Source organism: Prunus mume, linkage group LG5 (genome assembly GCF_029339155.1).
Source record: "Prunus mume cultivar Tortuosa linkage group LG5, ASM2933915v1, whole genome shotgun sequence".
NCBI lineage: Eukaryota > Viridiplantae > Streptophyta > Magnoliopsida > Rosales > Rosaceae > Prunus > Prunus mume.
This window is the reverse complement of record NC_142702.1, coordinates 400,562-688,919: the sequence shown is the minus strand read 5'-3', so window position 1 is coordinate 688,919 and position 288,358 is coordinate 400,562. Positions and strand designations below refer to the sequence as shown.

General features: G+C 38.5%; 11 protein-coding genes and 11 pseudogenes across 12 annotated transcripts; 14 read left to right on the top strand and 8 right to left on the bottom strand.

Moving 5' to 3' along the window:
- Positions 1–8,982: 8,982 nt before the first annotated feature.
- On the top strand, positions 8,983–11,208 carry LOC103343460 (MATH domain and coiled-coil domain-containing protein At3g58370-like). Of its 2 annotated transcripts, XM_016797061.2 has the most exons (4): positions 8,983–9,134; positions 9,259–9,384; positions 9,633–9,817; positions 10,010–11,208. In XM_016797061.2, the coding sequence occupies exons 2-4, from the start codon at positions 9,260–9,262 to the stop codon at positions 10,846–10,848; spliced, it is 1,149 nt and encodes a 382-aa protein (XP_016652547.1). In that variant the 5' UTR covers positions 8,983–9,134; position 9,259; the 3' UTR covers positions 10,849–11,208. The 2 variants fall into 2 exon arrangements, with proteins under 2 accessions (XP_016652547.1, XP_088909782.1); XM_089053656.1 differs by lacking the exon at positions 8,983–9,134 and having other exon boundaries at positions 9,227–9,384.
- Positions 11,209–12,628: 1,420 nt separating this feature from the next.
- LOC103343462 (histone-lysine N-methyltransferase, H3 lysine-9 specific SUVH1-like) lies at positions 12,629–15,605 on the top strand. The gene is made up of 2 exons (XM_008247112.2): positions 12,629–12,772; positions 13,003–15,605. The coding sequence occupies exon 2, from the start codon at positions 13,166–13,168 to the stop codon at positions 15,278–15,280; it is 2,115 nt and encodes a 704-aa protein (XP_008245334.2). The 5' UTR covers positions 12,629–12,772; positions 13,003–13,165; the 3' UTR covers positions 15,281–15,605.
- Positions 15,606–22,463: 6,858 nt separating this feature from the next.
- LOC148916560 (uncharacterized) lies at positions 22,464–23,183 on the top strand. The gene has a single exon (XM_089053704.1). The coding sequence runs from the start codon at positions 22,464–22,466 to the stop codon at positions 23,181–23,183; it is 720 nt and encodes a 239-aa protein (XP_088909830.1).
- A 6,847-nt stretch (positions 23,184–30,030) lies between these two features.
- Positions 30,031–35,342, top strand: LOC103343463 (TMV resistance protein N-like). The gene is made up of 5 exons (XM_089051642.1): positions 30,031–30,649; positions 31,699–32,794; positions 32,931–33,203; positions 33,338–34,276; positions 34,398–35,342. The coding sequence occupies exons 1-5, from the start codon at positions 30,135–30,137 to the stop codon at positions 34,974–34,976; spliced, it is 3,402 nt and encodes a 1,133-aa protein (XP_088907768.1). The 5' UTR covers positions 30,031–30,134; the 3' UTR covers positions 34,977–35,342.
- A 10,511-nt stretch (positions 35,343–45,853) lies between these two features.
- On the bottom strand, positions 45,854–46,440 carry LOC148916559 (uncharacterized; annotated as a pseudogene).
- Positions 46,441–49,004: 2,564 nt separating this feature from the next.
- LOC107881958 (DNA repair protein XRCC3 homolog pseudogene) lies at positions 49,005–49,881 on the top strand (annotated as a pseudogene).
- A 280-nt stretch (positions 49,882–50,161) lies between these two features.
- Positions 50,162–52,613, bottom strand: LOC148916558 (uncharacterized; annotated as a pseudogene).
- A 2,833-nt stretch (positions 52,614–55,446) lies between these two features.
- On the top strand, positions 55,447–60,352 carry LOC103342598 (TMV resistance protein N-like). Its single transcript, XM_089051641.1, has 5 exons — positions 55,447–56,093; positions 56,811–57,912; positions 58,043–58,315; positions 58,447–59,292; positions 59,372–60,352. The coding sequence occupies exons 1-5, from the start codon at positions 55,567–55,569 to the stop codon at positions 60,038–60,040; spliced, it is 3,417 nt and encodes a 1,138-aa protein (XP_088907767.1). The 5' UTR covers positions 55,447–55,566; the 3' UTR covers positions 60,041–60,352.
- A 46,572-nt stretch (positions 60,353–106,924) lies between these two features.
- LOC103342599 (TMV resistance protein N-like) lies at positions 106,925–111,775 on the top strand. Its single transcript, XM_089051640.1, has 4 exons — positions 106,925–107,562; positions 108,371–109,469; positions 109,577–109,855; positions 109,976–111,775. The coding sequence occupies exons 1-4, from the start codon at positions 107,063–107,065 to the stop codon at positions 111,179–111,181; spliced, it is 3,084 nt and encodes a 1,027-aa protein (XP_088907766.1). The 5' UTR covers positions 106,925–107,062; the 3' UTR covers positions 111,182–111,775.
- A 301-nt stretch (positions 111,776–112,076) lies between these two features.
- LOC148916551 (AP-4 complex subunit epsilon-like) lies at positions 112,077–215,167 on the bottom strand (annotated as a pseudogene).
- On the bottom strand, positions 115,557–116,802 carry LOC148916557 (uncharacterized; annotated as a pseudogene).
- LOC148916556 (uncharacterized) lies at positions 141,785–142,532 on the top strand (annotated as a pseudogene).
- On the top strand, positions 151,600–153,605 carry LOC148916555 (uncharacterized). Its single transcript, XM_089053243.1, has 5 exons — positions 151,600–152,030; positions 152,115–152,199; positions 152,271–152,366; positions 152,850–153,256; positions 153,352–153,605. Exons 1-5 carry the CDS (start codon positions 151,702–151,704, stop codon positions 153,494–153,496), a joined length of 1,062 nt encoding a protein of 353 aa, XP_088909369.1. The 5' UTR covers positions 151,600–151,701; the 3' UTR covers positions 153,497–153,605.
- On the bottom strand, positions 162,451–165,171 carry LOC148916554 (protein FAR1-RELATED SEQUENCE 5-like). Its single transcript, XM_089051617.1, has 3 exons — positions 165,129–165,171; positions 163,298–164,612; positions 162,451–162,755 (listed from the first exon to the last, which is right to left on the bottom strand). Exons 2-3 carry the CDS (start codon positions 164,574–164,576, stop codon positions 162,451–162,453), a joined length of 1,584 nt encoding a protein of 527 aa, XP_088907743.1. The 5' UTR covers positions 164,577–164,612; positions 165,129–165,171.
- LOC148916553 (uncharacterized) lies at positions 171,841–172,439 on the bottom strand (annotated as a pseudogene).
- LOC103343712 (DNA repair protein XRCC3 homolog pseudogene) lies at positions 175,173–176,054 on the top strand (annotated as a pseudogene).
- On the bottom strand, positions 176,336–178,796 carry LOC148916552 (uncharacterized; annotated as a pseudogene).
- A 9,145-nt stretch (positions 215,168–224,312) lies between the features above and the next one.
- On the top strand, positions 224,313–237,975 carry LOC103342601 (TMV resistance protein N-like). The gene is made up of 6 exons (XM_089053538.1): positions 224,313–225,065; positions 225,548–226,607; positions 226,745–227,017; positions 227,168–227,887; positions 227,978–228,714; positions 237,834–237,975. Exons 1-6 carry the CDS (start codon positions 224,551–224,553, stop codon positions 237,838–237,840), a joined length of 3,312 nt encoding a protein of 1,103 aa, XP_088909664.1. The 5' UTR covers positions 224,313–224,550; the 3' UTR covers positions 237,841–237,975.
- Positions 237,976–248,025: 10,050 nt separating this feature from the next.
- Positions 248,026–278,423, top strand: LOC107881871 (TMV resistance protein N-like). Its single transcript, XM_089051683.1, has 5 exons — positions 248,026–248,635; positions 248,799–249,858; positions 249,995–250,267; positions 250,418–251,128; positions 278,358–278,423. The coding sequence occupies exons 1-5, from the start codon at positions 248,046–248,048 to the stop codon at positions 278,421–278,423; spliced, it is 2,700 nt and encodes an 899-aa protein (XP_088907809.1). The 5' UTR covers positions 248,026–248,045.
- LOC103330939 (uncharacterized) lies at positions 251,176–252,352 on the top strand. Its single transcript, XM_008233539.3, has 2 exons — positions 251,176–251,985; positions 252,189–252,352. Exons 1-2 carry the CDS (start codon positions 251,654–251,656, stop codon positions 252,193–252,195), a joined length of 339 nt encoding a protein of 112 aa, XP_008231761.2. The 5' UTR covers positions 251,176–251,653; the 3' UTR covers positions 252,196–252,352.
- LOC103330938 (AP-4 complex subunit epsilon-like) lies at positions 258,301–263,718 on the bottom strand (annotated as a pseudogene).
- LOC148916550 (TMV resistance protein N-like) lies at positions 270,358–278,337 on the top strand (annotated as a pseudogene).
- Positions 278,424–288,358: the final 9,935 nt, after the last annotated feature.

The window sequence follows — 288,358 nt, the reverse complement described above, 5'->3', positions numbered from 1 at the left end:
CGTAAACTGAATGAAGCCTCTCCTAAGGATGAATACCCTATGCCAATGGCGACATGCTAGTAGATGGAGCTGCCCACAACCAGATGCTATCTTTTATGGATGGCAACGCAAGTTACAATCAGATCATGATGGCAGAAGAAGACATCCACAAGACAGCCTTCATGTGTCCAGGGCATATAGGTGCTTTTGAATATACTGTAATGCCTTTTGGCTTGAGAAATGCAGGGGCTACCTATCAAAGGGCAATGAATTCTGTTTTCCACGATATGATAGGGCATTCCTTGGAAGTGTATATTGATGATGTTGTGATCAAATCACCAGAGGAAGGAAACCACATGACAAATCTAAGAAGAGCATTCCTCATAATGAGGCAACATAAACTAAAAATGAACCCAAAGAAGTGCGTTTTTGGAGTTCAAGCGGGAAATTTCCTAGGATTTTTGGTCCACCAGAGAGGCATAGAGATCGATAAGAACAAAGCAAAATCCATCATAGAAGCTTTACCGCCTAGGAACAAGAAAGAATTGCAAAGTTTCTTAGGAAAAATTAATTTTTTAAGGAGATTTATATCCAATTCTGCAGGAAAGATCCAGCCTTTCTCTTCTCTGTTAAGGTTGAAACAGGAACAAACCTTTAAGTGGGAAGAACAACACCAGCAAGCTTTTGAGGAAATCAAGCATTACCTCTCAAATCCACCAGTTCTGTCCCCACCAAAGAGAGGCAGGCCACTCAAGCTCTACATATCTGCATCAGAAGTATCCATTGGAAGTTTATTGGTTCAGGATAACAAGGAAGGAGAGGAACAGGCGGTTTACTACCTAAGGAACGCATGTGTGGAAAGAAAATATTCTGCGATTGAAAGACTTTGCCTAACCTTGTACTTCACTGCTGTAAAGCTCAGACATTACATGCTACCATACACCATCTATATCATTGCCAAGACAGATCTGATCAGATACATGCTAACAAGACCAATGCTAAGAGGCAGAATTGGAAAATGGACCTTGGCCTTGACAGAATTTGCCTTCAGATATGTTCCTCGAAAGCCGTCAAAGGACAAGCTGTGGCAGACTTCCTAGCAGATCATCCCGGAGAGGAGATTGAAAATATGGACTCTTTAGACATAGCAAATGCAGATCTATTAACTAGAGCCCACACCTGCCTCAACAATCCTATCTACTCAGTTCATCTTACACCTTGGAAGTTATACTTTGATGGGTCAAAAACTGATATAACTTCCGGGGCAGGAATTGTTTTGGAAGAGCCACTTGGAATCAGACACTGTTACTCTTTCCAATTAGATTTCCAATGCACCAACAATAGGGCAGAATATGAAGCCTTAATCATTGGCTTGGAAATACTGGTAGAATTGGGAATCCAGTGAAATCTGGGAGACTCCATGCTGGTTCTAAAGCAAATTGCTGGGGAATACAAGTGCCTAAGCCCTTCTCTGGCTGTCTACTTGGTGGCAGCTAGAAATCTTCTGACGGAATTCAGAGAGGCCACTTGGGAACATATCCCAAGAGAAGAGAATTTTGCAGCCAATGAATTGGCCTAGGTGGCAACAGGCATACAAATACCCGAAGATTGTGTACAAAGAATCATCAAGATAGGAAAGAAAAGTTTACCATCGGTTCTGGCCAGGGGGATGGAGATAGATGTCAACTCTGCCACAATCGCTGAAGATGATTGGAGGAATCCTATCATGACCTATCTGCGATATCCAACTTTGCCCTCTGAGAAGAGAGTCAGAATCATGGCTTTAAACTACCTTATGTGGAATGAAGATTTGGTCCGAAAGAGTAAGGATGAGGTGCTTTTAAGGTGCCTCGGGAAGAAAGAATACATGAAAGTTATGGGGGAAACCCATGAAGGAGTCTGTGGAGCACATCAAGGTGGAAGAAAAATGTGCTGGTTAATTAGGAGATATGGCTACTCTGGCCAACCATGATGAAAGATTGCATTAACTATTCCAAGGGGTGTGAATCTTGTCAAAGACACGGCCCAGTCCAGCAGGCTCCATCAGTTCCCATGAATCCAGTGGTAAAACCATGGCCCTTTAGAGGATGGGCAATGGATCTTATTGGCAAGATCTATCCAGCCAGCAGCCAGCAGACTGCTTTATCATTGTTGCCACAGACTACTTCACCAAGTGGGTGGAGGCCAAGGCTGTTAAATCCACTACATCTCAAGAGATCATCATTTTCATAGAAGAACAAATTATCCAAAGATTTGGCATCCCAGAATCAATCACAACTGATAGAGGATCATCTTTCATATCTAGAGAAATGCTGGACATGGCAGAGGCATTCAAATTCAGATGCTCCAATCCACTCCTTATTATGCCCAAGCCAATGGACAGGCAGAATCAAGCAACAAAGTAATCATCAACATTATCAGGAAAATGCTTGAAAAGAATCCAAAACAGTGGCATGAGAAGTCGAAACTCGTGGGCATATAGAACTTCAAAGAGAGAAGCGATCGCATGACTCCTCTGCGTTAACCTACGCTCATGATGCAATTCTGCCTATGGAGATAGCTGTTCATCCTCGAATTGCTCACCAACATGACTTAGTAAGAGAAGACTACTCCCGGCCATGCTGCTGGGCTGGAAGGATTGGATGCAGCCGAATTGACACTCTCAACAAACTCCTGGCAGGAAAACAGGTGTATCAAGGGCCTACAACAAAAGAGTCAGGAACAAGAGTTTTGAAGAAGGGGAGATAGTCCGGAAAGCAGTTCTGCCCCTTGGAACACATGTGGCTGGTTATGGAAAATGGTCACCTACATGGGAAGGTCCTTTCATAATCAGCCAGATCCTTGGAATGGGGGCATATAGGTTGCAGGATAGGGATGGAGAAGTTCATACGGCCCCGATCAATGGCAAATGGTTAAAAAAGTTTTATCCAACCATGTGGGATTCACAGGCTGTACAAACAGACCCGGGGATAGACACAGGAGTTAACTAAAAATCTTTTGAAAGTTACCCTTGTTTACCTTAAGTCTATCCCTTTGTTGTATTCCTACTTCTGTTTTCCATTCGATCCATCAATAGAAATAAAATGAACTTTATTTAAAAATAAATAAACCATGGGGCCTTCCCCACGGCAAGCTGTTCAGAAAAGCGAAAAATAACGAAATTAAAATCCTAGTTTTCTAAGAGTCTCCTGCAGGTTAGTCTTCTTGGTAGAAAGTTCCTTTTGGAGCAGCACACCCTGATGAATTGAAGCTTCGCAATCTCGGGCGAGCCTAGAAGCTGCAACCATGTTCGCACAAGGAAAGTAGCCTTGGTCTTAGAACTCAATCCAGCCGAGCCTGTCTTGCACTTCCCGACGCTCTGCCAATTGCTTTTGAAGTTCTGCAATCTCTTTTCCAATTTATCCCAGCAGCTTTGGCTTCTTTATACCCCGCAACCATCTGGTCGATTCAGCTTTGCAAAATCAGCCAAGTTGGCTTCATGAGTGGCCTTGCGAACTCGAGGTTTGAAGGTAGGCTTCAGGTCTTCATAACGATCGTGAAGGTTGAGCACGTCCCTTGCCAAGACAAGACTCATCTCAAGAATGGGTCTTGGGGCCATGTTCTGTCTATGCAGCAGATCGGATCCTTCATCAACGATCAAAGGCCTCTCTATCCTCATCGGCTCCAATTCAAGAGATGCGGATCTTGATCTCTCCATTGCTTCTTCCACGCCACTGGACTTTGTCTTACCAACAGAGAGCTGAGTTTTTCCAACCTATCCATGGGCATCTAGGTCCATGGCTTCAAATTACCCGGCTCAAAAAGAAGCCGTGGCGATGAACCTGCAAGAGAATGAATAGGCATCTGCGAAGGAAGCATAAGGTCAAGAACAGGGCGAGACAAGAAGAAGAAGATAGAACGCAAAAAACACTCACTGCAACAATCGGAGGCTGCAAGGGGTGGTCCTCACCGCCAAAGTCCCAGCAGTTCTTTGTGCTTCCACACAGAAAGATTCGAGGGTCGAAGGGACCAAGGGACGAACGAAATGAGAAACGCATGAATAAGGACAGAACTCACCATAAACCCAGAACGGCAGCAGCCTCCTGCTACAATTTCGGAGTAGGAACCACTTGTTCGCCTCGATCCCGTGCTCCGATCCGGATTGTTCCACTTGGTCCTCACCGGAGCGGCAAGTGGAATGTTCGCCTCTGGATCATAAAAAGGGCCACCTCGAGTTGGTCAGCCGCCCTATATCTTCCTGCCGCAGAGCCAAGGCAATGCTCTCCGCTATCACCTCAAGAGAATTTCCTCCTACTGACGCACGGAAGTCGAATGTAATAGATCAAGGTGCAGCGGAACAAATGCTCCCGGATATAAATACAGACTCACCTCCTCCTCCACCGACTTGGCCTTCTCCAGGGCTCCTCTCCTACCTTTTCCAGCTCTTCCAGCTCCCTTTCTTGCTCCACACCAAAGCCTCTCTCAGATCATCATCCGTGCGGAAGTGGTGGTAAGGCGCCTGATTCCTCTCGGGCCACGTATTCTTCGCAATCTTCTTTCTAAGTCTTTTGACTTAGTAAGAGGAGGAGAGGGACCTCCAACGCAAATGCATGAATAAGTCTTAAAAATGAAGACAGAACAAGATTATGAAGAAATCAAAAAAGGGAGAAATCATCAAAGAATACAGGAGCCGCAGATGGCGGTTTCTTTTCTTTTTCTTGACGGGAGAAGTGGCCTCAACAGAGTGCTCACTGATCTCCCTTTTCTTCTTCTTCTTCTTCCTCCTCTCCATCCCGGAGGGCAACTCCAGATCTCCAAGAGAATGAGAATTGACTATGCACGAAGACAAAAGTCAAAGGTCAATCCAGTAGGGAGTAGCCAAAGACTGGACAAAAAACACAACTTACCAAACACCTCTCCGCTTTGGGCTGGTTGACTGCCTATATTCTTTGTCAGAGAAGGATCTGAGTACAGATAGAAAGGATTAGCATCATCACTAAAACACAGAATAGGCAACAACAGACAGAATAGAGAGATTACCTTCTATAATTTGCATGTTGATGTCTTTGGTGGTCTGCACCATGAATCTGTGAGTCTCGTCGTCTGAATGGACATTCCAATTGTCCCAGCCCTTAAAAAGGACTTGAAGTGCGGTGCTAGAAGCAGGCAGATCACGGAATCTGGCTTTCCACCAAGCATCAAACTCCACGAACTACAGGAGTTCAATTCCCGGAAGGATAAAGGGCATCCGTGACCTTTGTTAATCTTGTTCACGGCACACCGGCGTCTTTATGGACCTCCAAGTCATCTGCATCCTCCAAGAAGAACCCGATTGCAGCTTCAGATGACTTGAGGGGTATGAGCCGAGGACAGCCAAGCCGCCTTACGTAGTTGGGATGGTAGACTTAGCCCCAAATGATAATTTGGAGGCTTTCCCCCTCCATGAGGCGATCCTGGTAAGGTCACACTCGGGAACTTCTTCCAAATCGATTACGCGGATTCTTCTTCGGCTCTTTCTCAAGCGAGGCGATGTCCAGGTGAAACCAAGGATAGGTCCTCCTAATCACCATCCGCCATCGCTGCAACCTCTTGGTACAATGCCGAACATCATCGTATTCACCAATTGACCGCTTGGGGACTTGGCGGCGACAAGAACGGTTGAGCGTAACTCGGTTCTCGTGCGTAACTATGTCCGGATACCTTAACTCGGAAAATAGACCTGCAGCGGATCTGAATCATCCGAAGGCACCGAGCGCATGATTCACGGATACTCGAGTAGCGGTATGCGAGGTTCTTGAGCAGATGGGCGAGAGGTCCAAGGCCAACATCGGTGTGATTATGCGAGCTTCGCGGATATGTACTCGCGAGCAGAAGAACGACAAGGTAATAAACACATGTTCGCCAATACAGAGAAACAACATATGCTGATCTTTGTCCTTCTCGACTAAATTTTCTAAGATAGTTGGAGAAGGAGCAATTACTGGTTGATCAAGGTGGGAAATAGTGAATGGCTTGGCTAGCTTCTGCTGGTCCTTCTTCCTGTGATAATCACCAATGGCATCAACAGGTCTTCCGTGAGGCCTAAAACCAAAAATCTGGGCCATATCCAGCAGAGTGGGAGCCATGGGGCCTATACGGAAATCAAAAGTATTCTTGGCGAGTTCCGTAAGCACAAAGCACAAGCGATTCTCATCCTCGTTGATAGATTGCCCGGATAGGAGAATGGCGTCATAGATTCCAGCCGCTTCGGTGAGCCCCAAATCGAGGAAGAAGTCTGTCAATCCAATCAGCCCACTTGATTGGACTATTTCTCACCTCACTGGATGGGAACGAACGACTCAAATTCTTGCTGACCCAAGAATGAGAAGCCGTAAGAGCTCTCGAAACATAGCGGGCCTCGGCATCCTTCTTCATCAACTCCGCCATCTCGGGAGGAACGGGGCCAAACCAGTGAGGCCCCAGCACCAAGGTGTTTTCAAATAAATGGAGGACATTTTCATCCAGGTTTTTCTGGGCAAAAGGATGGAGCTTGCTCCTAACCTCTATCGCATGACTATCGATTCCAGCCCCAGTAACATAGTCTGGAAGAACTGGAACAGAGGAAGACTGAGCACGGGATTTGGGGAAGACATCTCTTGGAAAGTTATTTTTTCTAAAGGGGGGTTCACAGGAAGGGCAAGGCAGGATCAAGCAAAAGGAAGTTCTTCGAAAACACGAAAGGAATCAAGTTTGAAAATACTAGGTTTTCAGGTGAACAGAGTGGTTTTCAAAGACTTTTAAAGAAGCGAAAACGTGGGAAAGAGATGACGACGTGGAAGACAAAGCGTCAATCTGATAGTGACTAAGCTAATAAAGGGCTAGTAATCGAAGAACTGCGCCACACGAGCACTAGCTTAGTGGGGAAGCGTGGCAGACGTGGGATAAATGAAGGAATCTACCACGCGCCAATTTAATGGCCATGTCATTTAAGTCCGAAAACCGTTTCAAAACGATTCGACTTAAGGGGGCATTGTTTGGGCCACAAATTGGCATACCCAAAAAATTTAGGCCCAGTAATGAAGCTGCAAAAAATCAAAGAAAGATGGAAGCCCAAAAGCCAGAGGAGACCAGCCCAAAACTCATCAAATCTGGGCCTCACAGGCCCAATATAAAAGAAAGAAGAAAGCCCAGTAGGAACAATCCCACGTGACCTCTCTGAAAAAAGAAAAGTCAGCAATGGCAACTGTCACAGGAGAAGTAATTGAAGGGTTCATAATATCAAGATTGATTCTGGAAAAGCTAAAGATCAAATCCCTCTTACACATACATGATATATATATATATACATACTCAGAGATTTTTTCCCCTGTCTTTTCAGAAGGTAATTCTCCCAAGGAGATAAGCAAGTTACAATCTCAGGGAGGATAAGCAGGAAAGTAGGAAGCTGTCCAGAAAAGGAGTCAAACTAACCATCACCGGCAAAATATCACGAGGGGCAGTTGAAATTGGGAAAGAGATTAGGTTCCTTTTCAAGAAAATCAGGGAAAGTGATTGCCTATCTGTTGAGAGCCTATCTACCAAAAACTGAGGAAACCTTTTTCTTTCTTTTCTTTTCCATTTTTTTTAAAAAAGAAAATCTTTTTGAAAGGATTTGCCGCCCATTATTAAAAGAATTACCCTACTCCAGAAGACATCTCTTATAAATACAAGAAGGAGTGAACAGGGCAACACACAATGAATCTTACAACAAAATTTCATCATTCAACCAAACAAAGGTCCTACACAGGTAAACATTCACGTAAACAAGCTCAGAGTCGACCAACAAGTCCACTTGAATTTCAAGTGAAAAACCAGTCCCAGATCGAATGCCTGAATCCAGACTTAGGAAGCAAGTCATCCAAAACGAGATTTCTTTCGTTACAAATTTGGTTCAGCAAAAACCAACACAAGCAGAGTCTGAGCCTCCTCCAAGCATGGAAAACCCCAGCCAAATTCACGGAATAGCCTCTAGCTCACCAACGCCCTCAAGAACGACCATACGCCTTCGATCAAGAAACCGCAGATTCGCCTTACTTAAGCTTCGCAAAAGCTTGAGGTACATTAAAGCTCTGCCAGAATCAACCTTTGGCATCGATTTGTAGTTGAAAATCGGCAATCGAGTTGTCTACGATCCACCAACATTCCCAGTCCACCCATCACAGAGCCTCCCATCCAGCAAATGGAGATCTAGCCATCTCTTTATTTTTTTTGCATCGACTGTATTTTTGTAGTCTTGTAAAAGGTACTTCCGCCCAAAAACAGCTTAAATTTCATCAACTATTCTGGCCAGAACAACCTCTTTATACTGAGATAAATTGTTAAAGTCCTCACCAGTCTGAGGCAAGAAAAGAACTTACTTGGGAGATATTCCTCACCCAAATTCACAATCGCTTGTAAAAGGAAATCAGTAACTTGGGGCGCAAGTTATCCATTCCAGACTAAGTCTGCTAGATGCTCATTACTAGCAATGCACGCCAGACACCAAAGAAAGCTGACTTGTTGACCAGTCTATGGTTCTCAAGGCAGTGGGGAACTTTGCCCTTCCATCATAGGAGTAAACACAAAACGGGTGAACAATCACATAATTTTTTTTGGGTTTTTTTTTTCTTATTTATTCAAATACTATTGTCAATGATATTTCAACCAAACTTTATCTCTGTCTACTACAAACACATACACTTACACATAAAGAACAAAAAAGTTTATAGACACGTGTCAAATTTTAAAAAGGAAATGCTCGTTATATGTAAGGAACTAAGTATTTTCCTTTAATTTTATATATAGAAATCCTTTAAAACATTAAAGTCTAATTATTCTTCAAACTTAAGTTAAGTCCTATACTCAGCAAAATCATTTTAAAACTTTAAAAGAATATCAGATAAATTTTGGGGAAAAAAAAACCAACTCTATCAGTATGTTTTTTAAATAATAAAAAATAAAAAGCACCATTTTGACCTTTAAAAGTAAAAATAAAAATGAAAAAGCCCCATAATGCTTTGCGGACAAATAAAGTTGGAGCCTTTCACTGCATCAAGTGCTACTGTAGTAGTGCTGTGGCTTTGTTGGGTTTTTCCAATTTCTTTTCATCCAAACGCCCTCTCTCTCTCTCTCTCTCTCTCTCTCTCTCTCGGATCCTAGGCTTGTAGAGTGGAAAGAAGGCAAGTCTCTCAAGTCTTAAACATCGTTCGTTTAGTGTGATATTACTCGGTGTTATGGGCACTTTTTATTTTTATTTTTTGGGTTCTGATTTATGGGTTTTATTTGGAATTGTTGTCACTTTAGAATGAAGAACAAAAAGGAGGAGGAAGATGTTGTGTCTGGGACATTCACATGGGTCATCGACAACTTCTCCAAGCTCAAGACCGACAAACATTACTCTGACGTTTTCACCATCGGTGGCTTCAAATGGTACGTTTTATTTTATGTTGCCATTCCTAGAAGACCCATTTGTTCTTTTTTTTTTTTTTTTTTTGGGATCTGAGAAAAAACCCATCTTCAAAAATGGCATTTTGAAGCTCAAATCGTAAAAGGAAAGTTTTGATGTAGCTAATGCTTTCATTCAACCATGGCTGTTTAAGTAACAAGCTCAAGTTTCAAACTTGGCCCATAATTTCTGTTTTTGAGATTTTTACTGGGTTTGGTTGGTTTTTTATCAGGCGGATCCTTATACGTCCAAAGGGATCACACGACCCTGAATCTGATGTCGTAGACCAGTTGTCCACGTATTTGGGTGTTGCAGATGCTTCAACACTGACACCGGGGTGGGCTAGATATACACACTTTAGCTTCACCCTGGTTAATCAACTTGACAGCAGCAAGTCAAAAATAAAGCAGACACAGGGTATCTCTTTGCTCTTCATGTTCTCTGTTTTCTTGTCATTTATAATTTTTTGTTTTGTTTTTTTTAAATTTATGTAACTTTGTCATCAAACAATATTCTCTTGATCTTTGTTTTTACCTGATTAATTACCTGGTGATGGGCTCTGCATTCTTAACTATGGCTTTTGTGTTCCTTGATATTTTTCTTTGACAGGCATTGCGAAAGAGTTCAAAGAAGAAAGGAGGGAGTGGGGCTACAAATCATTCATGCCTCTTTGCGAGCTTTATGACTGCAGTGCAGGTTATCTGGTGAATGATATATGTATTATTGAAGCCAAGGTTGAGGTCTTTGTTAACATTGGAGAGCAAGGAAGTAATGTTTATGGAACTTTGGAGTCCACAAAGAAAGAACGTAAAGGGCAGGAATCTTCAAACATGACTTCTGTGCAAGCTGCAGACTCTTCACCAGCACCTAAGACACCATCTTTTGAACGGAAGCCTCCTTTCCTGGGTACACCTAGTTCTGAAAAAGTTTGCAATGAGCTGACCGGTGAGCTTATGGAATTTATGGGTTTAGGAAAAATAGAGAAAGCTTTTGTTCCACTGCTAGAGGAAGTTTGTTCGTTGCATCCTTCGTTGATCGAGTGTCTACATAAGAGAAATCGTAAAGTTAGTGAATGTGCATTCACAGCTTTGGGGGAACTCTTGCATTTTCTGAAGACTACAAGGGTGAAGGATATGACTGAGGACGCCTGCGTGCGCCTTCAAAGTTTATGGGAGGATGTTGAGATGTTCAGGTTTGACTTGGCGTGGCTGGAGCCTCATGTTCACTCTGCTTTGGATAAGAAGAAGTTCCTGGAAAGGGCAAGGAGAGTGAAAAGACTGAGAGAAGATGTGGATATTTTGGATAGTGAGAAGAAGAGGCGGAGTACTGCTCTAGCTGTTACAGAGGCAGATCTTGAGGTGGCAAAGAGAGACTTGGCTAAGGAGGAAGAGGGCTTTGTGGAGACAGATATGGATAGAGAGCTAGGTTACGGGATGCCTTCGCCTTAATATAGAATTTTATGTTAGATATGACTTGTAGGACAGGTAAATGAGATAGACATGGATAGTGAGCTAAGTTATGGGAACCGTTAGCCTTATTTAGAATTTCATCTTAGATATGAGTTGCAGGACAGATACGGGCAACACATATTTGAACTTGTATGACATAGGTTAGTTAGCCCCCATCAATTCCCTGGTATGATCGATTAGGCAGGATTGCGGAGTTAATGGGTACCATGCCTTTGTTCAAGTTATGGACTTGAATTTGCTTTTGTCAAAATCGCATAGTTTGTGACATATATAGTCTCCATCTATTGAGGGACATGTTGTGTGGTCCATTCAACGAGTTAAGAGCCGTCTACTTTTGAAGTTTTCATTAATAGGCCTTTCTTACAAAAAAAATAGATAATTTGTAAACCATTAAGGCATCTAGTTGGGTCCAACTGTTATCAAAATTATAGTTTTCTTTTTTCGTAAAATCCAAAAACAACCCTTTATAATATAAATAATATATAAAACAAATTGGAAAGTCTTTTAAGGTAAAGTAAAATTAAATAAACAAATAATAGGTAAATAAAAGTAATATAAATTAAGGTTATGGAAGCAAGCCTGGTATGGCGAAGCACGTCAAAGACTTTAAGACGTTGTCCTAAAGCTTTTGTAGCCTCCATACGTATATGCACAGATGGTCTACATGACTCCAGGAGACAGAACCCTAATTGTGATTGTCTTCTTTGCCAAACCACATCAGAAGGAAAAGCACATCAGTAAGGAGAAAGCAACCACATAGAGAACCACACCAAGGAATCAGTGATGGCGTCAAACACTGCCTCTCGTCACAACACCAAAATCGCGCCACGCGGGATCCAAAGCCAGACCCCAACCCATGCAAGGTGCTGGAGACGATAAAGCTGAAGAAGAGGGATGACGGAGAAGACTGGAAAGAAGCGAGACGACGCAAACCCTAGGTTTTTTGTACGGCTCTCCTCGCATTTGAGAGAGCGACCTTTGGTTATAATTTAATTATAAACAAGGCATGGAAATACAACATATTTTTGATTCATAGATAATGTACATAATAGGCTCTATGTGATGATAACGCTGCACGATTTTATGATATCCTTACTCCACAAAATTTTGTTAGTTTCTCTATATTTTAGAATATCAATTAAAGTCAATGAGGTGTTGCCCAGTTTAAAAGGGTATTGACTTGCAAACTGATGATATCAAGTTTGAACTCTTATGGGAAAACCTCATTCCCTTGTAGTTATTATAATTTAACCTTAGAAAAAAAAATCAAGTATTTTTTTTGTTCAAAAGAAAAAATCAATTAAAACCTTAGAATCACTTTAAAAATGAACTTATTATAATTTAACCTTATTGCCCAAAGCAAATTATGTCTTAACGCAAAAGTGTCAGCTTGTATTACAAGACCCATAACCAATAGGAAAACCCTTATGACAAACAATGCTAACATTTCCTTTAGAATCCCTTACGACAAAACTGGCAGCTGTTTGTCTATTATTCTTAACAAAACATTTTTTTTACTCCTTATTATAATTGAGGACACATATCATTGATATTATTAAAATACCAAAATTGCCCACAATATCTATTAATATTTTAAACAAAATTCAAGGTGCTACACAGAAAAAAGTTTTCTTTATCTTTTTTTCTATTTTTGATGGCATAGACAGAAAGTTAATTTCAAAGCTAAATTTGAGAGAGTTAAAATTCAGGTGAAAAATGAGGGAACTTCTAAAAATGTAATTTGGCCTAAACAGACCCCATGTGGCAAAGCACAGGACAGTTTTAAGTTAGACCCAGGAACAGAGGCAGAGACAGGAACTGCGGCAGTGCGCTCTCTCTCTCTCTCTCTCCCTGAAAGTCTCGAACGGAGAAATACCCAGTTATCAAAGGAACAGGCAAAGAGGTAAGAATGGTTTCTTGCTTCTGGTTTTCCTACCCAAATGTTCATGCATGTAGAAGCTGCTGCTTGATTTTGATTTTTCTAACTAATATTTCAACTTTGGCCAAAGACCGATTTGTTTACCATGTTTCTAGATCTGATTATATTTGGATTTCAGCTTGAGTTTTGCTTTCCTGTTCAAATTATGAATCTTTTCAGTGATGTGTAGCGTCGTTTGCAATCTTGTCTTGCAGAGAAAAATGTTTAGAGGGAGAAATTTTCTTTCTCTGAAAAAAACGAATTTGGGATTTAGATAACCATCAGAAGCATCCAGAAGTTGAAGAAAGAGAAATTAAGAACAGAAATAGTGGGTTTTGTTGGGTTTGTTGTGTTGCTTTGTAGACAAAAGGGTTTGTAATGGAAGGAGGGTCAAGCCACAATTTCGTTCCTCCTTCAGCTGGTTTTGATAAGTCAAGGGTTTTGGATGTTAAACCTCTGCGTAGTTTGATGCCTGTCTTTCCAGCTGCGTCTCAAGCCCCTCCCTTTCCATGCATGCCTCCCTTCGGCCAAACCCCTAATGGATATTCTCCATTTTACCCATTTCAACCACAAGGCTCTCAAACCTCGCCTAATCTCAATAGTCCTTCCCCAATGAGGACACCAACGGGTCCCATGCCTGCTCCAATTCGGTCATATAGAGCCCCCGCGCCATCTGGGGCACTGCCCCATGACTTTCCGGAGGAGTCTAATGGAGAAAGAGGGTCATCAATGGGTGGGGCAGAAGATGACGATGGGTATTTTGATGCTCATCTAGGTTCTAGTTCATCAAGAAAGAAGAGCACGAAGGCTAGTTCATCTCGAAAGAAGAAAAAGAAAAGTGGAGACGGCGATTCATTAACAAACAATGGGTCGGGAGTGAACTTTGTTTCGGTTATGAGTCCGTTTCAAGTTGAAGATGGTAATAGGGAGTTGGTTAACTATGTACTTATGAATTTTGATGCACTGCGGAGAAGGATCTGCCAAATTGAAGATGCCAAGGAATCTAAAAATGGGATTATTAAGCGTGCAGATTTGAAAGCTGGTAACATTTTGATGACCAAAAAGGTTCGAACGAACATGAGAAGGAGAATTGGGGTTGTGCCTGGAGTTGAGATTGGCGACGTTTTCTATTTCCGAATGGAAATGTGTGCAGTGGGATTGCATGCTCCGTCAATGGCTGGAATTGACTACATGACTGGGAAGGGTGATGCTGAAAAAGATCCAGTGGCCTTAAGCATTGTCTCTTCAGGAGGGTATGATGATGACACAGAGGACAGCAATGTCTTGATATATAGTGGCCAGGGTGGGAATAATAACAACAAAGACAAGCAGGTGGCTGATCAGAAGCTTGAAAGGGGTAATCTTGCTCTTGAGAGAAGCTTGAATCATGGCAATGAAGTACGAGTTATTCGGGGTGTGAGAGATGAGGTTAATTCAACAACAAAGGTCTATGTCTATGATGGCCTATATAAAGTCCATGAGTCATGGACAGAGAGGGGGAAATCTGGTTGCAATATATTCAAGTACAAGTTAGTGAGGGTGCCTGGGCAGCCTGGTGCTTTTGCAGTTTGGCAAACTATTCGTAAGTGGAAGGATGGTTTTTCGTCAAGGGCTGGACTTGTTCTTCAAGATCTCACTTCAGGGACTGAATCTATACCTGTTTCCCTTGTAAATGAGGTTGATAACGAGAAGGCGCTGGCTTCTTTCACTTATTTTCCTAAACTCAAATATTCTAAATCTTTCACTTTAATGCCGCCTTCTTTTGGCTGCAATTGCCATAATGCATGCCTCCCAGGTGATATGAATTGCTCTTGCATTCAGAAAAATGGAGGTTCTTTTCCTTATACTGGCAATGGGATCCTAGTCAGCCGAAAGCAATTGTTACATGAATGTGGTCCTACATGTCCTTGCTCTCCCAACTGCAAAAACCGAGTATCCCAAACTGGTGTAAAATTGCGCTTGGAAGTGTTTAAGACAAAGGATAGGGGCTGGGGCCTCCGGTCGTGGGATTCTATTAGGGCTGGCTCTTTTATTTGTGAGTATGCTGGTGAAGTTATTGATGAAGTGAAGTTAAAGCAGAAAGGGCATGCAGGTGAAGACGATGAATATATTTTTGATACAGGCCGTAATTATGACTCATTTAAGTGGAATTATGAACCAGGACTACTAGAAGAGGAGACTTCTAATGACATAAATGAGGATTACAACATCCCATATCGCCTAATCATAAGTGCCAAGAATGTTGGAAATGTATCACGGTTCATTAATCACAGTTGCTCACCAAATGTTTTTTGGCAACCGGTTCTATATGAACACAACAATCAGTCCTCTCTTCATATTGCTTTTTTTGCCATCAGACACATTCCACCTATGACAGAGTTGACATATGATTATGGCAATTCAAGCTCTAGTGAAGCTGACAATGACAATGGACCCCATCGGAAAAATAAATGCTTATGTGGATCATCAAAATGCCGGGGTTACTTTGGTTGATTGTGTAGGTTCTAAAACAGACAGCTATGGTGCCAAGAAACAGAGTCCTGGCTAGTAAGTTTGGAACGTCATCATGTTTAAATGTTTTGAACTTAGCGTAACTGTGACTTTGTTGTTGTTTATATTTCAATGTGGGGTCGATGGTTTAGGTTCCAGAAACAGGCAATCATGGTGCAGACAAACATGATCCTGGTTGAAAAGTTTGGAATCTCCCTCATGTTTATATGTTTTTGAACTTTTATGTTGTTTATCTTTCATTTTTAGTGAGACATGCTTGCATAGCTTACTTTTCCTTCTATGAAATTGCATAGTTTACTTTCCCTTATATGGGTTATTTTTCCTATATAAAATCTCTCTGCATGCAAACTCATGAAACCCAGCCATCTGGGATTGATGTGTTAGAAGGGCTTATTCTAAGGATTCAAGAAACATTTTGTTAGCAATCTTCTTAAATGCATAGGATACGGAAAGTAATTGTCCCAGACTTTTGGTACGTAAACTGTCGATAGAAATTCTAGTCCGGAGGCTTTTACTTGTTGAGCATCCTTGAACACTTAAAGAAACAGTGTTTTGCCATTCACTGTTTAAATGTTTAATAAATAATGGATCATTTTGAAAGATAGAAAGGGCATTAGAGGGAATTCCTATGTGGTGAAGAAGGTTTCCATAAAATAGCTTACGCGCGCCTTCAGAGAGAGGCTTGGTAAATATATATTACAAGGGTTTCTGGGGTTTGTACTGCAAGTAAAGTGTGAAAGGTGATGCCATAAATGGCAAAGAGTGGTTGGTTTTGAAGGAAACAAGTTGCCATACCAAATTGTTGAGACCAAAAGGTAAACACCCAAAATAAAGTACTGATTTGGAAACCTAATGTGAGGGTTTCACACTCATATAGATGGGGGATTGGGAGGAAGCATTCTCTAAAACCAGGAGTTGACATTATTTGAGAGGACACAAGGATTCAGGGCAGCCCAAAACCAGGTTTTGGGCTCATATTTTTCGGTAATTTTTCTTTTCTAAAATTTGGATTGAGAAAGAGTCCGCGTGGTGCGCCTCTTCCCTTTGGTATGATGTGATACGTTTTTCTTTAATTTAAAAAATTAAGAAGGTAAAGAAAAGGGTCACTGGGCGGGAGGTGAAGGCAGAAGATTGCCCACCCGGTAAGGTACTTTACTTGCTTACTTTAAAGAGTAAGGAAGGGAGGAACCTATGAGGAATTGGTCCTTTGCCCCTTTGCTCCTAAAGAGTAAGGAAGCGAGGAACCTATGAGGAAAAACCATTATAGGTGCTTCAAATTGCTCATTTGCTCAGTTGGTGTATATATTACCTTATTTCCATTTTTAACGTTAAGTAAACGGACAAAGACATTTACCTAAGTTTACAATGTAAATAAGGAAAAACCCCCATTTGGATTCAAATAAAAATATTAGAAAATCAAATTCCTAACAAATCAAAATCTGAAAAATCGGTTTTAGTGCAAAAAATAATTTATGCTAAAAATGATGGCTCATTAAGTCAATAAATCCCATAAAACCAAGTTTTTTTTATTTGATGTGTAAGGAATAAAAGCCGCCAAAAATTATTATTCCGAAAAGCCATTTTTCATACTTAGTCTCAATATTTTTACATAAAACAATTTTTCATGTATGATATAAATGCATGAAGGGACCTAAGGTCAATCTAGGTAAAAACCTTAGATGTTCAATCCAGAAAGAGTTTTAGCCTTTCAAAATTGCACCTCCGCTAAAACATTCCTAGGTCCGCCAATGCACGTATCATTATGGGTAATTTAAATATGTAACTACATTCTTGTTCATAACTCTGATGTAAGATTGAGGATAGATTGAGACCTAACTGGTGGGCGGTTAGAGAAGGAAGAGGAGTTGCCAGCGGAAGACGGGATGTGGGTGGTCCGTGGGGTATGGTGGTGGCTGGCTGTTTTTTTTTTTTTCCTTTTCTATTTTTTTCTTTTTAATTATTATATTGAAATAGGGGTAAAAAAGAAGAAAGTTTGAAGGGGTACCTTCAATATATTAGGGTTGACTGTAATTCATTTGGACTTTTAAGTTATAATTCACCAAGTGACAAGGCCTGTCACATGGGGGAGCGGATTCGCTGTCCCCAAATTGGATGTCCCCCTATGTCCCTCCCTTAGTTTGTTGACACATGTCAACTAATTTAACAGAGATCTAACTCTGTTAACCTTTTTATTTGCCAAAAAAACCTCAAAATACGCAAGCATATGTGTACTGTACCAATGTCTTCTTCACCCTCACTCAAACTTACATTGGGATTTAGGGTTTCGAATTTCATCCTTGGTGATGTATCAGATGTTGGAGACGAGGAGTAATACGACGTTGGAGTTGCGAAGGGGAGAAGAGTAGGTGGACTCTCTAAGGGGATGACGACTGAGTCTTCTAACGAGCTCGAGTAGAAATGGTCAACTTGGCAGCCCAACTCGGTTGCTTCTTAAGTGACCATAATTAGCGGCCTCTTTGTTAAGAGTTATCTAGTTATGTTTAATTAAGTTTTAATTAAATAAAGCTGACTTGGTAAGGTTGTGCACCACCGTTAGAAGTGTTCCGTTGCTTTCGTTTAGTTCCACAAAATCTGCACAAGTTGAGTTAGTGTTTAACGTGTAGCCTAGATCAATTCTATTTAAGTTGTAATCATGTTTCATTCAGTAATGAGTATTTTCAATTTTTAAGTTCAATAGCTTCAAGCTTTCAGATTTTTTTGAGTTCCAACATCTGGTATCAGAGCTCCTTTACTGGGGCCTAATCAAAACACAAAGCATCAGTCTTACTCTTGCAACAGCATGATCAAATGGTGTTTGAATGCAATGGTTTTGTGCAACCAGCAATCCCTCGCTTCAATGGTCATTATGACCATTGGAGCATGTCGATGGAAAACTTCTTGAGGTCCAAGGAATACTGGGATCTTATAGAGAATGAGATGAGTGAACTAGCAGAAGGAGAAACACTAATTGATGCACAAGTCAAGGTGTTGGTAGATAAAAAGTTCAATGAATTATATTGTCTGCTCAATTGAAGAGTCCATGGATGTTGAATGTATGTCCATTGATGAACTTCAGAGTTCTTTGTTAGTTCATGAACAAAAGCACAACCGTGCCAATGAGGTGGAGGAGCTCAAAACCTATACCCATGCTGAATCCTCAAGCAATAGAGGAAGAGAAAGAGAAAGAGGTGGAAGAGGTCGTGGAAATAGAGATGGTAGCAATCCATCTCATTCCTCCAAGAGAGATAATGACTCTCTAGGAAAAGGAAGGGGGCAGTATGACAAGTCTAAGATTGAATGCTACAGATGTGGCAACCTTGGTCATTACAAGAGTGAGTGCTACACGAAGTTGCCAAAGGAGAAAGGAGAAAAATCCAATCTTGTGTTAAAAAAAAAGTAGGAAGAGACACTTTTAATGGCCTTCCAAGCATTGGAGGAGCTTGATCAATAAACATGGTACATAGACACAGGTTGAAGTAATCACATGAGTAGGTGCAAGTCCTCTTTTGTAAATCTTTATGAAAGTTTTCATTCAATAGTGAGCTTTGGGGACAAATCAACCGTAGATGTCATGGGAAAGGGAGACATTCAAATCAGGACTAAAAATGACTTCATTGAAATCATCTCATATGTTTTTTATATGAATGATTTGAAAAAAAAAATCTCTTTGTTCACTCGTTTTGTGTTCGCTCCTGTGATAGAATGGTAAAGTTCCTCATTGCCTTGAAAACCATTGAGTGGTCAACAAGTCAACTTTCTTTAGTATGCGAGCATGCCACTGCTAGCAATGAGAAATCCTAGCAGGCTTCTTTAAAATAGATAACTTGCGCCCCAAGTTACTGATTTCTAAACAAGCGATTGTGAATATGGGTGAGGAATATCTCCCAAGTAAGTTCTTTTCCTGCCTCAGACTGGTGAGGACTTCACAATTTATCTCAGTGCAAGATTGGTAGTTCTGTCCAAAATAAATGATAATAGAGTGGACTGTTTTTTGGCAGAACTACCTTTTACAAAACTAGAAAGGGAAAAATCAACTTTAGAAAGACAAAAAGATGGCTGAAATTCCATTTCTGCCTGGATAGAAGCTTCGATCCATGTTGGACTGGGTATGTTTGTCTTTGCCGATTGAATCAAACAACTTCAATCGCTTAGTTTCAAAATCGATACCAAAGTTCACTTGTTGGCTTTAATCTACTACAAGCCTTGGGAGGCTTTTGAACGGCGAACTGCGTCCTTTTGATCTGAAGAGGCGAAGTGGTTGAATTTGAGGACTTACTGAGCTGGAACTGCATTGTAGTACCTGTTCTGCTTGATCAGGGCTCTCCATAAATTTGTTGAGGTTTTCATATTTGTGAAAACTCAAACTCTGCTTGTCTTGGCTTTTGCTGAACCAAATTTGTAACGAGAGAAGTCTCGTTTTGAATGACTTATTTCTCTAAGTTTGAACTCGGAAGTTTTGATCTATAGCTGGCTTCTTTTGTGGCTCAAATGAGCTTTTGGTTGCTCCAATTTGTTTTGAAGGTTCTCAGTGATCAAGTGATCATTTTGAGTTTTTGCCTTTAGTTGATTTTTGATTGTTTGATTGATTGTTGAATTGAGTGTCCTCTGCTCTGTTCACTCTCTCCTATATTTATAAGAAATGTTTTGGAGTAGGGTTTCTTTCTTTTAATAATGGGCGGCAAAATTCTCAAAAGATCTTTCATTTTTAAATGCAAAGAAAAAGAGGGCTGGTATTTATGACGCCATCCTTCTGTTCAAGTAGTCTATTAATAGAGATGAAATTCTTTTGGCTGCCGCCCTTTGCTTTTGGAATTCTGGTAGCAACACATTTGATTTTCGTGTGGGCCCCATGGCTCCAACCTTGCTGGACATGGCCCAGATCTTTGGATTCAGACCTCATGGTCACCCTGTGGATACAGTGAGTGATTACCATAGGAAGAAGAACCAGGAGAAGGATATGGATATGGATCAGTACTGCTCCTGCAACAATCAACCAGAATTGCTCCTTCTCCAACTACCTTAGGAAGTTCAGTGTTGAGAAGGATATGGATCAATAGCATATTCTATTCCTCATGTACTGGCTGAACAGATTTGTATTTCCCAATCGTTCTTCAGCAGTTCTGCTTGAGTACATACATTTGGCGGAGGCTCTGCACAACCACACCGATGTGGGGCTTGGACCCACTGCTCGCCCATTTATTCAAGAATCTGCATACGGCCACGCCGAGAATCCTCTGAATCTATCGCTCCTTGTGCATTCGGATGATCCGATCCGCCGCAGTGTATTTCCACGAGTTGAGGTTTCGGACATAGTTCGCCTAAAGAGCAAGTTCGCTCTTCCCTTGATATCGCAGGTGCCCAAGCGGTCCATTGAAGAGTATCCGATGTTCTTCGAGCACGCACTAAGAGATCTGCAGCTCTGGCGGTGCAACTCGAAGGACTTATCCTTGGTTTCAGCATGGATACTGGTTGTTTGAGAAGGAACCAGAGGAAGAAGCGGTCGAAATTGATTTGAAGAAATTTCGAGTGTAACCTCGCCAGAGACCTGCCCTATAGCGGTGGAAAGCCTCCAAAATTATAATTTGGGGCGAAGTCTATCATCCCAACTGTGCGACAGTTTGGCTGCCCTCAACTCATTCCGCTCAAATCTTATAGAAGCTGCAATCGGGCCACTTCCTGGAGAAATTCAGATGACTTGGAAGTGCACAAGGACGCCAGGTGCACAATAAACAAGATCAACAATAGTACAGATGCCCTTTATCCATCATGGGAGCCTAATTCCTACAGTTCTGCCGAGTTTGATGCTTGGTGGAAAGCCGGTTTGTGCTCGCCTTCGAAGACTACACTCAAGGTGCTTTTTGATGGCTGGGATTCCTGGGTTGTTCACGTAGGAGAGGAGACTCAATAATTTATGGTGCAGACCATAAAAGGCATTAATGCTCAAGTTATAGAAGGTAAATTCTTGATTCTGCCTTTTTTTTTGCCTATTCTGCCTTTGTGATGATTCCTAATGTTTTGTTATGTCCGCAATAGATCCTTCTCTGATGAAAAACATAGGTGGACATCTGTCCGACCGAGAAGTGATTGGTAAGCCTTCATCATTATGTTCCTTCCATTTTCTTCTGCTGGATTGGTTCTCGACGCTTTGTCTCTTGTTTAGTCACTTCATCATTGCTGCTGGAGATCTGGAGCTTCCCTATGGAGCGGGAGAAGATGAAATTCTGCAAAACAACCAACTGTTGAGGCCATTCCTTCGCTGAAGGAAAAACAAAGAAATTGCTTTTGTTCAGACAGTCTTGCTCGCTTGAAGCCTTTGGTAAGTTTTTTTTTAGAGTTCCGATCTTTCTTGATCCTGTTCTGCCCTACCTTTGTTTAGTTTTATACGTTCTAATCATTTATTGCCTGTTCTTTGCAGCTGAAAGTTCTCCTCCACCTACTAAGTCAAAAAGACTTAGAAAGAGGACTGTGGTGGAATATGTGGCCATGGAGGAACCTACAGTAGCTCCCACCAACACTTCTGGGACAGATGAAGAGCTGAGAGAGGCCTTCGAAGCAGTGGAGAAGGAGAAAGAGCTGGAAGAAGAAGGACCTCAAGAAAAGGAAAAAGAAGTGGAAGAGGAGGTGAGTATTGTTTCCTGACTGTACTAGCAATTTTTGTCTTTTTATTTCTTATGTTTCTAATTTCTGCCTATTTGCAGGAGGAAATCCTGCTGAAGTGATTGCAGATAGCATCACCTTGGCGCAGAAACAATGGAGGGCCCAAGGGCGAGCCGACTAGTTGAGTTGGCTCTTTTGAGGATGCAGAGGCAGAGCACTCCACTGATGTTCGCACTGAGGAACAAAGCGGAGCATCTGTATCGAGCTCGTGGAGCAGCGAGAACTTCTGTTGCGACCTCGGAACCTAAAGTGGAGCTAACTGCTGTTGATCCCGGACTTGTGGTAATTTTCTGTTTTAATTTCATCTTTATCTGTTTTTTTCAATTCTGTCCTGTCCTTGTTTCTCTAATCATTAGTCTTTCCAGGTAGAAGTGCCTAGAACTACTTGGGTTTTGGCTGTGATGACCAGTCCTTTCAAACCTCCCATTGTGGCTGTGAGTATTTTTGTGCCCTCCCTTCTTTTCCTGTTCTGACTTTATCTGAAAATTGACTTGAATTTGTTTTGCAGATGCCTATCCATTCTTTCCCGGGTTCATCTACTACGGCTTCTTTTTCTAATCCGGAATTGGCAGAGTTTGAAGCCATGGATCTAGATGCCCAGCTGGACAAACAGGAGAAGCTCAGCTCCACTCCTAGCAAGGCAAAATCCAAGGCAGTGGAGGAGCCCATGGAGAGGCTGAAGATCTGGCAATCCACTGAGTTGGAGCTGGATGAGGATAGGGAAGTTGTTGACCAATTGATGAAGGATCTGGACCTTCTGCACAGACATAACATGGCTCCCAAACCTCTACTTGAGATGAGCCTTGGTTTGGCCAGCGATGTGCTCAACCTTCATGATCGTTATGAGGATCTCAAGCCTACCTTCAAAACCTCTGAGTTCTGCAAAGCCACTCATGAAGCCAACTTGGCTGATTATGCGAAACAGAAGGCAGAACTAGACCAGATGGTTGCAAGGTATAGGGAAGCCAATGCCACTACAGACAAGCTAGAGAAGCAGATTGAGGAGCTTCAAAAGCAATTGGCAGAATGCAGGGAGGTGCAGAATAAACTTGGGGCTAGACTAAGTTCCAAGACCAAGGCTACCTTCCTTGTGCAGAGCATGGTCTCAGCTTCCAAACCAGCTTTGGAGATTGCAGAAGCTTCAATCCACCAGGGGGTGTTGCTTCAAAAGGAACTTCTGACCAAGAAGAATAGTTTGCAAGAAACCCTTAGAAAATTAGGGTTTTAGATTTTAAATTTAGACTTTGTAATAAACAATTAGCCATAAAAATGGCTATATTTAAATAAAAGTTATTTATTTCTGTGGAATTTTGGTTTTTTCTTGACAAAGAGAAAACAGAAATAGTAACAAACGTACTTAACATATTACAAAAAAAGTAAATTTTGAGCAAAACTTTTTAAACAACAGTTTCATTTTGCTGCCTTTCTATTCTAGGATCTGTTTGCACAGCCTGTGAATCCCACATGGTTGGATAGAATTTCTTCAACTACTTGCCATTAATGGGTGCAGTATGAACATCTCCATTTCTTCAACCACTTGCCATTAATCTGTATGCCCCCATTCCAAGGATTTGCTTAATTATGAAAGGACCTTCCCATGTAGGTGACTACTTTCCATAACTAGCTATATGTAGGTGACTACTTTCCATAACTAGCTTAAAGACCCTTTATTAGAGCCAAATGGTTACACATCTCCCAACAATCTCTCCTTCATCACAAAGCTGCGAAAAATGTGTCATTGAGAAACATCAAATGGTAATAAGAAATACTTTATATCTTTTATTGATGATTTTAGTAGAAAGACATGGGTGTATTTCTTGCACGAAAAATCAGAAGCCTTCCATGCATTCAAGAGTTTCAAGGCTCTTGTTGCAAACGAAACTGAGAAGAAGATTAAAACTCTTAGAACTAACAAAGGAGGAGAGTTTTGTTCTAATGAGTTTGAAGCATATTGTGAAGCAAATGACATAAGAAGACATTTGATTGATTCATACACACCACAACAAAATGGTGTGTGTGAAAGGAAGAATAGAACCATTCTCAACATGGTTTGAAGTTTGATAGCTACAGGAAGGGTTCCAAAAAAATTCTAGCTAGAAGCAGTGTTGTGGTCAATTCACATTTTAAACCGAAGTCCAATGATTGTAGTGCAGAACATGACACCACAAGAAGCATGAATGGGAAGAAGCCTTTAGTTGATCATTTCAAGATGTTTAGGTGCATTGTATATGCACATGTACGTGATCAAAGAAGAAAGAAACTCAATGACAAAAGAGAGAAGTGTGTATTTCTCGGTGTAAGTGAAACTCCAAAGGCTTACAAGTTATTCAATCTGGTGACAAAAAAGGTTGTAATAAGCAGAGACGTGGTGTTTGAAGAAGAAACCATGTGGAATTGGACTGATGGCAACTCAATTCAAAATCCAATACTAGATAATGATGCATCAGATTGTGACATAGAGGAAGTTCCTGATATTCAAGATCAACAATCACTCCAACCTGTGGCTCAACCTCATCAACAATTAGAAGAAGAAAGTGGTTATAATTTGAGGGATGAAAATACGAAAAAAAAAAGCCAACGTGGATGATGGATCATGATGTAAGTAATTCAAGTTCTGATGATGATAATGCTCATTTTGCATTGTTTGTAGACAGTGATCCAATTACATATGATGAGGTCATTAAAGAAAAGAAATGGAGGAAAGTAATGGACAATGAAATAAAGTCCACCGAGAAGAATCACACTTGGGAGCTAATTGACTTGCCCAAGGGACAAAAAACCATTGGTGTTAAATGGGTTTTCAGGACAAAGATGAATGAAAAAGGAGACATCGATAAGCACAAAGCTCGTTTGGTGGCAAAGAGTTATAAGCAGAAGCATGGCATTGATTACAAGGAAGTGTTTGCACCAGTTGCAAGGCAAGATACAATCAGGTTGGTGATTTCACTAGCAACACAAAATTCATGGTCAATCTTTCAGTTAGATGTGAAGTTAGCATTCTTGCATGGTGTTTTGCAAGAGGAAGTGTATAGTGACTAGCAATCTAGTTATGAGAAGAAAGGGAAGGAAGAAGAAGGTGTATCGATTGAAGAAAGCACTCCATGGACTAAAAAAAGCACCAAGAGCTTGGTACAGTCGCATAGATGCTCACTTTGCCAAGCTGGGATTTCAAAAATGTCCTTTGGAGCACACTTTTTAAGTCAAGACAGAAAAAGGAGGTAAATTGCTCATTGTCTGTTTGTATCTTGATGACTTGATATTCACTAGTAATGATATTAAGATGTTTGCTGAGTTTAAGAAGTCAATGATGGAGAAGTTTGAAATGACTGATATGGGATTAATGCATTATTTTCTTGGATTTGAAGTCATTCAAACTACTAATGGTAATTTTATTTATTTATCAGAGGAAGTATGCACAGGGCATTCTTGGAACATCAATTGAGTATGGTTTAAAGTTGTGTAGGTCGACAACACTTTCTTTAAGCAAATAATTGGTAGTCTCATGTATTTAACCTCCACGAGACCTGATATCATGTATGCAGTGAGTTTGATTAGTCGATACATGGAAAACCATCTGAGATGCACTTTGATGTAGCTAGAAGAATGCTCAAATATGTGAAGGGGAGAGTTGATTATGGCGTGTTTTATAAAAAGGCCGATGGTGCTAGTTTTGTTGGTTATACAGATAGTGATTGTGCAGGTGATATAGATGATCGTAAGAGCACATCAGGTCATGTATTTATGCTAAATTCTGGTGCAATATTGTGGTCCTCTAAGAAACAGCAGATAGTGACACTTTCCACAACTAAAGCTGAATTTGTGGCAGCAGCTTCAAGCTCTTGTCAAGTTGTGTGGCTTAGAAAGATGTTAGAAGTACTTGGTGATGAGCAAAAGGGTCCAACAATCATCTATTATGATAACATGTCAACCATCAAGCTGTCAAGAAATCCAGTTATGCATGAGAGGAGTAAACATATTGATGTTAGCTTTCATTTTCTGAGAGATCTGTGCAAGAATGGAAAGAATGAATTGCAATATTGTAAGAGTGGAGAAAATGTTGCAGATATTATGACAAAGCCACTGAAGCAACTTGTGTTAGAGAAGTTGAGGAACATGCTTAGAGTTTGCTCATTTCAAAGTATTGATCAAGGAGAAACTGCAGATGAAGAAGACTATGTGGTGGTCAACAAATCCTAAATTGTTTTCAGTAGAATCCGTTGAAGGGAGAATGTTAAGAGTTATTTAGTTATGTTTAATTAAGTTTTAATTAAATAAAGCTGACTTGGTAACTCAGAGTCCATGTCAAGTAGGATTCCTAGTTTTTTGGAGTCCTAGTTGAGGTTGTGCACCACAATTAGAAGTGTTCCATTGCTTTCATTTAGTTCCACAAAATCTGCACAAGTTGAGTTAGTGTTTAACGTGCAGCCTAGATCAATTCTAATTAAGTTTTAATCTTGTTTCATTCAGGAATGAGTATTTTCCAGTTTTTTATTTCAATAGCTTCAAGCTTTCAATTATTTTTGAGTTCCAACATCCAACCATCCTTTTCCGCAACTCTCTCTCGATGGTGGATTTGATGACTAAGTTGGAAATCATGGTGGAGAAATTGGGTCGCCACCCATCTTCGAGCTTGGTGAGAAGCCGAATTTGCGACATACTTGGACGGAGTGGCACTCAAAGGTCTGACCCGAAGAGATGAGGACCAAGAAATGGAGATCTTCCACCTGTGATTGCCATTACCCATACCCAAAGAGGAAGCTGTGGAGATGTGAGTTTGTGCAACGATGATGGAGAAGACACGAGCGTATTTTCGTTTTTTTATATATTATTTTTAATTGAAAAATGAAAAAGTTAATTGTTAAGTTAGCTGACATGTGTCAACAAACTAGTAGGGGGACATGAGGGAACACTCAATTTTGGGGACAGCAGATCCGCTCCCCTCACATGGCGCCATCGCCACACAATAATATTTTGACATAAACAACTTATCATAGCAATGAGGGAAACGGGAAAAAAAATTAGAACACAACAGTGACTCAATCTATGGAAATTATAAGAAGCAATAAATATGGGAGCATGTTAAATAATTACCCAAAGGGTGCTATTAAACAAACCCTAAAATTAATTGAATACACCCTATTACCAAACTATTTATTGAATTATTAATTTACCATAATATATATTGTTAGTTGAGTCTCTAATTCTCTAGTGGGGAATGCAACAAGATCGACACATGTTGGTTACAAAAGTTACATTTTAAGAAATATTTTTCATTTTTTGGGCTAGAGGAAGAAAGTGACTTGGGCTCTAGCCCTGGTTATGCGTTTATCAACTACAATAACTCTGCTTTACTATAATTGCATTTATATTTATTCACAAGAAGCATGGTCAAGCTAAACACATATATATATATATATATAATTTTTTTATTTTTTTTTAATGAAGCTAAGCACATGTTTAAGTTGTGTTTAATTGTGGGCTTAGGAAAATAGTGCTGCTAAACTAACCCTAAAATTAACCAAGTACACCCTACTATCAAACTACTTATTGAATTACTAATTTACCCTAATATAAAATGACCAAAAATGATATATTGAATTGTGAAATAAATATAAATTTAATAAGTACACTCGACTAATGACCATATTCAACCCTAATCAAAGGAACATTCTTGCTCATCACTTTAACCCAATGCATGTACCCTCACCACCCTTCTTAAAAATTGACATTCCTCTTCTCCTGGCCTTTTGGACTCGTTTATGGATGGGCATAAGATATATATAGGTGACCACGAGGTTCCATCTTCTGCCCCAGAAGTTTTGCAGAGAAGTGGAGAGGTATGCCTCGTTGAAATGGGATTTGAGATCTAAACCCAAATGGCTCCAAGCGAGGGTTGCTACAATGATTAGTTGGATTTCTCTATATAAATACAAACAATGAAGGACTAAGATGAGCTTTGGGTGGATGCGCTGACTGTAACTAAGGACACCAATTACAATAGCCAAAAGGAAGCCATACATGATCTAGGGGCAAATTGTGTCCTTCGCCATTTGTATGGGGTTCTGGTGGAGGTGGGTTGATTTCAATTTCAGGATTTTGAGATTTTGGAGGTGGGTTTTCTCTATTTATATGGGATTTGGAGGAGGATGGGTTGGTTTGGAGGGCAACAAGTTCAATCCACAAATTAAGAAATAAATAAAGAAAATCATAAGGATTTACAAGATTCAAACTTTGAATTGCAGGAGATAGCAAATTTATTCCAACAATAGCTTACGAAATTAAAGATTTTGATGCAACCCCAAAATTTGAATAGAGGGCACGAATTCATGTAAAAAGAGAAACCTAGATTTGTATTAGGGTGTTGTGTGATAGTGTATTAGGGTGTACGAAGGGTATTTTTGGTAGTTAAATAGGGTGTACTTAGTTAATTTTACATTTTGATTTAAATATTAAGGTGTACTTAGATCATAGGGTGTACTAAGTAATTTTAGGATTCGTTTAGCAGCACTCTTAGGATAATCATCCTAATTAGTATTACCAAGAAGCTTCATTCAAGTGCTGTTGATTGATAGAAACCCTTCAACCTTAATCCAATGCCAAAGAATCAGAACTATTAGGCCCTGTTTGGTGAGCTAGACTGGATGAGATATTTCCAATTAAAATGGACATGGATCCAAACCATTTTTTGATGGACATAAATGTATCTCAGATTAGATATGGCCTTCGGATCCATGTCCCAAATAACTGGGTTTATGAAACCCAACCCCAGATGTGGGTTTACAGTGAAACCTCTGCCGCCATCTCTCTCCTTCCCATCCATCTCGTTGCCTTCTATATTCTCCTATTTTATATTCTCTATTCTCTCTCTCTCTCTCTCTCTCTTCTGTCCAATCTCGTTGGTCTCTCTCTCTCCTTCTACCCATCGCTGGAGTCATCGCCTCTGTAGTATGCTCTCTCTTGCAGGGCATCGCCGGAGCAGTCTAAAATTTGAAGAAATCTCAGTTGTCTATCATGTTGACTAACCTGGTACCTATGTATAAATCCACTTCCAAAACAAAATCAAACAAAGCCCAATAGCCGCAGGAATTAGAGAAAACAAATATGAAGAACGAAAACAACTAGCAATAGATTATATTTTCTTTTCTTTTCTGTTTTTCAAAACTTTATATGAGTTTAATTTTCTATATTTTTTTAAATCTTTATATGAGTTTGATTTTCTTTTAATTTTTATTTTTTAAAGTTTGATTTTTGGGTGATGTTATGAGTTGTCTTCTTGATTTGTTTAGGATTTTGCATATGATTCCAAGGTTTTTCTTCAATCTGAGGGAAAAAAGTTAGAATTTTGAATTGTTAATAAAAAATAAAATAAAAATCTGATTTATTAAAAAAATAATAATTCAAGTCTGTTGTTTGGTGCAAAAATAAACTGGATTGGACTCAAAGCGTAGCGAGTGCAAGCCAGACCAATCTAGCGCTTCGAAGTCCATCTTAACCAATTCAAGCCAGCCCACCAAACTAGGCCTTATTTCTTATTGAAACTGGATTTACAATGACATGCCCTAGAATGAGCATAAGCCCACTAATATAATCGCTTTCCAGTTAAGCAAATAACAGCTGTTAACTAACAAAACAAATTGCCAGCTAACTAACCAATTGCCTAACAAAACCTTGCCAGCTCAGCTAACATACAAAAAGACCATATTAACCCTGAGAATCCTATCACTGATTAATGCACAAAGCTACAGATCTCATCTCCGAACTGAATGTTGAATATTATTGGTTTTCTGTAGCGGATGGGACTAGGCACCTGCACCTGTAAATTATATCAACACATGAATCTACTGAGTCAAAGAGTCGTTGTAAAGATAACATAATCTAAAGATACGCGTTTAAGTACAGTAAAAGGATTTGTTGGTTGTTGCAAAGTTAGGCGTCCTTAGAAATATCCAACGGAGGTAAATTTGGACCACATCCTTGCACAGCAGGGAGAAGGAAGGTGAGGCCCATTGAGTTTACAAACACTGAAAAAGACAAACCAGTCTTAATATTAATTTATTGAGCAAGAGTCCCTAGTGTGCACGTCAGAAACCAAAGGAAGCTGAAAACTGGAAGTTCCTCTCCTCCTCTTGAACTTATCACGTTCACAACTGCAACCAACAACTTATTCTTTGGTCTGAGTATGGCTCCTATGGCCAACCAACAAGGACATTCTTCTTCTTCTTCTTCTTCTGTAACTCAAGATCCATGGACATATGATGTGTTTGTGAGTTTTAGAGGTAAGGATACACGCACCAATTTTACAGATCATTTGTACAAGGCCTTGTCCGATAAGGGGATCTACACCTTCATTGATCGTGAGCTTATAGGAGGAGAAAAAATCTCACCGGCCCTTCTTGAAGCAATTGAAGAGTCACGGATTTCTCTTATTGTATTCTCTGAAAACTATGCATCCTCAAGGTGGTGCTTGGACGAACTCGTTGAGATCCTTCGATGCAAAAGCTCAATGAATCAAATAGTTTGGCCCATTTTTTACAAAGTGGATCCTTCGCATGTACGGAACCAAACAAATAGTTTTGGTGATGCATTTGCTGACATGAACTGCAGATTTAAGGATAATACGGAGAAGGTGCTAAGATGGATGAGCGCTCTTAGAGAAGCAGCAAGTTTAAAAGGATATACTTGCAAGGCGGGAGAGTATATTTCTACCCTCTATAGTGCACATATATATATGGTTAATTTAGTGGCTTGATTCTATATTTCAGGGTCATCTATCTTTTTCAAGTTTAATTTTTTTCTCTACTTTTTCCTTTGGTTATATTTAATTGTTACGCATTCAAAAAAGTACTGTTTTGATAAACATAGAAAACTGTAGGCAGAATATTTTTCTCAATAGCTGTTGGGAGAAGAATTCAAAGGTTTTTTAGCTTTTAGACATAAAAAAAATTTCACTTTTGGAAAAAGCCAAAGCTTTTTCAAAAAAGACAAAAAAACCACTCAACTTTCAAATCAAAGACATGCAAATGTATTGGATTCCTTAGGAAATCTAAAAATAAATGAGGGCATTTTTGTCCATTTTTGCTTCTTTTAAAATTTTTCTCTCTCCTTTTGCTTTTTCCAAAATGTCCCAAGATTCAAAACCCATATATATTAGTCTCTCCAAAAGCCGTACTAGTCAATATTGTTTTTAGTTAAAGAACTATTAGGCTCGTCAAGCAGGGGTACCACAGTGGTGGCCCTCCCCCTTCCCGGTTGCTTGGCACCCAGGATCGAATCCCCATGGTCTTTCCTACCAATGTAACGAAAAAAAAGAACTATTAGGCTCCATTTGGATGGAAGGATTCCAATTGATGGATTTAGATGAAATTATAAGGTAAACTTGTTTGTTTAGACGAGTAAAATTCATGTAGGTTAAGATTTGAACAAGAGAGAAATGAAGAAGATAAATGGATTTCAAATTATTCCTTACATGTAGTCAATTTCAAATCTATTTTAAAGGCACGACATCTAGTTATTCCAAATTCCTTCATTCTAATATCGTTCTTGTTTTTGCAGCAAATTTAGTATTATTCTCAAATCCAAATCCCTTCTTTTAAATCCCTCCATCCAAACGGAACATTACTTTTGCAGACTATCCAACCAAACTCGGTGGAATAGGGCAGTAGGCTGAATACTACCTTGTGTTCATTGCGTGCTTGCATGTTTACATTTTATTCCTTAAATGTGTCAAATTTTTTAAATGGTAGGTCTGAAGCTACATTTATCAACCACATCGTTGAAGAGATTGTAGTCCTAGTGCTGAACCGCACATATTTGAATGTGGCAAAGCACCCAATTGGAATTCACTCTTGTGTAAGAGCTGTGGAAATGCTTTTATGTGCTGGTGGGGATGGTCGCCGCATAGTTGGGATTTGGGGGACATCTGGAATAGGCAAGACAACAATTGCGAAAGCTGTTTATAATGCAATTGCTCATAAGTTCGAAGGGTGTTGTTTCTTGGCAGATGTTAGAGAAAATTCAATGCCACATGGAGGCTTAATCCAACTGCAGGAGACTCTTCTTCAAGAGATTCTAGGTGGCAAAAAGTTGAAAATTGTTAGTGCTGATAAAGGTATCTCTATTATACATAAATTGCTAAGGCATAAAAGGATTCTCTTAATTCTTGATGATGTGAATCAATTGGAGCAATTAGACAACTTGGCTGGAGTTGGTTGGTTCGGTGAGGGTAGTAGAGTCATCATAACTACACAAGATAGCGGATTGCTAAAATGCTATGGAATTGAGTTGATATACGAGGTCCATAAGTTATATGACAACCAAGCTCTTGAGCTTTTCAGTTTGAATGCCTTCGGAAGAAATGAACCTCCAAATGATTATTTGGAACTCGCAAAACGAGCAATAGCCTATGCTCAAGGCCTTCCACTAGCTTTAACACTTTTAGGTTCTCATCTTCGTAATAAAGGTATACATCGTTGGCAAGCCATATTAGATGGTTATGAAGGAGAACCTTATACAGGTATACAGAAAATACTTCGAAAAAGTTATGATGCATTAGATAATTCAGTGCAACAAGTTTTTCTAGACATGGCGTGTTTCTTCAAGGGTGAAGATAAGGACAATGTGATGCAAATACTAAGTTCTAAGCACAAGGCTTCCCAAGTTTGTATTGAAGTCCTGGTTGAGAAGGCAATGATAACTATTCAATATAATCGGATTTTGATGCATGACTTGCTAGAAAAATTGGGTAAGGATATAGTTCACGAAGAGTGCCCCATTGAGCCTGGCAAGCGTAGTAGATTGTGGTTTCATGAGGATGTCTACCGTGTTCTAACAGAAAATAGCGTAAGTATAATATATGTCCTTATATTCAATCTGAAATAGTACCTGTTGTAACCAATAATTTTCTTAACAAAATGAACTTGCATTTTGCTTTGAAGAACGACTTGGTTTCTTAATATTATTATCTTTTTCATCTCAGGGAACAAGAAAAATTAAAGGCATCATGGTGAAGTTTCCCAAGCCAGATGAGATACCCTTGAATGCAAAAAGCTTCTTCGGGATGGTAAATCTTGAAATTTTCATAAACTGTAATGCAGTTCTATCTGGATATGTTGAATATCTACCCAACGAGTTGAGGTTCATTGATTGGGGTAGATGCCAGTTACAATTATTGCCATCCAATTTTCATGCAAGGCATCTTGTTGTGTTCAATATGCCATGCAGTGATATCAGACAATTGGAGGGATTTAAGGTACGCACTTCAAATTATTTTCATCTATTATTATCTCAAATATATTTCTTTGAGCTTAGTGTCATCAGGTGTTCAAAACTCCTTACATTTGGCGTGTGGTTGATCATTTCCTATTTTGTGTATTTTTCTCACAGAAATTCCCAAAGTTGACATCTACAAATTTAAGTGGTTGCCAATTCTTAGAAAAAATCGTTGACTTATCTGGAATCCCAAATTTGAAGTACTTGAATCTAAGTGAGTGTAAACGTTTGGTTGAGGTCGATAGTTCTGTTGGATTCCTTGATAAACTTGTTGAATTGGATCTCAGAGAATGCTTTCAGCTTACAAGGTTTGGAACAAGACTTAGATTGAAATCCTTAGAAAGACTTTATCTGTGTGATTGTAAAAGGCTTGAAAGTTTCCCAGAAATAGAGGACAAGATGGAATCGCTAATCATTTTGGATATGGAAGGAAGTGGCATAAGAGAATTGCCTTCATCAATTGCATATCTTACTGGTCTTGAAGTATTAAAAGCCGATTATTGTGAGAACCTTTCAAATGCGTCATTACATCGTATATATGGATTGCAACGTCTCGGTGAGCTTAGTGTCAAAGGGTGTCGAAAACTCCTTACTTTTGGCAATGAGGTTAACTTTGAAGTTTCATCCAGCTACACTGAATTACAGCTGCTTTCAAATAGCTCAAATTTTTCAGATGACAACTCTCTCTCATTAGCGCTTCCCAGGCTACGTTTCTTTTTTCTCGGAGGATGCAATCTATCAGAAAGTGATTTTCTCCCGCCTCTCGATTGCTGGTCCACATTAGAAGAACTTGATCTTTCCGGAAACAATTTTGTCAGTCTTCCGGAATGCATTAGCAAATTTGTCAACTTGCTCAGCCTTAGATTGTGTGGTTGCAAGAGGCTTCGGGAAATTCCAGAAGTGCTTCCACCAAAATTAACTTCAGTAACCCTGAATAGTTGCACGTCATTGGAAACATTTCCAAAACTGTCACCAGGGCTTCAGCATTTGTATTTGACTAATTGCTTTAGACTATGTGGCTGTGACATCACAGAAAACATTTTGTTGAATCAGGTTTCTCTCTCTCTCTCTCTCTCTCTCTCTCTCTCTCTCTCTCTCTCTCTCTCTATATATATATATATATATATATATATATACACACGTTTTAAGTCAATGGTTGTTGTAATTATTCTAGGTATCTTCTCAGAGTTCTAAAGTCGAAATTATAGTTCCAGGAACTGAAGTTCCAAAGTGGTTTAGCTGTTGTAAAGAGGCAACAGTATTTGAAGATCCTTTTACAGATAATAAAGGGGAATACATTGCTGAATGTGAAGTTTGTTTTGAAATTCCTCCATATTTAGAATGGGAGACGTCAAGATTGGCTCTATGTGCTGTTTTCGATCTCATGACTTATCATGGTCGTCAGTTTTGCGCCAAGACTCTCATAAATGGAAAACAGGTCAACGAGATAGAGATTTGGGCTGAGTATGGTATTAAGTTAGAGGAAACTCATGTGTGGCTCAACTGTAGTCCATTATTGGATCCGAACAAGAACATGGTGGAAGGACCCACGCGGTTGCAACAGGGTAATACGTGTCAAGTTATATTTTACTACCAAGGTGCAGGACCGATTACAAGGTGTGGGGTCCACCTATTAGGCCACCAGGTTGGTGAAGTCAGTGAGACTGAGATTGGTCAGAACCGTGATAGAGGATTATTTTGGGCAAGCAATAACAGATTGTGGCTTGATCCCTTTAAACACAAGAGAAGATGAACAAAGTCCCTAGTTCGCCTGCCCTACTTTATATGGAAAATCATGTCATCATAAATCAAATCGGCCTGCAAATAATGAAGCTAGAAGGAGACATAATGCACCGGGCGAGGTTTACAGTTGGAACTTATTACACTCATTGCCATAGACCTACAACATACAAGCAATCTACTGGGTCTTGCTTTTTAGGTAAAAAGATCAGAAATCTACTGGATCTGATCTTTTTAATCAGCTTGCTTCCTTTATTTTGAGATGCAATATTTAAATGGGTACCTATACCTAAATTTTCTGAAGTATAATATATTGCATATGAGAACATGAAATCTTGTTGGGCCCAAATAGTATATCATGCATATTATTGTTTGCGAACTCCTCTCTACTTTTTTTTAAGGGGGGGGGGTGTCAAGAGAAGTCCTTTCTAGTTTGGGAAGGAATTTTGGTTCTTTGAATGGCACCATCGTATCATGCATGCTTTGCGTTGCTAACATAGTGGTTCAGATTTTCTCATATACAATATCTCTTATGTTATGTGGTAGGCCTTTATTAAGATTGATGCTATATAAGATAAGGTAGGGGTGGATGCGGTACGGTAATCGTAAAATTTCATGTAAACTACAAACCGCCCGAGAAATTGCAGTATTGCATTATTTGACACTGCAAACTGGTGAAGAGTTGCGGTTAATTGTGACTTGGCGGAATCGCAAATCAGTGCGGTGTCCACAAAAAATCCGGTATCCACCTATTAGGCCAAAAATCAGCAAAACAAATCTCCTGCCAAATTTGAATCCCTAATTTCAAAACCCAAAATTGAGCACTGAGAAGCTTTAATACCTATACAAACACGTTCAGACTAACAAGGGGAGCAAATTTTGGTCTTAGAGCCCGGCCAAAAAGTGGCCGGAAATGGGTGAAAATGGCCAAAATACTCGGCCCAATATGGGTATTTAAATCAATCTCCAAAACTCCAAAATTAACCCAAACAAACTATATAAACAGGTAGAGCATGCTGAGGGGATGAATTTTCATACCTCACTCAACGGATTTGGCCGTCGGAATCATCAGAAAACACCCAAAAATCATAGAAAAAAGGACAAAGCCATCGGAGCTATTTTTCGTTAAAATCGGAGAAATCCTTGGTTGTTGACGTCAATTAACCACTGGGCTAGGTAGAGGAGGAAGAAATGAACATTTTTCATGAAGGTGGCATGACCAATCGGTACATGACGACGTTGATTGGTGGTTGGGAAGTTGAACAGTCATGCAAATGAATAGAGTAAGAAGAACAATCTCCAAATCACCAAGGAACCCTAAGGTTAAAGTTGTCCTTTTACTTTAGAATTTTGATAATTAAATTAAATTTCGGGACGGAATGTTACAACTCAACTCCAAAAAAGAACAATAAATTTGGATTCAAAATGAAATGATCAATTTCTTCAAGAAACCATATTCTTGAAGAAATCAATCTAGAATATGACCTAGATCTATATATGAGTATGTGTTTGATTTAGTTAGACGCATATTTCATTTTCAAAGCAATTTTCAAAAACAATTTGAAAAACTTGTTTATGATAAGAAGAAGAAACCACTCCAAAGGAAAGGAGAGCAAAGGGGGAAAACTCACAACCTCTTAGAAATACATTTCCTGAAGTGACGGCTACCAAAGAGAATGAAGGGACCATTTACCCAAAATTACTAGGTCAGAAACAAACAGATGGAAGGAGAAGAATATTAGAGAATAAGACAAAATTCGTTAGGACCCAGCTGGAAACGAAAATGAGCTGGCAGACCTCATAATGCACAAAAGATGACTAGTCAAACACATACAAGTTGACTAGTCATAACCTAATGCATTCTAATGAATGTAATGCAAAAGTTACCTTTAGCATTCCTTGATTATGTTGAGTCATTGATGATAGAAGCCAAAGGAGGGTAACTAGATAACAATTTAACCTAGTCTAATAACCTTGAGCTTGGAAAGTACACTACATGTCCTATTACAAAGTTGACAAGAAAAGCTAAAAGAAAACTAGCAAAGTAAAATACCAACAACAGTTATGAAACCGTTGTGATATGAAATTTCAGACAATGATTTAGTATAACCTACCGTTGGAGGATGAAGTTTCACAAGATGGTAAATAAACAACGTCGTAGTGTTGTATTTCACAAGATAGTAGGTGAAAAATACCGTTGTCTATTTAGCAGAAAGACAGAAAGTAAATGCAAATGCAAAGAAAACCAAAATTGAGTGAGAATCCCAAAATTGAGTGAGAATCAATATTACCTTTGCATCTTCCTAGGGTTTAGAAGGAACAATCTTTGATTCTTTTCTATGCTTTGTTAGATTTTAGGACTTCAATATTCCACTTGTGTGAATGAAACCAGAAGAATTTGGAAATTTCAAATGTTTTGGATGATAAAAACTGATATACTTATTACATAAGACTAGTCCGAGCTCGAACAAATAGCTCGAACAAGAGGTGTTTGACCCGGTCAAACAAAAGACTAGGAACAAAAAAAGCTCGAATAAGTAAATGTTAAGGGACCAAATATTTAATGAAAATGCGTTAAATATTCCTCTGTTTATCAACTAATCTTCCTTACTATAACTGCATTTATATTTATTCTTCTCGCAACAAGCATGGTCAAGCTAAACTACACATTTAAATTGTGTTTAATTGTGGTTTTAGGATAATCATCCTAATTAGTATTACCAAGAAGCGTCATTCAAGTGCTGATTAATCACAAAGCTGCATGTTTGATCTTAGAAATGATTATTGGTAGATGATAATACATGAATTCACAGAGTCGTTTAACATAATCTAAAGATCGTTTCGACCCAAAAAAAAAAAAAAATCTAAAGATTGCATTAATTAAGTACAGTAAAAAGATTTGTTGGTCGTCGCGAAGTTAATTCCCTGTTTCCCTTCTTTTTAAATTCCCATCTCTCTTTGACTTTTGTTTTGTTGCAGTTAATTTATGAACACATCAGAAATATTTAATGGAAATGCGAATGTAACTGGTTGTTCGGATACACACACTAGACTTAATTTCGGGTGTCTAATTGTCAATATATTAGGTTTATCTTACATTTACTAGAAACATCTCTTTGAGAGTAAAAACACTCTTTGGCGTCGCACTGGGTGAAGAGGTCTTGGTTCCTCCTCCCCTCTCCTCACTTCCTTCCCTGTTTTCTCTTCCTACAAGCCCTTGCTTTCCTCCCTCCTTTCTGTGAGGGTTTCCTCTCTCCCTTGTGAGAGTTCATCCTCTCCACTATGAGAGTTTTTACTTTTTCTGTTTGTTTGTGTTTCTTGTCTTCTCATCTTTGCCTCCTCACCTACTTGTGAGTCGTCAGCTCCTCCCACTCTCCATGGGTGCATTTTCTCGAAGCTATGTCTCATATCTGAGTTTTTTCTCCCCTCTATAGTTCTCTCCCCTTTGGCCAGCGGCTACCCTTCATTGTTGGTTCTCAATCACCACCCTTTACTCCTCAGCTCTGCCGGTACAACTTCCATCAATCTCTTTCGGTGGCGGTATCTATTTGTGGTGTGGGGATGCATTTAAATGTAACATTCCGACCCAAAATAAATTTGAAGTTAAAAAATTTAGTCATGGAATTACATTTTTACCCTTAAGGGTAAATTGGTCACTTTTATTTTGGGAAATTGAGTTGTGCCATTGCGTAGAGCTTGTCGAGATGAGTTTGTGGACAGGTGGCACGCTCAATTCCGAGTTTTGATGATTAAATAAGGGTCTAAAAACAAAAAGGGCAACTTGGTCTTTTTAAAAAAAACTCTGTTTTAAAAACCTGAAACCCAATTTTGCCCCTAGAAACCCTCACACGTTCTCTCTCTCTCTCTCTCTCTTCTCCCGTGCAAGGCCGCCGTTTTAGAAAACGATTTTGTTGCTGTCGACAACCAAATTGCACGAGACCGGTTCCAAATTCTCCCTCTCTCTCTTCTCTACCCAACCCACCCCTTTTCCTAGCACGAAAACCCGACATTTGATGAGTATGCGGTGGTTTTTTGGAAGATTCATCACCATTTCCGGCGACTCTAGCAACCAATCTCGTCGACTAAGAGCATCTCCAAAGGAGATGTCAAATACTAAACATCAAATTTAAATTTGATGGCTGATGTGGCAATTTGACATTTACATAGTTTTACACTCCACCCGATATGTCAAATAAATAATTATTGTAACAATCAAATCATTTAAGATAAAGAAGAAAAAAATATAAAAAGGAAAATAATAAATGAAAGTAACAACCAACTATCTTTAAAAATAATAAAATATTCATTTGACATCTTGCTTTTGGGATGTCAAAAATAACATTTCAACCTCCAGCCTTCATTCCACATCAGCTTTGACACATCGGTTGGAGTGATGTGAGATATTATTTCTAACCGTTAAATGTCTATGTGGCACTTTTGACACATCGGTTGGAGATGCTCTAAGGTATGGTTCTTCATCTTCTTGACGTCCTCTAGCTATTTTGCTAGGTGGTTTGGGTCGATTTGGGAGTTTTGAATCGAATATAAAACCTAGGTTTTGGGCTGACTGTTGAGGTTTGGGCTAGCTCCGACCACTCTTTGTCTGGGTTCCAAGACCAAAAGTGACTCCCCTAGTTGTGGTGGTTCTGTAGGTATGGGTGTTGACCGGCGGTTTGGGATTTGTCCGATCGCCTGAAATTACTCAAGACACCCACGCGTTATTGGTGCATGTGGCCTCGCATGGGACCCATTGTGTCCCGAGCATGACGGTGTGCTTGGATTAGTGATAGGTTATTGTTTGACTATCAAACGAAATTTCACATATTAGGTGATGTCCGAAAGATAGGTTCGGATAGTTCAATCGGTTTCATTTTAAATTATGTGGTTCCTTGTATCCCTAGGATGGTGTAAGAATTGGTTGATTGGGAATCAAAATCCTGGATACTTCAATTCAAGGAGTTTAGGGTTAGGTAGCCGATAACCGTCTGATTGTGCGATCGAGAGTAATCCAACTGCTCGATCAAGGCCAAACCCTCGGGACATGTTGTTTGTTTTGATTTGGACCTTTAGGAATTCTCAATTTGGAAATTAGAGGTCATGGGCCCCGTGGGCTCGGGTTGACCAAAAAGGGGAAGTTGACCAAACCATTGACCATGAACCTATCGAGACCATCTTAACATGAACTACGCATTAAATCCCAGGAATTAGGTTTTTCTTTCTAATTTAAAGCTCATGTTCGAAATACAATTTTTAACGTATCTCGATATTTCTTCAATAAGTGCTAAGGCTCCGTCTAGCCAGTAGGCAGGACCCCTACGAGGCCATACGAGATTGGACTTTCTATAAGTGGACTTTGTTTTAAATAAGCATTGTTTTAAAGTATAAGTTTCATGCATTAAAAGGGATTTTTAAATTTATATTTGTTTTTACTTGGATATGGAAAATATTGGAAATTTATGCATGGTTACATGCGGGGTTTTATTGCATTGTATGGAAGTAAAAAGGAATTGAAAGTATTAATATGTGTTTGCAGTATATATATATATATATATATATTGATGGCGGATATGATTTGTGTACATGTTTACCATAGTATGTACCTCCCCCATTACTGTTACTCTGAATATTTATTTTTGACACGCGGTAACTCTTCGGAGGTGTGTCGGGAACCAGGCATCCCTGGGCAAGTGTATCGAAGGCCTTGACGGGCTATTAGCGCTTGTATGACTTATTTTAGCTGCAAGTGTATTGAGGATTCTACCTTGCTTGTATGGGGAGCAATAGTCCCCCAGTTGGACTGCTCATTCCCTAGCCACATGAACGTTGAGGATTCTATCATGTGGTCTAGTAAAACAATCCCCGCATTGGATTGTTTTCCCCTGGTACATTGCTATGGATGTGCGTGCATTTATTTGTATAAAAGGGACTTATGGGATCAAATAGGTTTTTAAATCAAGCACGTGTTAAAAGGTTTTACATGCATGGCTTTCTGGCTAATGTTTTCGAAAAGGCAGGGTTAGTATGTTTGTTTTGCTTACGTTTAGAGGTGTCAAGTCGACAGGACCCGTCCGGATTTCCCAGAACCCGAGGCGAACCTGCGGAGACCCCGGCATCACACCCACGCCGGGTTCACTCCTTAAATCTATGTCCTCGTTTACGAGAGAGGACTAAGGGCACGAGACTTTCTGCGAAATTTGTGAGTCTCCCCTATAAATTGAACATTTCCCAAAATTCCACCTGCATAAAACGCATTTGTAACCCAACCGGCAGCATGCACAATATAATCTCATGCAATTTACACAGATGGCCTCCGGCCTTCAAATGATTCTAGCAAAACCGCCCACAAAGTTCTTAAAATAACTTAATGCATCAAACATGCATATACCAAATTCAAAATCTAATCACGCACACCTTCACCCACTTGGTCCTCAAGACCAATCTCAATTCAACCAAGTTTCGGGACCAACAACAAGGGTCCGAACCAATCTCAATAAGACCACCTAAGTGGGGTCTAATCTGTGGCTGCACCTAGTAACTTCAGGCTGCCTACGTACCCTACTAAGGGATCAAGCCACACGTAGCTCTTTCGTATCTATCCTGGCTCCTAATATCAAATAAACCATGACCACCACACAATTACATACATTCTAATATTTATCCATCACAACCCATCAAACACAAACACAGTATCACCCCTCATACGACGGGACGCACCCGGCCTCGTATGGGGCACATCACTGCCGGCTAATCCAAAGGCGCGTGCGACCTCACACTGGGCCTGGCTACATTCTCACCAGCCCTCACACAACCATATCTCTCCTCATCGTCGGGACGCACCCGGCCACGTATGGGGTGCAATCAACACGCCGGCTAATCTAAAGGCGCGTGCGACCTCCTGGGCACGGCTACATTCTCACCAGCACGGCTACATTCTCACCAGCCATCACACAATCACATCTCCCCTCATACGTCGGGACGCACCCGGCCACGTATGGGGTACATCAACACGCCGGCTAATCCAAAGGCGCGTGCGACCTCTGCTGGGCTGGCTACATTCTCACGACCATCACACAATCACATCTCCTCATACGTCGGGGCACCCGCCACGTATGGGAGTGCATCAACACGCCGGCTAATCCAAAGGCGCGTGCGACCTCTGGGGCTGGCTACATTCTCACGACCCTCAACATGATCACAATATGGGGCGTGGGGTAGTGCGTATAGCATTGTAAGCTAACATTCAATCGCTTTAATACCTTCGTATACATACATCCACACAATTAAATATATAAAATATAATTTCTACCTTTATACAAACCTCAACCCTGGTATAGCATCTGATAATTTCCGCAATTTAAATCATAACATAGTATCCTAAATTCGCATATAAACCATTTAACTAGACAACGCTCAAGACCTGTCACTAAGGTCATTCTAACCCTCCTGGGATGATAGAACTACAACAAAAGTCTAGCGGTCAACCCAGGGTCAAACTACCCAAACTTGGTCAAACAGGCCCGCGGGGCCCACGACCTCCAAATTCCGATCCAAAAGATCCTGTAGGTTCTACAGGCTCTAGGACACATGTCCTGCAAGTTTGGTCCAGATCGGACGGTCGGATCGCTCACGATCGCACGATCGGACGGTCACTAAAACCCTAACCCTAGGGTTGGCATTTTCGGAGTATCCGGGACACCATTTTATGATCCGTCGAATCCTACACGATCCTGGTAATACCTAGATCAACATATTATAATTTCAGGACCATCCAACGGTCCAAACCTAGCGAACCCGGAAAATACGCGATATGCGATATCCGTTCGGAACTCTAACGGTATCCAAAATGAGATTCGAGCACACCTACGAGCTCGTGACATCGAGAGGATCACAATGGGACAAAAATGCCCCTCAGCTACAGTGCCCACGCGCCACCACACGCGCCGGGAGCGCGTGGGTGTCTAAAGCGATATCGCATCGCCGGAAAACCTCCAAATCGTGAGCCAAGACTCCTACCCTAGGTAATACACCTAATTTGGAGTCACTTTTGTTCTTGGACATACCCCAAAAACTGACCGGAAGTGGCCGGAATCGCGATCGCAAAACCGGCCGAATCTCAATTCGTAGATCGAGCTACTTAGCCTCAAAATTTATGAAATCCTACCCAACCATCAGCTAGAGCTCGGAAAATAGGTGAGAATCCATACCTCACTTGCCGGAATCGGTGGCCGGACGACGGAGAACGAAGCCGGCGAAGTTTCTGTCAAAACAGCTTTCTCCTCGTTTTCCGCGAAATCACGGCGGTGGCGGCGAGACCCATGGGGTAGGAAGAGGGCGGCGGTCATTTTGTACCGCCCGTCGACTTTGGTGGCGGACGAGAACGGCCGGCCAAAGCGTGGCGGCCACCGTTCTTGTCGCGAACAGATGAGGAGAGAGGGCGTCTGCGGGAGAGAGAGAGGACAGACGGGGGCAGTTCCGTCTTTTAACCAAAAATCCATTTTCCAAATATTTACGATTATGCCACTGAGTTTCTTCTGATCATATCTCTCTCGTTACAACTCCGATTCGAGCCCACTACGTGTCTACGAACTCATCTCACCGCGCTCTACGCAACGGTACAACCGAAATTCCCAAATTCCTTCCGGGTAAGAAAATGACTAAAATACCCCTATCCCACGGGTAATTTCTCAATTCCACTTAAATTAATTAAACATGGGATAAATTTGGGGTCGGGGTGTTACACAAGCGGGACGGACCGGCCCAGCACGGCACGAGCCCAGCCCATTTAAATGAGGCACGACACGGCACGAGCACGAATATTAATGGGCCGTGGTCGACACGGCATGAAAACTTGGGCCGGGGCAGGATCAAAAAATGAGATCAATGGACCGGGCGGGCTTGGCCCGAGCACGCTTCAAGCACGACACGAGCCCAAGCACGGCCCACTTAACATTTTTTTCTTTCTCAAAAGTCAAAATGCAATAATTTGACATCTAATGTCATTATTTATATGTTTTTTTTAATCATAAATATATATTTGATGTCTTTCATTTTAGAAAAATTACTTGGGTCCTTAATTAATTAAACATATCAACTACAATTTAATTAAACAACATTGGACTTGATATCTAATCAGTACATATGACATATATGCTTCTCTTATAATCAAAGCAAGACATTATTTCACATATAAAATAATAAGTTGTTTAAAGATGAAAAGTTGAAGTGGACTTTGTAGAGTTCGACACTTTTTGCCCTCCGCCATTTCATATTGTTTGGATGTTTGATTGATTAATGTTTTCAAATAGTTCATCATTTCTTGCCTATAATTATATTTTTAATGTTTATAATTTGAATTATCTAGTGAAAAAAAAAAATAAAGTGAAAAAAAGTAAAATTAAATGGATTGGTTCTTGGGCCCGAGTATGGCACGAGCACGAGCACGGGCACGGCACGAGTCCGCCCTGGCCCGTTTCAATATGGACATGGGCTTTGGGCCAGGATGGGATAAATGATTTTACTAAATGGGCCATCACGGCACGGCCCGATAAATTAAATGGGCCGGCCTGACCCGACACGAAAACGTTAAAAGCACGAGTTTAAATGGGATAGGCCGGCCTGTTTGACACCTCTACTTAGGTTTAAACTTACTTTTCGTCCACTCACATCCTTTATGGTTTTGCGCCCCTTTATGGTTTTAGAAACTCCTTCTCCGCATGATCGTCACCATTGTAGGATTTTATTTTCGTGACTTTTCTACTATTTTCGACTTGTAAACTAACGATTTTTTTTCTTGAATTTTCTACTGTTTTCGACTTATAAACTATGTGTGCTTAATTTTTTATGTGCCGGCGATTGGGTACTTCAATTGTGCTTTTATTGTAGATGTAAATTTTGGGAATGTTCGTTTTACAGGGGAGACTCTGGCGAAATTTCGGCATAAGTCTTCACCCTTTTATGCTTTTGTAGCGGGAAAAAGGGTTTGTTTTAGTAAATGGCCCCGGTATCCTTTAGGTGTTGGAAGGAAAGCAGGATTTGATCTGATTCAAGGGAAATTCGGGTCGGGTCCTATCATTAAAACTCTTGTCCCTTGGATTATGGGAGCATGTTTTGTGTGGGTGGCTAGTTCCCCCCCATCTTCCGCCTGGACCTTTGGTATGTGTTGTTACCAGTTACTCATTCTCAATGATTGCATATTTTCAATGGTGTTGCAGCAGTTGGTCTTTGGGTGGCGCTGTTGTGGTTTATGCTCATATCTAGGGTTTTCTGTTTTTTCAGTTTGGGCTTTTGTTTTTGGGCCTTCACTTTGTCTATTATTTACTTTACTGTTTGGCCCTTTGTTTGTTTTGCTAGTGTTCGGTTTTTCTTTAGTTTGTGGTCAGCGGCAGATCCATGAATTTTTCAGCGGAGGTGCAATTTTTAAAAGCTAAGAGCTTAAAAAAAAAAAAAAAAGGGCAACTAACAATTGTCATGTCCATGATATTTGAACTTAGGATTACTTTCAACGAAGTGGAGACTGTTATTAGACCAAATGGCCATTGACATACGATATAATAGCAATATTAGGCCAATATACGTACACTACAGAGGCAATATTAGAGCAATATAATGACAATACGATAGCAATAGTATTACAATATACATCCAATAAGGTGACAATATGCATACACTATGTATACAATACAAAGGCAATATTAAGGCAATATCATACAATAGAACAGCAATATGAAGTGAATCTACATACAATACACACACATCCATTACAAACTACATTTTACGCATGCAAAATAAATCGCCATCGAACCATAACAATACTATCCTGCGAAGGGAAAACAAAGGCAACAAAAGATCCATGTACTCGAGTGAGATGAACTGAAGCAGCACTCACCCTTACTACAGGTCCATCAAAAGATCCATGTCTTTGTCCTTCCTCCTCGCTGCATGCACGAGGCTATGATGAGCCATTCCCTTTGCACCCATATTCAGCACCTCCCAGACACCAGCTACATCAATTTCACTCCAATTGTAGTCTGGTGAGATGACCGAGGCATAATCTCGGAACATTTCGAAGTCGTTGTTGAAACATTCAACCATTTCATGGTTATATTCTTTAGATTTTGTGAATTTTTCGACGGCATATTTCTTTGTCTCTTCCAATTTCAACTTCAAGGACTCTAACCTTTTGCTTTTAGAGTTTGCTTCACTTCTCCAGCGTATGCTTTGTTCAACTTGTTGCCAAGTTTCTCATAACTTGGCCATGAATATTACATTTGCTCTCCCCCCAATCTATTGCCTTAGACAAATATTGGAGGTCGTGCTTGACGGCAGAAATTTTGTCAAGCGGATCATTGCTCTCAGCCTCACTTCCAGATGAAGTGGGATCATGATTGGGAAGTCAGAGGTGGAGATGGGAATGGCACATGCCACGGCTAGTCCCCCGGGGAACTAACATGCTCGTTTGGAGGGCGTACATCCAACATCTTTAAGTATTGCTGGGGATAATTCACAACTACCGACTGCAACAAAACAAATAAAGGCACATTCAGTCTCCAGTTGTAAACAAAAATATGGTTAGCTTTAGTGGAGAATGTCTGCCTTTGAGTAAGACTAATTACCTTTCCCGTTAAGAAGGTGCCTATGCTGCAGTTATATATAGGAAGGTTTAGTTATATGTAGGAACTTATATGAAGTATAATGGGTATTTAGTTGGTGCATTCAATTGATGGGATTCCAAACTACACCATTAACTCCTTGGTTGTAATTTACAGCAGTAGAGCATTACATTAACAACAATAAAATTGGCTTACAAACCAAAAAAAGCAAACCTTAATGGGAAATTGGAAATTGTGGATTTCAACCCAAAAAAGGACTATGTAACTAAGCATTTATTGCGAATTTCAGAAAAGAAAATTGGAAAATAGGCAAATAGGAATATAGGAAAATAGGAAAATAGCAAAAGTGCAAACTTGGAAAATGGGAAATATGGAAACTTGGAAAATTGGAAAATTGGAAATAGAACAAAAGGAAAATTGGAAAATCGGAAATACGAAAAAATGGAAACTTGGAAATTTGGAAAATTGGAATTGGGTAAAAAGGAAATTTGGAAAGAGGAAACTAGGAAATAGGATAAAAGGACACTTGGAAAATAGGAAAATTAGAAAATTGAAAAAAGGAAAAAAGGACACCTGGAAAATAGGAAAATTGGGTAATCGGAAAATAAAGCAACTTGGAAAATTGGAAAATTGGAAATTGAACAAAAGGAAACTCTGAAAACATGAAAATTGGAAAAAAAGGAAAATTAGAAAATTCGAAATAGGAAATAGGAAAAAAGGACACTTGGAAAATAGGTAAATTCGCAAATTGGAAAATTGGAAAATTGGACTATTGGATAACTAGATAATTGAAAAATAGGAAATAAGGAAACTTAGAAAATAGACCAATTGGAAAAAAAAAAAAATTGGATAATAGAAAAATTGGATAATTGGAAAAAAAAACTGAAAATTGGATAAATGCAATTAGGAAACAGGGACACATGGAAAATTGGAAAATTGGAAACGAATTGAAATTGTGGAAATGGGAAATAAGACAATTACCATATTGGGCAATTTTAATTACTTTCTCAATTAGGCAAAGTAGGCAACTTTTTTCAATTACATAATATGGGAAAATAGGAACATTGAAAAATTGGAAAACTGGAAATAGCACAAAAGGGAACTTGGGAAATTGCAAAATAGGAAAATAGGAAATAAGAAAAAATAGGCAAAAATAATGAAAATTTAAAAATTTGGATAATTGGATAATTGGATGACAGATGGAAAATAGGAAAATATGAATAATGGAAAAATGGAAACGAATTGAGATTTCTGAAATGAGAAATAAGACAATAACCATATTGGTCAATTTGAATGAGTTGGTCAATTAGGCAAATAGGCAAATCCCTTATTTGAATTACATAATGGGAAAATTACCAAATTCGGAACATCCAAAATAGAAATATATTACAAAAAGGCATACAATCAACTGGGTAATAACTCCCGCCAATCCCTCCCGCCAATTACTCCCCCTAATCCCCCCTGCCAATAACTCTCTCAATTACTCCAGGTCATTAAAACCTGCCTATATTAATCAACCTAGCTGTTTGAAATGAAAACTTCCATCACATCAAATCCTGCTTGCAGCCATTCCCTTCCCCACTGATTTCACTCACATCGCATTTAGTCCCTTTTTTTTCCAATTAAGTCGTAGACCAGCCTACAATAAATATCGAAGACCATGGACCATAACCTCACACCAAACCCAATGCTTTCAATTACTGAAGGAGGGGAGACTGAAACACAAGCCAAGTCACCCAATTCACTCAATGCAAACTTGGTCCATGGCATGCAGCAATGTCGAGGCAATACCATGTTTTGGAAAAATCTCCATGCAGACATAGTTTCAAAAATTGTGGAGGGCCAAGCTAGATGGGGTGTCATAAAAAATCGCACAATTCGCTCTCATTATCATGCTCGCATGCATCTCCTACATATAAAGGCAATGAAAGCAAAAATTGAAATTGCCCCTGCCATTGCAATTATGGTATTCAAGGAATCATAAGAAATGGCCAAGTTGAAGCAACAAGAAGTGGAAAGAGGATTCGAACGATTTCGTAAGTTTACAAAAATAGTGGATTCGGTAGGAAACTGGGCCAACATCACTGTGGCCGAGGTCATGAATTTCACTGTGGCCGCACTTGAAGAGTATGCAACTTCGAATTTGTCAACAGCAGGGAAATGGAACTATGAGGTGGCCTCTTTTTGTATTATGTAACAATATGATCCTATTACAGTACGTACTACATCAGAATGTTTTTTAAATTATTTGGTCCAAAAAAAAACAAATAAATAAACAAAAAAGTAATTACAACTTGGAAAAAGGATGAATTATACATCCCTTAAAAGACATATGGCCTACATTACAGACCTTCAAAATGAATCTATATATATAATGCATGCCTTGTAGCACCATCACATCCTCTTCCCCCCCCCCCCTAAATTACATAAACATGACACCCCAATACCTCATGCTCCTTCCTCTTTCAACCCCTAAATTATCCATTGGATGCCCAATACTAGATGACTGCTTAGGGGGTGGGATACCCTGCAACTCCATAACAGAATTGGTAAGGGAGAGTGGTTCAGGGAAGGCAGCTTTGTCTCAACTGACGGTACGAGCTCAGCTCCCACCCTCACATGGCGGACTAGGGGGCTCCTCCGTCTACATATTCACAGAATTCAGCTTCCCATTTCGTTGATTGCAACAACTAGGCAACCTTTATCATGCATCATACCCTAACTTAATAAGGTTAGAGCCATTGGAAGACATATATGTTCATGGTGTTGATGATGCTCAACAACTCATCATGTCCTTGGAGACATACAAGCATTTATTGCCATTGATCACACCCGCCTACCTGTGAAACTCATTGTCATTGATTCCATTGCTGCATTGTTCCGATCACAGTATCAGACAACACCAGCAGATTTGAAACAGTGATATGAAATGTTCTTCAACATATCTGGGACATTGAAGGGTTTAGCAAATAATTTTGGGTTGGCGGTGGTTGTCACCAACCAAGTGGTGGATTTTATTGGGCCACATGATGGAGTGCATGGTGTGAGGGTGGGAAACTTGGAGTCCATGGACACATCAGGCAGAGGGTGAGTCCAGCTTTGGGATTGGCTTGGGCAAATTGCATAAATTCAAGAGTGTTCTTGGCAAGACATGAGCAATCTATTGGGGTTAACATTCGTAATGCTCCTTCAACAACTATATGTAGTCAAACACATAGGACATTTCACCTTATATTTGCCCCACATTTGGCCTATGCATCGGCCGAATATGTAATCAGAAAAGAAGGTATAGTAGGAGTATCAGGGTAACTGTGTAATGAAGAATTCTAAGAACTTTAATGTTTTGGATCCATTTGGAATTAAATTACATGCCCTTTAATTTCGCATTCAAATTATAATAGCAATCTAGAAGCAATACCAGTACAATAAAAGTACAATATAATAGCAATCTGGAAGCAATACAACATGCTGTAGCAATGCATCCCAAATTATGCAAACTTAAAAGAATTCCCATTCAACATAACACGAAACCCACCACAAATAAAAGTAGAGTTTACATGACCTGCTAAAGCAACACAAATCATATTGTCTAGGATACATTGTGCAATGTAATATTGTTTTTACAGGTGCTTTTATTGTGGCCTGCGGAACTGCACCTTGAGCACTTTCTTCTAATGGTGCCCTCTCCGTGCGAGGGAATTCTTATCTTCTTTCGTTTGCCTGGCATGACCCTTGCCATGGGAGGCAGCACAAATCGACTTCGAACATCTTCAGGAATATCCCACTTTCCGTGAGGCTGTACCAGGTAGATGCTATCCGAATAAGCATCCATCCAGGTTTTCCGAGTGTAATACCGAGAAGCCTTTGAGTATACATTTACTTTCAAGAAGCGACAAATTGCAACTACATGCTTGCAAGGTAGCTGCTCAAGCTGAAACTTTCTACAACTACAACTGTTGTCCGTCAAATCTACGAGGCCGTCCGTAACATTAAACTATGCATTATTTACTTTAACCACATCAATCCTTGTAGCATCCTCCAACCTATTCCTCAACTTCTTCTCTCCAAAATTGGGGCACAATGTTGTGGTGCAATTCAAAGCCAACTCACGACGTTCAGTGAACCATTTCACAAGGAGATTAATAATTTTCCCTATCAAATGAACTACTGGCAGCATCCGTGCAAACCTAAGGACTGAGTTGATTGACTCCGCAATATTTGTAGTCATTACATTATAGCGGTGTCCATCCATGTAAGCTTTAGACCACTTGTGTTTACCTGCCTCTTCAAGATATTGAGCAACATGTTCCTTTCGCTTGATCTTGCAAAAATGACAATCAAATTCAACAATGGAATAAGATTTCACAGCCTGCTCAAAGTGCATAAGTATTTGATCATGCTTTTTCAACGTGCAAGTGCGTTTCATGTTCCCCTTCATATGATAAAAGCATATGCCATGTTGCGTAGTTGGAAAAACTTTGTTCCACACATTCTCTATGCTAACATTGCAATAAAAAAAAAAACAACAAGATTGGGACACTCACTAATGGCTTCATGAAGTTTAGTGAAAAACCAATGCCATGATGCATTCGTCTCCAAATCCCCGATCCCAAAAGCAAGAGGATATATATTTCGATTACCATCGAATGCATTTGCTACAAACATAACACCCTTGTACTTGGATTTTAAATGAGTGGCATCCACGGCTATCACTAGGCGCATGGAAGAACGAAACCCTCTAATACATGCGCCAACCTTTATAAATAAATACACAAAATGATTGTTCTCATCAATTTGGATGTGTGTTTTTGTGCCAAGATTCATACGTTCCAATTCATAGCAATAAGCTGGAAGGATATAATATGCCTCCTCCACTGATCCTCTAATGGACAATAGAGCTAACTCCCTTGCTTTCCAAGCTTTCGAATAATGGATGGCGAAACCAAAGTTGTGTTTCACATATCTCATAATGTCACTTGGTGTGTATATTGTCTGAGAATCCTTAAACTTTTAAATGAAGTGGCTACAAGTGCTGCGGTTGCTTGACGATGGTTGTCACTTACGAACCTCAAATCACATTCATGGACAATTGTACACCTCACAATCATGAAGTTGTATTCTCCAAATCTCGATACTCGGACCCGCCATGTGCATGGACGTTGACAACAAACCACAAGCAACCTCTTAGTGCAAGAGAATTGTACCTTCAATTCAAAGTGGCCTCTTAATGCCGTCAACCATAACTCCGTCAACAATGCTTTCTTACTAGAGAAAATTTGCCCAACTGTAATTTTTGGATTCCAATCACTTCGCGAAAACCCACTGTCCAAATATGCTTCTCCATCATTTACACCGGCTTCATTGTACCGGTTCTATTCACCTATTTGACTCCAATAATGTTCATGAATGAGTTCAGATTCTCCTCATAAATGCATTATTGGCAGTTGGGCATATGTGTTCAAGCAGCCCAAAATAGGAGGGGCAGAGTACACTGACACTTCGTTTCTTTTAGTACCATTATCACCACCACGCATTTCCTCCACCTTGCTAAAATCAATCATATCCATAAAATATGTCCCTACTTCACCTCCCACATCAGTGCCATTTGTATTATTCCAAGTTACTTCATTGTTTTCAACAATGGTAACTGAAGAATGACCCATCCGACTACTATTTGTCGTGATATGCATACTATCAACTACATCATTTGTCAGTCCTTTATCTTCTATATTCACGAGTAAGGGAGCTAGTTTTGAAGGTGTTGCCTCATAATTGTACTTCATAAAAAAATTGACGTCATCATCGTCCTCAATCTTTATGTGCTTCCACTCATTCGAGGCCACGAAAACTGAGAATTTTAAGCAAACCTTGTCTTCCCTGCTGTTTGTATTACCAATCTGATGCACACGGTCCAATAGTTCAGCAAATTTGATGGTCCGTGGAACTATTAAGCCTTTTGAGTCACCCCCTTCGTATTTGCACATCTTCTTCGAGGTGACCGATTTTCCATTGTAGCACACGAGAATAACAATTGTCTCCATTTCTGACCTTGACAAAACAACATTTCATTAACACAATATAATCATAATAACAAGACAATACAATGACAATATCACAGCAATATAATAGCAATATGACAGCAACATAATAGCAATACGACAGTAAAATAACAGGAACACAACAACAATACACCAGTAACACATCAGAATCACACTATACAGATCTACTACATCAAATGGAAAATCCCAAGTTTCAACATTCACATATCCAGACCAATCTAAATGCAATTGGTACAAACCCAGATGAATGAGCATGAATATTCAACAAAACCTAACCCAAAGCAATTAAAGCCAAAACAAATTTAACACAAACCCAAACAATCAAAATATAACCCATTTCACATAATCCCACTGATATTAAGAAAATAACCATCAACACTACCTTTTCGAGATCGGCAATCCACTAGAGCTTCAAGGTTGCAAGTAGCTATTCAGAAGACATACCTAAAGGGAGGGGTTCGCGATTACAAACAAAGAGCAAGAGACCAAACAGGGGGAGAAAGAGATAGCTTAAAATGGGAGTCCTGACACAGATGCAAAATTGCCAGGAAAATGGGAGACCAGGACAAGGAGTATCAGAATTGCCGATGGAAGCCCCTTCAGTGTGACTTGCCACGTTTTGATGCTAGGAAATTTCTAGAGTTGATGAGGGGGAAGTGGTTGTTGGAAATTTTTGCTCCTTTCCTTTTAGGGTCAAGATTTTGTGGCCTTGATAATTTTATCCTTCTCCTTTGTTGATCCAATATTTCAACAATCATCCCGGTCATCTCGTTTGCGTCCTTTTTTTTTTTTCCTTTCATTCTGCTATGGTGTTTGTGTTCTTCAACAAAATTGTTGATTATCTAAGAAAGAGAGAGAAAGAGTGCAAAAAGAGAGAAAGATGGAGATGGGAGAGAGTTGGGGAGAGAGAGAGAGAGAGAGAGAGAGAGAGAGTGGGTAGAGAGAGATCCTAGGGGGAGTGGGAGTGGAAGGCGGAGGGGAAGGAGAAGGAGAGAGATACTGAAGGGGAAATGATGACTTGCATGTTTTTTTTTCTTTTAATTATTTTTCATGGTTGTTGAAGAAAGGAGGAGGAGTGGGAGCGATTTGGAAGAGAGAGAGAGAGAGAGAGAAGGGGCAATGGTTGGTGCGGCTAGGAAGGGGGATGGGTGTGGGTGGGATCTGGGCGAGAGGGTCAAGTAAAGAGAGAGAAAGAGGCAGGGAGAAATATTTTTTTAGTTCTAAATTTTTTAATGTTTTATTTTAATTTTTAAATTAGATTTAATCATTATAATATTTAATTATATTTTTATCTATGTGGAGGTGGGCTTCACTTGACACGTCACCCCTCAATTGGTGAATAATGAACCATGGTCATGTTTGGTACACCTCACTGGACTGGACTGGGTTAAATAGCACTCGAAACCCTTGTCTGGTAAGAGATGGGAACTAACTTAAATGAGATTGTATAGTAATAGTGAAAAAAATGCATCACTTGCTCGTTTAATACAATGAGCCTGAAAAGTGGTTCGCTAAATAGCACGCTTGCTAAATAGAACACGTGAGTCCGACGCCTCACTTTAAGAAATATCATAATTTTATTTGTCTTCTTTTAATTATTGTTTTAGATCAATTGAATGACTTTTTTTTTTTTTGCAGCATTTATTTATTTTAGATAAAAATCCTTAAAATATTACAATAATTATTTTGATATTGCATTTGGAAAATCAAACTATAGTAATTTACAAATGTTTGATATTTTTGTGATATTGGAACAAGTTTAATAATTCATGATGTGATGCTTTCTTTATCGCAAGCAATTTTTACCTTGTCAAATTATATTTTTCAGTTTGAAGTCAAAAGTCAAATATACAAAAATTATATATATAATTATTTTAATTATTGTTTTACTTGGTCCCTAAAAGATCTAGAATTATATAGAGTGAGCTTAGCTCTTTTAACAATGTTTCGACCAACTAAGATTAATCTTGAGAAGTCAAAAAACAAATATCATAATTTTATTTTTCCTAAAAAAAACAGAAATGTATTTTTATTACTGTTTTAAAAAAAAAAAATTTGTGCTAGATATTGCTATAAATATTTGAATTGGGTTTTTTTGTAGCATTTATTTATCTTTTAGGTCAAAACCCCAATTAAATTTAAATATTATAAGAATTATTTTTTAGTCCAACACAGCACCAAACATAAGTCTTCACTATTTTTACAATCCAGCTTCTTAGTCTTACGTAGTACCAAGCGTAGATCGACTTAATCCAGGCTTAGACCAATCTGAGCTAATTCGAGACAGTCCGAGGATTTAGTCCACTCCATAACAGTCCGCCTTGCCAAACGACCCCCATGGGTACAAAATTACATAAACACTCTTATCACATCATCAGTTTTAGAGTTTTGAATGGAGTTGACGGAAGGGGGCAAAGTGGATCACCAAACCATGGTCAAGCGGAGTAAGTGGGCCACTTTAAATTTGGGGGGCAAAATGAGATTTGATTGTAGTTCAAGGGGGCATTGGTGTAAATAAGTTTTTTAGGAATAGTGGTGAGTATAAAGATAGGATTGTGTTTTTTTAAATTTACATGGTGGGTGAGAAGATAAAATGAGTGGAAAAATAGGACAAAATGTGGAAATAGCAACACTATATATGTTCTTTGAGTGATAATTGCACATAACTCCGTTGTCTGGATAGTATTTGAGCAAATTTCCGCTTCTTTTAAAGGTGAGGCCCATTAAGTTTACACACACTGAAAAAGACAAACCACCAGTCAATATTATTGAGCTGGTGAGCAGAAGTCCGAAGTATGCGCGTCAGAAACCAAAGGAAGTTGAAGACCGGAAGTTGCATTAATTATTGGAACCTCACTCTTAAACTTAATCACATTCACAACAGCAAATTAGAAAATAGGTACCTTCTTATAACAACTTATTCTTTGATCTGAGTATGGCTCCTCTGGCCAACCAACAAGGGCATCCTTCTTTTTCTTCTTCTACTAGTACTACTTTTTTCACTCATGATCCATGGACATATGATGTGTTTTTGAGTTTTAGAGGTAAGGACACACGCACCAATTTTACAGATCATTTGTACAAGGCCTTGTCCGATAAGGGGATCTACACCTTCATTGATCGTGAGCTTATTGGAGGAAAAAAAATCTCACCATCACTTCTCAAAGCAATTGAAGAGTCACGGATATCTCTCATTGTCTTCTCTGAAAACTATGCATCCTCACGCTGGTGCTTGGACGAACTCGTTGAGATCCTTCGATGCAAAACATCAACAAAACAAATAGTTTGGCCCATTTTTTACAAAGTGGATCCGTCGCATGTACGAAACCAAACAAATAGTTTTGGTGATGCATTTGCTGACATTAACTGCAGATTTAAGGATAGTACGGAGAAGGTGCAAAGATGGAGAAGAGCTCTTAGACAAGCAGCAAGTTTGAAAGGATATACTTGCAAGGCGGGAGAGTATATTTCTTTCTACCCTCTATTGTGCACATATATATGGTTAATTTAGTGACTTGATTCTATTTTCAGGGTCTTCTATCTTTTTCAAGTTTAATGGTTTCTCTCCTTTTTCCTTTGGTTATATTTAATTGTTACTCATTAAAAAAGGTATTGTTTTGAGAAAAATTGAAAAAGTGTAGGGAGAAGATTCAAAAACCATATATTAGCCGGACTAGTATAAATAATACATATCATTGTATACTTAATAAAACGAGTCAATATTGTTTGTGGTTAAGAACTTAGGCTCCATTTGGATGGAAGGATTCCAAATTCATGGATTTAGATTACATAATAAGGTAATCTTGTTTGTTTAGACTAGTGAAATTCATGTATGTCAAGATTTGGACAAGAGAGAGATGAAGAAGATAAATGAATTTCAAATGATTCCTTACATGTAGTCACGTCAAATCTATTTCAAACGCACTACATCTAGTTGTTCCAATATATTCAGTATCTATATTAAATGCACTACATCTAGTTATTCTCAAATCCACATCCCTTCTTTTAAATCCCTCCATGATCCATCCAAATGGAAACTTACTTTAGCGAACTATACAATCAAACTCGGGGGAGTATGACAGTCAGCTGAATAGACTATGTACCTAAATATGGTGTTCTTTATGTGCTTGCATGTTTAAATTTTATTTCTTAAATGTGTCAAATTTTTTTAAATGGTAGGTCTGAAGCTACATTTATCAACCACATCGTTGAAGAGATCTTAATCGTAGTATTGAACCGCACATTTTGGAATGTGGCCAAGTACCCAGTTGGAATTCAGTCTCATGTACAAGATGTGGAAATGCTTTTGGATGTTGGTGGGAATGGTCGTTTCATGGTTGGGATATGGGGGGCATCTGGAATAGGCAAGACAACAATTGCAAAAGCTATATGGAATGAAATTGCCCATAAGTTTGAAGGAAGTTGTTTCTTGCCAAATGTTAGAGAAAATTCAATGCCAGAATATGGAGGCTTAATCCAACTACAGGAGACTCTCCTTCAAGAGATTCTTGGTGGTAAAAAGTTGAAAATTGCCAGTACTGATAAAGGTATCTCTATTATACATAAACTATTGAGGCTTAAAAAGATTCTCTTAATTCTTGATGATGTGAATCAGTTGGAGCAATTAGACAACTTGGCTGGAGTTGGTTGGTTTGGTGAGGGTAGCAGAGTCATCATAACTACACAAGATAGCGGATTGCTAAAATGTCATGGAATTGAGTTGATATACGAGGTCCAAAAGTTATTTGACTACCAAGCTCTTGAACTTTTCAGTTTGAATGCCTTCGGAATAAAAGAACCTCCAAATGATTATTTGGAACTCGCACAACGAGCAATAGCCTATGCTCAAGGCCTTCCACTAGCTATAACACTTTTAGGTTCCCATCTTCGTAATAAAGGTATACATCGTTGGCAAGCTATATTAGATGGTTACGAAGGAGAACCTTATTTAGGTATTCAGAAAATACTTCGGAAAAGTTATGATGCATTGGAAAATTCAATGCAACAAGTTTTTCTTGACATTGCATGCTTCTTCAAGGGTGAAGATAAGGACTATGTGATACAAGTACTAAGAAGTTGTAAGCAGAAGGTCTCCCAAGATTGTATAGAAGTACTCGTTGAGAAGGCAATCATAACTATTGAATGTAATAGGATTTGGATGCATGACTTGCTAGAAAAAATGGGAAAGGATATAGTTCACGAAGAGTGCCCCATTGAGCCTGGCAAGCGTAGTAGATTATGGTTTCATGAGGATGTCTACCATGTTCTAACAGGAAATACAGTAAGTATAATACACGTTCTTATATTCCATTTGAAAAGAACCAGTACCTTATGTAACCTAAAAATTTATTTACAAAATGCACTTGTATTTTGGTTTGAAAAGTCTTAACACTAATTATTTTCCATTTTAGGGCACAGGAAAAATTAAAGGCATCATGATGGAGTTTCCCAAGCCAAATGCGATAACATTGAATGCAACAAGCTTCTCTGGGATGGACAATCTTGAAATTTTCATAAATCGTAATGCAATTCTATCTGGACACATTAAATATCTACCCAACGAGTTGAGGTTCCTTGATTGGGGTCAATGCCAGTTACGTTCTTTGCCATCCAAGTTTTATGCAATGCATCTTGCTGTGTTCAATATGCCTTGCGGTAGTATGAGAAAGTTGCAAAAATTTAAGGTAACAATTGAAATTATTCTTATTTATTACTATTTCAAATAGAGTTCTTGTTTTTGGAACAAAAAAAATATATTTGAAGTTTTTTTTTCAAGGGATTTGATAATTTGCCAATTTATGTTTTTGTCTCACAGTATATGCCAAAGTTGACATCTTTGAATTTGAGTGGTTGTCAATTCCTAAAAAAAATCCCTGACTTATCCGGAATCCCAAATATAAAGTGGCTGAATCTAAGTAAGTGTACAAGTTTGGTTGAGGTTGATGATTCTGTTGGACTCCTTGATAAACTTGTTGAATTGAATCTTGATGGATGCTTTAAGCTTACGAGGTTTGCAACAATACTTAGATTGAAATCCCTGGAAAGGCTTTGTCTACGTAATTGTGGAAGGCTTGAGAGCTTCCCAGAAATAGAGGACAAGTTGGAATCCCTGGTGATTTTGAATATCGGAGAAAGTGGCATAAGAGGATTTCCATCATCAGTTGCATATCTTACTGGGATTACATTTATGAGTGCTGGTTATTGTGACAACCTTACATTTACGTCATTGCGTAGTATGTATGGATTGCAACGTCTCACTACATTTGGCGATAAGGTGAACTCTGACTCAAACATCTCATTAGCGCTTCCCAAGCTAGTTTTCTTTAATCTCCAAGGATGCAATTTATCAGAAAGTAACTTTGTCCTGCCTCTCGACTGCTGGTTCACGTTTACATTTCTTGATCTATCGGGAAACAATTTTGTCAGATGTCCGGGACGCATTAGTAAATTTGCCAACTTATGGTTTCTTAGATTAAATGGTTGCAAGGGGCTTCAGGAAATTCCAGAATTGCTTCGACCAAGTGTAGATCGGGTACTCCTGCCTAATTGCACATCATTGGAAAAATTTCCAAAACTTCCCCAGGGGGTTCGGTGGCTGGATTTGGTCAATTGTCATAGACTAGGTGGCTATGAGATCACAGAAAATATTCTTCTGAATAAGGTTTCTGTCTCTTCTCTCTCTCTCTTCCTCTATATTATATCGTTAAGATGATGATTGTTGTAACTCTATTCTATTGTAGGTACCGCATTTTGTATTCGAAATTATACTTCCAGGCAATGCATTTCCAAAGTGGGTCAGCTGTTGTAAAAATGCAACAGTACGTAGATATCCTGATGTCGAGGATAAAGAGGAATACATTGGTGGATGTGAATTTTCTTTTGAAATTCCTCCAAATTTAGAATGGGAGACGTCAAGATTGGTTCTATGTGTTAGCTATCATTACCCTTATCTTGACGATGCCAAGATTCTTATCAATGGAAAACTTGTCAATGAGGTATGGATTGGGGATACGTATGCAACGGAGATAGAGGATGCTTATGCGTGGCTCAAGTGTGTTCCATTATTGGATCCGCAGAAGTTACGTGTGGGAGAAGAACCGACGCATTTGCAGCAGGGTAATATGTGTCAAGTTATATTTCACTTGCAAGGCGCAGGACCGATGCCCGTTATAAGCTGTGGGGTACACCTATTAGGCCACCGGGTTGCTGATGTTAGTTGGAGTGCCATGGATGATGACGACGATATAACGATGAATGAATCAACGAGTTCAGTCGGAAAGACGCCTCGTGGATCAGATATCACCGCAGTTGATGATCATGATCATCAAGAGCAATCGCTTGCTTGTCTTCAGAACCAGCGGATCACCCAAAGCGGAGGCATACTGATATTGAAGAGGAGTACAAAGTAAGGAAATTAATCAATGTTCGAAATAATCAATGATGAGATGAGAAAGTCCTTTCTGAGCAGCGAATTTAATGCCAAAGAATAAACCCCACAATTCAGCCTCCAGCACCTGTCCTTTCCCCAAGTTTACGGCAAACCCAGCAATCCAGTCTCCATTAGAAATTTCCTGTCCTTTCACATTATTTTTGGCACGGTGGTTGTCTCTTTTCTTTTCACTACGAGTTGTGAAAGATTTTAATGCCCTTTTTTTCTCCTGTGTTCCTTTACTTCTTTTGACACAGAGAATTTTAATGCCCACAAAATCATTACCGTGTTCCCTACTAGCTCACTCAGTCAATGAACTATTAAAGTGGGAAGAGAGGACCTCCACTAAAACTACAGACTCCATAACAAAAAGAAAAAGTAAAGGTAATGCTGGTAAAAAGAAAAGGTAAAGACAATGCTTGTCAAAAGAAAAAGGCATCTTGAAAAGTAAAGGAAATATCACCGTTTGATCACTTATAGTTGCAATGAAATTTCTTCATCTTTTACTTAATCACGGTTCACATTCACATGAGCAAAAATGAGAAGTGAAAAGCAAGAACAAGTAAGGCATCTTGAAAAGATGTTTGGGCAAAAGTTTGTACATTAATTAGGTAGCTGCCAATGTAGGCCCAAAACTCGTGTTGACTATGTAAACCCAAAGTTAAATATTTTCCATTTATTTTATTTTATTTTTATCACAAGGGCCTTTGAAAAGAATCTTTTCAACATTTGTCCACAATGTGGATTCGGTGTGTGTATATGGTCATGTGAATTTTCACATCATTTCTTGGTAAGGTGGTTTTTTCATGTCTAAAGAGTGTAACCATAGGGTACTAAACTGTAATTAATCCTAATTTTTTTAACAAAAGTACTTGTGGAAGACACTAATTGATCGAAAATACTTTCAACTGGCATCGAAACCAGCGAAAAGGTGGGACCCATGCCTGCCACGTAGATAATTAAGGGAAATTTTGACAGTCAAAACTAGATTGCAAAAAATTAAAAAGATTACGGTACATAATTGTTAAAATTAAGAGTGCATAGACAAACATGCTTTAAGGGTGAGAGTTTAAGGTACTAAATTGAAATTAAACTAAAAATTAATAAAAATGAGTTTTGTGAAAACAAATTAAAATCTTGAGGGGTGTTTGTGTAATTTCTGAAACTCTAGAGAGTTTTGTGAAAAGACCAAAAAACTCAAAGGCTGTTAGTGTAAATAACTCAATAAAAGAATAAAAATGAGTATTATCACGTAAACCAAATTACAACATAAAAAATTTAGAGCCTCAAATATAAAGTCCCAGACATAGAGCCCCATTGTGAGAGAGAACACATTTTCCATCGAAGGTACCATGTACTGGAAGAAAAAGAGATACAAATCAGCCTTAAGAGCCCCTCCATCGATGAGCCCGAGGCTAGGGAAAAAAATATTGCGTTCCAGTGAGCAGCCCGGCCGGGTGTGGGACCCACCAACCGGGCTAGCCGAAGGCAAGTTCAGCCAGGTCCAAAGCGTGGGGGTGGCGTCGGCTGACGTGAGTGGCGTCGACGCGCGATAATCAAATTTTTACCGTTGGCGCGTGTTTGAACCAACGTCTTGCTGAGGTCAGCCACGCAAGCCCAACGGCTGGAAGCCACGTGGCACGCCCCAGCGCTCTAATTTGATTCCACAACCTTCATCCAACGGCTGGCGATTTTCCAGCAATAAAATTATGAAAAAAAATCAAAATTTTTTTAAAAAAAATACTAAAAAATACTAAAAAATTCTGATATTTTTTCCTATAAATACATATAAATACCCTTCACTTTCAACATCAATTCTCATACATTTTATTCTACTTCTACAATTACTCAACATTTTTTTCACTCTTCACTCAACATTTTCATCTCTTTCACCTTGTAATTTTATTTCTTATTTTTATGGCTTCTTCTATTGAAACCGGAGGGGCGTGGAGCACCATGGAAGATGTTTCTTTGTGTGAGGCTTGGCTCTGAGTTTGTCATTGTCCCGTGACAGGCAATGAGATGAAATTTTTCCATATGTGGAAAAAAATTCATGCCGAATTTTGCGAAAAAATTCCGGACTCGCCTCGTACGGAAATGACATTGTCGAGTAGGTGGAAACTTCTCAACAAAGAGATGGCAAAATGGAGAGATGCCTTGGCAAAAGCGATGAACTTGTATAGAAGTGGGGAAAATCGTACTAACGAGGTAAGTATTTTGTAATTTTCGTTTTATTAAGTTTAATGTCCTAATATATATATGTTGTTAATATTTATTGCATTTTCAATATTTTGTTAATATTTCTTGCATTTCAAATATTTTGTTAATATTTCTTGCATTTTCAATATGTTGTTAATATTTCTTGCATTTCCAATTGTTTCTTCATATTTCTTGCATTTTCAATATGTTGTTAATATTTATTGCATTTCCAATTGTTTCTTCATATTTCTTGCACTTCCAATTTATTTGTAAGGTTAATTGCATTTCCATTATTTTTATTTTGTTACTTGCATATCCAATATATTTTAAATATTTATTGCATTGCCATTTTTTTGTTAAATAGCTCATTCAAGCACAGATGTGGTTCGGTGCAACCGGGGGTGGCAAAAAAAGTTTCACCCATCATGAATGTTGGGAGGTGGTGAAATATTGTAAACGCTTCATAATTATTCCCACGGGTCCCGAAGTTGTGTTAAACGAGACACCTCTCCGTGATTCAACGACATCGGATTCACCTCTCGATTCCCCTATGAGTGAAGACTCACTCATCCAAAAGGAACCGAGGCTCATTGGCCGAAAGGCTGCGAAGGCAAAGAAAGCGGGTAATTCAAGCAATTATAATTCAAAGTTTTTGGAGGAAATTGCAAGGCAAAACACCATAATAATTGAAATGGAGTAGTAACACCAAGATATGGAGGTGGCAATTCAAGCCGAGTGTGCACGAGAAAAGGAGTATTTGCGCAAAAAAGATATGCAGAAGACGGATCGGGAAACCATGGCAATGGATACAAGTCATATGTCCCCTGAAACAAAACAATATTGGAAGCTAGAACGAAGGGATGTTATGAGAAGAAGACTTTTCCAGGATGATGGGCTAGCAACAAGGATTGGTTAAATGATCAAAACCATTAAATTAGCTGGCATACCTTTTATGTATTTTTATTTTTCATGTTTTCTATTAAAGTTGGTGTACTTCATGTATTTTATTTTAGTAGTAGTAATTCTTAATGACTTGTATTGGATTTCTTTATTTAATAAACAAAGCATTCAATAAAAGACCATTTTATTCAACATATTCCATACATCAAACAAAACATAATTAAAATTAAAACAAAAACTACAAACAAGGCACAATAATAAATAAAAAAACAACACAACCAAATATGAATTTTGAAATTCATCCGAAATTTGAATTTTGAAATTCATCCGAAATTTGAACCCAAAAGTCTTATCCCGAAATTTTATCCGATTATGAATAGTCTTGACACGTAGGAACCCGTAAATCTTATCCGAAAATATTATCCAAATTAATTATTGAGGTAAAAAAAGTTGTGAATAAAACAAAAAAATAAATAGTAACTGCCCTTAGCAAGGGCAACGGGTGGAAACACAAAATTCTGATTTTGCAAGGGCAACCACTATTCATGTGAATAGTGGCTGCCCTAGCTCCCCCCCTTGCCATGGCTAAGGGCAAATGGGTGGAGTTGCTCTAATAATAATGAAGAGGTCTTAGTCAAAAAGTATAAGTTCCATCAAGTATTAAAAGAACGCGCATCTAGGAAAAAAAAAAAAAACAAAGACGAGAAGTTGCCTTGAAAGTTACCCTTTATTTCAACAACTTGTAGGTACCTTCGCATTACAAAGAAACTGCTTCAACTGACCCCTTTTGCAGCTGCCAATGTGCACTATCTTAAAGCAATTTATTAAGCAGTGCCTTTACGGAGAAACTTTCTAACATTTACTGAATTATTAGGGTCATATCAATTTCACATAATAAATTACTTGGAAGCCGAGTTATGTATTTTCTATTCTTTTCTCCTGCAAGATACAGGTTGATAAAAAAAATTAAATTAAATAAATAAAAAGGCAGTGAAGGAATAAACAGTTGCCCTTTTTCTTTTGATGTTAAGAGGTGGATAGGCCGTATTATTGAATTGAGTTGATCAAGGGCGTGTTTGTGATCTTGTCAACTACCTTTACTTGTATTTTGACAACTGAGGTTTAGGTTCTTTTCCGTCATCTTTTGAGTTGTTGTTTTGGATGTTTTGAATTGTGTTCCGAAAAGAATCTGTTTTCTTGTTGGAACCTACTGTAAATTTTGTACTCTAGTGGGTTTTGTAAATAAAAGGTTGCTTGTGAATATAACAAGTTTACGTTTCCGCACCGTTTTGAAAGTCTTATTCCTAACTCAAAATCCTTACGTTCTATTGAGAACGTACTGTTATGATGTTAGGTTCTTAACAGTGTAGTACTACATTGTCGATAGGACGTGGCGCTATTACGTGCCTGATTTTCGGGGCGTGACATCAACTGCACCAACAGCATCCAAATATCATATGTAGACATGGAAATTTTGGTGAATTAAATTCCATTAAGTAATAAAATAATTAAGGTTTGGTTGATTAAATTGTTGGGCCCATAATTCGCTCATATGGCGTACAACTCATCAAATTCGGATTAGTCGTCAAAAGTGACACATGTTGACATCCGACAGAGTGCATCAAACGGTTCAAAGTGAAGACAAAATTAAAGGAAAGAATCTTCTGTGATTGACTTTGATTAAAATCAAATATTAATCAAGTCAATCAATCGAAGATAATTTGGTTAAATTGCCAAATTATCGCAATTGATTTTAAATCAAATCAAAATCCCACAAAGCATGTTCCTAAAGAAGGAAAGCTATTTAGGTCAAGCATCTTGCAGGGGCCTATAAATAGGAAGCCTCAAGACGAAAGAAAGGGGCTTAGACAGACCAAACATTCAGAAGAAACAGAAAACTCTATGCATTCTTTACCTCACTTTGGAAGAGCCACCAAGCACAATAAATACGTGTCAGTTCCTCCACCCTAGAAAAAATCCAAACACCAAACAAGCCTTGTGCTACCCGTTTGATCAATATCAAATCTCTACGACCCTTGTATCAAACACAAATTTTCTTTAAACACTTTGGAGATCGAATCAGAGTATTTAATACAGAGATTGTAACCCTAAATTCATTAATACAAATATTATTTTGTACACGTGTTCTTGTCTCATTTGTCACAGGATTTTCTTGTTTACATCATCAACTAGATTACCCACATTACTCAACCACCCATCAGTGCCATTAATCCTATTCACAGCTTCTTGTGAATCAAAAGCGGTAGTCAAATAAACCATACCTTTAGCAGCTGCCAAAAGTAGCCCGCTACGAATAGCCACCAACTTAGTTCTCAAAATGTCAGAACCATCCAAGCCAGCAGCTGCAAAACCCCAACAAAACTCGCCATGGCAATCACGAACCAAACCGCCTACTCCTCTTCACCTCCTCCCATCACAATGCAAAACCAATTGTCCAGCAGGTGGTTTAATCCACCTAAGATACCGAGGCACCCAATCAGCTTTTGTCTTCATATTGCATTCTTTATACTGCGCATATATGTCCCTTACCTGATTTGCAGCCACCTCAACAGAAGCTTGCGGTTTACCATGGATATAGGAGTTGTGCAACTGCCATACTTTCCAGCAACTACATACAAAAGACTCAAACTCCAAACCAGTTAAAAACATTAGCAGCCTCTCCAAAGAGTCTGCAAAGGAGCCACTCGCCACCTTCACCCTATGTCAATATGAAAACAATTGCCAAAACTATTTGTTACCTTGGTCATCGGAGATGGTTGCCATGGGACCATGAGTGGAGGGAAAAAGATAAAGAGTTCGACGGGAACACAGAGCGTCGCCTTAGACCCAGAGAATGGTCGGTGATGAGATATTGGACCAGCTTAACGGTTGGATTTTGCTCCCTTCGGGAAAATTAGTCGTAAATATCGGACCTTTTACACATATGAACTGGACGCACAAGCCTATGTTTTTTAGGGTTCCATATTGGTCAAAACTAAAATTGAGGCACAATCTAGATGTGATGCATGTTGAGAAAAATGTATTCGACACATTAGTGGGCACGATTCTAGATATCGAGGGGAAGACAAAGGACACGATCAAAGCTCGTCTTGATTTGGAAAAAATGGGCATACGAAGGGGTTTATGGATGAATAGGGACAATGATAAAGCTAGAAGGGATCTTGCATTCTTTTCTATGAAACCGAATGACAAGAAAGAGTTTCTAAAGTTTGTATCGTCAGTAAAGTTTCCCGATGGGTATGCTTCTAATATCGCACGTTGTGTGAATGTTGAGGGGGTAAATTTACTGGACTTAAGAGCCATGACTGCCATGTGTTTATGCAACGCCTACTTCCTGTTGGTATTCGACACCTATTGCCGGAAGATGTAGTGAAGCCAATCATTTTGTTGTCCAGATTTTTTTCCCAACTGCGGCAAAACTTTGCGAAAAACGGACATGTTTCAGTTGCGCCATGACATTGTCCAAGTCCTATGCAAGTTTGAGATGATATTTCCTCCAGCTTTCTTCACAAGTATGATGCACGTGATGGTTCACTTGCCAGAAGAGGCATTGCTTGCTGGTCCTGTCAACTATCGATGGATGTATCCAATAGAAAGGTATATAATCCTTATCGTTTGTGTATGCATCATTATCACATGCTTGCTAATTTGTATCATATCGTTTTATTTTGGCAGGCTTCTCGGAGAGCTGAAAAAAAGTGTACGCAATAGGGCGAAGCCCGAAGGATCAATCGTAGAGGCTTGGGTTCAATATGAGTCGCTTACTTTCTGCGAAATGTATTTAAAAGATGTGGAGACGGTTTTCAATCGTCCTCAGTGCAATCATGACGGAGGTATGAGAAATGAAAAACTTTCTGTTTTTGCCCAAAGCGCACGACCCTTTGGAGATCCTGGACGCGGAGAGTCGTTTTCTAGAAATGACATGGAGGTAGCGCATTGGTTCGTACTGAACAATTGTGATGAGATCATGGGATATGTATATGAGCATGAAGAGATGATAAAGCGAGAACATCCATCACATTTGGTTGCCCAGAAACACCGTGAATTGTTTCCACAATGGTTTTTGGATTCTGTAAGTTATCAGTGTTTGTTATTTGAGAAATATAAATTGTAGTTTTTAATTTTGTCAAACTAACATATGAATGGTTTTGTATAATATTAGGTGAATAAGATGAAATCATCGAATTCCCCAACTTACAGTGATGAGTTATATAACTTGGCGTTCGGGCCAATTCGCGCTGAATTGTTCACGGGTTGTAATGTCAACGGCGTCAAATTTTTGGGCGAAGCACGAGATGACAAGTTGTGTACACAAAACAGCGGTGTCCATGTCCCAGGTGGAGGCGAAAGTACGGACATTGATTTCTATGGCAAACTCATAACTGTCGTGCAATTGCTTTACAAAGATCGATACCAAGTGATCATGTTTAAGTGTCGATGGTTTGACACCAACCCAAATAGGCCGGGAAGTGTTAAAATCGATCATGGCTTACTATATGTGAACATGAACAGAACTTGGTATGATGACGACCCTTATATTTTGGCAAACATGGCAACACAAATTGTGTATCTAGATGACCCTAAAGCCGGAAGCGGTTGGAACGTTGTTCAAAAGATGGATCACAGGAACATGTATGCTATACCAGAACTAGACCCAATTGACAACGACGTCGACAATGTGGCTGACCAACATTTAGAATCTTCAATGGAAAATGATGCGGAAACACTTCGAGATACTAATGTTATACAAGAGCCATTTCAAATACAAGGAGTGTCTTCAATCGAAATACCGATTCAGTCAATTACAATTGACCTCGGTGATCTTCCGCGATACGATGTTGCAGTTGGCCCGAGCAACGACGATGATGTAGTTATAGAGGAGGTGGAGGACGAGGAGGAGGAAGAGGATTGGGAGACCGAAAGTGATGATAGCGACGATAACGAAAGTTATTATAGTTCAGATGATGAATGATGAATTTTTTTTGTAATTTTATTATGTTAGTGGACATATTTTGTGATATGCAAATGTTTTGATATATGTACTTGTTATATCCAAACATTATATATGTGCAGAAATGAAACATTATTAAAATAAATGTATAACTACATTTATTACCATATAACCGAAAAAATGAATACAAAGAAAATAAGATTATCAACAATCCTTCAATTCTCAAATCAAAAGAAAATAGAATAAATGATACTTTCATACAATTAATTATACGTAATGATGAATAATTCAGCTTAATAATATGTGAATGAAAATAACCTTGCGCGACGAAGGCATAATTGTCGCGCATATTTTGCGAGACGGAAAATGTGCACGTCGCGCATACTCTACTATTTGCGTGACAAATAATTCCGTCGCGAAAGTACCTTTTGCACGACGAATCATGTACACGTCGCGCATACTCTATCATTTGCGCGACAAATAGTTTCGTCGCGCAAGTATCTTTTAACGAACAAAAGGCCTCGTCGCGCAAAACATGTACATATATATATATTTCTGATATATACACACGTATATATTTGAAATTGACGATCGAAGTAGTTCACTGTATTCACATAGGGTTAAACAGTGTAGCTGTAAAAATTCATCAAAATCAGAGTCAAAATAACCGTTCAATCATGACTTTTCGTTTATAACCGTCGAAACGTTTTGTCCCGTTACTTAATCTCTGAATGTTTTTTTCTCATTTTCGACGTATACAATCTCGAAGTATAAACAAACATATTTGATGGCTGGATTACTGAAACTAGTTTCCTAGAATGCGTATTCCATCAAAACACAATATTCATCAAAAATGAATAATTTCTTTATACATTCATTCAATATAACATAAGATTATGTGATGTCCTGTACTGTAAATATCTGAAATTGAAAATCAAATTACATCTCTGTATTCATATAGGGTCAAGAACCGCAGCTGTAAAAAAATTTCAACAACGGAGTTAAAATCCCCGTTGAATCGGGACAATTTGTTTAGAAACGTCGAAAAGTTTTGTCCCGTTACTCAATCTCTGAATGTTCATTCATTATGATTTTTGACGTATACGATCTTGAACTATAAAAAAAGAAGATTGCCGGCTGGATCATTGAAACTAGTTCAGAAGTTTGGGTTTAGGGCTTAGGGTATAGGTTTTAGGGTTTAGGGTACAAGGGTATGGGTTTGCGTGAAGAAATGACATTGTATTCGTCGCGCAAACCTATGTGCGACGAAAGGGTATTCATTTGTCGCACATAGGTTTGTGACGAAATTTGCCTTTGTCGCGCAAATTAAAAAATTTCGTCAACACTTGGGAAATTTTTTTGGCAAAAGCTAGATTACGCGACGAAACAAAGTGCCTTCGTCGCGCAAAATAAAAATTTGCGTCAACACTTGGGAATTTTTTTGGCAAAAGCTAGATTCTGCGACGAAAGAAAGTGCCTTTGGCAGGACCCGCCTAGAATTTCCCTGGCAGGCGGATTCCGTCTTAGTGCCGACATCCTGCGATGCGGGCCCACTTACTAAAACCCAAGACATCCTACCAAAATTTTGGCAGAGTCTCCCCTGTAAAATGCTCAAACCCAACAATATTCAACCTGCATAATTTACATAATATAAATCCCAACTGCCAGCATGCTTTTAACATACAACAATCCAACATAAAGTGGCCTCCGGCCTCAAGTAACAACTTAACATGGGCGATAACAGAGCATCTAACAGAATTTGTTTACAACAAACAGTTGAGTAGAAGGAATTTACACACGTCCTATCTACGGATGAAAAATTTGGAGCTCGCAACCTGCTCGAACGCTTCCAAAAGCAACTCTTGCACTGGGGGCGCAAAACAGAAATATGTGAATGGACAAAAATAAAGTTTACATTTTAAATCAACATAATAACCCCACCGTATAAAAATAATGCTCTAGCATGCAGTTTCACAATTCAGAAACCAAAAACTCAAAACACATTATCCCAAAGTCCAATACATCTCCACATCTCAAATCCACAACTCATTTCCCAAAGATATGCAACTCTCATCAACCCGTAACCACATATTTTTATATATATATATAACTATAACTATAATATAATATATACTTCTCTCCATACTAATGTACCGGAGAAACAATCCAACCGGGATTGTTAGGTGATGCGCAGGATTTCGAACACTAACCGGCGTCTAGGGATGAGTAGTCCAGCAGGGGCGAAACTCCATAGCTCACTGCGCCGGCACGCCAGCGACACGTGGAGCTCACAAATCTCATAACAAGTCCTACGCGCGCGAGCGGTATCATCACCCCACCGACACGCCAGCGGCGTGTGTGATAATACTAAGCAATAAGCGTGCTCTTCCCATCGCCGCCCGCCAGGCGTGTGTGATAATACTAAGCAATAAGCGTGCTCTTCCCATCGCCGGCACTGCCAACGACACGTATGGAAAGTGCCTCACACACCGGCACTGCCAGCGACATGTGTGAGACCCGCAATCTCATGGCCTTCCCACCCCACCGGCACTGCCAACGACGTGTGTGGGAAGCCTAGTAACTAGGGAATGGTACTCACCTAACATACTCGTACATCTCACAACCATCCCTCAAACTCATATCTTTCCACAATCTCACCACAACAACCTCTCATACTCTATACATAGACAATATAGATAGTCATCCCAAAATCCATATCAACATATTCATCATACTCAAATATATATATCCATACTCAAAATATATTGCCAATACGTATAAGAATATTCAAATCCATCAACCCAATAATTATTAAATCAAAATCACCATTTAAAATATATGCACAAGTCTTTTATCAATAAAACCATGCATATGCTTGAAACAAAGTCCACTCACAAATAATCCCAAGCTGCCCTGCCTCGAGAGGGTCCTGCTGCGAATGGTCGACCGAAGTACCTATTTCGAGATACGAACCCTTGATTAATATAAGGCACTTCCAAAATAGAAATTCACAAAAGGAAATACTTAAATCCCCAAGTTCCCGGTGCGTGTACGTCCAAAGGAATATCCTAAGGTCCATTACAGGTTTGGGAATCGCTTCCAATCTCACGGTTATCGCGATTCCCCAAACTTCAAATTATTGAATCGGAACATCCGGGGCTCCGATTCACGATCCGCGAATTCCTATAGGTTTCTAGGAGTACCTAGATCAACATACTTCAGTTTGGAAATGATCCAACGGTTAGAACTTATCGAACCCGGATAACGCACATTATGTGAAATCCGTTCGATAGTCAAACGACATCCAAATTGAGATCCGCAAAATCCTACGCACTCGTGACAACCTAAGGATCTCATCAAGATAAAAAGCAACTTCACCAGCCTTGCCCACGCGCCGCTACGTGCGGCGCGCGTGGGTGTGTAGAGAAATTTCCGGCGACGGAAAATCTCCAAATCACAAGCCACCCTTCCTATCCTAGATACTACTCGACGAATGGAGCATCTTTTTCAACTACGGCAACGTCCAATTCGGACGGCAAGTGGCCGGAATTTCACATTTAAAACCAGGCAAAACCTAGGTTTCAAAATCAACTTCCAAACTTCAAAATCGATCCAAACCTACCCCAAAATCAGCTAGAGCATACTGAGAGGGTTTGAAAACATACCAAACTCGACGGAAAAACAGGCGGAATCACTGCGCCGTCGCGGTGGCAGGAGAAAAACGATCGAACCGTCATTTGGAATCGGGTTTTCCGGCGGGAAATGGGGTGGGTTGTGATCGGGACTTGAGCGAATCAAATGGGACCGGTGCGGCCCTTCCCGTTATCGGGTGAGAGAATCGAAGAGAGAGAAAGAGAGACTAGGGAGAGAGAAATGGAAGAGAGAGAGAGTCTTGTGCGGGAGAGAGAGAGAGAGTGAGGTAAAAATGAAAAAATCTGATTTTTACCAAACTCTTTAAAATAATTACAGTTCCGCCACGAACTTGTTTTGATCGCCAAAACTTTATTAAATCTCGATTCAAGCCTACACTTTGTCTGATTTTGTCTCAGTACCACCTCGCAACCAAACCACTCATGGTCCCACAATCTTCCCGGATAAGAAAACGACCAAAATTACCCTTAACCCAAGAGTAATTAAAATTTTCTCTTAATTAAATTAAAATAGGAAATAATTGGAGTCGGTGTTACAGCCTTCGTCGCGCAAAATAAAAAAAATTTCGTCCAACACTTGCGAAATTTTTTTTTGGCAAAAGCTAGATTGGGCGACGAACTTAGGTATCTTCGTCGCGCAAAATCATTTGATTTATCTTCCCCGCTCAAAATCAAATCCCAAATTTGGTAATTGGACAAACTTGCGCGACGACACAAGTGTTTTCGTCGCGCAAAGGTTATATTTTCACAACTTTGCGCGACGAAAAATTGTTTTTACGTCGCGTAAAGGTCATATTTTCATAACCTTGCGCCACGGGAAGTCGTTTTGCGTCGCGCAGCGGATTTTGTAATTAAATCACGCATAGCGGATTTTGTAATTAAATCGCGCAAAGTCGAATAAGTTTTCTGAAAATCGCGATCTTCTCCTTCTTCCCCAGTTTCTCAAACGGAACCCTAAAACCTCCCTCTCTCTCCGCCGTGACCTCAGCCCTACTCGCCCCAATTCGGACCCTGCCGCCACAACCGTCCGAACCCTGGAGCTTCTCCGCCGTCGCCGTCCATCCTGCTGCCGTGATTTCCTCCGTTTAGGCCGAATCTTCGCCGCCGTTGTTCTCTCTCCTCCGGGCACCAAATCGGGCAATTGAGGTATGCTTTCTGGACTATTTTTGATGCTTTAGCTGATGGTTGGGTAGGATTTGATTGATTGTGTGCATAGGGTAGTCAATTTGAAACCCTAGGTTTCGGCCGGTTTTGAAATTGAAATTCGACCACTTCCGGCCGTTTTGGGGTAGGTCCGAGAACAAAAGTGCCTCCAATTGATGTTTTGAACCTAGGGTAGGAACCTTGGCCCTTAATTTTTAGGATTTCCGGTGATTGTTATCGCTAGGTACCCATTGCGCGTGTGGCAGCGTCTTGATCTTGTGGCATAGGGCTTTTGTCTCGGTGCAAACATTTCATTGTCACGAGCGCGTAGGTGTGCTCAGATTGGAATTTGGTTATCGTTTGAGTCTCGAACGGTTCGAACCTATTGTGCGATTTTTGGGTTTGATATGTTCGGACCATTGGATCGAGCTGAAACTCACGTATGTGGTACCATGTATTTATAGGATCGACTTGATTACATCGTCGTAGGCGGTGGCGACTACACCGAGTTTGGAGCCCCCTCGGCCCGTATCGGCTACGGTGCTCCGGCCGATGGAGCGACCACGTGCTAGCGGTCTGGGGATCCCGGCTGCATCATCCTCTTCTTGGTGGTGCAGCCTCTTAGCGCTAAGCGGCGACACCGCCCGCTACCACCACCGACACCACATTGGTATCTGGTGCCTCGGGGCACCTCGAGTAATACCCTTCCACTTTCGTTTTTGTTTTTAACATTTTTTTAATCGGGAATTTTATGGTTCAATTTGTTATTTGTGTAACAATATTGTCATATCCCTTTGCAGCCAAATGGAACACCGAGGGCCGTGTCGGCGGTGAAGACGACGAAGATCACCGGGTGACCAGCGATCGTGTCGGCATCGGATATGACGAGCGCCATCGGGCTGCACCGACGGCGGACTTGCATAGCTCCTTGGCCCACGACATTGGCCATGTCGTGCGGACCCATTGCTCGATGCAATGGAAGTCTTGGAATGTCATGCTTGACGAGATCAAGATGCAAGTTCGCGGCCAGTTGTCGGTATGTTTCCTATCTTTTAATTATTTTTCTTTCAAACTTTATATATTTCTATTACTTAATGTATGTAATGAATTTATTGCAGACGAACTACCACGTAGAGGACATCAACGAGGAGACCTTGGCGTACGTCAGCAGACTCTTCGATGAGAGGTACAAGCGAGTGGAAGAGCGACTTGCACCACCATTTTCAAGCGTTTGATGATCCGCAAGTCGCTCTTCAGGAGGGTTGCCCGAAGGAGCTTGAGGGGCGGGAGGATAGTTGAGCGTGGCTCTGAGCTCATTTTCAGGCGCCCGATTATGTGGTATTTTTTTAATAATATTTGTTTAATTATTACATATTTCTTATTAATGTTTATTTTATTTTTTATATCTCATTATTATTTAATTTATTTATATTTCAACTATTACGTTTTATTTTTTATATAACAGAATAAAGCCCAAGTGAATAAGGGCAATAGGAAGAAGAAGACTCTTCTCCACCATTTCGGCTCCAGGCCCTTCTCATATAGGATGGATGCACGGCGTCGGGTAAGAATAATATAATTTATATTTAATTTTTAATACGTCATTATTATTAATTTATTTTGTTCATACTAATATTTTCTTCTCTTGTTCAATTAAAGAAATTGAAATTCCCAGAGATCGACGTCTTTGGTGAGCGTTTATGTTCGACCTGGGAATGAGTTGGCCGAGTCCCTTCATGTAAGTATTATTTATTTTTAATTCTTATGTTACGCTTTCAATTTATATGCATTTTTGAATTTATATTTTATGTAATGTTAAGCAGAGCGCGATGGTGGAGAGGAGCCAGTTGGTTCTTCAAGAGTCCGCCTCCCAACTTCCTCCCGAGACTTGATCGAGTTTGTGGATCCTCCGCATGATGCTGGATTTCAGATTTTGACGCAGAGCGTTGGGTCGGACTCTCGGGAGGAGGCGGGAGCGTATTGTAGGGGATGGGAATGCCCGGAGGGAACCTCGACGCGGTCATCGTCACGAGCAAGCGATCGGTGGCTGTTTTGACATCGCGGGTTGTCGAGCTTGAGGTCGGATGTCGGTGATTCTGCGATCCCTCGCGCGGTTCGATTCCAATCCGAATATTGGTGCATCGACCTCCGAGCCCGTCCCAGCCCGAGCATCCCGGCACACCATGGCCCTGCAGACGCCCATACATCAGAGCCGCATGTGGCAGATGACCAAGTAGATTTTGGAACATTATTTGATTAGTTTTGTATTTTTATAATTACTTTTACAATATTTCTCTTATATACATTTCTTTTATTTTATATAAAAAAAAACCAAATTTATTTTTTTACAAAATTAAAAATCAAATAATAATAAAAAAATCAAATTTTCATTTTAATTATAAAAATCAAATAATAATAAATAAAAAAAATCAAATAATAATAAAAAAATCAAATTTCATTTTAATTATATAAAAAAACCAAATTTATTTTTTTACAAAATTAAAAATCAAATAATAATAAAAAAAATTTAATAATATATATTGCTTTTGCGCGACGAAACGAAATACGTCGCGCAACACATTTAAATAACCCGTTTACAAATATATTTTAATCATGCGCGACGAAGAGTTTCGTTGCGCAAAATTTGTATGCGCGACGAATTGTGTCGTCGCGCGAAATTTGTATGTGCGACGAATAATCTCCGTCGTGCAACGCCTTCATGTGCGATTTAAATAATATTCGTCGCGCAAACTTCATGTATCTCGCGCGACGGAAGAGTCCGTCGTGCATTTTTCTTGCGACGACTACTTTTTCGTCGCGCAAATATTGTGCGACGGAAATTAGGGTCGTCTGAAATGTTTTTTTTAACGAAATTGTTATACGTCGTGCAAATTGCGCGATGAATGATATTTGTTCGTCGCGCAAATCCTTTCTTCACGAACTTTGCGCGACGGACGGTGCGCGAACGAAACTTCTGTCGCGCATAATTATGTGCGACTAAAATCATTTTTGCGCGACGAGACCGCTTCGTCCCGTAAAGACTAAAATGTAGTAGTGATCGGGGCTAATATATTTTCTTTAAATAAAGAAGTCATAATTATATAGCATAAGAAGTGGGGACCCCTACTAGCCATAAACAAAGTCTGCCAGTGTACTCAAGTGTTTTTCACTAACTCCGGACAATTGGGTTCATAAGATCATCTGCAGTGGTTAAGATCAATGCAATTTTATTGTATGAAATTGAACTAAAATAGTCAAGTGTCACTTGCAGTTGTGTGATTTGGTTCATTGCAATAGAAGGTCACTACTACAAAAAGTGACAAAGACGACCAGAAAAAAACGACGGTCTAAGTGAAAACCGTCGTTGTTTTTTAAAAGACGACGGTTCTATAAAACCGCCGTGTAATAACACCTTAGACACCTAAAAAATGGAGATTCAAACGGCTGTTCCTAAAACACGACGTACCTAATTAAAAAACCGATGTCTTATTGAAATAGGATTTCCGAGTAGTAAAATCAAAGCCAACAAAGAGCGGCAGAAGTTATGAATCGACCGACGTATAAAGTAAAGACAACAATTTCAAAAAAAGCCGCCGTTTTTACCCAGAAATTAACACGACCAAGTTTTCGTATAAGGCGCCGTATAATTACAAATAAATCCACGGCGGTAAAATACAAAATACCGCCATATTAAATTAATGTACAACTACGGCAAAGATAAATATAACGACGTCTTTCTCGTATAGTTCTACGACGGTATCTATAAATCTCACCATGTTGGGGTTTTCATTTAACGACGTATTATAAAATTTAACGTCGTATTTATTCACTTTATACATCATACATTATATTTAAACCGTCGTCTTAATAAGAATTTTTTTTAACAATTTATTTCTTGGATTTTGTTATCCTAGGTCGGTAGATCTACTTAATGATAAGAATTGAAATAACCACGACGGTTTATATAGAAAACCGCCGACATAATCAGATTTTTCTGAGATCACAAGGGTTAGGAAATCTTACAAGATGGAACTCTGTTCCTTATCATAATCTTACCAGAAAGACAATAACGCACATACACATTAACATCCAAAAATTGCCTCTGAAATTTGACGACGGCAGCCTCAGATTTGCAATCAGAGAGACAATTGTTTGGAAGTTGATGATGTGTGTGCGTTTGTGTAGATACACAAACGCACACACACATCAACATCCAAACAATTGCCTCCTAAAATTTCACGACGGCAGCCACAGATTTGCAATCAGAGAGACAATTTTTTGAAAATTGGTGATGTGTGTATGTTTGTGAATCAGATACACGAACATACACACACACCAACATTCAAACAATTGCCTCAGAAGAGATGAGGTGAGACAGAGAAAGAGGAAAGAAGAAGTTGAAACCCTAATCGAATACTAAAACTGAAAGAACCCGTGAAAACAAACCCTATTTATAATTATAAAAACAAATCCACGTCGGTTATATTACACCTAACGACGTTTAACGAAAAAAATCCATGTCGCGGAACAAATACATTACGTCGTCTTAGTCTTACTTAAGACGACAAAAAAAGATACGGTATAACAAAAAACAGTCGTTGTTTTTATATTCGTATTTGATTTAAATCAGTCACACAGAAAAGAAACTTTACAAATTCTAGAACATTAATTTCCTTCATTTAAATTTCCTCGGGAACAAAAAACTCTATTTATAACGCACTGTTTTTGAAAAATAAACTAAAAGAACACGGGAAAAAAAATTCTATTTATAATTATAAAAATAAAATCCACGTCGGTTATATTACACCTAACGACGTTTAACAAAACGAATCCACGCCGCGAAAAAAATATTGTGTCGTCTTTGTTAAAAAAATGACGGTAGAACAAAAAACCGTCGTTGTCCCAAACAAGAAACTTCACAAATTCTAGAACATTAATTTCCGTCATTTTAAATTTCCTCGGGAAAAGAAACTCTATTTATAACGCACTGTAATCGAAAACTAAAACCGAAAGAACACGGGAAAAAACTATATTTATAATTAAAAATAAAATCCACGTCGGTTATATTACACTTAACGACGTTTAACAAGATAATCTACGTCGGTAATTATAAACCTACCGCCATCTTACTTTAATATACTACGACGACAAAAAAGACGACCAAAAAGGCGACGGTATGACAGAAAACCGTCTTTGTTTCAATTTCTTTAACCGTTCTCTTTCTGCAGGACTTGGATAGTTCAAAGCATTGACATGAAGCCATCTGATTCGATGGCTCAGGCTTTAGAGGCCATCTGAAGCCATTTCTATTATTTATCGCATTCTTGAAAACTCATCTTTTTCTTCAGAAGCTCTACGGATAAAGGAACAGGCTGTCACAAATCTGACGGATCTTCTTAGCCAAGAAAATCGAGCAGAGGAGCACATCGATCTTGAGTTTCCACGAGAAGCGAACTTTCCTTCGACAACGAGTGGAGGCTAGGCTTGCATAAGTCTCCTATCAGGCCTGACAAGCTTCCTCTTGTGGACATAGATTTGTTAGAGAGTAAGCTCCATTTTTCTTTGAGAAAGACATCCAAATTATTGTCTTTGAGATGTGAGAGAGAGTGTCTGTGAGAGAGGAAGAACTTGGAAACCTAAATGAAAACTGAAACTGAAAGAAAGCGACAAATTTATACAATAAATTTTTAAAACCCACGGCGGTCCTTACACACAAACCGCCGTTTAATTCAAAAATCCACGTCGGTATCTTACAAAAAAACGACGTGTTAAATACTTCTACCATGACGCGAGATATTAATTTATCGACTTTTATTTTGGAGTTACTGCGACGGTACCTACAACACTACTGTCATATTTATTTACCACGTCCTAAGTTCAAATTATCGTCGTAGTTTGTTTATTTATACGTCGTCGTTCTATGTAAACCGCCGTCTTATTTTTATGAAACGGTTTGTATATATATACAACTTTTCGTCTACCTAACTTACACATGCATTGTTCCAAACCCGAGAAAAAATTTCAATCTCCCAGAGAAAACTTTTTGTCTTTTTTCCTTGTCAGAGCACTATTAGAGTATCTCATCGTCTTCCTCTCGTCTTCGTCGTCGTCTCTGAACTTAAACACCAAACTCCGAGAGAAAGCTTTCATTTCACGCAAAAGGTAAGCTTTCATTTCTCACTATTTTTGTTGCTATTTTGCATGCTCATACGGTTTTTGTTTTGAAAATCTTTTTACCTTTTTTCTGGCCAAAATCATTTTAATTTTTCCAAGTTTGATAAAATATACAGACAAAGAGGGAAAGTTTCCAACTTTGAACACAACTACTTCAACTAAATAAGACGACGGTAGCTTCTTATTTATGTGGTTAAATATGTAGACCACGATGGTTTGTCAGTCTTCCTAGCGTCGTCTGAAAATTGATCTAAGTTGTTTTTAAAATGACCATCGTTTTTTTATTTGCTTGTTTAATTGCAGGTTTGATTTCTCCGAACCATGGTTTTTGTTTTTCCTAATTTGATAAAATACAAAGACAAAGAAAGTAGGGTTTGGTATCTTATATAGACGACGGTATCTTATTATTGTCGCCGTGTGAATGTTAATACTACGACGTTATACTAAGATACCGTCGTCTATATAAGATGCCAAACCTTTCTTACTTTTTCTTTGTATTTTATCAAATTAGGAAAAACAAAAACCATGTTTCAGAGAAATTAAACCTGTAATCAAACATTCACAGAGAAAGAAAAAGGTTTTTGGATTCTTATACAAATGACGGTATCTTATTATTTACGTCGTGTGAATGTCCATACCACGACGTTATATTAATATTAATGTCGTGTGAATTTAAATATCACGACATCGTGTAAATATCGCCGTAATAAGTTCTTATTACGTCTTCTTTTATATTGTTTCGTCGTTGTTTAAGTACTCTCGTTTTAAACATTTATTACGTCTGATGTTATGTTATTGCATCGTGTAAAATCTTATCATACGTTGTGTTTTATAAATAACCGTCGTTTGTGTTCTTAATTTTTTCTTGAAATATTTTCACTTGCAGGTTTGTTTTTTCTGTAACCATGGTTTCTCAAGACCAAAGTAAGGACTCTGGCTCCAAAAAAAATGGAGGTAAGGAGCTTGGAATGGTAACTCCTCAAGACAAGCCCTCGAAGAAGATGAAGTTTGTTTCATTTGCTGAGACATAACCAACCAGCACGACAACAATTTCTGAGGATTCAAAGTCAGGTCGAGGTATGAGCACAATGCCTCGGGTTGTGAAGAGAAAAATTCAGAAAATCAAGCCAGTTGTTGAGTACAATAAAAGGGGGAAAGGATGTGGCCCTGCACATACTGAGATGCAGCCCTACATTGGTGTGTTGGCACTCTCCAGAGTCCCACTTGTGGACAAGAAATGGGCTGAAATCCCCAAGGATATAAAGGAGGAGATTTGGGAAGCCGTTGACATGGCTTTTGTGGTAGGTCAAGGGGGCAAGAACTCGGTGTTATCTTCTGCTGCCAAGAAATGGAAGGTTTTCAAGTCTACACTAACGAGGCATTATGTCCTTCCATACATCAAGGAGAGGGAGAAATTAAGCCAACCCCCTGAAATATATAAATTCATAGAGAAAGCAGAATGGGATACCTTTGTAGCTTCAAGGTTATCCAAAGAATTTGAGTATGTGCATTCTCAACATTCACAGATTAGGGAGAAACTTGAGTACAATCATCGATTGTCTCGAAAAGGATATGCTGGTTTGGAGAATCAATTGGAGGAAACCATGCCTGGGGTAAAAATTGATCGATCTACCTTATGGAAGAAAGCTAGACAGGACAAACATGGTAACATCCCGGATCCAAAGGTGGCAGAGAAAGCAAAATTAATTGTAAGCCTACACACTCTGTTTTAAATTTATATTAAACTGTGTATAATTCTTATTACGTCTTATGTTATATTTTTGCGTCGTGTGAATGACATTACTACGTCGCAATGTTTTAAAAAAGTCGTTAAAGGTCTATTATGTTTTATTAAACTGTGTATAATTCTTATTACGTCATATGTTATTTTGGCGTCGTGTGAATGATATTACTATGTCGAAATTTTTTTAAAACGTCGTGAAAGGTCTAAATCTGGAATCACTACTCTGTTTTCTGTAATTATAGCATAAGACGTCGGTGGTTAATTTTTGCGTCGTGTGAATGATATTACTACGTCAAAATGTTTTAAAAAACGTCATTAAATGTCTGAATATGGAATCATTGCTCTGTTTTCTGTAATTATAGCATAAGACGTCGGTGGTTTATTTATTGCGTCGTTTGAAAAGAATAACCACGTCGTTAGTAACTACCGTCGTTATAAAATCATAATAACGTCGACTTCTATGTTACTGCGTCGTGTGAAAGTTTATAATACGTCATTTGTTTATAAATAACCGTCGTGTGTTTTCTTGTGCTTACTTTTTTATATATATTTGTTTTAGGATGAATTGCAAAAACGAGTCTCGGAAGGCAATCTCAGTGTATCTGGCAGCAATGATGTGTTGACCATGGCTTTGGGTCCCGAGCATCCAGGGAGAGTGAGAGGGGTATGTGCTGGGATTTCCCCTAGGCAGTACTTCAATTTACCCAAACAATAGAGGATTAAGTTTGCCGATCATTTGAAGGAAAGTGTCAGAATTGTCCTTCAAGAAGAGACTAAGAAGATGGAAGCTAGGTCAAGGGAAGAGACTTTAAGGATGGAGGGTAGAACCAAGCAATTGGTAGAGGCTGAGAGGGAAAATTTACTGAGTCAGCTTTCCCAACTCATCCCCAATTTTGATCCAAGCATGCTTAAACCGAACACTAGCCCATGTCAAAACCAAAGTCCCAAAAATCCAATGTCTAACAAAGCAAGCTGCTCTGGGGCTGATGTGAGATCCATACATTTTGAGGATGATACTGCCAAAAATGGGGAACAGCAAGAAGAAACAGTAACATATCTGAACTTTGAATTCTCTGTTTTTTCAAAAACTATTAGACGTCGTTATTATGAAGAAAACCGTCGCTTGAAAATCATACCACGACGATTTTATAAATAAACCGTCGTTTGTATTTCAATACCATGTCATATTTAGTTTACTTGATTTACACGCCATTAGACGTCGTACTTTGCGGTTTTTAGACGACAGTTTTAGTCCTTACCGACGTAATAGACAAATCCCACGACGTTTATTATTTACTATGGTTCAATAATTTTAAGACGTTCATAATTCTTACATACCGTCTTATGTTATGCCTTACCACGACGTTTTGATTTAATTTTTTTACTTTCTGTACAATCTGTCTTATATATATATATTTCTTTATTACTTAAAACCGAAATCTGGGGATTTAGAAAATCAAGATGAAGAGAAGAAAGAAGAAAAAAAAAGATGAAGAGAAGAAGGAAGAAAAAAAAGATGAAGAGAAGAAGGAAGAAACAAAAGAAGAAAAAAAAGATGAAGAGAAAAAGGATGAAAAAAATGATGAGGAGAAGAAAGAAGAAAAACAAGATGAAGAAAAGCAAGACAAAGAGGTATATTCTCATAACTTTGCCTTTTTTATTTGTTTTTCAAATTTCAGACGTCGATATTTTTCTTTAAACCGTCATTTGTATTCAAATTAGACGTCGGAATTTGTTTCCTATGAAGTAATAAATTATTCAACACGACGGTTTTTTATTACCGTCGTTTAAATTATTATCAGACGACGTTGTTTTCTTTGAACCGTCGTTTTTATTGAATTACCGCGTCATTTTATTTTGCTTTATTTCTTAAAACAGGGTACTGAAGTAGTTGATTATTCAAATGTGGAGGTGCCACCTTCCTTACAATCCCTTTGTCATTATGTGGAAACAACACTAACGCCTCAGGAGAAGATCATGACCTTCACAATTGAGAAGGGGGTGTTTGGTGCAAATTGCAGTACCTTCGTCTTGCCTGAAGATATTACACAGTTAGCAGGCATGGAAGAAATTAGGGCTACTGTGGTTGCAGTATATATGAGGTTTGTCCTTATCAAATATTTATTTCACACTCAAATTTGTGTTTGAAAAAAAAAATCATTATAGCATAAGACGTCGGTGGTTTATTTATTGAGTCGTTTGAAACCACTAACCACGTTGTTCTTTTTTTACCGTCGTGATAAATTAGTTATAACGTCTGTTTCTATTTCAATTCGTCGTGTGAAATTGTATAATACGTCGTTTGTTTATAAATAACCGTCGTATGTTTTTTTGTGCTGACTTTTTTATATATATTTGTTTTATATATTTAGGTGCTTACATGATCGTTTGAGATAAGCAAATATGTGCAGCATGGTTGGCTTTATCGACCCTTCTCAAGTTAGTGCCAACACTGGGTCACTAACTGACAGATCATGATTGGTAGCAGGTCGACTTCAGAAGACAGATGGTGAACAGATTTTCATGATGCCTTACAATCCAGGGTTAGTCTCCTTAACATGATTTTGTTTGTATGATTTTCACTAATTGACTGCGTATAAAACTGTTTAAATAATTTTGTGCCGTTTGAAACATCTAACCACGTCGGTGCTTTATTTATTGAGTCGTTTGAAACTACTAACCACGTCGTTAGTTATTTACCGTCGTGATAAATTTATAATGACGTCGATTGCTACGTTATTTCGTCGTGTGAAACTGTATAATACGTTGTTTTTTATAAATAATCGTCGTGTGTTTTCATGTGCTGACTTTTTATATTAACCGTCGTTTTTTATGTTAATTTTGTGCAGCCATCATTGGGTCTTGCTGATTGTGAGAGCAAAGAGGGAAACCGTCTATTTTCTGGATCCTCTGCCGAAATCGTGTGGTTGATGAGGAGGCCAAAAACATTGTGAACAGTGCTTTAAAAATTTATAATTCCCACATAGGCGACCAGGCAATAAAGCACCAATTTGGAAAACTCGCGGGCACACCAAAGCAACCAGAAAGGTGTCGAATGCCGGTATTATGCGATGCGCTTCATGAGGGACAACATCATGGATCCTTCCTTGGAGTTTGAGAAGAAGGTAAGAAGAAAATTTTCAAATACATTTTATGTGGTTTTTTGTATTATCAACGACGGTCCTTTAAAATTACCGTCGTTGAATCGATATACTATGTCGGTTATGAAAAATAGCGTCGTCTGTGATTGAATTTCTTTTTATTTATAAAGCTTAATAATCATTATTTATGGATTGCAGTTTGCCAGGGGAAAAGAGCAAGCGCCATACCCAAAAGCAACCATTGATGAAGTCCGGAATGAATGGGCAGAGTTTGTTTGCCTTCATATGGAGTAGAGGATTTTTGGAACACTTGATATTTTTATATAATGTACAAATTTTGTCTATAATATATAATGTACAAATTTTGTCTATAATATACATCCTTTTTTTCCCTGAAAATTTGTTGAGGTTTTCATAATTTAAAAGAAAAAACAAATTGCGTAACCGACGTGTAATAACTTTCCAACGACATAATTATGTCAAAAACCGACGTAAAAGGATATTTAGACGACGGATATAACGTGGTAATTAAATTACACGGTGACACCTTTTTTGTTTAAGTCGTGATATACCGTTTGTACGTCCATGGGACGTCATTTGAGAGAAAATTTCGCCATGGTTTCTCTTTTAAACGACGTCCTTTGAACAAGTAAGTCGTTTATTATATTTACAACGTCGTTACTTTCTTAAAGTCGACGTGGTTTGTGTTGTTTGTAGGAATATTTTATTCTTTTCATTCAAAATATTCATAATAAATTTAAAATAGATCAAAAAAATGCAACGTCAACTCCTATGAAGTCATTGATATATTTTCTTCCCCCTAAACCTTAAAAAAATTCAGTTTGAGTAATACAATTTTAAAATGACCACCCAAAAATAAATTGTTTTGATGAGTCATAACATCACTTATAGTTTGAGGTTTAGGGTTTAGGGTTGAGGGCTTAGGGTTGTTATTTATTAGGGTTTAGGGTTAAAGGATAATTTTTGGGGTTTATGGTTTATGTTTGTTATATATTAGGCTGTAAAACCATAAACAATTTTATAAAATTATATATTAAAAATATATAATTTAGAGTTTAGGGTTTAGGTTATTACTTTTTAACGACGGGTGATTGAGTCGTGGAATATTGAGTTTACGTCGGATGGTGAAACATCCGCCATGGTTACTCTTTTAAACGACGTCCTTTTTACAAGTGAGTCATTTATTATTATTTACAATGTCGTTAATTACTTAACCCCGACGTGGTTTGTTGTTGATATAAGAATATTTTATTATTTTTAATTCAAAATATTCAAAATAAATTTAAAATAAATCCAAAAAATGCAACGTCAACTCCTATGAAGTCATTGATATATTTTCTTCCCCCTAAACCTCAAAAAAATGCAATTTAAGTAATAAAAGTTTAAAATGACCACCCAAAATAAAATTGTTTTGATGAGTCATAACATCACTTATAGTTTGATGGTTTAGGGTTTAGGGTTTAGGGTTTAGGGTTTGGGGTTTAGGGTTGTTATTTATTAGGGTTTAGGGTTAAAGTATAATTTTTGGGGTTTAGGGTTTATGTTTGTTATAAATTAGGCTATAAAACCATAAACAATTTTATAAAATTTTATTTTAAAAATATATAATTTAGGGTTTAGGGTTTAGGGTATTACTTTTAACGACGGTGATTGAGTCGTGGAATGTAGAGTTTACGTCGGATGTTGAAACATCGGCCATGGTTTCTCTTTTAAACGACATCCTTTTTACAAGTGAGTTGTTTATTACAATTTACAACGTCGTTAATTTATTAACCTCGATGTAAAAGGTTATTCTAATGACGTTATTGGTTCAATAGACGACGTGGTTTCTTCAAAATAAATGGCGTTAGGTCAAGTGTTTGCGTCGTGGAATACTATATTTATGTTGGTTTTGGTAGAACTTTTGACATGGTTTTTCTTAGTTTTGACTACTTCTGTTTGATTTTGCGTCGTATATAGTTTTACCACGACGTCTTTAATGTAATAAGCGTCATGTTTAAAGTGAACTTTTAACGACGGTTGTTTTTTCCGTCGATGTTTTAAAGAGCGCACTTTCTAAAAATATTCGCGCGACCTAAAATTTTCAGATTTAGCTCTTAGTTTTATGCTTCTAACCCTGAACCTTAAAATTTTCAGATTTCGCGCAACATAACATTTCGCTCTCTCACTTCATCTCTAATTCAAAGTTGGGCTCTCCAGGCTCTGTCGAATCCAAGTAGGCCATAATTTGTGAGCTCTACCAACCTGTAAGTACAAACCCTATCTTCCCCTTGTAAATTCATTGAATTATATTAGGTTGTTTTGTTAAAGGGTTTTAGATATATGTTTTGCGATCTGTTAATAATGTTGTTGGAGGTATGGGTTTATGGATTTTCTGTTTAATGTTTTCTTGATCACTCTCTGTTATGTTGAATAGGGAATGGATTTAATTTTGTCGGATCTTTTAATCACTTTCTGTTATGTTGAATTGGGAATGGATTTATTGTTTTCATGCTTAGTATATGTTGGTTTCATGCTTGGTTCCATATATATGTTGTGTTCTTAATAAGGTTTTGGGATCTTGAAAATAAACTGGGATATCGACGCGTTTGTAGGCATACGAAACTGTCGTTTGTATTAGTTATACACGACGGTGTTCTTTAACTACCGTCGTGGTTATAATTAGACGACGTTTGTTGAAAATCCGTTGTCTATATATGTCAAATACGTCTGTTTTTGTTTAAAAATCGTAGTCTGTGTTGTATATTACTTGTTATTAGAACTTTATATAATCTGCTATAGTGATGGTCATTGCTTGTCTTTTCATTTATTATATATAATAGGGTATAGTGTCGGAGATGGATAAGTCATGGATGCACTCAGATAGAAGATCGAAGGCATATGAGTTAGGGGTGGAAGCATTTTTGAACTTTTCTGTAGAAAATCTGCTAACTACAACACATATCCATTGTCCATGTGTTAAATGTGTTAATTTTAAATTGTTTGGGGTTGGAATTATAAGGGATCACTTATACTTTAATGGAGTTGACCAAAGCTATAAGAATTGGACATTACACGGAGAACCTTGGGAAGCAACTACTAATGCTAGTAAAAATGTTGAAGAAGATGATGACCATAGTATGTACAGTTTTGTGTCCGAAGAAATAGAGATGGATGATAATGACTTTGGTGATTTTGGATCTGATCCTTATGAGTTTGCCAATGTGATTGGGGATGGAGATCAACCATTGTACCCTGGTTGTAGAAAGTACACGAAGTTATCGGTATTAGTGAAGTTGTATAATTTGAAGGCAAAACATGGGATGAGTGATGTCTATTTTACAGAATTATTGATACTTCAAGGCGATTTGCTTCCAGAAGGAAATACATACCGCCTCTATGTTTGAGGCAAAAAAGACTTTGTGTGCATTGGGGCTGAGTTATGAGAAAATGCACGCATGCCCCAATGATTGCATCTTGTATAGGAAGGAGTATGAGGATTCAACTAATTGTCCTACTCGTGGTATCTCAAGGTAGAAGGAAGGCAAAGATTCAATCTTGAAAGATGGTGTGCCAGCGAAGGTGGTGTGGTATTTTCCTCCAATTCCAAGGTTTAAAAGGATGTTTTGATCACATGAGACAGCTAAGAGTTTGACTTGGCATGCTGCTAGAAAATCAATTGACGGTCAGATGTCTCATTCGGCGGATTCCCCGTCTTGGAAACTTCTTGATGATAAATGGCGAGTTTGGTAATGAGCCGAGAAACTTGAGATTGGTTCTTTCATCTGATGGATTCAATCCCCACAGTTCTCTAAGTAGCAGATATAGTTGCTGGCCAATTATCTCAGTTACATATAATCTCCCTCCACGGTTGTGCATGAAATGAAAGTTCATGATGTTGACCTTATTGATTTCCGGTCCTAAACAACCCGGAAATGATATAGACGTCTACTTGGAGCCTTTGATTGATGATTTAAAATCTTTGTGGGATGTGATTAGAGGAATGTATGATGCACATAATGATTTCCCCGCCTATGGAAACTTATCTAGTTGTGTTGTTAAAGGATATAAAGCTTGTCCAATATGCGGAGATGATACACCTAGTCACAGGTTGAAAAATGGCCACAAAATTTGTTACATTGGGCATAGAAAATGGTTACCAATCAATCATCCATATAGGAGGCAACGTGCAGCTTTTAATGGGAAACTTGAATATGGCACACCTCCCAAGCCATTAACCGGAGAAGAAGTGCTGCATATGGTTGAAGATGGTGACATAGTTTGTTGGAAGAAGAAATCAATTTTCTTTGATCTCGAGTATTGGAAATACCTTCCTGTGAGGCATGTCCTAGATGTTATGCACATTGAGAAGAATGTTTGCGATAGTATCATTGGTACTTGTTGGAGATCCCTGGAAAAAATAAAGATGGGATTGCTGCTCGATTAGATTTATTGAACATGAGGGTCAAAACTGATTTGCAACCCGAGTATGGAGAAAGATGTACTCGTTTGCCTCCCGGGCCTTGGAATTTGTCAAGAGCAGAGAAGAGAGAGGTTTGCAATTCTTTCTATGATATGAAGGTCCCTGAAGGTTATTCTTCAAATATAAAAAATCTTGTATCTTTACAAGATTCAAGACTTCTTGGCCTTAAATCACATGATTGTCATACCTTAATACAACAATTTCTCCATGTGGCAATTCGTTCTGTTTTGGAGAAGTCCTGTGTTTGCCCATTTTGCGTTTACTCCTGTGATGGAAGGGCAAAGTTCCCCACGCCTTGAGAACCATAAACTGGTCGACAAGTCAGCTTTCTTTGGTGTGCGAGCGTGCCATTGCTAGCAATAAAAATTCTAGCAAACTTAGTTTGGAATAGATAACTTGCGCCCCAAGTTACTGATTTCTGCAAACAAACGATTGTGAATTTGGGTGAGGAATATCTCCCAAGTAAGTTCTTTTCTTGCCTCGATCTGGTGAGGACTTTAACAATTTATCTCAAGATAAACAGTCGCTCGTAATGGTTGATGGAATTGAAACTGTTTTAAGCGAATCGATGGAATTTAAATCGCTTTTTAGCGAATCGCCTTTTACAAAACTATAACAATAAATACTTATGCTAGAGAGATGAAGATCTGATTCAACTCCATTTCTGCTGATGGGAGGCTCGCTCGGCCGGATCGAACTCCCGGCCGGTGGAATGTTGACAACTCGATTGCTAAGCTTCAACTATAAATCGATACCAAAGGTTGATTCTGGCAGAGCTTCAATGTACTTTAAGCTTTTGTGAAGCTTCGAGTGGGCGAATGCGGCTTCTTGATCTGTAAGGCGACGTGGCTGTTCTCGAGGACTTGATGGGCTAGAGGCCCGTGAAATTTGTTGAGGTTTTCGTGTTTGGGAAAAGCTCAAACTCTACCTGTCTTGGTTTTTGCTAAGTCTGAACCTTGGGAATTCTAATCTAAAGCTGGTTTTCACTTGGAATTCAAGTGAGCTTCTGGTTGAGTTGTTTGTGTTGGTGTCTTGGCTCAATGAGCTTTGGTTGCTTCAGTGTTTTGAAGTCATTTTGAGTTTTTGTTTTTGATTGATTTTTTGGTTTTTTGAGTGTCCTCTACCCTGTTCACTCCTTCTTGTATTTATAGAAAACTGTTTCTTCTCTGGAGTAGGGAGATTGTGTGTTTTTTTATTGGGTGGCAAAGATATTTCCCCATTTTCCTCTTCTTCTTGATTTTGGTGATAGGCTTTGGATAAGCGATCACTTCTGTTTTCAGCCCCTTGTGATATTTTACCCGTGATGGTTAGTTTGATTCCTTTTCGGACAGCTCCTGCTTTCGCTTATCCTCTCTCGAGATTGTAACTTGCTTATCCATTTGGGAGAATTACCTTCTCTGTAAAGACAGAAAAAATCTCTGAATATACATATATAAGGGGGATTTAATCTTCAGTTCTTCTTGATGTCACGAACCCTTCAATCACTTCTTCTATGGCAGTTGCCATTGCGACTTCTTATCCCAGGTTACCATTGCTGACTTTTATCCCAGAGGTTGCCATGTGGGATTGTTCCCTCTTCTGGACTCCCTCTTCCTATTATGTTGGGCCTGTGAGGCCCAAATCAACCTTGTTTGCCCCGATGAACCTTGGGCTGGACTGCTACAGTTTTTGGGCTTCCATCTTTTCATGGGCTGGGTGTGTCAATTTGTGGCCCAAACAGTCTGCAAGGTATGCAATAACTCGTTTGTGCTTCTTCTTCAATGTTATATGTGCAAAGACTGTTGATGTTTCCAAGCTAGATAAGTTGGAAGAAGATGTAGTAGTTACTTTGTGTTTGCTTGAGAAGTACTTTCCCCCTTCATTCTTTGATATCATGGTTCATCTAGTAGTACATCTTGTGAGAGAAGTTCGTCTATGTGGGCCAGTATATTTTAGATGGATGTATCCTTTTGAAAGATATATGAAAGTTCTAAAGGGTATGTTCAGAATCGTACTCATCCCAAAGGTTGCATTGATGAGCGGTCTATAACTGAAGAAGCTGTAGAGTTTTGTACTGAGCATTTATCTGATGTTAGTACGGTTGGAGTGCATTCAAGCCAAAAGATGGGAGTTTCAAAGCCATTATCAGGTTGCACAGTGAGCGTAGTTGATCGGGAGCTGTTGAACCAAGCACATCTATATGTCTTGGATAATACGGAGGAAGTCCTACCTTATATCGAATACGTATGAGTTTTATTCTTTATGTTTCCATTTTAAATTATTTCTTATGTTTATCTTATATGTTTGGGACCGTAATGCTTGAATTTTTCGTGTCATGTAGGGAACATATGATCCACATCAAGACCGCTTATCCAAAATTTAAAAAGATAACAAAGTGGCTGCAGGATAAGCACAATAGCACTTTCATTCAATGGCTACGCTTCAAGGTATATGTTATTGAATAACATATTGGACTTTTAATTTTCTTCTTTCTATGTTAGATTGAATTAAGTTATGATTAATTTGCAGGTTCAAAGTGAACTTAATGAGGAAGACAATCATGGCGTATCAGAAAATTTAAGGTGGCTAGCAGCTGGTCCAAACATGGCAGTGCCATTATATAGGAGCTATCTCATTAAAGGTATTAAATTCAACATCAAGGCACAATATGATGTGCGGACAACTCAAAATAGTGGAGTTTATTTACTTGCACATACCATGCAAGTTGCTAGTGCCAAGGATAAAAACTCAATTCTCTCAAATATGGGTTTCTATGGTGTCATTCAAGAAATTTAGGACCTTGACTACCAAAAGTTTACAATCCCAGTCTTTAGGTGTGATTGGATAGATAGTACTTCTGGTCTTGTAGTGGATGAACTTGGATTCACCCTTGTAGATTTGAGTAAAATTGGACATAGGAATGACCAATTTGTTTTGGCTTCTCAAGTCAAACAAGTATTTTTTGTTGACGACCCGATGCATCGTGGTTGGTCGGTAGTGTTATCAATGCCTAATAGAGAATATAATGATGTTATTGGTGATGATGTCTTAGGTGATGTGAGAATTGAGTGTGAGCCATTTACTAGAAGGATGCCAAATGTTGACACATTTGATGAAGTGGTGGGTGAGTTAGGGAGTCAAAATATTCGAGATGGGTGTGAAGATATATGGATTGAATGATGCTTTATGTAATTGGCAGTGTATGACATTAATTTTGTAATATATTGTAATGTGATTTCTTCACCTTCATTATACAGGTTTTGGCCACAAAACAATCAGTACAAAAATTACTGGTTCCACATTACAAACACGACGGTTTTGATAAAAATGTGAAAATCAAACGTCTGTTCTAATAAAAAACGACGTTTTGGAGAATTCAACGACCGCAATATATTTACCGACATCTTAAAACAACGTAACAATGAAGAACCACGACGCTATTGTGAAACAGTTATTCAGGATAACACGTCGAAGAAGCATAAAGAACCGCCATGTCATTCAAAATAACACGACTCCAATCCCATAATACTGATGTCTAAAAGACGAGATATCTAACCTGAACGTTACAAAAGACGACGTCGTCATAAATTTACCACGTCGCATGTTCTTTCATAAACGAAGTGGAAAAGATGAATTCACGACGGTATTTGAAGTCCATTGGTAAATTTGTCGACGTTGAGATATATTTGGACGTCGTTCCTTTAAAAAAACAACGTTATATTGACGTATCCACGTCTCTTTTCTTATGATAATGTCATTAAAATTGCTTTACACGGCGAATTTCGGATAAACAACGCCGTCTAATATGAATTAGACGACGGTAGTTTTGTTAATGATGACGTATAAATTATGAAACACGGTTGTCTTTTTCATGATAACGACGTTGTATATTGACGACAGCGTCGTCTTTATAAATTAATGTGTCGTAATTAATGATCCCAACATTTTTTCCATGTCGTTTATTTTCAGATCGTATCTTTAAAATTATTTTACACGGCGGTGGAATGAGAAACGATGCCGTCTTAGAGTCATTAGACGACGTCTATATTTTAAAATATGACGTATAAATTCTGTAATACGGCTCTCATTTATTTGAAACCGACGTTGTTTATTTAGTTCAACGTCGTCTCTGTAAATACATGCGTCGTAAGTAATGACCCTAACATTTATTTCCACGTCATCATTCATAGAAAAATCGAAGTGGAAAATTTATTTCACGATGGTTGTTGGAAATGTAGTGACGTAGTAGGTGTCAATAACATCGTCTATTATGTATTTAAAGACGTCATATTTTTATTTGTCGTGAAAGGTGTATTTAATGGCATTGAGTTTTAGTTCTCGTCGTTGTATGTGTATCTTGCGGCCATGTTCTGTTAATATATGTCATATGTTGCCTTTTTAACGACCTTTTTTTGTTAGAGTTGGTCGTCCATTCTCATCTTCGACTGTTTTTTTATCTCTTTTTGCAGTACAAAGACGTCGGTTTTTATTTGTTGATGACGTTGTTTGTTTTAACAACGACGGGTATTTAGCGTCGTGGTTTGGTTAGGGAAAAGATGTCGGTGGATTCCACGACCATTTGAAAACGTAATACACAACGGTGAATTCCCTTCGTCTTTTTCCTTTTTTGTAGTAGCGGGTGCTATAATGTGATTAATCCTCTATTGAATTGCAATAGACTAACTATGAGATCCACATGCCAATAAACTGAAGCTATTGAACTGTACCATCAAATCGCCTTATGAGTGTCGACAAGTTAAGTGATTGGTCAAAATGGAAATAGGCAATTCCATTTATCACTATATATGAAGTGTGGGATATTGAACCTATAGCTCAAACACCGAATTACAAATGTTAAGTATGAAGGTTACGAATTGGTGTTTGTGAAGTGAAATAAGATCACTAATATGACATAAGGTTTCCTGGTATAGACATGGTTTTAGTCTCCCATCTGATCGTAGATGCATCCACATTTCTATAAGTGCAGTTGTTCTTTGTAATGATATTTGTTGGACAAGACAATATTTTGAGTCTTTAAACAATGTCCTTACAAATTTATAAAAATTTTATGTATCATTGTGGAACATGGATTGCCAAGATAGTCATGTCACAACATAAAAGTTATCCGGTCAATGAACTTCTAGTTCATGATATCATAATCTTCAACTAATTTAATAGTTGTGTAATATTGGGGCCTCATGAACTTTTGGTTCATGACATCTTCTACTACTTTAATAGTTGTGTAATATTGGGGCCTCATGAACTTTTGGCTCATATTACTTATCTCTTTTCTTTTCTTTTCCTGCAAAAAAGAGTTTTTTTTTTTTTTTTTCTGTCGAAAAAAAAAAAAGAGTTTAATACCCGAAAGAATCATTACATGTTCCCTCTACTATTAGCTCAACCAGATGAACTGTACAAGTGGGAAGGGGAGGACCCATTACAATTCCAAAATCTCTGAAATATGGGATATAAACAAATTCCATGACAAAAAGAGAAAAAAAAGGGAAGTGGTGCTCAAGAAGAAAAAGTTTCAACTATACAATATTGTACTCTTCGCTGACTTAAAGACCATCTATTTCTCAGTTCCATCATGTTTTTCTTTTTTCTTTTTTTTTTTTAAATGGAAAGGTAACTTTAGATTTTTTTTATTTTTTTTATTTTTTATAATGCTTTTCCTTTTATTTACAGCCAATCCAACAGCTGTGTTTGATTTTTTTTAGCCCAATGCTTATTGATTTATTTATTTCAAGTTTTTCAACCCAATTTTTCCTTTTAAATACCTGCCTCATTTGTTCTCCACCAAATAAATTTACAGAAAATAAAAGAATAAAAAGGAAATTAGCACGTAAGCTAAATTACTACATAAAAAATTTAGGGCCTCACATGTAAAGTCCAGACATAGAGCCTCATTTCTTAGTCAAAAAGTATACGTTCCATCATGTATTGAAAGAAGGCACATCTGCCAAAAAGGTGAGAAGTTGCCTTGAAGGTTCCTTGCCCTTCACTTCAACACGTTGTAGGTACTGTCACATTACAAAGAAACTGCCTCGGCTGACTAATCTATAACTAAATACTAGGGCTGGGCATTTGGACCCAAAACCCGGCCAACCCGGCCAAACCAAACTGATCGGTTTGGTTTGGTTTGATTTTTTTTCATTTTTTTTTTGTCATCGGTTTGAACCCAAATCAAACCGAAATATATGGTTCGATTTACAGTTTGTAATATTCAAACCCACGGTTTAATCAAACCAAACCGAAGATATTAAAAAAATATTATATATAATATTATTTAAGAAATATATATATATATAATACATAGTTTCAATCTTTTCTTTTTCTTCTTTCTCAATTTCTCCATTTGTCTTGTCTTCATCAATCCATCTCTCTCTATTTTAATTTTCTCATTCTTCTTATATATGTCTTCACGCCCTCTCCCCGTCTCCCTCTTCTTTTTTCATTCTTCTTCTTCTCTCTCCTTTCTTTTTCTCCTCTTCTTCTTCTTCTTCTCCATCTCTCCCTCTGTTTTTTTCTTCTTCTCCTCTCCATTGCTTTTATTTCCTCTCTCTCTCTCTCTCTCTCTCTCTCTCTCTCTCTCTCTCTCTCTCTCTCATAGAAAGCCAAAAAACTAAAACCGAACCAAACCAAACCACCAAGTCTGGTTAACCGAAGTGGTCAGTTTTCATCAATTATGATTTGGTTTCGGTTTTCAAAATAGCCAAACCGAAATCTCCAGTTCGGTTTCAGGTTGAGCCCAAAACCAAACCAATCCAAACCGTGCCCAGCCCTACTAAATGTCATAGACATAGAGTCGTCAACATTGCTATTAGACTAGATTAAGAAAAAAAAAACCACTTTGTAGTTGCACTTGCACCAAAAGACCATCATTTCAAAGAAAGCGCGTGGTAACAAATGAAATTTCACCTTCTAAGTTTGACCACTTTGTAGTTGTACTTGCACCGAAAGTTCTTCATACAATGAAATGAAACATTGTTACTAAAATATCCCTATAATCATTTGAATAAAAGTGAAAAAACAAAAACAAAAAAAAAAAACTTTGGGTGTTTGTTTTTTTAATTTCTCCTTAAATTTTGCCTAAGAAAGTGGTGTTAAGACAACGTTGTGAAGAGATGTTAGTCAAAAAGAAAAAAGCATCATCATGAACTGATGAAAGAAAGTTGTCACGGGTCAGAAAGAAAGCTCTCACTTGCACTTAGAAGACTTTCATCTCAAGACCAGGAGTGTGCCTCTTCTTTTTAATTTTGTGGCTGTTCAATTTCTAACATGTTAAATCATGTTACACAGTAATTAGCCACTGCTTAAAGACATTGATATGCCTTTGCTTTGAATGTGTTTCTTGTTCTAGCAATTTTATATTGTAGCAAAGGCGCTAAAATTTCTACTTGATTTGGTATGGTATTGGTACTTATGGTCCTTTTGGTTTTGATTGTATGAAATTACTCCTAGCTGTGATCAGATTTATTTTAACATTTTATAATTAGTTTATATCACATACTTCACAGGGTGATCTACCGTGTGAAGCTGCTTTAGACAAACATGGTGCAGCAAAGGTACAGTCTAGTTTGTATTTGGCCTGTTTTGTAGGTAAAAGAAAAGGGTCAATGAGGGGCAATTGACACCAACTGTCCGAGTAGGTATCACTGTCCAAGAGAAGAAGTTTCCTTGAAGGTTCCTAACCATTTACTTCAACACATTCACACTGCAGTGTAGGAACGTAGCATAAGACAGAAACTGCGTTGACGTATAAAAAATTACCATTTAAGTCAATGGGAAAAAGGGATAGGGAGACGAAGAAGACCCCATTAGAGCACTTCCAGCAATTGGAATCTTGCCATGGCAAGGGGGGGTTAGGGCTGACACTATTCACGAGAATAGTTTCTGCCCTTGCAAAAAGTAAGTTCCACTTCCAGCAGTTGCCATGGCAAGGGGGGGTACTATTCAATTTTTTGTTTTTTTCACAAATTTGTTTACCTAAACAATTAATTTGGACAATATATTCGGATGAGATTTTCTGATAAAATATTCGGATAAGATTTTCATATAAGATTTTCGGTTTCAAATTTCAGATAAATTTTTTTTTCAAATTTCATATTTTCAAATTTAATGCTTTGGTTGTGGTTAGTTTTTTTATACATTGAATTTTTTGAATAAAAAGGAATTTTATTTAATAGTTTCTTTGGTAACTCAAAGAAAACCAATACTACTAATACAATAAAATACATGAATTCCAACTAATTTTTAAAACAAAACATTAAAATACAATGAAATGAAAAGGCAAGCAAACTAACTTAAGGGTTTTCATCATTTAACCAATCCGTATTGCTAGGTCCATCATCACGAAAAAGTTTTCGTCTCATAATAGCCTTTCGTTCTAGCTTCCAATATTGTTTTGTTTCAGGAGACATGTGGCTTGTATCCATGGCCATGGTTTCCCGATCCTTCTTTTCTTCATTTTCTTTGCGTCGATACTCCCTTTCTTTGCGTACATACTCCCTTTCTTTAGCAAATTCTATTGCCATTGCCCTATCATCTTCTTGGACTTTCTTGTCTATTTCAATTCTCAAGGTGCTTTGCCTTGCAATTTCCTCCAAAAATTTAGAGGTATTACTCGTATAATTAACTCCTCTCTTTGCCTTCGCCGCCTTCCTCCCCATAGGCCTCGGCTCCTTTTGAATGGGTAAGTCTTCACTCATAGGGGATTCCATAGGCGAATCCGAAGCTTGTGAATCATGAAGTGGCGTCTCGTTTAACACTACCGTTGGAGCCGTTGGAATAATGCTAAATCTCTTACAATGCTTCACCACCTCCCAAAATTGGGTATGGGTGAAACTTTTTTTCCCTAGTCCAGTAGCACCATAGAACATTTGAGCTTGCACAATCTATATAAAAAAAATTGAATAAGCAAGGAACTTGAAAAAAAAAATTGGTAATGCAAAAAAAATAAACATATGAATGAAAATATTAGAAATACAACATATAAAGAATGCAAGAAACATTCAAATAAATATTAGAAATACAAGAAATATTAAAAATATATATATATAAAAATTGCAAGAAACATTCAAATAAATATGGAAATACAAGAAATATTAAAAAAATATAGAGAATGCAACAACCATTTATATAAATATTAGAAATACAAGAAATAATAACAAAATATAAAGAATGCAAGAAACATTTAAATACATATGGAAATACAAGAAATATTAACAAAATATACCAATTGCAAGAAACATTAAAATTAAAATTAATAGGACATTAAAATTAATAAAATGAAAATTACAAATAATTACCTCATTGCTTAGATTTTCCCCGCTTGCATGGTTATTCATTGCTTTTGTGAGGGCATCTCTCCATTTCCCCAACTCTTTGTTGAGAAGTTTCCACCGACTTGACAATGCGCTTTCCGTACGGGTGGAACCCGATCTTTCAACAAATTCATGAAGAATTTTTTTCCACATTTGACTGAATTTCATCTCATTACCCGATATGGGATCATGACTAATTTGGACCCAACACTCACACAACAAGACATCTTCCATGATGCTCCATGCCCCTCCGGTTTCTTGAGAAAAAGCCATAATGATAGAGAAAAATTATACTTAAAAATGAAAACAATTTAGAGTAAAAAGTGAAGAAAATATTGAATAGAAAGTGAATAATAGTTGGAGAAGGAGAAGATGTATGAGAATTTGTTGTTAAAACTGAAGAGTAGGTGTTGGTATTTATAGAAAAAAAGTCAGTATTTTTTGGGATTTTTTAAAAAAATGTTACGATTTTTTTCATCAATTTTTGCCTGGAAAAATTTCGTCGAATTGGTGACAAAGGCGAAATCGGAAGGACAAGAGGCTGCCATGTCGACGTTATGTTGGCGCAAAAGGCGTGCGCGATTTTGAATTTTTTAACGCCACGTGCCAGCGGTAAAAAAATTTACAATCGCGTCGACGTCCACATAGCGATGGCGTCGGCTCGCACTCAGTTGTCTCCGCCGGGCCAGCCAGGAAGTGGACCCACACCGCCTAGGCCAGCACTTGTTGCTGGAACTGCTTTAGGCTCCCGGCCCGAGCCCGAGTGGGCTGCTGGAAATGCCCTTAAGATTACAATATCTATATAGAAAATTTTAACCTCACAAATTTTGATAATATTAATATTTATGGTGAGGGGGGCTGGTAAACAAAAGAAAGAGTTCCAACTAGTCTATGACAATATAAATATACATTTTCTCAAGTTTCCACAAACTCTTGATACTTTCGGGTTCTTATCTTCGACAGGAAAGCAGAGGTCAAGGCAAGGGTTAAAATCCATGGCAAGCATTGTTATTTTTAAAATATTATTTGGACTTAATAGTGTTAACGGAGAATAATATTTATTTGGAGTTTGACTTGTCATATTATTGGTCCTTATATTATTAGAACGATTTAAATGTAACGAAATGAGGGTGAATGCATAATTATTATGCAGAGGCTCAAAATCTTGAATACAATACCTATTTATCATGTAGTAAAAGAAAGCGAGTCACTATTAAAGATAAGAAGTTACCTTGAAGGTTCGTACCCTTGAAGGTAGAAGCGGACTAGGAAAAGTGAGTTCCCACTTGGGGTTTGAAAATGAAGATGAAAAAGACAGTGTTAATGTTGCTGAGATAATATGGTGTCTTCTGTTGCTGAGATAAACAACTCAGAAAACACATATGATGGTTCAAATGAAGCACATGCACCCTCTCATGGGTCAGAACCCACATGACATGAAAGCAACTCTGTAATTATTATTTTTTATATAGCAGTTTATATCAATTGCAAATAATAGTAAAAGGTGGGACTAAAAATCTGGAAAAAAAAAAAAAATTTTAAAGTCGCGGACATAGAGCCCCATTGTGAGAGAGAATACATTTTCCATCGAAGATACCATGTACTGTGTTAGTACGAAATTCGTATTGGCATTTCTTAGACTTTAGTATAGGGTGAAAATTAGTTTGTGAGGAATTGTTATTGAACGCTTTGTCACTACTCTTTCAACCCCACACTTCCGAGGCATGACCTGACCATATGAGAAACTTGACAACAGGTAAATCATGACATAATCATGCATTCATTATAGGATTCCTAGTTGGAATTATTTTCACTCAAGTATTTTTATGCTAATTCTATTTTTAATAGGATTATATTTTATCTCTTGAGATTACTTTCCTAGTTGGACTCTATTTTGATTTAGATCAAAATATTATGTTTTCATTATCTTGGACTTGGAAAGGATGTTTTAATTAATATCCTATTTGGTTTCGTGTTTACATCTTGATATATATTGTTTAATTGGATAAACAATTGATTGTAGTGCAATGGAGAATATGACGAAATCATATAGGATTCTAAGACTATCAGATTGAATGCATGGCAAGATATTGTGTTGTGATTGTGGGCCTTCACGTGGATTGTGGAGAATAAGTTTTGTATAAATCTTTGTGTGCATCTCTTTAGTTTTGAAGAGTTTTCATATAGTTGGTTTGAGCATCTAAAATTCCAAGAAAGCTGCTGTGCGTATATTTGAGATAAATCATCAAGTGTTCAATGTTTACTTGGTGATTTATCAAACACTTTAATCATTCATATTGCATTCATATGCATGTCGGTGACTCATACGGTTGAAGGCACCAAGACCGTGGTGGCGGTTTTCCTCCGGTGAGCTTGAAGCAATTGTGGCCAGTATTGCGTTCAACATAAGGAGTGTTGAAGATCATCCCGTGACAGAAGTTGAGTTACGAAGAAGTCGGTAAACATTATCTAGAATGTGTCTAGGATAAGTGTGTGAGTACTTCTTGTAATCATCGTTCTATAGTGGATTTGTGTTGGACTGAGGAGTCCCGTGGATTTTCCCCAGAGGTGGGGTTTTACCACGTAAAATAATTCTCTGCGTGTTCTTTTATTTTATGCCCAGCACGTTACAGGATTGATAAGCCATATCAATCCTGCTACCGAAGTTTATTTTTATTTATTTGATTAGAATCTTAAATTGGCCTATTCACCCTCCTCTAGGCATTTTGAGTCATCCTGCAGGTATTTTCAATTGGCATCAGAGCAGGTTGCTGGACATACTCAGCAAGATCTAACATACCTTAGGATGGATCGTGCCTCGGGCTCAATTGCACATCCACCATATTTCGATGGCAACAACTATGGCGCTTGGAAGGCCAAAATGAAGTCGTTTCTTTGGTCCTTAGATGAACGTGTATGGAGCACAGTGGTTCATGGATTTCCTAAACCCACAAAGACGATCGGAAAAGGAGATGAAGAAACCACAGTCCTCAAAACTAGAGAGGAGTGGACCACTGCAGAAGTCATACACAGCACTAATAATCAAAAGGGGTTAAATGCTTTATTTACTGCTGTCTCTTCCGATCAATTTGAATATATATGTGCTTGTGATACTTCTAAGGAAGCTTGGGATATTTTGCAGGTTACTCATGAAGGAACAGATACTGTCAAGGGAGCTAAGCTTCAAATGCACACTTTGATTTGAGACACTTATGATGGATGAGAATGAAACTTTTTCTGAATTTTATGCTAAACTTTGTGTAATTGTGAATGCTTGTTCAGGTTTAGGTGAAAAAATTCCAGAAGATAGAGTTGTGAAAAAGATTTTGAGATCCTTGCCTCAACGGTTTCAACCAAAGATCACGGCTATTGAAGAGATCCGTGACTTGAACACCTTGAAAGTTCAAGAACTCATAGGGTCCATACAAACCTATGAGATGAAACATCTACCTCTTAAAAAGAGCAAAAATGTTGCGTTCAAGGTTGTGAATGAAGAAGATGATGGGCATTCAAATGAAGATTGCAGTGATGAGGAATTAACGATTCTCACAAGACGATTCATGAACTTTCTCAAGAATCAGGATCCAAGGAGTCGAGATTCAAAAGGTATAAATTCTAAAAATAGGTTTGTTAACTATACTGATGGTGGATCTAAATTTCGCAGTTAAATGAACGAAAGAATCCAAGAGAAAAGGTCAAATGTTTCGAATGTGAAGGATATGGACACATATCTTCGGAATGTGCCAACACCTTAAAGAAACAAAAGGATGGCAAGAATAAGGCAATGCATACTACTTGGAGTGATAGTGAATCGGAATGCGAGAATGATGAAAAGACGGTTGCACTTATAACCACAGTTAGCTTGGATGAATCACGTGAGGATGATGATTGTAAAGGTATAAATATTGAGTTTATCATGAACAAATATGATGATTTGTTGGTTGCATCTCGAAGCTCAATAAACAAAATAGTGAGCTCGTCAAAGAAGTTGCTGTGCTGAAGCTGGAAAATTGCAGGATTGCAAACGAGTTTCAATCCCCTGATGCAGATTCCGAAAAGGTAAGTGCAGGTATGAACGAAAAATTGATGTTTTTGCAGAAAAAATTGACTGATCAGAATAAATTAATTGCTTCTCTAACTTCTGACAACAAAGCCCTTGAACTTGAACTTAAAAATTCAAAAGAAAGGATTGTTTCTTTAACCATTGGTGCAGAAAAAATTGACAAGATGATTAGCATGGGACGAAGAGATGGTGACAAACGAGGCTTGGGATTTGAACCAAGTAATAAGTCTTCCGCTGTGTCTAAAACAAAGTTTGTCAAATCCACTTCACCTATTGAACCTTCTGCCTCTCATGAAGTCAAGAAATTTATTCCAATTTGTCACTTTTGTGGAACTCGTGGGCACATAAGACCGAGATGCAATAAGCTTCGAAACGAATTTGTTCGTTCAAATTCTCATGGCATGGGTGGAAAAGTAAGTATCCAACATAAGATTTCAAATCTTATGAAAGAGGTAAACCGCTTATCCAAACTATCTTCTTTTCATTGTTTGCCGTCAACTAAGACAAAGTTAGTTTGGAGGAAAAAGGAAAATCATAATTGTATGTCTTCCTCCACTAATGTTGTGCATGAACCCGTTGCTTTAGAAAGTTTGGATCTTAAATGTATTGCTACAAAACCCTTGGATAATCTTCGATTTGACACTCTTAGAAAGTCTTTAGGTATATGTGCTCTAGATTAATTTGGAGTCTATTGCATGCCAAAGCCTCTTTCATGTTTTATGATATTTCAATTAATTTCTGTGTTTATAAATCTGTCCAGCTCGTGCAAGGATTGTTAAGGTGTATCAATCCTGTAATGTCTGAACGTATTTGTTGATCTTAGATTGGGCTCTGACATTGCACTACATTAAGAACTTACACTCTCAGATTCACACAAAGGTTTCCATTGTCTTGGTACATTATAGACTTCATTAAATGATCTATCCATCTATTTATTTTTATTTTGCACACCACACTCTTTTCCTTGAAGTCCTTTGAATATCTCTTATCATGCACTTGTCTCTCTTTGGATTGCCATAACACTACTGTGAGTAAGTTCTTGATCTGTTTATAAAAATAAATTAAAAAATTAAAAAAATTAAAAATAAAAAAAATGGTGTCAACCACTCATTGCTCAGTAACCGGGCCTCTTGTCTAACCAACGTCGAGGTTCGAGTCAACAGGTTGTGATGGTTTGCTATCCTTGCTTATCTTTGGAGCCTTCATGATTCGGATCAGTATTTCCCAGGGGTGCTTCATCACCCAGTTGCCTCCAGTCATCTGACGTAAGCACACTGATTGACCATCCGTTACATGGATCATGTCGAAAGCTAGATAAAGTGAGCCACAAAATTCGTATTAAAAAATATATATATAAATTGATCTTCTTATACTTACTATGCACTTAGTGTTTGTGCAATCTTTGGTGGGATTCGTTTTGTGTGGACATATTTTTTGTGCTTAATTGAAAAAGAGTTCATTTAACACATTTGCTCCTTGATGGTAGACTCATTTGATGTCTTTTTATCTTTCACCATGACTGTGGTATGCCTCTACTGTTCTCTGTGAGTTTGTGAGTCTTGTGTGCTGTCATGTGTTTGTCCCTGACATGCTTTGCTTCACATGCGTTCAAGACAGCAAAGGGTTTGTTGCTTCTTTCATTCTTTACCCACAAATTTGGCATGTTTATGAATGGAAAATAATTATATCTTCAAGAGAACTTTGGGTCTGCATCTACAGTATGTTATATGTCCTGATTGTTTTGAGCTTTCTGTCTTGACTGTATTGCTTTTGTTTTTGTATGTTTTGGTTCTTAACAACTTCTCAGCATTCTTTTTGTTTTCAAGATAGAGCCTCTTACATGCTTTATTGGTTATTCTCTATGTCTTTATATGTTGGGAATGCAATCTGGTTTTTTTATTTTTTATTTTTTTTCCCTCTTATATATGCTCCCTTATGTTCATTCATTGCCCTTTTGGATTTCCTGACAAAAAGGGGGAGAGATTGTGTTGTGGAATTAAGGGGGAGAGATTGTGTTATGGAATTAAGGGGGAGTTGTGTGGTAATTCTGCTTTGAATTACATTTCTTCTCCCACATGCTTCACTGGTTTTGTTGTTTCATAATGTGCAGGGATTCAGGGCTTCAAGCTTAGAATAAGAATTCATTTGTTAAATCCCATGTAATTTCTTTTGAGTTGTAATAGGTGTTTTGTCTAGGAAATGCCAAAGGGGGAGATTGTTAGTACGAAATTCGTATTGGCATTTCCTAGACTTTAGTATAGGGTGAAAATTAGTTTGTGAGGAATTGTTATTGAATGCTTTGTCACTACTCTTTCAACCCCACACTTCCGAGGCATGACCTGACCATATGAGAAACTTGACAACAGGTAAATCATGACATAATCATGCATTCATTATAGGATTCCTAGTTGGAATTATTTTCACTTAAGTATTTTTATGCTAATTCTATTTTTAATAGGATTATATTTTATCTCTTGAGATTACTTTCCTAGTTGGACTCTATTTTGATTTAGATCAAAATATTATGTTTTCATTATCTTGGACTTGGAAAGGATGTTTTAATTAATATGCTATTTGGTTTCGTGTTTACATCTTGATATATATTGTTTAATTGGATAAACAATTGATCGTAGTGCAATGGAGAATATGACGAAATCATATAGGATTCTAAGACTATCAGATTGAATGCATGGCAAGATATTGTGTTGTGATTGTGGGCCTTCACGTGGATTGTGGAGAATAAGTTTTGTATAAATCTTTGTGTGCATCTCTTTAGTTTTGAAGAGTTTTCATATAGTTGGTTTGAGCATCTAAAATTCCAAGAAAGCTGCTGTGCGTATATTTGAGATAAATCATCAAGTGTTCAATGTTTACTTGGTGATTTATCAAACACTTTAATCATTCATATTGCATTCATATGCATGTCGGTGACTCATACGGTTGAAGGCACCAAGACCGTGGTGGCGGTTTTCCTCCGGTGAGCTTGAAGCAATCGTGGCGTGATTGCGTTCAACATAAGGAGTGTCGAAGATCATCCCGTGACAGAAGTTGAGTTATGAAGAAGTCGGTAAACATTATCTAGAATGTGTCTAGGATAAGTGTGTGAGTACTTCTTGTAATCATCGTTCTATAGTGGATTTGTGTTGGACTGAGGAGTCCCGTGGATTTTCCCCAGAAGGTGGGGTTTTACCACGTAAAATAATTCTCTGCGTGTTCTTTTATTTTATGCCCAGCACGTTACAGGATTGATAAGCCATATCAATCCTGCTACCTAAGTTTATTTTTATTTATTTGATTAGAATCTTAAATTGGCCTATTCACCCTCCTCTAGGCATTTTGAGTCATCCTGCAGGTATTTTCATACTGAAAGAAAAGAGATACAAACCAGCCTTAATAATAGTGAAGAGGTACCTTAGCCAAAAAGTAGGTACCTTCGCATCTAGGAAAAAAACACGAGAAGTTGCCTTGAAGGTTCTTTACCCTTCACTTCAACAAATTGTAGGTACCTTCGCATTACAAAGAAACTGCGTCAACTGACTATAACTAAATACCATAGAGAGTCGTCAACATTGCTGCTATTAGACCAATATAAGAAAAAATAAACCATAAAACTTGTTTCAGTATTCTTTCAATTTTTTATTTTCAGACCTAAAAACAAAATCTTTGAATAGAAAGACCATCATTTGAAAGAGAGCGCGTCGGTGAAAAAAGAAAAAGAAATATCACTGTTTGACCATGTGCACTATCTTAGGCCCAGTTTGGGATTACTGTCACTTTTAAAAAGTTGCTTCTGCTGTGCTTTGAAAATAATTAGCTGTAAAGTAAAGCAGCTCCATGTTTTGTAAACAATATTTTTTAAGTGCTATTAGTACAAAAAGCAGTGTCAAAATCGTTTGGTAAATTTTAATATAAATTTGTTGTAACTGTGAATAATAACTAAAATAGACATGATGTTAAAAGTGTTATGTACTAATAATGTGGTGGTAGTGGTAGTGATGGAGTGGAGGTAGTGGTGGTGATGAAGGTGGAGTTGGTGGTTATGGTAGTGGTGGTGGTGGTGGTGGTGGTGGGGATGGCGATTGTGGAGGTGGTGGTAGTGGCAGCATGGTGGTGGTTGGTGTTGGTTGTGGAGGTGGTAGTTGATATGGAGGTTTTGGAGGAGGAGGTGGTTGTGGTGGTGGTGGTGGTGGTGGTGGTGGTGGTGGAGGTGGAGGTGGAGGAGGTGGTGGAAGTGGAGGAGGAGGTCGTGAAGGTGGTGGAGGAGGTGGTGGTTGTGGTGGTGGTGGCGGAGGATGAGGAGGAGAAGATGTGGTGGTGGTGGTGGTGGAGGTAGTGAATGCGGTGGTGCAAGTGGTGAAGTTTGATGTGGAAGTGGAGGTGGTGTCATTTTTTATAATGAATTATGGTATTTTGGGAATTAAAAATTTTCATTAAAAGTTCATCTCTGCTTCTTTTGAAAGCACTTTGAAAAGTAACCCAGAGCTGCTTTTAAAAGTCAAAAAGGCCACGCTTTTAAAATAATCGGGATATTTTATTTTTACCAAACACCTTAAACTGCTTAACTTTAAAGTGAAGCAGATTTTTGGCCAAAAAAAGCAATCCCAAACGGGACCTTAAAGCAATGGGCGCATATCTAGCACCGAAAGTTCTTCATACAATGAAATGAAACATTGTTACTAAAATATCCCTATAATAATTTGAGCAAAAGTGAAACAAACAAAAGAAAAACTTTTGGTGTTTTTTTTTTCAATTTCTCCATAAACTTTATCTAAGAAAGCGGTTTTAAGACAACGAGATATAGTCCAGTGAAAAAGAGCCTTGACCTATAGACCAGAGGTCTCTAGTTCTAATCCATAAAATCCGTTTGAGTAATCTTTCAATTTTTTAATTTCAGACCAAAAAAACAAAATCTTTGGATAGAAAGGCCATCATTTCAAAGAAAGCATGTTAGTGAAAAAAGAAATATCACAGTTTTACCACTTTTGTAGCTGCCAATGAAAAGGTAAAGGTAGTGCCCCTCACCTTCAGTAAGTTGCAACCATATATGCTTCAGTAATTAAAGACCGCGTCAGTAAGAAAAGAACATTCAGCGTTGATGACTTGAAGTTGAAACGAAATCTCCTCCACATGGAAGTTGAAACGAAATCTCCTCCACATGGAAGGTGGTAGGAAACTGCTTCGTCAAGCCCGCATAAATCTAACCGGAGCGCCACTGCCATACCCAATTCTTTGAGCTTCTCCATACTTCTAATTATCTCACTCCTATCTATGACAACTCAACCATTCTCTTCTTCTTCTTTCACTCATGATTCATCATGGACATATGATGTGTTCTTGAGTTTTAGAGGTAAGGATACACGCACCAATTTTACGGATCATTTGTACAAGGCCTTGTGTGATAAGGGCATCAATACCTTCATTGATCGAGAGCTTGTAAGAGGAGAAGAAATATCGCCAGCCCTTGTCAAAGCAATTGAAGAATCAAGAATTTCTCTCATTGTATTCTCTGAAAAGTATGCATCTTCGAGGTGGTGTTTGGATGAACTTGTCAAGATCCTTCAATGTAAACAATCAAAGCAACAAATAGTTTTGCCCATTTTTTACAAGGTGGTTCCGTCGGATGTGGGAAACCAAACAAATAGCTTTGGTTACGCATTTGAAGAACTTATTGAAAGCAAATTCAAAGATAACGAGGAGAAGGTGCTCATATGGAGGGAAGCTCTTAAAAAAGCAGCAAAATTGTCCGGTTATCCTTTCAAGGATGAAGAGTACGTATATTTCTATCTTTATCATTTTCATGTTTAATTTTTTCTCTCTTCTTTCTCATTACTATTTGTTATACATTTAAATTGTATCTTATATATTTTAATAAGCATATAAAATAGACTAATAATATATAATTTTAAAAAAAATTAGAAAAAGTAAAAAAGACATCAAGTCTTGTGTGCTGCCACACGTGGGTGGGTGCAGGATTACCACAGCAACTGCAGAATATTGGAAATAGAGAGTATTGTATGAGTCACCACATGATTAGCGAAAGTAACATTTCCAGAAATATTACTTAAATTTATCTATAAAAAATGTTTTGATGAAGATGCCCTCCACTTTTCTCAATAGAGTAATGTAATTATGTAACTCATAATATTGGAAATTGAATAAATATAAAATTACGAGTACTTTTGCTTTGTAGGATCTTATGTTGCTTGCTAAGTATCATATGATAATTTCGTCTTGACAAAAAAAGGTGAAACCGAATAGTGGCAAGTTGAGCTACTATTACGTAGTTAGAAGTATTCTGTTTATGTACAACTGTAGTGAGAAGATTTATTTTCTTAGGTACTTTTGTATTTTCGATAGCTGTAAGGAGAAAGTTCAAAATCCATAAATAAATCTCTTCAAAAGGCATACAAGTATAAATGATACATAACACAGGTTTGTGGTTAAACAACTATTACATCTTTTTTTCTTTTTTGGTCAGAAGAACTATTACGTACTTCAGTAGCTTGTGTTCTTTTGCGTGGTTGGATTTGTTTAAATCTGATTCATTGAATGTGTGTAATTTGGTTAAACTGGCAGGTACGAAGCTACATTTATCAACAACATTATTGATGAAATCATAAGCCGAGTATTGAGACGCACATATTGGAATGTGGCCAAGCACCCAGTTGGAATTCAATCTTGTGTACGAGATGTGGAAAGGCATTTAGATGTTGGTGGGAATGATCGTCGCATGGTTGGGATATGGGGGACATCTGGAATAGGCAAGACAACAATTGCAAAAGCTATGTGGAATGCAATTGCACATAAATTTGAAGGAAGTTGCTTCTTGTCAAATGTTAGAGATAATTCAATGTCAGATGGAGACTTAATCAAGCTACAGGAGGCTCTTCTTCATCAAATTCTTGGCGTAGAATGGAAAATTCGTAGTGTTGATGAAGGAATTGGTATCATAAAAGAACGGTTGAGCCATAAAAAAATTCTCTTAATTCTTGATGATGTGAATCAATTGAAGCAATTAGACAATTTGGCTGGTGTTGGTTGGTTTGGTGAGGGAAGTAGAGTCATTACAACTACGCAAGATAGGGGATTGCTAGAACGTCATGGAATTGATTCGATATACGAAGTCCAAATGTTATATGACGACCGAGCTCTTGAGCTTTTCAGTTTGAATGCCTTCGGAAAAAGTGAACCTCCAAATGATTATTTGGAACTCACAAAACGAGCAATAGCCTATGCTCAAGGCATTCCACTAGCTCTAACACTTTTAGGTTCTCATCTTCGTAATAAAGACAAAGATCGTTGGCAAGATATATTAGACAGTTATGAAGGAGAACCATATACAGGTATTCAAAAAATACTTCGAAAAAGTTATGATGCCTTGGAGTATTCAGTGCAACAAGTTTTTCTAGACATTGCATGTTTCTTCAAGGGTGAAAAGAAGGAATATGTGCTACAAATAGTAAGCAATTCTAAGAACAAGGTCTCCCGAGATTGTATTGAAGCACTCATTGAGAAGGCAATGATAACTATTGACTATGGTAGGATTCAGATGCATGACTTACTTGAAAAACTGGGCAAGGATATAGTTTATGACGAATCCCCCAATGATCCTGGTGAGCGTAGTAGATTGTGGTCACCTGAGGATGTCTACTCTGTTCTAACGGAGAAAAATAGAGTAAGTATAATATATGTTCTTATACTCAATTCGACAAGAACCAAGTGTACTAGCATTTGGTTTGAAAAACGACTTGGTTTCTTGATATTAATACTTTTCCATCTCAGGGAACAAGAAAAATTAAGGGCATCATGCTGAAGTTTTCCGAACCAGATGAGATACGCTTGCATTCAGAATGCTTTGTTGGGATGATAAATCTTGAAATTTTCATAAATCGTAATGTATTTCTGTCTGGTGACGTTGAATATCTGCCCAACGAGTTGAGGTTGATTGATTGGGGGGGTTATAGATGTCAGTTACAATCTTTGCCATCCGAGTTTCATCAAGTACATCTTGCTGACTTCAATATGCCTGGCGGTAGTATCAAACGATTGGGGAAATTTAAGGTACCAATTTAAATTAATAACTTATGTATTATTATCTGTTTTCAGGAAGAAAAAAAATCTAAAGTTGTTTTTTAAAGGGTGTGATTTGATAATTTCCTATTTTATGTTTTTGTATCACAGAATATGCTAAATCTGACATCTATGGATTTAAGTGGTTGTCAATTCTTAGAAAAAATTCCTGACTTATCCGGAATCCCAAACATAAGGGACTTGAATCTCACTGACTGTACAAGTTTGGTTGAGGTTGATGATTCTGTTGGACTCCTTGATAAACTTGTTCGATTGAATCTTGAACGATGCGGTAGGCTTACGAGGTTTGCAACAAGACTTAGATTGAAATCCTTAAAAATACTTTGCCTTAATTATTGCGAAAGTTTGGAGAGTTTCCCAGAAATAGAGAAGATGGAATCACTATTGTTTTTGGACATGCGAGGAAGTGGCGTAAGACGATTGCCTTCATCAATTAGCAAATGTGTCAACTTGCATGAACTTAACTTGCGTGATTGCAAGAATCTTCGAGAAATTCCAGAACAAGCGATTCCACCATCAGCACCGTTAGTACTCATTGATTCCTGCCCATCATTGGAAAAAATTCCAAAAGTGTCTTGGGTTTCGCTGGATTTGGAGAAAATTCCAGAAAGGCCACCGGGGAAAGATGACAAAATAAAGCTGCGGTTGTACAATTGCGTTAGACTACGAGGCAACGACATCACAGAAAATATTTTCCTGAATCAGGTTTCTGTTTATCCACTTTCTCATTACATCATTCATCTTCCAGGCGATGAAGTTCCAGAGTGGTTCAGCTGTCGTAAAGATGGAATAATAGTTAGACCTTATTTTGTTACACGTCCTGGAACAAAGAAATACCATGGTGGATGTGAAGTTAGTTTTGAAATTCCTCCAAATTTAAAATGGGAGACGTTAAGATTGGTTCTATGTGTTGCTGGTAGTGGTGCTGATGCCAAGATTCTTGTCAATGGAAAACTCGTAAATTCGGGTATTGTTGGTACTTCCGAATATGATAGTCATGTGGGGTTCCGTTGTATTCCATTAATGAATCGCAAGTTAGGAGAACCACCGAGGTTGAAGCAGGGCAATATCTGTCAAGTTATATTTGGCTTGAAGCCAGGGTACACACCCGTTGAAATATCCTGCGGGGTCCACCTGTTAGGCCACCAGGTTTATCTCCGTGAGACTTATGGGAGGCAGTGGTTGGCAGATTTGAGCGCAGAGACAATTGACAGAGGAGGGGCGAATCACCGAATGAGGAGGCACACTGATCTTAATGAGGAGCCAAAGTATGTAAATCCATTAAATGTTGAATGATAACTTTGCATTTTCTGGTCATATATCAGCGTTTTGTGTTCAATTCAAATTTAGCTATATTTTGTTGTGCATCTCTTGGGTATATGTTGTAGCTTTCAGGGTGTGAATTTTTTTTCCTTTTTGTTTTGGGTTAAATCCTTTTTCTTAGCGCTATACATTCGATATTAAATTTTCATGCAATGAAGTTCCAAAGTGGTTTATGTGAGCCCTAGGGTGAACTACCGAAACGTACCAAATTTCCGGGCAATGGTATGGTAATCAAGAGGTGTGTTGCGGCGCCAGCAGTTTCTGAGATTCCATTTTAAGTTGCATAAGGCAATACCTTTCTTCTCAATTGATGCATCCAGCATTTATCATCGGATAAACAAACCCCGATTTATGTAATGCTTTCATTCCACACATATACTTTGTCTATGATTCATCTATCTCATTCATTGGAATTGATGTATGTCGGGGATGAAATGTAACAGATTTATCTATTTCATAATTTTCAATCAAGGTTTGTTGAAAATTAGACATTAATTGTAAACAGACCTCCAAATATGCCCAACATATTTTTGTTGATAGTATCATGCATATTATGTTGTTTTCCAACTCCTGTCTAGTTTGCCAATAGATTTTGGTTCTTTGAATACCAGTTTCTGTTTGAACAGCCCTGGTAGAGCTAACATCTCCAATGGCTCCATTTACCCAAAAAAGAATTTGGCTTTAGAAACTACGAAAAAGACGCCAGGAATTATAACTTCTTTCTTTGTTCACGCAGCAACAGCGCATTATTATTGTCATTGCATGACCGGATGGCTACTGTAGATGTTGAATGTCCAATTTTATCCACCAAAAATTACAAGGGGCATCTCATAGCCAAAAGATAACTACAACTTACAATGTGAACGGAAAAATTCACTTCATACAGCATTATTATAACAAGAGAGCGGCACAAAGCAGTGTAAATGTACAAATATGCATGGCAGAACCATGTGTCCGTGGAGCGCTGCAAAATCGCCCACATTGCCACAAAGAAAAAGCTCCGTATTGAATTGGCTCAAACCATCATATTCAAGCATCACCAACTTGGTTATATTCCTAAAGCCACTGTCCAACAAATACAAAAGCCTATACCTCATTTTTGCCACCATTCTTGGTGTATGGTGCCTTTACAGCTCTGCATGGTGGCCTTGAAACTTGTTTGAATTGAGTTGTATTTCCTATCATATAGCCAGCCACACCGAAAGACCATGCACATACCACAAAGCAAATAATCTCGAACAATTATGATCGAAAGTTTGCCATTCGGAACAGTTTTAGCCAAGCAAATCTTTAAACAAGTTGGGATTCTGACTTGTTGGGGTCACACCCATCTGCCTTACACGTGCATCCTTTTCCAAGGAATCTTTAGGGTTAGGACCCTTATTCAATTGTGTTACCCCACTTTGAGCAGTTCTTGTAGCATTTGATAAGTCAGATGCAAGATTAAACTCATCCCTATTGGTTGGCAAAGGGTCGCCAACACTGCTACTGAGCCCGCTGAGAGATGTATCTGCATATAATCCCATAACATCAGGTCTCTTAGCAGCACCAGCTGCACCATGATTTGCAGTTAATGCAACTTCAGTTTGATCAAGAAGCCCTTCTAACTGCTTGAAAGGATCTACAGTGGAAGCAGTACTACTAGTTGAGTCACCCAAATCGAGCAAGTCTGGAGCAGGTTCATGATTAACTTTACAGCTGCTGCCTTTGATACCTGGGGTTTCTCTGAAGCATGGATATTTTCCTTAGACACCTTATGGTTGGCAGAAGATGGCCTCCTCTCGTTTTTGATGATCCCCCAAACAGTGAACTGGCAAGCTTCTGCTTTTCTGGAGAAATTTCAACCTGGGGCCTCCTTGACTCATAAGTATTATGTGCTTTTGAATTTGAAGTGCTCGCGCTATCTATTTGTGTGACCCCATTCGCTGATTTCTGGAACTAGAACTAGAGGAATTTGAGATCGACAATGTTGGGGAGGAATATGTTGGCCTACCCCATTTTCTTTGAACACCATCTAGTCGTAACTTAAGTTCCGATGATCCTGCATCTGACACAGGTGGCAATGATGCAGGCTGGCGGATCTCCCTAGCATAAGATGGTTCAGGAACTGGAACAAGCTCAGTTGAGGATGTTACAGTTTCTGGTATTCTAGCTGGGTTTTTTTTGTAAGAGAAGAATAGAAGAATCAGATAGAATGAAAAATGCTCTGCTTACACACCAAGTCCGAGTGCAAGACATTTTGTATATATTTTGTCTGTATGTAAGAATGAATCTCAGCCATCCATCTGACCAAAAAACTACAGTCACCACATATGACTATTTTGACCTCACACTTGGCAGATATGCTCAAGTGAATACACACATAAAGTTCATCTTATTACACTAATACTAATCAGCTACAGACTTATAATTCAACACTCCCCTTTAAGTCTTGAGCTGATTTCACTCCGAGCATACTCCTGAGATAGTTGAAGCGATCCTTAGCCAAAAGTTTTGTGAAGATATCTGCTACCTGCTCTTTAGTGGGACAATACACCAAATCAATGGTTCCTTCCTGCAATGCATCCTTAATAAAATGATACCTTCTGTCAATGTGCTTGGTCCTTTGATGGAACACAGAATTCTTTGTAATAGCAATGGCAGAAGTGTTATCACAGTGAAGAGGAGTAGCTTTAGTTTGTATTTCTCCAAAATCTTCCAAAATGAACCTCAGCCATATTGCTTGAGTTGTGGCTTTTGATGCGCTTATATATTCAGCTTCTGTAGTTGAAAGTGCAACACAGTTTTGCTTGACTGAAGCCCAAGAAAACACCCCACTCCCAAATGAGAATGCATATCATGATGTACTCTTGCTGTCCTCCAATGAGCCACCCCAATTGCTGTCACAGAAGCCGATTAAACAAGCTTTCCTTCCCTTCACATACTCCAGGCCATAATCCAGAGTTCCCTTGATGTATCTGAGTACTCTTTTTGCAGTTCCATAGTGTTTATTTGTAGGACAATGCATGAATCTTGCCAATAAACTTGCTGCATACATTATATACGGCCTTGTAGCAGTGAGATATAGAAGACTTCCACTACTACATTTTACAGTTTGCGCGACAAAGAAATTTCCGTCGCGCAAAGTGCACTGTAGTCGCAAAAATGTAAGCGCAAAGTGCACTACTACATTTTACAGCATCTGTCGCGCGAAGATCATGAAGAAAGACTTTGCGTGACCAAATATTGTCATTCATCGCGCAAAATTGAGCGACGATTAGCCTTCGTTGCACAAAATTTGCAGGGACAACAGAAAGTTTCGTCGCGCAAACACTTGTGCGGCGAAAATATATTCGTTACGCAAACTTTGCGCGGACAGGATATTTTTGTCGCGCAAAAGTTCGAGCGACGAGACTGGGTTTGGTACGCAAACTTTGCACGACGGGATATTTTAAATCGTCGCGCATATCGTGTCCCAATCATCTACGCAACGACACGTAATGCGCGACAGAAAGTTCTTCGTCGGGCATACCTGTTTAGCGAGACGAAATTTTATGTCGCGCAAAAATAAAAAAATGTTTTAAATTCGTTTCATTTTTTAATTTGCGCAACCAAAAGGTTTTCGTCGTGCAAAAAAATATATGTTATTATTTAAATTCAATTTTCCGTTTCTTTTATTTTGTTAATTTAAATTTAAAATTTGGTTAATTTTTTTTTTCAATAAAATAAAATTGCATTCAAAAAATGTAATGAAGAGAAAAGAAATGTTATAAAATAATATAAATGCAATTACAAGAAAAATTGTTAAAATGTAATAACAAATACAAAACTAATCGAATAAAGTTCCAAAATCAACGTGGTCACGTCTGGGAGATGCGGCTCGGACGTCTGGGCATTGTCGGCAAGGCGGATGTCCGGTGGCCAGGTTCGGGGGGCTGGGAGGTTGAGGAGGAACCAAACTATGGGATTGGAATGTCGGACCGAGCAAGGGACTCTAGAATCATAGACATCTGACCTTTAAGGTCGGCCACCGTCGCTGTCAAAGCAGTCACCTCATTTGATTGCGACGATGAGCGAGGTATAGGTTCCTGCTACCGGCCATTCCCCATCCCTCGACAATATGTCCCGGGCCTCCTCCCGAGAGTCCGATCCAACGTCTTCGTCAAGATCTGAAACCCTACATCCTGTGGAGGATGCACAGACTTGAGCGGAGTATCGAAAGGAAGTTGGGAGGCAGACTCCTAAAGAACCAACTGGCTCTTCTCCACCATCGTCGTCAGTTTAATTAAAATTAAAGAATTAAAACATAAAATATTAAAATTAATTAAAACATTCATATAACCATGAAACTTGAATGCGTAGATAATAATTAAAAATAAAGAATACTTACATGAATGGACTCGGCCAACTCATTCCCAGGTCGAATATAAACGTCGCCAAAAACGTCGATCTCCGGGAATTTGGACCCCCCCTGAATTGAACAAGACAAGAAAAATGTTAGTACGAAAAATAGAAATTAATATTAATTACATATTCAAAATTGGATATAAAACTATTTTATTATTACCCGTCGTCGTGCGTCCATCCTATAAGAGAAGGGCCTAGAACCTGAATGGTGGAGAAGAGTCTTCTTCTTCCTATTGCCCTTATTTACTGTGGCCTTATTCTGTTATACAAAAAATAAACATATCAGTTGAAATTGAAATGAAATAGAAAAAATTAAATAAAAATTAATAAGAAACATGTAATAAGTTTGAACTTAATATATAAAAAAATACCACATATTCGGGCTCCAGAAAATGAGCGCAGAGCCACGCCCAACTATTCTCCCGCCCCTCAAGCTCCTTCGGGCAACCCTCTGGAAGAGCGACTTGCGAATCATCAAATGCCTGAAAATGGTGGTGCAAGTCGCTCTTCCACTGCTTGTACCTCTCACCAAAAAGTCTGTTGACGTACGCCAATGACTCATCATTGAGGTCCTCTAAATTGTAGTTAGTCTGCAATAAATTCATTACAGACATTTAGTAATATAAATAAATAAAATTTGAAGGACAAACAAATAAAATATAGGATACATACCGACAACTGTCCGTGCACCTCCATCTTGACCTCGTCAGGTATGACCTTCCAAAACTTCCATTGCATAGGGCAATGGGTCCGAACAACATGACCAATGTCATGGGCCAAAGAGTTATGCAATTCCGCCGTCGGGGCTGCCTGATGCCGCTCGTCGTATTCGATGTTGATACGACTGTTGGTCACCGGGTGGCCTTCGCCGTCTTCAACTGCCGACACGGCCCCCGAGTGTTCTTCTTCGCTGCAAAGAAATATGAAATGAACGTTAAATAAATAAGATATTCAACTAGAAAATATTGGTCCAAAAGAACTGGAGGTGAAGGAAATCTTTACGGGTTGTGACCTCGACCCAAAAGCATCTGTCGATATGGTGTCGAGGTCTTTGGATGGGCGATGCGACGCTGGCGCTAACGGTGGCGCCACGATGTACGATGATGACACGGCGCATTGGACACCATTGGACCGGTGGCAAGTGGTCCATCTTTGCTGGAGCTGTGGCGGTGATGGTGCGACGGGGAGGCGAACTCTGCAGCCGACATCGCCTTACGACTTCTAATTAGGTTCGACATCTGCACAATTGAACAAGCAGGAACTAATTGAAGAACATAAAAAATCCTAACCAACCTTCGGACTAAGCAGAAATATGTTACATACATATGTAAATAATATAACAGATTTACATATCTAAATAATAGCTTATGTATTAACCAGCCAAGCATTCATGTTCCCAGTTTAATAAGAAACCGTAATTGACAAACAAAATTAAAACCTAAACAGGAAATGAAACCAACAGGAAAACAAATTATCCTAATACATGCTCTTGCATCAGAAAATAAACAAGTAACACAAATCAAATTGGCAGAAAACAGTCACATTGAAATTGCAGAAACCAAAATCTGTGAACTCACTGAACTAAATCTGTGAGCTAACAAAATCTCATAAAAATATAAATCTAAATCTCATAAACTCATCAATCCAAATCTGCAACTAATTTGCAGAAACTAAATAAAAAATAAATAAAAAATAAATATAAATTGCAAAAACTAATTGCAAAAACTAATTTGCAGAATCTAAATCTAAACTAAATCTAAATTGCAGAAACTAATCTAACATAAATCTAAATCTAATAACAATAAATCCCAACGAAATCAGTGTCAAATATCCCTAATTGAAAAACGAGACCGGAGGCTAGATTTGGGGATACGAGGGGGTTTCGAGGGAGACACGGAGAGCACGAGACCGGCGCGGTGCCAATCACGACGGCGGGGCTTCTAGAATCCGGCGGTGGCAGACGCTCTGTGTTCAAACCCAAGAGAGGATCGAATGAGAGAGGGTCGAGAGGGCTCGAATGAGAGAGCTCGAGAGGGTGTGAGAGGGTTTGAAGGTTCGAAAGAGGGAACGAGAGGGTGAGAGGTGAGAGGGTTCAAAGCAGAGGGTGAGAGGTTAGAGGTTGATGCGAGAGGGTGAGAGGGTTCAACGGGGTTTGAAGCTGAGAGGGTTCGAGGTTGAAATTGAAGTTTAGGGTTCGAGCTAGGGTTCAAATTCGAAGTCGAGAAGGAGGGTTTGGCTGCGGAGACGGTAACCAAAATAAAAAGAGCTTTTTTTTTTCGGAAGGGTCGCCAATATTTTGGACATCTTGCGCGCGAAATCTTGAGATACCTCGCGCAATGATCTTTGTGCGACATTGAAATCATGGCGTCGTGCAAGGTAATATTTTAATCCTCAAAATTAACGACACCTGCGCGATGTAAGAGTTTCATTGCGTAGCGCAAATAATCTATCTTGCGACGGCGGGCGTTTAAATCGCTCAAGATTATCAGAATCTAAACCCTAAACCCTAAATCCCAAACCCTAAGCCGCCAATAATTTCTACATCTTGCGCGACGAAGGGTGTAATTTGCGTAGCGCAAACATGCTCTGCGCGACGACCGTTTTTGTCACGAAAGATTATTAGAAATTCATCCCTAAAACCTAAACCCAAAAACCCTAACGGGAAAATGTGGACAACTTGCGCAACGAAAAATCGCCGTTCCGTCGCGCAAACCTCTCGAAAAACCAAAATATATTAGTCTTATTTAATTTCTGTAATTAGTATTTTGTTTTTAGTATTATTTATTTTGTGAAGAATTAGTTTTTAAAATTTTTAATTTATTTATGAAATGACTGAATAAATAGTATTTAATTCTTTTACGGACTTGAAAACCAATTTTAAATTTTCAAAAGTATTTTTAAAATAGTTTCTATTATTTAAAAATCCTGGAAACTTGTTTGAAGCAGGCAAAAATGGTGTAAAACTGTTTTAGTATTCCAACAATTTATTTTAGCCTTCCAAACCCAAAATTGAAGTCTCAAATTAAAAACTCTAACTTCTAAACTTGTTCCAACACTGCTCTCAAGTCTCGAACCCTAACTATAAGCCTACTCTAGGGCACTTGTGACGAGATTACACTTGAAATTCTTATTTTAACACTACGTCGAGCAACTTGATTGCTTTTTTAGATTTTGACTATGCCAAATTTACTAAACCTAAATAGTTAATTTACGCATGTTATAATATGTGTATTTATTTCTATTGCAATGTAATATTTTAACACGTAAATTAACCCAATGACACACTTCTAGGGTCTTAATAATATAATTTCATCATATTTGTTCTTGAAATGAAAAAGATTTATATACTTGGTTTGCGCAACGAAGAAGGCTACATTCGTGGCGCATATACATGTTCCGCGACGGCAGAGAATAATCGTCGCGCAAAGTGGTAACCATCTTTTCTTGCGCGACGCAAGAAATTATTTCGTTGCTTGAAGACATGTTGCGCGACAAAATACTCTTTCGTCGCGCAGGATAATATTTTCATGTCATAATTATCTATTCTTTCATTGTTGCGCGACGAAAATAGTAATTCGTCGCGCAAGTTATATTTGCTCGTGAATTCTTGTGCGACGAAAATAGCCCTTCGTCGCACAAAACATTATCAAAACTTCAAACGTACTCCGATGTTCATTATGGGGGGGAACATTGATATTTTGTTAATTATGGGGGGAACATTGGTATTGCTTTTCTTTTTTCAAGCCTACTCCGATGTTAATTACAAAAAATAAAAAAATAACTTCTATTTCTTTAAAAATATAACCTCATAATCGGATTCAACAAAACAGAAATTAAATAGTGGTACATCATTCATTGGAAGGGAATTTGTAGCTAAATTAAAATTTGAATTTTGATAAACATTTTTGCTTGTTTTTATAATTGTGAGGGTTTGCAACTTTTATGATAGAACATTTGTCCTACATATATATCCTCAAAGTTTTACTCTTGTGTTGTTTTTTAAAAATAAAAATAAAAAATAAACTTTATTTGATAATCTTCAATGATACAATAAACATTTAAACTCCAAAATTTAACTCTTGTTTTCTCTTTTTTCATATAAACATTTAATTCTTCACGAAACAAAATATATAAAACTTTTTTTTATGTGGCGCACATGAGGCCTAAAGGCCCGAAACAGAAAATCTAAACAGGATGTCTCTTTCTCTTCATATAGGCATATTTTTTAAGAACATAAGAGGGGAGGTTCTTTATGTAATGAACTTTTTTAACAACAAAATAATGAACTTTCTCCTATTTAAAAAAAAAAAAAAAAACTTTTTAATTAACTTTATGACTTGCAATGACAAAGTTTGACTTCTTGAGAAAGAGGAGGACAAAATCACATGGGTTGTAGCCAAGCGTGGAACAAGGCGAAGAGAAATGAATTCTTGATTTTAATTTTTCAATTTTTTCATGAATGTTTCAATTTTTTGTATTCTTTCAATTTCAATAGTTTCAACTCCAAAAAGAGAAAACCCTAATTCTTATATTCATAAATACCACTTAAATTCAAATAGTTAGATTCAATCTATATATTATATGATTAAATTTGTGATTAAAAAAGTCAAATTCAAATTGTGTGCAACTTGATTTTAATTTGTGATTGCCATCTTTACACTACCATAATTAAAATATACAAAATTTAATTCACTATTTACATGGGTAGTCACTAATAAATTGCATTATTCATTATCTGAACTATAATAACCTTCGTTATCGTCGCTATCATCACTTTCGGTTTCCCAATCCTCCTCCTCATCACTTTCATAGTTTGGGCCCACTAGAACATCGTAGCGCGGAAGATCACCGAGGTCAATTGTAATTGACTGAATCGGTATTTCGATTGAAGACACTCCTTGAACATGAAATGGTTCTTGTATAACATTTGTATCTCGAAGTGTTTCTGCATCATTTTCCATGGAAGACTCCAAACGTTGGTCAAGGACGTCGTTGTCAGTTGGGTCTAGTTCTGGTATAGCATACACGTTCCTCTGATCCATCTGCTGAACAACTTTCCAACCGCTCCCGACTTTAGGGTCATCTAGATACACAATCTGTTTTGCCATGTTTGCCAAAATGAATGGGTCGTCATCATACCAAGTTATGTTAATGTTCACTGATACTAAGCCATGGTCGATTTTAACACTTCCCTGCCTATTTGAGTTTGTATCAAACCATCGACACTTAAACATGATCACTTGGTATCGGTCTTTGTAAAGCAATTGTATGACCGTTGTCAGTTTGCCATAGAAATCAATGTCCGTACTTTCGCCTCCACCTAGGACATGGACACCGCTGTTTTGAGTACACAACTTGTCATCTCGTGCAGTCCCCAAAAACTTGATGCCGTTAACATGGCAGCCCGAGAACAATTCAGCCCGAATCGGGCCGAACACCAAGTTATATAACTCTTCACTGTAAGTGGGGGAATTCGATGATTTTAACTTGTTCGGTGTCGGTGATAGTAATTGGTAAGGTGGACTCAGGAGCCTCGGAAGTCATTTCAACTGTTTTGTTTTTGACCTTTGCTTGTGCCCTAGTTTCGACCATGAGTTTTTGACAAGAGTCCCACCAGGCGTGCCAAAAGTGTTGGCTGCGCAAATCTCATGGCGGATGCTCCGGGCCGAGATGATGTCGCGTTAACACGTGGCGTCCTTTGGAAGCGGTGTGGTTGCGGGCGTGCCAGCACGGTCTACCGTGCGTCGAGATGGTGATGAGGTTTGGGTAGAAGATGGTTAAATGATGCGCTTGTTTTGAGTTTGACTCCTAATCAAACGATTGTGGCCGAGAGAGGAACTCATCTCGGCCGTCGAGTTCACGGCCGAGCTACAAGGCCGTTTAGTGGTGGTGTTGGTGGCAGGTTTTAGGCAGTGCTTCGGCGCGTCGCTTAGATAGCGACGGTCGTATGATATATGGGGTGAATGAGACGATAACAGAGATGGTGCTCCGGCGCCTTGAAAATCAAGGGTCGTATGATATATTAATGAATGGATTTTCCTTACAATTTACCACTACTCCTAGGAAAACAAATAAAGGTATTGAAAGTGCATTACAGGAGCCTTTTGGTTTGGTGTTTGAACCCCTTGAATGTGGTCTTGAGCTTAGTATTTATAGGGGGAGTCCTGGAGGGACAATCGAGGCTGAAAAGATCTGCGTGGTGGAGCCTGATCGGGGCAAGTGGGTAGTCAAATTGGCATTTGGGATCGTGAAGCATGGTGGTGTGACCCTCATAAATCCCAGTAAATCTTGGCCACCGCCCTGATCGTGGGTTCTGGCCCCTTGCCTGTGGGAACGCATTTAATGCCCTGGCATGGTGGTTGGTGATTTGACCTCAAGTTGTAAGAATACTTGTGAGAATGTTTGCGCCTAACCACTCTAATTTCCATCACCAAATCCTGACTTCAGTCACTTCCCTTCTTCCCGTGCATTAAATGCTTCTTGCGACTAGTGGGTTTGCTGCGATAGTCAGAGGCATTACTTCATTAAATGGGGCGTGGGACCCTGAGGCCACGTGGTGATTTACCCACAGTATCTTCGGCCGTGTCTTTTACGGCCTTGATAGGAGCATATTTATGCGACTTTGCTATCTTATTTCTTTGCATTTACTTAGTTAATTCCCATTTATTAGAGTGATTTACCTTATTTTCGTACTACTGTAGGTCCAGATGGCAAGATTGGCAAGAAAGGGAATTTTGGAGCATTTTAGAGTAGTTTTGGACTTGGAATGGATAGCATATGCATGGGCCAAGATGGATGGACGTTTTTGAAGTTCAAAGAGGCTAAGAATGTGCTAAAAAGATGGGGAAATTAATTGAAGAATCAACTTCTGGGAAGGAAAAAAAACCCTAACTGATTTTATTTTATTTTACCTTATCCTAATCCTACTCTACCAAAATTCCAGCTGGAAAAATGGGGAATTAATTTCATATTAGGAAACCTAAAAACCCTAATTTCGTGGGTTTCATTTGGGCCCTATCCTTATTCCTAAAGATATCTGCCAAACAAAACCCTAATTTCGTGGGTTTTTGCTGGCCCCTTTTACCCTAGATCTACCACATATATAAAGGAGGGGTTGCGCGAGGAGAAGGGAGTTTTTTGGTGCCGTGGCGAGAAGGAGAAAGAGAGAAGAAGAACTTGGAGCCGGAACCTGCTGCATCCATTGGGGTTTTCAGAGTTCTTCCCTTGATTAGTTTAAATGTTTATTCTAGATTACTTTTCAATTATTATGAACATGTGTGACTGAATTTCTTCTTAGTTAGAGGTTTATTCTTAGCCATGGACATATGTTTTATATGAATTGATTACTTCCAGTTATGGTTTCATAAAGTATGAATGTGATTTACTTTTCTGTTTTATTGAGGACTTATTCTTGCATGTTTATTAAGGATGCATACTTAGTTTGTATGCAGACATTTGATGCTAGAGTATAAGGGAATTTCACTTAATCGTTATGAACTTATTAAGGCTTATGATTGCGTTATGTAAATTCTTGGCAGGAGTATCATGCTTTTCATAGTTACAATTGCCTTGTTAAGGCTTATGATTTTCATAGAACTTAATGATCTTTGATATGTATCTCTATCATGCTGTTCATATAGAGAACTTGATAAGGATAATTTGATTGTGTCGCTGAGCCCAATTCAATGAACTTAGGAAAATATGAGAGTTAATTAGTGCATTCACAATTAATTTGGGGCTTTGTCATTCATACTTTATAGAAAGAGTAACTGGAGATCGATTTGTGTGCATATGTTCCATGTGTGGAGAAGAATCCTCTAGCTATCCCTTAATCCATATTTCATTCACAACTTAGTTGCTTGCTGCTGTCAGTTTTACTTTAGTCTAAATCGTCAAAACTCCCCCCAATCATTGTTCCCTTAACTTAGTTTTCAGTTTAATAAGTTTAATTTGTGTTGATTAGCATCCCTCCTAATCCCCGGAATAGAACGATCCCTACTTACGCGTACTACGATTGCATAATTTATAGGGTTTAATTTGTTTGTTCGTTATTTCTCACGCCAGGCCTTTGGCTTTGGCCTATAATACTGCGGTCGCGAGGCCGAGAGGATTCTGCCTTGCGACTTTTCTTTTGTTTTCGAAAGCAAAATGCCTACAAACATGGCCGTTTCAGTTCATGAGTAGGTACTAGGGCCGAAGGAGGTCCCTTCGGTCAGTTTATGACCGTGATTTATTAGGCACAAACATTGCCCCACATCCTGGATTCTTGATTGCGGCTGGCGGTCGAATGGATTCAAGGGATGGACCCTTCATTCCTCCGAAGTGATTGTGATTGGCGCTTTAAATCGCGAGTCGGTCGGCGCATTAAATGCGCAAGCACGCGTCGTGCGAGCCATTATTGCCGGACTTGCGCGGCGTCGCCGCCTCGCCAAATGAAGCAGCGACCTCAGGGCTTCCGACCGTCATCACGCTCCTTAAACACTGTTGGGTCGTTACGTCTCTTGAGAGAGCCACACCCTTTTGTTTTGAATTCACGTGCCAATATAAAAAGCCTTGCCTTCTTCATTTTTCTTTACTCTTTCAGAATCCTCAAGTCCACGCTCCTCAAAAGCTCTCTTTGAACTTTCTAGTTCCCTCAGCCTTCTCTCTTTGGCCAAAAAAAACTCTTCTCTTGTTCAGTGGCCTCTTTACTTGCTTTAAAATTTCTCGAGCCTTTCATTGATTCCTGGGCCTCGTTCTTCTTTCAACCCTTTCTTATCCATTCTAACCTGCTCTGATGGCCCCCCTGTAGCTTCTCCAAAACCGGGGTCGAGCCATATCCGTTGATCCTCGTGTTGTGGCCAGATGGTTTTTCCTCTCCTGCTGTCCACCAACTATCCTTCGTCTTGGAAAGTCGACGTAGGCCAAGGTCATGGTGTGGCGAGATTCCTTCCCGGCCCTGGGGGAGTATGACCTTCCTCCTTATGAGGCCGAGGAGAAGCTGTAATGCGATTGATGAAGATGGGAAGGCGGGTATGATGATTCCAACAGCCACGTTCGTTTGGCTTAGCATCTCGGTTGCACCCATGTCCAGAGTGACGGCCTGGCTTCACCCGCCACATTTGTGCCCAGAATGATGGCCTGGCCATGGCTGAGTGATGGCCTTGCTTCAACCCGGCCGCACCCATGGCGGGTGTGGCCTTGCCCATGACCGCGGTCGGTGAAGATGTGGCGGTGGAGGCCTTGCCTAGGAAGAATCATCTGCTGCTCTAGCGAGGATCAAGAAGCGACCGTTCATAGATTTAGAATGTACTCTATTTTTCGCACATGTATGTTTATATGTCTCATTCGGCCATGAGTGGCCGTTCTTTTTGTAACTGCGACCCCTTTCTTTTAATCTAAATGAAGTAGAACCCCGGTTTTCTTCTGACCGAATGTATGTTTTTCTTTCATCTTTGTCGTGTTGTTTACTCCATTTTTTTTTTTGTAAACCTCATAACCCATTCTTGGTCGTCTCTCATAATGACGGGGTATATTTCTTCAAATACTAGCCGTTTATTGGCAAGTTGTGCCATTCTCCATCCCTATCTCTCAACTGAAATGCACCTCGACCAAGAATTGGTTCGATAATAAACGGCCCTTCCCAATTGGGTGAGAATTTGCGGAGCCGAGGGTCCTTAGTCCCGATGGGCTTTTGTGCCTGCATTAGGCTATGAGCATCGAGTCTAGATTGCTCCAAATATTCTAACTCCTGAGCCATGGCTTGCGCATAGTCCTTCCCTTCCTGCCCGGGTCGTTCGGTCACACGGAGAGACCGAACCTTTAACTCCATCGGAATGATGGCGTCATGGCTGTAGCATAAGGCATAAGGGGATGTGCCAGTAGCCGATCGTTTTGAGACTCGGTAAGCCCAAAGGGCTGTAGGGAGTAAGTCATGCCACGCCCTAGGTTTTTCCTCAATCATGTTCTCGAGGATGCTCTTGATTACCTTGTTGCTCGCCTCGGCCTGTCCGATAGACTATGGGTAGTAGGGTGTCGAGTGGACCAATTTGATCTCTATCCTTTTGGCGTATTCCCGAGTCTCGGCTAATGCGAAAACTGGGCCATTATCGGTCGTGATGGTTTGGGTATACTGAGAATCTGTGGACGATGTGATTTTCGAAGAATCTGACCACCTATGTGCTAGAAATGGACCAATAGGACTCTGCCTCGACCCATTTAGTAAAATAGTCAGATTGCCACCAAAATCCAGCGTCTTTGGTTGGGCCTTGGTGGGTAGATTTTGCCGATGATATCCACGGCCCATCATCGAGCGGCCATGGTTTAGTAACCGGGTGGAGGGCTTGGTACGCTGTGTATGGGGCCGTAGATTTGACATTTGATACACCCTTTCGCATATTCTATGCAGTTCTTTAAAATGGTTGACTAATAATAGCCGTGTATCGGACCAACCATCTCATCTTGGCCTTGAGTGGTGGCGCCGCAAATCCCTTTGTGGGATTGGTCATGATAACCTTAATATCTTGGTGGCTGGGGCATAGCCGTTTGATCCTTTTCGATATAGCTCGTTTTGATAAATCAAATAACACGAGCTCGGAAGCGAGTAGTCCTTTCATGTTCTTTGGAGGATCGCGCGATACTTTATTATGGGGTAGTGCGATCGCCTTGGCCGTTTCGACCTCGTCGGTAATTTCGGCCGATGATACTTGCGTCATCATTCCTCGCTCGTCCAAAGCCGAGTGCGCTTCTCGATTCTTATCACACGGTCGTGGTCGTTCTCGGAATGTTCACACTGGCGCTTCTGGGCCATCTCATTGGCCTCATGGTTTCGGCGCGGCATGTGAGCGAAGGAGATCTAGAAAACTCGTTGGCTGTATTGAGGGCGTCACATAATACACGGTTAAATTCTCGCTCGTGCACTAGTATTCCCGTCAATTGGTTAATTACCAGGTGAGAATCACCGTGACCGGACACGGGTTGCCTTCATTTCTTTTAGAATTTCAAGACCAATGATGAGCGCTTCATATTCGGCCTGATTATTGGTGCATTTGAAATCAAGTTGGAACGCATATTGCCACCTTTGTCCTTGGGGACTCGATCACGACCCGGCCCCAGATCTGGTCTCGATCTGGAGCCATCGAAGTACACGGTCCAAGATGGTTCTTCTCCATGCGGGCCATGCCGATCTTGACCTCAACTCTTCTTCTTGCCCCTGGCGGGGTGGTGGGCCAAGAAATTGACCAATGCCTGACCTTTGACCGACGTCACATAATACACGGTTAAATTCACATATTGGAAGGTGAATTTGGACAATGCCATCGTCCACTTCCCGATTCGGCCGCGTATGATCGGCCGAGTGAGCATGTATTTGATGAGGTCGGTCTTGGAGATGATCTGAACTAAAGTGCCAAGCATATAATGGTGCGGCTCAGATAGTGTACTGCTTGGTAGTCGCGAAATAAAGTGCCAAGCATAATTTCTCGATCGGTGAATAGTTTAGCTCGGCCATGTTAAAGGTGCGGCTCGGATAGCGCCTGCTTGTTCTCGTTCGGACTCGTTGTTCTGAGCCAGGCAGACAACCGATAGAGCCCTTTGAAGCCGAAATGTAAAGCCTCAAGGGTTTCCCTCTTTTGGCGGCATAAGGACCGGTGGTTGAGATAAATATTTCTTGATGTTGTCGAGGGCCGCTTGATGTTCTGCCCCTCACACGAACCGTTCCGTGTCTTTCAGTTTGAGCAGAGGAGTCAACGGCCGGATTTTCCTTGCCAAATTGGATGTGAACCGTCTTAAAAAGTTGACCTTACCGAGGAAGGACTGGAGTTCCCTCTTGGTCCTTGGCGGAGGTGCTGCCATAATGGCCGTGGCTTTATTTTTATCTACCTCGATCCCTCGTTGGTGAACCAAAAAATCGAGAAAGTTCCTGGCGGTGATGCCGAAAGCACATTTCTTAGGTTTCATCTTTATGCCGTGTGCCCGCATTCAATTGAAAGCCTGTCGGAGATGTCCCACGTGGTCGGCTTTAGATGGGGACTTTACAACAACGTCGTCAATGTAGATTTCAATGGTTCGGCCAATTAGGTCGTGGAAAATAACGTTCATAGCTCGTTGGTACGTCGCGCCAGCGTTCTTCAGGCCGAATGGCATGACCACCCATTCATAAGTCCTGATTGCGCCTGGACATCGAGCGTCATCTTGTGGACATCTTCCTTGGCTATGAAGATTTGGTTGTAACCAGCGTGGCCGTCCATGAAAGATAGGAGCTCGTGCTTGCGGCTCCGTCCACAGGTCGGACATAGGCATGGGATACTCAACCTTGAAGTCGCGAGGTTTATATTTCGTAGTCGGTGCAAACCCTCAAAGCCCGATCTTTTTCAAAACTGGTTCGATGTTAGCCAACCACTCAACGTACCAAGCAGTGCGGATGAAGCCGGCTTTAAGGAGCCGTTCAATTTCCTCTTTGACCTTAAGTTGTACTTCGGTCGAGAATCGCCTCGGCGACTGTTGGAAAAGCCTAAACCCCTCCTTAATCTTTAGTTCGTCCTCGACCAAACTTCTTGGCAATCCAGGCATCTCATGATAATCCCAAGCAAAACAATCCTTATATTCATGGAGCAGGCCGACAATCTCAATTCGAGGGTTCAAAGGCGGCTTACAAAAGAGGCCGTGGTTGGGCTCGGTCCTTACATTTATTTCTAATAGCGGGTCTGGACCTCGGTAGTCATCCTCCATCTCGTGTTTCCACATCGTCAAAGGCTAAAGTGTCCGCCTCATCGATTCATGGAGAATTCGATTAGGTTGATCGGCTAGTTTGGCTGTAAGGATTCCTCCGCCCAATGTTCCAGTGATCCTTCCAGGCCAGGCGATCACGCCTTTGCTCCCTCTTCTTTAGTGGCTTTGTCTATCATCTAAAGGCTAGTGAGGTCGATCAATACTCAGCGCGCGAATCACATCGAACATTCTCGGCGCCTAACTCCGGCCACTTTCTAGGCTGTTGTCCTTGTTGGCGTCCCAAAGAACAGATTGGAAGAGGAAGGGCGGTATGCATCGGACCGATGGATCCAGTCCACGACCGAGCAATATATTGTAGTCCACACTAGATTCGACTACGTAGCAGCCACGGTGATTTTTAACGGCAATACCCCGATGGTCTTGGATTTATCGCCGACAAAGCTGCTCATGACCACGTTGCTGGGGATGAGGTCTTCTTCATCGGGAATAGGGAAGGATGTTGACCGTCGCCCCACAGTCATCAAAGACCTTGGACACGGGCACACCCTCTACATGAGCCGAGATGTACAACAGCTTGAGGTGTCGGTATTTGTTTGGCTCGTCTCTGGGTATTACCTCGTTAAAAGCCACGGCTAACAACTCTTCCTTTGATTTTTGCCTTTGATCAAGTTGCTCCTCGGCCACGTCATTGTCCAGGCCGTTGGTCGGCCTCCTAGGGCTGAAAGCTCGGACGGTAGCACCAAGATCATGTTCATGCTGACCTCCTTTGGCTCCTGCTGGTTTCCCTCGTATTCCTCATCGGAGATTCCCAATGTGGGGTCGTCTTGGCCTCGTGTCCAAAAAAGGGTCGTCGAGGCCCTCGACCATAGGCCGTGCAATCTCGAGGTATCGTCTGTGGGCGCTTTGATCTTAAAAGTCAGAGGCCTCGACCTCCTCCTCGAGGGCTTCTCTAGCCTTAGCTAACGCATCCACGGCGTTAAGTAGTTGTCGGATAGCTTACCCGGGCCATTTCCTCGATCATCAAACCAAAGATAGTGTCGGCTGGGGTCATAGTAAAATATTGACGGAGGTATTCTAAGTCGATCCTGCTAAAGGGCCTTCTCCTCCAATCTTCCCTGATCGGGTGGTAACTTTGGCATCCCTCTTGCCTGGCCTCTCGGTTTGCACGTATCGGCCTTAACGGCCGTCGGATCCGCTGGTAACGAGCCCCTCCGCCTTAAGCGTTTTGAGAGCCAACTCCACAATTTCACGATTATCGGGGTCATGCCGTATAGGTCGGTGGCGAGTGGTCATATGGAATTCCATGAGAAAGGACAAACCGTTGGCGAAAAAGGGGGGTCTCTTAGTGGTAGGCGTCGATGATACCCTCATCTGTTTTCTCGGGCGCGGTCTTTGGCTCTACCAAAATGGCTGCCATTCCGCGGGATAAGCTGTCTGCCTAGGCGCCACGTCCTCGGAGGCTTGACGATTGGTACGGATGGTGGCTCGTCTGCGGTCGCCATCTTCTTTTAGCGTTTTAATCCCTCGACCTGCGCCGTTTGTATCGGCCTCTTGAACTTATCTCGCATCCTTCTCGGTGGGTTTTGTCGTGATTCAGCCTTGCCCAGTCGTGCGTGATACCAACGGTCATCCGTATGATCGATGGTTTGAAAGTCTTCAGCCGCCTAGGGCGGCCGTCTTTGTGGCCCGCCGAGTCGGGCTTTGTCCCCTAGTCGGTCAGCGGCTACGCTGCGGCGGCGGTCGTCTTGCCACCGTATTTCTTCATAGTTGGTTGAGATGGCTCGGCCTTTCTTTTGTCCTCTGCGATCTGGTGACCGATCTTATACTTGCACCGGTATGCGGTATCGGCTCTGTTTGACCAGCGACTCCTTTCCTTTTGCCGGCCGGCGAACTTCCCTATATTCGGCCGGGTGAGCATTGACCATGTTGATGGCGGTGGAGGAATGGCTTGGAGTCGACATGCATGGCGCCTTTTAGGTGGATCTTCTTTTCGTCTATCAACCGGTTGACGTCTCATAGAACAACGCGAGTTGTTGGTGTTGTGAGACCAAGAACGTGGTATTTGCGAGCGTCTTTCCTTTGAGCTCTTGGGTTTCAGAATTTTATGGCGAAGGATAAGTTGACCTTTTTCTCGCTCAACGTAGGTCAAAGATAGCTTCGGCCCTGGTCAAATCAAAAGTGTAGGCCTTGACAAGTCCTTTGTAGACGAATGGTTTGTCTATGTTGACTTCGGTTGAGCTCATCTCAACTTCGTCGCTCTCGGCCTCTGTGAGGCCGTCTGCTTCGGCATAGCTGACAACGGGATTCCGATAGTATGTCCCTTTTGAAGCCGTCCTCTTTTGCACCTCTTCTTTCAACAAGGATGCGTATCGGTCCACCTTGTTGATCAAATCGTGCATGTCCTGAAATTCAATTCCCTGGAATTTCTTTCGATATTCGAATTCCAACCCTTCTTCGGACATCTTGACAAATTCCTTCTCCGGTAGGTTCATGCGGCACCAGTTCCTGCATGTTTTGAACCACTGCAGGTAGTCGCGAGGTGATTCATCGACGCTTGGCTCATCCTTGCCAGCTCGGCAACCGTTATTTCTCGGTTGGTCTGATAGAAATGTTCGTGGAATATCCTTTCCATGTCAAACCAATCCCTCACCGGATTCGGTGGAAGGTTTATGAACCATGAGAACGCCGTGCCGGTCGAGAGTGAGCGAATAAGCGGAGCCTCTAGGAGTCGGGTGGCCTTTCTACACTAGGCCGTGAAACGGCCTATGTGTTCAATGGAGGAGGTTTGCCTATCCCCGGAGAATAGAATGAATTCGGCAGCGATAGTTTCGGGAAGAGGGGTTGGTCAATTTCTGCGATGCGGTTTGGTATACTTTGGCGCTTCGCGCCTCAGGCGAGCCATCCTCAATCATTATTGGGCGTCTTCCAATCAGGCCCTAAGGGGCGCTTCTTCTTGAGCCGCAAGCCGGCGCGGAACTTGTTGCCCCTCTTTACGTGGCCTTATCTGCTGGGCCACTTGAGCAGGGGTTGGCCGTATCGGCCGAGCGAGCGGCACTAGAAAACCGCCATGGGTTTGACGAGTGCGTGTGTCTTGTCGTTGGAATGGCGAACCGTAATGAAGGTGGGAGTCTAAGCGAAATAACGGCGCTTATAACGCAGTGAAGCGATCAATTGCTCGACCGTCTTCGTGGCGAGGCGCGATCGCGTTGCTTTGGCTAGGATGGAGTGCGGACAGCCGTGGTGTGAAGCCCAGGCGAGTTCTTTGGGCGCGCTGAATCGTGGGCTGCTTTGCCCTAGTGATCGACCAAAGCATGGAGTGGGTTGTCTGTCTGTGGCGGTCGGTGCAGGATTTACCGATGTTGGCTAGGATTGCTGACTATTTGCGGCGGTGAGAATCTTGGTCGTGCTTTGGCGGCTTGGTGCGGCGAGGCGCCGATCTTTGCTTTGTAGGGCTCAAACCTCTCGCATCCTTGGCCTCTCTGTCGGCTTTGGGAGGCATCGCGGACGACGCGTTACGGCATCCTTTCCTACAAGAGCGTCGTAGCTCAGACGAATCTGTCCATTGCGGCCATAAAGGATGTCTCTATCTTGTAGGCACAGCTTAGCCATCGGACCCTCCACTCTGACTTGCTCTTGCATGGACTCGGCCGCCGCGATCCGTCGTTCTTTGGAGCGCTGGCGAGATTCGACAGCGTGTTCGGTCTCGGTGATAGTGATTGGTGAGGTGGACTCAGGAGCCTCGGAAGTCATTCATCGACCGCTTTGTTTTGACCTTTGCCTGTTCCCTAGTTTCCACCATGAGTTTTGACAAGAGTCCCACCGATCATGCCAAAAGTGTTGGTGTGCAAATCTCACGGCCTGATTCTTCGGGCCGAGGGGATGTGCGTTAACACATGACGCGTCCTTCTTTTGGATGCGTGCGGTTGCGGGCGTGCCAACACATCTACCGTGCGTCGAGATGGTGATGAGGTTTGGATAAAAGATGGTTAAATTATGCGCTGTTTTGAGTTCGACTCCTAATCAAGCGATTGTGACCGAGAGAGGCGATCTCGGCCGTCGGGTTCACGGCCTGAGCTACAAGGCCGTTTAGTGGTGGTGTTGGTGGACGGTTTTAGGCGGTGCTCCGGCGCGTTGCTTAGAGAGCGATGGTCGTATGATATATGGGGTGAATGAGACGATAACAAATATGATGCTCCGGCGCCTTGAAAATCAAGGGTCATATGATATATTGATGAATGGATTTTCCTTACAATCTACCACTACTCCTAGGAAAGCAAATAAAGGTATTGAAAGTGCATTACAGGAAAATATGGTGGTGTGACCCCTTGAATGTTTGAACCCCTTGAATGTGGTCTTGAGCTTAGTATTTATAGGGGGAGTCCTGGAGGGACAATCAAGGCTGAAAAGATCTGTGTGATGGAGCCTGATCGGGGCAAGTGGGTAGTCAAATCGGCATTTGGGATCGTGAAGCATGGTGGTGTGACCCCCATAAATCCCGGTAAATCTCGGCCACCGCCTTGATCGTAGGTTTTGCCCCCTTGGCTGTGGGAATGCATTTAATGCCCTGGTCTTGTGGTTGGTGATATGACCTCAAGTGGTAAGAATACTTGTGATAATGTTTGCGCCTAACCACTCTGATTTCCATCACCAAATCCTGACTTCAGTCACTTCCCTTCTTCCCTCGTGCATTAAATGCTTCTTGCGACTAGTGGGTTTACTGCGATAGTTAGAGGCATTACTTCATTAAATGGGGCGTGGGACCTTGAGGCCACGTGGCGATTTACCCACAGTATCTTCGGCCGTGTCTTTTCGACCTTGGCTTAGGCCTATTATACTACGATCGCGGGCGAGAGGATTACGCCTTGCGCTTTTCTTTTGTTTCGGAAAGCAAAATGGCTAACGAAACATGGCCGTTTGGTTCATGAGTAGGTGCTAGGGCCGAGAGGAGGTCCCTTCGGTCGATTTATGACCGTGATTTATTAGGCACAAACATCGGGAAACTTTACCGACGATACAAACTTTAGAAAATCTTTTTTGTCATCCGGTTTCATGGAAAAAAATGCCAGATCCCTTCTAGCTTTATCACCGTCCCTGTTCATCCATAAACCTCTTCGTATGCCCATTCTTTCCAAATCAAGACGAGCTTTGATTGTGTCGTTTTTCTTGCCCTCAATGTCTTGAATCGTACCTATCAAAGTGTCAAACACATTTTTCTCAACATGCATAACGTCGAGATTGTGCTTCAATTTTAGTTTCGACCAATATGGGAGCTCAAAGGACATAGACTTGTGCGTCCAGTTCATATGTGTAGAAGGTGCTGGTCCAACTAAGCTGTTTTGCGAGCAGGCAAAATCAAGCAGTTAAATTGTTCCAAGATGTCATCACCAGGACCATTCTCTAGGTCTGAGGTGACGCTCTGTGTTCCCGTCGAACTCTTTATCCTTTTCCCGCCATTCGTGGTCTCATGGCAACCATCTCTGATGCCAACTAGAAGTTACATCTTCCTTGCATACAGGGCATGCCATATAACCCTTTGTGCTTCACCTAGAAACCATTGCATATGCGGGAAAATCATTCACAGTCCACATCACTGCTGCCCGCAAAGTGAACATATTCCCAATGGATTTATCGTACGTGCGCACACCGTTTGCCCATAAATCCTTGAGCTCATCAACCAATGGCCTTAAGTAAACATCGATTGACCTGCCAGGATCCTCAGTTATCAAAACAGTCATCATCATGTACTCTTTTTTCATGCATTTCCAAGGCGGCAAATTATATGAAAATACGAAAATTGGCCAAGTCTTTGTGGTGTTGGTTTAGAACCCCGTACGAATTGAATCCGTCAGTGGCAAGTCTCAATCTAACATTTCGCGGATCAGTAGCAAAGTCAGGGAACGTTCGACCGAACTCTTTCCATGGTTCCCCATTTGCAGGATGCCGCATCACATCATCGTCTACCTGTTTTTCCTTATGCCATCTCATGTCTGTGGCGGTATGTGTCGACATATACAATCGCTGCAGCCTAGGTTTTAGAGGCAGATAATGCATGACTTTTTGTGGGATCTTAGTCGTTCTATTCTGAGATGTCATTTTGAACCTCGACTCATTGCATATAGGGCATATATCCAATGTTTCAAACTCTTTGTAGAATAACATGCAATTGTTTTTGTAAGCGTGAATTTTTTCATAACCCAATCCAAGACCATTCAACACCTTCTGCACGCGTGTTTATGGTCTTTCGGCAAACAATTGTTCGTCGGAAGCATTCTCTTGAAAACCCCCAAAAAGTAATCGAAACACAGGTTCGACATACGATATTTTATTTTTCCGTGCATTAGCTCCACAATGGCCGTGAGAACGGAAAAGCTCTTGCACCCCGGGTATAACTCTTGGTTGGCATTTTTAACAGTTTTTCATATTGTTCGAATTCTGCACTGTCCATTGGTGTAGGCATGTCATCTTCCCCTTCCTGATTGATGTTCGTCGATGCAAATGGAAAAGCATCGTTTATAATATCTATGACTTGTTCATTAGGATCCACAATAGGTTCAACATTGTCCACTCTTGTGGCATTTGAAGACGAAGCATTGTCTAATTGTTCCCCGTGAAGGTTCCAAATGCTATATGTCTCAATCATTCCATTCCTTACTAAATGAAATCCAGCATTTTCAATTGTCTCCCACAATGTGTTGTTACACCTCCTACAAGGACAACGGATTCTAGTTGCACCCGGGTTGTGTCTATGTGCGAACTCAATAAAATTCTCTATTCATCCAAGTATTCGTCTGCGCATCTATTTGGGTTCTGTATCCACAGCCTGCTCATAATTCCTGGAACCACAATCACAACACAACAATCACAAAAACTTCATACAAAGTTATAATGTCACCTTATGTCTCCGGTAAGGGTCCTATCCCATAGTCCTGTCACGTAACATACGGCTACATGAGATTAGATTTCAACGTGGAAGAATTTGGCAGCATCTCGATACAGTTCTTGAGGTGGGCATAGGCATAAATACCTATGTACCACCCGAAGAACATACCGAGATGACACCGAAATTTCCACAATCGAAACCTAGTCTGTAGCCGTAGATTACGTGACAACACTATCATTACCAAACTGTCCAAATAATGGGTTAATTCAAGAATTAATTGGACCGCAGTCATGCATTACGCATCCATACACGAAATCCAACTAATCTCGAACGGGAAACTAAGTTTTAGTACAATAAAAAACAAAGTACGAAGTTAATTTCAATTAACTTCGTACATCACAACACATTGTGCTACGTAACGGAAAATTCAACAACATAATATAAATATAATTTCACAACAAAAAATATAAAAACAATCAAATACCTTCTCAATCGTTTTCCACTAATCGCTAATTACAATTATCCCTAAAGACAACGAAATTAATCGTGTTAGTGTGAATTTAAATTAATACTTTCAAACTAACGACTACAAATACATACCTAAAGACCGTAGTCAACTCCCAGCATTATCAGAAGCTGCAGCAGATGCAGAGGAGAGCGAGCAAAGTTTTTTTTGAACTCTGCCTCGCAATGGCGAAATCCAGTATATGAAGAAGAAGACTTTTGCGCGACGAACATTTTCGCGCAAAAAAATAAATTCCGTCGCGCAAAATCCCAAGTTCGTCGCTCATGTGTCCCGTTCGTAACCCAAATTTTTTTCAGCTCGCAACCGTGTCGACATCCGACTTTGCGCAATGCAAAAGTTTTAAATCGTATAAAATTAAGCATCCGTCGCGCAAGCTATAAGCGCAAAGGTTTCTTTTGCGACGATTGTTGTCGTCGCGCAAGTGTTTGTCGCTAGATATTAAAATTGGCGGTTTTTATATAACTTTACGCGACGAAAACATTTTTTGTCGCGCTAATTGATTTTGCGCGACGATATTGGTTGTCACGCAATGTTTTGACGCCATAAAAACTTTCCCGCATTTTTGTTCCTCCCTTTGCGCAACGACCAGCTTTTGCGTCGCGCAAAGTGCTCTTGCATGACAGAATATATTTGTCGCGCAACTTTTTCACAGTTTGCGTGAGGAATTTGTTTTTCCGTCGCATAATTATCTCTTGCACGACGAATTTTTCTTCGTCGCGCAAATAGGAAAATGTAGTAGTGTTCCCACAATGCTTCTATACTTTTCCTCACTTGCATATCCACTTCCATCATCTTTAGATAACTTCTCAGTAGCTACAAGAGGAGTTGTGAAAGTCTTTGCTTCATTTAATCCAAACTTACTCAGTAAAGAACTTGCATACTTCTTCTGATGAATGAAGATGCTAGAGTTAGTTTGAATCACTCCCATTCCGAGGAAGTGATGAAGAAGTCCCAAGTCTGTCATCTCATACTTCATTTTCATGTCTTCCTTGAACTCTTCCAGCATTTTTGCAACTGCCAGCGTAGACTATATCGTCCACATAGATAGAAATAGTCAAGATATCTTCTCCCCTTGCTTTTATGTACAAAGTTGGTTCACTCAAGCTCTTCTTGAAACCACACTGTGAGAAATAATTGTCAATCTCTCCATACCAAGCCCTCGGAGCTTGTTTTAGGCCATAGAGAGCCTTATGAAGCTTGTACACCTTTTCCTCCTTGCCTTTGACTACAAAACCTTCCGGCTGCTCAACATAAACCTCTTCTTGTAGAACTCCATTCAAGAAAGCCGATCTAACTAATACAGTTTCCAGCTCTTTTGTGCAGCTAAGGCTATTAAGGTTCTAATGGTTTCCAACCTAGCATCCGGTGCATAAGTCTCATTGTAGTCCAAACCAGGCTTTCGTGCATAGCCCTTTGCAACCAGGCTCGCTTTATTCTTCAACACTGTGCCATCAAGATTTAACTTGGTTTTGTAGACCCATTTAACCCCTATAACAGGTTTTTCAGTTGGTCTGTCAACAAGTGTCCATGTGCCATTTTTTTCAATCATAAAAAGCTCATCCTCCATAGCTTTTAACCAAGACTTGTTTTGTTTGGCATCCTCATACTTCTCTGGATCCATAATGCACAGATTGCATTGAGCTAACACTGCTAGCTTTGGAAGCTCATATGCCGCAAACCTAAGACCATGGGTTAAAGCTTCATGCTGATCTTGGTTACAGAAGTTGCTGATATTTAACATTCCAGAGCGCTCATTCTCGGGAATATAGGGCTGAGCACCTTTCTCTAGTGCTTGCTGGACATAGCCATTGAGGAATGAAAGGCTTTTATCAATCTGCAAGAGAAGATGAATATTAATATTACACAAAATAATCTTATTCAAGAAATAAATAAATGGTTTCCGCATGATCCAAAATCAAGGTTTTCAAGCATATTAGAGAAATAAAATTGTAAAATCCATGAAAAGAGCAACTTATAACTAAAGGGAAGAAATAAGATGCAAGGACCAGGGACGAAGCAGTCGGGAAACTAATTAAAGCATGTCGTGTATTACCAACCAAAGGCAGCTACATAAATTAAGTTTCGCCAGTATAATAGATGCATATTGGTCAAATAAGCAATTTTAATCATTCATAAACTGATTCCGAATTTTTCACAATATCATCATGTTTATATGCGCCAAAACTACAATAAAGCAATCTTTGTATTTTTTTTACAGGGAAATCTACAATTAGTGCCTGCAGCATGAGCATAATACGGGGGGTGTATCCAATTCAAATTTTTAATGACTTTTATAGAGTTTAAAAGTCTGGAGGTATTCAATTTAGACTTTTAAAGAGTATATAAAAGTCTAGTTGTATTCAATTGTGACTTTTAAAAAGTATTTAAAAGTTTGGTGATATTCAGTTATGACTTTTAAAAAGTATTTAAAAGTTTGGTGGTATCCAAAAAGTTAATGACTTTTAAAAAGCTTATTGAATGAATGACTTTTCCATACTTTTAAGGCTAATTGTTAAGAGCAAAAGTCTTGCCAATTTACTAGTGACTTTTATCAACTCTATGAGAGTATTTAAGAATTTGTCATCTCTATGAAAGTCACTCACTTAAAAAAAAGTCTTTATAAGTATGAATTGGATACACCCCAAGTGTCAAGCAATAATAAGGCTTCAGAAACCCATGTACAATTTAATAATGATAACTGACATTATCACAATTGGGACCTGAAGATTATTATCTTCACATTGATCCATGCATGCATACATACACGAGAATGATAAAAGAAGGGAAAGCAATAATTTGCTGACCCTATTAAAACCTGTGCAGTTGATAACTGTATACATATATACATTCATAGCACATTTTCAAAATTTACCAAATAAAATATCGGAAGGTCAAGAACAGCATTAACCAAACAATACATGACATCTTTCTACTTAAACAGAGTAAGGTATCTATGAATGTATATATGTATACAGTTACCAAATAAGGTATCTAGTCAGATTATTTTTCAGTCAACATTTACAATGGCCTTTTTCTTTTGGACCAAAAAAAGTCCCTCATTTAATGATTTGCTTGCAATTGTCAGATATGGGCTCTTACTTTTTCTCAAACTTCATCCCATAAGTAGTACGGATAGGGCATATTTAACAAGGAAGCAAGCAAAGCTATTCCTTCCGCATTCACAGTCAGTTAGGATACATGTTCATTTTTCATAGTATTTCTATTTTGGAAAATATTCTTCTGGATCTATACAGTTTTAAAAATATTTAATGTTGTGTCATGATTCATAATAACGTATCTGTGAAACACAAACACAATCATGATCAGAAAAACTGAATTATGTTGCATCAAAGATAATGTATCCATATGAGAAAGTACATTATCACGATGTGGAAAAGTGGTACGTCCTATTAGAACAATTTACAAGGCTATTACACTTTTTAATGAGACATACATTAGTTCACTTTCCTTATACCTAATTTATATTCATCAAGGATTCTATTTGATATATCTCAACAAATGCTTTCCAAAAGATACATTTTGTAAAAAGAAAAAAACCAGAGAAAATTAAAGTTACAGTATATCGTTTGGCATATAACAATAAGAGGGTCACCAAACTTAATGAATCACAAGGTTAAACAACCATTAGACTTTACCATTAGAAAACAGGAGGTTCAGACAGTAAGCCAACGACCACCAAATAACAAGGAAAAGAGAAATGCAGAACTACTATAGTTCTTAATACTTTAAAGGAGAAGCTAAAAAACGAAGGGTACAAGTAGATAATGCAATTAAATATGACCTCAATGTCTTCACAACTTGCATCTTACGGCATAATACTCTCAACTCCAGGAGCATCTAAGCTAATGACAGCTTGCAATTCATATGCACGCTGCTGCAGATCTGTTGAGTGAGAAGCTGACAATTCTTCCACCAAATATTGACACTGCAAGGGAAGAAAGATTTTTACCAATCGATATATACTTCCAAGACAGGCCAAAACAAAATGAAATGACAACATTATAGCTAATCATTGATTAGATGAATGTCAACATTATAATGGTGTCCAGAAAACTTCAACTTAAAAAAAGCATTAAACATTCATCATGCAACTATAGAGCTCTGGACCTCAAAGCTCAGTCTGTTTTGTTTTCAAGTCTCCTTTCTGTTTTCATTTTACATCTTTAATTTTTGTTTCAAAACAATTTGTTACTTTAGGATGTAGAATCGCTTGTTAGCGCTTTAGAGTTTATGGTTTAACTATTGTGAATGGTAGCCGATAACCTGAGAGCTAAACCTGATACCCTAAGCACTAAATGGATGATTTGAAGGCCCACCAAACAGGAAAACTTAACCCTAAACCCTAAAGCTAAGCTCTGAACAGCTGAAAAAGCAAGGGAAATAGCCTAAAATGCCACCCATTTCATAATTTTAACTAAAAATACCACCCCTTCCCAATTTTTTTACAACTACCACCTTTAAATATAAAATTATTGTCCACTTATTGTACCCATATCAGTTTTTCAGAAATTGGCTTCTCTCTCTAACTCTCTTCGCTCTATCTCTTCGGCCCGTCTCTCTCCCTCGTGTACCTCTCTCTCGTCGACGCAATGGTCTTTCTCCCTCAACAGTGGTTGTTCATCCAAGCGAAACTCCATCGTTGACATCCACGAGGTACTGTTCATAACCCTTTTCTTTGAAATTTGTGGTTTTTGTGAATTTGGTTTATGGGGTATGGATTTGTAAGAAATTGGTTTAGGGTTTTAGTGTTTAGGGGTTTCTCAGAAATTGGGTTTGGGCTTATGGGTTTCTATGAACTGGGTAATAACTCACACCCACTCTCACTCGCTCGCAGGCACTGTTCACAGAAATCAAACTCTTCATTTTGTCACAGAACGTTTGGGCTTCGTTCACCTTTGTCTGGGTAAGTCCCAACTATCTATATTGTTTGATGAGATTTTAACAATTGAAATGACTGTATTAAACATTCTTATGTTGGATAGAACACAAACATTCTTATGAGATTTTAACAATTGTATGTCATTTTCTGCATATTATGAGCTTTTAGTTCTTAATTCATAAATTCAAATTAAAAAACTTCTAGTTTGATGAGGCTGAAGCAAAAACTTCTGACATTATCAATATGGAACTAATAGGATGAATGTCACAGCTGGTTAGGTATCCGCTATCCATATGTGGTGTGCCATGCCTTAAATGTATGCAATTTAGTATTTTAAAATCCTATATTCCAATTTAATGTACATGGAGTCTTGTAGCATACGAAATATATTTTCGGCATCATCTCTAAATTTGGTTACAACTTATGAAACAGGTTGGTGATACGAAAGGAAGTATTGAGGAACTTTACGTTACCGTGAGTGAGTTGCAAAGTGCGCTTACTAGTTTGGTGAGTTCTGCTTCAACGTGTATTGGTGTAGGCCAAATTTGGAATTTTTGGGATTTCCTAGAGTTTCACATTACATGCGCTCTCTCAGTTTTTTACTTTCCCCTTATGTACTAATTTTCCTTTACATCACTCTCTCTGAGACAAATTTTTCTTTGAATTTGTAGCAACTTCTCTTACTTTTCCCTTTTGCAGGATTACAAGCTAGGTTCCATTTCAGAAAAGCAGGTAAAACAACTCTTTTTTGTTCAAATAGAGAAGCCATAATTAATTGATGAGAAAGTGAAGTATTTATTAGAAGCCATAATTAATGTGCATATAACTCTGTTCTTTCACCAGTGTGTAACACTTTTGTAAGTAAGATATGTCTTTGCTTTGGAGTACTTGCAGTGGCTGTTGCATTTATTTCGATACACACATCACTTTATTTATCCGCTTAAGGTTGTACTGATGGAAATGCCTCGTGCAGGAATTAGTAGCTGGGGTTTGAGCCGTTGAATTAGTAGGTCAGTTGTAAATAGCTGGGGTTTTGTTTATGCGCTGTATTTTTTGTTTATTTTTCACTTAATATCCTATAATAGGTTGTTGATAAGTGCTGATTGTGTATTGCTTGTTATTGTCTAGATTGCAACGGACTGAAATTTTTTTTATAATATTGGCGTGCAAGGAAATATGGTTTCTCCAATTAAGTTGATGATTGCAGAGGAATAAAAGTTCCAAGAAAAAGCATTGGCCCTATCCCATACAAAGACTGCAATCAGTACAATAAAGGAGAAATTCAGTGAGAAACAGCTATGAACCTTTGAAGAGAGTTGTTTTGGTCATCTCCTACTAATTGAGGACCTAAAGTGGACTTCGCCAATTGTCCACGGCTTGTTGCTGAGGAAGGCTGATCCGAAGACAGTTTCACAAGTGAACGAGATCAAATTCATCATTGGCATTAAGGTGATCCAATTCACGGCGTAGCAATTTTGTGTCGTCACAGGGCTAAGGTTTGGAAACCTTCCCTTTATTCTGATTCCCACTAATGAGAACTGCTCATTGAAAAGGAAGTACTTTGGCAACAATAAAACTGTCAACCTTTTGCAATTGAAAAAGCCTTCATTATGATCGGATGATGTATTGAAGCTCGGATTTGTATACTTTGCTGTGTTTGTGTTGTTGGGCAGTGAAAAACATGTCCACATTGACATATGATATTTGAATTTGGCGGATGACCTTGAAGAGTTTGGGAAGTATCCATGGGGTGTTGTGTGTTATGCCAAGACAAATGCGTCACTTTTGAGGGTACTTTGTGCAGATTACCATCGAGTGAAAGTGCCCAAAAAAGCTGCGAAAACAAAAAAAATCTGAAAAGAAAGTAAAGACAACAGCAACTGGTAGACCAAGAGAGTACCACCTCAAAGGTTTTGCCTTTGCACTTCAGGTGAGCAAATTTCCATTCATGTTTAAGTTAAATTTCATTTGTTTACAATGACTCACGTTTTCTTCCTCAAACCAGATTTGGGCTTATGAAGTATTTCCAGCCTTGGCTGCACTACATTTGGTGGTGCACGAACATAATGCCTACATCCCTCGTATACTACATTGGAGGAGCAACACTTCGCTGCGTTTTTATGAGCTAATGAGCCAAGTATTTGAGAACCGTGAGGTTAGTTAAGTTTGTAATGATAATGTTAGGCATATGAAAATATAATATAATAAGTTTACTGATATGTATATTGTCTCTGTAAATTGCAGGTTGATGTGCAACTTATCCAGCCATCTGTAATTGACAAGCAGCAACCGTATTGGACTTGGGGTGACGTGTTGACAACATCTGAAGAACTTGTTGAGTTGCGATGACGCTGAACAAAAAACCAGCACTTCGCCTCGGTAGAAGAAAAAGATGAGGACATTGAAGAAACTGCTAGCCTTCATGTCGTCTTCTAAGGCAAGCATTACCTTTTTTCCAATATATACGTCATAATACAATAGGAAAATAACTTCTGTATTGTTCCGATATATTTTGGAAATATTGTAACACTTGCATTATAACTTATTGCAGGGTAAACTCGCGTCCACTGAGTTACGCACTTTGAAGCGTGACTTTCAAAGGACAAAGGATGAATTGGCCAAAGTTGCCAGTTCAAATCAAGCGCTTCGCAACAGAGTGCATGAATTGGAAGAAATGGTACGGAGGGAGTCATTCAAAGTTGAAAGAGAGTTTGCAAAAAATAAAAAGTGTGTGGAGGATTTCCGCAACACCCTGGCTTCAATGGAGCATTATTTTAAGCTGGAGATAGAGTAGCTGAAAAAACAAAATGGTGGGGTGAAAGAAGCTGGGGAAGGACATGAGGACCTCGGTAGTCCTCATATGAATGAAGGAGGCGACAATGACTTGTCGCCATTACATGACTATGTTACTCCGCCTACAGAACCAGCAGTAATGGAAACACAAGTCCTCGGTGATGGGCCGAACCTTCCGCAGCCATGGTAGTCGAAGAGCTAGAAATGGCCGCTCCAGTTCCTCACTTACAAGTGCATGAAGAAGCTGAGTAGGCACAATTCGAGAAGCTGCCTACCCCGGAATATGTGGCGAGTGTGACGAAATCTGCCAAAGGCTGATGTCTTTGTTAGAAGATTGAAAAATAGCTGAAAGTATGTCATCGGGAGGTCTGATGAATCCTCCAAGTATACCCACAATTAGTATGGCTGGTGATGAAGAAGGTAGTTCGAGTGTTGAAAAAAAAAGAAGTGGAAGGTAAAGGGTGTAGACAGAAGCGCCCGGCCCAGATATTGTTAAGTCCATTTACTGATCCTTTGAGGAAGAGGAGGACAATGAGTGTGTCGGATGCAACTGCAACCCCGCCATGTTTTGATCCATCAAAACCTCTACCCATTGAAGATGTGAAGGCAGTAATAGAGTTTTGCACTGCCTAGAAAAACGATATCAGGTTAGGATTCTTTACCTTCGAAATCCAATCGTCATCCTATTCTAGTATGTAGTCATATAGTAATGAGAAAATGTAGAGTTTGCTTTAATATGCATGTGTATATTTGTCATCAACAAAGTCAGAATTATGAGATGAGTACAAACGTAACCGTTGCAAGTTTGCCTTTTGTAGTGCGGAGGTGCAGCTGGAAGCATTTTCAGTGGGCTCTGATTTTTTCTACAAACTGATCGATGAAACGGCATGGATTAGCTCAAGGGTAAGAATACACAAATCTCTACTTTTTTACGATAATTCAATTGTTTTCTCACCTTTTTCAAGTGTACAATTGCCTGAAAATGTGCTGATATTATATGTCAACTTTCAGCACCTGGACATGGCAACCTTTCTTATCCGGAAAAGGCAACTCTCTCATCCATTGGTATTTGGAACTCACTGGACAATGGCAGATTATTCCTTGCTGGTAAACATGTTACCATGTTACATTCACTGCTTCATTTGCTTTCGGTTGTCATTCTATAATATGCTTTCATTTCAATGTCTGCATTAATTTCTAGAGCCATTAAAAGCGACTGCCAAGACACGTGGATCGAAGAAGGCAACTGCTTTAAACACCATTGACCTTCCACCCAACAAGCTAAAGAATATACATCACTTTGTGCACGGTACGTGGCAACACGGGTATGGCCAAGCCTTGGACAAAAGTCCGAAAGGTCTATTTTCCATATAATCTTGAGGGTCCCATTGGGTTGCAATCGAAATTGATTTGTTCGGACATCTGCAACTACTCATATGTTGCTTTTACCAAATCTGCAAAGTGGTTACACTACGCACCACATTAGCGTCTGGCACTAATCTTGTACAATATGAAGTTTTATGAAGATTTTGAGGTTGAAGAGGTTAAGCAAAAGGGGCTGAAGATGTCGAGGTTTACGCCATTCTCAGTTTGCAGCATTGCAGATGTGCCACAACAACGAGATGGGTAAGCTTTGTGAATTTAGTGCAGTTTATCCAAATTTTACATAACTGCAGTTCTAATTTCCCAACTTATTGGCCTCACAGTACGTCTTGCGGAATCAAGACCATACAATTCATCAAGCATCTCAGTGTTGGGCTTTCGGTGGATAAAGTTGACCCTTTGAAGATCAAATATTACCGACTGAAGCTTGCAATAGAGGGTTTAAGGGGGGAGGCATATGTATGAGGTAAATGTCTTAATGTCTGTGAATTGACCTCAGTGTGGACTTATGACTTGGGAATTCACTTTGCTCATTAATTATGTCAGGAACTCCTTTATATGAAGATGCAGATGTAGAACCTTTGCTGGGGGTACTTTGGCTCGTCATCCTGCCTTTTTGCTAGAGCTAGTTGGTTTTGTTAGTATTGTGAGGTGTAATATTGTACAATCTAGAAGCAGTGGCTAATTGCCTTACATGGCACACACACTGTTTCGATTTTGAAGGTTAACTATTTTGGACACCTCCATATATAAATATAGTTGCTGTTTATGGATGCTTAAGAATGGTAAATTATCTGACTTGATCGGTGAACTTCAGGTACTATTTTCATAATTTTTACTCTGCTTTGCTAGTGGAACTCGTACAACATTTTTATTTGGTGTTATTTTGTATGAGTTTTTAATTTTTTAATGCATTTGGTCAACTAGGGTTTTGATCAGTTAGATAGTTTATTTATTTAGGAGCTTGTGTCTTGTTGCTGAAAAAATTGATGGATTTGTGTTTATTTCTGTTTTGTTTGCAGTCTTTGTTGAATGGAACCGGAGAACAATCAGAAGGTGACTTTGATGCGATCGCATCACAAGTATTGGAAAAACTACTATAAATTTAGTGTCGAAGGATGCTTGATCAAGTTAAATTTTTGTTTTTTCTAATGGATATCAATTTTCCTGTGTTAATTTCTTTTAGGTGCGCCGACTGGCAGCTGAGGTCCGGCAACTTGGCTCGTCACGTCAGAAGGGGAATGACAGCCAAATTGGTATCTTACTTTCTCTGTTGTGTTCGAATGAATTCTTAGCATGCTTTGTGCTTTTTCCTCTTGCTTATAACCACTAAATTAATGCATGGTCTTGCCCTTACTTTTTGGTTAAGTTCTAAAACTTCTATTCCTTACATGTTATAATTTGTTATATTTTTTCATTGATTTTTTTCATAGGTTTGCCACCACTAATAATGCCAGCAGCTACCTTGGGGGCACTGGGTTATGGTTACATGTGGTGGAAGGTATCCAGATGATATATTTATGTTCATATTATTTCATCCATTGGTTCTGTGAGTTGTTGTCTTCTTTAAGAAAATCTAATATTTGCTCTTCACAAATGGTTAGGGTCTAAAATTCTCAGATGGAGAGCGTAGTATGACTGCTGCTGTTTCAAACTTGCATAAACATCTGGAGAGCGTGACAGAGGCTATTGCTGTAAGTTTCTTTTCGGCTGTCTATGCCGCACAGCCATTCATCAACTTTCTCCTCCTCACCAGATCACCCACCTCTGGTTCTTTTGCCTTTTCCTTTGTTTATTTTTAATGAAAAACGTTTTCTTTAGCCTCATTACATCACTTGAGCACTTTCAATTGGTCTTTTCCATGCTCTGTAATCAAGCACACTCATTTAGATTGAAGATTGAAAGCTTACTTCACTTGAATTTGTAAACCCAAAACAAGAAATTTGTCTCAAAGATTGAAGTGCTTACAATTCTCACATATGGGATTATGTTGCCTCCTTTAAAATTTGGAATCTGTTGAGACTGGAAATTAGTTTGTCAAGTTTACGAACGAACATCACGCTTTCAAGTTTAGTTTTTTGCATCAGCCAATCATTGGTAGCCTTAATTATAGACAAAAGGAATAAGTTTTATTGTTGATTAGAGCCACTCTATTAGATTGACAAATAGCAATCCGTAGGTTATAGACTTACAGTTCTAGGTTGTGTGGACAGCGAGACTAAAGTAAGCTCAAACAAGAACACATGTTAGGAGTTTTGTTAGAGTGCTTGCTCATTCATTATGAGGTAGAGAACCAACCTGTATTGAGCTTGAGTTCTGGGTACAAGACAGCGTGAACAAATTCTTGGCTCCAACGTCACTGCGTACACCATATTCAATGAACAAAATTGCATTTGTGCCCTCATCTCTAAGTGAGAACAATCTGATAATGGGCTACCTAGGTTTGCTGAATTGTGATCTGTGTTTAATTTACAAATCTTCAAATGCTATATGTCTTTCTGGTCCCCCTTTGTTTTAATATGTGTTTTGGTTTTCTGTATTTTTTTCTTCGGTTGCAGACTTATTCTGAATCACGTGGTCACAATTTCGCACTCAATTCAACATTTGATGAAATTGAATTTAACAAATATGATGGATTAATAATACCAGGAGGACGGGCACCTGAATATCTTGCTTTGGATGCGTCGGTTTTAGAATTAGTGAGAAAGTTTACTGACTCCGGAAAGCCAATTGCTTCGATTTGCCATGGGCAACTTGTCCTAGCAGCTGCAGGCTCGGTTAAAGGTAGGAAGTGTACGGCCTTCCCAGCTGTCAGACCTGTACTTGTTGCTGCAGGTGCTTATTGGGTGGAACCCGAGACCATGTTGGCGTGTGTTGTTGATGGTAATATAATTAATGGGGCTACATATGAAGGCCATCCCGAGTTCATTAGGCTTTTTGTGAAGGCACTAGGAGGTAACATAACTGGTTCAGATAGGAGGATCCTGTTTCTCTGTGGGATAAGTTTTATTTTCCTTCGTAGTGCAATGAGAAATATGAAATTGTGATGCCGATCAATATTGAGTATATATAGTATCGAGATTTGCCCTCTTACAGATACTTCTGAAAGATAGTGAAAATAACCTAAAAAGGCTTTACCAGATTTGCCACAATTCTGGTGTGATAGGGTTCCATCATTCATTCCTATGTGTTTTTTCAATGTTTTGGTGGTATGCTTCATTGGTCTGCCTACCTGGGTCCGTTGCCGGTTGGAATACTTGTTTGTCAGGTCATTTGTTTGAGTTGTGAACTTGTGAAAGTAAATCCAAACATGCATACTGGTCATTTTTCAAGTTGTTTGAATTATGGATTCTAAACATGATACATAGACAAGTACATCGTTTATGAATTTTAAAAGACTTTTTTACTTTAATTTCTCGGAAAGTTGACTACTGAAGAATTTCAATTCCCTCCTTCCCCCCAAACTGAATACCTCCAATACCCAAGCCAATTAGGTCTCCAAATTCGAAATGCTACTACTGCCCTAGACCCATAAATTAGTTGCTGTCAGACTTCATTAAAACCTATTTTCTTGAAACCAGTTGTTTGTTTTACCTTTAAAACCAAATCCTTTGAAGTATACCTAAACTTCTCCACCTACAATGCCAAAAGTTATACAACTTCACAAACCTTAAAGCCCACCTCGTTTTGTAAGCTGGTTATTTAACCGCTGAGACTATAATGAGGGGTAAGTTATAAGGGGTAAGTTATAAGGGGTTCACTTTATAGTCATTGGATCAATCCAAGGGCTGGGGAGAATTGGGATAAAGTTGTGCAATCGGGTAGGTGAGGAACCCAAACCCGAATTTAATATCCAGCAATGAAGTTGGTCCCAACAAAAACAAAAAAGAGAGGCAAGTTCGAAGTTTGAACAGAAAAAACCCATTGATCTCAAACTCATAGCTGAGAGAAACCGCTAAGCTCTGAGAAGCGGTTGAAGGCAACGGGCAACGACGGTTGAAGGCAACGGGCAACGACGGTTGAACGCAACTCCACTATCTAAACCGTGAAAAAGTATTTATTTTGAGTGGAAGGAGCAAAGGCGTGGATTCTGAAACAGTAAAAAGACGAAGCAGTGGAAAGGGGAAGGAGAGAAGCCGTATTCGTTGGAAGTGAGAGGTTCCATTTGTGGAGCAAAGCCGCACAAAGACCCAACACAGACACCTTGCGATTGTTCAATAACCAGCATTTGGTGAGTAATTTATGGAATTTGAGTTTAGGGTTAGAGTAACCGTTTTCCCCAATTTGTACCATGAATGTTGTTAAATTTGGCATCTCTTCTTTGTGCTTCACTTGCATGTTAATTTTTGCTTGGGTATATGTTAAAAAACGAATGAATATAAAGTCAATAACATGTCAATAACATGTCAATAATGATATGAATAAGGTAATGGTGTTGAATTGGAGGAGGCCCTCAAAACCTTCCACATTTGAAGCAGTGCAGAGTGCAGATTATCTCTCTGGAGCTAGAATATATATAATTTTTGAAATAAATATTATTTCCGTTGTTACTAAATTTGCCTGTTAAAAATGAGAACAGATAATAATAAACTCATGAATAAAAGTGCAAAGCATTTGAAAAAAGGTTGATCTATGACGATTATGGCTGACTGAAGAAAAAGCTAGAAAGAAAGAAGGATGTGGCAATGGCTTAGCGAGCAGATAGCAGAGCAGATGCTTTGCTTTGCTTCCTTCCACCATCTTTCTCATTTATTTATTTTTGCCTAGATTGCACTCACACTCACTCATGCATCAACCATTGATTGGAGTTTGGATCCATAAATAAAACACATGCTAGTGCTTGTAATTCACAGAATCATTGCATTAACAGGTATTTGCACAAAATATGTCATATTGCTTTGATGATGTTAAAGCCTGTGATCAGTAATCCCTATGCGCATGTACTTTGTAAAATTTGTAATGTGCTGGTTGACTAGTTGTGTAAATACCAATGTGATTGTGCAAATACGTGGTAGTATATGTGTTCACGTTATTTCATCTTGTATTTCAGGAAATGGGATCCAACGTTGAGCTGGTATGGCCAGAGTCAGAGGCATATTCCTCACGGGTGAACAACTCGCTCACATGCAAATTCAGCCCTAGCTGTAATTCGAGCGAAGTTGAGTGCCGAACAATTAGAACAATTCAAGACATCATGCTTTGGCCATCTTCTGAATATAGATAAGATTCAGTTTAGCGGGCAGATTGTGCATGGGGTTGTGTTGCGTAGAGTAGCGGGGCAGGGTGTGAAAGACTTGGATGGACTGAGTTTCTTAATAGGGTGCGACGTTGCTCAGTTCACTCGTCAGATTTCTGTTTGATCTCGTGGCTTCGTTTTGGGGAAGTTCCTGAAGTTTCCAGTGGAGAAAGTGATGAAATTAGACTTCAGAAAAGATATTTTATAGACGAAGGAATTACATGTAATGCTTTAGAAGAAGCATTTGTGAGGTGCACAGAGGAAGATGACGTCTACAAGCTAGCTCTTGTTTACTTTGCTGAGTTAGTGGTTTTGGGAAGGGACAAACATTTGAACATCAATCTAAATTACCTGACCCTTGTAGAGGACTTGGATGCGTTCAACAGGTTTCCATGGGGTTCGGTGTCGTTTGACAAAACCCAAGACAGTCTGTTTTCTGCACCAACAAAGTATGTGAAAAGCTTTGAAAATGAAGAGGGAAGAGGGAAGGGGAAATGTAAGGTAACCGGAACAAGCCGGAGAAATGAGAAGGGCAAGAAGGATAACCATGGTGAAGTGCAAAGGGGTGGCTGGAGTTTTAAAGGTTTCACGTATGCTTTCCAGGTACATGGTAATAATGTTCATGTCGTTATGTTTTGTTGACTTTAAAACTTAAATAATAACTTGTGTCCTGTGAATTGTGTAGATTTGGGTATATGAATTAATTCCTAGAATAGGTGGACCTGAATTACTGCAAGGTTGTTGATCCGACAGCTCTCCCGCGTATTTTGCGATGGAGAACTACTACGTCTGTTCCCGAGATGAGAAAGTTGAACAATTATTTTTTCCAGAGCAAAGAGGTTTGGTTTGCAGCCCTTGGAACTATTTATAAGATTCAATGAAATTATGAAGTAGAATGATTGCATATGACTCTTGTCTGTTTTAAATATTCTTGGGCGCTATGTCCAAGTGAAGAGGAAATGAGACAACCATATTGGAGTTGGCCACAGGGTCGCCCTGCTGTTGTCTCGGCAGAGTCAATTCCTTCTTCATGTGCTGACCTTGATGAGTTGAACAAGGCGGTAAGCTTGTTGAGGTCCGAGTTGTTTCAAGTAAAGCGGGAAAAGGACGTCCTTGAGTTAAAGGTCATACGGATGGAAAAAATTTTGGGCCACTGTTTAGGTCCTCATTTTGAGGAGGAAGTGAGAAGGGACATAGCTTTACTGAAAGAGAGGACGAATCGTTGTGTCGTGTCACATCTATTTGAGGGATATGAGGTGGATGGCATGCAATGGGATGAAGGGCCAAGTAATAGAAATGAAGGAGAGGAAAATGAAGAGGAGGACATTGAAGGGGGTGAAGGGCCAAATAACAGAAATGAGGGAGAGGACAAGGAAGAGGAGGGGATTGAAAGGGGTGAAGGGGCAAGTAAGACAAATGAGGGAGAGGAAAAGGAAGAGGAGGGGATTGAAGGGGGTGAAGTGCCAAGGAAAAGAAGTGAGGGAGAGCAAGTGAAAATAAAAAGCAACAAAGGAGAGGAAGCGCAAAGAAAGAGCATTGAGGGAGAGGAAGAACTGCAAAGAAAAAGCAGGTGAGGGAGAGGATCCAAAAAAAAAAAAGGAAGGGCAAGGAAGTGAAAAGACAGAGAAGTGAGGAAAAGGAAGTGCAAAGAAACCAATGTGAGGAAGAGGAGGATGAAGTTATGTTGGTTGGCGATGACATTGGCGAGAGCACGGAGGGGACAAAGGTTGAGGTTACTGTCGGGGAAATGGATTTGGATCAACCTACAGCTGTGTTATCTCAGTTGAACGTTTGGTTGAATGATGAAGGTGAAGGTGTGGAACGAGGGGTCCAATTACGGAAGAGGAAGAGGATTATTCCTATGTGGAAGATCGTTGAAGCTAGTGAAGTGGTAAAAAAAAATTTGCCAAAGACAACCGGACTTCGGACGTTAGACCCAATGAAGGCAATTCCGCATGATGATATGGTGAAATTGCTGAAACTTTGTTCGGAATGGCGCCATAACCCAAAGTAAGTCCTTTGTTTTTTGAGATAGAAGGCATGAGTGTATATATTTTTTAATTGTTGTGTTCTAAAACTTTTTTATATTCATAGTTTGGTGATGCAATTTGGCAACGTGGAAGCTGAGATTGAATTCTTCGCTTCCCTCGTCAAAGCTGACGGTTGGCTGAAAGGAGATGTAAGTTTAATTGATTATGCATTTGTTTGAATGTGCATAGATTATGAGATTGACAAGGAAAACATGTGCAGCACATTGATTTGGGCTTGTATCTCATCCGGAAGCGACAACAACAGTTGGAGGAAGTAGAAATATCGGATTGGACAACGACCGATGTATTTTTTATGGTATGTGATGCAGGATGCATAGGACCTAAATTGTTTAGTTTCCTAATTCATTTGTTAGTTTCCTATATTCTTTAGTTTTCCAAATCCTAGTAGGATTTCTAAGTTAGTTTTCCAAATCCTATTAGGATTTCTAAGTTTCCTATTTTATTAGGAATAGGATTTCTGTTTTACCTGGGATTTTAATTCTATTCTCTCTAGGTTTTAGTTTGCTATAAATAACCCTACGTAGTTCTTTACAATTCAGATTTGAATATTGATTAAACATTCCTTTAAACTCTCTGATTTCTGCCTGCCTTCTACCTTTTCTTCCCTTCAGCTTTTCTTATCTGTTATGTCTTATTGCTCTAAGTGTTTAAACTAACACACCCAGGGCTGTGGTACATCAGTATGGCATAGGTCTTGACCAAGTGCAGTTAATAATTACAAATTATCCATACTTGCTTTGTGGAGTTGTTTAACCATTGATTGTTTTCTATTTCACAGAATCACATCCATACTTGCTTTGCGGATAATAAAAGGAAAAAAGAGCAAGTTGGGTGGAAAATTAGAACCAGTTTAGTGAACGTTGTAAATGGCAAGGTTCCGGCTTGTGGATTGGAATGGCAGAACACGTATAAGGTGTATGTACCTTGTATGTTGCAAAAATATAAGCATTGGGTGGCTCTAGAGATTGATCTGATTCAGTGTGAAATCAAAGTCTACGATTCAATGGTTTCACTCATTCCAGATCAGAGCTTAAAGGAAGAACTCGGCCCCCTGTCAATTACGATTCCAAATCTTCTGCACACCCTCGACTTTTATGAAGAAGGTGTTTACGCGAACGAGTGCACCCGAGATTGGTGGTGTCCATGGCCAATACATCGTGTGGATGTTCCACAACAGGCTAATCAGTGAGCACAACTTTTTCTTTAATTTTATTAGTTTAATTTGTCAATTATGTTAGAATGTCATTAGTTGAATTGATCGAGTTCTTGTTTTGCTTCAGAGGCGATTGTGGTATGTTCGTGTTGAAGTACATTGAGCTGTTGAGTGCTGACATTTCCTTAGCTACTTGCACCTCGCAGAACATGCCATTTTTTCGGTTGAAGTTGGCTGCAGAAATTGCACGGGGAGATGCTTACATGTCATGATATCGGTTGAACTTGGTTTAGGCACATGATGATGAAATAGGTTTTGGGAATGTCAAATTTCAAAGTCATGTAAATACACAATAGAGACCCATGGGTCCTTTTCGAATTCCACCTCTACTCCTGAATTCTTCTTCGTCTTTCTCAATCTTAGTGTATTTGTGTACAGAAATTTAGATTTAAGTTACTGGAGCTGGTTGCAATTAGAACCAAAATAGTGGCAAATATTATAGCGGATGCATGCTTTCATTTTGATTAGTGTGATATTACGCTATGTTTATTTGCATATTGTGCGAAATGTATATGGAGCTGGTTGTAGAGCATAGAAAAATGAAGACTCTGAAATGGAGATGCTGAGGGTTGGAGAGGAGAAAAGTAACTGGATCTGTAAATCTATTGCACGTGGGCAATCTAAATGGATAGGCAGATGCGTTTTTGAAGTTAGACACATGCCATTCCCATACATAGAATGTGCATATGGAGTGTAAAGTTTTTTTTGATGTAATGAAACAAACATCGGTGTAATATTGGCCTAACTCCTTGACGACATTTACCTAACCTCAACCAAACTGCATTGAATTGGGATTTGAAGACTGCATATGTGAATTTGGATTTGAAGAATGCATATTCACATAGGGACTGATGGCTTTTTAAGTGTATTACATCATTGCAAAGTGATATGTCATCATTTATCCAAGCCACCATTCCAAATATCAGATCCCAATCTTTAAGCCGTTCAACATGCCTTGACTTAATCGCAATGGGTTGCATCTTAATAAGGTAATTCTGTAAGGGGAATAGGCTGCTATGGCCTCGCCTCCAATATTTTATTCAACCATGCCCTCCTTATAGAAACACATGAAAAAATGTCCCCAGTGCAATGCTCTAAAAACTCCCTATTGGTTCCGCACTGCCCCTCGGGTTTGAATCCCTCTCTCCTTTATAATCGGTTAATAAATTGGTTGATTTTCTTTATTTGATTGGTTTTGGGCACTGAGTAACATAACAGTAATGTATATTGGTGCGTCTATATTGCATGTCTGTTGGGTCTATATTGCTTGTCTATTGCGTGCATATGTTTACATTTATTGCGTCTGTATTGATTTGTATTGCTTACGACGGAAATAAATAACAATACACAGGCAACAGACAAGCAATATACACGCAATAGATATGAAATATACACGCAATAGACATGTTCTGCTTCTCGATTACTGATTTCTCGATTACGCCTTTATTTCTCCCGCCTTATTTCTCGATTACTTTGATTTCTCGATTCTGATTTGTTACATGCATTATTTCTCGATTCGCATGATTTCTCGATTCTGATTTGTTACATTACGCCTTATTTCTCGATTCTGATTTCTCGATTCTGATTTGTTATGTTACTGATTTCTCGATTCTGATTTGTTACATTACTGATTTCTCGATTCACTGATTTGTTCATTACCTGATTTCTTAGAGCAGAAGTAATTTTCTATTTTCTGTTCTGTCTAGTTTAAATGATGTAATGAGAACCATTAGATCATAGTCTAGGTGGATTCTCTAGCTTAGATTTGGTTTGACACGTGTAAGCACCTAATAGGGTGACAGTTGTAATTCTGTTACAAGAGAATCACATTTCTCTCTCTCTAGCTAAATTCTCCAGAAAATACTTCTCTTCCTAATCTGAAAATACATATACTAACGGCGAATTCTAACAAAGTAAGTCTAGGAAAGTTTTTACTGGGTTTCTGACAAGTAAATGCTTTTGTTTCAAACAATAATTTAAAGTCAATGCTAATCCACCTATTTCAATAACAAAAATTACAAATTGGGTTTGAAAAGTCATTGGTGGTGCGTGCAACATGTGTTTTTGGGGAGAACTTTTACAATCCTTGAAACCGTGCACTTAATTGGTCATTAAAAGAACAAATAATATGACAATTGATACAACTAATAAAACTAATACCAAGTCCTTAATGGACTTCAGCATATTAAGCACTGTAGCATCATACGTGTCACTTGCGATCTGCTTCAATGGAGGTTACATCAACCCATTCGAATCCATTGCAACTGGTGGCTCCCTAATTGCAGGCATCATATATGCAAAATAATTCTGTCAGAGTTAGACCTAGGATTTTTTTTTCACCCACATACATATTCTGGAAATGAGAACTTACATAGGAGGTTAGACACTTCCAAAATGGCTTCCCTCGATTTTTATCTGATTTTGAAACCCGAAGCACCATTGCAGCTCCACAATACTGACACCTCTTTGTTTGAGCGGGAGATGAAGACGAAGACATGTTGAATCTTATCACTTGTACCTCTTCTCACTCAGATCTTCTCACTAAAACCTCTTCGGACTCATACCTTCTCAGTTATACCCCTTCACTCATAAGTCATAACCCTAAACTTCTCACTCAGCTCTCTCTCATCTCTGCCCAAATCGAATTATATCCTTCTTTTCTGTGTGTGGGTGGGTTGGTCACGATCCGGACACCTGTACCGTCAGAATTGTGACACATTTTACTCCGATAAGCGATATACTATTTCACTACCAATTAATCTTACAATTGAGGGGACACTGCTTTAAATATATTATTTTCTTTATATTTCATTAAGGCAACTAGTTGGATAAGAATCCGTCATTTAATAGGGGTAGTGTGGTGTGGGAAAATGAAAAAGTATCTTATGGGACCTTCTGTCACTAGTCAGTAATCCATCACATTTGTATCAATGAATTTAATGGCGGGAAAAGCCTAACAATGGCTATGGAAATAGGTTAGTAAATGACTTTTGGACGGTCTGACTCCCTTTGCATTTTGATGACGTTTTCCCTTCGCCTGTCTTATGTTTTGGGTGTTGAGTTCAGTTTCTTTAAAATGGGTCAACTTGGTAAAACCCCAAGGAAACACCTTTTCGTAATAGGCAATCAGAGGCTAAAACAAACCCAAAACCCCGTATATTCTCATTTCTCCCCTCTTGCAGTCCTCAAATCGTTCCATTCAAAAATATTTCAATGAATTCCAAACATTACACTACAGTCGGAGGAAAGAGAAGGAAGCATCTCCATCTGGATGTGCCTCAAGCCTTCATCCCGGAATTAGCTTGGTTTAAAGTGATGTTATACGTGGCAACCAACTCCTCGGAAGATCTCTTTCGTATGGCATGTGTGTGCCCATTGTTCAATACGTTGGCAAACACTCCACAAGTGTGGAACACAATTTCAATGGAAAAGTACCAAGACCATCCTAACTGGTACTATGCCGCAACGCAAGTCCGGCATTTCGTGGACCAATGCAGGGCTTGCCAGAACCCTGAGGCGATATTTAGAGAAGCGTTCGACATGTTTTTCAGCAGGGTAATGTGGAAGCATTGTCTGGGATGCGCGTTGCAGCCACGGCAGGCCATATGGAAGCGTCATATATAGTTGGACTACTTGGCATGTCCGGAATTGGTCAGTCAAAAGAGGATGCATTAGAATTCTTGTGTTCTTTGAATCAACGTAACAACATTGATATGAAAGGAACCAGGGATGCTTTGAGACGACGATTAAGCGGAATTTTCTCTGTTGGAAGACATATCGTAGATATGTGTCACTATCGGAAGATTAAGTTCAATCAGTGCAGCGCTTGTAACAACAACGACTGGTGTTTTGTTATTCCAGGCTGGCCTAGTGAAGAAAAGATCAATCCATACGGACTTGTTGCAATCGATGCAAATGGCACCGTGAGAGTGTTTTTTGGTTCAAGGTGATGCGTGTCTATGTTGTGCCAGGGAATCCATACCCTTATAATTAGTTGGAGTATGTTTCTACGGTTTTTATGCGTGTCTATGTTCTACAAATGTTGTTTTCTATTTCATGTTTTAATCTATTTTGTCTGGTGTTTGTGCTGTCCTAGCCCGTTTTATATATAAATGTATAATATTTGCTATATAGTGGAATTATTACTGACATAATTGACGGCTAAGAATGACATTTTACTGACACAGATATTTTGCACAACTGCAATCTTAATATTTGGTAAACGAAAACGCATGCATGAAGTGAGTATGTGTCTTTTCACCGGTTATTGGGAATGACATTTTCCCACTTAGCATATCCCAAATGATTGGGTTACACGTTTCTTAAGCAAAACTTCAACAGTGAAAAACTTTGAATAATTATTTCCTGATGTTGTAGTATGGATGGCTTGTATATTTCCATTTTATGTTTGAAAACATCCCTTAAACCTAATAAAGGAAAAACATTAACAAATTGAAGAAGAGAGAAACTGATTAGCACCAGAAATGGTCTATTCACACGGAAAATAAAAATAAAAATAAAAAGTTGGAGTAAATATAATTAACAAATGTACAAGCTAACAAGTAATATAACAATAAAAATAAAAATAATTTTGGATAAAAAATAATAAAATACTAATGTAGCGTAACCATGAAACAGGGAATTCAGGAGGAAGATGAAGTGTCAATGAGGTCGTAGCAATTTTCGGAACATTATTGTGATTTTTGTGTATTTAGTTATGAATTTTCTAAGAAAAAGTCATAAAATAATAATTTAGGGTAAAAGGTAAGGATGTGGCCATGTTGACTGACGCACACTTGTCAAGGGGTGAAAGGTGAGTGAGATCGCGCCAGTGTCTATTTGGCAATTATTTTGGCTTTTTTAGTGCAAAAATCTTTGAAAAAATGCAATAAATAGTAGAAAAATCCTAAAAATGCCCCGAAAAATACTCCGGCCTCCGTGTCACGTTATAAAACGAGGGGAACCCATAGATCATCCATTTCGCAATTAAAAATTCAAAAATGATTGACATAACTCACTTTCCTCTTAACCCTAACTATATATGTTGTTCACTTTAACTTCAATAACCTACTTCAACAAGCATCTCCCGTTAATGTTCGGAATTGTTTTTTAAAATGCGTAACCACTAATCGGGGAATTCAGCAAGGGAGATGGAGTGTCAATGAGGTCGTAGCAATTTTCGGATCATTATTGTGATTTTTGTGTATTTAGTTATGAATTTTCTAAGAAAAAGTCATAAAATAATAATTTAGGGTAAAAGGTAAGGATGTGGCCATGTTGATGACGCACACTTGTCAAGGGGTGAAAGGTGAGGTGAGATCGCGCAGGTGTCCATTTGGCAATTATTTTGGCTTTTTTAGTGCAAAAATCTTTGAAAAAATGCAATAAATAGTAGAAAAATCCTAAAAATGCCCCGAAAAATACTCCGGCCTCCGTGTCACGTTATAAAACGAGGGGAACCCATAGATCATCCATTTCGCAATTAAAAATTCAAAAATGATTGACATAACTCACTTTCCTCTTAACCCTAACTATATATGTTGTTCACTTTAACAAGTATATTTCCTTAATATTCGTTATATAATTTGTACTAATACAAGAATTAGTTTCCTTTCATATATAAGGATGTAAAATTATCTGTTTTGGTTATAATAATGTACATATATAATAAATGCACCACTACTTCGAAGCCATAATTGGAACTGCGCATGCGCCTAGAGCTTTGAGGACGTCAGAGATAGTCAATAAGTTGTCCATATGCACCTGCACCTAGAGTTTTCAACACGTCGGCGGTATTCAATAAGTTGTCCTTCTGACGCCGCATTGGGAATCAGTAATATATTTTCTATCATGTCCAATCGCATAAACATATAATATAAAGAAATAAAGCAATAGTAGGAGATGAACCAGTACAAAAAACAATATATAACTAGTACAAAATAATCCCATAACTTGTCACAAAACCAGTCACACATGCTTTTCCATAAACCTTACCCTAACATATAATACATAAAGGCAACATTGCATATGATGCAACCATGTCCAAATCTGATACGTGATCACAAAAAAATGGACATGGCAGCAACATATGACTGAAGTAGATGCGCACTTTGCATCGTGTTATCGTAATTAAAGACATGAAAATATGAAGGTTGAAATATTCTATAGTAGTAAGCATCAAAATAGGTTTGAAGCAGAGCTTAACGAAAATTCCAGTTCCTCTGATTTGCCTCTACTCAAACACGATAACCAAAATGGTTACTTCCCTTGCTGAGTATATTTGTTAACGTCGGAAATGGTAATAGATGACCAATCAAACCCGGGTACGACGAGTTTTGCATAGGACCGGAAGTAGTCGAATCCAGCTTGCATCACACGCTTCTTTGACTCCTTTGCATTAGATGAGTTCTTGTATTTTTGAACAGCTACACTCCGAAGTCGTTTGTGTCTACGCTTCATGCGCTGCAACTTCGCCCTATCCAGATTGGCCTGCCTTTTGTCATCTTCAATTTGGCCTTCAACAAATTCCAAACGTACCCTTGCCCTTTGGATTTCATCACCAAGTTGAAGATGCCTCTCCTTCCAGAAAGCAAGAACTCTTTCAGACTCAAAACTTCCAACAAAATGGTCATTCTGTCTAGGAAAGTGACATTGCTTGTCTGGTGACTCACTTGCGTTTCGAAGGCGGTCTTTGTTTGGAGGGGTGTTTATTACGCTCACATCAAACTTGGTTAGTAAATCCATTCAATGGGGGGAGAGAGTTTCTGTGGAGGAGAGAGTGTCAGTAGATGGAGACAGATTCGGTGGAGGAGTGAGTTTTTTGTGGAGGGAGAATTTTTATGAAGGGGGTGATAGTAATACCAATAAAAAAGGGTTCCCGCCAAAAAAAACATTTGGTTGACAATGTATAAATGAAAAAAGGTCTCATACAATCTAAGTTTAATCCTAACTAGTTTGTTTAGTTTGGTTGGGTTCACTAACTAGATGTCACTTCCATTGAGTTTCTTTCAACCACTAACAGTGGTGTAAGGAGAGTGTGAGGTTGACATGCTTTAAAAGCAAAACCTGACACCTCTTTTTTTAAAATTGAAATAAAGTAGATATGTTGACTACACGCAAGCTTTGGTATGTTGGTCTATAAAGCTATGTTCCATTTCTCAAACGAAATTGCATCTGCAATCCTCATCCTCCAAAACAAATAGGATTATTCAAGTATGTCAACCTCTTCAGGCGCCAACAATACAATCGAAGATGAAAAATTGGAGTCGCAGGTTCCGTTTCCACGTTGTACTCGCCGACCCCTTCCATTTTCAACATCATTTGGGAGTGAGGGGGACTCCGATGATCCATTAGAGGCAATAGATGCAGTCAGTACCAAGCTGGATTATAATTCCTGATCAATTCATGGCACGAGAAATGTGTTCAAGACGAGGCCATTTTGGCTGATCTTAACATTAGAGTGAACAAAGCGTTCTCCCAAAAGAACAAGTACTTGAAGTGAGTCATAAAAGGAAGCTGAAAGTGAGGAGTTGGATGCGATAATGAATGATGAAATTAAAGGTTGTTTGATGAACCATATGCGATGCGAAGAGCACCACAGTGAACTGGAGTTGGCATTCAACGAAGGATTCGAAAAATTCCGAGCATTCGCGGCAACTACTCATACAAGTTATAATTGGGACTATGTGTCCCCTGATGCTGTGAGAGAGATACTAGACGATGGTGGTGACATGAATGAGCATAAGCACGTCAAAGCTGCTCGGAAGAAGCCGACCGATACGACTAAGTGATTGCGGCTACAGCTGTTCTGTTGGTTGGGGGTGATCGTGGTATTGCACAAATTAGAACTATATTCCCTTAATGTCATTATCTAATATAAAATAATACAAATATCAGTTTCATTTGCTTCATATATAATTATTGGGACTATGTCTTGCAAGTCATCATGTGTTCCTTCTGTCTACCATTATATTTTGCAACTATGGAAATATTATTCAATAAGCAGTCAATATCACAGCACGTTGGTAATCAGTAAAGCCCCATTATCATGACACGTTGAGTCATAAGTAAAATGCCATGTGCTATACATTGTGTAGTGAATGGTTTATGGTTTATGTATATATAATAAAATTCCAAATATTGCTGAATATGTATTTTGTCTAAATCACTGGGGACATGAGTGACCATAAGCATGCGAGACCTGCTAAGAAGAAGCTGACCAATACGACCTAGTGATTGTGGCTACCGTTGTTCAGTTTATTGGGGAGATCGTGGTATTGCTAAGAGGGAGCACATAAAATGCTTTGCAATCAAATTTTCTTTTGTGTGTGGAATTATGAGTAGTTCAAATGTTAGTGTACCCTTTCATATTACCCAACCATTCGAAATGTGATTAGCTGCAATGTACTTTTTTACACGTTGCTTTCTAATCTTTCTGTTCCAACAAAGTGCTTCAAGTATCCTTCAGCTACGAATGTTTGCAAAATCGTGCACCTAATAACCAGTCCAGCTCAGATCTTAATCACCAGTAAAACACTAGAACATAACATTCGCAAAAAGTGGGTGCTGCTACAAATGATGCGTCTGAAATCATTCTGTAATGGAAACAATAGTGGCTGCTGGAAATGCTGCATTAGCCTGTCATATAATCAATAAATCTCTATTCAAACATAATTCACCATAAACTACCCATTTTACAAGGTAAAAGTCATTGCTTCTTCACATAAATCAAAATTTGATGCTTTATCTAATGTCTATGAAAATTTCTAAATAGGGAGAAGACGTAAAATTAACATGTGTCCAAATTTCATGCAAGAATGAAACCAAGCAAATTTTCATTTCAATTATCAATGGACATAGTCAGAGCTCATCGGTGGACATGAACAAAAAAATAATAATAATAAAACTGCATCTAGAAAACTTCACCTGATCATTAGTCTTCATAATAACCGGGCTTCGTATCATAGAAACCTAAATCATTGAGTTGGTCCGTGCATCCTGTAAAATTCGTCAAATAATGGGTCACTAAGATCTATTGGAGTTGATTCGTCATTGTTCGACGGTGATGTCCTGCATAAACATCAAACAAGCACATAAGAACTTTACCTATTCAAATTTTAGGTCTTATTATAAATAGTGTTAACATCTTACGGTGTGTTCAAATTTCTTAGGCATTGTCTTCTATCATGACCAATGTGTCCACACTCCCGACAGTGTCTAATCCTCGCTTCATTGCCTTTTCCTTTGCTCCCGTTACTCGTTTCGACCCTCCATTGCACCTTACTCTCTTAGGGTCTTTCATATATTGTGTTTGAGAGCTGGACCCTCCAACTTCGTTATTACTTGGTCCATCCTTCAACAACTTCAACTTCACCTGCAAACTTTTTAGAGTCTCTGACAGTAGCTCACATCCTTCTTCACACATTAATGCATCCTCAACCACATCCAAGCAAGTCGGGACATTGTACTCCGCTTTATTAAAAGACCAGGATATGCAGAGTCTTTAATTTCGTTGCCATTTGCATCTGACACCAATCCAAATTTCGCAGTTTTCTTCCACCTCTTCAAAATGTATTTATCGGGCATATATTCAATCTGGTCCCTTCTGAACAATGCTAGGATGTGCTTGCAAATAATTCCAACAAATTCAAATCTTTTGCAGCTACACGATGCGTGGTCAGAATCTTTGACATATACGACTTCGCCACTCTTGTTTCCCAATTTTTCCTTTCGCTCACATTAAAGACAACTTTAGAAGCATCCTCTGTTTTCAGCTCTAGGAAACATGCTTGTACTTTGTATTAGTTCTTGCTCAAACTTTTGAAACATTGTCCTTGTGTACAAGGTAGCCATTTGTTTGTTCATTGGCATCGGTAGAATACATTGAGCCACTTCAAATGCATCTACGTGATCAGCAACTAACTCTTTTTGACGTTGATGAGAAAGTGCCCTCTCAAATCTTATTATGAAATCCATCAACGAATTTTTCCTTGATATGTATTGCTTGAAGAAACCATGAGAACATTCAGCTCTTTGGCTGCTTGACATTCCAGCGGCAAAAAGTGTCGTATGAGGTGGAACCCAAGATTCCCTTAAATCAAACATTGAACTTAGCCATGGATGGTCAGTCAACCCAGCCTTTGTAACCACAATATTCCATTTTGCATCAAACTCATCCTTATTGTCAGTATCCCATATGGCTTTCTGGAATTCACCCCAATACTCCTTATAAGCAGAATGTGGTAACTTAACAGAGAACTTTGATGTGATGTGCCATATGCAAAGTCGATGAAATGTAGTCGGGAAGGCTATTGAAATCGCTCTGCTCATTGCCGCATCTTGATCTGTGATGATCGTTTTAGGTTCGCCACCTGGCATGGCTTTCTTAAACTCCTCAAACATCCAAATAAACGACTCAGTCGTTTCCTTGCTCAAAAATGCGCATGCTAGGACAATTGTTTGACCATGGTTATTAACTCCCAACATTGGTGCAAATGTCAAGTCGTATCTATTCGTGTTGAATGTGGTATCGAATACAACAACATCTCCATAAAACCCGTACGCCCGTCTAGAAGTTGCATCTGCCCAAAAACATCGACTAAACCTGTTATCGCCATCTCCCTCAATCTTGAAATAAAAAGCCTCATTTTTTTTCTGTTCAGCCATAAAATACTCGGTCACTAGTTCAACATCGTGGTTCCTCAGCTTCCCATTCACACTACATTCAAGATTGTACATATCCTTTTTGATAAAACCGATTTTATCCATTCCTCCGGATTGCACCTCGAAAATACTTACCTTCTGATTAATGGGAATATTAACCGAACCCAACTGTTTTGTAAGTACTTTTGTAGAATCTGAAATACGACGGTGTGATCTCAGTAAATGCATTCTTCCTGAGGGTGTCATCTTATGATTGTGTCCCTCTGCAAAAAGAGAGATGGTATACTTCTTGCTCCCATGTGTCTTCACAACCACAATCTTAGCTTTGCAATTGCATCTACTTATTCCCCGCTGTCTTTTTCTCTCCCGAGTTTCATCATTCCGGTATACACCTTGTTTGCAACATACAAATTCTTTTCTCAGAATCTCTTTCTTATTTTTCCCCCAAAAGCTGGAATGAAGTCGAATACCAAAGCCAGCCAAGAATGCATATCTATTATAGAAATTATAAACGAGGTCAAGCGAGTCGAACTTCATCCCAACTGCTGGTGTTTCCTCATTTCTTACTTCAGGAATGTAAACCCTCCCATTAGCTGTTACAGAGTCATCACTCTCTGAGCCCCCAGACATTTTATCCACGTATATTATTGATCTACTTCTATATTACTGCATAGCAAATGTTAATTCATTAATCAATCATTACTGCATCACAACTTATCAATGCATTCCACTTACACAAAACATTGCCCAAATTGACACAATACACGCATAGCCTAGCTTGTTGGATTCTGATTACACAAAACACAAGCAAAATTTAATAATAGTTACGTCTATCTCTTGTGAAATAATCTGGAAAAAATAACATTAGAACCAACATGTTCAACTAAGAACTCAAATGTAATTCAAACCAGCAATTACAGAACTTCACCCAATATCCTCTCCAAATGCTTACTTCTAATGCCATTAAGCCTAAGTTTAGGATCTTTTACCTACATTTCATAAATTTCCAATCCCCCTCCAAACAAAAATAATCAACTAAGTATATTGAATATTCATAAGGAAATGACGCATTATTGATAGCAGAGCAAATGACGCATTATTCATGCCACAAATGACAAATTTCTCACCCTCACAAAAAACAAATCAAACCCAACAAAATCAATCCAGCAAGAGTGAACTTACCTCTCAAAGTCAATCGGGAGTTCCGAACTCACAGCTTCAAAGAATGTGGTGGACATTAGAGAGGATTCTTTCGTAGTGGAGACTCCATCTCTACCAAAATCCAGGAACAACTGCAGCAGCACGAAAAAGAGATATGCTACTTTGCTTTCATCCGGAATCTCTTCTGCTGAACGAAAAAGAGAAGGGGTTTTCACTTCAATCATAGAATCAAAACAGGGCAATAGATAGGTAAAAGCCATTAATCATCATACCGAGGATACCATAGATCGCAGGCCTCCCAAGGAGCTGATGACAATGGAGCGATTATAGAGTTTGGGAGCTTTGGATCTTTCTAATTGTGGATTTGCATTACATTAAAAAAGAGAGGATTGTGTTCTTGAGTTTTTCACAGAGAGGGAAAAATCTTCAGCTGAAGTTGGGTTTCCAAACGGGTCAGATTTCAACCCGGTTCTACATGCACCCTCTTTTAAAAACTCACCGTTGGATGAAATCCAACGGCTCTTACATACCCCTCAAAAAAACCCCTTATAACTTTCCACTCACTATAGAAGCACTCTTATTTAACAGTGATAACATGGTCCATAAATCAAGATTGGCTACTTGACAAACCTCAAAGCCCACCAAATTCAAAATATTATTTTACTTGTCAATATCAATAGTGATAAGATGGTCCATAAATCAAGTTTGGCTACGTGTTTTAATTCACTGTAAATCTGGTAAACCCCTTGACAAGAACGTTAAACCTGCATGTCTTTTGTTTATGAACTAATTGTTATCTACGTATTATTCTAGTCTATGATCAAAATTTTATATTTCTCACAGTTACTAAGCATCATTCACTCTCTCCCTCAACACTTGTAGGACTTCATGGAAGATTATGAGGTAATTGTGCCTTTTCAGTCTCTTCAAGCTCTAGGATGCCATGTTGAAGCAGTTTGCCCCAAGAAGAAAGTCGTGAAATCACAACAGCTGTCCATGATTTTGAAGGTGACCAAACATACAGTGAGAAGCCGGGCCATAATTTCACTTTAACAGCTGACTTTGAAGCTCTAGATGTCTCAAGTTATGATGCTCTTGTAATCCCTGGAGGTCGAGCCCAAGAATATTTGGCATTGGATGACAAAATTAATGTGCATATAACTCTGTTCTTTCACCAGTCTCTAACACTGTTGTAAGTAAGATATGTCTTTCATTTGAAGTACTTGCAGTGGTTGTTGCATTTATTTCGATACATGCATCACTTTATTTATCTGCTCAAGGTTGTACTGATGGAAATGCCTCGTGCAGGATGTTTCAAATCTTGGTATTTTCTACCTCGTCAACTTTGTTGAGGGAAAACAAGTTCAAATGCCTCAGCAGGTTTGCACCTGTCAGTGTATGGATTTAAATGTGTTATGTGACATGACCCGCCTGAATTTCTCATAACCCAGGACGAATCCTGTGGAATTCCCGACATCACCCCAATGTTGGGCCCACTCACTAAAACTATATCCTCTTTTGCCAAAGAAGAATAAGGGCACGAGACTTTCACCAAAATTTCGGAGAGTCTCTCTTGTAAATTGAACATTCCCCAAAAAGTTCAACCTGCATAAAATACATTTAATATACCAACAGCCAGCACAAACAATATATTCTCATGCAATTCACAAAAATGGCCTCCAGCCTTCAAATGATTTTAAACAGAACCGATAACAATGTTCTTAAATCAAATTAATGCATTAAACAATGCATATGACAAACTTATTTATGAATGCCTACTGTAATCAACATAAAAATAACTTCCCCAAAAAACCATCAAACGAGGTTTTAACCTCCTAACACAACTGCCTCTCATTTTCACTCAAATTTCAAGACCAACGACAAGGTCCGAACCAATCTCAATAAAACAACACGAGTAAAGTTTAGCCCGCTGCTGCACCTAGGCGCTATCCCAGGCTGCCTACATACCCTACTAAGGGATCAAGCCACACGTAGTTCTTTCTAAAACCCTTTTTCTTTAAATCACAATCTTACATACCATACGCCGGATCTACCAACGCCACGTATGGGAGTCTCAACACGCCGGCTACTCCTACGACACGTGCGACCTCAACACAATATCACATATCTCCCCATACGCCGGATATACCAACACCACATACGGGGTCTGTCAACACGCCGACTACTCCTACGACACGTGCGACCTCGAAGCATATCACAATGTCTCCCCATACGCCGGAACATCCAAAGCCACGTATGGGGCCTGTCCGCACTTCAAACTGGCAATCTAAACTCTTTTTATAGCTTGATATAACCATATAACTCGACTAACGATCAAGACCTGTCTCTACGGTCATTTTAACCCTCCTGGGAAGGTAGAACTATCTCAAAAGTCTCACATCAACCCAGGGTCAAACTATCCAACCTTGGTCAAACGGACCCGCGGGGCCCACGACCTCCAAATTCCGATCCAAAAGTTCCTATAGGTTCTACCAGGTCTAGAACACATGTCCTGCAAGTTTGGTCCAGATCAGACGGTCGGATCGCTCACGATCGCACGATCCGACGGTTACTTATAACCCTAGCCCTAGGGTTGGCATTTCCGGAGTATCCGGGACTCCGTTTTACCATCCGTCGAATCCTACACAATCCGTCAAATTCAAGACCATCCAACTATCCAAACTTATCGAACCCGGATAACGCACAATATGCGATATCCGATCGACGACCAAACGATATTCAAATTCCTATATGAGCATACCGTCGTGCTCGGGATGACATGATAAGTATTTTAGGAACCTAAGCTCAGCCAAATAGTGGCCCACGCGATGCCACACACGCCGGCAGCGCGTGGGTGCCCAAAGCGATTCCGGTGATCGGAAAACCTCCAAACCGCCAGGCAAAACTTATACCTACATGATCAGCACCTAGAGCGGAGCAACTTTTGTTCGGATCTAACCCAAAAATTCGACGGAAGTGGCGGGAATCGGAGGCCAAAAACGGCCAAATTTCCATCGCTTAATCGACCTCCAAAACGTAGAAATCTCTCAAATCTAACACAACAGACAGCAAGAACAGCTCGAGAGGTTGAGAACGCATACCTGGATCGACAAAAATGGTGGCCGGAGGTGTCCGAACGGGCTCCGTGAATTTTGGGTTAAAACCGGTCGGATTTTTGCATTTTCCGGCGACCAAAGGTGGTTCCAGCGGCTGAGATTGGTCGGAAAGAAAGAGGGAGGTGGCCGGTTCTTTTAGTGCCACCCCAAGCGTGGCGGATGCGACGGTGGTGGCCCAAAACCCCAGCCGTGAAAAGTAACAGGGGGCCGTTCTGCGCCAGGAGGAGGGGGAAGAAGAAGAAGAAAAGAAAATTTAAAACTGCCCGTTACTGTATCACACTGTAGCGGTACTATTTGCTACAGAATAATCTTAAAATTACCTTTGCGTCCTTTTCGTTTTCAGACTTTTGCTCCTTCGTTACAACTCGGAATTTAGCGTGCCACATGTCTATCAACTTGTATCGAGATGCTCTACCCAATGGTACCACTCACTTCTCCAAATCTTTCCAAATTAAAAAGTGACCAAAATACCCCTACTCCAAGGGTAAATTCGTAATTTCACTCAAATTAATTAAAACATGAAATAAATTTGGAGTCGGGGTGTTACATTATTGACTCTTCAACTTTCATAATATTTTTGTATTGTGGAAAATGAAAATATTATGTTCATTGTATCAAAGTTACCTGTAAGTAATAAGTTCATGTCGTAGTGAAAGATAAGCCCCTGCCCTAATTACTGACGCCCTCAAGTATAGTCTCTTATGTAGTGTTTTTTGGTATATATGATCACTGCTCTGATTAATTTTTCTACTTGCAGACGAAACTTAAACTTACTGGGAATCCACGTGGTCGCTTAGTGACATATTGAAACTTCGTAGTCGAAGGTTTGTTTCTAAGAATTTTTTTCTTCAGTTGCTGACTTTATCCTAGTTGGAAATATTGGACAGAGGTCTTCGCATTTATTAATTATTATGGACTCATGTAAAGCATTTGTGCCCATTGTTTTTCACAACAAAGAAAGAAAATAACCTATAGATTACACTGCGATTAGATGCTAAAATTAGTAAAGCATTGATGGAGCTTTATGCTTTAGGTTTGCATTCCCTTTGTTTCCAGTTAATTTTACACCATGAGATTGGGGGAAGGGAAAGGGGTCAAATAGGGATTCCTTTAGAGCTATTCCCAATTAATTTTTTCTTTCCAAGATGCAAGCAGGAGGCTTAAGGCTACTGAGAATCATATGCCTGTGATTTCTTTCCCATGCCCTACAAAATTTCTTAGATTTATATGGGGGTGGGTTGGGCCATGTTGTGTATGAAGGTTTGTCTGTCTTTAATAATGACATTTCTCTCAAGGTGTAATTCCATCCGGAGCTATCTCATTTGCAATATGTGTTTTTTAATTTAGGGGTTTCAGATATTATTATTTCAGTAACTGGAATCTTGATAGTTAAATCCTTAATATTTGCTACTTAATTGCAAACGTGGGTTAGGGTAGTTGGCCAGGGCAGGGAGCCCATCCCCTTGCACCCAAGTTCGAGTACCCCTCCCTATAGATTAGATTAGTTTAGAGTAGTTTAGACTCTCGCTTGTATCCCACCCCTTGCACCCAAGTTCGAGTCCCCCTCCCCGTAGATTGGATAAATTTTGAATAGTTTAGACTCTCGCGTGTATCCAAAAAATAAATTTAAGTCATGCCACTTTCTTGCAGGGTCTAAAAGAAATTGCGGAGTCTTTGTCTGGAACTTTGACTAAGTCAACTGATGCTATTGTGCAAGACGATATTGAAGGTCCAGGAATGAAACCGAGAAACCTGCTGAGGTTTGAATAAGAACTCTTTTATCTAGTATTTACATCATTCTTGGACATAGTAATGGAGCCAATCTGCTTGTATGCATATTTGATGCTTTCTGCTGAGGTTCCCATTTATGTCATGCCTCTATTTCTTTGTTACTTTGCTTGTTTTCTTTTGGCTTGTCATATATGTGTGCCAGATAGCTGCATTTGGCACTATGAACTGACTCGGTGGCAGTTACAAATTAACAGAGGTCTTAATTCTGGAACTGTCATTCATAAACTCTATCTATGTGTGTCATATCTGTGTGCCAGTTGTTTTTGCAGGTCGGTCTCAACCAAGTGTTGATTGCAATATTCTAAAGAAGATGACCATACACTGTTATTTTATGTAGGCATACGTATGAGATGGCTTAGCTTTAATTGGTTTGGTTGTTCCAAGTTTTATGTACACAATCTCAGAGTCACTACCGAGTTGTTTTTCATTTCATGTATTTCTCCGTGGTTTTTTTTCCCCCAATGTTATGATTATGGAGATGAAGTAAATATTACTGTGGAGCTTATAGCATGTTTAGTTTATTTTGTGGGCTTAATTGTGTGAGAGATGCCCTTATAATGTCAAACAAACGGTATTGACATCAATGTTTTGAAATAATTGAAATCACACCGTTTATTATTATTATTATTATTTTTGTTTCCTCCTCGGAGAAGAAGCAAAGTGGTTACAAATATGAAGGATTCCGAATAAGTTTTCTTCTTTCAAATTCCGCATGTAGCTAGAGTTCTACGGTACCATCCGATGATACTTCACAAAAAATTAGTTTTTTTCTTCTTACATTTGTCATAGATAAGATTAAATGTAATCACTAATGAACTGATCCCTTTATTTTTTATTTTTTATTTATTCCAATTCCCTGTGCATCACATGGAAATCTTAGGATTTATTTACATCAAACTGCCTTTTAAGAGTCATGAGAAGAAGAAGAAGAAGAAGAGAAAACAGAAGGACCTAGCTGGAGCTTACAAGTAATTAAACTAAAGTTCATTTAGTTAAAGTCAGGGAAAGAAAACATGTTTATGACACCATTCCAAATTGACTGCCCCCTCGAATTGCACAATGGCAATATGGTCTCCTCCGGCGACTCTAAAGCAGGCAAAACACTGGTGTTGGAAGGACATGTAAAAGGGTTATTGTGCATTCCATTGTACAAGCTTGAATGGATTTTCTTTTCTGTTGTATTTGGCCCTTCTCTTTTCAAGTATGCCAAAAATCATCCTGGTTTTGTAATATGTGGTTTGTGCCCAATTAATTTACCCAATATTTCATAGCTGCCTTCTTTTGAATGACGATTCATTGAGGGAGAGAATTACTTTCCTTTTGAATATGAATCGATGTGCAACTCCAACTATCATTTGAAAGGTCAACATCAATTCGTGGTAATATAAGGATGGATAACAATTGTCGTGTTTGTGATATTTGAATTCAGGATTACTTTGAACGAAGTGGAGACTGTTATTAGACCAAATGCCATTGACATAGGATATAATAGCAATATTAGGCCAATATACTTCACTATAGAGGCAATATTAGAGCAATATAAGGACAATACGATAGCAATATTATTACAATATACTTCCTATAGGGTGGCAATATACATACACTATGTATACAATACAAAGGCAATATTAAGCAATATACATACAATATAACAGCAATATTAAGTGAATCTACATACAATACACACACATCCATTACAAACTACATTTGACACATGCAAAACAAATCGCCTCCGAACCTTAACAATCCTATTCCGCGAAGGAAAAACGAAGGCAACAAAAGATCCATGTACTCGGGTGAGATGAATCAAGCAGCACTCACCCTTACTACAGGTCCATCAGAAGATCCATGTCTTTGTGCTTTCTCCTCGTTGCATGCACGAGGCTATGATGAGCCATTCCCTCAGCACTCATATTCAGCACTGCCAGACACCAGCTACATCAATTTCACTCCAATTGTAGTCTGGTGAGATGACCGAAGCATAATCTCGGAACATTTCGAAGCCGTTGTTGAAACATTCAACCATTTCATGGTTATATTCTTCAGATTTTGTGAATTTTTCGACTGCATATTTCTTTCTCTCTTCTAATTTCAACTTCAAGGACTCTAACTCTTTGCTCTGACTGTTTGCTTTTAGAGTTTGCTTCACTTCTCCAGCATATGCTTTGTTCAACTTGTTGGCCAAGTTTCCCATAACTTGGCCATGAATATCACATTTAGTCTCCCACCAATCTGTTGTCTTAGACAAATATTGGAGGTCGTGCTTGACGGCAGAGATTTTGTCAAGCGGATCATTGCTCTTAGCCTCACTTCCAGATGAAGTGGGATCATGATTAGGAGTCAGAGGTGGAGATGGGAATGGCACATGCCATGGCTGGTCCCCCGGGTAACTGCCATGCTCGTTTGGAGGGCATACATCCAACATCTTGAAGTATTGCTGGGGACAATTCACAGTTGCCGACTGAATGTTTGCCTTTGAGTAAGACTCATTACCTTTCTAGTTAAGAAGCTGCCTATGTTGCAATTATTTATAGGAAGGTTGAGTTATATGTAGGAATTGATATGAAGTATATTGGGTATTTAGTTGGTGCATTGAATGGATGGGATTGCAAACTACACCATTAACTCCTTGGCTGTAATTTACAGCATTAGAGCATTACATTAACAACAACAAAATGGGCTGACAAACGGAAAAAAGCAAACCTTAATGGAAAATTGGAAATTGTGGATTTGAACCCAAAATAGGACTATGTAACTAAGCATTTATTGCGAATTTCAGAAAAGAAAATTGGAAAATAGAAAAATAGCAAAATAGTAAATTAGCAAAAGTGCAAACTTGGAAAATGGGAAATAAGGAAACTTGGAAAATTGGAAAATTGGAAATAGAACAAAAGGAAAATTGGAAAATCGGAAATACGAAAAAATGGAAACTTGGAAATTTGGAAAATTGGAAATAGGAAAAAGGGAAAATTGGAAAGAGGAAACTAGGAAATAGGATAAAAGGACACTTGGAAAATTGGAAAAAGGAAAAAAGGACACTTGGAAAATTGGGTAATTGGAAAATAAAGACCCTTGGAAAATTGGAAATTGAACAAAAAGAAACTTGGAAAATAGGAAAATAGGAAAAAGGAAAAAAAAGGAAACTCTGAAAACGTGAAAATTGGAAAATTGGAAAATTCGAAATAGGAAATAGGAAAAAAGGACACTTGGAAAATAGGCAAATTCGCAAATTGGAAAATTGAAAATTGGATAATTGGAAAATTGGACTATTGGATAACTGGATAATTGAAAAATAGGAAATAAGGCAACTTGGAAAATAGCAAAATTGGAAATAGAACAAAAGGAAAGTCAGCAAATTGGAAAATTGGAAAATTGGAAATAGGAAAAAAAGGAAACTTAGAAAATAGGCCAATTGGAAAAAAGAAAATTGGAAAATTGGACAAAAACTGAAAATTGGATAAATGGAAATAGGAAACAGGGACACGTGGAAAATTGGAAAATTGGAAACTAATTGAAATTGTGGAAATGGGAAATAAAACCATTACCATATTGGATAATTTTAATTACTTTCTCAATTAGGCAAAGTAGGCATCTTTTTTTAATTACATAATGGGAAAATAGGAACATTGAAAAACTGGAAAACTGGAAATAGAACAAAAGGAAACTTGGGAAATTGCAAAATAGGAAAAAATAGACAAAAATAATGAAAAATTGGATGACACATGGAAAATAGGGAAATAGGAAAATATGAATAATGGAAAAATGGAAACGAATTGAGATTGCTGAAATGAGAAATAAGACAATAACCATATTGGTCAATTTGAATGAGTTGGTCAATTAGGCAAATAGGCAAATCCCTTATTTGAATTACATAATGGGAAAATTACCAAGTTCGGAACATCCAAAATAGAAATATATTACAAAAAGGCATATAGTCAACTGGGTAATAACTCCCGCCCAATACTATCCCGCCTAAGACTCCCGCCAATCCCTCCCGCCAATAACTCTCTCAGTTACACCAGGTCATTAAAGTCTGCCTATATTAATCAACCCATCTATTTGAAATGAAAACTTCCATCACATTAACTCCTGCTTGCAGCCATTACCTTCCCCACTGATTTCACTCACATCGCATTTAGACCCTTTTTTTTCCAATTAAGTCGTACACCAGCCTATAATAAATATCGAAGACCATGGACCATAACCTCACACCAAACCCAACGCTTTCAATTACTGAAGGAGGGAAGACTGAAACAGAAGCCAAGTCACCCAATTCACTCACTGCAGACTTGGTCCATGGCATGCAGCAATGTCGAGGCAATACCATGTTTTGAAAAAATCTCCATGCAAACATAGTTTCAAAAATTGTGTTGGGCCAAGCTAGATGGGGTGTCATAAAAAAGCACACAATTCGCTCTCGTTGTCATGCCCTCATGCATCTCCTACATATAAAGGCAATGAAAGGAAAAATTGAAAATGCCCCTGCCACTGCAATTATGGTATTCAAGGAATCAGAAGAAATGGCCAAGTTGAGCAACAAGAAGTGGAAAGCGGATTCGAACTATTTCGTAAGTTTGCAAAAATGGTGGATCCGGCAGGAAACTGGGCCAACATCACTGTGGCCGGGTCATGAATTTCACGGTCATGCCGCCGCACTTGAAGAGTATGCAACTTCGAATTTGTCAACAGCAGGGAAATGGAACTATGAGGTGGCCTCTTTTTGTATTATGTAACGATGGGGTGGCCTGTTGTTGTATTATGTAAGTTTGGAAATAGGATTTTATGGAATGATGATGCCTCTTTTTGTATTTGTGCGTATACATTTTATCGATGTCCAGTTCAGCGGCGATATAGCAGCAATAACTATGCAATAAACATGCGTATAATGGAAATATTATGTCAATAAGAGTCCAATAGACTGATGATAGGGTTACAATATGATCCTATTACAGTATGTACTGCATCAGAATGTTTTTAAAATTATTTGGTCCAAAAAAATACAAAATAAAATAAAAAAAAGTAATTACAACCTGGAAAAAGGATGAATTATACATCCCTTAAAAGAGATATGGCCTACATTACAGACCTTCAAAATGAACTCTATATATATAATGCATGTCTTGTAGCACCATCACATCCCCCCCTAATTTACAGAAACATGACACCCCAAAACCTCATGCTCCTTCCTCTTTCAACCCCTAATTTATCCATTGGATGCCCAATACTAGATGACTGCTTGGGGGGTGGGATACCTTGCAACTCCATAACAGAATTGGTAGGGGAGAGTGGTTTCGGGAAGACACAACTTTGTCTCCAACTTACGGTACAAGCTCAGCTCCCACCCTCACATGGCGGACTAGGGGGCTCCTCCGTCTACATATTCACAGAATTCAGCTTCTCATTTCGTCGATTGCAACAACTAGGCAACCTTTATCATGCATCATACCCCAACTTAATAAGATTGGAGCCATTGGAAGACATATATGTTCGTGGTGTTCATGATGCTGAACAACTCATCCATGTCCTTGGAGACATAGAAGCATTTATGGCCATTGATCACACCCGCCTACCAGTGAAACTCATTGTCATTGACTCCATTGCTGCATTGTTCCGATCACAGTATCAGACAACCCCGACAGATTTGAAACGGTGGTCTGAAATGTTCTTCAACATATCTGGGACATTGAAGGGTTTAGCAAATAAGTTTAGGTTGGCGGTGGTTGTCACCAACCAAGTGGTGAATTTTATTGAGCCACATGATGGAGTGAATGGGGTGAGGTTGGGAAACTTGGAGTCCCTGGACACATCAGGTAGACGGGTGAGTCCAGCTTTGGGACTGGCTTGGGCACATTGCATAAATTCAAGAGTGTTATTGACAAGACATGAGCAATCTATTGGGGTTAACATTCATAATGCTTCTTCAACAACTATATGTAGTCAAACACATAGGACATTTCACCTTGTATTTGCCCCACATCTGGCCTATGCATCGGCTAAATTTGTAATCATAAAAGAAGGTATAGTCGGAGTATCACGGTAACTGTGTAATAAAGGAATTCTAAGAACTTTAATGTTTTGGATCCATTTGGAATTACATTCCAGGCCCTTTAATTTTGCACTCAAATTATAATAGCAATCTAGAAGCAATACCAGTACAATAAAAGTACAATATAATAGCAATCTGGAAGCAATACAACATGTTGTAGCAATGCAACCTAAATTATGCAACTTTAAAAGAATTCCCATTCAACATAACACGAAACCCACCCCAAATAAAAGTAAAGTTTACATGACCTACCAAAGCAACATAAATCATATTGTCTAAGATACATTGCGCAATGGAATATTGTTTTTATAGGTGCTTTTATTGTGGCCTGCGGAACCACACCTTGAGCACTTTCTTCTAATGGTGCCCTCTCCTTGCGAGGGAATTCTTATCTTCTTTCGTCCGCTTGGCATGACCCTTGCAATGGGAGGCAACACAACTCGACTTCGAACATCTTCAGGAATATCCCACATTCTATGAGGCTGTATCGGGTAGATGCTCTCCGAATAAGCATCCATCCAGGTTTTTCGAGTGTAATACCGAGAAGCCTTTGAGTATACATTTACTTTCAAGAAGCGGCAAACTGCAACTACATGCTTGCAAGGTAGCTGCTCAAGTTGAAACTTTCTACAACTGCAACTGTTGTTCGTCAAATCTACGAGGCCGTCCACATCACCATCCAAAACATTAAACTGTGTATTATTTACTTTAACCACATTCACCCTTGCAGCATCCTCCAACCTGTTCCTCAACTTCTTCTCTCCAAAATTGGGGCACAATGTTGTTGTGCAATTCAAAGCCAACTCACGACGTTCGGTGAACCATTTCACAAGGAGATTAATAATTTCCCCTATCAAATGAACCATTGGCAGCATCCTTGCAAACCTAAGGATTGAGTTGATTGACTCCGCAATATTTGTTGTCATTACATTGTAGCAGCGTCCATCCATGTGAGCTTTAGACCACTTATGTAACCCTGCCTCTTCAAGATATTGAGCAATATGTTCCTTTTGCTTGATCTTGCGAAAATGACAATCAAATTCAGCAATGGAATAAGATTTCGCAGCCTGCTCAAAGTGCATAAGTATTGGATCACGCTTTTTCAACTTGCAAGTGCGTTTCATGTTCCCCTTCATATGATAAAAGCATATGCCATGTTGCGTAGTTGGAAAAACTTTGTTCCACACATTCTCTATGCTAACATTGCGATCAGAAATAATAACAAGATTAGGACACTCACCAATGGCTTCATGAAGTTTAGTGAAAAACCAAAGCCATGATGCATCCGTCTCCAAATCCCCGATCCCAAAAGCAAGAGGATATATATTTCGATTACCATGAATGCATTTTCTACAAACATAACACCCTTGTACTTGGATTTTAAATGAGTGGCATCCACAGCTATCACTGGGCGCATGGAAGAACAAAACCCTTTAATACATGCGCCAACCGCCATAAATAAATACACAAAGTGATTGTTCTCATCAGTTTGGATGTGTGTTTTTGTGCTGGGATTCATACGCTCCAGTTCATAGCAATAAGCTGGAAGAATATAATATGCCTCCTCCATTGATCCTCTAATGGACAATAGAGCTAACTCCCTTGCTTTCCAAGCTTTCGAATATTGGATTCTTAAACCAGAGTTGTGCTTCACATCTCTCATAATGTCACTTGGTGTGTATATTGTCCGAGAATCCTTAAACTTCCTTTTAAATGAAGTGGCTATAAGTGCTGCGGTTGCTTGACGATGGTTGTCACTTACGAACCTCAAATCACATTCATGGATAGTTGTACACCTCACAATCATGAAGCTGTATTCTCCAAATCTCGATGCTCGGACCCGCCATGGGCATGGACGTTGACAACAAACCACAAGCAATCTCTTAATGCAAGAGAATTGCACCTTAAATTCAAAGTGGCCTCTTACTGCCGTCAATTGTAACTCCGTCAACAATGCTTTCTTACTAGAGAAAATTTGCCCAACTGTAATTTTCGGATTCCAATCATTTCGCGAAAGCTATCCAAATATGCTTCTCAATCATCTACACCGGCTTCATTGTACCGGTTCTGTTCACCTATTTGATTCCAATAATGTTCACGAATGGGTTCAGATTCTCCTCCTAAATGCATTATTGGCAGTTGGGCAGATGTGTTCAAGCAGCCCAAAATAAGAGGGGCTGATTACACTGACACTTCATTTCTTTCAGTACCATTATCACCACCATGCATCTCCTCCACCTCGCTAAAATCAATCATATCCATAAAATCTATCCCTACTTCACCTCCTACGTCAGTGCCATTTGTATTATTCCAAGTTACTTCATTGCTTTCAACAATGGCAACTGAAGAACGACCCATCCGACTACTATCTGTCGTGATATGCATACTATCAACTACATCATTTGTCAGTCCTTTATCTTCTATACTCACGAGTAAGGGAGCAAGTTTTGAAGGTGTTACCTCAGAATTGTACTTCATAAAAAAATTGACATCATCATCATCCTCAATCTTTATGTGCTTCCACTCATTCGAGGCCACCAAAACTGAGAATTTTAAGCAAACATTGTCTTCCTTGCTGTTTGTATTTCCAATCTGATGCACACGGTCCAACAGTTCAACAAATTTGATGGTCTGTGGAACTATTAAGCCTTTTGAGTCACCCTCTTCGTATTTGCACATCTTTTTCGAGGTGACCCATTTTCCATTGTAGCACACGAGAATAACAATTGTCTCCATTTCTGACCATGACAAAACAACATTTCATAAACACAATATAACCACAACAACCATGCAATATATTAGCAATGTAACAGCAATATAACAACAATATAATGGCAATATAACAGCAACATAACAACAATACGACAGTAAAATAAGAGGAACACTGGTGTAACACATCAGAATCACACTATACAGATCTACTACATCAAATGGAAAATCCCAAGTTTCAAGATTCACATATCCAGACCAATCTAAAGCAATTAAAGCCCAAGTTTCAAGATTCACATATTCATAGATCAAATCCCAAGTTTCAAGATTCACAGATCAAATATTCTAAATCCCAAGTTTCAAGATTCACAGATCAAATGGAAAATCCCAAGTTGCAATTGGTACAAACCCAGATGAATGAGCATGGATATTCAACAAAACCTAACCCAAAGCAATTAAAGCCAAAACAAATTTAACACAAACCCAAACAATCAAAATGTAACCCATTTCACATAATCCCACTGATATTAAGAAAATAACCATCAACACTACCTTTTCGAGGTCGGCAATCCACTAGAGCTTCAAGGTTGCAAGCAGCTATTCAGAAGACATACCTAAAGGGAGGGGTTCGCGATTCCAAACAGAGAGCAAGAGACCGAATATGAGGAGAAAGAGACATAACGAAGCTAGAGAGAGAAAGAGCTACGCTATGAGAAAGAGAACAAAGACAGAGACAGAGAGTTGTGCTAGAGAGAGAGAGAGAGCCAAGAGAGACACAGAGAGCTGCGATAGACATATACCAAAGAGAAAGAGAGTTGTGCTAGAGAGAGAGAGAGAGGGAGCTGAGTGAGCTAAGAGAGAACAAAATTTCTGAACTTGTGAAAAATCAGCAATAAGTGGACAATAATTTTATATTTATTGGTGATAGTTGTAAAAAAATTGGTATTTTTAGTTAAAATTATGAAATGGGTGGCATTTTAGGCTATTCCCCAAAAAGAAAAAATAGCAAGCACGCTCATTCCACCTTGAGTGAATTGAACAGCAGCTTACACTACTACATTTTATACTTTGCGCGACGAAGAGAATTTTGTCGCGCAAAATACATTGTAGTCACACAAATTTCAATACGAAACTTCGTCGCGAGAATCCGATGCACAAAGATTGTGAAGAAAGACTTTGCGTGGCGAAGTTTTTCATTAGTCACGCAGCGACTTTGAGCGACGAAAAATATTGGTCGCAAAGCGACTTTGTGTGACGAAGTATTGGTCGCATAAAGTAACTTTGCGCGACAAAATATTTGTCGCTCAAAGTGACTTTGCGCGACGAAAAATATTAGTCACGCAAATTTTTGCGCGATGAAAAAATTTTAAAAAAATTTCCCACGTCCCATTTTTGGTACCCGCCCAAATTTTTAGAGTTTTGCGCGACGGATACTAATGTCGCACAAATATTTGCACGACGAAATATTTTGGTTTTTGACTTTTTGTTTTATTATTTCTTTAATATTAATTTAATTATATTAATTATTTCAAATTTTTACTTTTTAAATTTAATTTAATTGTATGATTTTTTTCGTTACTTTAATTTAAATTGATATTAATTTAATTATATTAATTTTTTCAAATTTTTGCTTTTAAATTTAATTTAATTGTTTGATATTTTTTAATTACTTTAATTTAAATTGACATATTCAAAATAAAATTACATATGAAAAATAGTGATCAAATTATCCAATAAATATATATAATATTCAAAATGTACACATAAATTAACAAATTACAATAATAAAATCCTAACCAAAAAAAAAAAGGGATAATCTCCCCTAAAATTGTTATACCACAAATCCAACCCAAACTCCAATCCCTCCCCTTTACTCAACCCCAAACCCCACATAAACTCAAAACTAACTCCAAAAACACATATTAATGAAAAAAAATTTAAAATTTGGAGAGAATATACTTTTGGCAAGATTGAGAGTGAGGGAGAATGAGAGAATTAGAGAAGATAGTGATAGAGAGATCAGAGAGTGAGTGAGAGTGAGAGATAATGAAAAGTGAGATGAGAGAGTGAGTGAAAGTGAGAGATAGTGAAGAGAGGGATGATGAGAGATTAAGTGAGAGGAGTGAGTGTGAGAGAAATGGTGGGATTTGGGGAGAGGGAAAGAGAGAGGAGAGGTAAGACATTGAGAAAATGGTGGAGGAGTTATTTCATTTTAAAACTGTACGCTTTGCAATGAAAATATTGGAGTATTGGTCGTGCAAAGTTTTGCAGGACGAAAAATATATTGGTCGCAAAGTCAAAAAAAAAAAAAAAATTCGCGTCCATTTTGGTACTACTAAATTTTGAAATTTTTGTGACGAAAAATATTGAGTATTAGTCGCACAAAGTTTTGCGAGACAAAAATATATTGGCGCACAAAGTAAAAAAATAAAAAATTCCGTGTCCCATTTTGGCACCCTTAAATTTTGAAATTTTAGCGACGAAAAATACGATTCGCGCAAAGTCTAAAAATTATATAAAAAATTCCCGCGTCCCATTTTTGGTACCGCCCAAATTTTTGCAACGAAAAATATATATTGGTCACGCAAAGTCTAAAAAAATTTTTTAATTCCGCGTCCCATTTTTTGTACCAAATTTTTAGAGTTTTGCGTGACGAACTGTTGGTCGCGCAAACTTTTGAGAGACGTAAAATTGGTTCGTAGCACAATATTTATAAAAATAATTGCTATGAATAATAAAAAATAAAATTATTTTATTTTACGATTTAAAATATAAATAAGGTTAAACCTACTTAATAAATGTATATACTATTCAATTTCTTAATTGTTATACATACAAAATAAATAAATTTAAAGTTACTTAATAAGTAAATAAATATATATATATACACACACCATTCAACGATCCAACCGTCAGACTTATTTTTATATATTTCAAGATCGTATACCCCAAAAATCGCAAAAAACAAACATCCAGAGACCTTGTATCGAGACAAAAAATTTCAACGGTTATAAATGAAAAATCACGATTTAACGGGTATTTTAACTCTGATTTTGATGATTTTTTACAGCTACACTCTTTGACCCTATATGAATATAATGAACTAATTCGATCGTCAATTTAAAATATTTACACTAGTGGATACCACAAAATCTTATGTTATATTTAACAAAAGTATAAATAAACTCTTAATTGTTCGTGAAAACGAAACTAGTTTCAACGATCCAACCGTCAAACTTGTTTGTTTATACTTTGAGATCATATACGCCAAAAATCGGAAAAAATAAACATTCAAAGATCAAGTAACGGGACAAAACTTTTCGACGGTTATAAATGAAAATCATGATTTAAAGGTTATTTTAACTCCGATTTTGATGATTTTTTACAGCTAGACTCCTTTACCCTATATGAATACAATAAACTAATTTGATCGTCAATTTAAAATATATATTTTCTTGCAAAAACCCAATCCAAACTACAATAATATATTTTTCGAACAAAAAATCCGATCCGATCTAAAATAATAAATTTAAAGCTACTTAATAAAAATATATACCGTTTAATTTCTAAGTGTTATGCATACAAAATAAAAAACAAAAATAAATTGGTTTAGGCGATGAAATGTTTGGATTACGCCATGCAAAGATTTGAAAAAAGAAATTTTTTATTTTATTTATTTTTTTAAGGACTTTGCGCAACGAAATTTATTTTTACGTCGCGCAAAGTGACTTTGTGCGACGAAAAACAATTCGTCGCACAAAGTGTGGACGCATAAGACTTTGCGCAACGATGTATTGCCGTCACGCAAAACTTTGTCGTGCAAAGTGACTTTGCGCGACGAAAAACAATTCGTCACGCAAAATTTTGTCTCGCAAGGTTTTGAGCAACGATGTTTTGAGTTTCGTCGCGCAAAGTGACTTTGAGCGACGAATAATTTTTCTTGCGCAAAATTTGGTCGCGCAAGGGTGATTTTTTACTAGTGTTAAATGAACGTAGGAGAATTCAAGTCCTTTTTTGCCCAAACTACTAGGAGAATTCTCCACTGCCACTCATCAAAATCCATGTTAATCATTACATCTTTTGATTAAACATCTTATTCAGATTTAGCTATGCTCTTTAGAGAAATTCAACCCATTACTAAAAGCATATTTACATGCAATGCAATTTCCATCATTCGGGAAGAATAAACTCATTCCAGTCATGAGTGATGCTAATCTATAAAACTACAAAAAAAAAGTAGCAACAGTCACCATTTTGTCACTAATTTTGGTGATTGTTGTGGGGTTACTAAAGGTTTTAGTAACATTTTTGACTTTTTGGTGACTAAAAAGGCTTTGATCACCTTTTGCTTTTTTTAGTAACTAAAGCCTTTAGTAACCCCCACAACAGTCACAAAAATTAGTGACAAAATGGTAACTATTGCCACTTTTTTTTGTATTAAAGGGATGCCTGTTCAATCTAGTGTGCAAACTGTAAGGTGAGATTTGAACTTTCAATCTTTCAACTTAATTTTCAGTCAAAGATCTGCAAGTTAACAAATCTTATCTTCTCTCAGGGAAAGCAAAATAAAATGGCATAAATGCCAGTATAACTCTTAGGGCTAGTTTGGCATTGCTGTGCTTTTAAAAAATTGCTTCTGTGCAAGAATAATCAGTTGTGGAAAAAATCAGTTAGGCGTTTGGTAAACTATATTTGAAAAAGTGCTGTGAGTAATCAAAGTGTTTGGTAAATTTTTATCAAAATTGATTTTAGTATGTACAATGACAAAAAAGGACATGCATCATGATGAAATTATTTGTTGTTTTCTTATTTCTTTTTCTTTTAAAAAAAAAAAAACTTTAAGCTACATTTTTTTTTCTTTTTTTAATTTACACTTTTCTTGAGTCAGAACATTTTCGTCTCTTTGTATCTTTTTTTCCCCCAGATCTCTGCATCTCTTTCAGCTGCCTCTTTTTCATCTTCTTCTTCTCCTTCCTCCTGTCACCTGCTTCTTCTCCTTTCTCTCTGCAATTTTTCTCTTCTACTCCTTCTCCTTGTTCTATTTTTCTCCCTCTCCCAGAGAAGTCGTCCTCCTTGCACACGTCATCGCCTGCCTACACCCAAGCCGTGGAGTCTTCGCTATCATCGCTGTCATCATCGCTGTCATCGTAAATCGCTGCCATCGCTGCTTGTCTGTCATCGTCTACAGCCCATGGTCGGACGTTGTGGTTGTGGTTGGAGCTTGGGTGGGGTTTGTTGCAGAAAATGAATAGAAAAAGGGATGTGAGTTAGAACGAATAGAAAGAGGGATGGTTGTGAATGAACAGAATGAAGAAGAAAATGGGAGTCTGCAGAATGGAGAAGAATAGGAGTTTGCTGTGTCGCTCGATTTGTATTGGAGGGACAAGGACTGTCTATTTGAAAAATAAGTGAGGGCATTATGGGAAAGTAAAACATTCATTAAACCACCGGTTAAATTTTTTTTAAAGCAGCTTTTAAAAGCTGGGTTATACCTGCTTTGGAAAAACAGCGGTCATTGACCACAATTTTTTTTAAAAGCTGATTTCTGAGGTTTACCAAACACCATGGTTTGGCAAAAATTTTTATTAAAGCAGCTTTTTAAAAAATTTAAGCACTACCAAACGCTACCTTATAATTATGAGCATAATTACTAATCATAATGCATTATTTTTAGCAGGAAACTAAAAGGAAAAAACCACTCAAAGGAAAACAACTGATTCAACCTCAGATACAAATGCAAAAATTAGGACTATACTGAACAAACATGGAGCAATTTTTTATCACCCTAGCCCAGGGAGGGTAAAACAGTAACTTCCGTGGCTTTAACAACCCCTACAGCAGCAAAGTTCTAGAAGATGGCACCTTGATAGCCAAGTACTGTGCTACAGAAAACTAGTTTGTACCTCGCTATTAGCAAACCATCTCTTAGGAAAAGAGAGATGGGATCGTCCTATATGACCTATTTAATCTAAAATAAAATAAAAAATGGTAACCAAAAATAATAAAGACAAGATTAAAATAAATAAATTGAAATTCCACATTATGCTACAAAAGCAATATTGCCATCGAAAGGTGTTCAAATCTATACACACAAACACAAATGGTGCTCTTTTTATGAATAGATAACCAAATATAAAATTTAGAGAAGAAAATTTTAAACCTATGAAATACTCATAAAGTACGAAATTTATGGTTGTTTACTTCTTAAGCAAATGGAAAATAAAAATTGTGTGCCCTACGTTCTCTTCTTTATTCTTTCCAAAAGCCCTCATGTTTCTATAACTAAACAGAGACCCAGCTTATTATAATCAAGGTAAATTTGTACTTCAAATTCCCTTTAGTCCCAATTCTTAAGAATTTTTTTTTTTTTTAATTATGATTTGCACTCCCATTATTTTTATTCTGATTCTAGCTTTATATGCATTTTTAACAGTAGATATAATTAAATTGTATCTCGTTTAATACAATTGTACCCTGACCTCATTATCAAATTTAAGAAGCATGGAAAATTTCTTCAAATCAAACCGTAAAAAATTACAAATGCAGATAATGAACCTCTACTTGCGAAAAACTGAGTTTGAGAGAGACCTTGACAGATTCATCATTTGAATACGCCTCTACCACATCACATAACTTCCCAGTGATATAGGACGCAGAATATTCCCCAAAAGAAAAGAACAAGAATATTCTTTCAAAGATATTTCTACATAAAGAAAAGAACTGAGAGGACAGAATGTACCTGAAGAAATACAGATGGGAGCTTTGGCTCACCAATTATACGCAAATATGACTCCACCTGCACATATAGAAGTTTAATTCTTTAACATGCAAAAACAGGGAAAGCAACGAAATTGTTTAAGACATAGTGCTGAAGCAAGCAATGCACAAAATGTTGTAAACATACTACTATAAAAAGGCGAATGTAGCCCTATGCTGAATTTATTAGGGACTGTTGAACTCAATGGCAAAAAGAATGAAAAGCATTAGCAATTTTGCAACATCAAAATGTTTTTCGTCACAAACCACAAACAGAGAAGTAATAAACAATGCTTCTATTCCCAATGAGGTAAACCAAAACCCTAGGAAAAATCCACCTCTGAGGACAAGTGACACCTGTAAGTTATGTGTCAAATTCTTTGACGTGGCAACTCATCCTCCTAACATGATATGTCCATGATTTTACCATCAATTGTTGATGGTCTAAGTTAATGGATGTTGATAAAAAGTTCAACAGGAACCTTCGAAATCGCACAAAAATTTAGGGGGCATGCTATAACATTTTTAACCATATAATAACTGAAATAGCAACTTTTTAATGACATTGAATAAAACAGTTACAAACATAAGGTGCGAAATTAAGGTTACATACAGCAGATGATCTCAACTGACGATCTGCAAAATCATCATCCTCTCCAAATCCCTCAGCAATCAACTTCATCAAGTTACCTTGACATTTACCAAATCTCCCGCATGTTCAAACACTTTATTCAATGTCAGGCATAGATGACATTGGCTGTTTAATAAGCAATAACAAAATACTCCATCTACATGTATTACTCTTACCTAGATAAACCATTGATTACTTGGTGCAAATTGCTCTGCATGCTCCACACATCGAAAAGCTATATATGTTTTGTAATTGTTATCATTAATGCTAATCATGTAATCAATCATACCATCCACAATCACTTCCACATTGGAGGACTTGGTAATCTTGTACAATAGTTCAAATGTTTTTCGCTTCAGAGTATCAACTGGGTCCTGCATCATGCACACCAAACTTCATCTAAATTAAAAGTTTAAAGCTTGATTTGAAACCAATCCATCAAACACAACAGAATTCTCTCACCTCTAAGCAATCAAAGACGGCTACTTGGTGTTGCTCTGCTATCTTTGGACTAATCTTTATTAGTCGCCCAAGGGCATCGATGCCCATATATTTCAAATTATGCCTCACTCTGTCCACCAAATATACAACAAGGAATTGGTGTTCAACTCTCCCAATAATCTACATGCAAACTATAATTTGCAGAAAATTACACTGAAAAATACAAAAGGGTCTTCTCATTCAATCCGCAAGTTATCAACTGATGGCAGACGAGTGTCTTCATCGGGATCATCATCTAGTAGAGAAGGCTCAAAAAACTGAAGATTCTCAGCATTGATGATCGAGTACATATGCATGTATAGTGGTAATTCAAGTTGAAAGGCATTATCACCAATTTGTTTGATGATCATTAATGGTCCATAACGAATAGACTTCAGTTTCTTGCATTCACCGGTCAGTTGCTCCTTTCCAAGGTGTAACCATACTAGGTCACCTTTTTTGAAGTTACATGGCACACGATGCTTATCATGTCGAGCTTTATATCATTGCTGAGAATGTTTTAATTGTGCCTCCACTTCAATATGAATCTTTCTGACTCGTTCGAGAAATTTATGTGCTCAAATATGTTCTTCTTTCCCACTTAATGGCTGGTCACTCATAGTGAATGCTAAATTAAAAGGACTCTGGGGTAAATAACCCAAACAAACCTCATATGGAAATTTGAGTGTGGAGCCATGAATTGCTCGGTTAAAAGAAAACTGTAAGTGAGACTTTCATCCCAAGTCTTTGGATGCTTGGAATTGTAACCCCTCAACAAATGTACCATAGTCCGGTTTACGACCTCCATTTGCCCATCTGTCTAAGGATGAAATGTAGTATTTCTTTTCAATCTAGTATCCATCATTCCCCATAACGACCTCCAGAAATGGCCTAAGAATTGACTGTCTCTATCAGAAATAATCGATGTAGGTAAGCCAAAATGCTTCCAAACATGTTGGAAAAATAACTTAGCAGCTCTTTCTTTAGTAACGGTCTTCTTGCATGGAATGAAAATCACGATCTTACTGAAATGATCTACCACCCCAAACAAGTAGTCATTTTCAGACTTGGTTTTAGGCAATCCACCTACGAAATTCATCGAGATACTCTCCCAAGGTCGGCTAGGTACTGGCAATGGAAGATATAGTCCTAACTTTTTGTTGGAAGGCTTCGATGTGTTGCATAGAACACAACCTCAAATGTATCGTGAAACATCGAGATGCATCTTTGACCAATACACATAGCGACGAAGATTCAATAAAGTTTTCTCAACTCCAAAATGCCCTACCACTTTGGAAGTATGAGCCTCACGAATCCACTGCAATCTGTCGCCATCTTCTGGAATGCATAATTGTGTTCCCTTGTCATTAGTCCATCCTTTAATTGGAACTCACTCGTCTTTCCTTATTGTAGCTTAGCATAGGCTGAGTTGACATCAACATCTATGTCGTACCCTTTGGCATATTCAGAAGGAACAATGGGTTGGATTTGCATAGCCACCAGTAATGCAGAACTAACTGGTGTAGGTGGTCTAGATAACATATCTGCCAACTTATTAGTTGCTCCCCTCTTGTACTTGATTACAATATTGAATTGTTGTAGGTAAGACATCCATTTCATATGGTGAGCTTGCTATAACTTAGACTATATAGTTAAAAACTGAAGAGGTTTATGATCTGAGTGAACTATGACTTCTTTCCCAACAAGTAAGCTCTCCAATGCTTCACTGCGTACAACTCCATGTCATAAGTCGAATAGTTCAATACCAGTCCACTAAACATCTCAGAATGGTATGCAACTGGTTTCCTATCCAGAAATAATACAGCTCCCATGGAATAGTTCGATGCATCTGCTTCCACTTCGAATGGTCTCTGCAAATTCGGTAATGCTAATACTAAGGCCTCTGTAATCTTCCGCACTACTACAAAAAGTGAAAAAGATGACGAGAAAAAAACGACGATTCAATAGAAAACCGTCGTTATGTTTGAAAAGATGATGGTTTTATAAAACCGCCGTGTATTATTAACTTAAACAACCAAAAAATGAAGATTATAAAGAGTGTTCCGAAAAAACGACACACCTAATTTAAAAACCGACGTCTTATTGAAATTGAAAAAGGTTTTCCTCATAGTAACTTTGAGCCAAAAAACAACGGCAGAAGGTATGAATCTACCGACGTATAAAGTAAAGACGACGGTGTAAATAAATAGCCGCCGTTTTTACTCCGTAAGAAACACGACTAAGCTTTCGTATCCGGCGTTGTATAATTTCAAAAGAATCCACGGCGGTAAATTACAAAAAAACCGCCGTATTAAATAAATGTACAACGACAGTAAAGATAAATTTATCGACTTATTTCTTGTAGCATACTACGACAGTATCTTTAACTCTAACCACGTTGGTTTGTTCAATTAATGTCGTATAATAAAATTTACCACGTCGTGAAGTTAAATTTACGGTCGTATTTATTCACTTTATACGTCAACCCTGACATATAAACCGTCATCTTAATAATATTATTTTTTTACTATTTTTTTGATATCCTACGATGGTAGACCAACTTAATGACAAAAATTGAGAATAACCACTACGGTTTATTAGAAAATCGCTGACAGAATCAGATTTTTCTGAGATCCCAAGAGATACGTCGTAAAGTTAAAATTATCATCGTATTTATTGACTTTATACGTCTCACGTTATATCTAAACTGTCGTCTTAATAGTATTTTTTTTTCAATTTATTTATATTATTTTGGTTTCCTACGTCGGTAGATCATATTAATGACAAGAATTGAGAATAACCACAATGGTTTATACAGAAAACCGCCGACAGAATCAGATTTTTCTGAGATCCAAAGAGTTACGAAATCTTACCAGATGGAACTCTGTTCCTCATCATAATCATACTACAGAAAGACAATATTTTAGACGTTGAGGATGTGTGTGTTTTTGTGTCTTTCAGATAAACAAACGCACACACACATCAACATCCAGAAATTTGCCTCTAAGATTTGACGAAGGCAGACATAGATTTGCATTCAGATAGAAATTTTTTTGGAAGTTGATGATGTGTGTGTGTTTGTGTCCTCCAGATACACAAACGCACACACACATCAACATCCAAATAATTGCCTCTAAAATTTGACGACGGCAGAAATAGATTTGCATTCAGGAGAGACAATTTTTTGGAAGTTGATGATGTGTGTGTGTTGGTGTCCTCTAGATACACAAATACACACACACACGTCAACATCCAAACAATCATCTTCTAAGAGGTGAGATAGAGAAGTTGGAACCCTAATTGAAAATTGAAAATGAAAGAACTCGTGAAAAAAAACCTCAATTTATAAATAAAAAAAAGCATATACATGTCGGTTATATTACACCTAACGACGTTTAACAGAGTAATCTACGTCAGTTCTTGAAACATGGAAGATGTATTAAATACCAAACAACTCGGTTATTAAACTAAAGGCAACGAGGAGTAGACAAACAACATCGGTTACCTATAAAAAAGCGACGTGGTAACTTATTATAATACTTCTTTAAAAGTAAAATTTTGACGTGTAGTACCCAACTAACCACATCGTTTTCGGAATACAAAAAGTCAAAAGGCTTTTTTTACTAATCATGTTGGTTGATGTTATTTTAATGTCGTGGTAAGTACATACTAGGGCGGTTTTTATGATTACTGTCGTTGTCGTTATCTTTGAGACACTATATAAACTTTTTGGTCACCTGACCTAAACTTTTACGTTCTCTCTAAAATTTTCAGTTTTCTCTTAGTTTCCCTCTCATTTTTGAAAAGCTGCGTTTCTGATTCTCAGTTCCCTCTCTTTTACGCTCTTCCTCGTCTTCGTCTCCAAAAATTCATTCCTAAGAAAACTTTCTTTGCAAGCCAAAGGTATTTTCTCACTCCGTTTTCTTTTTCTTCACTTTCCCTTTCAGTTGAAGTTTTTTTTTTTTAAAGAACGAGTTGCATTGATGTTTGAAACAAGACTAGGGCAAGAAAAAGCGAAATCTTTCACTGTTCCCACTCACAATTCATGTGAGGACGACGGGTTTTTATCAAATTTGACGTTTTTGTTGATACACCACGACGCTAATTAAATTTGTGCTATTTTAATAGCACGATTGTTCATAATAATCGACGTGGCGTTTCAATAAATACGTCGTTTGAAAGAGAAAACTGCGTCGATTTGAAGCGAACGTGGGAGAGAAAAAACTGGGTGGTTTTTTTATTTATGAACTTATAATACGACAACGGTTGTATTTAATTACCGTCGTCTTAAGTTAATGACCACGTCGTATTAGCACATCTACGTTTCTATAGATTAGCACGACGATTCTACTTGTTTGTTGTTGTCTGAACTTTCATTTTACCACTGTATTTTACCTGACTATCGTTGTTTTTCTTGTAGTTTGTACTTCTCTCTAAACATGGTTTCGAAATCTCAAAATAAGGAGGCTCAAGCTGCAAAAGGTCAAGGCAAGGACATTGCAGTTTCAAAGGCACAAATGGCTAAATCCAAATATTTCCCAAGCAATCCCCCAAAGAATATGAGATTTACTTCATCCTCCGAGAAAGACCCAAGCTCTGCAACATTTGATGAAGTGACGAAATCGACTCGTGGTATCAACACAATGAGCCGTGTTGTGAAGAGGAAAATCCAGAAGATTAAGCTTGTGGTTGAGTACAATAAAAGTGGCAGACCACATGGCAAAGCTGCTATTGAGATGCAGAGTTACATTGGTGTTTTGGCACACACCATAGTCCCTCTTGTGGACAAGAAATGGACTCAATTGCCCAAGGACCTGAAAGAGTAGATTTGGGAAGCTGTTCAAATGGCTTATGTTGTTGGGGAATGGGGCAAGAAGATGGTGCAGTCGTTTGCGGCCAAAAAATGAAAGGATTTTAAATCTATCTTAACTAGGCAGTTTATCCTTCCATTCACAAATGAGAAGGAGAAGTTAAAAGAGCCCCCTCAGCTTTATAACTTCATAGAGAAATCGCAATGAGATGCCTTTGTAGCTTCAAGGTTATCCCCAGATTTTGAGGCTGTGCATTTTGAGCAGTCACAGAGAAGGGAGAAATGCGAGTACAACCATAAGTTGTCTCGAAAAGGGTACGTTGGTTTGAAGGATGAATTGGCAGAAACCATGCCGGTGAAGAAATCGATCAATCTCTTCTATAGAAAAAGGCAAGAGAAGATAAACAGGATAACATCCTTGATCCAAAGGTTGCAGAGAAGGCAAAATTAATCGTAAGTCTCACTAACTCTGTTCTAAACTTGTAAAACAGAGGTTTTATTTTTATTCAGACGTCGATCTTTTTAGTAACCGTCGTTAGACATGAAACCCCACGACGGTTTTTATTTACCACCTTTAAAAAAATATATAACGTCTGTATAGAATTACAACAACGGTTTTGTGTTTATGTGTTAGGTTTTTAAATTAAATTTTGAACCTTCTTCATATTCACACGCACACACACACTCTCTCTCCCTCTCTATTTCTCTGCAATTGGTTTGTACACTATATCTAGATCAATGAATATTTTGGTTAAGTTTTTTTTATCTCTAATGTCAAATAAACGACGGTTTTTTTAATGGACCGACGTGTTAACGTATACAACACGACTGTAGTTTTGGGCCGACGTATTAAATTCTTTTTTGTGGCTATTTTTTAAATAAACCATCATCTTAATCACTTTACCACGTTGGTTAATATTTTTATTAATGTATTTATTTAATCAGTTTTACTATATGTTCAGTCACTAACATTCTCTCTCTCTCTCTCTCTCTCACTCTTAGGATGATTTGAAAACAAGTCTCTGAGGGCACTCTGACTGTCTCTGGCAACAACGATGTTTTGACCTTGGTTTGGGAACCCCTGAGCATGGTGGGAGAGTCAGAGGTGTTGGAGCTGGGGTTTCCCCAACTCAATTCTTCAATTTGCCGAGACAGTAGTAAAATTTGCTGACAAAATGAAGGAAAGTGTTATGGCAGCAATGAGAGAGGAAACCAAAAAGATGGAGGCCAAGGCAAAGGAAAGTGTTATGGAGGCAGTCAGAGCAGAGAGGGAAATTATGTTGAATCAATTCAGGCAACTAATTCCTAACTTTGATCCCAACTTGCTCAGTAAAATTCCAACTACACCAACTACACCAATTACTCCAATTCCTCCAATTCCTCAAGAGCAAAGCCCAAAAAATCCAATGTCTGACAAAGCAAGCTGCTCTAATGTGAGAGCCAATGAATTGGATGAAGACAATCCCATGAATGATGCTGATGCTGATGCTCCTGAAAACCGTCAAGATCAAATGGTAAAAAATCTGACATCTGATTTTTTCTGATTTTAAATTTTAAATAGATGTTGGTTTTTATTTTACAACCCATCTTCTATTTTAACCTAGATGACGTTATAACATTTACACAACGACTGTTATGTATTTACCGTTGTCTATAACCTTTACCTCGTTAGTATGTTTTAGAAACCGTCGTTCATATTATATACCACGTCGGTTTTTTGATTTGTTGGAGTCCTTTATTTTACTTCATGTACAAACTTTATTTATTTCTTGTTACAAGATCTGTCAAAGCTTGACATGCTAGCTCGTCTATTAGTCCTATGCCAATATGTCGGGACCGAGTTGAAGCCTGCTAACGAGACCATTAGAATTCACATGCTAGAGGAAGTGTTTGGCACTGATCATGATACCTGGCTCTTGAGTGAAGACATTTTACAGTTTGCTCCATGGTTGAGATTGGATCCACAGTGATTGTAGTATACATGAGGTAATTCTAGAAATCCAATTTTTTTTTTTTTCATTTCCTTTCTTTTAAATTAAAATCTCATTTAATTGAATTTCATATATTCAATTAGGTACTTATTTGACTATTTAAAAATGGCAAATATGGTAAACCTTATTGGCCTTGTGGACTTTGGACAAGTCAGCTCTCAATCTGGAACGTTATCTCACCTTTCAAAACGTAGATGGGGATCAATTTTACTTGGTGCCTTATAATACAGGGTTAATCCCCTTCTATACTTGGTCCCTTGTAATATTTTTTTTGTAGTATATTTAATATATATGGATCATTTTATGTAGGGGTCATTGGGTGTTAATAATTGTGAGACCAACTGAGGAGATTGTCTATTACATGGATTCATTGCCAAACCGCTCTGTTGACGAGGACATGAGAAATATAGTGAATACGTAAGTATATTAACAAAAAAGTAAGATTTTTTATTTATGCATTTGAATGATACGATAGATTTTTCAAATACCGACGTTGTAGTGAAAATACAACGACGGTATATTATAACCGACGTTTGAAATCATTTACAACGTCAGTATTTTTTTGAAACCGTCGTCTTAATTGAAATACCACGTCATTTGTGTTTTTCATTTTAGGACGTTTTAATTCTTTCTGTTCAACTTTAAAATTTAAAAACAATTTTGGTTATACGCCGTTTTTCTTCGTCACCGACGTTATAATGATACATGACAACAGTTCTTATTTTCCACCGTTTGAACTAAAATACGACGTCATTTGTTTTAACAAACCGTCGTCTTCACTTATTTACCAAGACGGTTAATATTTTTTAATGCTGATTTTAGTTTTGTCATTAACACCTTTTGTTTTCTTGAAACAGTTCAATCAAAATGTATAACTCTCACACAGGCAAACAATCATCACGTAAATCACCCATATGGAAAAATCTACAAGGCACTCCTAGACAACCAACAAATGTAGAGTGTGGCTATTACGTGATGCGTTTCATGAGAAGAAGGTAAAATTTAAGATATAATTTCTTTGTTTTAATGCCACGACGTTTTCTTTTAAAACCGTCGTTTTATTATTTATAACACGTCGGTTTTTGTTCTTTATTTGCATTTTGACAAGAAAAAGGAACCAGTTGTATATACTCAAGAACTTATTAACGCAGTGAGGCTGGAATGGGCAGAATTCGTGAACAAGCAATTACATAACAATAAGTTATATAATTTATTTTTAAAATGTTTAGGTTTATTTTAATTTTTGATAATGTATATAAACATATTTTTGGTAATTAATTGAACATTCATCAAAAAAATCAAATGAAATATATTTTTGTTTCTAGTTTTTTTTTTTTGATAAGATATTTTTGTCGTAAAATGAAATAAAATGAAAATATATCATAAAAATTTAAATTAAATCCCAAAAACCAACGTCTCATTCTTATTTACACGTCTTGAAGAAGAGGGAAAGAAAACATCAACTGCATTTCTAAAAAACGTCATGTAAGGTTGATATACACAACGGCTAATATAAACATACAACGTTTGTTAGTACAACAGGAGGACGTGTTAAAAGAGTACAACACCGGTTACAAGGTAAAACATGACGTTGTATATCTAAACAACGTCGTCGTTAACATAATAATCGACGGTGTAAATTCTACTTACGTCGGTTATTAAGAAAAGGTTGACGTAGTAACATACTAACCACGTCGGGGAGTACATTACGACGTCTAATGTTTCTAGGACGACATTATGTGTTATGTACCGTTGTTGTAAACGGATGCAACGTTGGTTATGTACATTTGTCATTTAATTTTTGTATGACTTTTATATTTTATTCCTAATATTCATAATAATTTCAAAACAAATTCCATAAAATTACCAGACAACTACCATGCACTCATTGAAAGATTTTATCTCCCCTAAATGTTTAAAAATTTTAATTTTTTAAATATTTTTATTTGTATTTATTTACTAATATTCATAATATATTTTTAAAAAATCCAAAAAATAAACCGACAAATTCTATGCACTCATTGAGGCAATATCTCCCCACTACATGCCTGAAAATTTGAATTTTAGATTTCAAAATTAGAAGTGATAACAAAAGTCAAAAGGATTTAGAGGCAAAGCACAATAGTTGACAGGACCCGCCCCAGAATTTCCCCTGAACCCAAGGCGGATCCGTCTTGGTGCCGACATCACAATGATGCGGGCCCACTTACTAAAAATCCAAGACATCCTACCAAAATTTTGGCAGAGTCTCCCCTGTAAAATGTTCAAACCCAACAATATTCAACCTGCGTAATTTACATCATAATATATCCCAACTGCCAGCATGCTTTTAACATACAACAATCCAACATAAAATGGCCTCCGGCCTCAAGTAGCAACCTAACATGGGCGATAACAGAGCGTCTACAGAATTTGTTTACAACAAACAGGGGAGTAGAAAGAATTTATACAGACCTAACAACTGACGACAAGCTTGGAGCTCGTGACTTGCTCGAGCGCCAAAGCAACTACATGTCTGGGGGGCGCAAAACAGAAATATGTGAGTGGACAGAAATAAAGTTTCACTTTAAATCAACATAGTAACCCCACCATGTAAAAATAATGCTCTAGCATGCATTTTCACAATTCAGAAACCAAAAACTCAAAACACATTAACCCAAAGTCCAAAACAACTCCACAACTCAAATCCACCACTCATTCCCAAAAGATATGCAACGCTCATCAACCCGTAAATACCCATATATAAATATATATATAGCTAGAACTTTAATATAATATATACTCCTCTCCATACTAATGTACCGGGGAAACAATCCAGCAGGGATTGTTAGCTGGTACGCAGGATTCGAACACTAACCCGTCCGGGATGAGTAGTCCAACCGGGGGACGGAACTCCATAGCTCACACGCCGGCACGCCAACGACACGTGTATCTCACAAATCTCATATCAAGTCCTACGCGCGCGACAGTATCATCACCCCACCGCACTGCCAACGACGTGTGTGATGATACTCAAACAATATACATACTCTTCCCATACGCCGGCACTGCCAGCGACACGTATGGAAAGTGTCTCACACACCGCACTGCCAACGACATGTGTGAGACCCGCAATCTCATGGCCTTCCCACCCCACCGGCACTGCCAACGACGTGTGTGGGAAGCCTAGTAACTAGGGAATGGTACTCACCTACCATACTCATACATCTCACAACCATCCCCCAAATTCACATCTTTCCACAACCTCACCACAACAACCTCTCATACTCTATACATAGGCAATATAGATAGACATCCCGAAATCCATATCAACATATTCAAATATATATGTCTATACTCAAAATATATAGCCAAGATGTATAAGAATATTCAAATCCATCAACCAAATGCTTATTAAATCAAAATCACCATTTAAAATATATGCACAAAACTTTCATCAATAAAAACCATGCATATGCTTAAAACAAAGTCCACTCACAAATAATCCCACGCTGCCCGGCCCCGTGAGGGTCCTTTCGCCACGCGAGTGATCAACCAAGTACCTATTTCAAGATACAAATCCTTGATTAATAGCACGTACTTCCCAAACGGAAATTCACGAAAGGAAATACTTAAATCCCCAAGTTCCCGTGTACGTCCAAGGAATACCCTAAGGTCCGGTTATAGGTTTGGAATTCGCTTCCCGATCGTACGGTAATCACGATTCCCCAAACTTCAAATTATTGAATCGGAACATCCGGGGCTCCGATTCACGATCCGCGAATTCCTACAGGTTTCTAAGAGTACCTAAATTAACATACTTCAATTTGGAAACGATCCAACGGTCAGAACTTATCGAACCCGGATAACGCATAATATGCGAAATCCGTTCGATAGTCAAACGATATCCAAATTGAGATCCGCGAAATCCTACGCACTCGTGACATCCTAAGGATCTCATCAGGATGAAAAACAACTTCACCCACCTTGCCCACGCGCCGCCACACGCGCCGGCAGCGCGTGGGTGTGTAGAGAAATTTCCGGCGACGGAAAATCTCCACACCAACGCTCACCCTTCCTACCCTAGCTTCTTCTCAAGGTCAGGATCACTTTATTCAACTACCACGAGGTCCAATTCGCACGGGAACTGGCCGGAATTTCAAATTGAAAACCGGCCAAAAACCTAGGTTTCCAATTCGATTCCAAACTTCAAATTCGATCTAAACCTAACCCAAAATCAGCTAGAACACGTAAAAAGGAGAAGAAACCTCACCTGGTTCACCAGGATTGGACGGCGGAGACGACGGCGCAACGATCGGAAACTTCCGGTTCGAACCATCGATCCGTCGACGATTCTCGACTTCCGGCAAGGAAATTGGGTGGGTCTTGATCGGGACTTCGAGGGAGTTGAACGGATCGATCTTGAGGTGAGGTGGACTGTGGTGGCGGCGGCACGGTGGTTTCCGTTCGAATGAACAGTGACGGAACGGGTTGACGCAGGGGAGGAGACACGGAGAGAGAGAGAGAGAAAGTGGGGTAAATGTGAAAAATCTGATTTTACCCCAAACTTACTTCGAAATAATTACGGTTCCGCCACCGAACAAGTTTTGATCGCCAAAACTTCGTTAAATCTCCGATTCAAGCCTACCGCCTGTCTACGGTTTCGTCTCAGTACCACCTACGCAACCACACCACTCATGGTCCCAAAATCTTCCCGGATAAGAAATTGACCAAAATTACCCTTAACTCAAGAGTAAATTAATATTTTCTCTTAATTAAATTAAAATAGGAAAATAATCGGAGTCGGGGTGTTACAATAGTCATATACTTTCCATAACATAACCCTTAGGTTTATGTGATCTATTGGTGGTCATAAAATTCAAAATTATTTAATATGGATATTAGCCTACTAATATAGAAGGCATTATTGTAAGGAGTCCGTAGCAATTTTCGGTTCGTTTTTCTCATACTTGTGTATTTTTTTATAATTATTGTAAAATTTAGGGTTTAGGGTTTAGGGTTTAGGGTTTAGGTTTTATTGAAAAGACGCCGGTTTCTCTCCCTCTTTTTGGTCAATTACTCGCGTTCGAATCCCAGGAAACTCAAAGCAAATCTAATTATTTAATACTTTAGACGTCGGTTTTTGTATGGGTGACGTCAAAACGCTTTACAACGGCGTCGGTGTAACATAACCGCCGTTGTAAGTTTGAAATATAACGACGACTGGGTTGTATTTACCGCCGTCTTTAATAAACACGGTCCTTTGAAATTTTTGACCCGGATCTAAAATTTTCAAAATTTTCCTTTAACCCTAAAGTATTTCCTTCTCTCTCTTCAACATAAATTTGTCTTAAAGTTTTCGCTCTCTCTCAAAGCATTGGGTATATTCTCTGAGCTCTCTCAAGCATTTGATATTTTCTCTCAGCTCTCTCAATATCCATGTACATATATTCTCTCAGCTCTCTCTCAATATTCTCTTAGTTTGTATATTCTCTCAGATCTCTCTAGATATTCTGTTAGTTTGCATATTCTCTCAGCTTTGGTTTCTTAATACGGGTTCTGTTATGTTTTGGGAGCTATGGGTTCTTGATGGGAGCTATATATGAGTTCTTTTATGTTTTGATGTTTGCATTCTGTTAAGGGTTCTTTGAAAAGGAATGGGGATGGAAGAATTAGGCTTTGGTTTTTTGTAAACCACGACAACGGTTGGTCCCACCAACCGTCGTCTAAATTTTTATTATACATCGGCTTTTTATTTGCTACCGCCGTCGACCCTAACCCTAACAAATATCTTGTTTGTTGGTTAAAGACGACAGTAAATAGACATGCCGTCGTCTTAATCTATGTTACGCGACTATGATTTTGTAAAAATTGTCGTCTAATTCTTGTGGAATTTTTTAAAATATTTTTCCACTTTGTTCTCTTCTTTGTCAATATGGTATTGTTTCATTGCTGGTCTTTTCACTTTATCATATGTCTGATTTTATAGTGTGTGAGATGGATAAGTCATGGATGCATACGGATAGAAGATTGAAGGCATATGAGTTAGGTTTGGAAGGATTTTTGAATTTTGCTGTAGAAAATCTTGGAAATACAACTCATATTCGTTGTCCATGTGTTAAATGTGGGAATATTCGATTGTTTGGAGTTGGAATTATAAGGGACCACTTATACTTTAATGGAATTGACCAAAGCTATAAGATTTGGACATGGCACGGAGAACCTTGGAAATGGACTACTAATGCTAGTAGAAATGTGGAAGAAGATGAGCAAAGTAGGTTCAGTTTTGTTTCTGAAAAAGTAGGGATGGATGATAATGATTTAGGCAATATTGGATTTGATCCTTATGAGTTTGCAATGTGATTGGGGATGGAGATCAACCCTTGTACCCTGGTAGCAGTAAGTACACGATGTTGTCGGCTTTGGTGAAGTTAAATAATTTGAAAGAAAAAACATGAGATGAGTGATGTTTGTTTTACAGAATTGTTGATACTTCAAGGAGATTTGCTTCCGAAGGAAATACACTACCTTCCTCTATGTACGAGGCAAAAAAGACATTGTCTGCTTTAGGGATGAGTTATGAGAAAATCCATGCATGTCCCAATGACTGCATCTTGTATAGGAAGGATTATGAAGATTCAACTAATTGTCCTAATTGTGGTGTCTCAAGGTGGAAGGAAGGCAAAGATTCAATCTTGAAAGAGGGTGTGCCAGCGAAGGTGGTGTGGTATTTTCCTCCAATTCCAAGGTTTAAAAGGATGTTTCAATCACATAAGACAGCTAAGAGTTTGACTTGGCTTGCTATTAGAAAATCAATTGACGGTCAAATGTCTCATCCAGCAGATTCTCCGTCTTGGAAACTTGTTGATGATAAATGGCCTGAGTTTGGTAAAGAGCCGAGAAAGTTGAGATTTGCTCTCTCATCTGATGGATTCAATCCCCACAGTTCTTTAAGTAGCAGATATAGTTGTTGGTCAGTTTTCTTAGTTACATATAATTTCCCACCATGGCTATGCAAGAAACGGAAGTTCATGATATTGACCTTATTGATTTTCGGTCCTAAATAGCCTGGAAATGATATAGACATCTACTTAGAGCCTTTGATTGATGATTGAAAATCTCTGTGGGATGGGATTAGAGGAGTGTATGATGCACATATAGAAGAATACTTTACACTAAGAGGTGTATTACTGTGAACAATTAATGATTTTCCTGCCTATGGCAACTTATCTGGTTGTGTCGTTAAAGGATATAAAGCTTGTCCAATATGCGGCAATGATACACCTAGTCACAGGTTGAAAAATGGTCACAAAATTTGTTACTAGGCAACGTGCAGGTTTTAATGGGAAACCTGAATATGGCAAGCCTCCCGAGCCATTAACCGGAGAAGAAGTGTTGCACATGGTTGAAGATATTAATTACATATGGGGCTTGAAAAATGGGAGAGGTGTTGGTGAGAATGATGGTGACAGAGTTTGTTGGAAGAAGAAATCAAAATTCTTTGATCTCGAGTATTGGAAATACCTTCATGTGAGGCATATCCTAGATGTTATGCATATTAAGAAGAATGTTTGCGATAGTATCATTGGTACATTGCTGGAGATCCCTGAAAAAAATAAAGATGGGATTGCTGCTTGGTTAGATTTATTGAACATGGGGGTCAAAACTGATTTGCAATCCGAGTATGGACAAAGACGTACTCACTTGCCTCCAGGGCCTTAGAATTTGTCAAGAGCAGAAAAGAGAGCGGTTTGCAATTCTTTCTATGGTATGAAAGTCCCTGAAGGTTATTGTTCAAATATAAAAAATCTTGTATTTTTAAAAGATTCAAGACTTCTTGGACTTAAATATCATGATTGTCATACCTTGATGCAACAATTACTCCCTGTGGCAATTCGTTCTGTTTTGGAGAAGCCTGCAAGGTATGCAATAACTCGATTGTGCTTCTTCTTCAATTCTATATGTGCAAAGACGATAGATGTTTCCAAGCTAGATAAGATGGAAAAAGATGTAGTAGTTACTTTGTGTTTGCTTGAGAAGTACTTTTCCCCTTCATTCTTTGATATCATGGTTCATCTAGTAGTAAGTTCGTCTATGTGGCCCAGTAAATTTTAGATGGATGTATCCGTTTTAAAGGTATATGAAAGTGCTAAAAGGGTATGTTCAGAACCATAATCGTCCGGAAGGTTGCATTGCTGAGCGGTATATAGCTGAAGAAGCTATAGAGTTTTGCACCGAACATTTATCTGATGTTAGTATAGTTGGAGTGCCTTCAAGCTAGAGGATGGGAGTTTCGAAGCCATTATCAGGTTGCACAGTCAGCTTAGTTGATCGGGACTTGTTCAACCAGGCACATCTATATGTCTTAGAGAATACGGAGGAAGTCCTACCTTATATCGAGTACGTATGACTTTTATTTTTCATTTGGAGTGCCATTTTAAATATTATTATTCCTTATGTTTATCTTATATACAAGGGACCATAATGCTTGATTTTTTCGTGTCAATGTAGGGAACATATGATCCACATCAAGACCACTTATCCAAAATTTAGAAAGAGAACAAAGTGGGTACAAGATAAGCATAACAGTACTTTCATTCAATGGCTCCACTTCAAGGTATATATATGTTATTGAATGACATGCATATTCAACTTTTAATTTTCTTCCATTCTATATGTTAGATTGAATTCAGATAAATATGATTAATTTGCAGGTTCAAAGTGAACTTAATGGGGAAGAGCATAACAGCGTATCAGAAAATTTGAGGCGGCTAACAGCTGATCCAAGCATGGCAGTGCCATCATATAGGAGCTATCTTATTAATGGTGTTAAATTTAACACCAAGGCATAAGATGATGTGCGAACTGTCCATAATAGTGGAGTTTATTTACTTGCACATACTATGCAAGTTGCTAGTGCCAAGGATAAAAACCCTATTGTCTCCAATAGGGGTTTTTATGGTGTTATTCAAGAAATTTGGGACCTTGACTACCAAAAGTTTAGAATCCCAGTCTTGAGGTGTGATCGGATAGATAACACTTCGGGCCTTGTAGTCGACGAACTTGGATTTACCCTTGTAGATTTGAGTAAAATTGGGCATAGGAATGACCAATTTATTATGGCTTCTCAAGTGAAACAAGTATTTTATGTTGACGACCCAATGCATCGTGGTTGGTCGGTAGTGTTATCAATGCCTAATAGAGAATATAATGATGTTATTGATGATGATGTGCTAGGTGATACTAGAATTGAGTGTGAGCCATTGACTAGAGGGATACCAAATGTTGACACATTTGATGACCTAGTGGGTGAGTTAGGGAATGAAAATATTAGACATGGGTGTGAAGATATATTGATTGATTGATTGTTGTAATGTATGACGTTACTTATTCAGTTAATTGTATGACACTAATTAATAATTTTGTACATCATTTTAATTTTGATCACATATTTAGTATATGCAGGCTTTGGGCTCGACAAATCAAAAATTAAAAAAGCTGGGTTAAAGGTGTAAAGTACGACGGTCCGATAAAAAAATGGAAACACAGACGTCTAAAATAAAAACAACGTCGGGTTTTGAAGAGGCAAAAGACCGTAAAGCAAAAAAAACAGACATCTGAAAAAGAAATCAAGTCGGTTTGGTTAAAATAAACCGTCGTCTAAAGGTCGAAATAAAGGCCATTCAGTTCCATTAATTGCCGTGACAGATGTTCTGCACGTCAAATAGTCTAAAATAATTGACGTCTCCGGGCATACATACGTCAAGGCAAGTTAAACACGCGACTTTTAAAAGGACAACCACGTCATTATGTAATCAAAACCGACGTGGTAAGCAATTACAACGTCAACCAGATGGATCTCTAGACGTAGTGATTTAATTAACCACGTTCATTATTTTAATGCCACGGACGTTGAATACATAATCCACGTCGGTTATTTTTCTATCCACGCCTTCAATACTATTTATAACGTCATCCTTTACAAAAACCGACGTGGAGTATAGTTTTGTACCTCAATATTGAGTAATATTATGTCATTTTAAATCTTTTAGACGTCGATTATTTAGAAAAAGTGACGTCTAATTGTGTCAAAGGGCCTTCTTTGTTAAATTTAAACGACGAGTCTCGCAATTAACAGACGTGGAATATACTTACCACGTCGGTTTTTATTAAAGTTCTTGACGTGGATAATTACATAAGTGTCAGTGATGCCCGGTGCAGGACGTGATTATATCATGTTACGGCGGTTATTGGGAGCCAAATGACATGCAATACTCTTTAAACGTCTGTTGGTTTGTGTAAATGTCGTAGTTTATGTTTTAGACGTCGATTTTTTTGTTTCTTTAACATAGTACAAATTAACCACGACGGTTTCTAGCTTATCCAAGTCGTTTTTTTTTCTTTTAGGGACGTGGATAATTATCTGTACGTCAGTTCTTCTTTTGATCTTGACATGTAAAACTTTTTAGACATCTCCATTTTCATAAAACCATCGTCTAATTATGTCGAAGATATCATTTTACGCTAATTATATAGTAATTACATGTCGATTCATAATAAATCTGGACGTTGAATTACTTAACGACATCGGTTATTAACTGCCATTGTTGGTTGTACAAAAGATGGCGGTTGATTTCACGACGGTTGGAAAACCTTCTAGACGACGATGGTTTCCCGTCGTCTATTTCGATTTTTGTAGTAGTGTCGTTTCAACAACTGAAAAGATTCCTCATGGTTTCTCGACCATTCAAACTTTTGATTGGCATTTGTAAGAGAATGTAAGGTTGCTGCAATTTGTGAAAAGTGCTGAATAAGTTTTCACAAATATTGACATGCATCTATAAAGCTATGAACTTCAGTCACTGTATGGGGCATAGACCATTGAGAAATCACCTGCACTTTCTCTAGGTCCACTTTCAGTTCTCCTACACCAACAATGAATCCCAGGTATACAAGGCGTTGTTTCCCAAATTCACACTTCTTACCATTTAACTGCAACTGATTTGTTCATAGAACCTCCAAAACTTTAGCAACATGATGAAGATGGTCCTCCCACGTGACACTAAATATGAGAATGTAGCTGGAGCATTACATAGCCCGAATGCCATGACTAACCACTCGAAGAGTCCCTGTTTTGTCGTGAAGGCAGTCTTCCACGTGTCTTCTTCATGGACGCGAACTTGGTGATAGCTAGATTTGAGATCTAGCTTCGTAAAGTAAGGAGCACCATGCATTTGATCTAACAGGTCATCAATCCTCGGCAATGGATACCGATTCTTAATGGTTATTTTGTTGAGTGCCCTATAATCGACACACATACGCCAGCCTCCGTCTTTCTTAGGCACACGTAACACTAGTGAACCACATGGTGAGCAGTTAGGTTGATAATTCCTTGTTCAAGAAGTCCCTGAATTTGCTTCTTGATCTCATTAGATTCCACCAAAGAAGTGTGATACAAACCCAAGTTTGGTAGAGGTGAATCTCCTACCAACCAGATATCATGCTCCACAACTCTCCTTAGTGGCAAACCATGCACATCCTGAAATAAGTCCTTGAACTTCTCCTGCAATTTCCTTATGTCTGAGCATTGCGAAGGAGATAAAGACAAAGTAGACAATGTCACAGCTCCAGAACTCTAATCTTAAGGTCAAATGATCAACAAAATGAATCGCCCACATGAATTAACTAACCTCTTGACTTGGTTAGCTGTCAGCAAATTATCTGTAAGCAAATTATTTGTAGCTTGAGGCGTACAAGCGTTGATGTGGAATTCCTTCCCATCATCCACAAGTCGATACTTGCGAAGCCTCCGATAGTGGATGGCATCTCAATCTCATAAAGATGGACTACCTAATATGACTTGGAAAACATCCAAAGGAACCACCTCACATGTCACCTCATCGATATATCAATTGATGATAGCAAATTTGAAGGTACATTGCTTCGTGATCTGTAAGTCAACGTACTTCTGAATCCATCCTAGCGGGTATGGCTTAGGATGTGGTGTGGTGTCTAAACCCACTTTTCTTACTGAAGCCTCTAAAATCAAGTTTTTTTGACTTCCAGGGTCAACGATAGCTTGTACAACACTTTGCTTCACCTGAATATTCACATGAAACAACTCTTCATGGTTGTACGTGTCTTTAGTATCTGCTGGTCTTGTCATAAGGGTAAGTGTAACATTAGGTTGCTTTAACTTTGGAAGCTCTTCTGCCAATTGTGAAGTTAAGGTGGCCTTTTTGTAATTTCTCCCCTGGTTGTTTTTCTCGCGCTTTGGCAGCAACTCAGAATGAAGTATCCAACACTTGTCTTTGGCATGTTTGTTGGTTTGATAGTGATCACAGTAGACCTTATGCGTCTAACCTTCCTTGCTCTGCTTCCCCTTTTTCTGCCAATCAGTTTTGTTGACAAGTTTTGATTTGTTATCCTTCTTGTAGTTCTTTTATTTTTTTGCCTCAATGGCGATAGCCTTCACAGTAGCTACTTCAATAATATCTACGGTGAACAATTTTAGTTCTTTTCTTATGTAGTCAGAAAGACCTCTAATATACTTAATGAAAACATCGTAGTCCTCGACGTTGATGTCTAAAACCATAGCTTGGTTAGTGAACTATGTTGTATTCTCTTGTACAAGCTGCCCAAATCTTTGTCCGAAGTGTTGCCACTTATACCATTTTCATCTTCATAGCCAACTGGATAGAATTGTTTTCTCAAAAGCATCTTGAAGTTCTTCCAAGTCAATTCTGAGACATCATACCGTCTCTGATAAGATTTCCACTATATAAGGGCATGGCTAGAAAGTTTCAAACTCACAAATTTTATCTTTTGCACATTAGAATACTTATAAACTATGGAATAAGTTTCTAATGTGTCTATCCAGTTATCTAGCTTTTCAGGATTAACATCTCATTTATATATAGGGATATCAACCTTAAAATCAATTTTTAAGATATCAATAGAATTTTGTTGTCACCTGATTCAGCTTCCTTTTTCGTTGGATCATTTTGTGTGTCGTCTTCATCTTTGCTATCCTCAACAACCTTTTTCTTGAGCTCTTGATCAGGGTCATATGAAGTTGATGGGCGTGAAGGTTTTCCTGTCTTCAAACTCTCCACAAGTTTAAGGATTGATGCAGACAAGTTTTCAACTTCTTGCTCAAGCTTAGTGATGCGATCGCCATCACTAGATGTATCCTGTTTGTTTTCTCCAGTCATAATGTCTCTCTTGGACTTTGGCTTTCGGTTTACGAGCAAAGGACCTAAAAGTTCTTCTCCAAAAGCTTTGCGTTGGTTGCAAGTTGAGACCATAAACCACCGTCACCCTCTCAGATCTGGTGCTTTGATACCACTTGATCCAAAACTTCTAGATGATAGAACTATGAATTCCTAATATTGTGGGATTAAGGACTCACTACTTCTCTTTGGAAGCAGATTTCCTTACTACGAGAAGGAACTAGAGAATGAGAAACAGTATAAGCTATTGAATTGCTTACCAAAACTGCTTTGTGTATTACATTCAATAAACTTATGTATTTATACAAGTTTGGCTTTCTAAAAATAACTGAACTAAAATTGCAAATGGAATTAAACCATAAAAGCTATGTGACTTAAAGCTCTTGCATACTTAAGCCATGCAAAGTTGGTGGCTTAAGACTAATTCTCTTTTCAGCCACCACTTGTTCATGTATTTTAAATAATTAAATAATATAATTCATTTATATTATTTAATTGGATAATATAATTGATTTATATCAATTATATTATACTATATTTATCATAAGATCCTCTTGGATCATTTAATCTACATTATCAAACTACTTCCGTTACTACATTACATTACAACAAACAACAAACAAAGCTCATTATTTCAATTCCTATATCATGCCAAAAACCTCCCACATTAATAAGCTCAACTTCATTGAAAGCAAATAAAACTTGAATAAAGGGCGCCGACAACTAATGGTAATTGTAGGTCTTGGGCAACTTGCGGTCGGCAACCTGTTTGAGAATGTTGACCAAATCTTTACAAGAATTCACATCGATGGTAATGATATCGAACAAGGGGCAGAGAATGGCACCCATGACTCCCGAATTGTTATCGCAAAGCCGCTTCCGGAAATTCGATGCCAAATGAGAAACCGAAGACGGCGATTCGATAAAAGCAGTGAAGCACTATGATGGCCTTCTTCCTGACAGCCTCCTTGGGATAGGCAAGCGAGTCCACGACACAGGAGCAAAAAGGTAACAGTTTTGTCTTTGATGAGCTTGCAAATGGCATTGAGAGCAGCGCAAACGACAAGGTAATTGTCCGACTTGAGATCCTTCTGGATGGTGTTGACAATCAAGATTATCAAATCGTGATTGTCGCTGAGGAAGAGCGAAACGGCGAGGTAACCGGTGCGTTTGAGCAAAGATTGTCATCATGGGTCATCTTGACGGTGTGAATGTAGGCAAAGGAGTCGTCGTGGCCAAGCATTTCAATGTAGACGAGGTGGATGAAGTAGTCCTTCATCTTGCACTTGGGGATTTCAAGCTCAGAGAGACATTATTTTAGGGTTTCAATCTCGAGGAGGACGATGCGCTTTTCTTCAGCCTTGAATCAAGCTTCGCCATTTCACCGTCTTCAGCCTTGATGAGGTCCAGGAACTCCTTGGATTGGCCGAAGCTGCCTTGAGAGCCCATCGTAAGCTCTCGCCCTATGGCCTTCAACTGCTCCCTTGCTATTGATGATTGGTGGAGTTAGGATTTTGCAGTTGCCAATGTGATGGAGATTAGCGTTTGAATTTGGGGCATTAATTGGTGAGTAATTGGACTGAGTTCAATTGCATGAAGCAGCAGAAGAGGGCAAGCGGTTATCTAGTGAGAACACCTATATGAGAATATTACATGAGAGCATCATTGGATCTAATCTAATGGCCGCGTGAAAAGCAATTGTAAGTAAAACTGTTGTATTAGAACAAGGCCTTATTCTCTCTCCTCCCTCCAAAACATCCCCTCCAAACCAGTTGTTCGCTTTGTTCAATTAGGAGGCCAATTTTTTTTTTATCATCTTTGGTATGATGGTGGTGATGTGATATTTTAAAGGTTAAATTGCAAGAATTATGAAATAAAGTGTGAAGACAGGTAACACGAAACTAAGTTCGGAGTTCAAACTAAAATTGGGACTTGAATTTGATTGCTATGAGCATGTGTTCAATTTCAATAATATATATGCCGTGAAAGCTGGTTTCGGCATTTGGCATTCTACAATGAGAACGTGCACATTGATAGGAGAGGTAACAAGGAAAGAATATGTATGTTGTTAACAAGGGTATTTGTTGACAAGCACTGTTTGTTGTAAGAGAAGACAACGAGGTTGTACTCGAACTGGTTGCTAGGCTACGCTTGCGATTTTGAAGGCAAAAGACAAGAATAAGTACATTATTATAGGATTCAATGAGGCACATAACCATGATATGACCACAATTGATAAAGTCTGTCTATTGAGATCTCACCATAACTTAACAGAGTCTACAAAAGTGTATAGTGCACATATGAGCAAAGTTAATATCCCTGTACATAAATAGGTAAGCCTTCTTGAGGTGCAAGTAGGGAGATTGAAAAATATTGGGTTTGTTAAGAGAGATGTCTATAATTATGTAAGGAATGTGCGTAGGGAGGTGATTGGGCGTGATGTAGAGCTGCTTAAGGAACATTTTTTAGCTGAGCAAGAAAAGAATGAATCATTTTATTTCAAGATGGAGATAGATTTGAAAGGAAGGATAGGTATTATTTTCTGGTCAGATGCACGGTCAAAACGAGCCTAGGGGTTTTTTGGGAGATGTGGTGGTATTTGATATGACGTTCAACATGAAACGCTATGGGATGGTCTTTGTGCCTTTGTCAGGCGTTAATAACCATCGACAGACAGTGTTTTTTGGTTGTGTATTCCTAACTAGTGAAACCACGGATTCATTTATATGGTTGTTTGAGGAATTCAAGAAAGCCATGCTAGGTAAGCCACCCAAAATTATCATCACTGATCAAGATGCAGCCATGTCAAAGGTAATTGTTGTAACTCTACCGAAAATATTCCATAGGTATTGCATATGGTATATCTTGAATAAGTTTACGGAAAAACCCAGCATTGGAGAATGTTTTTCGGAAATATGCAAATGCATATGAGGTATGGACACGAAAGAAGAATTTGATGCGAAATGAGACAAAATCATCACAAACAATGGGCTGAAAGACCATCCGTGGCTGAGCTCAATTTATGCTTTGCAGGAGAATTATGTTCCATCATATGTAAAACATGTGTTTTCGGCTAGGATGTCAAGTAATAAATAGGCCAAAAGCTATTATTCATTTTTCAAACAATATATTAATCGAAAAAACACATTGATAAAATTCATTGTACAGAGCTCTTGGTTTATAGAGGCACAAGGAGTTAATGGCTGATCATGTTGATAACAATGAAAAACCTCCACTACCATTTCGAACACCAATGCAATAACAAATGGCAAGCATTTATACTTGGGCAATTCTTGAAATGTTTGAGAGGGAAGACTTCATAAGCCTTTTATGCTTGTTCAAACTTGTAGAGCATGATGAGACCCATTGCATGTACAAAGTAAGTGAGCGGGTAATCTGGGGGTGACACTAATGAAGGAGCTTGTGCATGATAAAGATGCTGATAAAGCTTATTGTAGCTACAAAGGATTTGGATTTTGGGGTATTCCGTGCGGACACATCCTAGCATTTTTAAGAATGAAGTAGGTTGAGCACTTGCCAGACAAGTACATATTGCAACGATGGCTTCAAAGTGCAAAGTGCGGTGTATTATATGATAAGAATGACAAAGAAAAAGATTGCGTTGACGGTTTGCTTTTGGTGTGATGAAGGTTTTGAGTTGCAAAGTTGTAGGCGATTAGATTGCTTCAGCTTTGTTGTGTGATGAAGGTTTTGAGTTGCTGGAAAAATAATTTGACAACAGTCGTGGGAAGCTGACTAGGTTGGTGTCATTAAGAGCTCATGTCGAAGAATAACCTAATAGAGAGGTCGGAACTAGTTCCCCCCAAGTGAGAATGAAAGATCCAAATCGAGTCAAAGTAAAAGGCTATGTGAAAAAATTTAAAGGACAAAAAGAGAAGGCAGTGGAACAACATAAACGTCGGTGCACTTAATATAGGAAGACTGATCATGATAGCCTGTAAGTGAATATGTCGTATATTGTGGTTATAGCTTTGAATTTTATGTCATTGTTGTTTATTATTATTTTTTTCGATGTGGCAGCTCTTCATCTTCCGACGCAGAAGTTGGTGCTCTAGTTGCTGAGAATTTGCAGTCCACTCAGAGAACGCAGGGCAGTGAACCTACTATGACAGAGTCATTTATGCAAGAGTTTGATTTCATTTACAGTCCCAGAGTTTGAATATTTGTTGTTAACTATTTGCGTCGTTTTTTAATGTATCTGGAAGCGTTAGTGAATCTTTGGTAAATGCTTCATGTCCATTGATACTGAACTATGATTTATTAAACACATAAACAGTCAAACTGTGTAAAACAAAGATACTTTTTTATTCAATAATTATGAAGTGTCACACACATACGCATGACTCACATTCAAAGAGAAAAAAAAATACATTAAAGTAAACAAAAAGTTACTTGGAGAGCCACTTAGTTCTCAGCATCAGAGTCATCACTTGACTCAAAGAAGCCACGTTCCTCCCAATCTAGAATGAGTTGTCATTGTAGCAATCCCACCACTATAAGTTTAGGGGTTTACACTAGCAAACAATGGGTGATGGGGGCTTTGAGGGAGAAGGGGTTGAGGACCGATAGTATTGAAAATTGTCTGGACCTACCGTGATTAGATCCCTGCATGTCCCACAAGGATGGTCGTGAACGGCACCATGCTTGCCATAATTAGGCGTAACTCAAACTTTCAAATCCATCTTTGGTTGAAGGTGGAAGTCCCGGATGTCATCTGGAGCTTTGGGTTTTCAGAACCTGAATCCATTATTTGAAGGAGAATGAGTTTGGGGGAATCATGCAATGTAGGTTTTACACACAAATTTCCAAGGGATAAATGGCATAAGATAGCATGACCCATGGACCAAATGGAGGCTCAAATACCACTCAATTGCCTTTTGTGTTGTCCTATATAAGCTAAGTGTTGGAGAAAACCTAGTTATGGTTTTTGTTTCCTACTTTAGTTGATGAGCAATCATCTTTGTATCTCATCTTCCATAAACCAAAAAAATTGGTCCAATCAAGAAGTGGACTAGCATCCATACTTTTTGATTGCATTCTCTTCATCTTTAGGAGCATTTGGTTTGGTAAGGTAGAGGACTCAAATCTTGGAGCTTTAAGGTGAAGCAGTCAAAATCAAGAGAAAGAAACGGCCTTTCCAACAAAGGTGTTCATTATTAAGAAATCAAGAAAAGGTTATCAGGGGTAAAGATCTATTCCCTTTTCCCTTTTCTATTTGTGTTCAAGGAGACTAGGCTAAGATACTCCGTTTAAAATGAAAAAGATTTAGCTCAACTAGTATAAACAAAATGAATCCGCCATTTAGAATGTTTTTGTTGTATAGGTTGTGACTAAAGTTCATTTCCTAAGCATTAGATGCATGTTTCCTTCATCTCCACCTTCATCGATGTGTGTGAACTGTCCTTTCAGTCACACCGATTAGGAAACAAAGACAATAATACATCTATACCCATTGTTTTCTTGTCCACAAATACTTGTACCGTGTTTATTGAATAAAGTAAGGGTTTAGTGACGACAGTTGGGAAACTTCTAATACATAGAACCCGACACTTTCTTGTTGGTCCAGAAAGGACACCGTTAATTATTCCTCCATATACCATTTTCACTCCCTCTTCTCCAACAACCCATATGGACATCCCACAGTTGCCATGGTTTAAGGTGCTGCTTTGGGTTGCAAAGCACTCCTCTGAAGATCTGTACAACATGGCCAGGACATGCAAGTTATTTGTAGAAATGCTCAATGATCGTGAGGTTTGGCGAACCATGTCAATAGAGAAGTATCCATGGCATGAGGAATTATTGAGTTCTTGCAAAAGTGCAAAGAACATAACAATCCAAAAATCACTTACATACATGCTTTTCATGAGTTCTTCATATGCAATGATGATGAGGGGGTCAACAATATGCGGGTGGAGGGTATAGCAAGGGCTGTTGAACCCTAGTAAGGGCAAAGAGCATGCGATGGAATTTTTGTGCCATCTAAGCAAAACCAATAAAATTGACATGCAAGCATGCAGGGATTCAATTATGGATCGATTGCTGAGGTATAATTTGGGCGTGGTGACCCCTCCAAAGCTTGCAAAATTTACTGCTGACCAATGTTATTTTGAAGAGGATTCGTTCACTGTGAGGGTATTCGAGAGTGTTATTTAGCATATGACCACGAGGGTGGTTCACTTCAAGTAACGATATTCTAGCGTAATTGACAATTTAAAGTAATAAAATTAAATTAACAAGTTGTGCTCACTGATTAGACTGTTGTGGAATATCCACACGTTCTATTGGCCATGGACACCACCAATTTCGGATGCAATCGTTTGCATAAAAACCTTCTTCATAAAAGTCGATGGTGTTGAGAAGATTTGGAATCGTAATTGAAAGCGAGCTGAGTTCTTCCTTTAAGATCTCATCTGGAATAAGTGAAACCATTGAATCGTACACTTTGATTTCACACTTAACCAAATCAATCATTAGAGCCACCCAATACTTATACTTCGTCAACATACAAGGGGCATACACCTTATACGTGTTCTCCCAACTCATCCCACGCACCAGAACCTTGCCATTTACAACATTCAGTAAACTGTTTCTAATTTTCCACCCAACCTGCTCTTTTTTTCTTTTATTATCCACAAAGCAAGTATGGATGTGATTCTGTGAAATATAAAATAATCAATGGTTAAACACCTTCACAAAGCAAGTATGGATAATTTGTAATTATTAACTACACTTGGGCAAGGCCTGACATACCATAAAAAATACATCGATCGTTGTCCAGTCCGATATTTCTACAACCTCTCTTGTTGTCGCTTCCAGATGAGATACAACTCCAAATCAATGTGCTGCACATGTTTTTCTTGTCAATCTCATAATCTATGTACATTAAAAAAAATGCATAATCAATTAAACTTACATCTTCTTTCAGCCAACCGTCAGCTTTGATGGGGGAAGCGAAGAATTCAATCTTAGCTTCCACGTTGCCAAATTGCATCACTAAACTGTGAATATAAAAAAGTTTTAGAACACAACAATTAAAAAAATAAACACACTCATGCCTTCTATCTCAAAAAACAAGGGACTTACTTTGGGTTATGGCGTCATTCCCAATAAAGTTTCAGCAATTTCACCATATCATCATGCAGAATCGCCTTCATTAGGTCTAACATCTGAAGTCGGGTTGTCTCTGGCACAATTTTTTTCACCAATTCACTAGCTTCAATGATCTTCCACATAGGAATAATCCTCTTCCTCTTCCGTAATTGGACCCCTTGTTCCACAGCTTTACCATCATCATTCAACCAAACGTTCAATTGAGATAGCACAGATGTAGGTTGATCTAAATCAATGTCCCCGATAGTAAACTCAACCTTTGTCCCCTCCGTGCTCTCGCCAATGTCATCGCCAAGCAACATAACTTTATCATCCTCTTCCTCACATTGGTTTCTTTGCACTTCCTTTTCCTCACTTCTTTGTCTTTTCACTTCCTTGCCCTCCCTTCTTTTTCTTTGCAGATCCTCTCCCTCACTGCTTTTTCTTTGTAGTTCCTCTCCCTCACTGCTTTTTCTTTTCACTTCCTCTCCCTCACTGCTCTTTCTTTCCGCTTCCTTTCCCTTGCTGCTTTTTATTTTCACTTACTCTCCCTCACTTCTTTTTCTTTGCGCTTCCTTTACCTCACTTGGTTTTCTTTGCACTTCACCCCCTTCAATCCCCTCTTCTTCCTTTTCCTCTCCCTCATTTATGTTACTTGGCCCTTCATCCCATTCAATGTCATCCACTTCCTCACATCCCTTAAATATATGTGACATGACACAGCGATTTGTCCTCTCTTTCAATAAAGCTAGGTCCCTTCTTATTTTCTGCTCAAACTGAGGACCTAAACAGTCGTCCAAAAGTTTTTCCATCCATATGACCTTTAACTCAAGGACATCCTTTTCCCGCTTTACTTGAAACAACTCGAACCTCAACAATCTTACCACCTTGTTCAACTCATCAAGGTCAGCACATGAAGAATGAATTGAATCTGCCAAGACAACATCAAGGCGATCTTGTGGCCAACTCCAATATGGTTGTCTCATTTCCTCTTCACTCAAACGTAGCGCCCGTAACTGAACTGACTATTTCATAATACATACAAGAGTCATATTCAATCATTCTACTTAATAATTTCATTGAATCTTATAAACAGTTTCAAGGGCTGCAAACCAAACCTCTTTGCTCTGGAAAAAATAATTGTTCAACTTTCTCGTCTTAGGAACAGATGTAGTAGTTCTCCATCGCAAAATACGGGGGATAGCTGTTAGATCAACAACTTGCAGTAATTCAGGTCCGCCAATCTAGGAATTAATTCATATACCCAAATTTACACAATTCACAGGACAAAAGTCGTTATTTAAGTTTTAAAATCCACAAAGCATAACTGACATGAACATTATTACCATATACCTAGAAAGCATACGTGAGACCTTTAAAACTCTAGCCATCCCTTTGCACTTCACCATGCTTATCCTTCTTGCCCTTCTCATTTCTCCGGCTTGTTCCCGTTACCTTACTTTACCCATTCCCTCTTCCCTCTTCATTTTCAAAGCTTTTCATATACTTTGTTGGTGCAGAAAATAGACTGTCTTGGGTTTTGTCAAAGGACACCAAACCCCATGAATACCTATTGAACGCATCAAAGTCCTCTATAAGGGTCAGGTAATTTACATTAATGTTCAAATGTTTGTCCATTCCCAAAACCACTAACTCAGCAAAGTAAACAAGAGCTAGCTTGTAGATGTCATCTTCCTCTGTGCACCTCAGAAATGCTTCTTCTAAAGCATTTCATGTAATTCCTTCATCTATAAAATATCTTTTATGAAGTCTAATTTCAGCACTTTCTCCACTGAAAACTTCAGGCACTTTCCCAAAACGAAGCCTTGTGATCAAATAGAAATCCTGACGAGTGAATTGAGCAACGTCGCACCCTAGTAAGAAACTCAGTCCATCCAAGTCTTTCACAACCTCTCTCGCTACTCGACGCAACACAACCCCATGCACAATTTTCCCGCTAAACTGAATCTTATCTATATTCAGAAGATGGCCAAAGCATGATGTCTTGAATTGTTCTAATTGTTCGGCAATCAACTTCGCTCGAATTGCAGCTAGGGATGAATTTGCATGTGAGTAGTTGTTCACCCGTGACGCATATGCCTCTAATTCTGGCCATACCAACTGCACGTTGGATCCCATTTCCTGAAATACAAGATGAAATAACGTGAACACATATACTACCACGTATTTGCACAATCATATTGGTATTTACACAATTAGTCAACCAGGCACATTACAAATTTTACGAAGTACATGTGCATAGGGATTACTGATCACATGCTTTAACATCATCAAAGCAATATGACAAATTTTGTGCAAATACTTGTTAATGCAATGATTCTTTGAATTACAAGCAATAGCATGTGTTTTATTTATGGATCCAAACTCCAATCAATGGTTGATGCATGAGTGAGTGTGAGTGCAATCTAGGTAAGTTTTGCACTTCACACACATGACAATTATTGTCATCTCATACACAACACAAAATAAATAAATAAATAAGAAAGATAGTTGAAGGAAGCAAAGCAAAAGCATCTACTCTGCTATCTGCTTGCTAAGCCATTGCCACATCCTTTTTTCTTTCTAGCTTTTTCTTCAGTCAGCCAATCGTCATAGATCAACCTTTATTTCAAATGCTTTGCACTTTTATTCATGAGTTTATTATTATCTATTCTCATTTTTCACAAGCAAATTTAGTAACAAAGGAAATAATATTTATTTCAAAAAATATATATATATTCTAGCGCCAGAGAGATAATCTACACTCTGCACTACTTCAAACGTGGAAGGTTTTGAGGGCCTCCTCCAATTCAACACCATTATCTTATTCATATCATTATTGACATGTTATTGACTTGATTTTCATTCGTTTTTTTACATATACCCAAGCAAAAATTAACATGCGAGTGAAGCACAAAGAAGAGATGCCAAATCCAACAACATTGATGGTACAAATTGGGAAAAAATAACTCTAACCCTAAACTCAAATTTCATAAATTACTCACCAAATGCTAGTTATTGAACAATCGCAAGGTGTCTGTGCAGGGTCTTTGTACGGCTTTGCTCCACAAATGGAACCTATCACTTCCAACGAATACGACTTCTCTCCTTCCCCTTCCACTGCTTCGCCCCTTCACTGTTTCAGAATCCATGCATTTGCCCATTCCACTCAAAATAAATACTTTTTCAGGGTTTAGAGAACAGAGTTGCGTTCAACCGTTGTCTTCAATCGTCGTTAACCGTTGCCTTCAACTGTTTCTTAGAGCTATGGGTTTTAAAGCTATGGAGTTTTTTCTGTTCAAACTTCAAACTTGCCTTCTTTTTTCTTTTTCTTTTTGGGACCAACTTCAATGATGGATATTAAATTTGGGTTTGGGTTCCTCGCCTACTCGATTGTAAATCTTTATCTCAATTATCCCAAACCCTTGGATTGATCTTATGACTATAAAGTGAACCCCTTATAACTTGTCACTCATTCTAGTCTGGACGTATGTTGGGTAAGGGTAGAGGCCCAATAATTCAAGCCCAATGAATCAATCTTGCTCTAATATTATGTTAAATTCAGATAGACGGATCAGTGGCCCACTACTAACAACACCGATATTGTCTCCAACTTAACCACCTACAAAGTCCAACAAGTGTGAGTTTTTATCACAAAAGGCCTTGATGTTTTTAGTAGTAGAATTATTCATTATATTTTGTATTTTATTTAGTTAAGTTTCCGATGTGAGACTCATATGCTGCAATAAGGTGTTGATCTCTTCTTTTCCCATGTGTGTGTTGGTGGTTCCAAAGAGAAAAAAAAATGGAGGAAAAGATGGTTTTTAGTAGGGTGGGCATTGGGACTGGAAAATTGGAACATCGAATGAGATCAGATGAAAAAAAACAAATTGGTTGACCAAAAAAGTCAACAAATCAGCACCGAACCGGACCGGACTATAAGTGGATTGTATAAGTGATTTTAGATGTTATTTGATGACATGCAAGTACACTAGGTGAAGAATCTACCGAGGGCTGAACCTACAGAGAACTCAGAGTAATTTTGGGTTGAAGTGGAAGTTGGGTAAGTTTCTACTTTCAAGTTTGCGGCCTTGGTAGTTGGGTGTGTTGGATAATTCTGGATTTGATGAGGATAATAGTCATTTTAACTTGAATTTGGGACTGTTCTGGTGTTTAAAGCTGATTAGAACTGAATGTCAAAGAATGAGATGGATGTTGATGAAATCTGCGTTTATGCAGAAATCTGAGTATGCGTTCTGCTCGACAGAATGACCTAGTTCGCACCAGTGCGGATCTAGGATTCAAAAGTCAAGTAGGCGAAACTTACCTTAAAAATTTGACGGTACAAGTGAATTTTATTCATAAAAATAAAAAGATGTACCTAGTCAAGGGGGACGTAATGAGCCTTACCCTCAAATATGCATATCTATATATAAATAAAAGCTTAACAAAAAGAAAAGAAAAAGTAAATGCAATGCAACCCAAAACTAAACTATTTAAATCTAAAACTTTACCCTACGAGGCTTAGAATCTTAAATTTCTCAATTATCTCTTCATTATTGATATTATTAGCAAACTCTCTTTCAATGTGGAGAATCATGCAATCAGCAAGGAATTCATCGGCTATGGTGCTCCGAAGTCAATTCTTAATAATTCTCATACAAGAGAAAACTCGTTCTGTTGTTGCTGTAGAAACAGGAAGAGTTAACACCAACTGAATCAACCTGTAAAGCAAATGGTAGTTTTTGCCAAAATTGTTTCCACCAATTGTTAACATAATTAAGAAAGAGTGGTGAGGTCCTTAAAACAGGGAAGACGATGCATATCATTTTGAAAATACCTCAACTCAATTTCTAAAGCTTTCAAGTCACTTGGACTGAAATCAGCAGGATATAGTTTCTCGACAAGTTTACATATATGTCCAATATTGAATGATTTGAAGGAATTATGAGGATCAAATGCTAAGCTAAGAATAAGAAGTTCAATAGTTTGCTTTGGAAATCTATCATTTAACTCCCTCAACATGCAATCTGTCACATCATTAAATACATCAATGCGATAATAATGTTCAACTATAATAAAATCTTTTTGTTGACAAAAAAGACGTGTGCCAATCATATAACGAGAACTCATAATAGGAACATCAATACCATGTTGTTCACAAAATGATACCACACTCATGAATACATCATCCCAGTCATGTGCCTTCATATCTTGGAACTGTGATTTTATGTTTTCAACAAAGTTTAAAGCATTTACAATATCTTGAGCCTTTGTTTGAAACACTTGACAAAGAAAGTTGGTCAATCCCATAATTTTATCCATTAAAAGCAATGAAAACACAAACTCAAAAGACATCATAGCAATATAGTTACTCTCTGCATTGCCACGAAATTGTTGGTTAGGTCCATAATGACTGATTTCCTGGAGAAGTATTTTAGTCTCTTTAAATAAACTCATCAAACTTGTAATAGAGGCAAAGTGAGATCCCCAACGAGTGGCTCTAGCTCGTTTCAAACTACGACCTTGATTAAGTCCTCCACATGTCTCAAGTTCCCTAGAATCCAACAACTCTTTGAGTTCAGCTTTTCGAATTAAATTTAACTCATTACGACGTTTAACAGAAGCACTAACAAAATTTACAATGTTAGTTAACGTTGAAAAAAATTTCCATACAACTTTCACATCTTTCACATGCTTATATTGCTTTTTATTGTTTGTTAAAGGAGAAAGTAAGTGTGCTGGGCTATTGTTTTTGTTAAAAGGAAAAATTTGAGTGGGTTGGGTTTGAGTAGGCAGAAGAAATTTTATTTTATTGGGTATTTGGGTAATTTTTGGTTTGGCAAAAAATGGAGTAGGCAGTTGCCTACCCTACTCTTAGGGTAAGACCGCCCCTGGTGAGTTGGGTTTAAGTAGGGAGAAGAAATTTAATTGTATTGTGTACTAGGTAATTTTTGGTTTGACAAAAAATGGAGTAGGCGGCTGCCTACCCTGCCCTTAGGGTAGGACCGCCCTTGGTTCGCACTTATGTTTTAAACAAGGTTTTGATGTGTGAAAAATATTCATTTCGATGAGTATTTAAAATCATTCAAATTGGAGTTAAATTGGATTTTTGGCAAATTTTCAAAGTTGGCATTATTCTGCAGAAAACAGAAAACTCTGCAGCCTAGTCTGATTTGGATTTAGTCTTTGACTGGCTTCCTTAACTCTGAATTCGATGAACTTTTAATATGTTGAAGTTTTATATGTCTACGTGCGATCTGGAAATGTTCACACCATTTTGAATCAAAATGGATTTTTAATGATTTTCCAAAGGCAAAGTGTTCCTGCCTAAATTGTTTAACAAAACTGAAGTTTCTGTTTTTAATGGAAGTCTTTGATTTCTTTTATAAGTCCAGAGCAGAATCACATGATCAGAGGCATTCCTAAGAGATAGAATTGTCCTAAGAAATGGATATTTTGGTTTAACAAACCCAGGAAGTGGAAGTGGGTTGTAAATCAAAGTGTTAATGTGAGTTGGGATTTGATGTTGATCCTTGTTGTTTATAGGGATTTCTGACTCTCTTGGAGCTCTACTGTGACGTTTGGTTTTACGGTTGCTTGGACACCAGGTAGGGGGTCTTCACTCCTTGGTTAGAGGTTTTCCTATGTATATATGTGAATATTGATGCGTGAGAGCTCTGCATCGTTTTTGGTTGCTAGTATGCATGTTAGGGAAATGGATTTGATTTTTTACAGCATGCCCTTCTTGTGATACAATTGATACTTAATTTGTGACCTGAGAGTGAAAGGAGCCGTGTGACTACCTTGGGTTTTGATCCCCTAAACCTCCGGAGGGGCTTGTACGGATGAACTTGTACTGATGAAAAAGGTATGAGTTTATGTGGTACGGCGTTAAAAGGACACTCTTGGTAACCCTTAGTGTTGTGTTGAGTTCTTAATCAGGTATGGGTAGTTGGTCTGTTGGAACCGGTCACAGAATTTGTGGTTATTGAGGCCTCGTATTCTATCATCTTGCTTGAGCATGAAAGCTAATTTGACTCGGCCAATTGTTTTTGTTGTGCATGCTTTCCTCTTAGTGTTAACTATATTTAAGGGTTAATTGGTGATTTGCTCTCTGAAATTGAACTAAAATAGTAAAATCTCACTTGCAATTGTGTAGTTCATTGCAATAGAGGGTGCTATATGATGAACCCTCTATTGAATTGCAATAGGCTAACCATGAGATCCACATGCCAATAAACTGAAGTTATTGAACTGTACTATTGCAAATAAAACTGTAGTTCAATTTAATAGATGCCAAAATAGTTCAATTTATTGAACTATTGAACAGCTATTGCGGATGCTCTAATGAAAATATAGATCATTGACGAATACACTATATAGTCAAGAAGATACTTAAAAAAAAATTCAAAATAAGTTTTGTTTTTGAAAGAAGTAAAAGTTTCAACCAAGATCAGCGACAGATCTGAAAACTATATAAATCAATCAAAGTTATTAATTATGAAGTTTATATCAATAGGAAAATGATTAAATCAAATACAAGTATTATCAGTAGAATGTCGTTCTTGACGAAAGAATCTTCAACCATATTACTCAGAATAAGTTATGATGCATTGACATATGGACTATGAAGTATTATGAGAAGTTATGATGCGATTGTAGCTGCCAATGTGCATTATTTCAACACCAAGCACATTTTCCGTCCTTTTTTTCCCCTGATAAGAGTTTGCAAAGGACTTTTTAACATTTTTTGCTGAATTATATATGGTCATGTGAATTTTTCAAATGATACACTGGCAGACTTAGATTACTTATCTCTTTTCTTTTCTTTTCCTGCAAAAAAGAGTTTAATACCCAAAAGAATCATTACATGTTCTCTCTACTATTAGCTCAACCAGATGAACTGTACAAGTGGGAAGGGGAGGACCCATTACAATTCCAAAATCTCTGAAATATGTGAAGTGCTGCTCAAGAAAAGGGAAGTGCTGCTCAAGAAGAAAAAGTTTCAACTATACAATATTATATTCTTCGCAAACTTAAAGACCATCTATTTCTCAGTTCCATCATGTTTTTCTTTTTTTTCTTTTGTTTTTCAAAAGGGAACGGTAACTTTAGATTTTTTTTATATTTATAATGCTTTCGCTTTTATTTACAGCCAATCCAACGGCTGTGTTTGATTTTTTTAAGCCCAATGCTTATTGATTGATTGATTTATTTATTTCAAGTTTTTCAACCCAATTTTTCCTTTTAAATACCCGCCTCATTTCTTCTCCACCAAATACATTTACAGAAAATAAAAGAATAAAAAGGAAAATTAGCACGTAAGCTAAATTACAACATAAAATTTAGAGCTTCAAATGTAAAGTCCAGACCTAGAGCCTCATTTCTGAGTCAAAAAGTACACGTTCCATCATATGTTGAAAGAAAGCACATCTGCCAAAAAGATGAGAAGTTGCCTTGAAGGTTCCTTGCCCGTCACTTCAACACGTTGTAGGTACCGTCTATAACTAAATCCCATAGAGACTAGTCCAAAGAAGTATAACTAAATCCCATAGAGACTAGTCCAAAGAAACAGCCTCGGTTGCCTCGGCTGCCTCGGCTGACGAGTCGTCAACATTGCTATTAGACTAGTTTAAGAAAAAAACAAACCACTTTGTAGTTGCACTTGCACCGAAAGTTCTTCATACAATGAAATGAAACATTGTTACTAAAATATCCCTATAATCATTTGAATAAAAGTGAAAAAAACAAAACAAAAACAAAACAAAAAAATCTTTGGGTGTTTGTTTTTTTAATTTCTCCTTAAATTTTGTCTAAGAAAGCGGTTTTGAGACAACGTTGTGAAGAGATGTTAGTAAAAAAGAAAAAAGCATCATCATGAACCGATGAAAGAAAGCTGTTGCGCCTCAGAAAGGAAGTACCACTATCAAAGACAACGTTGAAGGTTCTTTTCCTTACCCTTTACTATCATGGCTCCACTCGCACTTAGAAGACTTTCATCACAAGACTAGTATTATTATAACGATTTAAATGTAACAAAATGCAAGTAAATGCATTCAAAATCTTGAACAAAATACCTATTTATCATGTAGTGAAAGAAAGCGAGTCACTGTTAAAGATAAGAAGTTACCTTGAAGGTTCGTACGCTTGAAAGTGGAAGCGGGCTAGGAAAAGTGAGTTCCCACTTGGGGTTTGAAAATGAAGATGAAAAAGACCTTGTTAATGTTGCTAAGATAATATGGTTACTTCTGTTGTTGAGATAAACAACTCAGAAAACACATGAAAATCCAAATGTAGCACATGCACCCTCTCATGGATCATAACTCACATGACATGAAAGCAACTCCGTAATTATTATTTTTTATATAGCAATTTATATCAATTGCAAATAATAGTAAAAGGTGGGACTAAAAATCCGGAAAATAAAATAAAATAAAATTGAAACATACCAAACCCACACAGCCCACCCTAGGACATGCACTGGAAGAGACTTGTTTGCCTCGGGGTCTTCTTTGAATTTTTGTGCCACTTACAAAACCACAATGGCTCAATTTTAGTAATGCAGATTAAGGGTTAATTTTGACAAAAGTACTTGCGGAATTGTTGCCTTCCGGCTCAAACTTGTAAAAGATGGACAATTAATGGGTATTTTTGGACAATTGGTGCCTTCCTGCTCAAACTTGCAAAAAAATGTGTCATAGTTTTTTTTAACAAAAGTACTTGTGGAAGACACCAATTGATCGAAAATATCCTTCAATTGACATTGAAAGTAGCGAAAATGTGGGACCCATGCCGGCCAGGTAGACAATTAAGGGAAATTTTGATGGTCGAAACCATATAGCAAAAAATTAAAAAGATTATGGTACATTATTATTAAAATTGAGAGTGCAAGGACAAATATACTTTAAGGTTGAGAGTTCAAGATACTAAATTGAAATTAACCCAAAAATTAATAAAAAATAGTTTTGTGAAAACAATTTAAAATCTTGAGGTGTGTTTGTATAATTTCTGAAACTCCAGGGAGTTTTGTGAAAGGACCAAAAAACTCAATGGGTGTTAGTGTAAATAACTCAATAAAAAAATTAAAAAAGAACATTAGCATGTAAACTAAATTACAACATAAAAAATTTAGAGCCTCAAATATAAAGTCTCGGACAAGTAGTCTTTCAAATTTATGTTGCCTCAGGTGAAAATCTTGGAGAAGTCCAAGCCTAATCATTGGGGAATATTACAGCGAACGACTGTGAGTCGTTGATAATAGTTCATAAAAATAGTTCGAAATCGTTAGACTTTGTCCAGAATAATTACTTTTAATTTTCGAAGGAATTACTTCCTTTTTTTAACAAAGTCGGCCAAATAAAAAAAATAGTGACAATTGCCTTCTTAGCTTTGGTATGATCTCCTTGTATGTAACGTAATCATTCTTCACTACTTATAAAAACTAAAATACAAAAGAAATATTCCAAAACTATGCATAATCTGCGTTTCCTTCATCTGAAAAATCAAAGAATGATATATAGCCCATTTCTGCTATATAGCAATACTGGCCATGTGATGTGCACTATCTTAAAGCAATTTATTCAGCAAAGACAAGGTAAAGGTAGTGCCTCAGTATGAAAAAAAAAATTCAGCGTTTGATGACTTGAAGTTGAAACGAAAGTTCCTCTCACACCTTTAACTTAATCACGTCCGCGTGGAAGGTGGTAGGAAACTGCTTCGTCAAGCCCTCATAAATCTAACCAGAGCGCCACTGCCATATTAAAATCTTTTAATTATCTGCCTCCTATCTATGACCACTCAACCAGTCTCTTCTTCTTCTTCTTCTTCTTCTTCTTCTTCTTCTTCTTCTTCTTCTCCATATGATGTGTTTTTGAGTTTTAGAGGTGAGGATACACGCACCAATTTTACAGATCATTTGTACAAGGCCTTGTCTGATAAGGGCATCTACACCTTCATTGATCGAGAGCTTACAAGAGGAGAGGAAATATCGCCAGCCCTTGTCAGAGCAATTGAAGAATCAAGAATTTCTCTCATTGTATTCTCTGAAAACTATGCATCCTCAAGCTGGTGCTTGGACGAACTCGTTGAGATCCTTCGATGCAAAAACTCAAAGAAACAAATAGTTTGGCCCATTTTTTACAAGGTGGATCCGTCGGATGTACGAAAGCAAACAAATATTTTTGGAGATGCATTTAAAGGCCTTATTCAAAGCAAATTCAAAGATAACGAGGAGAAGGTGATCATATGGAGGAAAGCTCTTAGAAAAGCAGCAAATTTGTCCGGACATACTTTCAAGGATGGAGAGTATATTTCTATCTTTATCTTTTTCAAGTTTAATTTTTTTTCTCTCTTCGTTCTCTGGTTACACATTATTAAAGAAAAGTATCCCTTTTTTGGTTTTTGTTTTTTGTTTTTTTATATTTTCGATAGCTGTAGTGCATTATGTTTAATTTAGTGTCTTGATTCTATAGTTCACGGTTATCTATCTTTTTCAAGTTAACTTAATTTCTTTTTCTTTTTTACATTGGTTACATTTAATTGTTACTCATTAAACAAAAGTATTCTTTTGTAAAAATATACAACTGTAGGGAGAAGATTTATTTTCTTGGGTACTTTTATATTAATCTCTTCAAAAGGCATACAAGTATAAATGATACATATAACATTAGGTTTGTGGTTAAACAACTATACATTTTTTTTCTTTTTCGATAGCTGAAGAACTATTACGTGCTTCAGGATGTTTAAATCTAATTCATTAAATGTGTCTAATTTGGTTAAACTGGCAGGTCTGAAGCTACATTTATCAACGACGTTGTTGATGGAATCTTACGCCAAGTACTGAGACGCACATATTGGAATGTGGCCGAGCACCCAGTTGGAATTCAATCTCATGTACTAGATGTGAAAAAACTTTTAGATGTTGGTGGGAATGGTCGTCGCATAGTTGGGATATGGGGGACATCTGGAATAGGCAAGACAACAATTGCAAAAGCTATATGGAATGCAATTGCCCATGAGTTTGAAGGAAGTTGTTTCTTGGAAAATGTTAGAGAAGGAAGCTTAGTCCAGCTACAGAAGACTCTTCTTCATAAGTATCTAGGGAAAAAGTTGAAAATTCAGAGTGTTGATGAAGGAATCGGTGTTATAAAAGAACGGCTGAGGCATAAAAAGATTCTATTAATTCTTGACGATGTGGATGAATTGGAGCAGTTAGAAAAATTGGCTGGAGATGATTGGTTTGGTGAGGGTAGTAGAGTAATCATTACTACAAAAAATAGGAGATTGCTAGACAATCGTGAAATTGAGTTGATATACAAGGTGAAGAAGTTAGATTACAACCAAGCTCTTGAGCTTTTCAGTTGGCATGCATTCCGAATAAGTGAACCTCGAAAAGATTGTTTGGAACTCGCACAACATGCAATAGCTTTTGCTGATGGCCTTCCACTAGCTCTAAGAATTTTAGGTTCTCATCTTCGTGGTATAGATATACCACGTTGGCAAGTTATATTAGATGATTACGAAGGAGAACCTTACACGCATATTGAAAGAATACTTCAAAAAAGTTATGATGCCTTGGATCATTGTGCAAAAGAATATTTTCTTGACATTGCATGTTTCTTCAAGGGTGAAAAGAAGGACTATGTGCTACAAGTAGTACCCAAAAAATTCATCGAAGAATTCCTTGATAAGGCATTGATAACTATTGAATGGAGTAAGATTGTAATGCACGACTTGCTAGCAAACCTGGGCAAGGATATAGTTAGCAAAGAATCCCCCAATGATCCTGGCCAACGTAGTAGATTGTGGTTTTATGAGGATGTCAAACAAGTTCTAACGGAAAGTACAGTAAGTATCACATATGTTATTATATTCAATTTGGCAAGAAAGAATACCTGAGGTTACCTTAATTTTCTTAACAAAATGTGCTTGCATTTTGGTTTGTACAATGACTTCGTTTCCTAATTAATGCTTTTCCATCTTAGGGAACAAGAATTATTAAAGGCATCATGATGAAGCTTCCAGAACCAGCTAAGATAATTTTGAATCCAGAATGCTTCCGTAATATGGTAAATCTTCAAATTTTCATAAACCATAATGCATCTCTATGTGGGAACATTAACTATCTGCCCAACGCGTTAAGATTTATTGATTGGCCTAGTTGTCAGTTACAATCTTTGCCACCCAATTTCCAAGGAAATCGTCTTGTTGGGTTCAATATGCTTGGCAGTCATATAAGACAATTGGAGGGATTTAAGGTATGTATTTGAAATTATTTTCATCTATTATATATAATTTCAAATAGAGTTGTTAGTTTCAGAAGGAAAAACACGAAATTTGTTTTCTAAGTTTTTGTCTTTTGAAGCGTGTGATTAATTATTTCCTGTTTTTGTGTTATTGTCTCACAGGATTTGCCAAACCTGACATATATGAATTTGAGTGGTTGTCAATCCTTAGAAAAAATCCCAGACTTATCCGGAATCCCAAACATAAAGTACTTGCATCTAAAAAACTGTACAAGTTTGGTTGAGGTTGATGATTCTATTGGATTCCTTGATAAACTTGTTAAATTGGATCTCAATGGATGCGTTAATCTTAGGAGGTTTGGAACAAGACTTAGATTGAAATCCTTAGAAGAACTTTTGCTAATGGGTTGTAAAAGGCTTGAGAGTTTCCCAGAAATAGAAGTGGAGATGGAATCACTACGGGTATTGAATATGGATGGAAGTGGCATAAGAGAATTGCCTCTATCAATTGCACATCTTACTGGGCTTGGATCTTTGAATCTTCGTGGATGCTTCAATCTTACTGGGCTTGAATTACGGCTGTTTTCTTGTTGGTCCACATTACATGAACTTTATCTATCTGGAAACAATTTTGTCACGCTTCCGGAATGCATTAACAAATTTGTGAACTTGAGCAACCTTCACTTGCGTGATTGCGAGAGTCTTCTAGAAATTCCACAAGAAGTGCTTCCACCAAGAGTAGATCAGATATACCTGGATAACTGCACATCATTGGAAAAAATTCCAAAACTGCCACTATCAGCGAAGTATAAGACACTGAGTTTGATCAATTGCACTAGACTACGTGGCTATGACATCACAGAAAATAGTATCCTGGATGAGGTTTCTGTCTCTTCTCTCTTTGTCTCTCTTTGTCTCTCCCTCTATGTTATATGGTTAAGATGATGATTGTTGTAACCAATTGTATTGTAGGTATCTTCTCATCCGCATTCCAAATTTAAAATTACTTTTCCAGGCGATGAAGTACCAAAGTGGTTCAGCTGTTGTAAAGCTGTTGAATATTCCTCTAAATTTGGACGTGCTCGATGTGAAGTTTGTTTTGAAATTCCTCCAAATTTAGATTGGGAGACGTTAAGATTGGTTCTATGTGTTGTTAATAAAGGAAACTCATATGTTCCAATTGATATTTATGATCCCAATAGAGGCATGGCAGAGACACTTGTTCATATCAATAGAAAAGAGGTCCGAACTGACGGATTTTTGGGGGCAGGGGAAAGTCATGTGGTTCTTAAGTGTATTCCATTCTTGAATCTGAGAAACTTACGTGAACTGACGCGATTGCAACAGGGTAATATGTGTCAAATTATATTTGACTTCTTCTCCACACCCGTTAACATCCTCTGCGGGGTCCACCTATTAGGCCACCAGGTTGTTGATGTCACAGTTGATCGTGGGCAAAGGCAGGGGTTGTTGCCTGATGCGATGGCAGTGAATGATGATATTCATGATGATCAACACCAAGACAACGAATTGCTTTCCTTGCCTTCAGCATCAGAGACTTGTCTTGGCAAGAGGCCTCGGTTATCAGATTTCATGGCACTTGATGATGATCATCGTGCTAACGTCGTCGACGTTGGTGATCATGAAGCTCAAAGAGGAGAGGCGGATCATCCAAAGAGGAGGCACACTGATCTTAACGAGGAGCCAAAGTATGTAAATCTATTAAATGTTGAATGATATCTTTGCATTTTCTGGTCATATATCTACATTTTGTGTTCAATTCAAATTTAGCAATATTGTGCTATGCGTCTCTAGGGTTGTTAATGTATGGTTTTTACTATTTTCTTTTGGTTTCCCTTGACAACTTTGTAATAGGATGTGTAATGTAATTTATCAAGTCTAGATTGGGAAAACTTTTATTGGTGCTCTTCTCTAATCTTTGCTCTATGGAAGCTCATGCAAGTTAACAAAGGTATTGTGCATTGCATATCATTACATTAAACAGTCTTCATAAAATGATGACTAGTCATCCGTTTCTCATATGACTAGTCATCCTTGCTTCCAGCTGGATAACAAACTGTTTTGTCCTATTCCTCTTTCTCTCTCTATGCTGCCATCTGTGGTTTTCTGACCTAACGAATTTTTGACTGTAAAGGTCACGTTTTGGTCATTTGGCGGCTGTCTCTTTTGCGTGGAATTTTTGGAAAGATTGTTTTTGCTTTCTTTCTCTTCTTCCTCAAGAGAGAACCATATACTTTTCATCTATGAGTTTTTCCAATTGATTTCTTTTTGAAAAACTGCTTTTGAAAACCCAAATCTGCATCTAGCTATTCAAATCATCTCTCATTTATATCTAGGTCAGATTCAAGACTGATTTCTTCAAGAGTATGGTTTCTTGAAGAAATTGGTCATTCTCCTTTGAATCCAAATATTGTTCTTGGTTCGTGTTGGATCTTGCAAGCTTGTGCCATGGGATGAACGAGCTGGAGAAGGAGCTGCCATTGCCATGAAGAACTGAGCTTCAAGTTTTGCTAAGTTGGAGAAGGAGATTGCACAAAGGAGGTATTGCTCATATTCCTAAATTGACCTAGGTGAATCTTGAGCTTGGTTGTATTTCCTTTGTAAGAATCTTTTTCTACTTAGTGGATTGCCTGGTCGGTTGATGACTCCCAGTTTTTCCCAATGGTGGGTTTCTGGGTGAACAAAATCTGTTTTGCATATCTGTAATTTTTCTGGGTTTGTGTTCTTGATGGTTGACTAGTCATCTTTATCTGCTGTTTGATGTTTGCATGATTTTGATGATTTCACACACTTTCACATAGTTGTTGCTAGCACAGGGGATGCCTAGATTGATGGGTCCTTCTGAGTGCGTAGGTTGTCACTAGTAATCTTCTAGGTTGCAGGTACATTGTGGCATGATCTGTGTGTTCTCTTGATTGTGATTGTTCATGACTAGCAGTTGACTAGTCATACGTGTATTTGGTCAAGGTTTAAAGTGTGTGAAGATTGCTGAGTTGTTTTGTTTTGGTTGTGTAATTAAATCTACCATTTGTCACCTAAGTACCAATTTCAATTGGTATCAGAGCGTCAGCTCTTAACACAAATAGAGAGATCCTAGGATTTGTTTTGGTGTTTAGGTGTGTTCACTATGGAAAGGGATCGAGTTGCTGGATCTTGCAACTCCCCTCCCTATTTTGACGGTAATAACTACGCTGCATGGAGAGAAAAATTTGAGATATTTCTTGATGCTCTTGATGAGTATGCAAGTGAGTATCTCACAAAAGAGTGGGTTGCTCCGGTCAAGACTGTTTTTGGTGAGGATGTGCCCAAACCTAGGTCAGAATGGACTGAAGCTGAGGTGTTTGGTGCATATTCGAACAAGAAGGCCAGAAATGCCTTAGTTACTGCTTTGTCTAGCACACAATTTGCACATATACAACATATCCCTAATGCTAAACAAGCTTGGGATAAACTAAGGGTGGTTCATGAAGGGGATGACCAAGTTAGAACCCTAAAACTTCAGATGGTGCTTGCACAATTTGAAGAACTTAGGATGTCTGAAACTGAGTCTATTTCTGAGTTCCATGGGAGAGTTGAGATGATCACAAATGAAGCCATGAGTCTAGGTCAACCCATTGAAGAGCTTCTTGTTGTTCAGAAAATTCTTCGTGTTCTACCATCTAGGTTTAGAGCAAAGAAAACCGCAATCATGGAGGTCCAAAATTTAAATGAAATTAAGCTTGGCAAGCTTGTAGGAAAACTGAAAACCTATGAGATGGAATTGAATATGGAAGAAAATGACTCCAAAAAATCAAAAAATGTTGCACTTCAAGGAGTGCATGTTTCCTCTCTGAAAGTTGATGAAAAATCCTCAGGTTTTGAGGATGAGATGGCCTTGTTTGTCAAAAAATTTAGGAGAATTCTTAAGGATAAGGGAAAGTTTGCTAGAGAGGGCAGCTCTGGTAGTGAGAAACTGTTTAGACCATCAACTGATCGGTCTAATGAGAGGAATAAGGATGTCAAACCTTTCACGAAAGATTTCAGAAAATCTGTCAAGTGCTTCACATGTGGAGGCATTGGACACTATGCTGCTGACTGTGCAAACAATCAGAAAAAATACTCCAAAGGAAAGGACAAGGCCATGAAAGTGAGCTGGAGTGAGAGTGAAAGTGAAGGGTCTCAAGAGGATTCATCTTCCTCTGATGTTGATGACCAACATGTTGCCTTTGTTGCCTCTGTGCAGCCCATGTCTGATGAATCTGATTCCGAGTCAGATGACCTGTCATACGAGTCATTAGGAAGAAAATATGATTGTTTGTTTAAAGAGACCTTGTGTTTGAAAGAAGAGAGCCTCAAACTTGAGGTTAATAACCAAGATCTTCAACATGAAATTCTCATCCTAAAAGAAACCAAAAAGGAGTTAAGTGACAAATTTGAGTCTCTAGAAAAAGAAAGTGATGCTCTTGTGTCAATTAGGAGTAACCTTGAGAATCAAGTTAATGTGCTCAAGGAAAGTAACATTGGTTTCCAGAACTCAAACAAACAGCTCCTAGGTGAATTGAATGAAGCAAATAGGAAGATTATATCTATGACCATTGGTGCTTCAAAAATTGACAAAATGTTGAATATGGGAAAAGTTCATGGGGACAAAGGTGGCCTTGGATTTAATCACTTTGGTTCTAGTTCGTCTAGCTTTACCACTAATTTTGTCAAATCAGAAACTCCAGTCACTGTACCTCCTGATGTTCAGCAGGTTGTCAAGAAACCTAAGTTTGTTCCAACTTGTCACAGGTGTGGGTTGACTGGTCATATTCGACCAGTCTGTCATATGTTTAGCAAAGATAAAACCAGAAAATTGTCTTCAAAATCTAAAAGGAATCCCAGATCTTTGCAAGATCAAGTTGATCATTTGATGAATGAAGTTACTAAGATAGCCAAACTTGTCTCCCTCAAAATGAGTTCTCCCATTGTGCCTAAGTCTTCTTGGATTGCAAGAGGTCATACCAAATCTCTTGTTGTGCTAAATGCCTTTGCTGCTTCAAACACCAACTCTTGGTATTTTGATAGTGGTTGTTCCAAACATATGTCTGGGGATAAAAATGTTTTCTCATCCCTCACCCCCTTTGATGGAGGCACTGTGACTTTTGGTGGAGGTCATAGGTCTCAAGTTGTTGGAAAAGGTACTGTTTGTATCCCTGGTCTGCCCGAGCTTAAGAATGTTAGATTTGTTGAGGGTCTCACATCCAATCTCATTAGTGTGAGTCAGCTGTGTGACGATGGAATAGTAGAGGTTAGATTCTCCAAGCATGGCTGCAAAATCATTGGAAAAGGTGACAATGAGATTGTTAGCGTGGCAAGGTCTAGGGACAATTGCTACTGTCAATGATGCAAAAGAAGTAGTTTGCAACAAGGTTGTAAATGAAACAAGTGTTTTGTGGCATCAAAGGCTTGGACATGTGAATTTTAGAGACTTGCATAAATTGTCCAAGAGAGAGTTAGTAAGTGGTCTACCAAAGCTTGAAAAATCTGACCTGCATGTTTGTGAAGGATGTCAATTAGGCAAACAAGTTAGAGTGTCACACAAAAAGGTTAAACACATTCAAACTAATGTTAGTCTAGAACTTGTTCACATGGATCTTGTTGGTCCTATCCAAACCATGTCCCTTGGTGGAAAGAAATATATTCTTGTCATGGTTGATGATTTCTCTAGGTTCACTTGGGTCTCATTCTTACGTGAGAAATCTGAAACCTTCCAAAGGTTTAAGTCTGTTTGTCACCTTTTGCAAAAAGAGAAGATGACTAGTCATCTACCTCTTGTTAGAATTAGAACAGATCATGGCACTGAATTTGAGAATTCTCAGTTTCTGAAATTTTGTGAAGAAATGGGAATTAAACATGAGTTCTCTGCACCTATTACACCTCAGCAAAATGGTGTTGTGGAGAGAAAGAATAGGGTGCTTGTAGAAATGGCAAGGGTGATGCTAAATAGCAAAAATCTTGCTAAACACTTTTGGGCTGAAGCTGTCAATACAGCTTGTTACATCTCAAACAGGGTATTTGTGAGGTCTGGTACCAAACAAACTCCCTATGAGATTTGGAAAGGAAAGAAGCCTAATGTGTCATATTTTAGGGTCTTTGGTAGCACATGCTATATTTTGAGAGATAGGGAGCATCTTGCTAAGTTTGATTCTAAGTGTGATAAGGGAATATTTCTAGGGTATTCCACCTCAAGCCGAGCCTATAGAGTGTACAACTGTAGGTCCAGAACCATCATTGAATCCATAAATGTCACTATTGATGATTTTGCTGCATCTACAGAGATGGCATTGGATGAGGATGATCTTTTACCTCCTCCTCCTCCTGAGCAAGAATCTCCAGGTCTGGATCTTGTGGTTGACCTGTCAACTTTTGGAAATTCTGTCCCGGTTGACTGACTCAACTTTTTCAACTTCTAGTTCCATCCCATCTGTCCAGGCTGCCAGCTCTCATACTGATCTTAGTCCTCTCACTCAAACTGAGAGTGTCATTATTGGCCCTCTTAATCAGGGAGTGAGAACTAGGAAGCAACTTGCTCAAGAAATTAGCCATGTGTGTTATGTCTCCAAGGAAGAGCCTAGAAATGTGAAAGAAGCCCTACACCATGGTGAATGGTTTCTTGCAATGCAGGAAGAATTAAATCAATTTGTGAGAAATGATGTTTGGTACCTTGTTCCTAGACCAGTCAACACTAATGTCATAGGCACAAAGTGGATTTTCAAAAATAAAACCGATGAGCAAGGTAATGTGGTAAGAAACAAGGCTAGATTGGTTGCTCAAGGATACACTCAAATGGAAGGCATTGACTTTGATGAAACTTTTGCCCCTGTTGCAAGATTAGAATCAGTTAGATTGCTTCTTGCCATTGCTTGTCATTTGAAATTCAAACTTTATCAAATGGATGTCAAAACTGCCTTCTTGAATGGTGTCCTAAATGAAGAGGTCTATGTTGAGCAACCAAAGGGTTTTGAAGATCCACATCATCCAAATGATGTGTTTCGGTTAAAAAAGGCTCTCTATGGTTTGAAACAAGCTCCTAGAGCATGGTATGAGAGGTTATCCTCTCATCTTCTAGGAAATGGGTATGTTAGAGGGTCTGTTGATAAAACTTTGTTTGTGAAACAGTTTAAGAAGGATGTCTTGATTGCTCAAGTGTATGTTGATGATATTGTGGTTGGTTCTACCTCTGATTTGCATGTTCAAGATTTTATTCATGTCATGACTAGTGAATTTGAAATGAGTCTTGTAGGTGAGCTTAACTATTTCTTAGGTCTTCAAATTAAACAAAGCCATGATGGGATCTTTGTATCTCAATCTAAATATGCAAAAAATCTTGTGACAAAATTTGGTTTGGAGGGGGCAAAATCTGCAAGAACTCCAATGAGCACTAGTGCTAAGATTCATAGAGACTTGCATGGCAAAAGTGTGGATCAAACTCTCTATAGAAGCATGATAGGGAGTCTTCTCTACTTGACTGCTAGTAGACCTGACATTTCTTTTAGTGTTGGTGTGTGTGCTCGGTTTCAAAGTGATCCAAAAGAGTCTCACTTGTCTGCCTGGGTTGACTAGTCATCTTGCTTGTGGTTGACTAGTCATCCGCTTCTCTCTTAACCGATGCGTCTTTTTCTTTTTCTTTTTTGGTCGTGTCGCTTTGCGTTTTTTTAGGTCATTTCTTTTCCTCTTCTCTCTCTCTCTGTTCTCGACAGTTTCGTCTTCTTCTCCATTTCCTTTTTTCTCTTCGAAACTCATTCCCACTGCTAGCCATGTCTTCCTCAAAGCCTATTCTCACTTCCCACCGTCGTTCCAAATCCAAATCCACTGAAAGTGTGGATTTCTTTCCCTCAATTCCTAGGGCTCCTAGAACCCGTCCCTCTTCCTCTGTTCCTGACGGAGATTCCTCTCCATTTGTGTCTTCTGAGGCTGCCTCCTTCTTTGAAGAAGTTGTCTCCAAAAGGAAATTTGTTCCTGAGAGGTCTTACCAGTTTGATGCTATTCCTTTGGCTGCTCAGGAGTTTGCAAATCAAATTTTGGAGCACTACCACCTTCATGCCCTAAACTCTCTCTCTGGTAAGTTTAATGCCTCTGTAATTCAAGAATTTTACTCTAACTTTCCTGCTGATCCTAAGGAGTCAAAATTTCAGATAATTGTTAGGTCAGTCCCCATTACTCTGAGACCTTCAGTTATCAATCGGGTCTTAGGTTTTCGATCGTGCCCTGGTTTTGATTTTTCGAAATTTGCTCTTGCTTCTGCTGATTACTCCATTGATCTTTTTAAATCTATGGCATACACTGATCAATCCATGCCTTTGACTTCTAAAGGTCTGCCTATCAAGTCTTACCTGTCACCATTTTATAAATTTTTGTGGGACTTTATCCGTCATAATGTTCTCCCCACTGGGAACAATTCTAATCCCACTCTTGCTGCCTGTCAACTCATGATTTCCATGGTGAATCATGATAAAATTCCCCTTGGTGATATCCTTTATAATGCCATTCTTGGAAAGACCATTGGTCATGGTACCAAGCACAAGGGGACTCTAGTCTTCCCTTGTCTGATTCAGCGCCTTTGTGAGAAAAATGGGGTGGTATTTCATGATTCCGATCAGTGGCATCCTCCCATTGCTCCTTATGGCAAGGCCTCTGCTGCCCTTAGCCAGAAAGTTTCTAGAACGTTTCTCACTGTGTCGTCTTCCTCCGAGAATGCCTCTCTCGAGATCACCGGCTGCCAAGGAGGAGTATATTCAAGATCTTTTGAGCCGCATTCCATCCACTTCGACTCCTGCTGCTGCTGCTGATGATACTCACCTGATCCTCGCCACTTGAGGACTCGGATGACTCTGTGGATTCTGGTGGCTTTTGGTGTTTTAGCTTGGGGTTGCTCTTGGCTGTGTCCTTGTTAGAAAGATTAATTCTGATAGGTTGTGCATTGTGATAGGGGAAGTTGTTTTGTAATCTCCTTCTGGGTAGTCTGTGCATTTTGCTAGGGGGGATTGTTTTTGTTAACACATTGTGGGTAGTCTGTGCATTGTGATAGGGGGAGTTGTTCTGTCCTGTTTTGAACAACTAGTATTTGACTAGTCATGAATCTATGTTCTGTATTGTTTTTAACCAACTGTTGTTTGACTAGTCATCCATATATGAATATGTGCTGTTAACCTTGTTCCTATATGCCTATCTCTTTGTGGTTAATCCCTTTTATATGATGTTTCTCTCTCTCTGCCTTTTTGCACTTTCCTTATCAACAAGGGGGAGAACACTCTCAACCCCACATTGCATATTGTTTTAAAATTTCTGTGATAATATGCTTGTTTTTGTGCCGGGAAGATTGGTTGTTCTTGCAGGAACTTTCACTTCATCATCTCATTAGTCTCGGTTTTGGGTTGAGTGTTCTTAGAGAGTGTGTTGTCAAGGAAAGCCAAAAAGGGGGAGATTGTTAATGTATGGTTTTTACTATTTTCTTTTGGTTTCCCTTGACAACTTTGTAATAGGATGTGTAATGTAATTTATCAAGCTCAAGTCTAGATTAGGGAAAACTTTTATTGGTGCTCTTCTCTAATCTTTGCTCTATGGAAGCTCATGCAAGTTAACAAAGGTATTGTGCATTGCATATCATTACATTAAACAGTCTTCATAAAATGATGACTAGTCATCCGTTTCTCATATGACTAGTCATCCTTGCTTCCAGCTGGATAACAAACTGTTTTGTCCTATTCCTCTTTCTCTCTCTATGCTGCCATCTGTGGTTTTCGACCTAACGAATTTTTGACTGTAAAGGTCACGTTTTTGGTCATTTGGCGGCTGTCTCTTTTGCGTGGAATTTTTGGAAATATTGTTTTTGCTTTCTTTCTCTTCTTCCTCAAGAGAGAACCATATACTTTTCATCTATGAGTTTTTCCAATTGATTTCTTTTTGAAAAACTGCTTTTGAAAACCCGAATCTGCATCTAGCTATTCAAATCATCTCTCATTTATATCTAGGTCAGATTCAAGACTGATTTCTTCAAGAGTATGGTTTCTTGAAGAAATTGGTCATTCTCCTTTGAATCCAAATATTGTTCTTGGTTCGTGTTGGATCTTGCAAGCTTGTGCCATGGGATGAACGAGCTGGAGAAGGAGCTGCCATTGCCATGAAGAACTGAGCTTCAAGTTTTGCTAAGTTGGAGAAGGAGATTGCACAAAGGAGGTATTGCTCATATTCCTAAATTGACCTAGGTGAATCTTGAGCTTGGTTGTATTTCCTTTGTAAGAATCTTTTTCTACTTAGTGGATTGCCTGGTCGGTTGATGACTCCCAGTTTTTCCCAATGGTGGGTTTCTGGGTGAACAAAATCTGTTTTGCATATCTGTAATTTTTCTGGGTTTGTGTTCTTGATGGTTGACTAGTCATCTTTATCTGCTGTTTGATGTTTGCATGATTTTGATGATTTCACACACTTTCACATAGTTGTTGCTAGCACAGGGGATGCCTAGATTGATGGGTCCTTCTGAGTGCGTAGGTTGTCACTAGTAATCTTCTAGGTTGCAGGTACATTGTGGCATGATCTGTGTGTTCTCTTGATTGTGATTGTTCATGACTAGCAGTTGACTAGTCATACGTGTATTTGGTCAAGGTTTAAAGTGTGTGAAGATTGTTGAGTTGTTTTGTTTTGGTTGTGTAATTAAATCTACCATTTGTCACCTAAGTACCAATTTCAAGGGTATATGTTGTAGTTGTCATGGTGTGAATTTTTTTTTCTTTTTCTTTTGGGTTATATCCTTTTTCTTAGCGCTCTACATTCGATATTAAATTTTCAGGCAATGAAGTTCCAAAGTGGTTTATGTAAGCCCCAGGTTCAGCTATCGAAATAAACCAAATTTCCAGGGAATGGTCTGGTAATCAAGGGGCGTGTTGAGGCGCCATCAATTTCTGAGATTCCATTTTAAGTTGCATAAGGCAATACCTTTCTTCTCAATTTATGCATCCAGCATTTATTCGCAGATGAACAAAACTTGTTGCAAGCCGGATTTATCTAATGCTTTCATTCCACACATATACTTTGTCTATGATTATCCTATCTCATTCATTGGAATTGATGTATGTCGGGGATGAAATGTGACAGACTTATCTATTTCATAATTTCCAATCAAGGTTTGTTGAAAATAAAACATTAATTGTAAACAGGCATCCAAATATGCCAAACATATTTTTGTTGAACGATTGTTGTCTCATTATGCTAGTGATGTTGCTGGTATTGGCAAGGTACAAGAATCCTAGCATGACTAAATCATGTCAAGTTGCTGCAACTCACGTTGCTGGTATAGTTGTCCAAGATTTTTTGATAATCCTGCAAGGACATGAAATGAAAAGCTTGATGAAAAGCGTAGTGTCATGCATATTATATTGTTTCGAACTCCTGTCTAGTTTGCGAATAGATTTTGGTTCTTTGAATACCAGTTGCTGTTTGAACAGCCCTGGTAGAGCTAACATCTCCAATGGCTCCATTACCCAAAAAGAATTTGGCTTTAGAAACTAAGAAAAAGACGGCAGGAATTATAACTTCTTTCTTTGTTCACGAAAGCGCATTATTATTGTCATTGCATGACCGGATAGCTACTGTTGATGTCGAATGTCCAATTTTATCCACCAAAAATTACAAGGGGCATCTCATAGTCAAAACGATAACTATAACTTACAATGTGAACTGACACCAAGTAAAACTTATGACAAACAGGAATGAATGTCCCTACAACACAAAAACAAAAATTCACTTCATACAGCATTATTATAACAAGAGAGAGGCACACAGCAGTGTAAATGTAGGCAAATATGCACGGCAAAACCATGCGTCCGTGGAGCGCTGCAAAGAAAAAGCTCCGCATTGAAATGGCTCAAACCAACATATTCAAAGCATCACCAGCTTGGTTATATTCCTACATAAGCCACGGTCCAACAAATACAAAAGCCTATACCTCATTCTTGCCACCATTCTTGGTGTATGGTGCCTTTACAGCAGGAGCATCTAAGCTAAGTATGTTATTTCTAGCAACAATTATATCATACACATTCAGCTAAGTCCAACAATTTATAAATCAATACAACCCTAAAACATCGTTTGACAATTCATCTTAGAACTTTCCCTAGTCCAGCCATCAAATCAAAATTTCATATAACAGAGAGAGTACCCCATGCTATAAAAATGAAGAACAACAACAACAATGAAGCTTTGATTTCTTTCTTCTATTGCTCTCTCTCTTCCCTTCCTTTCTTCTGTTCTTGAATAATCAAACCTTCATCTTACCAATTTCAACTCTGATTCAGCTTCTTGCTGACTAAGCCTTCAATCATTAAAAGATTTGGAAACTACATGCATACATACATACATACATACATATAGTCAACCATTCAAGAGCCAATGTTGGAAACTAAGCCCTTCAATCATATGATCTACAGTGCACATGTCATTCTGCTAGAGCCAATGTTGAATTTTGTTTTCACGTCTCCTTTTTGGTCTCTAGAGAAATTGGACCCACTACCAGTAATGACACATGAGACACATGATAATCTATAAAGAGATGCCTCTTCAATCCAGTGTGCGAACTGTACTCACTTTGGCAAAACCCTATTCTCATATAATCACTTAACAAACTTTAATCTGATATATCATCACTTAACAAAATTGGGTTTCTGGGATTCTTCTTTTATTGTTTTTTTTTTTTCTTCATGTTTTGCTTTGCGTTTGTGGGTTGTAGTCTATATGTAACATAAAACTTTGATTTCCCTTCAAAGTGAGGTATATTACCAAGGATTGACATGGATGTGCCATTCTTAACTGTTCATTATTTGCAGGGGTAGCTTCTGAAGTTAGATGTAGTTGGTATATCTTGTGAATGAGCTCAAGTTTAATATTCGTGTTATACATCTGTTAGTGATGGTGTTTTATGGAAATATATATTAAGGAATAGGTAAATGTAACACTCGTGTATTTGGCTTAATGTTTCTTCTTCTTCTTTCATTGTTACAAATTTCCATGCATATCTGGCGTGTGTACCACACCATTGCATGCCACTTCTTCCCAATTGATTGCAAGTGATCTTTCCTGTTCCTGTTGTAAAAGCCCTTCTCTTCCCTGGAGCTGTTGCAAATGGTGCACCATGGTAATTTACAAGGAAATTGCACCAATGTGATTACTTAAAACTTATATTGGATTATTTGGAAACTAAAAATTAAACTCAGAGGATTATTCAAGTTTGTAGAAACAACTCACAAGAAACACTGAAAAACTTAAATGATACAAGTGTATTAGGCAAGGACTTACAGGTGGAGTATATCCAGGTAAATTTTGCGAGTGAGCAATCACGAAATCACCAGATCTTCTAAGCTTAATGTCCATATATATATAGAAGGAACCTGACCTAGGGAGACAACATTGCACGTTTAACAGAATTGAAACACAATTAAATTACTCACACTTGTGACTATCTGTTTGGATAAACATCAAATCTTATCTTCCTTCTTTGAAATGTGTGTGTTTGAATATTTCTCTGTTCCTGACATGAACACATAAGACATCCAAAAAAAAAAAGGACAGGTATAGTATTTAGCCATGTGTAAAGGATGCGCTCCAATGATTTCTGGTTTTGAGCTTGCTGAAAAAAAGATACATCTGACACAGTTCTTAGGCAAACGACAGCAATCGAAAAGAGATAAAAAAAAGTAATTGTCAAAATCACGAAGCATGAATTACACTAAGCAGGTAGGCATTGTGGATAAAAAGACAGCCAGAGATGTTGGCTGATTCAATCAAAACAAACGGATGATCTAAATCAAATAAAAGACACTGAAAACCCATTAGTATTCTCAAGGAAATGTAATGAAAACCAAATAAGATATCAATTCCAGAAATTACCCTAATAAAAAACTTCCTTCTACCTATCATGGAACTCACGATCCCACAATACCATATGATGGAAGATCTTTGTTTTGTTTCCACAAGTTTCAATCAACAGCACCTACAGATGACATTCCGAACTAGACAATTACCATTTTGAGCCATCATTGACATTTGAAATACTGAAGGAGAGCTGGCTCCCCAGATAATTTATTGGAAGAAGAATGACAACCTCAACAATCCCAGCATAAGAACAAACAAACAAAAAAGCCTCAAATATGCACTCAGAAATTTCAGGGTCAGGTAAATCAATTAATGAAGAAAAGTTCAATGCTTTAATCAGCACAAACCTCAAGCTTAATTGGAGCCCTGCTCTCATTGTCCTCTATCATGGCTAGTCCCTATATTTGAGAAACGCAGAGTTAAGAGTCTTCACCATGAGTATTGTTTGAAAATGGTTAACATAACAGGGAACAAATCAAAGATGCAGACGAAGAACATAAAAATGAAAATGGGTTTCAGAATCAGTATGCAATGGATACCAAAGGAAACAGACAATTCAAAGAATCCCAAAAGAAATACACGCATATTGAAAAGCTCACAAAATGATTTCAATAAAAACAGAAACGCAAAGGTCCAAATGTAATCCGAACAGGAAGGTTATAAATAAGAGATATTTAGTGATATACCCATTCTTAGTACTAATATTATAGACAGCGGCGGACCCAGGAATTTTTCAGCGGAGGTGCAATTTTTAAAAGCTAAGAACTCAGAAAAAAGAAAAAGACAACTAAACATCCTTATAATTTAAACAATACTAATGTTATTCATAATTAATTAAATAATTAATTAATTAAAAAAAGACAACTATGCCTCTTCCTCCTCGAGTTTGCTACTAATCTTACTAATACAGAGAGAGCTAAATAAGAAAAAACAATTATTCAAAAAACAAAAAAACAAAAAACAAAAAACAAAAAAAGAATAAACAAAATTGGCGTTTGCTCAAGGAAAAAAAAATGCATTCAATTTACTTTGGATTGGCGTACTCAAGAAGAAGAAAAAAACGCAGGATTCTTGTGATGCACACATACTTTGATGAAATTGGGTAATGTTAAATTGGTCTTTTATAAAGAGAATTCCTAATCCCACTTAAACAAGGAATTCCCAAAACCCAATTGAATAAAGGGAACTCCCAATTAAAACCCAATTAAGTAAGGAATTATAGAAGCCCTTTGAAAAGCCCACGAAAATGGCCAGCAGTTTGCCCTTCTTTTTCTTTTTCTTTTCTTAAAAACCCTGGTCCAAAACGACGTAGTTTTGGCCAAGCTTCGTTTTAAAAAAAACAAGCACTGCGCGATTTGCATCGCTCCTACTTGAAGGAAAGTGCCGCACAATTTTTAGCCACTCGGAGATAGCCTTTTCGATCTTATTGGCTTAAGCAGACCATTCGTGAGCAGATAAGATCAAAGAAAGCAACCTACAATCCCATCCATGCATACTAACTGTAAACAACCGATTTGCTTATTCAACAACTCTCTAATCAGTTTGGGCTAGTGGTTTGGGCATTTCGTCCAACAGATTGCGTGCGTCCAGTAGAGGTGCAACTCCAGCAGTGTAATGGAGTTTTCCGGCCACCGGAGGTGCAGGTGCACCTCCTTGCGCCTACAGATCCACCACTGATTATAGATAAACCCTACACCATTGAAATTCTATAAACAAACCCAAAAAAAAACCCAAAAAATGACAACTGGCCTTATTGAATTTAATATTGATTATTAAATTACTTTAATGCCCTATTGAGTGTTTTGGGTATTTTTATGAGATTTTGGGGTTGTGCTTGTTTTAAGAAATTTATGGTAGTTTTGTAATTTATAAGAAGTTAAAGCCTCTTTGTTATGTTGTAAATGAGCTTTGGGTGTGTTTATAAAATCCGTTTCATATGGGGTATTTTTATAAGTTGAGTCCCCATATTGGGTATAATAGTGAATCTCCCTTTAAATAAATACCCGGATGCCCCGTTTCAATGATCCGAGAATAGAACTCGATAGCCCATTGCGGCAACAATGGACATTTTGGAACTGATCCACATCGAGCTTCTTGTTAATGATTCCCATAGTTGAACTGATCCACATCGAGCTTCTTTCAATGTTGGATTTGTAAGACGAGATAACCCTAGGTAGGGGATAAAGATTGACTTTTTTTTTTGGAAAATTGACACAGATGTGGGTTTCGTGAGAGGGAGAAACAGAGTGGTGGTGGTCGTGGAGCGACGATGGAGAGAGAAAATGCTGAGAGAGGAAGAGAGAACTGTTAGTGAGAGTGCGAAGAGAGAGCTGCGTGAGAGAGAGAGCACAGTCAGGGCAGTCAATGGTCAAGAAGTATTTATATGAAGGGTAGTTTGGTATTTTCAAGTGCCCATGTGATTATATCATATTAAAATTTATATGAGAACAAGGGTTTGAAAATGTGATTATTTGAGACAATTCCCTTGTAACTTCTTCTGTCATTTCACATTATTTGTTGGCTGGCACGGTGGCTGTCCCTTTTCTTTTCACTACGAGTTGTGAACGATTTTAATGCCTTTTTTTTTTCTTTTGTATTCCTTTACTTTTTTTGACACAGAGAATTTAAATGCCCACCAAAGAAAAAGGCAAGGCATCTTGAAAAGTAAAGTAAATATCACCGTTTGATCACTTGAAGTTGCAATGAAATTTCTTCACCAAAACTCGTGTAGACTATCTAAACGCAAAGCTAATTTTCCGTCATTTTTTTTAATCATAAAGGGCCTTTGCAAAGAATCTTTTCAACATTTTTCCGCCCCGTGGATTTGGTGTGTATATTGTCATGTGAATTTTCACATCATTTCTTGGCATGGTGGTTTTTGTTTTCTTTTTTCCTAGAAAAAACGGATAGGTGAAATGAAAAGCAATTGACTTGTGAAAGACTACTAAGTTGCCTTTTTTCTTTTGATATAAAGGATTCCTTTACGTCTTGAAAACGAAGTTATAATATAGGAATGTACCTATTTCTCTCTTACAAAGACACCTCCCTATATATATATATATGTATATATATATTTTGGGTTTTCTTAGTACCTACGTTTTCATAATGTACTTATTTATCATGTAGTAAAAAGCGTGTCACTGTCAAAGATAAAAAGTTACCGAGTCCTTACGCTCGAAGGTGCAAACGAAATTTCTCTTGAGGAGGTGAATCCAATCAATGAAGGCTAAACAATTGTGAAGAGATGTTAGTCAAAAAGAAAAAAGCATCATCATGAACTAATGAAAAAAAGCTTCTACACGTTAGAAAGGAAGTGATAACTATCAAAGCAGCCAATTGATCGAAAATACCCTTCAATTGACATTGAAAGCAGCAAAAAGGTGAGACCCATACCTGCCACGTAGACAATTAAAATTTTGATAGCCGAAATCAGATTGTAAAAAATTAAAACGATTGGGGTACATAACAAATTGAGAGTGCATGGACAAACATGCTTTAAGAGTGAGAGTTCAGAGTACTAAATTGAAATTAACCCAAAAATTAATAAAAATGAGTTTTGTGAAAACACTTTAAAATCTTAAGGTGTGTTTGTGTAATTTCTGAAACCCCATAGAGTTTTGTGAAAATGCCAAAAACCATAGGGGTGTTAGCATAAATAACTCAATAAAAAAATAAAATAAAAACATTAACACGTAAACTAAATTACAACATAAAACAATTTTAGAGCCTCAAATATAAAGTTCCAGACAAAGAGCTCCCATTGTGAGGTACCATGCAGTCAATGTATAAGAGCACTTCCACCAAGGGGCCCAAGGAGGGTTGGGGGCAAACCCAAAATGTGGTTTCCAGCAACAATAAGCTGCCAGGGCAAGCGGTGGGGCCTACAAACCTGGGCAAGCCGAGGAGAGGCTGGCGAGCTCCAGCGGTGGGATGACGTGACGCGTCACGATGATGTCGTATTCTTTTAAATTTTTAAAGCGCACGTGCAATACACGCGCCGGTATAAAAAAATTTGACGCGCTCTACAGCGCAAGCGGCATGATTCCACGTGTCGCATCTTTGGGTCATCCGATCCGCTTTTAAACTTATCCAACGACAGCCATTTTTTCGCGAATAAAAAATCGGAAAAAGCAAGCCCCAACTGCTCTGTGCCACGTGGAAGCTTCTAGGCTTTTCGATTTTTTTCCAGCCATCCAACGGCAGGGAATTTTTTGCCCAATAAAAAAATGAAAAAAAATACTAAAAATATACTGAAATTGTTTTCTATAAATACCAACCAATACTCTTCACTTTTAACATCAACAACCAATATTTTTGTAATAAAAAATTGAAAAAAACCAAAAAATTAATTGTTTTTTCTTCTCTCTATACCTTATTTCCATTTTCAAATACTCTTCACTTTTAACATCAACAACCAATATTTTTGTAATAAAAAATTGAAAAAAACCAAAAAATTACTTTTTTTTTCTTCTCTCTATACCTTATTTCCATTTTCAACATTTAAGTAAATGTCTTTGTCCTTTTACTTTTATTTATTTTTATATTACTCCATTTACTTAAGTTTACAATGTAAATAAGGAAGTACCCCCCATTTGGATTCAAATAAAAATACTAGAAAATCAAATTCCCACCAAATCAAAATATGAAAAATCGGTTTTAGTGCAAATACGATTTAGGCTAAAAATGATGGCTCATTAAGTCAATATATACTTCATATTAAAATCCCATAAAATCAAGTTTTCTTATTTGATGTGTAAGGAATAAAAGCCGCCAAAAATTTTCTTGAGAAAATGATTATTTCGAAAAACCATTTTTCATACTTAGTCAATATTGCACCTCCGCTAAAAATCTTGAGAAAATGATTTTTCATACGTAGGAACCCAAAAATGTTATCCGAAAATATTATCCAAATTAATTGTTTAAGTAAACAAAGCTGTGAGGTAAATTATTTGTAATTTTCGTTTTATTAATTTCTATGTCATATTAATTTTTATTTAAATGTTTCTTGCAATTTATATATTTTGTTAATATTTCTTGTATTTCCAATATTAATATGAATGTTTCTTGCAATGTTTAAATTTTGTTTTGCATTTCTAATAATTGTTAATGAATAGTATTGACACGTAGAAACCCAAAAATCTTATCCGAAAATATTATCCAAATTAATTGTTTAAATAAACAAAGTTGTGAAAAAAACAAAAAAATGAATAGTATTTGCCATGGCAAGGGGCTAACTGCTAGAAACACACTTTGCTGGGGGGAGCTAGGGCAACCACTATTCACATGAATAGTAGCTGCCCTAGGGCTCCCCTTGCCATGACAAGGGGCTAACTGGTGGAAGTGCTCTAAGGGATACAAACCAGCTTTAATAATAGTGAAGAGGTGTTAGTCAAAAAGTAGACGTTCCATCATGTATTGAAAGAAAACACATCTAGGAAAAAAAGACGAGAAGTTGCCTTGAAGGTTCCTTACCTATAGATGCTTCAGTAAATTAAAGACAGCGTCAGTATAAAAAGAAAAGAGTCATTATGTAATAGGCCCTTGCAACTCTAATAGTCTATACAAAAATTCATCTACATATTTACTTCCAACCAAAACCGAATTTTGAAGATGGATGCCATGAAGGATAAAGTTGCCCATTTCTTATTACTTATTTACAAAACCCTGCCATTTTTGTTATCCAACGATTTTTCCTAAACAATTCCTAATATCTAGCCTTTCCATCATTATGGTGTTGCTTGGACTCAACAAATCAAAACATTCTCATAATATATGTTCGTTCATAAATAATATATATATATATATATAGCTCTACATATAAACCATAATTATACATAATAATTTACCTATACATATTTCGCAGTAGGTATATTATTTAAATGGTAAGTATATAATACCTAAATCCTAATCGTAAGTACATTAAAATTAATGTAAGTATATTGGATGTTGTATAATGTAGGTATATTGGAATATATAATTATGTACACTTTTTATAAATTAAAAACAGGTACACTTTTCATACTAGGTAAATTATATATTTTTCATAAAACAAACAAGTCATACATACATTATTTTTTCAACATAATTAGTATGTACAATATTATTCACAAACAATTATAAAGTAGATTATTACTCATGTATAATTCATAAAAAGAAAATAACATAAACATTTTTATTAAACGAACTGATTTCCTAAATCTGAATTTATTGTTAAATTTTAAAAAATATTTCCAAATTAATTCCTACATCCATTACAACCATTTGGGGATCTTTCCAAATTCAATATCTGTCATTATATACAATCCAATTAAAAACTGTTTCTATTTTGATTCATACATTAATATACAAAATGCAATAATGGCTTAGTTGAGGGTATTTTTGGAATCTGAAAAGTACAATAAATCAGATTTTATGCTTAATTAGGTAACTTGCTGAGTTGGATCCTAGTCATGGGTTTTTACTTATATAAATTGGGTATTATTTATAGGAACAAAAGGTGAAGGGTTGTAGGTAGGGCAAATTGAATTTGAAGGATGTAAGCCAAATTTACTAAAAGGAGAATTCAGCCTTTGATGACTTGAAGTTGAAACGAAAGTTCCTACCATCTTTAACTTAAGGGAGTTTCACTAAAACACCCAAAATGGGGGTTGAAATTATAAAAAAACCCAAGCACTATTGAAACATATAAACACACCCAAAACCCATCATTACACACACTCAAAACCCATTTATAAACACACCCAAAAAGTTGACTTTGGGGTTGATTTTGGGTGTGTTTCTATGTTTAAATAGTGCTTGGGTTTTTTTATAAATACATATCTAGGATTGGGTTTATTTATAAATTTGTATTAACAACTTAATCACTTCCTCGTGGAAGGTGGTAGGAAATTGCTTCGTCAAGCCCTCATAAATCTAACCAGGGCCGCTACTTTGAGATTCTCTTTAGTTGCTGAATGTACAAGTTAGTTAAGTTTGGCACATGGAGAGCACGTGAGTTTGTTGAGTTTGCTGAAGCCTTAAGCTATTTGTCATGCATATAAGCTTAGTTCTTACTGTATCGTTTTATTAAGAAAGAAAATCAATACAAAATCAGATAAGATTCTCTCTGCTTCTTCTTCAATTCTTCAATTCTTCAATGTTCAAATTCTTATTCAGGTTTATGGGGAGTTGGGTTACTACCCCATTGCCAATTGGTTTTGGGAAACCTCAACTTTCTTCAGATCTGCCCCCTATGACAACTCAACCAGTCTTTTCTTCTTCTTCTTCTTCTTCTTCTTTTTCATATGAAGTGTTTTTGAGTTTTAGAGGTGAGGATACACGCACCAATTTTACAGATCATTTGCACGAGGCTTTAGTCCGTAAGGGAATCCGGACCTTCATTGATGGAGAGCTTGTAAGAGGAGAAGAAATATCGCCAGCCCTTGTCAAAGAAATTGAAGAATCAAGAATTTCTCTCATTGTATTCTCTGAAAACTATGCATCTTCGAGGTGGTGCTTGGATGAACTTGTCAAGATCCTTCAATGTAAAGAATCAAAGCAACAAATAGTTTTGCCCATTTTTTACAAGGTGGATCCGTCGGATGTACGAAAGCAAACAAATAGTTTTGGAGATGCATTTAAAGGCCTTATTCAAAGAAAATTCAAGGATGACAAGCAAATTCAAGAATGGAGGAAAGCTCTTACGGAAGCAGCAAATTTGTCTGGATGGCATTTCGAGGAGGGAGCGTATGTTTCTATCTTTATCATTTTCAAGTTAAAAAATTTTTTTTGTCTCTCTTCTTTCTCTAGTTACACATTTAATTGTTACTCATTATTAAAGAAAAGTAATAATTTGGTTGGATGTTTAAATCTGATTCATTACATGTGTCTAATTTGGTTAAACAAGCAGGTATGAAGCTACATTTATCAACAACATCGTTGATGGAATCTTCAACAAATTACCTCCCACATATTTGTATGTGGCCAAGTACCCAGTTGGAATTCAGTCTCATGTACAAGATGTGGAAATGCTTTTGGATGTTGGTGGGAATGGTCGTCGCATGGTTGGGATATGGGGGACATCTGGAATAGGCAAGACAACAATTGCAAAAGCTATTTTTAATGCAGTTTCTCATAAGTTTGGAGGTAGTTGTTTCTTGGAAAATGTTAGAGAAGGAAGCTTAGTCCAGCTACAGAAGACTCTTCTTCAAGAGATTCTTGGTGGTAAAAAGTTGGAAATTGCCAGTGCTGATAAAGGTATCTCTATTATCCATAAACTATTGAGGCATAAAAAGATTCTATTAATTCTTGACGATGTGGACCAATTGGAGCAGTTAGAAAAATTGGCTGGAGATGATTGGTTTGGTGAGGGTAGTAGAGTAATCATTACTACAAAAAATAGGAGATTGCTAAACAATTGTGAAATTGAGTTGATATATGAGGTGAAGAAGTTAGATTACAACCAAACTCTTGAGCTTTTCAGTTGGCATGCATTCGGAAGAAGTGAACCTCCAAAAGATTATTTGGAACTCGCACAACGTGCAATAGCTTTTGCTGATGGCCTTCCACTAGCTCTAGCAATTTTAGGTTCTCATCTTCGTGGTATAGATATACGAAGTTGGGAAGTTATATTAGATGGTTATGAAGGAGAACCTTATACACATATTGAAAGAATACTTCAAAAAAGTTATGATGCCTTGGATCATCGCGCAAAAGAATATTTTCTTGACGTTGCATGTTTCTTCAAGGGTGAATATGAGCACTATGTGCTACAAATGGTACCCAAAAAATTCATTGAAGAATTCGTTGATAAGGCATTGATAACTATTGAATGGAGTAAGATTTTAATGCACGACTTGCTAGCAAACCTAGGCAAGGATATAGTTCACAAAGAATCCCCCAATGATCCTGGCCAGCGTAGTAGATTGTGGTTTCACGAGGATGTCAAACAAGTTCTAACGGATTGTACAGTAAGTATCACATATGTTATTATATTCAATTTGACAAGAAAGAATACCTTATGTTACCTTAATTTTTCTTAACAAAATGTGCTTGCGTTTTGGTTTGCAATGACTTCGTTTCCTAATTAATGCTTTTCCATCTTAGGGAACAAGAAATATTAAAGGCATCATGGTGAAGCTTCCAGAACCAACTGAGATAACCTTGAATCCAGAATGCTTCCGTAATATGGTAAATCTTCAAATTTTCATAAACCTTAATGCATCTCTATGTGGGGACATTACCTATCTGCCCAACGCGTTAAGATGGATTGATTGGCATGGATATCAGTTACAATCTTTGCCACCCAATTTTCTTGGAAAGCTTCTTGCTGTGTTCAAAATGCCTCACAGTGATATCAGAGAATTGGAGAGATTTAAGGTATGCATTTGAAATTATTTTCATCTATTATATATAATTTCAAATAGTGTTGTTAATTTCATAAGGAAAAAGAGGAAAATTGTTTTCGAAGTTTTTGTCTTTTGAAGCGTGTGATTAATTATTTCATGTTTTTGTGTTCTTCTCTCGCAGCATTTGCCAAACCTGACATCAATGATATTGAAGGATTGTCAATTCTTAGAAAAAATCCCAGACTTATCCGGAATCCCAAACATAAAGTACTTTCATCTAGACAACTGTACAAGTTTGGTTGAGGTCGACAATTATGTTGGATACCTTGATAAACTTGTTGAATTGACTCTTTATGGATGCGTTAAGCTTATGAGGTTTGGAACAACACTTAGATTGAAATCCTTAGAAACACTTATTGTAAATTATTGTGAAAGGCTTGAGAGTTTCCCAGAAATAGAAGTCGAGATGGAATCACTACGGAATTTGAACATATCAGGAAATGGCATAAGAGAATTGCCTCTATCAATTGCATATCTTACTGGGCTTCAAGAATTGGGTCTTGGTGGATGCTTCAATCTTACAAGGTTTCATTGCTGGTCCACATTACGAGAACTTGATCTTGGTGGAAACAATTTTGTCACGCTTCCGGAATGCATTAGCAAATTTGTGAGCTTGGAGGCGCTTTACTTGAGTAATTGCAAGAGTCTTCTAAAAATTCCACAAGAAGTGCTTCCACCAAGAGTAGGTCGGGTATGCCTGGATAACTGCACATCATTGGAAAAAATTCCAAAATTGCCACTATCATCGGAGGTTGAGAATAAGGAACTGAGTTTGATCAATTGTGTTAGATTACGTGGCTATGACATCACAGAAAATAGTATTCTGGATCAGGTTTCTATCTCTTCTCTCTCTGTCTCTCTCTTTGTCTCTCCCTCTATGTTATATGGTTAACATGATGATTGTTGTAACAAATTCTATTGTAGGTATCTTCTCCGCATTCTGAATTTCAAATTACTCTTCCAGGCGATGAAATTCCAAAGTGGTTCCGGTGTTGTGAAGATGTAACACCAGTTGAATATTACCCCAAATTTAGATATGCTCGATTTGAAGGTTGTTTTGAAATTCCTCCAAATTTAGATTGGGAGACGTTAAGATTGGTTCTATGTGTTGTTAATAAAGGACACTCATTTGTTCTTATCAATGGAAAAGGGGTCCAATCGACATTGATGAAGGCAGAGGAAACTCATGTGGCTCTTAAATGTATTCCATTATTGAAACTGAGCAAGTTACTTGTGGGGGAAGAACTGACGTGGTTGCAGCAGGGTACTAAGTGTGAAATTATATTTGAGTTCTATGACGTGACCACACCTGTTAAAATCTTCGGCGGGGTCCACCTATTTGGCCACCAAGTTCTTGATGTCACGATTGATCGTAGGAAAAGCAGTGGTTATTGCCTGTTGCGATGGCGGCGAAGACGGCGATGATGATGATGATGACAACGATGCTGACGATGATGATGATGACAACGATGTTGACGATGATGATGATGATCAACACCAAGACAACGAATTGCCTTCCTTGCCTTCAGCGTCAGAGACTAGTCTTGGCAAGAGGCCTCGCAGATCAGACTTCAAGGTACTTGATGATGATCATCGTGCTAACGTCCTCGATGTTTGTGATCATGAAGCTCAAATAGGAGAGGCGGATCACCCAAAGAGGAGGCACACTGATCTTAATGAGGAGCCAAAGTATGTAAATCCATTAAATGTTGAATGATATCTTTGCATTTTCTGGTCATATATCTGCATTTTGTGTTCGATTCAAATTTAGCAATATTTTGTTATGCATCTCTAGGGTATATGTTGTAGTTTTCAGGGTGAATTTTTTTTCCTTTTTTGTTTTGGGTTAAATCCCTTTTCTTAGCACTCTACATTCGATGTTAAATTTTCAGGCAATGAGGTTCCAAAGTGGTTTATGTGAGCCCCAGGTTCAGCTGTCAAAACGAACCAAATTTCCGGGCAATGGTATGGTAATCAAGAGGTGTGTGGAGGCGCAGTTTCTGAGATACCATTTTCAGTTACTAGTGATGTTGCTGGTATTGGCAAGGTACAAGAATCCTAGCACGTCTAAATCATGTCAAGTTGCTGGTATAGTTGTTCAAGATCTTTTTGATAATCATGCAAAGACATGAAATGAAAAGCTTGATGAGCAGCAATAGTATCATGCATATTATGTTGTTTTCGAACTCCTGTCTAGTTTGCGAATAGATTTTGGTTCTTTGAATACCAGTTGCTGTTTGAACAGCCCTGGTAGGGCTAACATCTCCAATGGCTCCATTTACCCAAAAAGAATTTGGCTTTAGAAACTAGGACATAGACGCCAGGAATTATAACTTCTTTCTTTGTTCACAAAAGCACATTATTATTTTCGTTGCATGACCACTACAACTTACAATGTGAACTGACACCAAGTAAAACTTATGACAAACAGGTAAAATGTCCCTACAAAACAAAATCAAAAATTCAGTTCATACAGCATTATTACAAGAGAGCGGCACACAAGAGTGTCAATGTAGACAAATATGCACGTCAGAACCATGTGTCCCTGGAGCACTGCAAAACTGCCCACATTGCCGCAAAGAAAAAGCTCTGCATTGAATTGGCTCAAAACAACATATTCAAGCATCACCAACTTGGTTATATTCCTACATAAGCCCCCGTCCAACAAATACAAAAGCCTATACCTCATTTTTGCCACCATTCTTGGTGTATGGGCCTTTACAGCTCTGCATGGTGGCCTTGAAACTTGTTTGAATTGAGTTGTATTTCCTATCATATAGCCAGCCACACCGAAAGATCATGCACATACCACAAAGCAAATAATCTCTCGAACAATAATGATCGAAAGTTCGCCATTCTGAACAGTTTTAGCCAAGCAAATCTTTAAACAAGTTGGGATTCTGACTTGTCGGGGTCACACCCATCTGCCTTACAAGCGCATCCTTTCCAAGGAATCTTTAGGGTTAGGACCCTTATTCAATTGTGTTACCCCACTTTGAGCAGTTCTTGTAGCATTTGCTAACTCAGATGCAAGATTAAACTCATCCCTATTGGTCGGCAAAGGGTCGCCAACACTGTGAGCACGCTGAGTGATTATCCGCGTATAATCCCATAATATCAGTGTCTTAGCAGCACCAATGCACCATGATTTGCGATTAATGCAACTTCAGTTTGATCAAGAAGCAAGAAGCCCTTCTAACTGCTTGAAAGGATCTACAGTGGGAGCAGTACTACTAGTTGACTCACCCAAATCGAGCAAGTCCGTGTTGAAATATAATCTTGTTCGGCTGATTTCTCGATTCTGATTGTTCGATTCTGCTGATTGTTCTGTTCGATTTCTTAGAGCAGAAGTAATTTTCTATTTTTTGTTCTGTCTATTTTAAATGATGTAATGAGAACCATTAGATCATAGTCTAGGTGGATTCTCTAGCTTAGATTTTGGTATGACACGTGTAAGCACCTAATAGGGTGATAGTTGTAATTCTGTTAGAAGAGAATCACATTTCTCTCTACGTCAGTCACACTATGTAAGCGGAAGATCGTAAGAATTCAATAGAACAGTGCCTTCCTCATTTCTCTTCATTCTCTCTAGCTGAAATCTCCTGAAAATACATCTCTTCCTAATCGGAAAATACATATACAAACTAAGAATTCTAACATGGTATCGAGAGCCAGGTTCGATTGCTTGAGCTGGGCGTGAATCTGTGATTGAATCGGAGAAATTGGGTTTTGTTTGAGCTAACTCATCTGAAGATCGCGATTTCTCAAATCCAATGTCTAATATGGCAGGATCGAGTACCTCTGAGCTGCGAACTCCAATTTTCAATGGAGAAAATTATGAGTTCTGGAGTATCAGAATGAAAACTATTCTGAAATTTCATGGTTTATGGGATCTGGTTGAGAATGGGTTAAGTGACCTAGATCTGAAGAAGGAGAAAGAGGAGGCTGTAGACACTGAGAAGTCTATGATGGTGATGATAAAGGATGCTCGTGCACTTGGACTGATCCAAAGCGCTGTTTCGGATCAGCTATTTCCAAGGATTGTGAATGAGGAAACTTGAAGGGAGTGTGGGATATTCTGAAGCTGGAATTCAGAGGAGATAAACAAGTACGAAATGTCAAATTGCAAGGGCTACGTAGGGAATTTGAATATACCCGCATGAAGGATAGTGAATCTTTATCTGTATATCTTGGTTAGGTTGTTTGATATAGTAAATCATATGAAGAGTTATGGTGAGGAACTATCTAGAGAGAGAATTGTCCAGAAACTATTGTTTAGTTTACCTAAATCTTATGATTCTATCTGCTCTGTAATTGAACACTCTAAGGACCTTGAAACACTTGAGGTTCAAGAGGTTGTTGCTTCACTGAAGAGCTTTGAGCTCAGATTGGATAGACACACTGAGAATTCTACAGAAAAGGCCTTCACTAGTCTGAATGTTGGTAGAAAAAACCTTGACCCTAGTCTGAATGTTGGTAGGAAAAACCTTGAAAATGGAATTGCTTCTGCAGATCAAATATCTCAGAAAAATTGGAAATCCAACGATGGAAACAAAATGGCCTGCAAACATTGTGACAGATTTCATTATGGAAAATGTTGGTATGAAGGAAAACCTAAATGCCATGGTTGTGGGAAGCCTGGACATATGATCAGAGATTGCTATGGACACAAGAATGTGCAGAGAGTGAATTATGCAAATCAGGAGGAAGATTGTGGCACTTTGTTTTATGTGTGTAATGCTGCAACTGATGTGAAGGTAAATCACTCTTGGTATATTGACAGTGGTTGTAGTAACCACATGACAGGAGATGAGGGACTTTTGGTCAATATTCAAAGGAATTTGAGCTCTAAGGTGAAGATGGGAACTGGAGAAGTGGTCCCAGTTGCTGGAAAAGGGAGTTTGGTGATAAAAACTAAGTTAGGCAAGAAGCACATTCATGAAGTAATGCTTGTACCTGGCCTTGAAGAAAATCTGCTTAGTGTTGGGCAAATGATGGAACATGGCTATCACCTTGTGTTTGGAGGAAATGAGGTGAGTGTTTATGACAATCAGTCACTAGAAAATCTGATTGTGAAGGTGCAGATGACAAATAACAGATGCTTTCCATTGACAATGATGCCTGCGAGTGAGTTGGTTCTAAAAGCAAGTGTCACCCATTGCTTGCAGACATGGCATAAAAGGCTAGGGCATTTAAATGAAAGAAGTATAAAATTGCTTGAGAATCAAGGGATGGTTCATGGTATGTGATGGTTGTATGCTTGGAAAACAGCATAGGGATTCTTTCCCTTTGGAATCCACTTGGAGAGCTTCAAACCCTTTGGAATTGGTTCACACAGACATCTGTGGACCAATGAAAACAGAATCATTACCTGGAAACAGTACTTTCTACTGTTTACAGATGATTTTACTAGAATGTCATGGGTGTACTTCATCAGAAATAAGTCAAGTGCATTGGAATGTTTTAGAAAATTCAAAGCTATGACTGAGCTGCAAAGTGGGTATAAGATAAAAGGCTTGAGAAGTGACAGGGGTGGAGAGTTTCTATCTGGAGAATTCAACAAGTTTTGTGAGGAATCTGGTATTCAAAGGCAGCTAACTATGACATATTCTCCACAGCAAAATGGAATGGCCGAGAGGAAGAACAGGACAGTAGTGGAAATGGCCAAGTCCATGTTGCATGAGAAAGGTGTTCCCTATGAGTTTTGGGCAGAAGCTGTAAATACAGCAGTCTATTTGCTAAATAGATGTCCTACCAAGGCTCTTAACAAGATAACACCACTTGAAGCTTATACTGGCAGAAAACCAGGAATTGCCCATTTAAAAATATTTGGATCACCTTGTCATGTGCTTATTCCTTCAGCATTGAGGCATAAGTTTGAAGAAAACAGTCACAAGTGTATTTTTGTAGGCTATGGTCTCTGTGAAAAGGGATATAGGCTGTTTGATCCAAGTACTAGGAAGATAATTCTGTCCAGAGATGTGCAATTTGATGAAAATGGCTTATGGAAGTGGGAAAATACAAATGAAGAAGAGATGGTAGTCCCTTTGCCTACTGAGAATCAAAGCTGTGAACCAAGTCAAAGCTTGGATACATCACTACAAATGAATGAAGAAGTCACATTACGAGCTGAACCAAGTCACAGCTTGGATACACAAACTCAAATAGTTGAAGATACCACTCTGCAAGATGAAGGCATAGGTGAAAGTTCTCATTTCTTTGATCACACACCAAAGAAATGGAGAAGTGTAAGTGAAATCATGGCTAAGTGTAATGTGTGTATTGTGGAACCTGAAAATTATGAAGATGCAGCTCAAGATGAGTCATGGAGAAAGGCAATGGAAGCTGAATTGGAAATGATAGAAAAAAATGACACTTGGAAACTTGTCGAGAGACCATTTGCTAAACCTGTGATTGGTGTTAAGTGGGTCTACAAGACTAAACTGAACCTAGATGGTACTGTGCAGAAAAACAAGGCTCGTTTAGTGGCTAAAGGCTACTCACAAAAGCCCGGTATTGATTACAATGAGACTTTTGCCCCTGTGGCAAGGCTAGACACCATTAGGACTTTGATTGCTCTTGCAGCACAAAAGGAATGGAACCTATTTCAACTGGATGTGAAGTCTGCCTTTCTCAATGGCATTCTAAAGGAGGAAGTTTATGTTGAACAACCTCAAGGATATGTACAAGAGAGCAAGGAAACTAAGGTGTACAGGTTGAACAAGACTCTATATGGACTGAAACAAGCCCCAAGGGCCTGGTATGATGAAATAGATGCCTATTTCAACACTGCAGGTTTTAAGAAGAGCTTAAGTGAAGCTACTCTCTATATCAAAACAAGTGACACCTCAGGTATTATCATTGTCTCACTCTATGTAGATGACATTATATATACTGGAAGCTGTCCTAAAATGCTTGAAGAGTTTAAACAAGATATGATGCAACACTATGAGATGACAGACTTGGGTATGTTGCACCATTTTCTTGGCATGGGAGTGGAACAAACTGATAAGCATATTTTCATTCATCAAAAGAAATATGCCATGAAAATTCTTGAGAAGTTTGGAATGAGAGACTGCAAGTCAGTGGCAATTCCATTAGTGGTGAATGAGAAATTGTGTAGAGAAGATGGAAGTGAAGCAGCAGATGAAAATGAATTCAGACAGATTGTAGGGAGTCTGCTTTATCTGACTGCCACAAGACCAGATGTCATGTTTGCATCTAGCTTGCTTGCTAGGTTTATGCACAATCCCTCAAAGAAACACATGGGAACTGCTAAAAGGGTGCTGAGATACATACAAGGCACATTAGATTTTGGAATTGAGTTTGCAAAGGGGAAAACAGCTACTCTAATTGGGTATTGTGACAGTGACTGGGCTGGGAGTGAGGATGATATGAGGAGCACCTCAGGATATGCCTTCACACTAGGCTCAGGCATGTTCTCTTGGGCTTCCATCAAGCAAAACACAGTTGCTTTATCTACAGCCGAAGCTGAGTATGTGAGCGCTGCAGAAGCAACTTCACAAGCTAAGTGGCTCAGATTTGTGCTTGAAGATTTTGGTGAAGAACAGGTAGAAGGGACTCCAATTCTATGTGACAACACCTCTGCAATTGCAATGGCAAGGAATCCAGTTCATCACCAAAAGACAAGACACATCAGCAGGAAATTTCATTTTATAAGGGAAGCCATTCAAGCAAAAGAAATCGAACTGGTGTACTGCAAGACAGAAGATCAGATAGCAGACATTTTGACTAAGGCTCTGCCTAAGGATCGGTTTGTGAGGTTGAGAAGCTTGCTTGGAGTGAAATCAGCTAAAGGATTAGAAGGAGTGTTGAAATATAATCCATGTACGCTGATTTCTCGATTCTGATTGTTGATTCTGCTGATTGTTCATTACATCGATTTCTTAGAGCAGAAGTAATTTTCTATTTTTTGTTCTGTCTATTTTAAATGATGTAATAAGAACCATTAGATCATAGTCTAGGTGGATTCTCTAGCTTAGATTTTGGTATGACACGTGTAAGCACCTAATAGGGTGACAGTTGTAATTCTGTTAGAAGAGAATCACATTTCTCTCTACGTCAGTCACACTATGTAAGCGGAAGATCGTAAGAATTCAATAGAACAGTGCCTTCCTCATTTCTCTTCATTCTCTCTAGCTGAAATCTCCAGAAAATACATCTCTTCCCTAATCGGAAAATACATATACAAACTAAGAATTCTAACAGTCTGGAGCAAGGTTCATGAGTAACTTCAGTGTGTACAGCTGCTGCCTTTGGTACCTGGGGCTTCTCTGAAGCATGGCTATTCGCCTTAGACACCTTATGGTTGGCAGAAGATGGCCTCCTCTCGGTTTTTGATGATCCCCCAAACAGTGAATGGGCAAGCCTCTGCTTTTCTGGAGAAATTTCAACTTGGGGCCTCCTTGACTCTTAAGTATCATGTGCTTTTGAATTTGAAGTGCTCACGCTATCTACTTGTGTGACCCCATTCGCTGATTTCTGGGAACTAGAGCTAGAGGAATTTGAGATCGACAATGCTGGGGAGGAATATGTTGGCCTACCCCATTTTCTTCGAACACCATCTAGTCGTAACTTAAGTTCCGATGATCCTGCATCTGACACAGGTGGCAATGATGCAGGCTGGCAGATCTCCCTAGCATAAGATGGTTCAGGAACTGGAACAAGCTCGGTTGAGGATGCAACTGCAGCTGGAGGAATTCTTGATGGCACTGCTGGCTTTGGAGCTCATATGCCTCAAACCTAAGACCATGGGTTAAAGCTTCATGCTAATCTTGGTTCCTGACGTTGCTGATATTTAACATTCCAGAGCGCTCATTCTCGGGAATATAGGGCTAACTTAGCCTTGGCCATTGAGGAATGAAAGGCTTTTATCAATCTGCAAGAGAAGAAGAATATTAATATTACACAAAATAATCTTATTCAAGAAATAAATAAATAAATGGTTTCCGCATGATCCAAAATCAAGGTTTTCAAGCATATCTGAGAAATACAATTGCCAAATCCATGAAAAGAGCAACTTATAATTAAAGGGAAGAAATAAGATGCAAGGACCAGGGACGAAGAAGTCGGGAAACTAATTAAAGCATGTCGTGTAATACCAATTAGAATCACTTGATTAACATCCAGGTATTAGTACCAACCAAAGGCAGCTACATAAATTAAGTTTCGCCAGTTATTTGGAATTCTATAACGAGAGGAAACTCAAAATTCTTACCAGCGAGAAAAATTATCAACACAATTACCAAAAAAAACATAAATCCAATTCCCTGAGCTTTCTTCTTCATGCAAAAGTTGGGTACCAGCACAGACTGGAAAATTAAAAGCCAATTTAAATATTGCCACAGAGAGTATTATAACAACAATAACCTCTGCATAAAAGCATTCATTTATGCAAATGCATGAATGTTTCTCAGTAGAAGAGAATGCCAAGTTACAAGAAATGACCCTATTGAGAAATCCCAAAACCAACACATAATATCATTTAATCTGCTTAGAAACAATATAACTCTCAAGCCTCAACAACACAATTGTCTTTGAAACTGAACAGAGTTTTTATTCTTGAGCTTGTTGGTGATTTTGAAGCAATTAGATACTGCTGAAGTGAAAAGAAAGGGATTATTCAATTTCTCCATCTCATATACTCACTCTTCAAGATTTTCCAAGTCTTAAGGCATATCAAATATTAAAGCATTACACTGAGTGATACCTAGATTAGCATCTGCATGAATGTCAGCTACGACATTCGCATCATCTGAAATCTGCAAAAAAAACAAAAAAACAAAAACAAAAAAACAAAAGTGAAAAAAAATATTGCGTTATTAGAATAAAAAATCAAATGCGGAAAACTTATTTCTGAAAGAAAATTAACAGCTCATTGAAAAAATCCCAAAACAGCTACTTTTGCATTTTCTACAAAGAGCAAACAAGACCAACCGTAATAAACATGAAAATGCATCTTCATCTGTGATACCCAAGGCTTCGGTTGCTTTACAACTTAATTTGAGAGTGAGGGAAATTATATGTAGCGCACACCATCTTATGTCTGCGATTCTCTCTCATGACCCTATTCCTATCATACCACAAAATGCCACGCGCACACGCACGCACGCACACGCATGCACCGCACACACACACATGCGCACACGCACACACACAAAGACAACTAAAATTAAAGGAGGAAATGGAACACACACAAAGAGAACTAAAATTAAAAGAGGAAATGGAACCAGATCTAAAACATAATAAATTGTGAGAAATAAATACGTTTCCTGTAAGGCATTAGGGATTACCTCAAATCATTCCATAATATTGATTTGTTGCCTTCCCAGCAAGACCTTGGAAATTAAAAAAACAAATAACAGAACTGAAATTCGTGAAAAATATATCAACAACAGTAGTACCCAGCATGAAAAGAAGAATCTAACCCCAACTCTGTCCAAAACGCTGAGAATCAAGAAGAGACGCACATCAAAATGAAAAATTAGTTATATAAACATGAAGACATAAAAATAAAAAAATAAAAAGATCTATAAACATGAACACAGAAAAAAAGGAAAAGGACTGAAGACTAAAGCAAGAAGAAGGCATAATCGTGAAGCGAGGTCAAGGCCGATGAAGGTTACGTTGTTGTGATTGTACATGCCGAGGAGCTGAAGGATTTGAAAGAAGAATAGGAAGTGTTAGACAACAGAAAACACTAAAGAATCAAGAAGAGTCGAAAGGAAAAGTAAGAGTGAAGAAAGAATTGGGGTTGAAGGACTAAGAAAGAGGCGGCGCAGGACAGAGAGAAAGAGGCAATGGAAATCACAAATACGTAAACATTCAAAATATAACAAATGCAGCAGCAATACGCCTTTAGAACATAACAAATGCACAAATCCAAATTAAACCAAACTATGAGATTATGCTAGTCCAAGCGCCAACCCCCATTTAGTTATTTCTTTCCTATAGGATCAAAAAACGTATATCAAATATGAGCACATTGATTGACTTTCTACCAAGGATTCTATCCAAATACATAGATGTCAAGCAACCTGTACTTTGTTCGAGATAGAGATTTGCATAAACTTATACATGCAAAATAACATAAAGTCACTTATACTAATTTAGAGTATTCAAACATAGGCTTGGATTGTTTTGAGGAAAAGGAAATGGTAAGAGGCAGGAAGTGAGAGGGAGAGGCTATCCACATGATCCAGATTCCTCATGACTACAAAGAGTTTGGGAAAAAGCTACAAGAAGTAAATTGGCTATTAAAAACAAATCTCCATACAAATTAAAAAACCTACATTTTGAGCACATGTTATGGAATTCAACTAGAAAACAATAACACTTAGTTAGCAATAACACTTGCCAACGGTTCAACCAAAATATCAAACAAAGCAAAAGACAAATGGTGAATGAATCTATAGACTAGAAAGAAATAGAGAACCAGTATGACATCAAAAATTGCAGAGACTTTTATAGTTTGGTTGTTAAGTAGCTTTCATTAAAACCCCAAAATAGAGGCAACCTTCACAAGCATTTAGTAGAATAATGACAAGAAGTTAAAAAATCAATCTCAATAAAGTAGGTTTTTTAATTAAAGAAAATACCTTAGAGTAATATTCACATATTCTTCTCATCAAGCAAAGTTATACGCTCCTGCAAGCAAAGTTATGCATTTAAACTTAAATGGCAAATGTGATCCATAGGTTACCAAAAAAACAAAAAACTGAAAGGCTTACTTAAACCACGAGATTACAGTAGCTGGTGCTTGTAGAGCAAATAATGGAACAAGAAAATGATTTTTGAACAGCAGTCCCTTTTGCAAGCAATAGAACCCTGGATACATAAAAAAAATTGAACACCCATAAATATGATATAGAGTTTTAAAAATATTTAAGCAACCATTAGACTCTACCATTAGAAAACAGGAAGTTCAGACAGTAAGCCAACAACCACCAAATAACAAGGAAAAGAGAAATGCAGAACTACTATAGTTCTTAATACTTTAAAGGAGAAGCAAAAAAAAAGAAGTGTACGAGTAGATAATGCAATTAAATATGACCTCAATGTCTTCACAACTTGCATCTGACAGCATAATACTCTCAACTGCAGGAGCATCTAAGCTAATGACAGCTTGCAATTCATATGCACGCTGCTGCAAATCTGTTGAGTGAGAAGCTGACAATTCTTCCACCAAAGAATGACACTGCAAGGGAAGAAAGATTTTTATCAATCGATATATACTTCCATGACAGGCCAAAACAAAATGAAAATGACAGCATTATAGCTAATCATTGATTAGATGAATGTCAACATTATAATGGTGTCCAGAAAACTTCAACTTAAAAAAAGCATTAATCATTCATCATGCAACTATAGAGCTCTGGACCTCAAAGCTAGGGCCACTGATCATTGACACACACATGCACACATTTTTTCGTGCACATTACAAACCCTACACATAATATCTGAATGTTATCAAGCACATCTCCCTTAACTATAGCATTAACCATTGTATAAAGTAAAATTGTACCATGTTTCTTTCTTATAGAAACTATTTCAAAAGAGCCCCACCGCCAACCACTTAAAAGAACATTTCAACTCTGATTCAACTTCTTGCTGACTAAGCCTTCAATCATAAAAAGATTAGGAAACTACATGCATACATACATACATATAGTCAACCATTCAAGAGCGGATGATCTAGAGTGCACACGTCATGCTGCTAGAGCTGATGTTGAATTCTGTGAAAGCGGCTTGAGCAGCTGCTCAGTCCGTTTTTTTTTTCAAGTTTCCTTTCTGTTTTCATTTTACGTCTTTAATTTTTGTTTCAAAACAATTTGTTACTTTAGGATGTAGAATCGCTTGTTAGCGCTTTAGAGTTTATGGTTTAACTATTGTGAATGGTAGCCGATAACCTGAGAGCTAAACCCGGTACCCTAAGCACTAAATGGATGAAAAGAAGGCCCACTACCATATACATCTTCTCACTTGATTGCTTATCACCACTCCCCAACAATGCCAAGATCTTCAACAATCTAATATGCATTATCAAACTAATTCAGTTTCTACATTACATTACAACAAACAAACAAAGCTCATTATTTCAATTCCTCTATCAAGCCAAAAACTTCCCACATTAATAAGAAGCTCAACTTCATTGAAAGTAAGAAAAACCTGAATAAAGGGAGCCGGCAGCTGATGGTAATCGTAGGTCTTAGGCAAATTGCGCTCGGCGACTTGCTTGAGAATGCTAACAAAGCTGACCACCAAATCCTTATAAGAATTCACATCGATGGTAATGAGGTCAAACAACGGGCAGAGTGTGGCACCCATGACTCCCGGATCCTTAACACAAAGCCGCTTCCTGAAATTGGAGACCATATGTGAAACAGAAGACGGCAGCGCCATGATGGAGCCGTCACCTCACATGGCGCATCGCCCCACAATAATGTTTTGACATAAACAACTTATCACAGCGATGAGGGAACGGGAAAAAAAAAAAAAAAAAATAGAACATAACAGTGACTCAATATATGGAAATTATGAGAAGCAATAAATATGGGAGCATGTTAAATAATTACACAAATGATGCTATTAAACGAACTCTAAAATTAATTGAATATACCATACTATCAAATTATTTATTGAATTATGAATTTAGTTGAGTCTCTAAACCTCTAGTGAGGAATGCAACAGGTTCGACATGTTGGTTACAAAAGTTGCATTTTAAGAAATATTTTTCATTTTTTGGGCTGGACAAAAGAAAGTGACAAGGGTTGTAGCCCAAGTTATGCGTTTATCAACTACAATAACTATGCCTTACTATAACTGCATTTATATTTATTCACAAGAAGCATGGTCAAGCTAAACACATTTTTTTTTTTTATGAAGCTAAGCACATATTTAAGTTGTGTTTAATTGTGGATTTAGGATAATCATCCTAATTAGTATTACCAAGAAGCTTCATTCAAGGGCTGTTGATTGATAGAAACCCTTCAACCTTAACCCAATGCCAAAGAATCAGAACTATTATTTCTTATTGAGACTAGATTTACAATTACATGCCCTAGATTGAGCATAAGCCCACTAATTTAATCGCTTCCCAGTTAAGCAAATAACCGGTGTTATCTAACAAAACAAATTGCCAGCTAACTAACCAATTGCCTAACAAAACCTTGCCAGCTCAACTAACATACAAAAAGACCATATTAACCCTGAGAATCCTGTCACTGATTAATCACAAAGCTATAGATCTCATCCCAGAACTGAATGTTAAACATTATTGGGTTTCTGTAGCAGATGGGACTAGGCACACCAACAGCTGTAAATTATATAAATACATGAATCCACTGCTTCAAAGAGTCGTTGTAAAGATAACATAATCTAAAGATATGCATTTAAGTACAGTGAAAGGATTTGTTGGTTGTTGCAAAGTTAGTGTCCTTGGAAATATTTTTCAAAATATTTGGACCACATTGAGTTTACAAAAACTGACAAAGACAAACCAGTCTTAATATTAATTTATTCAGAAAAAGACAAAAACTGTCACGACCCGACTCTAGACGATATTGTCCGCTTTGGGCCCTCTCTGCCTCACGGTTTTGTTTCGGGAGCTCACGAGCAACTTCCCGGTGAGTCACCCATCCCGGGATTGCTCTAGCCTCAACTCGCTTAACTGAGTTCCTAAGAATCAAAGCCAATGAGCTCCAAAAGGCCTCGTGCTAGGAAGAGAAGTGCCCACACATTTAAGCACTTCACCTTTCCCTCCCGAGCGATGTGGGATTGCTCACCGTTCTTGTTTCCCAAGACACGGTCTTACAAAAACTGAAGTAAGTTGCATTAATTTATTGAGAAAAAGACAAAAAAACACAAACCAGACCTAACCACTTGCTAAGAGCAAGTCCAATACCAACCCAAATTGGGTGAAAGGTGCGCTGTAGCCCGAGATGGCTCAGCGAGGCCCGTAGCTGGTTTCATGGTGGGTCCCACGAGCCCGAGGAAGCCCAAGGGCAAGTCTTGCCCGAGAAGCCCGAGTTTGGTGACGCGTGGCTGGCGTCGCTGACGCCGACGGTAACTCAAATTTTTTACCGTTGGCGGTGTGAATTACACGCGCTAACGGTAAAAATTTGACTTCCGTTGGCGTCACCAAATGACACCTCCAACGGGCGTTGCCACATGGCGCGATAGGGCGCTTGGATGACTTTTTCCGAAATCCAACGGTCCGCGTTTTTGGGCTTAAAAATTGCAAAAAAATCAAAAAAATTCTGAAATTTTTTTTAAAAAATACCCAAAAATTATGTATTTTTTCTCTATAAATACCTAACCATTTTATTTACTTCCACACTAAATCTTCATACAATTTCTTCTTCATCCAATACTTTTTACTCACCACTCGCATTATTCACTTTCCACACCAATTCTTCATACAAACTTTTCTCCTTCCAATATTTTTTTATCTCCACTCACATTTTTCACTTCCACACTAATTCTCCATACAAACTCTTCTCCTTCCAATATTTTTTACTCTCCACTCACATTTTTCTACTACTTTCCATTTGTATAAAAAAACGAATGGCATCTTCTGTTGAAGTCGGAGGCTCGTGATCAACGAATGAAGATATTGCGTTGTGTCAATCTTGGGTGAACATTAGTCATGACCCTATCACGGGCAATGAGATGAAGTTTCATCACATGTGGAGCAAAATTCATGGAGAATTTTGTCAAAGATCGGGTTATATTCGGACCGAAATGGCATTGTCTAGTAGATGGAAACTTCTAAATAAAGAGTTAGGGAATGGAGAAATGCCTTGACAAAAGCAAAGGCGAACATTCAAAGCGGTCAAAATTTGACCGATGAGGTAAAATATTTATAATAGCCATTTTAATCAATTCAATGTCACTTTTTTTTTATTCCATATTATATTTGTTTTTCTTGCATAATTTTTTTTTTCTTGGTGCACCATCAATTTGTCTATATTTTCTTGCATAATCAATTTTATTTTTGCATTTCAAAATAGTTTATATTTTCTTGCATAATAATTTTTGTTTCTTGCACTTCCAATTATTTATTTTTAACAGATCATACAAGCAAAAATGTGGTTCGGTGCCATGGGGCAAGGCAAAAAAGTTTCGTGCATTTCCATTGTTGGGAAATTGTGAAGGATTGTTCGAGATTCAAAATTATTCCCACCGGTCCGCCGGTTGTGATGAATGAGACGCCACTCCACGATTCGACATCAACCGATTCTCCATTGGACTCCCCAATGGAAACGGAGTCACCATTTGTGCCACGTCCGCCGAGACCTATTGGGAGAAAGGCGGCAAAGGCCAAGAGAGGGGGCACTTCGACCAATAAATGTGTACAATTATTAGAGCAAATAGCTAAGAGCACCTCACTAAGAATGGAGAGAGACTTGAAAAGAGATTAAATGGACGTGGCACGAGAGGAAGCATTTGTTATTCAACAACAAAAGGCACAAGAAAAAGACATAGAGGATAGAGAGATGAAAATCATGGCCATGGATACGAGCCATATGTCTCCCGAAACAAAGGCCTATTGGAAGCTACGACGAAGAGATGTGATGAGAAGAAAACTTTTCCATGACGACGGACCTAGCAATACGGATTGGTTAAATGATGAAAACCATTAGGTTGTATTGAAACACCTTTGCCATATGTTGTATTGTTGTATTATCCTTTAATTTGTTGTATTGTTTCCTTTTTATTCAATAAAAAAAGCATTAAATAAAATGACTATTTATTCAAAACATTTGAGCATCAAAACAAATATTAATTAAAAAAAACCTTCATTTATTGCAAACAACACACAAAACAAACCATACATAAAAGCATAATAATAATAAAAAGCATAATTCCAAAAAACACCACACACAAAATAAAGCATAATTAAAAACAAAGCATAATTCCAAACAAAGCACTAATCTTGACTTCATCCATTGTGATTGCCTTTCATCTCCCACAAGTGCTCGACCAAGTCACCTTAACGTATCTCGTGAACATATGAAGATTGCATTTCTTGATACCGATCAATCATGGGGTTGTTGAATTGACCATCCCGAAGTAAGGGTTCGGGCTCCAGTGGTAGTCCATTTGGTCCAATCGGCCTTTCATATATTATTGTCAACGATGTGTTCATTGGATCGGGTTCAAACACCTCTTGAGCATCATAGTCATACTCATCCTCCACAATCATGTTGTGAAGGATGATGCAAGTCATCATAATACTCCGCAGCACCTCCTCATCTAGCATCCGAGCAGCACCTCTAATAATTGCCCAACGAGCTTGCAAGATACCGAAACACCTCTCCACGTCTTTCCTGTAACCTTCTTGAAAGGAAGCAAAGTTTCTTTCCTTCTCGGATTGGGGATTCGAAATTGTTTTCACGAATGTCGTCCACCTAGGATAAATTCCGTCGGCAAGGTAGTACGCACCAGAGTAAACGGTATTGTTGATTTGGTACGTGACTTGGGGAGAATGACCTCGCAATACCTCGTCGAACACTGGGGATTGACCAAGGACATTGAAGTCATTCTGAGATCCGGCAACCCCGAAGAAGGCATGCCAAACCAAACAATCGAATGAAGCTACGGCCTCCAAAATTATACTTTTTTGGCCCTTCCGATTCTCGTACTCCCCTTGCCAAGTAGTAGGGCAGTTCTTCCACCGCCAGTGCATGCAATCGATGCTTCCAATCATTCCTGGGAAACCTCGAGCCTCGCCTTTTTGTAGAAGCCGTTGCAGGTCTCTTGGCGTGGGTTTGCGAAGGTACTCCTTCGTGTACAAATTTTCCACTGCATCACAGAATCTCACCAAGCACTCTAGGACAATAGATTTTCCCATCCTTGCAATCTCATCCACCTGCTCTGCAGATGCCCCATAAGCAAGCATCCGCAAAGCAGTTGTAAGTTTTGCTCGGGATAAGACCCAAAGCTCCAACAGCATCATGCTTTTGAATGAAGTATGTGCCGTAATTACAAATATCATGCATGATTTTTTGGAACAAATGTAGCTGCATTCTATATCTTTCTCGAAACTTATATATAATGAATTTGGGATAAAATAATCCTCCATGAGATTCTTACCCCGAGACTCCCTACGTCTGTCGACATTCGGGGCACGACGACGACGGTGTTGCCTTGATTGATCCATCATACACACCGCTGCTGCAAGCAGTTGTTCCTCTTCTTCATCAGCGTCCCGATCTTCTTGAGCACGTCTACGCCGGATTTCTTCCCTTTGTTTCTATTGCCTCTCCAACACCCTCGACAAGTTTGACATTGAGAGTAGAATATGTTTTCTAAAATCTAAGAAATGAAGGAATAGCTAAGAGATGGTGTGAGAGGTATGAGTTGATGGTGTAGTTTTATAGAGGGATTTAGAAGATAGAGATGACACATGGCACAATTTTAGAGGATGAAAATCTTATCTAAAATCTGATATTATAATTTTTTAAAATATCTGAAAATCTTATCTGACATTTGACACGTGGCACAATTGTAGAGGGTGAAAATCTTATCTGAAATATGAGATTATAATTTTTAAAAATATCTGAAAATCTTATCTGACATTGGACACGTGGCACAATTTTAGAGGGTGAAAATTTTATCTGAAATCTGATATTATAATTTTTTTTTCAATATCTGAAAATCGTATCTGATATGGGACACGTGGCACAATTTTAGAGGGTGAAAATCTTATCCGAAAATTTAATTACAAAAGATTATCAAAATTAATGGTTTAAAGTATAAAAAAATAGGAAATAAAGTACAATGAATAGTAATTGCCTTAGACTTGCCCTAGACTTTGCCCTTGTCGGTGGAACCACAAATGCAAAGGCTGACACTATTCACGTGAATAGTGGCAGCCCTTGCTTGCCCTTGCCTTAGACTTAGCCCTTGTGGGTGGAGATGCTCTCATAGGTGGAACCACAAATGCAAAGGCTGACACTATTCATGTGAATAGTGGCAGCCCTTGCTTGCCCTTACCTTAGACTTAGCCCTTGTGGGTGGAGATGCTCTAAGATGAGGAACTTTGTATTAGACAAGCAGCAAATTACTCACGAGAGTTCCAACGAAAGATGGAGGAACTTCCTTTAACTGACCGCGTCAAATTAAAGACCTCATCTTTAATCACGAAAGATGGAGAAGGTGCTGAGGAATCCTCTAGGAACTTTCTTCTAACCACTTGCTAAGATGAGGAACTTTCTGCTTGTCTAACCACGTGCTCATACCCAACCATCTTAGCACCTTCTCTTTATATTCTTCAGTAAAAAATTCAAACGAAAGTTCCTCTCCTACCTTTAACTTAATCACGCCTTCATATTGAAGGTGGTAGGAAACTGATTAGTCAAACCTCATAAATCTAACCACAGCGCCACTACCATACCCAATTCTTTGAGCTTCTCTTAGTTTTATCTGCCTCCCATGACCACTCAACCAGTCTTTTCGTCTCCTTCTTCCTCTTCTTTCGCACATGATTCATGGACATATGATGTGTTTCTGAGTTTTAGAGGCGAGGAACCCTTTTGTAAAAATATTAAATTGTAGGGAGAAGATATTTTTTTATAATTTTTTTATAATTTTTATATTTTCGATAGCTGTAGGGCATTATGTTTAATTTAGTGTCTTGATTCTATATTTCAGGGTTATCTATCTTTTTCAAGTTAACTTAATTTCTTTTTCTTTTTAACTTTGGTTGCATTTAATTGTTACTCGTTAAAGAATTTGTGAAAATATACAACTATAGGTAAAGGATTTATTTTCTTGGGTACTTTTGTATTTTCGATAGCTATAAGGAGAAAGTTCAAAATCCATATATATTAATCTCTTCAAAAGGCATACATTAGGTTTGTGGTTAAACAACTATTGCATCTTTTTTTTCATTTTTTTTTCAGAATAACTATTACGTACTTCAGGATGTTTAAATATGATTCATTAAATGTGTCTAATTTGGTTAAACTGGCAGTTATGAAGCTACATTTATCAACAACATTGTTGATGGAATCTTAAGCCAACTATTGAAACACACATATTGGAATGTGGCCAAGCACCCGGTTGGAATTCAGTCTCATGTACAAGATGTGAAAAAGCTTTTAGATGTTGGTGGGAATGGTCGTCGCTGTCAGAATAGCAATATTGAACAGAGATTTAACAGAGAGAAGCAGAAAATCTTAGGAGAAGAACTGATGTATTCATTCATTGATTAATTCAACACAGTACAGTGATGGTTTTTATATTAGCTTATCCTTTGTATATATGTTTCTAACCTCCTAACCTCTCTAACTTCTTTAACAGAACACTAACTCTTTTGCTAAAAACTGTCTAACAGTCTTAACAATATTTCAACAACTCTCTTCTTCAATCTTCTGACATGTGGCAGAGTGAGGACCGTTGATATCTTTACATGCCCCCTCAATCTCATGCTTGGAGGAGCCAAGCATGAGATTGGAACAATGATGCTGGAATAAAGGAATAGACAGCCCCTTGGTGAGAATGTCAGCAAATTGTTCCGCAGATGAGACATGTTGCACAAGTAAATCACCTCGAATGACTCGTTCTCTGACAAAATGATAATCAATTTGGAGATGTTTCATTCGGGAATGAAACACCGGGTTGGAAGAGAGAGCAATAGCAGAGATATTATCACAATGAATTAAAGGAGGAACATGTAATGGGACGTGCAGATCACAGAACAACTGTCTGATCCATGCAAGTTCAGCAGCAGCAATAGCCAAAGCCCTATATTCAGCCTCAGTGGACGAACGAGAGACAGTATGTTGCTTCTTAGAAGCCCAAGAAATAGGAGTAGAGCCTAAGTAAACAATAAATCCCGAAACAGATCTGCGATCATTAGGATCCCCAGCCCAGTCAGCATCACTATAAGCGTGCAGATGAAGAAGACCAGGCTTAAACCAAATGCCAAAATCGAGAGTTCCTTTCAAATACCGCAGGATTCTCTTAATTGCCACAACATGAGACTCCATGGGATTATGCATAAATTGACAAGCTTGATTCACTGAGAAGGCAATATCTGGCCTTGTGAAAGTGAGGTACTGCAGAGCACCAACAATGCTTCGATACTGCTCTGGATGAGAATAAGGTTTGCCATCATATTTCAACAGTCTGTGATATGGGAGACAAGGAGTAGGACATGGTTTTGAATCCTGCAAATCAACCCTGTCAAGCAGTTCCTTGATATACTTAGTTTGAGACACAAACAAGCCAGCAGACTGATATGAAATTTGCAGCCCCAGAAAATAAGTCAACTGGCCCAAATCCTTCATATCAAACTCCTGAGTTAAAGCACCAATTACAGATGTAATAAGAGAGGAATTACTGCCAGTAAGAATGATATCATCAACATAAAGAAGCAAAACCACAGTACCAAGCGACGAATGTTGAATAAAGAGAGACGGATCTGCATTTGAAGCTTGAAAACCCAAGCTTGGTAAGAAGCTAGTAAACCTTTCGTTCCAGGCACGAGGAGCCTGTTTTAAACCATACAAGGACTTCTTGAGTCTGCAAACAAAGTCAGAAGGATGATGCTTACTCGCAAAGCCTTGAGGTTGTGTCATATAAACCTCCTCTTGAAGAACCCCATGCAAGAATGCATTTTTAACATCAAACTGCCGTAAAGACCACTGAAACTGAGCAGCAAGAGCAAGAATTAATTGAACCGTGGTTGGTTTAACTACCGGACTGAAGGTCTCATAATAATCAATACCCTCCTCTTGACTAAATCCCTTAGCAACCAAGCGAGCCTTATGCCTAGCTATAGAACCATCTGCATTCTTCTTGATCCTATAAACCCATTTACAACCAACAAGATTCTTATGAGTTGGGAGAGGAACCAAATCCCAAGTACCTTGAGCATGAAGAGCCTCAATTTCCTCCCTCATTGCAGATTGCCATTCTGGTGATTGAGAGGCAGCCTTGAAGGAACTTGGCTCAATTGTAGATAAATCAACAGATGAAGAAGCAGAAAAAGCCTTCCTCTTGGAGATGCCATTCTTAGACCGTGTTGTCATAGGATGCAGACTTACAGGTGGCAGAGGCAAGATAACACGAAGACTTTCAGGCTGAAAATCAGGATCCACAGAGAGAGGAGACTATGTAGTAGAAGGAGAAGCATTCAAAGGTGCAGCGGCTTCAGAGATGGGTGGGGAAGGTGAGGAAACAGAAAGAGAAGGGATAGGCGATAAGACAGTATTAGTGAATGAAATAGATGGAGGAGGAGAAGAGGAAGTGAGAGACTAAGATGAAGAAATACTGACTGGATGGACAGATGTGAATGGAAACACAGTTTCATCAAAAAGAACATGTCGAGTAACAAACAGTCTATTGGTAGTGAGAGAAAAACAAATATAGCCTTTATATTGTCCTGCATAGCCTAGAAAGACACAAGTAGAAGTTTTAGGCTGAAGTTTGTTTGTATTATAAGGCTTGAGCAAAGGAAAGCAAGCACAACCAAATACCCTTAGATGATTAATGGCTGGAGCAGAACCAAACAATAAGAAATAAGGAGATTTGAAATGAAGAGTTTTACAAGGCATTCTATTGATCAAGTAGACTGAAGTAGCACAAGCATGAAACCAAAATTTTGGGGGTAAATGAGCAGTTTGCAACAAAGTGATAGCAGTTTCTAAGATGTGTCTGTGTTTTCTCTCGGCTAAGCCATTTTGTTCAGTTGTATAGGGACAAGATTTATGATGAATGATACCTCTAGCAAGAAGATAATGCTGAAATTTATGACTAAGATACTCACCACCTCCATCACTTTGAAAGACTTTAAGAGAAGCAGAAAACTGAGTGACTAAGTAAGCATGAAAATTTACAAAAATAGAGTAAACTTCTGCTTTATTGAACATTGGAAAGATCCAAGTAAATCGAGTACACTCATCTACAAAGCTAACATAATATTTGAACCCCTCAACAGATATTGTTGGAGAAGGACCCCACACGTCACTATGAATCACTTCTAAAGGGTTTATAGATTTTGCTGCTGGATAATGAAAAGGAAGTTTAGCTAGTTTTCCTTCTAAACAATGATGACAGACAGATTGGACTTTGTCTGAAGAAAAAGGAACTTGTGATTGACGTAAAAGAGCAGTAGTAAGAATATTGGAGGGATGACCAAATCGCTTGTGCCACAAACTGGTATTTACTGGATGTCCAAGAAAGCAGAAATGTTGTTTGATTAGAGAAGCAGCTGGAGTAGGATGAGGTTGTGAAGGAAAGAAAGGAATAGAATATAGGCCAGCTCTACACAGTCCCTTGAGAAGAACACTCCCCGTGAGTTTGTCCTGAATCCAAAAGCCAAAGGCATCACATATAAATCTGCAGTTATTATCTTTACATAACCGATGCACTGAAAGCAAATGCTGAGATATCTTTGGCACATGTAAAACTTTCGATAATTGTAAAGAACACTGAGGAGTATTTAAGGAAGAAGAGCCAACACTAGAAATATTCAAACCTGAACCCCCTGCAGTGGTGATTGTCTCATTTCCAGAGAAAGGGGTAGCAAGACTAAGTTGAGACAAATCAGAAGTCATATGGGCTGTTGCTCCAGTGTCAGCTACCCAAAATTGCTCAGTTGATGAGGAAGGAGAACAATTGGCATGCATTGCAGTAAGATTGGATGAAGGAGGTTTGCCTTGATAGGAAAAATTGCCCCTGTGGTAACACTGAATAGCGGTGTGGCCATATTTCCAACAAATTTGGCATTGAACAGATGAATTAGGACCTGTGAATTGCTGATGTCGTTGATAACAATCAGCAGCTAGATGACCTTTCTTGTTGCATATTTGACAAATTGGAATATCAGTACCCGAACCAAGGATGCCAGGACCAGAATTAGGTGGAGCTTGATATGGTCTTGGACCAGATGAAAACTGATGCCGAGGTCTGCCTCTTTCTCGATAGAAGGAACCTCTATTAGGGCCAGAGTGGAAACCACCATTATGTGAAAAAGAGCCACCATTAGAGCTAGAGTGGAAACCTCCATTGACACCACTATTGACACCACCATTGTGCCTAGATGAAATAGAAGATGGGATAGATGTGGAAGTGTCAGCAAGAACAAGAGATTTTCCTTTGAACCCTTGATTGTTCGCCATCATCGCAGAGGCAAAATGAGTGGCAGAGGTAGTATGTTCAAGAATGGCCTCTTCAGCAAGCAACTGAGATCTAAAATCTTTGAGAGAGAGCACATTTTCCCTGCCTCGAACCATACACCGAAACGTATTATATTCTAGGGGAAGACCATTAAGAGTCAAGATCACAATATCATCATCATCAAAGGAAACCCCAGCAGCAGCAAGATGATCTCTAGCATCCTTTATCTTTTGCAAGTATTGAGAGACTGGTTCAGCACCCTTCTTGATATTCTGAAGCTCACTTTTCATCTGAAAAATCCTAGCTTTGGTAACAGTAGAAAATCTGTCCTTCAACTGAACCCACATATCATGAGAACTAGTACACCCGATGACATATGAGATTGCAGTAGAAGAAAGAGTTGCAGTTAGCAATTGCATCAAGGCACGATCATGCATTTTCCACACTGTATAAGCATCAGTTTGTACACCTTCAACATCAGAATTTTCATCAAAACGAGCAGGACACAGCCGTGAACCATCAACAAACCCCAATAAGCCATGACCTTCAAGAAGAAGCTGCATCTGAAAATTCCATGTGAGGTAATTTGTATCATCAAGCTTAACTGTCACAGAAGCAGAGACAGTGGGAATTAAGGTAGTAATTGGAGATTGAATAATCTGAAGTTGAGTAGCAGTCACCATGATGAGTATTTAGGGAGATAATATCTTGAGAAGAAAAGAAATAGGCAATAGAACAAGCAGAAGATTCTGTGAGGCAAAAGAACAAACAACTGGTAGGCAGAGCAAAAGACTACGAAAGTAGTGAGAAAGAAGAGAGAAAGAAACCCGAGAATTTTAACAAAGAAGAAGAGAGGAGAAGATACAGACAGAAAAACAGAGATTGTAAGCAAAGAAGAGGAATGCGGAAGCAAAGAAGCTCAAGATCGTACTATGGCTCTTGATACCATGTCAGAATAGCAATATTGAACAGAGATTTAACAGAGAGAAGCAGAAAATCTTAGGAGAAGAACTGATGTATTCATTCATTGATTAATTCAACACAGTACAGTGATGGTTTTTATATTAGCTTATCCTTTGTATATATGTTTCTAACCTCCTAACCTCTCTAACTTCTTTAACAGAACACTAACTCTTTTGCTAAAAACTGTCTAACAGTCTTAACAATATTTCAACAACTCTCTTCTTCAATCTTCTGACATGTGGCAGAGTGAGGACCGTTGATATCTTTACAGTCGCATGGTTGGGATATGGGGGACATCTGGAATCGGCAAGACAACAATTGCAAAAGCTATATGGAATGCAATTTCCCATGAGTTTGAAGGAAGTTGTTTCTTGCCAAATGTTAGAGACGAAAGCTTAGTCCAGCTACAGGAGACTCTTCTTGATAAGATTCTAGGCAAAAATTTGAAAATTGGCAATGTTGATGAAGGAATCGGTGTTATTAATGAACGGCTGAGGCATAAAAAGATTCTCTTAATTCTTGATGATGTGAATCAGTTGGAGCAATTAGACAACTTGGCTTGAGTTGGTTGGTTTGATGAGGGGATGAGGGTAGTAGAGTCATCATAACTACACAAGATAGCGGATTGCTAAAATGTCATGGAATTGAGTTGATATACGAGGTCCAAAAGTTATTTGACTGCCAAGCTCTTGAGCTTTTCAGTTTGAATGCCTTCGGAATAAATGAACCTTCAAATGATTATTTAGAACTCTCAAAACGAGCAATAGCCTATGCTCAAGGCCTTCCACGAGCTATAACACTTTTAGGTTCCCATCTTCATAATAAAGGTATACATCGTTGGCAAGCTATATTAGATGGTTTCAAAGGAGAACCTTATACACATATTGAAAGAATACTTAAAAAAAGTTATGATGCCTTGGAAGATTACGCAAAAGAAGTTTTTCTCGACATTGCATGTTTCTTCAGGGGTGAAATTAAGGAATGTGCTACAAAAAGTCCCCAAAAATTGCATTGAAGTACTCGTTGATAAGGCAATCATAACTATTGAAAGGAATTATAGGATTTTATTAATGCACGACTTGCTAGCAAACCTGGGCAAGGATATAGTTCACAAAGAATCTCCCAATGATCCTGGCAAGTGTAGTAGATTGTGGTTTTACGAGGATGTCAAGCAAGTTCTAATAGAAAATACAGTAAGTATAATATATGACATGTTATTATATTCAATTTGACAAGAAAGAATACCTTATGTAACCTATAATTTTCTTAACAAAATGTGCTTGCATTTTGGTTTGTAAAATGACTTCGTTTTTTAATGTTAATGTTTTTCCAATCTTAGGGAACAAGAAATATTAAAGGCATCATGGTGAAGCTTCCAGAATCAGCTGAGATCACCTTAAATCCAGAATGCTTCCGTAATATGGTAAATCTTCAAATTTTCATAAACCGTAATGCATCTCTATGTGGGCACATTAACTACCTGCCCAACGCGTTAAGATTGTGTGATTGGGATAGATGTCAGTTACAATCTTGGCCACCCAATTTTCAAGGAAATCATCTTGTTGAGTTCAGTATGCCTCGCAGTCATATCAGACAATTGGAGAGATTTAACTTCAAGGTCTGTATTTGAAATTATTTTCATCTATTATATATAATTTCAAATAGAGTTGTTAATTTCATAAGGAAAAAAATGAAAAATTGTTTTCTAAGTTTTTGTCTTTTGAAGCGTGTGATTAATTATTTCCTGTTTTTGTGTTCTTCTCTCACAGCATTTGCCAAACCTGACATCTATGAATTTGAGGGGTTGTCAATTCTTAGAAAAAATCCCAGACTTATCCGGAATCCCAAACATAGAGTACTTGATTCTAAGTGGCTGTACACGTTTGGTTGAGGTCGACGGTTCTGTTGGGTTCCTTGATAAACTTGTTGAATTGGATCTTGGTGGATGCTTCAATCTTACAAGGTTTGCAACAACACTTAGATTGAAATCACTTGAAGAACTTGTTCTTAGAGATTGCAAAAGGCTTAAGAGTTTCCCAGAAATAGAAGTCGAGATGGAATCACTACATACATTGAATATGGAAGGAAGTGGCATAAGAGAATTGCCTCCATCAATTGCATATCTTACTGGGCTTGAAGAATTGGATCTTGATGGATGCTTTAATCTTAAAAGGTTTGCAACAATATTTGGATTGAAGTCTCTTGAAGTACTTGATCTTAGAAATTGCAAAAGGCTTGAGAGTTCCCCAGAAATAGAAGTCAAGATGGAATCACTACATATATTGAATATGGAAGGAAGTGGCACAAGTGAATTGCCTCCAGTTGCATATCTTACTGGGCTTGAAGAATTGGATCTTGATGGATGCTTCAATCTTAAAAGGTTTGCAACAAGATTTGGATTGAAGTCTCTTGAAGAATTTGTTCTTAGGTATTGCAAAAGGCTTGAGAGTTCCCCAGAGTTACAGCTGCTTTCAACTAACTCAAACATCTCATTTTCACTTCCCAGCAACATTCTTTATTGCTGGTTCACATTACGAGAACTTAATCTATTTGGAACCAATTTTGTCATGCTTCCGGAATGCATTAGAAAATTTGTGAACTTGGACGTGCTTAAATTGCTTGATTGCAAGAGTCTTCTAGAAATTCCACAAGAAGCGCTTCCACCATTACTAAGTTCGATAATCCTGGATAACTGCACATCATTGGAAAAAATTCCAAAACGGCCATTATCATCGGAGGTTGAGAATAAGGAACTGAGTTTGATCAATTGTGTTAGACTACGTGGCTATGACATCACAGAAAATATTTTTTGGATCAGGTTTCTGTCTCTTCTCTCTGTGTGTCTCTCTGTCTTTCCCTCTATGTTATATGGTTAAGATGATTATTGTTGTAACCAATTGTATTGTAGGTATATTCTCCGGATTCTGAATTTGAAATTACTCTTCCAGGCGATGAAGTACCAAAGTGGTTCAGCTGTTGTAAAGATGCAACACTACTTGAAGAGGAATTCTTAAGTTTTTGTAAGGTTGGATGTAAAGTTTGTTTTGAAATTCCTCCAAATTTAGATTGGGAGACGTTAAGATTGGTTCTATGTGTTGTTAATAAAGGAAACTCATATGTTGATGGCGATGGTATGGCATGGATACATGTTGGTATCAATACAGAATTGTTCCAACCAAAAGCTATGAGGGCAAAGGAAACTCATGTGGCTCGTAAGTGTATTCCATTATTCGATCTGAGCAATTTACGTGTGGGGAAAGAATTGACTTGGTTGCAGTAGGGTAATATGTGTCGAATTCAATTTGAGTTCAATAACGTGCTCACACGCGGTAAAATCCTCTGTGGGGTCCACCTATTAGGCCACCAGGTTGATGATATTCATGAGGATCAGATATCATGGTGGTAACGTCGTCAATGTTGAATGATAAGCCAAAGTATGTAAATCCATTAAATGTTCAATGATGTCTTTGCATTTTCTGGTCATCACTGCAACATTTTAGGATTTGCGCAACGAAGTAATCTTCGTCGCGCAAAGATGATTTTAGCCGCCCATAATTATGCGCGACGAAGTTTCGTCGCGCACAGTCCGTCGCGCAAAGATCATGAAGAAAGGCTTTGCGCAACGATATATAACAATCGTCGCCAAAACAGTGCGATGTATAACAACTTCGTTTAAAAACGCTTTGGGACGACCGAATGTCCATCGCACAAACCTTTGTGCGATTTAAATGTTGGTCGTCGAAACAACAATGCGCGACGGAGGCTTTCGTCGCGCGAGATACATGAACTTTGCGCGACGGAACAATATTCGTGGCGCAATTAGTCTTTGCACGACGAAAGAGTCGTCGCAAGATACAAATTTTATGTGACGAGAAAATTCGTCGCAAGATACAGATTTCGCGCGATTTAAACAATTCTTCGTGCATGATTAAAATATATTTGTCAACGGGTTTTTTAAAATGATTTTGCGCAACGATTTATGTTTCGTCGCGCAAAAGTAATATATATTATATAAAAAAAAATTATTATTATTTGTTTTTTAATTTTGTAAAAAAATAAATTTAGTTTTTTTTAATAATTAAAATGAAATTACAATAAAAAGATTAATCGCAAAGAAAACATTTATTATATAAAATAAAAGAAATGTATATAAGAGAAATATTTTAAAAGTAATTATAAAAATAAAAAACTAATCAAATAATGTTCCAAAATCTACTTGGTCATCTGCCACATGCGGCTCGGAGGTCCAAGGCGTCAGAGGAGCCGTGGTGTGCCGGGAATGCTCGGGGTGGACGGGCTCGGAGGTCGACGTACCAAAATTCGAGATTGGAATGCTGACGCGCGAGGGACCGCAAAATCACCGACATCCGACCCTCAAGCTCGCAACCCGTGATGTCAAAATAGTCACCGATCGCTTGCTCGCGACGATGACCGAGGTCGAGGTTCCTCCGTCGGGCATTCCCATCCCCTACAATACGCTCCCGCCTCCTCCCGAGAGTCCGACCCAACGTCTGCGCAAAATCTGAAATCCAGCATCATGCGGAGGATCCACAGACTCGATCAAAGTTTCGGGAAGAAGTTGGGAGGCGGACTCTTGAAGAACCAACTGGCTCCTCTCCACCATCGTCGTCTGTTTAACATTACATAAAATATAAATTAAAAAATGCATATAAATTGAAAGCGTAACATAAGAATTAAAATTAAATAATACTTACATGAAGGGACTCGGCCAACTCATTCCCAGGTCGAATATAAACGTCACCAAAGACGTCGATCTCTGGGAATTTGGACCCCCTCTTAATTGAACAAGAGAAAGAAAAGATTAGTATGAACAAAATAAATTAATAATAATGACATATTAAAAATTAAATATAAATTATATTATTCTTACCCGACGCCGTGCATCCATCCTATATGAGAAGGGCCTGGAGCCGGAATGGTGGAGAAGAGTCTTCTTCTTCCTATTGCCCTTATTCACTTGGGCTTTATTCTGTTATACAAAAAATAAAACGTAATAGTTGAAATATAAATAAATTAAATAATAATGAGATATAAAAAATAAAATAAACATTAATAAGAAATATGTAATAATTAAACAAATATTATTAAAAAAATACCACATAATCGGGCGCCTGAAAATGAGCGCAGAGCCACGCCCAACTATCCTTCCGCCCCTCAAGCTCCTTCAGCAACCCTCCGAAGAGCGACTTCGAATCATCAAACGCCTGAAAATGGTGGTGCAAGTCGCTCTTCCATCGCTTGTACCTCTCACCAAGAGTCTGTTGACGTACACCAAGGTCTCCTCGTCGAGGTCCTCTAAGTGGTAGTTCGTCTGCAATAAATTCATTACATACATTAAGTAATAGAAATATATAAAGTTTGAAAGAAAAATAATTAAAAGATAGGAAACATACGAACAACTGGCCGCGAACTTGCATCTTGATCTCGTCAGGCATGACCTTCCAAGACTTCCATTGCATCGGGCAATGAGTCCGAACAACGTGGCCAATGTCGTGGGCCAAGGAGCTATGCAACTCCGCCGTCGGTGCAGCCCGATGGCGCTCGTTATGTCCGATGTCGATACGATCGTTGGTCACCGGTGACTTCGCCGCCTTCACCGCCGACAAAGCCCTCGAGTGTTCCTCTTGGCTGCAAAGGATATGACAATACTGTTAAATAAATAACAAATTGAACCATAAAATTCAAGTAAAAAATTTTAAAACAAAAAATGAAAATGGAAGGGTATATATATTGGCGGTGCCCCGAGGCACCAGATCACCGATGTGGTGTCGGTGGCGGTAGAGGGTCGTGTCACCGCTTAGCGCTAAGAGGCTGCACCACCGAAGAAGCCGATGATGCAGCGCCGATCCCCAGACCAGCTAGTAGTGGTCCCGCTCCATCGCTGCCGGAGCAGGGCAGCCGATACGGCCGAGCCGGCTCCAACTCGGCGTAGTCATCACCGCCCTACGTCTAATCAAGTCTGACATCTGCACAATTTCATTAATCAAATTTAGCACATACAATGTCATTAAAAAATTGAACTAATTAATTTAAATCATAGTTTGACATAGGGTTTGCGATTTCGGAGTATCCGGGACTCCGATCCACGATCCGTCGAATCCTAAACGGTCCTATAAATACATGGTACCACATACGTGACTTTCAGCTCGATCCAACAGTCCGAACATATCAAACCCGAAAATCGCACAATAGGCAAAATCCGTTCGAGACTCAAACGGTAACCAAATTCCAATCTGAGCACACCTATGCGCTCGTGACAACGAAATGTTTGCACTGGGACCCAATGCCCTATGCCACAAGATACCCCACGCACCACCACACGCGCCGGCAGAGTGGGTGCCCAAAGCGATAACAATCACCAGGAAATCCTAAAAATTATGGGCCAAGGTTCTTACCCTAGGTTCATAACATCAATTGGAGGCACTTTTGTTCTCGGACCTACCCCGAAAAACGGCCCGAAGTGGCCGGAATTTCAATTTCAAAATCGGCCGAAACCTAGGGTTTCAAATTCACTATCTTATGCACACAATCAATCAAATCCTACCCAACCATCAGCTAAAGCATCAAAAATAGTCCAGAAAGCATACCTCAATTGCCGGATTTGGTGCCCGAAGGGGAGAGAACAACGGCGGCGAAGATTCGGCCTAAACGGAGGAAATCACGGCGGCAGGATGGACGGCGACGGCAGAGAAGCTCTAGGTTCGACGCCTTGTGGCGGCAGTGGTCTGAATTGGGGGAGTAGGGTGAGGTCACAGCGGAGAGAGAGGGAGGTTTTAAGGTTCGACTTTGAGAAACTGGGAAGAAGGAGAAGATCGCGAGTTTCAGAAAACTTATTCAACTTTGCGCGACGAACAACTAATTGCAAAGCGCAAAATTCATTTAAATAAATTTTGCGCGACGAAAAAAATAACATTTTCGTGGCGCAATGTCGCCATGTCCGCCAAAATTTGGGATTGGGGTTTAGGGTTGGAAATTTTGCGCAACGAAAGAACTTATTTCATCGCGCAAAGTTCTGAAAATATCACCTTTGCGCGACGGAAAAAACTAGTTTCGTCGCGCAACTTTGTCCAGCCGCCCAAATTTTGGGCTTTGATTTTGCGCGGGAGATAAATGAAATGCTATTATGCGTGATTTAAATTATTGTTTGTCGCAAGTGTGACCTGCAAAAAAATTTACTAAGTGTTGGGGCAGAGTATGGCTGCAATTGTGCCATGGGTTTGCGCGACGAAGAAGATATGTATTCGTTGCGCAAGCTAGATTTTTGCAAAAAAAATCTGATAAGTGTTGGAGCGGAGATGGGCTGAAATTCTTTCTCACATTGCGCGACGAAGGGGTCTTGTATTCGTCGTGCAAGCTAGATTTTGCCAAAATATTTTTTACTAAGTCTTGATTCGTAGAGGGGCTGAAATTCTTCCTCACATTGCGCGACGAGGGAGAATTTTATTCGTCACGCAAGGATTTTCTAGTGAGGGTTGCCCGACGAAATGTGTATTCGTCGCGCAAATCCATACCCTTGTACCGTAAACCCTAAAACCTATACCCTAAGCCCTAAACCCTAACTCCTGAACTAGTTTCAATGATCCAACCGGCAATCTTCTTTTTTTATAGTTCGAGATCATATATGTCGAAAATCAAAATAAATGAACATTCAGAGATTGAGTAACGGGACAAAACTTTTCAACGGTTCTAAACAAATTGTCCCGATTCAACGGTGATTTTAACTCCGATTTTGAAATTTTTTTACAGCTGCGTTTCTTGACCCTATATGAATACAGAGATGGAATTCGATCTTCAATTTCAGATATTTATAGTACAGGACATCACATAATCTTATGTTATATTGAATGAATGTATAAATAAATTCTTCATTTTTGGGGAATATTGTGTTTTGATGGATTACGCATTCTAGGAAACTAGTTTCAGTAATCCAGCCATCAAATTTGTTTGTTTATACTTCGAGATCGTATACGTCGAATATTAGGAAAAAAAAGCATTCAGAGATCAAGTAACGGGACAAAAATTTTGGACGGTTATAAACGAAAAGTCATGATTTAACAGTTATTTTGACTCCAATTTTGATGATTTTTTACAGTTGCACTGTTTAACCCTATGTGAATACAGTGAACTACTTCGATCGTCAATTTCAAATATATATGTGTGTATATATCAAAATATATATATATGTATGTTTGCGCGACGAGGTACTTTTGTTCGTCGCGCAAAATTTAGTTGTGCGACGGAATTATTTGTCGCGCAAAATTTAAAGTTTGCGCGGCGTGTATATTTTCCGTCGCGCAAAATTAGCGCAACGATGATGACTTCGTCGCGCAAGGTTATTTTCATTCACATATTATTAAACTGAATTATTCATCATTACATATAATTAATTGTATGAAAGTATGATTTATTCTATTGTCTTTTGATTTCAGAATTGAAGGATTGTTGATTTTGTGAGTTCAAGTGAAAGAAAGTTTTTTGGATAATCTTATTTTCTTTTTATTCATTTTTTCTCTTATATGAATAATAACATATTTATTATAATTAAATAATGATCAATATTTATATATCTCCCCAATTCTCTTTGTTGTTTATGATTTTCATTTTTTAAAAGTTTTTTGTCAAAATAAATTTAAACTTTATTATTAAAACTACATTTATTTTAATAGTGTTTCATTTCTCCACGTATATAATGTTTGGATATAACAAGTACATATATGAAAACATTTGCATTACACAAAATATGTCCACTAACATAATAAAACTACAAAACAAAATTATCATTCATCATCTGAACTATAATAACTTTCGTTATCGTCACTATCATCACTTTCGGTCTCCCAATCCACTTCCTCCTCCTCCTCTTCCGCCTCCTCTATAACTACATCATCATCGTTGCTCGGGCCAACTGCAACATCGTATCGCGGAAGATCACCGAGGTCAATTGTAATTGACTGAATCGGTATTTCAATTGAAGACACTCCTTGTATTTGAAATGGCTCTTGTATAACATTTGTATCTCGAAGTGTTTCCGCATCATTTTCCATTGAAGATTCTAAACGTTGGTCACCCACATTGTCGATGTCGTTGTCAGTTGGGTCTAGTTCTGGTATAGCATACACGTTCCTATGATCCATCTTTTGAACAACGTTCCAACCGCTTCCGGCTTTAGGGTCCTATAGATACACAATTTGTGTTGCCATGTTTGCCAAAATATAAGGGTCGTCATCATACCAAGTTCTGTTCATGTTCACAGATAGTAAGCCATGATCGATTTTAACACTTCCCGGCCTATTTGGGTTGGTGTCAAACCATCGACACTTAAACATGATCACTTGGTATCGATCTTTGTAAAGCAATTGCACGACAGTTGTGAGTTTGCCATAGAAATCAATGTCCGTACTTTCGCCTCCACCTGGGACATGGACACCGCTGTTTTGCGTACACAACTTGTCATCTCGTGCAACCCCCAAAAATTTGACGCCGTTAACATTACAACCCGAGAACAATTCAGCGCGAATCGGGCCGAACGCCAAGTTATATAACTCATCACTGTAAGTTGGGGAATTCGATGATTTCAACTTATTCACCTAATATTATACAAAACCATTCACATGTTAGTCTGACAAAATTAAAAACTACAATTTATATTTCTCAAATAACAAACACATATAACTTACAGAATCCAAAAACCATTATGGAAACAATTCACGGTGTTTATGGGCAACCATATGTGATGGATGTTCTCGCTTCATCATCTCTTCATGGTCATATAAGTATCCCATGATCTCATCACAATTGTTCAGTACGAACCAATGCGCTACCTCCATGTCATTTCTAGAAAACGACTCTCCTCTTCCAGGATCTCCAAAAGGTCGTGCGCTTTGGGCAAAAACAGAAAGTTTTTCATTTCTCATACCTCCGTCATGATTGTGCTGAGGACGATTGAAAACCGTCTCCACATCTTTTAAATACATTCCGCAGAAAGTAAGCGACTCATATTGTACACAAGCCTCTACAATTGATCCTTCGGCCACTGCTATGCACACTTTTTCAGCTCTCCGAGAAGCCTGCCAAAATAAGACAATATGATACAAATTAGCAAGCATGTAATAATGATGCATACACAAACGATAAGGATTATATACCTTTCTATTGGATACATCCAGCGATAGTTGACAGGACCAGCAAGCAATGCCTCTTCTGGCAAGTGAACCATCACGTGCATCATACTTGTGAAGAAAGCTGGAGGAAATATCATCTCAAACTTGCATAGGACTTGGACAATGTCATGGCGCAACTGAAACATGTCCGTTTTTCGCAAAGTTTTTGCCATCAGTTGGGAAAAAAATCTGGACAACAAAATGATTGGCTTCATTACATCTTCCGGCAATAGGTGTCGAATACTCACAGGAAGTAGGAGTTGCATAAACACATGGCAGTCATGGCTTTTAAGTCCAGTAAATTTACCCCCGTCAACATTCACACAATGTGCGATATTAGAAACATACCCATCAGGAAACTTTACAGACGATACAAACTTTAGAAACTCTTTCTTGTCATTCGGTTTCATAGAAAAGAATGCAAGATCCCTTCTAGCTTTATCATTGTCCCTATTCATCCATAAACCCCTTCGTATGCCCATTCTTTCCAAATCAAGACGAGCTTTGATCGTGTCCTTTGTCTTCCCTTTGATATCTAGAATCGTGCCCACCAATGTGTCAAATACATTTTTCTCAACATGCATCACATCTAGATTGTGCCTCAATTTGAGTTTCGACCAATATGGGAGCTCAAAAAACATAGGCTTGTGCGTCCAATTCATATGTGTAGAAGGTCTGATACGACTAACTGTTTTCCCGAAGGGAGCAAAATCCAACCGGTTAAGCTGGTCCAATATCTCATCACCGGACCATTCTCTAGGTCTAAGGCGACGCTCTGTGTTCCCGTCGAACTCTTTATCTTTTTCCCTCCACTCATGGTCCCATGGCAACCATCTCCGATGACCAAGGTAACAAACTTTTCCAGCGTGCCAACCAGAAGTTACATATTCCTTGCATACAGGACATGCCATATAACCTTTTGTGCTCCACCCAGAAACCATTGCATATGCTAGGAAATCATTCACAGTTCACATAACTGCTGCCCGCAAAGTGAACATCTTCCCAGTTGATTTATCGTACGTGCGAACACCGTTTGTCCATAAATCCTTCAGCTCAACAACCAACGGCCTTAAGTAAACATCGATTGACCTCCCAGGATCCTCAGTTATCAAAACAGTCATCATCATGTATTCTTTTTTCATGCATTTCCAAGGCGGCAAATTATATGGGAATACAAAATCGGCCAAGTGCTGTGGTGTTGGTTTAGAACCCCATACGGATTGAATCCGTCAGTGGCAAGTCCCAATCTAACATTTCGGGGATCAGCAGCAAACTCGGGGAACGTTCGATCGAACTCTTTCCATGCCTCCCCATCTGCAGGATGCCGCATCACATCATCGTCTACCCATTTTTCCTTATGCCATCTCATGTCTGTGGCAGTATGGGTCGACATATACAATCGCTGCAACTTCGGTTTCAGGGGCAAATAACGCATGAATTTTTGTGGGATCTTAGTCGTCTATTCTGAGATGTCATCTTGAACCTCGACTCATTGCATATAGGACATGTATCCAACGATTCATGCTCTTTGTAGAATAACATGCAATTGTTTTTGCAAGCATGGATTTTTTCATAACCCAATCCCAGACCATTCAACACCTTCTGAGCTTGTTTATGGTCTTTCGGCAAAAAATTGTCCGTCGGAAGCATTCTCTTGAAAACCCCCAAAAAGTAATCGAAACACAGGTTCGACATACGATACTTTATGTTTCCGTGCATTAGCTCCACAATGGCCGTGAGAACGGAAAATCTCTCGCACCCCGGGTATAACTCTTGGTTGGCATTTTTTAACAATTTTTCATATTGTTCAAACTCCGCACTGTCTATTGGTGTAGGCACATCATCTTGCTCTTCTTGATTCATGTTGGTCGATGCAAATGGAAAAACATCCTGTATAATATCCATGACTTGATCATTAGCATCCACAATAGGTTGAACATTGTCCACTCTTGTGGCATTTGAAGACGAAGCATACTCTAATTGTTCCCCATGAAGGTTCCAAATGCTATATGTCTCAATCATTCAATTCCTTACTAAATGAAATCCAACATTTTCAATTGTCTCCCATAACGTGTTGTTGCACCTCCTACAAGGACAACGGATTCTAGTTGCACCCGGGTTGTGTCTACGTGCAAACTCAATAAAATCCTCGATTCCATCCAAGTATTCGTCTGCATCTGCTCGGTTCAGATCCACCTTCTCGTCCATAATTCCTGAAACCAGAATCACAACACAACAATCACAACATCTTCATACGGTTATAATGTCACCTTATGCCTCCGGTAAGGGTCCTATCCAATTCGAATGCATACTCCTGCCACGTAACCTACGGCTACATAAGGTTAGATTTCGACGTGGATGAATTTCGCACATCTCGCCATAGTTCTTGAGGTGGCCATAGGTATAAATACCTACGTACCATCCAAGAACGCATCGAGATGACATCGAAATCTCCACAATCGAAACCTAATCCTGTAGAGATTACGTGACAACACTATGCATTACCAAACTGTCCAAATAATGGGACAATTCAAGAATTAATTGGACTACAGTCATGCATTACGCATCCATGCACGAAATCCAACTAATCTCGAATGGGAAACTAAGTGTTACTAAACATAAAAATAAAAGTACGAAGTTAATTTCAATTAACTTCGTACATCACAACATATTGTGCTACGCTACACACAATTTAACAACATAATATAAATATAACTTCACAAGAAAATTTTAAACATAACAAACTAACTTTAACATTATTAATATAT

Bases quoted from the DNA above. Each gene is read 5' to 3' on its own strand.
- LOC103343462 (XM_008247112.2), top strand. From the start codon at position 13,166: ATGGAAGGAGGGTCAAGCCACAATTTCGTTCCTCCTTCAGCTGGTTTT.
- LOC148916554 (XM_089051617.1), bottom strand. From the start codon at position 164,576: ATGTCTGGGGGCTCAGAGAGTGATGACTCTGTAACAGCTAATGGGAGG. The intron at 162,756-163,297 runs GTTTCTTCAAGC...CTTTTAATAAAG, and splicing joins AAGAGCTGAATGTTCTCATG to CGGAGTACAATGTCCCGACT.
- LOC103342601 (XM_089053538.1), top strand. From the start codon at position 224,551: ATGACCACTCAACCAGTCTCTTCTTCTTCTTCTTCTTCTTCTTCTTCT. The intron at 225,066-225,547 runs GTATATTTCTAT...TTAAACTGGCAG, and splicing joins CATACTTTCAAGGATGGAGA to GTCTGAAGCTACATTTATCA. The intron at 227,888-227,977 runs GTTTCTGTCTCT...ATTGTATTGTAG, and splicing joins AAAATAGTATCCTGGATGAG to GTATCTTCTCATCCGCATTC.
- LOC148916555 (XM_089053243.1), top strand. From the start codon at position 151,702: ATGTTGGTTGGCGATGACATTGGCGAGAGCACGGAGGGGACAAAGGTT. The intron at 152,367-152,849 runs GTATGTGATGCA...TCTATTTCACAG, and splicing joins CGACCGATGTATTTTTTATG to AATCACATCCATACTTGCTT. The intron at 153,257-153,351 runs GTGAGCACAACT...GTTTTGCTTCAG, and splicing joins GTTCCACAACAGGCTAATCA to AGGCGATTGTGGTATGTTCG.
- LOC103343463 (XM_089051642.1), top strand. From the start codon at position 30,135: ATGGCTCCTATGGCCAACCAACAAGGACATTCTTCTTCTTCTTCTTCT. The intron at 30,650-31,698 runs GTATATTTCTAC...TTTAAATGGTAG, and splicing joins TATACTTGCAAGGCGGGAGA to GTCTGAAGCTACATTTATCA. The intron at 33,204-33,337 runs GTACGCACTTCA...TTTTTCTCACAG, and splicing joins GACAATTGGAGGGATTTAAG to AAATTCCCAAAGTTGACATC.
- LOC103342599 (XM_089051640.1), top strand. From the start codon at position 107,063: ATGACAACTCAACCATTCTCTTCTTCTTCTTTCACTCATGATTCATCA. The intron at 107,563-108,370 runs GTACGTATATTT...TTAAACTGGCAG, and splicing joins TATCCTTTCAAGGATGAAGA to GTACGAAGCTACATTTATCA. The intron at 109,856-109,975 runs GTACCAATTTAA...TTTGTATCACAG, and splicing joins AACGATTGGGGAAATTTAAG to AATATGCTAAATCTGACATC.
- LOC103330939 (XM_008233539.3), top strand. From the start codon at position 251,654: ATGTCACGATTGATCGTAGGAAAAGCAGTGGTTATTGCCTGTTGCGAT.
- LOC148916560 (XM_089053704.1), top strand. From the start codon at position 22,464: ATGCCTATCCATTCTTTCCCGGGTTCATCTACTACGGCTTCTTTTTCT.
- LOC107881871 (XM_089051683.1), top strand. From the start codon at position 248,046: ATGTTCAAATTCTTATTCAGGTTTATGGGGAGTTGGGTTACTACCCCA. The intron at 250,268-250,417 runs GTATGCATTTGA...CTTCTCTCGCAG, and splicing joins GAGAATTGGAGAGATTTAAG to CATTTGCCAAACCTGACATC. The intron at 251,129-278,357 runs GTTTCTATCTCT...TTACTCTTCCAG, and splicing joins AAAATAGTATTCTGGATCAG to GCGATGAAGTACCAAAGTGG.
- LOC103342598 (XM_089051641.1), top strand. From the start codon at position 55,567: ATGGCTCCTCTGGCCAACCAACAAGGGCATCCTTCTTTTTCTTCTTCT. The intron at 57,913-58,042 runs GTAAGTATAATA...TTTCCATTTTAG, and splicing joins ATGTTCTAACAGGAAATACA to GGCACAGGAAAAATTAAAGG. The intron at 59,293-59,371 runs GTTTCTGTCTCT...ATTCTATTGTAG, and splicing joins AAAATATTCTTCTGAATAAG to GTACCGCATTTTGTATTCGA.
- LOC103343460 (XM_089053656.1), top strand. From the start codon at position 9,227: ATGGGTTTTATTTGGAATTGTTGTCACTTTAGAATGAAGAACAAAAAG. The intron at 9,385-9,632 runs GTACGTTTTATT...GTTTTTTATCAG, and splicing joins ACCATCGGTGGCTTCAAATG to GCGGATCCTTATACGTCCAA. The intron at 9,818-10,009 runs GTATCTCTTTGC...TTTCTTTGACAG, and splicing joins AAAAATAAAGCAGACACAGG to GCATTGCGAAAGAGTTCAAA.